Here is a 288,358-nt window from a genome sequence, read left to right on the forward strand (position 1 = left end):
ACTGTGTGGAAGGAAGGCTTAAAAACCAGGAACATGGTACAATCATGTTTGGCTAAATTTGGGGTCCAAAATATTAAATTAGGTTTGAGACAGAATAAACTGATGAATTAAGAAGTAAAAGTAGACAGTGACTAACTTTACCAAAACGAAGTTTCATTTAGTAAAAGCTTTTTTTCCTTTTTTGATCGGAGGTAGACACATTTAAAAACATATTCCAGAGCACCTAGATCAAGTTGCTAAATGCCACTCTTTGCTAAGGCAACTTCCGAAATTGATCAGTGATATCTGACCTGGTATAAATAAGTTTCTGACTTCTATTAGATGAAAGCTAAAAACCAGCATTATCCTCACCAAAAATTGTGGGTAAGACACTGAATGATGGGCAGTACACATTTAGAAATTCTCCACACTGTAAGAAAATGACACACGTGCCACGTAAGAAAAAACGAGATCTTGGTCTTGTTTAAAAAAATAATAAAAGTGAAAAAGTTAAGCCAAAATCTATGGTTGAGACCCTACTCTGGGCGATGACGGGCCTTCATCTGTATCATTAATACGTAGTTCCTTACCCTTCCTGCTTAGTTTTTAATTTATGACGACACCGCAAAATTTCAGACCAAAAAAAAATATATATATATATATATATATATTTTTTTTTTTTTTTAACCTCTATGATAAATCAGGATGTAAGAGCTTACACAGAGCACACGTTCTTTTATTTAGGTACTCGATTCCAGCTCCCTCTGGATGCAAATAACCCTGGTAACAGTGTACAGAGTCTTCTCTTTGCTTTTTATACTTTTAAAGCAAATAATACATTTTGACTGTATTTAAGTCTGTGCAAATAATCCTTCAGAAGAAATATCCAAGATTCTGTTTGCAGAGGTCATTCTATCTCTCGAAGGTCATGACGCGAGTTTGTTTTTCTTCAGATAAAGTGCTCCCGGCCAGCAGAACTCAAAGGGCCCCAGAGGTCCAGTTCCGTGAGACCCCGTCATACGAACTCCAGCTTCCCGTGCCCACTGTACATGCCCCAGTGCACGAGCGACAGGATCCGGTCGTGGCTGAGGTCAGCCTGTCTCGTCTTGTCGCAGGTCAGACAGCAGTTCTCATGGCCGGTCACGGGCACCATGCACTCCAAGTCTAGCTTTGCCACCTGCCCCTTTTTGGAGTGGTGTCCGTGAAAGCTGTAGTGCAAACGCGACAGCATCTGCTGCCGCTGGTCCTGCAGCCTCTTGCTCTCGCTCCGCAGCATCCTCAGGGCCAACATAATCAGCAACACTAGGATCAGCCCCCCGGCGATGGGAACGGCGATCACCGCCGCCCGGAACCACAGCTCTTTGGAGGACGTCAGCTCCTGCACCTTGGTGATGAGGTTTCTGCTCCCGTCATGCTGATACCTGTTCCCTTGTCCTAAAGGAACACAAGCAAAACGATCAAGCCCTCCTGGAGACGTTTGCGGGCACCCCTCCGTTTTCAACGTGGTACCCCATTAAAGAGAAGCTTACAAGTCAATCAATATTTAGAACAGAAATGCTGCCAGTGTGGCAGAGAAGCTTCCAAAAACACTTGTTTTCGAACTGTCATTACTGATTAGTAATGGTCTCTTAGTGGCTTCAAAATGTTGGAAAAACAGGCAAAACCTATTACGCAGACAGACATCTAACGCTCACGCGGACACGAAAGCTACCCAGTAGAGATGCCTCTTGCACCCAGCTGTGCTTCTCCCTCTGCTATCCCCGATTACGTTAACAACAACATCAGTAGAGACCAGGCAAGGGCTCGGTCAGAGGGCTTCTCCCTACCTGAGGCCTCCCCCTTGGGAGGGGCGAGGACGTCCTGCAGCCCCCTGTAATTGCACATGTCCTCGTGGCAGCACTCCAGCGTGGGCGCAGCGCTGCCAGAGTGGTTGTGGACCTGTCTGGCTTGGCAGACATCTGCTGTGCTTGCGAGAGAGTCCAGGCAGCCGTGCGTGAGAGGGGAATTTGTGTTCTGAGGATCAAGAAGTTTGGAGAAGCAGGCGCTCAGCTCCGATTTACACATGTAACCAGTAGCCACGCAGTGGGCGGCATCGCAGTAGCATCTGATTTCACCTGCAAACAAGGGGAAACTGCATCAGACGGCTTCAGAGACCAGATAAGGCATCCACGTAAGCAACTGCTCAACCCCCGATCTCAAAGACACTCACTTTAGAGAATATTCAGCTGAGGGCTTCGAAGGGCAGTCCGCGTGGACGGGGAAAGCCCTTTGTGCAAGCCGGTGCTTGGATCCCAAGCCAGGGAAATATCATCTTAGAAATGTATTAATCCACGTAGCAGAGAAAAGTTCAATTTAGGATAAGTTAGCGGATAATGAAAAATAACACTTTTGTTTCTGAAGCAAAATAATCACCCCCATAATTTCTCCCACCGTAAAAGGTAAATTACATTATTTACTCAGTTAATCCTACGCGACCGTACAACGTGAAACGCTACGCTTTGAGATTCTGTCAGTGTACGTATTCCATTGCAGCTGCTGAGTCGGTTACTACCTCAAAGGGCTGCACCGAGACGCAAGAGCCTTAGCTAACATCTCGTAAAGCTACTAATCAGAAACACAGCAATCTAGAAGTTGCTCCGGCCAGGGGGGCTGAAAACTATGAAACTGGGTAGCTATTTGCAACCTCTCTAGAAAAGGCAAACTTTGCCTATAAAGATCTCTGCATGCAGGGGAGCTTTTAGCCAGTATGCTGTAAAACAGGAACTAGGCACTTTACAATTAGTGGTTTGCTTGCCAAAGTCAGTTTCTTTCAGCCCAAATGGAAAGTCATAAAACTGGGAGCAGGGAGGAGGGGGTAAAACTGCAAGGCTCACCCCCCCCAGACTCCCCAGTTTTATGTAATTCAACATGGGATCTAAAAGGGGAAACACTGAAACAGAAAAACCTCTGCTGGTTGAATGAAAAATCCTTAAGGAAACCTCAAATTTTTCTATGGGAAGTGATTAAAAGTTTCCTTTATAAAACTTAGTTTGTGAGTTGCAAGTCACAGCGCAAGATCTGAGGCTTCCACGTCAACTTCTCGTTGAAATTATCTGGCTCTGGGAGCGCTCGCTCACACGCTATCTGACCCGGTGGACCGCAGCCACTGTCACCTGCCACGGCTGAAGCTGCTGTGAACTGAACTCGGGTACACACCTCTCCCCAGCTTCCTCCTCTGAAGTTCGGCCTGGTTACAGAAACCGACGCCCTGAAATTGAACACCAACACCGACACGGGGCACTACCGCTTTGCAAACCTCTTCCCAGCCTCGCCTTTCTTCCTCCCTCCTCCCGCGAGTGCCCAAGTAAGAGGTCTCATTTAACTATCTGTCCAAATTCCAGGCCACCGGACCGAGCACTCAGCCTTCACCAGCATCTGCTAATGCTTCAGGTCTAAAAATGCAGCCAAGTAAACACAGATCTTTGGCAACCTGGGTGCCACCCCGCAAAGCCGGAGGTCTTGCTCCTGTCCTGTCCTGCTGCTGTCCTGGTCTGGGCCCAGGTCCCTTCTCCAGTAAGCAAGACCTTCCAGTCAGAAGCCTGCTTCGCAGAAGCTCTTTACTCCTCTTTCCAAGCTTCTTGCTCTTTCGCATAAAGCTCACTGGTCTTAAGTGGTGATGACTGCAGATCCCTAAGTCTGACAATTTCCACAGACAGATTGAAAGTAGACATAAAACAGATTAAAAGTCAGTTTTGATCCCAGTCACTTCAGACCTCGTGCAGAAAAGAAGCTGAACACAAGTAGAAGGCTGCCTCAGTGTTTACGAGAGCCTGTTTGAAAGACTGTATTTTCAGTGACCTAAAACAGTCTAATAAAATCTTGACAGGTAACTAGGAAAGCTCTAACAACTTTTTTTTTTTTAATTGGAGCCACATTGGAGCAAGTTGAATGGACTTTTGTGTTACTGTATTAAAACTCTATTTCTGCCGTTTCATAAAGTTTCTTCCTGTGGCACGTGGAAGGCCAGGAGGGGACTGGTATTTTGAAACAGGGAACAATGCTCTTCTGTCTGCCCCCCTTTCTAGTTACTGTATGTGGTGATTAAACAAAAATGTCTGCTTCAGTCCGGACGGCTACAGGAGAGACTGCGGGCTTCTTCCAAAGCGTTTGAAGTCCGCAGCAGTCAGAAACCTCTGATCCCCTAATTATATCATTATCAGGCACATAGTTTCGGTATCTGCGACTTATGTCAGCCGCAGTCCGGCCCCGTTCGGCCGGCCTTTGATAGGGCCAGGAGGCTCCCCTCTGCACCCCGCGAGGGCTGTTATTTAGGGTTGATTACAGCCTTCCTTGCAAAGTAAATAAATACTGCAGCACATCATCCTCGCTGGCCTGGCGTATCCTTCAACCTCATGCCTGCTACATGGCAATTAGAGGAAAGGGGGCGTGGGATGCGGGGTGGAGAAAGCTAAAAATGCTTCCTATTTTCTAAAAAAGTATCTGTTCGCAGAGCAAACAGCAGGGAGAGTTCCTGGCGAGGGAGGCTGGGGGACCTTGAAACCCGGAGGCAGTTGTTTGGGTTATTTCGACCTAAACGGCGAAAGACTGCAGGGAAAAAAAGAAACTGACCGCTGCTTTTTTTTTTTGAGTAGCGTTTATAAAATATGAGGTGAGTGGGAAACACGACCGCTGACAGAGCCCCCACCTCCCAACCCCTGAGAAGCAACACAGCCCACACTCCTGCACACACGCACACCCCTCGGACGGCACACACGCTCGCGGGCTCACAAGCACCCTCGCTCGAAGACACACACACACTCACGGACAGAGACACTGCAATACACACACGCACTCGCAGCAGAGACACACTCAAATACAGAGCCGCGCAGACCACCGAGACACACACTCACGACGGAGACGCGCACACGCGGGCACTGGGCGACGGGGGCGGGGTCCGCCGTCCCTCCCGGCCGCCTCCGCCCCACACTCGGGCCCCGCTCCCCGGCTGCAGCGATCGGAAGTTCACGACGGGCCGACCTGTACAAACACTGACAACCACTCGCCCGCAGGCTGTCACTCCATCTCCGCGCGTCGGGCCCGGGACACCCCGGGGCGGCCGCGAAGCCACCGCCGCGACTTCTAAGGACGGGCAACTTGTCGCGACCTGCGGGCCCCGCGAGGGAGGCCACCTCTCCCGCCGCTAACAAAGCCCTGGCGGCGGGCGCCCCGGGACCCCGCGGCCCTCCCCGGCGAGCGCGCGCCCAGCCGGCTGGCCGGCGGGCACCCACCTTTGGTGAGCAGCACGGCCATGGCGCAGAGTTCGAGCTGCAGCCAGATGAAGATGTAGCTGGAGTGACGATCCATGGACGCCCCCCACGGCCGCGGCGCCCCCGCCGGCTCCCGGAGCCGCGGCGCAGCTGCAGCCTACGGCTCCCGGCGCGTGCAGGGCATGGGTGCTGCCCGGGGCGCGGGGCCGGGCCGCGGCCGGAGCATGGAGCGCGGCTGGAGGGCGCGCGGGGCAGGGTCCGACTCCGCAAGGCGCGCTCCTCCGCTCCGCCCGCTCGGCGCGGCGGTCGGAGTGGGCGCCCGGCTCCGTTCCCAGCGTTCGGCCGGCCACTCGGCGAAGGCGCGAGCGCCGGAGCGCGCAAACACCGCCCGCCGCGAGCTACCGCCTACACCCGCCCGGATCAGGCCGGCTCCTCGCCGTAAATAGCGCCCCGCGCTGGGAGCCGGCCGGCGCCGCCCCGCCCCGGCCGCGCCGGCGCCGTCCGATTGGCCGCCAGGCTCCAGCCGCTCCTCCCGCAGCCAGGGGGCGGGGCCGGGCGCGGGCTGAGGGCGCTGCCCCGCGGCTCCGAGCGGCGCCGGCGTCTGGGCTGCGGAGGGCGCCGGCCGTCTCCCGCGCTCCCCCTCGCGGAGGCCGCGCGCCCGTGACCTTCGGGAGCGGCTGGTTGAGCCGGGCCTCAGGCCATGCCTCGGGCCCCCGCCTCCGTGACCCTCACTGCGCTGCCTCGGGCCGGCGTGCGCCAGCGCGTGGCTTCCTTGTCGTTCCCCGAAACTCGCGAGTGACCCGCGCGGCCGCCTTCGGACCCCTCCCGTCGCGCGGCGCGCCTCGGGAGCTCGGGGGAGCGGGGGCGGCCCCCGGCGTGGGCCCTGCGGGCCGGCGCGCGCCCGGGGAGGGCGTCCGGGCGGGAAGGGGGCGCGTTCAGCCCTCCCCCCGCCCCTTCCGCGCGTCCGCCCAGCCGAGTGATCAATAAGGCCCAGACAGGCTGTCGATCTGCAGGGGCCGCCGAGTTCTCCCGGGTAGACGGGACGAGTAGCCGGCCACAGACACTTAACGAGAATTAGCAAATCCAAAAGCGCCCGGCGCCAGCGAGACGACACTGGCCGAGACTGACACTCAATTAACCACCCCCCCGAACAGTCGCCGGCAAACACACCGGCTGACCCTGATCAGTGCCAGCCCCGCGGGGAGCGCCCTTCTGAGATGCTAATTCACTTACTAGGACTTGGGGGGTTGCCCGCCACAAAGTGCCCAAAGGCGGTCCTGGGAGGGTTGCTGTTGTTTTTCTATTTTTGTGGAGAGGAAATTCAGTTTAAAACTCTTATCTGAGGGAAGCTCTTTTCTCCCCTCCCTCCCAAACCTGGGGTTAACAAAAGTCAACCATTTGCAAAATTTCCTTTTAGGATCAGCCAGCTTTTTGCTACCTGATAAAATGTCAAGGGGTGGGGCGAGGGGGAAAGGCGCATTTAACGCTAAGGCAGGAGAAGCAGTCAAACCCTTGAGGACTAAAGAGTGCAGAAATTAAGACTAAGAAGAAAAATATATCTCTCTATATATATTTTTTGTATACATATATTTTTTTGTGTGTATATATATACACACACATACATATATATGTCTCGACTGAAAATCAAGGCCAACCTTGTAAATTAATGTTGTAAGTCCACAGAGCTGCAGGATGTAGTTAGTGAAATTGCCTTTGAAAAATAACGTGTATATGCAGAAAAAATAAAATAATTTCATAAACTGATGTTCTGCGCATTACCTCACTGGATCAAAATTGCGTCTAAAAGGAGAGGAGCGCCAGCCCAGCATAAGTTTTAAGAGGCAGTTAAACTGGTTAGGGCACCAGGTAAGCAGCAGTGGGCGTTTCTTAAGTGGGGGGCTGCCCAGCAGGTCCCGAGGGGAGGTTTGGTTGGTACTTCCTGACATGTGAGTATTTGACAAGTTAACAGCTCTAAGGGGTTTATGCAGACAATACTTGTCCTGTAATGACACACTCTCTTTTAACTCTAGAGAGTCCATTATTAGCCAACAGGAAACTTTTCGAGCATATTCATTCAACTATTTTGGAGCGCCCACTGTAGGCCAGGCTCACAGCTTGCGGGGTCCAAAAGATGCCAGAACCTACATGGTAAATCACAAACAAGGGATGATGGAGATGATGTGCACAGTTATGATGCGTACAGACAGCAGCGATAACGAGCCCAGGAAGGGAAGCAAGTCCAGAAGGTCTGCTGCAAGCAGTGACATCTGCCATGACGCCTAAAGAATGAAAGAATTGGGAGGGGACCATTACAAGCACAGAGGACCACAGGAACTTAGGCGTGAAATTCATTGATCGCAAGGGGGCATATGGGTGGTAAGTAGAAGATGGGTAGTTGGGACTACAAGCAATTCTTTGTTGCTGGAGCATAGATGTGAAGCAAGGAGTGGGCAGAGATGCCCCAGAAAATAACCATATCTACCTGTGATGCAGATAAAAATGCCTGTTTAATGGAAGAGGGTCTGGGGGATGCGCTGACGAAAGTCGTATTGTAGTAAATACTTTGAATGCCTTCCCAGCCCCCTTCAGAGAACGTCCCCTTTCGTCCCCTAGGCACGTCCCCTAGGGCACTGTGCCCCTCTGGCCATAACTAGTCACACGACCCCAGTTGGACCAATTAGGTTCTCTCTTCGGGGTCTTTAGACTGAGGTGCTGGTCAGTCTCTAGAGGTCACTTCACGAGAGACAAACAAATTCAGAGTCCACCTGTCTGCAAAGCAAGAGAAAACGGACAGAGATGTGCAGGGTGGCAAAGAGGTAAGTCCAGATGGATTCCCAGTCCTTGGCCTAACTTCCGGTCCTTAAATTCCACGTCAGGGTTAACTCAGGCTCCTCAATAAGGTCCTCTCGTTACTTAAGGTTCTTTTACTTTCAACCCGAAGGGTTCATGCTCTGATACTTACCTTTTACTGAATTAACATCAGTTGCTGTTATTCCAGGATGTGTACTTTTTTTGTTCCAAATACAATTCAGAATAAGAACATCATGATCAGACAGTGATTCTGCCTCTTTTATTTTCATTATTAGTTTAATGGGCAGGCTTTTTAAATGGCTAAAAATTCCTTTTACGAGAAACAAGTCTGCACTTTATCTAAGGGTTTTGGAGCAGACATGGACTTTTCAACTAAATGAACAAGAGTGTTTGAATCAATATGGAAAATCAAAGTTTGTTTAGGGATAATATGTCAACTATGAGGCCGTATCAATAGTTGAAAGAATAAGCAACCATTTTAATTCAATTTAAGGCTCAAGGAAAATTGCTTCTCTACAGAATTTTACTTGTGTTTTGTATGTAATTTGGTTATTACTTTCCCACAGGTAGGTTGATAAGGGGAAAATAGTAATATCTAGTGGGATTTTTTTTTTAATTTAAATCAACAAATGAAATCAATGGACAATTTCTTTTTACTCTTATGAAGGAAATTGTGAAAATATAAGCTGGGAACCAGCTATCTATACCCAAGAACAGAAAGCTGATTTTGGACCTAAAACCCGAAATAATTAAACATTGTAAGAGTTTTATTTTATTACCTTTGAACAGTGTTCTAGATATGATATACACGAACATATATATACTATATAATCACAACATGCCACTATGATGCATTTTCATGGTTGTCCTATACACAGAAAAACTCTAAATTTTATTTTTCTTATAAATAGGAAAACAAATACCTCAAGGGTTTTTACGTCCCAAGCCATTTTGTTAACAAAGCTGCAAATACTCTAGCAATCTCTGCTTACCCAAATAATGCCATTGTTCCCCCAAATTATATGTGATACACCATTTCAGCAATTCCTCTCTCCACGATACAGATGAAAAATAACTCGGTACATTTTGTTCAGAAGCAGTTGTGTTCAAGTTCCCGGCTAGCATACAAACTATTGCAGTCTAGAGATAGACTCTAACATTTCTCCCTGTTATACAAATCTTCTACCAACCAACAATCCACAGAGGTTAGATAACACTTTGAATTCCCAGGAGCAGTTTTGTTTTTTGTTTTTGTTTTTTTAAAGTCATTTGTTCTCAGGAGTTAGGAGTGCAGAGCTAAAATTTACTTTCTTTGGAATATGGTCAAAGGTGAGAGATTAGCCCAGCCCAAAGGAATGAGTGTCTAGTGAAGTTTTTTCTTTTCTTTTTTCCTCCAAAATGGAAAAGGAGATAAAGGACAGAGTGCAGAGTCCAGGACACAGTGTGATAGGACCTAGAAAAAAAGGGGAAGACTGAAGCCCACATTCCCAAATGCCCATCCTCCTACAGACTAGCAAAAATGCTATTGAGTTTTACAAATACCACAGAGTATCTGTTGTGTTGAGAATTTTTAAAGCAACTAACTTTAGAATACAGTAAGAAACGGAGTAAAAGAACATCATGAACTTAACAATGGACATTATTTATAATCAAATAGTATCGAATATATTCTGTGTGATCCTTGATATAGCCTTTGTTCTATTGACTTATGTGAATGTAATCTCCAATTAAGCCAGTAGAACTTTTAGAAATTATTCAATAATTTCTGCTAGTTTTGCCTATCTGATGTCAAATAACGAGGTTGATTCCTTTTGTTCTTTTAACTAAAATGGTAAATTAATCTTTTAAAGCAGAGAAATTACCTTAAATTCCTGCTTAACGGAACATCCTTGACCCAGAATGCTGTTCAGATTCAAGCAATGGACAGTATTTGGCGTTCTATCTCCTTAGCTGGCAATACTTGTCTTTTTTTGGATTTTTTTTTTAATGTTCATGTACAAACCATTAAAATTAAAAGCTCTGATATTTTCATTAGACAATCAAACATTTAGGCTCTCGCTTGACGTTGGCTGAAACCTTGCATCCTGGCCCACCGCCCAAAACCGGCCTGTGTTCCCACTGCTCCACCTTTATCCAGGCTTACCCGGGGGGTCTATGTTCCAAGACCTTCAGTGAACGCCCGAAACCTCAGATAGCACTAAACCCAATATATTCTATGGGTTTTCTTCCTATTCATACATACCTACAAAAAGCTTTAATGTATAATTTAGGCACAGTAAGAGAATATCCGAATTGCCAGCATCCCTCTTGTTGCCCTTTGGGGCCGTTATTAAGTAAAATAAGGGTCACTTGAACACAACACTGCGGCCGCAACAGCCCATCTGATAACTGAGAGGGCTACTAAGTAACTAAGGGATAGGACGCAGGGAACAGGGGATGATTCACATCCCGGGCGGGATGGCGCTGGACACCACGAGATTTCAGCACACTGCTCAGAATGGCATGCGATGTAAAACTCATGAATTGTTTATTTCTGGAATTTTCCATTTAATATTTTTGGACAATTCATCAGGTAACTGAAACCTCGGATATCAGAATTGCAGAAAAGGGGGGACTGCTGTAACGACTGCTCCTCATTCCATTCTAACACTGGATCTTCCAAACTGAAATCTCATTAACAGAACAGAATGAGGTCTTTGTAGTGGAACTTTGTAATTACTGGTATTTGCCATCATGTTTCTGTCCCTGCCTCCGTTTTTATTTCGCAACAGTGTCTGAGGAAATAATTAGCTATACAGTATTTGTTTTGCCGTTTACAAAGTATCAAGATGCACATGAAATTTGATGTATGTGTTCAACCCATGAAACGAAATGCCATCCAAATGAGCATATCTTCTAATATTTAATGCATTTCAGTGAAATGTTTCCTGTGGGCAGAAGTCATGAACAGAGCTGCAGGGTTGCACTGAGATCATCACTGAACAATTCTTGTTTTTATCCTTGATATTAAGGGAAGAACTTACAGTGCATTTTCCCCCATATTCGATAATCTTCCTTTGTTCCATTTGGTCACCTAACACATAAGCTCTTATTCTGCTGTGAATTTGTTTAAACACAAGTAACCCTTCACTGGCCCATTCATAGTTTGGTGTCACTTACCTATATTTTTAGCCTATCATTTCAAAGATATCATTTAAAATATGCACATTTATAGCTCAGTCAAACTTGTTTAATTAAAAGAATGAGAGACCCACTTGAGATGACTTAATTTAGGAGGGGTTTCTTGGGAGGATACAATAGCCTTATTGTCAGGATACAGCCAGTTGGTAACTTACAAGCATTACTTATCTTCCCGAGAAGCCAGTATCCCTGAAACCGGAAACTAGAACACTTGGGTCTCATTTTCCCAGGGTTCTCTTTGCTTCTCACCTCTCTACCAAACAGCTGGCACACTTTCCCTACTTCTAGTTTTTGCTCTTCATAACTTCTGCTTGCTTTTATACAATCATAAGCCCCTGTTACACAGGTTGCTGTTCAGCTTAGGGAGAGATCATCTCAAAATGCTCAGTTTATGGTCCGATCAGCTAGGGCAGGGTCCTGGCTGATATAAAACACGACTGCTGCCCGTCATCAAGGTCGTGGACCAGGAAGACCGGAAAGTGTGGGCAGGCCAGCACCATAAGGCATTTATATATATATATATATATGGCATATATATGGTACACACATAGAAACAAGGTTATCATTTAACTCGCCTTTTTATTTTTTATCTTTACTTGTTGTTGTTGTTAGAATTAGGCTTGAAATAAACATTCACACGTTGTAATGACTGACATGTCCTTATGGCCCGTTACATTTATCGGTTCCACCTCCTCTCTGTCTTTTCTTCTTGCTCTGCTGGTTACTTATGGAAACAATCAGATCATTTATCCTATAGGGCTTTCTGTGGTCTAAAGTTTGCTGATTGCATCTCCATGGTGTCACTTAACACGTTCCTCCTTCCTGCTATTATTTCCTGTGAATTGGTTGTTAGATCAAAAGTCTCCATCAGATTCAGACTCAGTTGGTAAGACTACCTCCCAGATGATGATTGTACCTCTCTCAGAAGTTCATTCTGTCTCTTTGCCTCTATTTGTGTGATGTGAAGTTATAGATAATCATTGCCTACATCCATTATTTCAGTGGGGAATGCAAAACGGTGATATTCTATTATTTTATGTTCATTTATTAGCTGGAACACTTCTATAAAGAGAAACTTTCCCCTCATCATTAACTCGCCTTTTTAATAAGAAAAGTATTAGTGAGTGGAATTAAGATCATTCCTTTAAATTCTTAATTTAGTGTGAGTTTATCACTTGAGTGTTTGCTGTCATCAGGATTTCAGTTCCCTGACCAGGGGCTGAACCCGGGCCCCAGCAGTGAAAGCACTGAGTCCTAACCGCTGGACCACCAGGGAATTCCCTCATCAAAAATAAACTTAAGGGACTTCCCTGGCGGTCCAGTGGTTAAGACTCTGCACTGCCACTGCAGGGGGCATGGGTTCGATCCCTTGTCAGGGAAAGAAGATCCCACGTGCTGCACAGCACAGCCAGAAGAAAAAAGAACAGAGCCTCAGTGCCCCTGTGGCTACTGTCAAGTGGCCTAACACACATGTAATTGAAATTCCGGGAGAGGGGCTCAGAGAAAATATTTAAAGAAATGAAAGTTGAAAAACGTCCAAATTTTAAAATTAAAAAATCTAATGTAACCAAATGAAGGTGGCCCATCTTACGTGGACTAAAGACTCAGAACATTTCCAGAATCCAGGACTGAAAAACCACATTGAACTTGGATTATTTTTAATAGACAACCATCTTGAATATCCTGTCTTTTCAGTTGACTGCGGCAACTAAAAGAGCTTTTTTATTAGTTTCCTGAGAGAGATGGGTATTTGGGGTAAATAATCATATGGCTTTCTCCACACATGTAGTTTGGATACCGGAGGCCAAGGTGCCTTCCAGTCTGTATGTAACACGTGAGCCAAACCCTTCGACTTTACAACCAAAAAGCCAAAGTAGTCACTTGCTTCCTTAGAGTTCCACCCGCTCTGCCCCACCCCATACCACTTAGCTGTTCCTCATAAAATCACAGGAGTATGAAGACAGGCTCTAAAGAAGCAGCATTGTTTTCATCGTTACTCAATTTTCCTTTTCCATCTGGCTCCCTAAGAGGTTTATAAACCCTGAAAGACCAGAAAACCCATTTACCACTCCTTTATTCCCTTCGATGCCTTTCACAGTGTGGTCCTGAATACATCTTATTTTTAAGAAGCAGATGCCAGTGAGCGCATTTCCAGTGGAAAGGATGGAACTTTGTAGATGAGGAAACATCGCTAACCAGGAGACTGAAGACCTGAACTTGTACCTAGGCTCCATCATTCAGTGTGTGATCCCGGGAAATGAATTGTCCCCTTCGTGCCCCACCTCCCCCTTCCCGTAAGGGACAGCAGTGGTGCGTGGCCTAGCTGCCTCTGATATTCCTGCAAGAGGAACAGGAGACCATCTCATGAAGTTTTAAGTGTGAAACCCTATAGAAATGTTACATGATTTTCCTTAAAATCAAAGGCTTTATTCAGATCCATTTTTTAGTCATCTGGATACACTGATGATTGCTTCAGGCCTTTCCAGCTGGTTTTAGGATTCTCTTCTCCCTGGAGCTGAGGGTCAGAGGTACAAACGATGCCACGGCCAAGCCAGGCTGGCAGGGTGATGTCTCTCTAAACACAGCAAGACTCTTGCCAACAGAGTTTACCTCCCATGAATGTAGGTAGTCCAAGAATCAGCTGAGACAACTTGGTGGCTAACTTATCATTACACAAGACATAGAGCTGCTCCCAGGAGCCATGATTCATGCCTCTGGTGTCCTGGGAAAGACAAGAATCTTCCACCTCAGCATAGGACTCCCTTGGATCGCCCGTCTCCAGTTCAACAGCATTTTTCAAAAAAGTCTGATGCTGCTTAACGCACTGTCAGAAGAAAGCATTTCCCAGTAAAACCCTGACTGATTACGGATGTACTTGCCACGAGCTACTCATGAACCACGCTCTTTTTAATGGATGATCAATAAGATTACTGAAGGGCCTCCTGTCCTCAAAACGCTTTCAACCCTGCCATCCTTCTTTTAGGTGACCGTCTAACAAATGTTTGGAGAAACTGGGGCGGGGGGCGAGGAGAGGGGTGCTGACATGCTGACGTTACTTTTTCCCTAATCCTTCAAGTCTTCCCCGGAAGCCCTGCAACGTTTCTGGAAATAGGTGAGTTCAGGCCCTTGATAGACGCAGATAATGCAGAGAAAAGAACCTATGTTTTTATATATATATATATATATATTTTTTTTTTTTTTTGCATTACGCGGGCCTCTCACTGTTGTGGCCTCTCCCACTGCGGAGCACAGGCTCCGGACGCGCAGGCTCAGCGGCCATGGCTCACGGGCCCAGCCGCTCCGCGGCATGTGGGATCTTCCCGGACGGGGGCACGAACCCGCGTCCCCTGCATCGGCAGGCGGACTCTCAACCACTGCGCCACCAGGGAAGCCCTGTTTTCATATTTTTGTCTCGAGGTGTAATCAAAGCCCTTCCAGGTCTAAAATCTTCTCGTTTCTATCACGCAGCCAGGAGTCCAGCAAGACAAGGGAGATAAGGGGGCGGGGGGCGGGGGCGGGTGGTGGGTGGTAGCCGCGGAGGGGGCGGGGGGCATCTTCCATCTTGACAGATCCGGGAAGTTTCGGGAGCGTTAACCCCAGGCTCTGCACATTTGTACTGGTTTCCGGTTTACTGGAAGCAGAGGAGTACCTGGAGATATTAGCGTGAGCAGAAAATAAATGCTAACGCAGGTTCCTCTGAGTTTCCGTTGCAAGTAGAAAAAAGTAGCAGCAGCATCGCCGTGTGGGCCCGTCGGTGGGACGCTAGTGTCTGTTCTAGGGAGGCCTCGGGCCGCAGGGATCGGACAGGAAAAGATGGACAAGGGGAGGCCGAGGCTGCGGCGGGGGGGGGGGGGGGGGGGGGCGCCCCGGGGGGGGGGCGCGAGATCCCTGGGGGAAGCGAACGCGGAGAGCCCCGCATCCTCATCGAAGGTACCGGCGCCGAGGCCACAAGCAGCTCCGCCGCTTCGCGCGTCTCTGCAGGGACCCGGCGCACCGCAGCAGCGCCGCTCCTCCCGCGGCCTCGAGGTCAGCGCCCCTGCGCCCCCACGGCCGCTCGGCTGCCGGCTCCGGCCAGCTGTCCTCTGCCGCCCCTGGTAAACAAGCGGCGGGCAGATTCTCCTGGTCTGGACAGATCCCCCCAGGCTAGAGTCTGCAGGGATTGGCGATGCGACCCTTGTGCCATCGCGCCCCATCAGGCTGGAGTTCTCAGTCCCGTCCGCACCAAAACCTCCTTCCCTGTCCCCTTTAACGCAGGGAACAGATGTGGGTCTTCAGAACAAGCCCGGGGCAGCGGGGGAGTGAGGACGGTGGTGGATGGGATGGGAAAGGGCTGTACTGTTGTCTAGCTCTTGGTCAAAATGGGCTCCGGGAATCATTTAATTATTGCAAAGCAGTCGAGGGTGATGGAATAGACATTCCTGAGTGGCACCCTGCAGCTGTAGAGACGAGGCCAGGGGAGTTTACGTGTGTTTGGAAAAACCACGGTTTTATATAAATATAGTTATAAAATATATTTTTTTTCCTGATTGCAAAAGTTATGCATCATTGAAGAAAACTTGGAAAACACAGAAAAGAAGTGTGAAACTTCTGCGGCCAGGGCAGGTGGCGGGGCACTGTCCCTGGTCCGTGTCCCTCAGGAGCTCCCAACTCAGAGAAGAGGAGGGAGGTGTTCCCTGCTCCTGGGGCTCTGCGTACGTAGGGCTCCGGCCAGCAGTGTGTGGTTTGGGCCAAACATGGACAAACCTCCCCAGGCCTGTTTTGTCATGCATCAGGTATGAGCAGTAGAGTGATCTCTAAGATCATGTCCAGATTCTGTGGAAGAGCCTCAAAAGTGAACTCAGGGTCCAAAACAGCGAGCGCCACCTTCTCTATCAAGTCAAATAAAGTGCGATTACTACCTTCCAAGAAAGGCCTTACGAAGGCCTCCAAAAGCAGCCACCTGACCCTATCACTTAGGAGCTCTGTCCCTTAAAAACAGGTGCAGGTAATAGCACAGGTGTTTGACAAGGCAACTTGGTGCCAGTGCCAGTTGAAAAAAGTCCACCGCCAAATTATGACTGTCCTACTGGAAACTGCACTGATCAGACCATTCTAGAACGTGAGCTTAATGCAGACGGAGCACCTTAAAAGGTCTTTGAGAAGTGATCAAATTGGTAAAGGCACTCAGTGCCACGCTTAACAACAAATGCGAAGGGAAAACTTTCACGGATAAAAAAGGAGACTTGCTTAAGCTGTCAGGAACACTTAAAAGTAAGGAAGACCTTGCTGGCATGATTGCTCCTGGGAGCCGGGAGGGGCGGTGGTTCCCCAGCACTAGAGGAAGTCGGGTGAAGGACGTGTGAACCAGTGGTTGGAGCAAGAGACCCTTTAAAATCTCTTTCAACACTAAGATGCTAGAGTTACAGCCACAGGTTCTGGTTATAGATGAAACGCTGTGTCACTTTCCAGAAGTAGGGAAAATGCTGGGCCCTGGAACTCATGAAGGACTAAGGACTGAAGAGTCAATGCAGACTGTGCCAAGCTGCTCCGGACTCCGGACTTCCCGCTGCGGGGATGAGCGAGGGCTGAGGCTCAGCTCCCATCCCCAGAGGCACCGCGCACCTGGGGTTTGCCCTGACTGCCTGAGAGGAGATGCCTTTTTCTAATTCACAAAAAAACATAGTACGACCCAGCCTTTACTAACCTGGCAGGTCTAGTTCATTGGCAGGTAATCATAGCGCAGGCTGCAAAGGGGAGATGGACCACAGGAAGACAGCTGATAACTGGGCTGTTGAGTCGAGTTTGCGATCCACACAAGACCACAGAGAAAATCTCAAAACCGTTTCAAGCTCATAGACGTTCTCCCAAACCTGCATTGTGTGTTACCGAAAAGCACTTCCTTTCTCTCTGTCCTGACAGAGTCCATCTTTCACTTGACAAGTGGACAGATTTAACTTTCTGTGGGGATAAAGACTCAGCAAACCTTAACACACTTTCTCCAAAATCATTTCATATCCATAGCATAATTTGAGACCCCCCCCCCAAAAAAAAGGCAGAGGAGGGTGGAAGGAGAGACGGGGGAAGGGGAGGTGAGCAGAGGAGGGTGGAAGGAGAGACGGGGAAGGGGAGGTGAGCTGGGGAGGGTGGAAGGAGAGACGGGGGAAGGGGAGGGGAGCTGGGGAGCCCACAGCTTTCTTCACGGTGGTGCTGTAGTTTGTTTTCCCAGCTTTTGCTAACACGTTATTTTTTTTCCATTCTTTTTTTTAAATTGAAGTAGAGTTAATTTACAATGTTGTATTAACTTCTGCTGTAGAGCACAGTGATTCACTTATACACATACATACATTCTTTTCTATATTCTTTTCCATGATGGTTTATCACAGGATATTGACTCTAGTTCCCCGGGCTCTACAGTAGGACCTTGCTGTTTATCCATTCTCTCTATATACTCGTTTGCATCTGCTAATCCCACACTCCCGCTCCATCCGTCCCCCACTCACCCTCCCCCTTGGCAGCCACAAGTCTGTCCTCTGTGTCTGTGAGTCTGACTATGTTCCCTAGACAGGCTCATTTGGAACATGTTATTTTAAATTCTTGGTAAGTCTGCCTTGAGATGCTCCTGGGACCGGGCCCTGCAGAACCGGGAACAGAACCGCCAAGCCCAGGCTGTGCCCTTCCTGCCGCTGAAAGCTCTGACCTCCCAGCGTCCTCCCCGTGCGTCACAGCCTCTGAGGCCAGAGCAGCAGCGCCGGGAGCAGGGCCTCTGCCCCAAACCACCACCTGCTCTTTTCTCACACGTTTGGGTTCTTAACTGCATCATTCAAGTTATTTAATTGTGTTCACTCTCTAGAGAACGTAAAAACTGTTTAAAAATGAAAAAGGAAGTGGAAAACCCACCAAGGTAACCCCTTATTCCTCAGCCTACACTGGAACACACACAGCCATTAGCAGTTTAGTTTTCCAGAGAATAAAGACGCACTGTCTCTGCAGCCCAGAGCTTTCTCCTCTTGGAGGGGACACACCCTCCGGCCAGAGGGGGCCGGCCTGGGCTTGGGTCTTTCTCGCCCTCTAGTGACCGGAGGGAGGCAGCACCCACCTGGGAGGACAGGCAGCTGCCCTTGGCTGTTGACACAGAAAGCGAGGTCCTTCTGGGGAAACTGAGACTCGGTGTTTCAACGAACGTGTCTCAGTGTCATGCGGTGACCTCAGTAAGAGGGCTGTGAGCCCTGTTCCCAGAACCTTCCTAGGGCCTCGGACAGTAACAAACAATCTCCTCTGGGCATGAGGCCGGGGAAGCTGGTGGCAGCAGGTGAGGTGTGGACCACGGCTGTGACCGCCGTTCCGAACAGAGCACCCTTCCCTGTGAGGGGCCTGTGTCACCCGCCAGCAGTCCAGGGCGCCTCCCAAGGAGGAGGTCATATTCTGGGCCACTCTGGTTCATTCTTTGGTTTTTTTGTATTTTTGGTGGAATTGCGTTTACTGAACAGAACCCCCGGGAGGCATTGCCCTAAACCTCTGAGTCCTAAATGTGTGCATTGTTCCTACAAACCCACAAACTCTTCTGGCCAACTTCAACCTTCAAAAGCAAACAGAAAACCTCCAAACACATGAGTAAAACAGAGATCCCCTCCTCTCCTGATCCAAGCAACACCGAAGGAAGGTGACGGACATTCCCCGGCACTGAGGGTGGCAGCGCGCTGCGGACGCGGCCTGGGGCCCCACAGCCCGCCCTCACGTGACCTGAGAACCTGACTCTCATTCGGGTCGAGATCAAAGCCAAGAGGCTAACAGGATAATTCAGGCTCCAATCCCACATGACTTGCCCGTCTAGACTGATCAAATTAATCAAACCGTTCCTCTGGTACTGAGTAAGAGCTACGTGAGGCCACGTCAGCCTCTTTTAAATTAAACCACGGAAGTGATCACGTCTGTCTCTCACTTTAGAGCTGAGGAAGTCGAGCGGAGGTACACCCTCCACCCCGGGGGTCACAGCAGCTGAGCCTCCCACAGAGACTCTAGGCTCAAGGCATCACCGTCCGGCCCGTCTCGAAGGGAGAAGCTGTGACGGGCCACCACATTCACTGTCCGTTTCTCTTTGAACCAGGGTATGGGTAGAAATTGCAAGCGTTTCTGAAAGTCCACAGCAACATTTTGGTGATACTGAAAGGCCAAATTACCTCTTGACAAAAGGAGCAATTTGAGGGAGAGGGGAAAAGGAGAAGAGAGAACTTTTGCTGCTCAGGGTAGAGCTGTTTACAAGGTGATTGAATCACTGTCACACCCAGACCTCACTCACCTCCTACGAGCCTGAAGTGAGGATTTCTGGGAATGGGTTTGGGGTCGTCCTTGGATTTCAGCTTTCGCTGCAGGAACCAGCCTGCCTCGGTAGCTGTCAGTGACCGTTTTTCCTGATGCTTGATTCAATTTGCAATCTCCCTCTGCTCCGACCTTGGCCTTTTCCTGTAGAAAATGTTCCCTGACCTCGGCGTCTTTAGGTACGTAAACCAAAGCAACGAGCATCACAGCCTTCACACCAGCCAGGATGCCCACGCCCACCAGGGAAGTGGTTTCCAGGGAAGGGACCCCTCAGGGCTCCTGACTGAGGTCCATACCTGATTTCCCTCCTGAGGAGGGTGGTGGGAGCCCCCCCAGTCACTCCTGGAGATGACGTCTCTTCCAGGCCACCAGGAAGGTAGCCGCGACCTCCCCTGGGGCCCTGCCCTCGGGGGGCCCAGCTCCCCACCTGACCTTGCTGCTCCGCGGGGTCCTTCCTCCTCTGAGGAGCACGTACTTGGAACTTTGCGATCGGGATGCAAGAAAGACAGTGGGAGAAGAGCCCCGGGCCGAGCGCCACCTTGACCCCAGCTCTGGGTTTGGACCAGCTCTCACAGAGCCCCTGGGGGCTGCAGAACCCTCAGCTACAAAACGAGCCAACCTGAAAACCGGCTTCTCGAGTCCCTTGAGGCTCTGGAACCCAGAGCCTCCCTTGTGATGCCCGCTTGCGTGGCGGAGGGTTAGTAACAGGCGGCAAGGTGGGGTCCTTCAGGTGGAGAAAGACAGGTGTCACGGGGTGGTGCTCGAGCGTGGAGTAAAATTGAAAAATGATACAAATGAGCTTACTGACAAGACAGAAACAGACTCGCAGATTTTGAAAACAAACTTACAGTTACCAAAGGGGAAACTTGGCGGGAGGGATAGATTGGGAGCTTGGGATGAACACGCACACACCACTATGCATAAGATAGATGACCAACAAGGACCAGCTGTAGAGCACAGGGAACTCTACTCAGTCATCTGTGATGACCTATATGAGAAAAGAATCTAAAAAAAGACTGGATATATCTGTATGTATAAGTGAATCGCTCTGCTGTACACCTGAAACTAACACAACATTGTAAATCAACTAGACGTCAATAAAATTAAAAAAAAAAAAAAAAAAAAAAAGCAGGGCCCTTGTTCTTGGTTTCTGCAAAGGCTCCAAGACCTAGTGCACGGTTCTCAAACGTGAGCAAGTGTCAGAATCATCTGGAGGGCTTGTTCAAACAGACTGATGGAGGACTCCCCTGGTGGCGCAGCGGTTAAGAATCCGCCTGCCAAGGAAGGGGACGCGGGTTCGATCCCCGGTTCGGGAAGATCCCACATGCCGCAGAGCAACTAAGCCCGTGCGCCACAACTCCTACACTCTGGAGCCTGTGAGCCACAACTGCTGAAGCCCGTGCGCCTAGAGCCCGTGCTCCGCAACAAGAGAAGCCACCACAATGAGAAGCCCGCACACCGCAACAAAAAGTAGCCCCTGCTCGCCGCAACTAGAGAAAGCCCGCGCACAGCAACGAAGACCCAATACAGCCATAAATAAATTTATTTTTTTTTAATTAAAAAAAACCCAGATCGATGGGCCTCAAGCCCAGGGTTTCTGATTTGGCAGATCGGAAGCGGGGCCTGAGAACTTGCATTCCTAGTAAGTTCCCGGGTGTTGCTGATATGCGCCTGATGCTGCCACACTTGGAGAACCTGCGCCCTGAGCTTCACAGGAGACACCAAGTACCACCCCCCGGCCCCCAGTCCCAGAAGACGCGGTGAGAGAAGGTTGAGGGATTGTACACCTGCTCCACCAGCAAGACGGAAGCTCCTCCAGACAGACACTGAGACCTACACCTGCTGCCAGGTTGCCAGATACCCTATGACATGTCTCCTGGCGTTAGCCTCCGGAAAAGCATGTAGTGACAACTAATATTTACGTAACGCTTTACGGTCTCCGAAGAGTTCTGCTTTACCTCATTTGTTCATCCTGACAATCCTACGATACAGAGAGGGGAGGTATTATTACCCCCATTTTCAGAAGAGGAGACTGCAGTTCCTAGTGGTCCTGTCTTTGATCTGCATGACAAAGCTAAAAGGCCACGGAGCAGGGACCCCGGACCACCCGAGGCTTTAGAGCCACTTTACCAAGCCACCCTTCCAGATACTCTTCTGGGTAACTGGGGCACTATTTCTAACCAAATAATTGTTTCTTTGAGGTGCTAACTTGGTATCACCTTAACACAGGCAAAGCCATATTATTCAGAAAGCCCTTTTCTCTGGCCCAACTGTCATAACCCAGTAGAAACCTGAGCGAGAAGCCGTACTCTTGCATTAGAAGGTCAGCCACTCTAGTGAAATAGTAAATTAATTTAGATCATATTTCAATTATCATTAGTATCAAATAGTTTTTCTGCGTTGCCCCATGTGCTAGAGAAGGGCTCCCCGGATAAGATTGCCAGAGGGAAAATTTGATACTTAGTTCTCAGATTTGATTTTTAAAATCTCTTAGCTCTTTCTGGATTCCTTTCTGTGTTCACCTAACTTGGTTAACAGCAAGTCCTCGGAGACAGTTGGCAGACAGGTGGTATAAAGCGATGGCTGAAACTGGAGGGAATGAAGGCACTCTCCCCTGTACACACCCTTCACCATCAATGGCGATGAACTTCCCAAGCACGTCCGTCATCCCTTCGGGGAGCGCTGCCTGTGATGAGTCTTTCATGCTGACAGCTCCAGTGTAGCCACAGGGAATGTGGACCTAGTTTTTAGGATAAAGGAACCACACAAAAAAATCACCCATCATCTTAAATGTTTCTACTTGAGGACAAATGGACTGTCTTACAAGGACTTGACTGTGCTTGTTGTGCTATGAAACATTGACCCGGGATAGAGCTTTTGCAAGAGAGATTAAAAACCTTGCTCCTTCCTGAGATTCTCACCCCGTCACAGGGTCCTGCATCCCTCATTGGCAATGCGGCAAGGCTGGGTGGAGCACAGGCTCTGACCAGTGGGATCTCCCAAGTCACTCGTTACCGAGAGAGTTGAGCTTTCTTTCTTCCAATCAAATCCCTGTCCAAGCAAGCCTGAGGCCCTGAGACAAGATTCTGAGCAGCGAGGGAAGGACAAACATCGTTGGCCTCGCGGCCGACATGAAAGTTGGATACTGTCCGAGCACCAGTCGGAAAGAGATGGGCCTGGGAGAACGGCAGGGGCCGAGCAGAGGAGGGCGAAGGCTGGGGTGACGCGTGGACTGGGGTGTGAACAGTGCTGGCCACAGGGAAAGGAGCAAAACAATTAGTAAAGTAAGTGTTCAGTAAAAGCTTATTAAAGGAGTTTCAGCAAAAGGATTTCTAGCAAACTGGCTGAGAGCCACCCAGAGATGCCAGCTGGTCTCTCCCTTGACGCCTTCCTAGCCTGGGTTTTACAAACTCAACCAACTACCTTCCACCTTAACTTGGTAGCAGTTATGCCTCTTCAACTACTGCCTTGGTTTAGGATGCAAAGCACTGGCTTCTGAGTTAACGGTTCAACGAGGATGCTTTTCTGCCTGTAAACCTCCCTGGCCTCACTCCCCCTAAGTGTTTCTCCCCCAGGGTTTAGGGGGCAGTGGACTGGGATAAGGAAGGCACAACTGGACCCCAAACGCCACCTGCACCCTGGCAACACCGTGACGAGGTCTGTGATTCCTCCAGTCTTTTATTTTTCTTAATAAAGATGGATTTAATGGAGCTGTTTGTTTGTCATACACTGGGTGGCAGTCTTCACATCTTCCTAAGCCTTTATTTTTTCATTTTTAAAATGGGAATAAAATAACCATTTCATAAGGTTACTGGGAGGAAAAATAAGGCATTACGTACAACGCACGTAGCACAACGCCCATCATGGAGGACGTGCTTCCTCGTTACGTGATTATCTGGTGAGGGTGGCCCTAGGGCTCCGAGGTTCTGGCCGGGAGCTGTGTGCTGCACAGGTTATGTGAGGTGAGAAGTGATGCCAAAGTGTGTTTCCCGCCTCAGTGTCTCCCTCCACTTTCTTGTTGACCAGGTGGAGGTCCCGAAGACAATTCCTGCCGCCTGGGAACACCGTGAGGACTAACTAAAGTACTACAGGAGGGACTGTCTCCTCAGCTGTAAAGACCGGTTCCTAGTATTCTAAGGGGCTGATATGTGAGGAGGGACCGTGACCAGGAGAATGAGGACGAAGAAGGAAGAACCAGGAAGACACTGAATACAGACTTCTCCCGCCCTCAGTCACGCCCAAAGGCTACCCCAGCTGTCTCTGAGAAGTCCAGCTCCCCAAACACGGTTGTGCTGCTGCAACGAGCGGGCTTGCGCCAGAGGCAAACAGTTTACCATCACTTACTCTTTCGACTGAGAGGTTCCAGACTCACTGACCATATTCCTGGGTCAACAGCACGCAGATAACGCCGGAAGCCACGGCCTCCGGAATGCAGGGCCGTGGGCTACAGAGCGCCTCCCTCACTCCTGCTACAGGATCGCCCTTCCCTCCCCAGCCCGCCAGCACTGGAGAGATGGGATGGCCAGGACGGCGTGGACTGCAATTTCCCCGAGGCACTTCTGTTCCACCAGCCAAGGCCCACCAAGCAAATGGCAAAGTATACTGACACTTGCTGGCCTGCCCAGACTGACCTTTGAACACATGAGAAAATGAATAACCACAAAAGAGTTAGGTTATCACAAGGTTCATTCTCTTCTAAAGTAACAAAAGTCCCAGCCAGTGTGTTGAAGTCTGATACCCTCTCCCCTTCCCCCTGCTACAGGGTCCTCAGTAATAACATTACGAGCTCAGGCTGGAACGTCAGCTTGAACTTCAGCATGTGCGGCACAACCATCCATTGCTCCGTTGAAGCAGACTTCTTTTATTTGACTGAGCATTCCAATTTACTCTGCACTTCCTGAGGCCCTTGGGTTAAAACAACATGATCTGATGCAATGAAAACGAGCAAGAAAATATATTCCTGACTTCCAGTAGCACCAGGCCGGCTGAATCCACCCAAGCACACTTCAACGGTGTTAATCAGCCTGGAGATGAAATGGTTTTCTCTCCTTTCTTTATGTCCACACATTCAACTCAGAAGCCCGCCCCCCATTCCACATCGTCTTTTGATGGTATATAAAAGTTCACAGTTTCAGGAATAACCCAGCATCTCTTGGAGCTAAAAGGTAGTGTCACTGAATAGTTTTGAGGCGTATTAGACCAAGAAGAAAAGAAGTTCAGCCTTCAATAGTTAATTCTAATTCTATAACTCCTGCCAGGAGTGCGGGGTATAAGAACTTTATAATATTCTTCTCTTTCTTTTTAATATTTACTTTTTATTTATTTTGGCTGCCAAGGGTCTTAGTTGTGGCATGCAGGATCTTGCGTTGCAGCACGGGGCTCTTCAGTGTGGTGCACAGGCTTCTCTCTAGTTGTGGTGTTTAGCGGTTATGGCGCATGGGCTTAGTTGCCCCGCGGCATGTGGGACCTTAATTCCCCAATCAGGGATCGAACCGGTGTCCCCTGCATTGCAAGACAGATTTTTAACCACAGGGAAGTCCAAAACTTTATAATATTCTTGAGGACATAAAACCAGGAAAGGGATCAGGGAGAAGTTGGTACTGACTTGGGCTTTAAAGCAAAGACAGGACTTGGTAGATGAAAAGGAGAAAAGAGGATGAGCTGGCACACGGGGCCACACAGTGAAGGCAGGTACGCACAGGTGAGCACGGCATGCGTGCACTCAACAAGTGTTTAATAGGGCATGTTCTGTGTGCCAGGAAATGGTCCGGATCCGGGAGCCATCGATGAACGCAAATATCTCCTGGAATTTGCACTCTCGTGAAGGCAGAGGGACAACAAAAAATAGGTGAGTAACATGTGGAGATGCCAGTTGGTAACAAGTGCTCAGGTGAAAGGACAGAGCCAGGAAGGGAGTGGGGAGCTTGAGTCACGGAGTCACTCTTCCCACAGAGTGACCGAGCGATGCCTCTCTGAAAAGTGACCGTCTTAGTAAGTCCTGGGGGAGGTGAGGGAGTGAGCTTGACCGCTCGATGGGGGAAGAGTGTTGTGCACAGACGGTACAGTAGGTGCAAAGGCCCTGAGGTAGAACTACATGCAAAGAGTGAAAGCACGCATTCTCAACAGGGAGACATCATCCAAAGGGGCAGGAAATTCACTCTTGGAGGACGAAAAAAGCTTACTCTTTTAATGTGTAAAGCAGGGGTCCCCAACCTCCAGGCCATGGACTGGTACTGGTCCGTGGCCTGTTAGGAACCAGGCCGCAGAGCAGGAGGTGAGTGGTGGGCGGGCGAGTGAAGCTTCATCTGCCGCTGCCCGTGGCTCGCATGACCGCCTCGACCAACACCCTCAACCCGTCCATGGAAAAGCTGTCCTCCACAAATCTGGTCCCTGGTGCCAGAAGGGTTGGGGACCGCTGGTGTAAAGCACAAACACAGAGACGGTAGATAATCAAATGCAGTATATTTATGGCGCTAAGATTTCATGGGGTGATGTAAGAGGGTCATTAGGAATAAAATATCTAAACAGCACTTCCCTTCTGCTCCCGGCGGAGGCAGTAACGAAAAAAAGTCAAGAAACAGAGTTTGAGGGACAGTAAAGGGGCTGGGCTGGCTAGAATGGGGTGATCAAGAGGAGGAGAAGAGGACAGAGCAGACACGGGAAATGGTCTGATAGGTCATTGTAAACCCTCTGACTTTTACAGTGAGAGGCGCTGCATCACAGAGGAGAGGCGCGACTTAGCTTTTCGAAGAATCCCTCTGGCTGCTGCGCTGAGAGCAGACTGCGGGATGACCACCGCGGGTGGGCGCTGTGGCCCAGGTGACCGGTGAGGGTGCTCCGTCTAGGATGTCCAGGTGAGGTGGTGGGAAGCAGTGGGTTCTGTGTCTGTCGAAGATGAGACAGACGGGAGACGCATGGATTGAATGTGAGGGTGAAAGAAAGAGAAGAGTCGAGCACGACTCCAGTTTTGGCCGGAAGGCCGGGAAGGACGGGGCGAATGCTGACCAGGAGAAGGGGGATGCGGAAGAAGCACCAGGAAGAATCGCCACCGTGTTCGAGGGGACCACTGAGAGAGGAGCAGGAAAGGCCGTCGGGAGGCTGGGCCTGGTGTGGGTGTGAGACGCCTACTAGGTGCCCAAAGACAGACGCTGAGGAGACAGTTGAATCTCGAAGTCTGGGGTCCAGGGGAGGGGCCCAGGCTGCAGATACAAATCTGGTCCGTGAGGCCTGGTGGTGAGATCAAGAAGGCTGTGAGGCGGGGAAGAAAAAGGAACAAAAAGAGAGTAGACAAAGAGAAGACAAACTCAGTGGTGGATCCAAACGCAAGTATGTCAGTAATTACGTTAAAGATTGATGGATTAAACACTCCAGCTGAAAGGCAGAGACTGTCAGAATAGAGATTCTCTCTATATGCACCGTCCAGAAGAAGTGCAGGTTGAATACAACAACACATGTAAGCTGCAAGTAAGTGGATGGAGAAGGATACATGCAGCAAAGAGCAGGCATGAGACGGCTCAGGGGCTGCATTACTGCAGAGGAAAGAGACTTTAAGACAGGAAGTACTGGGCTTCCCTGGTGGCGCAGTGGTTGAGGGTCCGCCTGCCGATGCAGGAGACACGGGTTCATGTCCCGGTCCGGGAAGATCCCACATGCCGCGGAGCGGCTGGGCCCGTGAGCCATGGCCGCTGAGCCTGCGCGTCCAGAGCCTGTGCTCCGCAACGGGAGAGGCCACAGCAGTGAGAGGCCCGCGTACCACCACCAAAAAAAAAAAAGACAGGAAGTACTTCCAGAGATGAAAGGGGACATTTCATTGCAATAAAATGATCAGCTCATCCAAAGTCATAACAACCATGAATGTGTGTGTGTCTAACGACAGAGATTCAAAACACATGAAGCAAATATTGCTATAATTAAAGGGAAAGGGAGATGTCTCCACAATTCTAGTGTGAGATTTTAACAGCCCCCTCTCAGCAATTGACAAGATTGCTAACAGAATAACCAGGCAAAAATCAAGAAAAACAAGAAGATCTGAACACTACCACCTACGTTTTTAGGTACCTGACAAGGGCAGAACAGCGTTCTTTTCAAGTACTCATGGTACCTCTACCAGCATAAACTATATGCTGGGCTATAAAAAAGTCTCTATAAACTTTAAAATATTGAAATCATATAAAGTATGCTCTCTGACTACAATGGAATTAAATTAGAAATCAATAATAAAAATATAACTAGAAAAACCCCAAATATTTGAAAATGAAACAACACACTTCTGAACAATCCACAGATTGAAGAAGAAGTTAAAAGGGAAATTAGAAAAGGTTTCAACAGACTCACAGACACAGAAGACAAACTTATGGTTACCAAAGGGGAAGGGGAGTTTGGGATGAACAGATACACACTACTATATATAAAATAGACAAGCAACAAGGACCTACTGTATAGCACAGGGAACTATATTCAGTATCTTGTACTAAACTATAGTGGAAAAGGATCTGAAAAAGAATAGATATATGTAACTTAATATATTTATATATAACATATATATATATAACAATCACTTTGCTGTACAGCTGACACTAATACAACACTGTAAATCAACTAAACTTCAATAAAAACATAAAATAAAAATGAAAGCAAACAAAACAAAACAAAGAAGTTTTCCAGTGGAAGGATAATAAAACTACAACATGTCATAACTTGTGGAAGGCATCCAGAGAATACTTAAAGAGGAATATACAGACTGCAGTCTTTTCATTTAGAATCGATAAGTCCAGCACAGGCCACCCCATTCTATATTTTGAGTGCTGCTGACCTTTTAATCCTGCCTCAACAAGGGAGAAGCTCTCACTGAGTGACTGAAGGTCTGCACGCTTATCACAGGGTCCTACGCCCAACTCCCGAAAGCCCAAGTGTCTCCGAGCAAGATGCTTGGGCTACAGGAGAACTCAGAGCAGAAGGCAACCCCCCAACACCGTAAGTACAGGCTTTTGCTTTGATACAGATTTCTGGGAGGTTGGTGAATGAAGGCCATGAAATACAGTAAGTTTCTGCAAAGTCCAAGAACGTTAAACATCACCATCCCAAATAAACTGTAAATGAGGAGATGCCACCAGAAGGCTCGGAACACTGTGAGGATGTTTTCCCAGCTCTGGTCTAGATACGTCACAGTTTCTGGTTTTAGGTCCAAGGCTGATTCAATTTTCTATATAAACAAACCCTCCCCAGCCCTGATCCTGCAGCTTTGCTCGAGCAGCACTGGTCTGGCGTCAGCAGAAGGCGTCCAGAGCAGGGCTTCACAGCTGAGGCCGGAGCTCGTGTTTAATGAGGCGCCCACGAGCCTCTGGGAGGAAGACCAGGCCCCGCCACCAGGTCTGCTCAAGTGGCACCGGTGACAATGCCGGCCAGGCACAGACAGTGTCTAGTTACAGTACGGTCACAAAACTCATACTTCTCGCTCCTCCTTTGAATCAGAAAGCATCAGCGCTGGGTTTCCTGCCGCCCCCGTGCACACCTCGCACATCGTGCACACGCCCGTCTCTCAGCTGCCTGCTGGTCTGTACAGGCTTCTCCCTGAACCCATCTCTTCGTTAACTCAGGTCCCAGCGCATCCCCAGGCTGGAAGAGGCCTCCACGCTCACACCCGTCTGGCCCCTCGGGCTGCCCCAGCAGGCCCTCTACCTCTTTCTGCAGCCCTCCTGGGGTTTAGAGACCCTCCTGCCTGGAAAGTCTTGCTTTGCCAGACCTACAAACTTGACAGGATTTTAAACATCACACGTCCCCTCGGAGCGTCCTCAACGGAGGCACCATCCCTGCGGGGACGCCCCTTCACCTGTCTGGGGACCACTGGACGTCACGGCCCGAACGTCTCCGGACGTGACCCGTTCCAGGTCTCTGCAGCTGAGTCCTGCCGGGCAGGGCCCCGGCTTGCAGAGCCCAGGGCTGGGCACCACGCGGGCTGGAGAGGGTGTGGCAGGGACGGGACACGGCAGCCTCAGCTGGACCGCGGCCCCGCTCCCCCTCAGCAGCGCCGCCCCCCACCCCCTGCCCGTCCGCCCTCCCGGCCTGGCCCGGCCCTGGTCGCAGAGCTGGGGGCAGAGGTGGCAGGGGGCGGCGGCGGCGGCGGCGGCGGTCTACGTGTGACGGACCACACGAATCCGCTGCCGTCACTCCCGGGCGCCCCGGCGGGGAGAGGCCTCGCTGGCTGCCTCGTGCCTCTACCAGGAGCCGCCGCCCAGGCCTGAACTCCCGCGCACGGCCCCGGCCGCCCAGGGGCCGCTGTCCTGCCCGCAGGACGGGTGAGCGGGCAGCTCCCCGGCTGCAGAGGCCACGAACCCAGGCGCCCCGTGGCGCGTGCAGGGCGCTCGTGACCCCCGGGCAGGAGGGCCGGAGCCTGTGACCAGGCCCGCCTCAGCCAGCCTCCCTGAGGGCCACCTGGCCCCGGAGGGGAAAGCGTCCCTCCCAAATGCTTACCTGGCACCTGGCAGAACAGCTAGCGCGGAGGGGCCAGGAGTTTCCCGCACGTCCTGCAAACCTGGGTTATGAGAGTGCGGTCAGGTCTCTCGCCCTCGTGCGCGGCGGCAACGTCCCCCTCCGCGGGGACGGAGTCTTATTCACGCCGGGGGGCCCGGCCGCGCGGGCGGGGACGCCTCCGTTTGCTCCTTCACTCCCCTCCTACCTTCCGGCCTTTTTATTTTATTCCATTTGACTTTAAATAGTATTTGTTTGTCTGTTGGGCTGCGCCGTGTCTTAGTTGCAGCGTGTGGGACCTTTAGTTGCGGCGTGTGGGATCTTCTTTAGTTGCGGCGAGTGGGATCCAGCTCCCCGGCCGCGGATGGAACCCGGGCCCCTGCCCTGGCAGCGCGGACCCTTAGCCACCAGGCCCCCAGGGCAGTCCCCCTTCCTGCCTTTCTGGTGGTCTTCTGGAGGCTTCCGTGCGCATGCCCCGCGTCCAGGACCCCCCAGAAGAGGCCTTCCTTTCCCTCGGGCCCCGACCCTTCTGGAAGGGCGGGCTGGGTTCACGGCGGGAGGCACTCGGCTGCTCGGACTCTGCTAAGCGGCTGCGGACGCCGTGACAAACAGGCCTCGACCTCGCCAGCGAGCCCGGAGCCCCGCTTCGTTCGGCTCTCCTTGCGGGCGGCGGGGGCGTCTGCTCGGCCGGCGGGGCGCCTGGCTCAGGCAGCGTCGGGCTGGCGGCCCCACAGCCCGTCACCCACACGGGGGCGGTTCCGAGAGGGAAGGTCGCGGCCCCCGGAGGCGCCCGCGGCGGAGCTGAGCCGCGCTGCCGCGGGCGAGCCTCGGTCCTCGGCGCAGGGAAGGGCGTGACTCCCGCTGCTGCCCCGAGCCGCCAGCCCGGCCGGACGCTGAGGTCCCGCAGCCAGGGCCCAGCAGGGCCCACAGCGCCAAGGTGGGCTTTTACTCCCTCTGGCGTAACAAACCTCGCTGGGCCTGGTGGGCAGGTGCACGGGGTCCCTGCCGCCCCGAGGGCCTGGGGCCCTGGCGAGGCAGCGCCGCGTGGTCACGCCCCTGCCCCCCCCTGCCCAAGGCAGGACCCTTCCCTGGCACACGCACGCACACAGACGTACGCATGCGCACATGCAGCACAGCACACGCACGTACGCACGCATGCACGCACGCACACGCAGCCCACGCACACACACGTACACACACACACACACACACACACACACACACACACACATTCCCCAGCGGACCCACCTCACCCGCCAGCATCGTGCCCCCCTGAGCCCCTCGAGGGCCGCAGGGACTGAGCGGTGAAAATGGGGTCCTTCCACCCGATCCCGGGCCCTTCGTGGAGGCCACGTCCCGCCGTGCCAGCGCTGCAGGTGCCCAAGCGGCCCCACGCCATCTGCAGCCCTGTCCTGGGAGCAACCGGGGCCACCTCCCACCTCTCTCCTTCACTCTTCCTAGAACCGCGGGGTCACCCCCATCCCCCAGCATCTAGCGCACCGAGCAGCGAGGTCGGCCGCCTTCCCAGTGCTCACGGCATCCTGCGCCCGCCACCGCCCAGCCCCCAGCACCTCGCGCCTGGACTGCTGCAGTAGTCCTAAGGGCCTTGCTTCTCCCCTCACTGCACCCCCGTTCGGTCTCTTCTCGGCACACAGCCCTCTAAGACGTAAGCGTGATCTGCTCCAACCAAAACCTTCCAACGGACCTGGCTCACTCCTTACATGCCTCCAGGGCCCCACGTGATCTGAACCCTCCACCCATCCAAGCTCATCTTCTGCCGGTGCCCCTGACGATCGCTCCGCCCGCCCCACGCCAGGCCTGCTCTAGCCGGTGGGCCTTTGCCCCAAGTCTTGGCTCCGTGTCACCGCTCGACCGTGCTGACCCCCCAACACGCTATTTAAAGTGGCAACATGGGGCTCCCCAGCAGTCCAGTGGTTAGCACTCTGCGCTCCCACTGCTGGGGGCACGGGTTCGATCCCTGGTCGGGGAGCTCGGATCCCGCGTGCCGTGGGGTGCAGCCAAAAAAATCAAAAGACAAAATAATTTTAAAAATGAAATAAAACGGGTCTGTTCCCGCACCACTCACGCATCTGGATTTTCTCACCCTGCGCTTCTTGTGCTGTGTTCATATCACTTATCACCTTCTAACTCACCACGTAACTTACTTAAGTGTGATGTTTACCATTTGCTGTCTGTTTTCCCGTGGAAGTGTGCGCGTTCCAGCGGGCAGGGGGGTTGCTGTTCAGTGATGTGGCCCAAGCACCGGGGAAATTTCCTGGCGCACGAGAAGGCGCTCAATTAATGTTTGCCGCGTGAATGGGCAAAAAGAATGTCACCCTTTACCAACAGACGTTGCAGCTCGTACTGGGCCCTGAAGCTGCCCTGCCAGTGCTGCCGGGACCCCCAGAGCCCATGGTGCGAACCCCGCTTCCTGCTAGCTCGTAGGTGTGTCTGCGCCTCGGCGGTGACTGCACAACTGGGATTAAACCGGCATCACCGGTTTAAGCCAGATACGGAAGAAAATACAGTAAGTCCCCTACATCCTAACGAGTTCCATTCCAAGAGCGCATTTGTAAGTCTGATTTGTTTGTAAGTCCAACAAAGTTAGCCTAGGTATCCAACTAACACAGTCGGCTATATACCACTGCTTTCACGCTCGCTTCCGGACATCCTGGGCTTGAAATAAAGATGCTGCACTACTGTGGTCTACACAGTCCTGTACAGTAAAGTACACAAAAGCACGACCACTTGCAGAGGATGCACGCACGTGACAACGTACGCCAGACACGTGAACTAACTCACATGACTGGGCACGCGAACGCACGTTCGCATCTTTGAGAGCTCGCGACTTGAAGGTTTGTATGCAGGGGCCGTACTGCACGAGAAAGGGCAGGAGAGCCCCCCCTCGTGCAGCTCCCTGTCAGAGAAGCAGAGGGTGGGGAGGTGGCTTGGTCCGGTTCACAGACCCGGCCTAACTCCCAGCCACTCCACCGCTACCTGGGCGGGTAGAGGACAAGCGCCCCGCAGGGTCGTTACAGCGGCTACGGAGATGATCTTGTGCAACAACCCAATCTGTAGCAGGGACTTGATCGATGACTGAACGCGGTGGCTGCCTTTGTAGCCCAGGCAGCGTGGCTGCGTTTGCCTCGCACATTGGTCCGGTATCTCTGAGGCTCATCACTGCTGTCCGGGCACCACCGGCTCAGCTGGTAGCTACCCCACAAAAGTAACAAACATCCTGGCTTCGTACATGCACTGGCCTGGAATGGAAAGCTGAACGATCAGAGAAGTGCAGTGCATGGAGCAGTCACTACACAAAAGCAACCAAGTAGTTCAATTTGCTAAAAATCCCCTTCATGGCTTCTCGCCACAGGGCAGTATAACTGAAGGCCCGATGGAGGGTGAAGCAAATACACACGTTCCTGGTTAAAATGAAACATCCACAGGTGGTAACTGCTACATCAAACTCATATTCTCTTCCCCTTCGGGAAGATTTTTCCACTTCCTTCCTCTTCAGGTAGAGAAAGTCCCAAGCTCTGTTTCTAGAGCCACCACGGTACTGCTCACAGGTCTGCAAATACCCCATCCCTCCCTGGCCTCTCTCTTTGGGAAAGAGAGGAATCTGTCTCATTCTGCAGATTTGGCTTCTCCTGGCTGGGTTCTACTTCCTTCCGTTCCCTCTGGGATCTGAGCAGAAAAGCAAAGATCAGATCGAAGCCGGTCTAACCCATCACCCGCCTACTGAGGTAACTTCCCCCCCTTTTATTTTTTTATTTCCCCCCCTTTTAAATTCTTGCCAACTCCTAAGAGATACAAAGCCCACTAACAATAATGCCTGCTTTCCCCCAAATTAGATGGACAGTAAGTACCATCGATTCAGCACCTTCCGTTACATCCATCATCTCTCATTTAATTGTCACAATCACCCTTCAAAGCAGGTCACACAATCCCCGTGTTACCCGCGAGGAAGATCACACTTCCCAGAGCTGGTTTTCACAAGGTCTCGGAGCTAGAAATCCGCAGGGTTGAGATGTGAACTCAGGTCTATCTGAATTCCTTTGCACTGACTGTCCTGGCTGACCATTCGGTGTTCCCAGCGGAGATTAATCGCATCTCACCCTGGGCTGTAAACCTAGCAGGTAAGGAAAGCCAGGTACCCAGGTGCCAGCTGACTCTCAGCTTGTGCCTAATATCATCCCCTGGCTGGACTCCTGACCCGCCCCATCCACCTGCCGGCGCTCTCATCAAATGGCCCACTTCCCTGTCTCCTGTTTCCAACTAGCCCGGTTTGTTCCTCCTCCAGTCCAGTGGCCAGCACGGCGGTCCTGGCACATCTGGCACTCAAGCCCACTCGCATGATGAGAGTGGGTGGTGAGTAGAACCCCGCCAGCCAAAGCCTTTGGATTTTTCAGGGTGGATAGAAGAGGGTAGGCAGACAGCTTCCTGCAACAGCCCAGCACGTCCTTCCTGCAGGTTCTGTGTTGCTCAGATGACTTCCTCCTGGGTTCCTTCCCTCTGTCCCAGGCACTGCCCTAGACTGCTCACCTCCACATGGACAACTAAGTGTCTTGTCCATAGGGACATCAGAATACTGCCCTCGAGGATGTTTTCCAGCTCTGAAAACTCCATGATTTAAACACCAAACAGTAAACCTACAGCCAAAGAAACAGCCAAAAACAACCAAGGAACTGCTGTGCCCAAGGCAGGCATCTCATCGGATGCAAACCTGAGCTACTCTCGTGGGCACTGCTTACCATCCCGACAGCTCCAGAACCAACAGGTCCGACGCGACGGTGAGAGTTCGGATGAAGGGGGAGAGAACTTAGCAGAGGGTGTGATTGCCTCCAGGTAAGGGGTAGGGGGTTTACTCATTCAACAGACCTTTATTAAGCACTTACGTGCCAGGTCCTATTCTATTCTAGGCGCTGGGGACGCTGCCGGAAACAAACGAGACACATACAGGCCCTGCCTTTGTGGGGTTTGCTCCTCAAGTGGCGGGAGAGAAGCCACAAATCTATAACGACTAAACCTCATGAGGATGTGCAGTCCTGCTCGGAACACGAGGCTGCTGTCCACCTCCCTAACCTGAAGCGGAGTCCACTGTCCGCCCGACACACAGGGAGCTCTGGAAAACAGGTGGGCTAGAGCAGAGGCAGCGAGGTTTTCAGGAGGATAAAACCAACAGGGACTCGATGTTGGGGGGCAATGAATGACCACGGACGCAGGGCGCGGCTCGGGCTTTGTGTCGGGCACGCGCTAAGGACTTTCCCAGCATCGCCACGTTTGTCCCGCGCAGCAGGTCCTACACATGCTCAGCAACAGAGAGCCTCCTTGAGTCTATGGCAGAGCCTGGACTTGACTTCAGTAGGTCAGACTCGGAGACGGTGCTGACTCAATATCCCCGCAAAAGAAGTGTGTTCATTAAAATAAGTTCTCCGTCATTTCCCCCTTCCTGTCTCTTCAGGGTCTGCTTGCAGTTCTAGCAGCTTCTCTGAAAGCGTCCCCGTCCTCCTCTCCTGCCCCAGCCCTAAAGTGTCGGGGGGACCTTCCTTCCTGAAAGCAGCCCAACACCGCCACCTAGTGTCACCAGCGGGACGGCCCAGCCCGCCCCGTGCTGAGATCTGCGGGTCCTGATGCCGCTTCAAACCCTTTGTTTTTTTCCTGACTGCAAGAGAAGATGCTTATTGTAAAACTTTTAGGTATGCTTGTAGAGAACGACTCTAAAAGCCAAGTTACACAGTGGAAAGCCAAAGCAGCCCTGATTTGACCTCCATATGGATGTTTCTCTAATTTTCCTTAACTCCCAAACCCCACCAAATGGTATCTGTTCTTGTGATAGTGTTATTGGTTATGTGAGGTGCTATCCTTACCTGTGGGAGAGTCACGCTGGAGTGTGGAGGGTAAGTGCTACAATGTCTACAACTGACTTCCAGATGGTCTGGGGGGAAGGGAGGGAACGGGGCTATGACAATGTGACCGATTCCGGATGGTAGCACACAGGTGTCCGTTGGCCAGTTCTCTTCATGCCTCATATGTCTGACATTTTGCAAAATAAAAAGTCACAAGCGTCACTGGGACAGGCGAGGAGAGAGGCCAAGCATGTTCCCAATGTCAGTATCCAGATTCGGGAATGGGGACCGTGTGTGCCCTTGCGTGGGGCTCCTCGGGGCCTGTGTGCTGCTTATGGGCAAATCGGACCCTGGGGGACTGGATTCCAGCCAACAGCCTCAAGGGCAGCCTCGCACCTTCTTAGAGATCAGTGGCTTTGCCTGCTTGATGAGCTCGGTGGAGCCAACCAAACAAAACATGGTCAACCCTGCACGGCATTAGACAGAAGATGATGGACGTGACTGACTGACTGGAAGCAGAGAGGTTGCAGGGAGAGGGTCTCCCGCTGGCCTGCAGCACGGGCGCTGGCTTGAGTTGGCTCGTCGTCGTCTTTTTCAAGATTTATTATTTATTTATATTTGGCTGCGCTGGGTCTCAGTTGCAGCGCTCAGGGTCTTCGTGGAGGCACACGGGCTTCTCTCCAGCTGTGGCGTGCCAGTTTTCTCTCCTCTAGTTGTGGCGCGTGGGCTCTGTAGTTTGCTGCACGCAGGCTCTCTAGTTGAGGCGCGTGAGCTCAGTAGTTGAGGCGCGTGAGCTCAGTAGTTGTGGCGTGCGGGCTTAGTTGACCCGCGGCATGTGGGATCCTAGTTCCCTGACCGGGGACTGAACCCGCTTCCCCCGCACTGGAAGGCGGATTCTTTACCACTGGGCCACCAGGGAGGTCTCAGACTTGACTGTCTCTTGAGCTCAGTTTCTCTCTCTCCCGGTTGGTACACAGGCGCCGCTCCATCCCCTCTCAATCCTGGACAGTTTTCCTTGTAGATGCTCACTTTCCGTTCTTGATCAGCTGACATTCCTTTTCTATTTCTACACCAAAGCAGGAGAGGAGTCAGAAACAAAATGGCAAGTGACAATAGTTGAAGGGACTCGGGGAAGGGCCCCGAAGGGTAGGCTGGCCCTTCTCCGGTGGGGTTTGGGGCAGAGGACACAGCGTGTGTGGGAGAGGAGAACCCTGCAGGCTCCCGACGGGACCACGTGAGCCAGAGGTAAGTTAACCGCACCCGTCACCCAAACACTCTTGCTGTGGACAAACCCCGAGCTGAAGTAAAGCGTTAAAAAAGTGTGCCACTTCTTCATATAATTGGAAGCACCGTCGAGGGGGGACACAGGCAGGGAGAAGGCCCTTTGCAAGCGAGCTTCATGCCCGGATCCCCATCCTTTCCCTCCAGGCCTGCGGCGCACGGTTCCCTAACTGAGGTCATGGACAGAGCCCGTGAAAGTGCTAACTGACAGGGCGCAGGGGGCCGGTCCTGGCCGAGAGAGGGTCTGGCCCAGCGGCCTGCCCACTGCCTTTCCTTCTAGTCGCGCCCGGGGCAGGGGAGACTGGCCTGGGGACTTGTCCACGTTTTTATTAACTAGAGATTTGGTAGGGCGATAATGCTAGTCAGATATGCAGAAGTGTGCTGGTGAATACTTAACAACAGGCCCGGGGGTGGGGTAAAGCCTGGTTTGAGGGTTAGTCCATTTCCATGGTGTCCATATTACCACCGTGGCCAATTTCGAGCTGCCAACGTGCAGTCATTAAACACAGAATTGGGAATTACACGCGCACAGTTGCACAGCCAGCACCCTTGAGCTTGGCTTCCTCGCACCACTGAAAACCACAGTAGTGTTTCCCGAAGAGTATTGGAAGTAACAGAGGTGATAAGAGCGTGTATCTGTTCACGCGGTTGTCCGGGACAGCTTCCCGTGCCGCGCCGCTGAGCCCCACGTGACGTGGAGCTTGACATGCTGCCTCTGCTCTGCTCCCTCCTCGGGGCTCAGCCCCAAGGTCACGTCTTAGGCGAGGCCTTTCCAGGCTCCCTCCCTCGTGGGTCTCTAATTTACTGCCGTGTTTTGTTTTCTCCACAGCAGCTATTTCTGTATTAGGCATTTTGTATTGAATGCTGAACTTTTTGTGCATTTATGTTTTCAGATTATGATTGTTTTGCCCTGGCTGGAGCAAGCGCTTGACCTGCCCATACAGAGATCTTTCTATTGATCAGCTCCTGTCTTCTCCCTGCTGAGAAGCCAATGACTGCACCTGAATCTCCTCCCATTTCCTTATCCCAACGTTGCCGCGCTTTCCTACATCACGAGCCTCGAGCCCCGTCTTCCGGGGTCGCAGGGCTAGGTTGCTTCCATATCGCCAATGGTGCTTCACTACCTTCTCCCTTCATCTCTTGGTTAGATTTTGTCAGTTTTGCTTTCTTCAAGGTCTCTGACCCTTTTATGTTTGGGAGTGTCTGCTGTCTTTATATTTGAACAACTTCCTAACTGTAACATCTGGGTCACAATACAGTTTCTCAGACATCTGTTAGAACTTCGCAGACGGTGCTGCATCACGTCCTGCCAGGAAGCGTTGCTGAAACCGGCACTTTCTCTCGTCCCTTGTTCTGCTCGAGCCGGTTATCTGCTTGCTCGCTCAGGTCCGTTTTCCTCCCGTTTCTTCCCGTCTCAGGGCTGCAGAGCATGTGCCGGGCTCTCTTGCCGTCCTGCTTCTGGGTAAGCTCTGCCGAAGTGGGCCGAAGCAGAGGTGGGGAGGTGGGCCTTCGCCCTCTCTGCGCAGCTGGCATCTTCCTCAGTGGGCTCGCCTTTGCCTTGGACCCGGCTCCCCGGGCGGGGCTGCCCCTCTGTCTGCCCTCCAGGTCGCTCGCTGCCCCGCTGTTCCCTCCAGTCAGGCCTGCCTTGGTTTACCCTCCGCCAGCTTCAATTTCCCTCCTTTGGAAATACCCAGGGTGACTTCTACCTTCTGGCTGGGCCCTAAGTCAGGGGTGACTGGATGTGCTAAACTCCACCAAAATTTTCTATCTGCTTTTCTCTAACCAGCTGCCACCTTTCACAGATTATAGGACAGGTTTGTACTTTTTTCATTGTGTTGAGGTTTGTGGAGGAATATTCTGGCTCTTCAAATGCTATTGTTTTGTTAAGCGTTGGGGGATATTTCATCAGCTATCTTATGCTGTAATTCCATCATCAGTATTTTACATAATATCTTTGCAACCCTTGTGCTTGTCAAACAGGTAAAGAGAGATGGAGCCTGAGATTCTGCATTGGCATTTTAAAAATCAGAGTTTCTCCAACCATGGAACTATCTTCTGCTTATCACTTTTAACAGTTTTAGCTCAAAAAGATGATAAAATGTCAAGGTATCAGAATGGAAAAAAAAAAGTGAAATTTAAAGAAGTGGCCTGTTGATATTTCACAATGACTCCGTTCAAGCTCTCCTCTTTAATCATGAATTTTAATAAAAATGTTTGAATGTATTACATTTAAATATTAAATACAAATTTGACCAATCCTACAAAGCACATAGCTAAAATGTTTACTTCACTCATTCATGCAAAAATATCTGAGCATGCACTAGGTGCTGACTTTTCTAGGTGATGGGAATACACAATACAGTAAAGAAACAAACATCATTGTCCTTGCAGTCTGCCTTTTTCATCCGAGGGAATAACCCTGGGACTACCTCAACAGGATGAGAAAACGTGAGGCCACAACACACCCGCACAGGCTGGTCAAACTGGGCCACTAAACAGTAGGCACACACAAAAAAGAAAGAGACACCTGTTTATGCAGTGCACCCAGTCGCAAAAGCAGGGAATTCTCACACCCCAGCTGTTCTCCTCTAGGGTGGATGTAATAAAGACGCTCCTCCACCAGTGACACATCTCAGAGCGCAGTGTGTGCTTTCCGCCTAGAACACCCGTCCTGAAAGCAGCATCTGGTTGGATGTCAAGGCATCACCTGAACCGAAGACATGGGCCTAGCAAACCTTCCCTCCCTGTGAATCCTGGACCCAGTCTCCAAGCCCCCTCACCCGGCCATGCCCAGGCTTCTCCCATCAGAAGTAGCATCTTGCTTCTCAGTGGCTTATTGAATCTTAAAATGTGTTCAAGCTGACTAACCTTGCCTGAGAGAGAGAGAGAGGGCACATTTCACAATGCTAGCAATTAAAATGGGTTTGGAGTTCGGTTTTGGTAACCAACTGTCATTTCTTAAAAGGAAAACATACAAAACTAGCTGCTGTTCCGTTCCTATCTCCCAAGGTGAGAGGACCAAAATTACAACTTGAAGAAAAAGCTCCGTAATCTTTGCCAATCAATCCTCTTAAATTGATTCTGTCCGTAGCCCTTTAACACTCATCATTCATTCAGTAACTATCTTCTGAAGAATACCAGCATGCAGGTGTAGAGAGCGGTGCTCTGATCTGGATGGGAGGTCGGGGAAGGCTTCTGGGAAGAGACTGAATGGGCGGCGAGCTATAGCTGTGCAGGCCTCTGGGAACAGGGCTTTCCACGCAAGAGAACGGAGGACCCTGGGGGACTGACTGCAGCAAGCAAGGGAGGAACCAGACATGAGACAGTGCTGACGTTCGGGCCTTGAACACAAAAGCCACGGGGGAGCTCTGGGTTTTGTTCTGAGCGTGACAACACGGAGAGCAGGCTGTGCACGTGCGTGCGCGCGGACAGGAACGCAGGAGGCCTTCAAGAGGACCGAGGGCTGGGCTGGAGGGGCAAACGTGGGCAGGGGCTCTCAGGCCCAAAGCACATCGTGAAGGCAGAGCACGTGTGAGAACAAAAACGTCTGGGTCTTGAGCAACTGGGGGAACTGCGGTGTCGGCCCCTGAAGACAGGGAACAGGGGAGGATAAATTCTTAAGCGCAAGAGCTCCTCTTTTTCTTAAGAGAATTTGCCATGCGTGGTAAGGCAAGTGTTAAACTAACTTGTGGGGAGCTCAAGGAAGAGACCAGGGCTGCAGATAACCTGGGTGAAACCGACCTAAGAGTGGGATTCTTAAAGCCAAGGGCCTGGACGCGCTCACCTCGGCAGGATGCACTTTTAGGGCACTCCCAAAGCTCGGCATTGGGGGCAAAGGGTACAGTAGGTCATAACGGCATCTAAAGAATCCCAACGCCAAGTTTTTCACTAAAACAGTGCAGTTAAGACATTATATGAAACACGACTGGAACACCACTCTTCAAAAATTCTGTAGTAACCTGGTATCTTAAGTTTTCTTCTTCAAACGCATAAAATTATGCACTCTTTCAAAACAGACTGTTCTGAAATAACTGCACAATGTAGTCAAAACATATTTATTACTTTTCAGTGTCATTTTGTACACTCCAGTACAAATACAAGAATATAGCCATATTTACAGGTATTGAAAAGAAATCCGTATATTCAAACCCCACATCTAAACACAGTAGCTTTAAGTCCTGAACTACAATAGTTCTGGTTTGCAGTGAATTACTTCATGCCCTGCCCCCTCCCCCCCGTTGAAATAATCCCTCGAAGTTAAGGTTGTGTTTAAAGACAACAATAGATTGTTTCTGAAATGGGTTCACAATGAATTCTTTGAAAACTTTTAAGCACCTCCTTTCCAAGATTTTACAACTGTGAAGCAGATACATAAAATCTGGAAGATAAAACCACTCATTTGGGCTATTAAAAGCAGCACAATGTCTTTAAAAAGGGCTGACAGAGTTTTCAGTGCGCTTAAAATCTGGAGATATAGCCCAAGTTCTAAAATGAAAAGTTAGTCAAACTAGTTAAACAGAAAACAAAGGGGAAAAGGTAGGGAGGCTGGCTCCTGGGGATAAGACTCTAACAGACCCACCTTCACAAAATACATTTTATTACAACATCAGTTTTTAAGGTTTGAATGTACCACCACTCAGGTCCCTTTTAAAACAGAAAAATAAAAACCCTGAGGTTTCCCAGGGGCTATTTGTATTTCTATTCGCAAACTATCTGAACCAAGGTGTCCACCAAAATGAGATACATGCTCAAAGCCATGGCAACAGGACAACTAGATAGAGAATATTCTGGGATACTATGCCTATTTTAATAAATATTCCCTGGTTACCTCAAGAAGGTTAGTAGCTGGACACCATGTGTGTATTAAAGTGCAGTATTTAAAGTAATTCACTACAGAATAAGTGAATCAAATATTATAAAAATATTTCCACAAAATTTTTAATTGTTTAAAAATTCACTGGGAAAATTTCAAATTAGGCATCACATACGTGTATGTGAGCAGTTCCTTTAGGGATATAAACATTTTTAAAAGTCAAAACAATAAGGTGACATAGATCGACAGACAACTGGCAAATCAAGTTCAAAGTTAGCTTGAATCACACGCTGCCATCTGACTGGGAAACATCTGCCTACTGCATCATCTCTCCAGAAAAGGTACAGGCCTGCATCAGTAAGGGTTCTAACTTAACATAGTTCTCCCGAGTTTCATTTACATGCACTAATCAAGTCCAGCAAATCAACAATCTCACAGGTATTAACACTTTATGGCGATATAATTTATAACATTTGTTTTTTCTTACATTTTAAAAGTATCCTCAAGTTACAATAAAAAAAAATCAGTTTCCAGTATGACTTTAATCCTTAATTACACTGGAACGTTTTTGTATTTTAGAAAGTATCATCCATACTATCGCTTAGAGTTTACCGCTCTGAAATTTACTGAGAACGCCGAGCATTACCTTCCATGCTTTAAATATGCTTAAAGCGCAGGAGCAACGTGGAATTGCGGCATCCCAGAATGCAGTGACAATGGCTAACATCACAAAAGAAGCCCTTGGTGCTGGCGGTTCTGAGAGCACGTGAACACATCTGCCCAAGAGGAAAAAAAGGCCTCTAAATTGGGTAAGTTAAGATTTTGAAATTAGGAGGATTTTCAGCATAAAGAAACCCTTGTGATCTGATTTAATACTGGCAGTGTCTTGCTAAGGCCATGTGACCAATATTTTAGCAAAGAAAAAAAAAAGCCAAGGTAATTTTATAGTAGCAATAGTTTCTTTTTTTATTTTAATATACTTTAGGAAACAATATACAAAGCTGAGCCTTCCCGCCATTCCCAGGTAACAGCGGGAGGCTCTGATTACACAAATGGAGCGTGTTGTGATGCCGAGAACAGCAGTCAGCGCCAGACCGGAACAGTAGCTACAGCACAGACACCCTCCAAACGAAACGGCATCAACAGCGAGACAGGTAAACCAGGGCTTAACAAGTGACAGCCACTTGGGAAGTGACTTCATCATTCTTGTTGAATTTCGTATTTCATTAAATATTCTTATACACAATTTCCTGTTAATCGCTTTAAACAAAACCTCCCTTAAGGACTTACTTCAATTAAGTATAAATGTTCAACAAGAATAGTTCTGACAAAGAATCCCCAGGTAGTTCAAATTCTAATATGCATTGACCGAAGGTAAAGAAAAATAACAATTTGTGTTTGTTTTAACATGTTTATTATAACAGATACAATTCACATCTGACTAGCTGTTTCCTCTTCCCCCACGACCATGTTCATTGGGCCATTTCCTTATATTTGAGCCATCAATGTACTTTCAGCACACATGCCCAGCAGTACTTTTAAGTCCATTCTTACAGGGTGCAAATGGATTTAATAATTTACACAAACAAGTGGGTTATGCTCAATCACTGCAGTTTTACGCTACTGTACACAGGAATGCAAAGGGTACAGAAAAGTGCCATGGCAACAGTGCCTTAAGAAAGGAGAGGAAGAGGAGCCTTAAAAAGTGGATAAAATCAGGTGAAGGATTCCAGAGGGAGATGGAGCACACGGGAAATGAAAACATTTCTCTGCAAAACAAACGGCGAAGCACTGCTCTTGATCAGGGGCAAGTGTGGAAACCGCTGCTTCATGGTATTTTGTACTCTGCCCATATGGTTCAAAATTGTATCCTCAGACACAGATCGCCTGGCGCTTGCACTGAATCTTTTGAAAATGCAAGATTTCTGAATGATAAATTAACCCCCCAAATTTTTCTTTAAAAAAGCTAATTTTGCAGACAGGTTTACATGTAAAAGGCTAGGTATTCAGCCACCTCAGCACTGATTAGTTTTGGATGTCTAAGCTCTGTTACACATGGCTTCCCATGGCTTCACTCTACAAAACATATTTACAACGTGAAGAATACATCTACAAGAAATCTACATTTCAAGGGTTTTACAAATCCATCTTGTATCTTTCCCCTGAATTGAATCTCACAGACCCCCACCCCTTGTCATTTCCTTTGCCCAGCTTAACGGTCCAAAGTCTACTTAAATGCAGCTCAAAAGTGTTAAGACTGGGCAACAGATTTACAGTTCTGTTCTCAACACCATGTGCAATTATTCACATCTTCACACCATGAAGGAATTCTGATTTTTTAGCTTTTCGAGTTCCTTAATTTGTTGTCTCAAAAATAGTATCCTGAAAAATAAGAGAGGGCGTTAGAACCCACGTGGTCACTATAAACGCTACAGAAAAACCAGGCTTTCAACTATAAAGATAGCTTTACAAAGAAAATGAGTAACTAGTTAAGATGAAGTAATTTAAAACTGGTTAGTCTAGTTAGGACAAAATCACCATTTGAAAACATTACATATATTAAAGTATCAGGATGACAAAAGTTAGAAGGTTTCCTAGTTTTCTAAAACCCGTTCTCAATAATTAGTTTGAATATAATGACTGACTTAAAAGGTAACTGTTCACTGTATCATCACCAGACACAAAAGGCAGCAGATAACATGAGATAAACTTACACTGCATGTTTTCTGGACCACAATATAGTAAGCCTAGAATTAACGAGCGGCAAGAGGCTAATCGTTTCTGAAGAACAATTCTCAACATAAATGTAGGTTCATAAAAATGGAGCAAAGTCCAACTGACATGCATATCTAAAACAAAAACTAAAACACAAATTCCACAGCTGACTCGATTTCCATGAACTTTGTTAACACTGTTCCTCTCTGACCCCTTTCTTCTGTGAACTATGACGATTACTGCTTTGATATAGCATGGTATCTGTGTACAGTCAAACATGATACATGACACGTGACTGATACGATACCTGACTGCTTCAGTAAGCTGCTCTAACGAGTATCGCCTGCCTAGCAAGCCAAAATAAAGTTAAGTTTTATGTACGTCAGAACTACTTTCAGAGCAATCCTAGAGTAGAAAATTCCCAACTGATATTCAACAAGTACCTCCAGACATTTCAGTAGTTGAAAGGTTAGATAAAAACTCACTTTTCCAAGTTTACTATAAATCCCAACTTGGCATTTATTAAATTTTTGTGATTTCATGACAAGATTAACTCTACTTATTGACCCAGTCACTCAATATAGACAGGAAGTGAAGCCAATGAAAGTTAAGTCCTCGATTTTGTAATAGGCATTAAAAAAAAATATCTATACTATTTAACACGATATAGAAATCCTACTTGAGTAAGATACTAGATTAAGAAATATGAGACAGAGTTTAAGTGAAAACAATTAAAGAAAGCAGATATATATCATTAAACTTCCTGGACAACTAAATTCTTAATGTAATTGCCAAGGGATCTATCGATGCTGCGAGGACAATGTCAACAGCGATTTGAATTTCAACTGAAGTATGTACCCTCAGCAAGAGAGCGCTGCCCTCAGTCGAACAGGGGGCTCCTGGTAACTCGCTGCTGTCAACACCCAGCTTTTCAAATGAAACATTACTGGTACCGTATACTGTCATAACGCAAGAGAAAAAGTCCAATAATGAAGCATTTACCATGGGTTAAGAGAAATAAAATCTAGATGCCACTACCATTCGCCAGGAATACTATTAAATTATGAAAACACAGTTTACAGTATCATGGAATGTGATATATCAAAGAACTTTAAATTTCAGAAATGAAATTCGACTTACGTTCTTTAGTCCAATTTAAGATCTAATTATTTTAAGATATATAATTTTTAGGGGAAAAAAAAAAAGGTATATAATTTTTAGCATTACCTAAAAAAAACAGAAAAAAATTCATTTCAGTGAAAGGCTTACCTTTGCTCTCGCAAAGTTGCTTGAATTTCACATACTCGGACTAAAGATCTTAAATTTTTTAATTCAGTACAGATTTCCGACATATGAACGCTTCCCATGTTATGGGCTTCCTCTCGCAATCTCGATGCCTATAATTAAAGAAATGAAAATCTCATGAAATATAAGTCATATTCACATACAAAAAATAAAACATTAAATTTGAGTTTAACTTTATACCAAGATTACAAAATAAATCTTTTCCTTTAAATCCACAAAAATGCTCATGAATCTAAGTTTCTTTTAAAGAACTGTCTCTAATGGTGGAAGGTGTCCATTTTAAGATTTCCCCTTCAGGTTTCCTTGGGAGGATAGTATTTCCCATCTCACAGTAGTTCAGTGCTGGGACAGAAGGACTCATGATTTGTGGTTAAATAAAGATGCTGGATCAGCCAAAGTGAAGTTCAGGTATTAACACTGATAAAAGGGCCTACTGTATCCCTGTATCAAGAGATACACAATGCATTTCCGTGAACTTACAGAACATTTCAGATGGTTAGTCATGTGATAAAAGGGAAAAGCCAACGGCAGTGACCGCAATGTCCTAAGGTCCCTCATCCCAAAGCAGAAGTGTTTCCTAACTCCAGTAGCTAGTCTGGAGGGACAGACAGCTGAACCTTGAGCAACAGATCTGAACTGTGCAGGTCCACTTACACGTGGACTTTCTTCAATAAACACCACGGTACTACACGATCCACGCTTGTCTGAACCTGCGGATGACGGACTCTGGATATGGAGGGCTGACTATAAAGCATACTCGGATTTTCGACTACGTGGAGGGCTGGCCTCCCAGCCCCTGAGTTGTTCAAGGGTCAACTGCACTAACAGGTTCTAAAACTATCAGAGTAGCCGGCTGAGTAGAAAAAGCACAACGGCTCTGAGTCATAACACTGCAGTAACTGCGTGACCCTAGTATAAATCTACTTGGTCTTAAAGGCCTCATTAGTAAAATGGAAAACTCATTATCTGCACTGCTTAGTAGTTTTAGAAAGTGGAGAAAACAAACATAAAGCACTTAGCACAGAGCTAAATGCTGAGCACTTGATAATGGGGGCTATACTGATAGTTAAAATATTTTATGTGAAAGCACAAAAAGTTACCTCACAAACATCCACATCAAATATTTTATAGAGGGACCACAGACCATCTAACTGGAAATTCGTTGCTTTAAATACAGCTTGAACCCACTGGTCCAGATTGGATTTTCCCCAGGTAGAATTAAGCTGCCAGTCACCGGCAGGTGAAACACCTGCTGGATCACGTGACATACCTGCTTCTCAGCATGATCTGCAGGCCACCCTTGAACATGTTTGATGAGACTTTCACTGAAGTGTGCTGCTAGCGTAGGTGTCAACGAACACGCAGGACGGGCAGCTGGATTCTGTGGCACAGCTGCTGCGTTTGGTGCGCTACTACTGGAAGCATGATTTGGGCCAGGCGACGGACTTCTCTGGCTACTAGAAGAGAAAACACTGTTCAATGTGTAGTATGTTTACGAGTGGTCTCTGGGTATCCTAGACACTGTCTGTCAATACCTTTCATTAATTTAAAGGTACACAAATTCCTAACAAAAATTCATTATTTTAACATCAAATAAATAGAACTTAAAATCTGAAGTATACTTATATCGTGTATTCCTAATACACTTTTGGGGGGTCAAAAGAGCCCCTTTAAGATTAACGTCAGAGTTATCAGTACTCTCCCAAATTTGACGGCAGAACCTGTTGACTTTGTATACTACAAACACTAACGAGAATGTAACTAAGCAATGGTCACATTTGAACAGTTGTAGATATAAGGCACATTATTCTATCTTAAGTACGTGAAGATATGGAGGGGGAAAAAGTACACTGCCTCTGACTGTTTAATATCAGAATAAAGTGCTGAATCAGAGGGTGAAATAATGTGAAGCAAAAAACTTTTAATTGCAAAACAATGAATGAGTTTAGTGGCAAAATAAGACCAAAAAAAGCAACACTCTGAGGTTGCTTATCTTCTTCTGAAACTATATGGCTTGGGCTAGGATTCGGGGATATAAATAATCACCCAAGTTGATTTCCTACCTGCTTCACATCAGTTATTTCCAAAAACTAAGTCTCCCAAAGGATGAAGCGTTTTCACCACTGAGGATATTTACAATTATACTGCAGCCTCTAATGCCAATTTAAAAAAAAGAATTTCCCCCAAATGTTCTGAGCAATGGCAACACTGCTGCAGTAGATAGTTTCCCAAAGTGATCATTTTGAAGGGAACAACTCTCATGTGGATGTATATGCTCTGAAATGCTTGTTTAGAAAACAACAATAAAAACAACAGTTGAATTATGTTGCCACCTCATAACAAGAAATAGAAATAGGAAAATCAATCAAATTAAAATCATTTAAAGTTAATTAACAAAGAAAACCGACAACACAATACAGCTCTGTATCTGACAAGCAATCCGTACAGGGTCAGAGTTGAGGCTATTATTAGGAAAGACACACACGCGCGCACACACGCACACACGCGCGCGCACACACGCACACACACACACACGCGCACACACACACACACACACACCCCCCAGCTGTAAAGTACTGGCCCAACTTTCAGATGTGAGATATTTGGCTTTATCAATACATTCAAATCTAAACTGCTATCAGGAGGTTAAAAATGGTATCATTTCCAACTAATGAAGTAGTATAAAATCACGTGCCCTCTGCAAGTATCACATGTTACTACCCCCCCATCACAGTTCACCAAGTAAAATTCTAAAGAAAGAGCCACTTTCTTCAAATTAACCCAGGATTCATTACTAGAGACAATCTACTTATTGTAGTAAGATTTGCCTTTGTAAATTTTGTAATCCACAAAACTATGGTTAAGCTATTCACGGATTCTTCCAAGATCAAGTTCTACTACATATATACATATAAAATAACATCCAAACAGTATGGCAATATGCCATATTAAGGAAAAAACAACGTGGCCTCAACACGCCACATCAACTTACTGTGAGCGCTGAAGACTTCGAGGAGAGGCAGGTTCATGGCCCTGCTGCTTGTCAGCAGGCACAGGCTGCTGCGTGGCTGATTGGGAAACTGGTCCTTGCTTAACTACCGGAGTACTAACCTGAAACGTCAAACTCTGGTGAGACAAGGCTTTGCCACAGAGACAAAAAGCATGAAAACTAGATAAGAACGAAAAGTTCTACCAATGAAATTATTTCTATTATTATTCTATTATCTTCCCAATTATTTCTATTCAGTGATTTTTAAGGTAACAAGAGTAGTCCTAACTGTCCTTACCTAATAAGATTAGTATTAGAAGTCCTTACCTAATAAGATCAGTATAAGTGATACAGCCACATTCAATTGTGTTAAACTATTGTCATTTAGGGCCGAAATCCACATACTCCTCTAAGTCTAGTTAGTAATCTTAAACACTTTATATAATCTAGAGGTTTAAAGAAGTAGAATCAAATGAGTTTCCAAAGGTCATGTAGTTAGAAGAAAGTCAAGTTCTGAGACTTAGATCTAATTTCATAAAACAGCCCTGGGCCAAAAAATTACTTAGCAAACCAGCATAAGAAACTAGTTCTCCTGATTTTGAGCCCAGTTTTCTCTCCAGTACACTATAATACCTCTTTTGATTTACTGTTATTCCTGTATCAATAAAAATAAATATGTTACCACATCATACAAATACAGCTGCTCAAATTTCAACCACATACGAAGAGAATGTATACACCGGTCTATCAGAGAATGAGCTACGGCCCATACACAATTCAACTGGAGTGGGCTTCAAAGAGATGTCACCCTATACAGGCAGACCAAGAGGTCCATGACTACAGTGGGGACACATATATTAGGGTGGCCAAAAAGTTCATTTGGGTTTTTGTGTAAGATGTTATGAAAAACCCGAACGAACTCTTTGGCCAACCTAGTATGATTCACATTCAGATACGACAGGGAGAAAACAAGGAGTCAAAAATGGAAGCCCGAAATTAAGGCACGAAGGCAGACGGAGGCACCTGTGATTAAGTCACACGGTTCAGCAGCAGAGGCTGTTATGGGGGGGGGGGGGATAATTAATATCGCCCCAAACAACTCTGGTTAGCACTGCTACTTCTGAATATAGAAGAGTATGTTCTTTTATAAAGAATTTTTTTGTGAGATCAAATGTCCACTTACTTTTAAAAACAACTTGTAAGTTTTTAATGCAAAAACTCAGAGCCACCTGCTTAAAAGGATTTGAAGTGACAATGTTAGGACCGACGGTAAACCCAACACTGCCACTCATGCCACGTACTCCTAGAACACCACCGCAAGATGAGCTGTAAGCTCTAAGAATAAGGTCTCTTTTGCTAAAACTCACCTTTTAATTCTTCTCCCATCAAAATACAGGCAAACAAGAACTGCACAAAAAACTAACAATTGTAACTCAAAATTTAAAAACTTAATCTAGACTGACTCCAAAACACACACAGACAAATGGCTGATGTAGGGAATGTAGGGAAGATGAGCCAATAGAATAGAAGACCTGAGAGCCGGCCCACCATCGATTTCAAGCTGTTTCAATACATTTTTATTTTCAAGCTTCTGCTTATGATTTTATTTTTTTGCGGTACGCGGGCCTCTCACTGTTGTGGCCTCTCCCACTGCGGAGCACAGGCTCTGGACGCGCAGGCTCAGCGGCCATGGCTCATGGGCCCAGCCGCTCCGCGGCATGTGGGATCTTCCCGGACCGGGCACAAAGCCGTGTCCCCTGCATCGGCAGGCGGACTCTCAACCACTGCGCTGCCAGGGAAGCCCTTATGATTTTATTTGAATAAAGAATTCTTTGGCATGAAAGTTTCAAACAGCCCACTGTTTTACAACTAAAAAGAATTTCCTCCTATAGTTACCAGTAAGGGTTAATTAAAAAAAAAAATTAAACCTGTACATTCCAACTTCCAAACAGCTCAAGTTTTACTGGTGGTATGCTACAAAGCAAAGAATGAGTGTGACTGGGAACCGCTTATGAATTTGTGCGTAAGACTCAAAGGATGTAATATAAAATTGGCAGTAGCATGGTAAGGTCCTGTTCACAGTCCAGTAAGAATAGAAACCAGCAACTTTCTAACCGTGCTCTGAGGAGCCAGCCATACGCGATTTCGCTGGGAAAACCAGGCAGTGTAGCTTAGTATTAATGAAATGGGTTCTGTGCTCAGAAAGGCCTAGGTCTCAAAATCTGACTTGACCACAAACATCAGACTTAACGGAAGATTTCATTTTCTATTAAATGAAGCAAATAGTAGCTGATGTGAAAATTAATATAATATATATAAAGCTCTCAGCACAGAAACTGACTCATTTCTATAATTTGTAGACAGATGGATGCACCTAGAGTCTGTCATACAGAGTGAAGTCAGTCAGAAAGAGAAAGACAAATACCATATGCTAATGCATATATACGTAATCTAAAAAAAAAAAAAAGGTTCTGAAAAACCTAGGGGCAGGACAGGAATAAAGACACAGACGTAGAGAATGGACTTGAGGACACGGCGAGGGGGAAGGGTAAGCTGGGATGAAGTGAGAGTGGCATGGACGTATATACACTACCAAATGTAAAATAGATAGCTAGTGGGAAGCAGCTGCATAGCACCGGGAGATCAGCTTGGTGCTTTGTGACCCCCTAGAGGGGTGGGATAGGGAGGGTGGGAGGGAGACGCAAGAGGGAGGGGATATGGGGATATATGTGTACATAAAGCTGATTCACTTTGTTATAAAGTAGAAACTAACACACCACTGTGAAGCAATTACACTCCCATAAAGCTGTTAAAAAAAAAAAAAAGTATGGAGAAAATCACTGGAAAACATGTTCTGATATGTCAGTCTAAAAATTCTACAAATATTAAGACTCAATTAGTATACCTTCTTTATCCACAAAGCCAACGAAGAGAAGAGAACCAGTGTATAGAAGTGGCACGATGCAATTCCCTCCTCCAAGCCATCAACTGAGAGTTTAACCTGAACCTATTCTCACTCACCTGTCATTCATCCCACCACTACCTCATTCCCGAAAGAGAGCTTTTTCTCCAATATTCTAAAACATCATGAAACTTGCTTTAACCAGAAGCGGTGTCTTTCCCAGTTTCCCTCAAGGGCGACATACCTTGGGCTGTGATGAAACAGGAGGAGTACTAGCCAAAGGCTTGACAGGGACTGCGTTCGTCTGAGGTGTGCTTATTCTCGGAGACACATAGGATCTCGGGGATGACGCGTCAGACGTCAAAGACATCGGAGACTGATTAGACGGCTGGGCTGTGAAGGGTGAAGTAAACCAAAAGCCGCTGTAGTGCATGTGCAGGAAATCTGCACGTCTCTCCACGCGCCCCACAGCCCCAGAGAGAACAGCTATCTGAAGAAGTCAGCATCTAAGCACTCGCTGGGGTCACACTGACCAAATGAGCTGCTGAGCGAGACCGGCACACCCAGTGCGGCCCCCACTGCGTCTGAGAACGCACTCACCAGAAGGCCTCACCTCGCCCTCGCTGCCTCCTCCTCACCCTACGAGGAGGCCTGGCCGTCCCCTCAGGCCCCCGCCCCTCGAGGCCGCCCAAGGGCTGGTGGCCCTCATGCGCTGCGCCAGTAGGCCAGACACTCCTGCTGCTTCGGCGGCTTTCGGCACCGGGGCTGGGGGCAAGCCAGGCAACCCTTCCATTCCCCACGTGCTCCTTCGTGCCCCGTTGGCTCCTGCACGGGGAAGAGGGCTGGCTAACTCAAGGCAGGGCTTGCGCGTTTCTGCATCCTCTGGTCAAAACCCATCTAACACCAACTTGAAGCAAACTTCAACTCTTAAAACAGATCCAGCGATTCGCAAAGATTGAGGCTATATCATAGTTTACTTTAGCTTTGGAGTAAAATATCTCACTAACGACTTAAATGCTGAATTAAATATAGATTATATTGCAGATATGATGGCAACAGTGCAAGATATATGTCAAAAGCTTGTTTCATCTAAAAAGGTAAAGAAAAATACTACTTGTATACAGCAGTGTTAAAAAATCAAAATAAAAATATCATAGCTACGCTCTCTTCAAAGACTAAAGAAAAATCTGCTACGAATCCCACCTGCCCCCACCAGGACACAATTCTAGAGGCATCTAAGAGTATAAGTACCTTGTGTAGAGAGCTGAGCAGCTTGAGAGATCAGAGAAGTCATGTTGAAAGCAGATGGTCCAGCAGTGAGAAACTTATGAATGATAGACTGCAATGAGGCTTGGGTCACAGCTGCTGTAAGAACTATAAACATATTACATCTTAAATTCAAATAAAAACACAGTGGCATATGTGGTATTAGTTACAACTTGAAAACTCAAAAGGAACCCAGAAAAAATCTGGAGTGTTTCCATACTAGAATTCCCAAAATAAAAGTCTAGAAGATAGGAGTAATACAATGAGCCTAGAGATGTGAAATGATCTGAGGCAAAGGCAAAGAAGTTTAGTGGGTTTATATAATAAAACAGTAGAGTTTCCTTTACAGTAAAGTTTAGGTGTCCAGTTAAAGGAAACTCCTCTATGAGACTTTTAAAACAGCAAAGAGTATTCACCGGAACTTCTGATTATACCAGAAACCTATCCGTACACAGGCAACGTACTTAGTACATTACTTGGAATTAACTAGGTAAACAGCAGTTATTTCATCGGAATGCATCGTTACACCAGCTGAGCACTCAAACCCTACATCAACACCCACCCACAACAAGCTTTCAAAATGGATATTAAAAGCTGGGTACTTTGGAATACCATGTATTTCTGAAGCATAAGATCTTTTATTATTGACGTTTGCTTAGGCTATCATTTCTTCAAAATGTTTAAAAGCCCCACTTTGCCCAGTAAAATGTTTACCTATCAAACAACAAATACAGAAATGCTGAAGAGAATAAGAATGGAAGATTAATGACCAACTAGCCTAAGATAGCTCCATTTTTAGGGTAAAGGAAGAACTTAACCACTTATGTGGAAGTGTACACACACAGAAAATTTTATAATGTCCATAAGGCTTAATGTTTCAATCTGAATGGTTTACGGATTAAAAACTACATCCACTTTTATTCAGACTTCTTTGAGGTGGCTGCCCAAATACTTTAGTGGTACACTGAAAAGCCAAGTTGGAATTAACAATGCAATTAACTAGGAAAAATAGCATAATGTTATCCATTACTTCCCTTCTCAAAAGTGTGTAAGTAGTTTAAGAACTACCTGAATTCCTATTCTTAGTAATTAGCATATTTTAAATATTCCAAATAATCATTTACCGATGTACATGAGATTGCTTGAACTATGTTAGAAACCAGGTGTTTCCGTATCAGTTTTAGCAAATATTCTTTTTTCTGTTTTCACTTAAAAAGAAAAAAAACATTCGCCATATATATTAAGCTGATGGAACAGTTATCTCCAGTAACTACCAGGTACGCAGCAAGTCTTGAAAAATACACAGAAAATCCAAGTATTGCTAATTCAATTATAGTAACAAATTAAGCTATGGGGGATATAAACTCCAAAGCATGAAGTTCAAATGTGAATTTCAAAACAAAACAAGACCATTCCTATACTGGGGATTTTACTAATTACATAATTTTGCACAACAGCGAACTTTGTAGAAATTACCACCATGAGGATTACCTTCGTTTATCTTGGACATGTCCACGTTAGAATTGTTGAGCTGCAGCGTGGCTTGCAAAGCAGGAAGCAACTGTCTGAGCAGGTTTGGGTCCTGCAGCAATGGAGGTATTGGTGACTGTGGGACAGGAGAGACAGGCATTGCTGAAGCAGAGGCTGGAGGGGCAGGCGTGGGGTTCAGTCCAGAGGCAGAAGACGTGGAAGGAGTTGTGCAAGAGTGTGACACCGATTTGTCTCCTGATGTAGATTCTAAATAAAAAGGAGATAATAAAGCTGAAAAACATTACTTCAATAGAGGAAACTGGAACCAACATCAAACAAGCAACACCCACGTGGCAGGCACCTAACTCAAGTAAGCTCATTTAGTATTTACAAGGTAGCACAGAGGGGGCTCAGTAAATATCTAGCTGACTAGATATGAGGCACACATTTCATAGATGAGAAAACTGAAAAAGATTACATAACTTGCTTGAAGTCACAAAACCTGGCAAGGCAGTGACTCTACCATACCCATGTCTGAGTCTCACAGTACCACACTCTATTAGTAATGCTGTCTCAAACACATGCACAAGCACACCTTCTTGTACTGCATTCTGCCTTTATTACATTTTGCAGTTGCTGCCTTTTTCTTCCCCCCCACCCCCGCCCCAGCCAACAAATTGAAGGTGCTGCAGCAACCCTGTATTGGGCAAGTCTCTCCGTGCCATTTTTCCAACAGCATTCTTTTTAAATTAAGGTATACTTTGTTTTTTAGATATAATGCTATGGCACACTTAACAGACTACAGTATAGTGTAAATACAACTTTTATATTACACTGGGAAACCAAAAAAATTGTTTGACTTGTTTTATTGTGAGACCTGCTTCACTGTGGTGGTCTGGAACTGAACCCACAATATCTCCATGGTATTGTCCTGTATTAACTACACTTTCAAATAAGCTTCCATTAGGATATAAAGGGACAATACAATTCTCCAAGACTTAATTTCTATGCATCATAAAATAAGGTGAAAATGCTTATGAGCACAAAAACAGTCTACTTAAACGTGACAACAGCCTTAATATCAATCAGGATAGTCACGGTGGTGAGCAACCCCAGAATGGACTAAGGATGTGATGCCTAAGAGGAGACTCCTACTTTGAACTTTCGTCCTTACAACTGAGTTTTAGAATTACATACTTTTAAATCTTTCGGATTTAAAAATATAAAGTAATGAACTACCTCTATTTGTATCACTTAATGATTATTAGCACTAAAAAAGATACTTTTAAAAGAAACTCCCACAAGACCCCCTCAGTGTTTAAAAAGTATTAAACACGCATAAAAAATTATCCTTCGAAAGCCATCCTTGCAAATTACTTACATAGATTCAACGTAACTGAAATTAAAAGCCCAACAGCATTTTGGTAGCATTTGACAAGCCAATTCTATAACGTATTTTGAAGACGTATGGGCTAGTAAGAGCCACAAAATTCTTTAAAGAAAGAACACAGCAGGCTTCCCTGGTGGCGCACTGGTTGAGAGTCCGCCTGCCAATGAGGGGACGTGGGTTCGTTCCCCGGTCTGGGAAGATCCCAAATGCTACGGAGCGGCTGGGCCCATGAGCCATGGCCGCTGAGCCTGCGCGTCCAGAGCCTGTGCTCCGCAACGGGAGAGGCCACAGCAGTGAGAGGCCCGCGTACCGCAAAAAAAAAAAAGAACACAGCTACTAACATGCCTTGCCAGACATAAAAACTTTAACATTTAAAACAAAACCAATTTAAGGCAGGTTAGACTTCTGTATATATATTTAAGTCTTTAGAACTAGTAGATGAAAACACAGGAAAATAACTTTGATGTGAGGATGCAGAAAATAACAAAGAGCAAAACAATTACACCCAAAGTACTGGTGACCAAACTACTTTAAGGAACTCCTATAAATCAAAGCAGACAGACTAAACAACAGAAAGGTGAACAGAAGACAAGGAGACAATTCACAGAAGAATTGTGAATGGCTTAAAAAACACAAAGGATGCTCAACTTCATTGATAATCAGAAAAACGCAAATTAAAAAGCAACAGAATATTCTTTTACGTTCATCAGACTGACAAAAATGTCCAAAGTCTAACAATACCGAATGTTCTCAAGTAGTAATGGAAACACCTAACATCTCAGGTGGAGACTAAACTCATATAACCACACTGGAAAACAACTTGACATCATCTAGAAAAATTGGAGCTACGTGCACTTTGCGACCCAGTAATTCCCCTTAGGTATACACCCTTAGAGAAACTCTAACGTACGTCAATTTGGAGAAATAGTCAACAATTCTCCTAACAGTGTTATGCTTCTCTTCTTATTTTAGCACAAAACTAGCAACAAAACACATGTCCACCAACAGGAAGAACATAAACTGGTATTTTTATACCATGAAATTTTACTAATACAGTCACTGTAATGGAGGAAACAATTAGAAACCAAGGTCCCATAGGTAACGACATTAAGACTAGAGTATTCAAGATATTCATACAGTCTCTTAAAATCTTGGCTGAAAGGCTCTTGAATTTCCCATATATACCCATTTCTTGGAGATTTTCAAGCTCATATATACATTATATAACTGAATTAAGACTGCTACTATGATGTATAAAAGTTTCAGGAACACTACATTTGAATATTACATTGCTACCTAATAAGTATAAATCTTCACTCCCAATTCTAGGAACTAAACATTCATTAATCATCATGGCCCCAAAGAAGCCAGGAATTACTACTGAATAGCAAGTTTACTGCCAAAAAAAAAAAGAAAAAAAAAAAAAAAACCTCCTCTACGGCCTTTTTACACTACTGTAATGGTCAAAACACCTATAGGGACAATAGCTACTTTCAGTAGATTTCACAGATGTGTTGATCTCGCATGATCCACTCAGAAGGTCTAAGACATATTCATTTTTGTAAGGCAGATATTTTCATTTTAAAAGGCACACATTTTAAAGGAGGTAGTCTCTAAGTCTAGCAGATTGCCTACCGTGTTCAGCTTTGCTGTTTTGGAATCATAAACAAGTATAAAGAAACTTGAAGGTAGGCATCCCTGGTGGTGCGGTGGTTGAGAGTCTGCCTGCCGATGCAGGGGACACAGGTTCGTACCCCGGTCCGGGAAGATCCCACATGCCACGGAGCGGCTGGGCCCGTGAGCCATGGCCGCTGAGCCTGCGCGTCCGGAGCCTGTGCTCCGCAGTGGGAGAGGCCACAACAGTGAGAGGCCCGGGTACCGCCAAAAAAAAAAAAAAAGAAAGAAAGAAAGAAAAAAAAAAGAAACGAAGGAAATAAGATCTTCCTTGTGAAAAGTTTATTCCTTCCTTGTGTCAGTTATTACATTTTATTAGGCAATTATAGACTATAGCAGCAGTCCTCTCCAGATCATATACCTTAAGGTTCAGCTTAAGGAATAAACAGTTTAGGGGCATCTTAATGATGTTTAGAATGAAACAAGTTCTCTGTTTTTACTTCCTGCATGAACAATTAAATTAGTACTTATATCCCTCTGAAATGACCCTTTTGTTACGTTTACTATGGTTTTCCTCTGCCTTTAATGATAGGAGTTGGAGAAGGTGTAAGTTGTTTCCTAATTTGTTTCAATTCTGCTAAATCTATCCACAGATTTGAAAAATTAACAAAGGCTTGAAAATTCTTCAGTGTTGCCATTCAATCCAGGAAAAGGAAAACACTCCAAAACAGAAGATACATATCACCACAAAGAAATAAGGTAACAATGTAAATACGTATGTGTATCCTGAGGAGGAATTTCGTTTGCAGTTTTGTGAGAGATTATTAATGAACAGTATGGAAACCAGTTACTACTACTCAATACTTACGGGAACCTTGAGCAAGCAACATCTCTGAAGGCCAGAATTTCTCTTTTTAAAAGGTCTGACTTTGATAGGACTTATCCAAGTTTAAAAACAAAAAACAGATACCAGGGCTCCACCCCAGCTCTAACGAACGGGGCGGGGCTGAGGTGTCTGAGCATATGGTGAACTTCCAGTTCCATGGGTGATTCTGGCACACCTTGTTGGTTATGAAAAAAGAGAGAACTTCCCAGATTCCTTTTAACTTCAAAAAACAAAAGGAAACAAAACCAAAACAAAATTTTTAAAAATCTAGCACAAACACAGAGAACTAGTGGAGAAAGGGCAAGATCAAAGACAGCAAAGCGAAACTGCTTTTCCAGGTAGGTCTTCAGCATGCTATTTGCACACCAGTTATTTATTTTTAAAGACAGCTCCACTCACCCCCTTCTTCCTAAAGGACACACCCACACAAATGCCCTCCGGAAGTGTGTTACATCTTAAACATTTTTAATACTACTTGCCTCCATCTAGTAGTATAATTGAGAAAAATAATTGTGATAAAAATATAAAATGCTACCCTGAAAGGCAGTCTTGGTTTCATCATGAAAATATAAACGAAAGGCGTTTCCCTGGTGGCGCAGTGCTTGAGAGTCCGCCTGCCGATGCAGGGGACACGGGTTCGTGCCCCGGTCTGGGAAGATCCCACATGCCGCGGAGCGGCTGGGCCTGTAAGACATGGCCGCTGAGCCTGCGCTCCGCAACAGTCTCGAGAGGCCACAACAGTGAGAGGCCTGCGTACCGCAAAAAAAAAAAAAAAAAAAAAAAAAATATATATATAAACGAAAGCTATTGGTTGGGTGCCACTCCTCTGCGTTCAGAGCGCCCTACCACAGACGTTACCCAGCATCTCCTATTATACAGCTTATGATCTCTCTTCTGTCAGAAAATGAACTCTTTCAGGAGAAGAATTTTGTTGTATTTATCCCTGTAGCTCTGGTGCAAAATGGGATCTGGCACCAAGATGGCCTCAGCACGTACCTGTTGACTGGACGCCTGATTAGGCAAGAAAGGCTCAGGTGCCTGTGTCTGTGCTGTTCTTCTTAAGCTCTACGTTCAAAACTTATAATGGGGAGGAAAAGCCTAAGGTCTCCAAAAATAATTCATTGAGCAGGCAATGAACAGCTCACTTTATGCTATTTTTTCATAAAGCTAAGTAATACTACATAGTCTTAGAGACAAACAACTTATTTAGATTTATTTTAATAATCATAAAATCCTCAACCCCCTTCTTCTTTTTTTAAACACTCAAAGGCAACAAGCAACTATTCAGAACAAATACACAGTCATTAAGTGTGCTTTTTCTACACAGATATTTAATTTTAATTAACATTTCTATTTGCCTTTTTAATCCGGAATCTGTTACAATGTTAGGTTAACATACTTCATGTTTAAACAGTTTTGTATCAAACTAAAATTAAAAATCTGGATCTTTGAAAATAAAGACAAATAATGAACTTAAGAAAATTAATGTAGTGTTTTACGTTACAAAGCCATTTCAAAAGGCTCTTCTGCTTTTTAACATCAGCCTCTAGTCTCATTCTTTAAATGCAAACTTTTCCAAGCATTAAAGAAACCTAGGTTGCTTTAAGCCTATTTTTTCAGCTTTTGGCAAAACAACGGTATCCAATTTTAGCTCTACCATGTTTATTTTTTTATTTTGTGTGTATGTGTGCACGTGTGTGCCTATGATTTTTTTAAGGATATGTGGTGATGTTGTCCTATGGTATTTTAAACTTAAAATGAGCTTTAAGGTCACTTTCCTACCTGATGTTTTTCTATCATTTGTAGATCTCTAACCAATTCTTATCGTAAGCCATGAAATAAATGTTACTCTTTGATTTTAATTTAAATTGTGTATATAAACTTTGATAAAACCTTTTTCTCTCCCTTTATGCTTGTAATTATGAATTATTCATTTATACTTCCAATTTTTACCAGTAGGGGGAGTAACCTACCAAAGATTAGACTTCACAGAGAAATGTACTATAACCTAACTTTTTAAGGCTTAAGATAATAACCACTCACCTCTTCTAATTATAGGCACCCTTTCAAAATACCCAAGACAACACAGACCAAAGTCAAAATTTTCTGACCTACATTTTTCTGGTATGCTAAATAACTCCTCCTCAATCTGCAGTAAGGTCTAACGAGATACTGCACGTAAAGAGTAAAAGGTACTGACTGCATTTCTAAACATTAATTTCCCACAATGTTCTGACAGTTGCCGTCATAATACTAAACAGGATATGGCTGTAAAGCTCAAACTACTGATGCAACAAGGGCAGCCTGCTTGTTCCATTGTGTAGTAATGGTGTTACAACATGGAGGAATCATAAGGGAAAACAAAGTATACAAGTGTAGTAGAAAAAACCGCAAGATAACTAGGTGACAACACCGGGTATATAATCTGTGACTTTCATTTTAATTTATTTTTTACTCTATAATTCATAATTTTAAATGTGTCTGTCCAGAACTTTTCTATGCATTTAAAATGTACATAAAAATAAGTATGGCATTAATTGATGTTTTATAACAATTATGTTTTTGCAACTTGCTCTTTTATTCAACCGAGAAAATCTTTATGCTAATACATACAAAGGATAAGCCTATTTTAAAACTTTTAACAGATTTTACTTAAGTGACCTCCATAATAACCACCTTCTACACTCCTACCAGTTTTGTTTCCCTACAGTCAACTGTTAATTGTCACCAACTTTAAGAGTGAAAAATCTCATTTTGATTTCCAATATTGTATTGGTAATCTTTCTCTTGAATTCTTTTATGCTGGTAAAATATACAACATACAATTTACCATTTTAACCATTTCTGGTTTACAATTCATTAGCATTAAGTACATTCACACTGTCATGCAACCATCACCACAATTCACCTCCAGAACTTTTTCATCTTTCCAAACAGAAACTTTCTACCCAATTAAACCACAGCTCCCCATCTCACAAGACCAAAGTTGAGCACTATTCTAGTTTGTCTCTCTATGAATTTGCCCATTCGAGGTACCCCAGAAGTGGAATCACACAATACTTGTCCTTTTGTGTCACTTAGCATAAGGTTTTCACAGTTCATCCACGTTGCAGCGTTTATCGTAATTTCACTCCTTTCTAAGGCTAATACTGCATGTGTGTATATATATATGTGTGTGTGTGTATACACACACACACACACACACACACACACATATATCAATCACATTTTGTTTATCCTTTATCTGCTGGTGGACACTAGGGTTGTTTCCACCATTTGGCTGTTGTGAATAGTGCTACTGCGAACACTCGTGTATAAATACCCGTTTGATTCCTTGGTTTTCAATTCTTTTGATTACATACTTAGGCATGGAATCACTGGATCCTATGGTAATTTTATGTTTCACTTTTTGAGGAACCGCCAAACTGTATTCCACAGCAGCTGTGTTATTTTACGTTCCAACCAGCAATACACAAGGGTTTCAATCTCCACGGCCTCAAAAACACTTGTTGTCTTCTACTGTTTTTTTAATATATATACAGTAGTCATCCTAATGGGTGTGAAGTGATATTTCACTGTGGTTTGATTTTCTGTCCCTGTTGACCAATGATGCCGAACACCTTTTTATGTGCTTACTGGCCATTAGACTATGTTCTTTGGAAAAATGTCGCATCAACTCCGTTGCCCATTTTTGGACTGAGCTGTTTCATTTTACTGTTGAGTTCCAGGACTTTGTATTCATATATTCTGGCTATTAATCCCTTATCAGACATGACTTATAAATATTTCCTCCCATTCCATGGGTTCAGTCTTTTCACTCTAGAGTGTCCTTTGATGCACAAAAGTTTTTCATTTTGATGAGGTCCAATGTATCTATTTTTTTCTTCTGTTGCCAACGCTTTTGGTGTCATATCCAAGAAATCACTACCCAATCCTGTGTCATAAAGGTTTTCCCTCGCTTTCTTACAGTTTTATAGTTTTTAGCTCCTAAGTTAAGGTCCTTGTTCCGTTTTGAGCTAATTTTTCTAACTGTTGTAGAGCAAGACTGGCCATTTAAACTTCCTCTCCTGTAACTGCCTGTTCAGATACTTTGCTCATCTTTCCATTGGATTGTTGGTTTTCATACTGCTTTGATGAATTCTTAATGTAGCCTTAATGTACCGTTATTCATATTTGTTGCAAATATTGTCTCCCAATTTTGTATTTTTTTTCAACCTTTGTTTATTGTATCTCTGTCACAGAGAAGTTTTAAATGTCTTATGTAGCCAAATTTACCAACTTTTTAAGGCAAATGTGTTTTGGGTCCTCATTTAAAAGGTCTTCCTTGCCCCTCAAGTTAAAAACAGTATTTTCTAACATTCTTTCATCACAGGTATTCCCCTGCCCCACTGCTCAAAATGCCATCTTTATTACATAATGTAATTTTAGTGAAACTTACTAACTAAATCAGACTAACACCAATCCCCCCCCACCCCCCGCCCCTGGTTAACGTCCTCAGTTATTCAACAAATACTTAAGTACTTCTACTATGGCCAATTGGTCTAATTTTACATGAACATTTAGTAATCCGAAAAGTAGTTTGAAAAGTAGTTTAAAGCAAAGCAAGGAAGAGCTAAATGTGTCCCACTTTCAGCCAGCTATGACCTCCTATGTGGGCTATAAAAGATTACTGCTGTTAACACACTGGGAAAAGTCTTCAGGTTCATTTTAACTTCACCCAGTCTACAAATATCATCAAAACACAAAAAGGAAGTTTATTCCAAGTGACTAACTCACATCTCACATTAAAGAACGACTAATCCCCTTCCATTAGATTCCGACTACAGAACAGCATGTAACTACGTGACTCTTTGGACAGGCTGATTTTCTGAGAGCTGCCTTGAGGTCACTGAATAGGTCTGCTTCTGTGGCTGCTCTGTTTACTTTTCAAACTTATCTCTGTTAATAAACTGTAACTCTAAATTATTAAATAAGAAACTTAAAAGTCATTAAACTCTTCTGACCCTGGCACTTATTTGGCGAAATCAAAAAACAAGGACCCACGTCTCCTGCCTATTTTGTCATTTCACAAATCTGCAAAAGAGGCTGGGGTCAGGACCAGTTTAGAATGGTCAACGGGTTGCAAGCCTATAAAATTCGGTTTTAGACTTTTTTTTTTTAAGCACATCAGAGTTTCTCTGTACTTTGTTATGTGGCTGTCCAATAAAGGAGTCTTGCCAAGAGATGTTCAAATGTTACCATAAGAAACAGATAGAAATCTAAAAGGAGGTACCTGATGCCCTTGTTTTACCCTATCTAACACTAGGATTATTCTCTGCAGAACTGAAGAGCTTCACAGCTCCTCCACACTTCTGTCCCTCAAGCAGGCACAGACTGATTTATCTAAGACTCTTTTTATCAAAAGACACAGCGGCATTAAACAGATCTCAATCTACTTCTTTAATTAGACGCACAACACATATAACATTCTTCTTCTTCTCCAAATACGTTTTTTAAACCATGACCAATGTAGGTGCTTCCCCAACTCTCAACACATGCATTACCATTCTTTCAGTTATTTATCCATATACCACAAATACTGAACTGACTGCCTATTACCTGTCAAGTACTAAGGATACAGCAGTGGTTAGGACAAAGTTCCTGCTCTTCTGTTATTTGTTAGAGCATTCTATTGCTGTCATCCTTAAATACAGTTTAGCTACACTAGTAGCACTTAAGACCAAGAGACCTATCTTATTTGAACCATCAACCTCTTAATATAAATTATTTGTTAAGGAAAATCCAAACAAGGAAATCACTATGTTGATGACAACAGTCAATAGGAAGCTTAACTTAAATAACATGGATGTCTCCACTGAGGAAAAAAATATACCGCAAATTAATGGACCTTTCACAAACTTAGACTAACTGGAAAACAATCTGAAAAGATCCAAATTGTTATACAATTTATTTAAGGAAACAGTACTGTCTTCAATTCACATGCAAGGGGAAATACTTGGTAAGACTGTACTATCTTCCCTATACACCACACCTAGGCAATTCCAAGATAATCAAGTTTCTTCCTGTAAGTTTAAAATAAGTTCGTGATCAGCAAACACACTTTGTAGAATTTAAACATGAATCACCTAAGATTTGTGAGGAGTTTTGAATTACTGGAGTCCAAACTAATATAGACTGGTGATGTCTTTCATTGCGCACAGTTTTATGGAAAGAACGTGGACTTTGGAGAAGCACTTCTTACACCATATGTTTCAACTTCAGCAATGTGCAGGCTCTTCATATCTAAGAAGACAATTCTTTCCCTCACAATGTTGTTTTAAGGAATAACCTAAAATATGTACAAAACATTTAGCACCAAACCTGGTACACAGTTAATCTTTAATTACGTTAAGTTTGTCAGGAATGGTGCTTGAAGCTTCGAGGGAGAGGTTAGGGAGTGAAAAAAGTACAAAATGCAATAAATCATAACGTCTGACCCTACACAGGATAGTCTAATTGAAGGAACTAAAATCGTAAAGTGGTGAGTGCAGTAATAGAAAAACAAAGTGTTTGAGAGGTTAACTGACACTGAGAACCCAAGGACACCACCGCTGGCCCTTAGAGAAGGAACTGAGTCCAACAGAACGGAAATGGAGGGAAGAATACGTCCTTTTCAGCAAAGGATCAAAACATGAAAGAGCATAACACGATCTAAAAAACTGTACACGTTTGCAGCAGATGAATTATACAGGGAATGTTTAAGAGTGAAATACTGGAGATCAAGCTAGTAAGACAGGCTGCAACCAGACTATCAAGGACTTGCTATCATCTTACTGAGAAGTATGGACTTCTCCTTTGGATAAAACCATTAGAAAATTTTAAGCAAGGAAATAACACAATCCAATCTAAATTTTATAATGATGTCACTGTAAGTGGATAGAGTGGGTAGAAGGAAGCACAGCAGTTATCAGAAGGTTACTTCAAGAGCAATGACCTGAGGCTCAATAATGGCAGTGGCAATAACAAGAGAGAGAAACAATACACACCAGTAAGACACAGGAGGAAGAATCCAAGATTTGCTGATGGATGAATGGGCAAGAATGTTGAAGAACATGGAATGGTTGGGAGGATAGTGTTGTCACTGAGAACCTAGAAACTGTGGGAAAAGGGAGGAATTTAGGACACACTATATTCTGGGGAGATGTTAACAAATACCAACTGCTTGGAGAAGGAAGCAGACGTGTGTGAGTTAGAAATAAAGATCTGGGAGTCACTTATGTAGACAAGGTAGTCACGAGAATTGCTACCCAGCAAAAGAGGACATGTTGGGCAGGAAAAAAGAACAAGGGCTTCCCTGGTGGCACAGTGGTTGGGAGTCCGCCTGCCGATGCAGGGGACGCGGGTTTGTGCCCAGGTCCGGGAAGATCCCACATGCTGTGGAGCGGCTGGGCCCGTGAGCCATGGCTGCTGAGCCTGCGCGTCCAGAGCCTGTGCTCCGCAACGGGAGAGGCCACAGCAGTGAGAGGTCTGCGTCCCGCAAAAAAAAAAAAAAAAAAAAAAAAAGAACAAACCACAGTGAAGACTGGGCTCTGATGCTATTTCAGGAGCAAGAAGAGGAGAGGGCAGGAAGCTGAGGAGCGCAGCGTCCCAGAAGTCAGGGAAGAAAAACTCTCCAAAGAGGAGGTGACAGCTAACAACAGGTAAAGTGGGAGAAAGACCAAAGACCTTTCTGAAGGCCAAAGGTCGTTTTTTCAAACTGAGAAATGTTTTTTAAATAAACTTTTTCTGTAACCAAACTAAAAGCGGCAAAACTGAAAAACCCAAACACCCTTTAGAAAGTATTACCACACTAACAATTAATGCGTTAATTCAGACTTTCTCTCTCAGGAATTCTCTCTTGTAAATTTAATTCTGCATCAGGGCAAATATGATTTGTACATATGAATTTTGGTACAAGCCATCTTTGGGGAATCTGACAACATTTGGAATAACCTGTTTATGTATGATGCACTCCATGATGAAAGTATGTTTTGTAATGTGTAACAACTGCTACAGGGGAAATTCAAACTACATACATAAAAGGAGAGCAAACTAGAAGCAAAAGAAACCCAATTACTTAAATCCTTTGTCAACACATCAAATCAGTGTGAAATAATGAGTCTGACAATAGAGTAAAAGCTTAAAGACTCATTAGGTCCACACAGCATCTTCTAAACCCAAAGGACATAAAAATTCCTCAACGTTTACTGATGCTAATCTGCTAATTCATCTGCTACGGGGTCTACCCAAGGTGATTTATTTACTTAATGCTTTTCAAATTTCCTTAGTTCCTTAAACCTGGGTTAAGTCTGGGACTGTGGCTGGTCTATGAAATAGGTTTATCCCATCACCCTGCTTCTTCCATTATGCATCACCCCCCAAGTGGTGGTTGCCACAGTTTTTCTGAACCTTCTATGGTTACTAGCACCGAGTCAGATAAACACAATTTGGGTTGTAAAGTTCAACTTCTACTCTTCAGACTTAACTCACAATTCAGACATTAAGACTCCTTATCTTATGGCCCACAACTCAGTTTTCTAATTCACAAACTGAAACCAATAGTTGCATGTATGTGGAAATGACAAGTTTTTAAATGTCTCTATTCATATTAAATTTTAATAGAAAATTGAGACAATTTCTAAACTATATCATGAAGACAATTATCACAAAAACCAAAAATTACTTTATACAAGTATGATGGGACAGTCATTTTAGCTGTGAAAAGTTATTTTATCCATTACTAACTGTTATAAATTAAGCACTTGACTTCAAAGTGTCAGAGGCAAAAAACAGTTCTGAGGCTTCATAATTAAAAAGAAAAAGAAAAAAAGCTAAATATGGCTAACTCTAGATCTAAATCTATGCAGTAACATTCTAGAAGACTTTTTAGAAGAATTCATAATTAAGCGTCTTACTTAGCTAACGGAAATAATGTAATATAATCAGAAACTCCAGAAACTCCAGTTCAACGTGCAGCATCTAGTAGTAACGGCATACCTTTTCTCTCTGCTTTCTGTGCAGGGACAGAAGATGTGGGTGTAGGCAGTTTTGATAAAGTGGATGCTCCATTAGCATCAAATGATTTCTTTGGCTGGTGATCGGACTGTAGCGTAAATGGACTAGAAGGAACAGTGCTTGGGGCAGCAGTTGGATGAACCACTGGTTTGATGGGGTGCTGTACTGGCGTAGAACTACTGTGAGTCTCTGCTCTTGGCAGTCTGTAGTCTCTGTCATTGTGTCTGCTTGTCTGAGACAAAATATTCTGTGGGAGCAAACTACTGGCATCACTGGAATGCTTGTCTTCCACTTTAGTTCAGAGTTCGGAAAAAGAGATGTTGGAAATGACGGAAGGGGAAGAAAAAAGATTACGTTAGAATCCTGTCTTTAACATCAGCTAATTTAGCAACATACCTGTATTTAACATCTTTCTATAAAACTGCGAGCCCAGTTAGCGTCTGCAGTTTTACCACTAGCATATAGATATTCAAATGCTGGAAGAGGAATTTTAGCTCAACTGTAAGTGCTTCATCTACGCTGAGATTTCAAGCGGCTGCTAGTTTGGGGACTCTTTAGAGCCACACCATAAGCTCAAACAAAACATGAGCTGTTTTGTTTAAAACATCAAAACATTGATGTTTTAAAAGATCAAAATGTATGGAGAGGTATAACATTTTTTACTCAAATAAAAAAAAATATTTTTAAAATAGAAAAGGTAAATGGTCCATTCTTTTAAAATATGGACCTTGGTTCTAATAACTGACTGAATTACCCACAGGGGTTCAACTACAGAGGAATACTACTTTGTTGTTAGCCTGATTTCTCTGAATACTGACGTGGCTGATTAGTGGGCTCTAAAGCAGCTGGTACGAGGGCTTAGACGACCTCATTTTGGGATGGCTGAATTTTATAAAGAACTCTGCATTCGGTAAGTAAATCAATTCATATTTTTAATGATGCTAACAAATACCAGAGTTAGTTATAAAATCAAGTTATAGATAATGCTATCTGACAACAGGAGCCCTACATCTGCAGCAAAGTCAGAAAAATATACTTGGTATTATCCGTCATGTTAAGAACAGATCCTCTTCCAATTTAAAGCCACAAAAATATTTTAAACTCAAAAGTACTTCTGCTTCCGCAAAAAGAGTACAAAAGAAGGAAAATTTCAACAATCACGGCAACAAAATTTGTATTTGTCAAAAAAAACCTCCAGCCTAAATTACAAGTCTCATCAGTAACTGAAGGATTAAAGCAACTTCCAAGGAGAAAAACACCTTAAGACTCAAGCACATGATATGTAATGATACTACCAAAGGATGCCCTCCCTGTTGAATACTGTGTCGTTTTTTCCAGTTCATGGTTCCTCCAAGTCTAGAGAGCATGACAGCACAAAGAAGGAAGTAGGCTTAAACCGCAAAGCAGTTTTCAAGTTGTCAACGCACACCTGCAGCAGAGACACTGCAGAGCATTACAGCACACGTGGGCGCTATGGCGCCAACAGCTTTCTCCTGCTCACGGCTCGAGACGTGACGCCGTTCAGCAGAGACTCCATCCATCCGCACAGCCCCACGACAGGAACACTCAGCAAACATCTGCAGACACTTCTGGGTGCCACCACTGGGCGAGGAGAGGTGTGCTACTGGGGCTGGCACGGAGAGGCCAGGTGTAACGCTCTACATCCTACAACACAGGACAGAATCCATACGCATTCCCTGACCCCAAGCGCCATCCGTGCCACTGCTGAAGAACCCAAGTTAAAGTTTCTCTAACCACAGAGCAATCAGTCTGTGAGGCACCGATTAAAGGTAATAAAAATAATCAACAATACAACTACACCAGTACAATTACAGCAGCAGTAATACCAAATTTAAAATTCTACCCCTACAACTTCACTGTCAAACTGTGGGTATTATTTGCTACATTGCCAAAACTCCCGAAACACAAAAACACTCTTGAAGAATCTTTTTTCCTACCTTTACCTCTTTACGTAGGAAACGTTCCCAACCCTCCCTGTCCCCTCCACCACACGCACACCTCTTTAGCTGGCTGTTGGGGACAACAGAGCTTTAGGCCCTACCCTACATGAACACCAACGTACCAGACATATGGGACACTCTGCCAGCATTTTTTGGATAGACAAAGTTAAGCACTTCAGTGCCTAGGAACCATTATTACCATCACGCCAAGTACAGTCAGTTGACCAATTAAAAAAAAAGTAGCAGCAATACAGCTGCAGCCCTTTCTCAAACATTACTTAAAACTCAAGAAGTGTGATAAAGGAGTCCATTTCAGCACAAAGACCCACCGACTCCTCATCTGCACTTCTAGGAATTTAGCTAAGGAAGTAATCAGGGAAGTGGGCAGAAATACGAACAACAGCATTGTTTACTGCAGGAAGAAGCTGAAAACCACGCGGGTATCCACGGAGAGAGGCTTATTTATGAATGGGGGCACGTCCAAAACCAGAACACCATGCAGTTAACATACGTTGAACTATAAAATGGCAAAAGGAAACAAATCCTTGGAAAACATTTTTTTCTTAATTTTTTTTTGGCCGCGCCGCGCGGCACGCGGGATCTTAGTTCCTCAACCAGGGATCGAACCCGCGCTCCGTGCAGTAGAAGCACAAGAGTCTTAACCACTGGATCGCCAGGGAAGTTCCATATCCTTGAAACATTATTGAACAGAAGAAACAGGTTAAGAACAGTAACATACAATCCTATTTTTGGTGTAAAATACATGCATATGTAGTTTTTATATACTTTCACATGCAGCTAGAAAAAAGTGTATGTCTCCAAGCGTTCCTGAGTCGTGAGATTAAAATACTTTCCCTCTCTCTACTTTTAATAACAAACATGCCTAACTTCTGAAATCTTAAAGAAGAAAAAACTGATTTCCCTTTTGAAAGAAAAAGATGCACACAGATAATTTGAAACCACAATTCTGATTTTATTTCCTTAAAGATTTTTATTAAGCAGCCAAAAGTACTATTTTCACTTCCACCAACTTTTCTATCAGACCTCTAATTACCCCAAGAGAGGACGAGTGACTAGGTAATTTTGGAAAGAACAAACATACTAGGCTGTGATCTTTTCTTCTCTGGGAACCATCAGCCACTACGTGGAGAGGCCTGGCCCAGTAACTAAAAAACGTTATTTTTACACTCATCTAGCGAGTCTTCCTGGACGCCCACAATTTGTTCAGGAGGACCACAAGCTGGGCACTATATTTTTTTTAGCCTGGAAAAAAGGAAAACCTCTCATTTTTAGTTATTTGCCGGAAAGTCACAGTTACTTAAGATATTAAGTGAAATGGGATTACAACCCAGGTCTTCTGTCTCAGTATACAATATTCTTAAATTCCCTAACTTCAGTGCTTTAAACCATTGTTATTTTCTAAGAATTAAGTACAATTTCACTAATATAAAAAGTTAAATGTTCCAGGGAACATACTTTAAACATCAGCCCTACAGAACTGTATTATTTGTTTCATCTTAAGTAATTTCTCCCATCAAAAATTCAATATCCCCCACTGGGACCAAATATAACCCTACTTTTTGTCTTGAGTTACAGAAGGAGAATGCAAACGCTTAAGTCTAAGAATTCCCAAAACACATCTAAAAATTCTCAGAACTTCAAAATTCGATGAAGAGCCTAAGAATTCTATGTGGCATTTAAATTTTATTCTGGGCAAGACCAGCCACTGGGAATAGAATATATTTAGTGAAATCTTCAAATTCAAATTTTACTTGAACTTAAAAATAAATGTATGTTACCCATACTGTCCAACTCGGACAAAATCTGACCTCAAAAGAACCTGAAGGTGCCCATAGTATGGAGACGGCACACAGATCTACAATCGTGGTGAAACCCATTTCCATATACAAGGATGAACAAGCGTCTCGCTGATAACACAGACGAAGACAGTCACTTCACGTCACTCTCTGTGTGCAGCTACCGTTCAGTTACTGGACTGAAACCCAGTGGGTCTCTCAGTGACCAGTGTAAACGGGGGTGGGGTCTCTTGTCAATCCACAGCATGAAAGCTTACTTCTTCACCAACACAACGGCATTAGAGCCATCACGGGTAGTGATGGACACCTCCACGTGCACCGTTTCAAGAACAAAATGATGCACGTTACAAGGACAGACCCAACACAGAAAACCTTTTATGTGTCTGTTTCTTTTAGTTTACCTATACAAACGGCTATGCACATAGATCTGTAAAGTAAACAAACTACAGGAATGAATCAAACATTCTATTGGTTCCAAGAAAGAACTTAATACTTACTTCCACCGGCAAACCCACTAGTGGCTGTTGCTTGCATCACCTCTCTTCTGTAATCCCTATCTTTTGGGAAGCTATTAACTGCCATCTTGTTTGCTTCCTTTTGTCTCTGTTCTCTAAAAATAAAAGACACACCCACAAAATTACAAGACATACAATGAATCTACATTTAACACTTCTGGTCAAATGCTCAACGAAACTGTACGTGGAACGTAAAAGAACAAGGCAGTAATATCATTCAACTGGTGTGGGACATGGGATATAGCAAACAACATTAATGTTTCTCACTGATGGCAATATTATACCAATTATTCACATGCCATTAACCCTACAACCAAAACTCTGTAATGATAACTCTCCATATATGAAGGAAACATATTATTGTCCTACAAGAATGATAAAGTTTTCTAATACAAATTACAGGGAAGATGTATGATAGATAACAGATTAATATAAATTTTTAAATTACATAAATACACTGACTGTTCACAAGGCCCTTGTGGACAGCTGCTCATCTGTCCTAGTTTTTTTGGTTTTGCTTTTTAAGGTAAAGAGAAATTATGGAAAACACAGACGATGCGCCAACCACTGCAGTTAAGGAGTGACGAGCATCACACTAAGAAACCTAAGCTCAGAACGATTAGCACCTAAGACGTTCGCCGGCAGGATCAGCAGTGAGAAATACTGTTCAGAACGATTAGCACCCTAAGACGTTAGCCGGTAGGATCAACAATGAGAGATACTGTTCACTTAAATGAGCAAATACCTTTCAAGCCACTCCTTTGGTTTCTCCCACTGTGAAACTTCTGTTCGACAATTGTAGTAGTATTTTTTCCCAGAGGAGCTAATATGCTCAGACCAGTCATCGGCAGAATCATAAGGCTTAAAAACACATTTTAGAAAATTAGCACACGTTAATACAATTTAATCACTTGGTATGAAATATCAAGAATGTCAATGGTTTTCAAGGCATACATATGGAAAAAGACTTGAGATAAAAGTCCCCTGCTCTAAGACGTCTAAGATGTAATTATCTGCATATATATCTTAGGAGACCCTGGTCTATGAAAACCTTCAAGGGGAACAATGGAAAACTCTATAAAATATCAAATTAAACAGATCAGCAGGTTCATTAGGCACAGGAAGAATGACACGAAACTAACATCATAGTGACTTCAGAAAAGCATTACAAAGCCCCCCATTACCACAGTTTTAATTGCTGAAATCTAGTCACATGGAGAAGCCACTCTCAACTGACTGATCTGATGGCATGAGAGTACATCAGTTCTAAACACTCTAAGGCACAAAGTAATCACAAATAGTGTGACAGAGAACAGCCTGCCTGTATTCACTGTTACTCAGTGGGAAAAAAGCACACACACAAACACTTCAATGTGAACACAAAGCTAATTAAAAGCTACGGATTTGTTTCAACTTCAAAATCCATGAGATGGGTCAAGTATTAACTAAACCTTGTCTCACAGTGTACAGTGTCGGCAGCGTTGCTCATTTTCCCATAACTAAAACTGGTCTGTCTTCCGAAAGTTGTCAGATACAGTCTCTTGCTAGTAATTTCACAGGCACTGTAAAATTATAATGACGTTAGAAATATCTGAAAGGCCCAGTTCTCATGGAATGAATCTCAACAAAAGTAATGTTTAAGTGCCTGCAGCAGCTCCAGGAAATCTGGTAGAACCCCAAGTACACTTGTACATGAATTTAACTGTTTTCAAAGGAGCTTTGAGGCTAAAATGAAATAAGGTTATACTCTGGCAGCCCATCCTTCTTCTGGGCTCACCACAGTGCAGAGGAACACAATTTTAAAGCTTAAGGAAAGGGACTCTTATGTACTGCCTACCCAGTTTTCTTTAATCTACCACACAGGAACAAGCTGAAAGAACTTACAAGCTGTCCACAGGTCACAAAAGTAATCAGTGGCAGAAGAAAGGATCAAAACTCAGGTTTCTGGACATCTATTATTTCCACTAAGTCAATACCAATTTTGGAAATGTCGTAAGAATTCTGAGGACAGTTGAAGAAACGATGCAGATTATGCTCTCAGGCTGGTGTTCAAAATCATGAAGCTGCTGGAAATCAGCCCTGTGCTTCCAAACCTCTAAAGACCAGTGGAGAGTGAACTCTCAAGCCCCCTAGCTCCCAGGAGGCTTTGCCAGGCTGCAGGAAACCCAACCACAGAAGGCGGAATTCAAAAGGCTCTTTTCCACCACCTACCACTCCCTACACCTACATTAGTATATGCCAGCTGAGCCCCTCTACGGAGGTATCTGCAAGATTTGGTTTGCTGGGCAAGTGGCCACGTGGGGTTACTAGTTTGGTCTGGAGAGGCAGAAGGAGATTTGAGGCAGGGGAACAGAGGCCACCAGAGTGGAGCAGAGGGTCTAAGCCCATGCCCCTCACAGCGGTGCCTGTGCCGGCTGTGGCCTGTCTGGAGAGAAGAGGAGCCCGCGGCACAGCGCACACTGACACACTGCTTCCCGAGCCAAAGCCCACTTCCGGGACAGACGCTGCCACCGCTCAACTAGGCAGTGCGTTTGACGGCAGTCAATCTGCACTCTGGCACAGCCTCCAGGACGGTTCAAAGTTCACAGACCAGAACCTTGAAGAGCATGGGTTCACCAAACCCTAGGCTGGTACGAGTTAATGTCTTACTTAACAGAACGTGCTCCAGGTACAGCACTGCAATCACATACTAGTAACTTAAGCTCATCTTCTCCACCCTACTTCTATCCTCAAAAAAAGGTTAAGGAAAAAACCTTTAAGTAACAGGGTTTTTAACGTTTTTAAATGCTGATATGCAACAGGAGGTGTTAAATTCCCCACCCCCCTCGCTGTATTTTCCAGCCTTACTAAGGTATGACTGACAAATAAAACCGTAAGACACTTAACGCGCACACGGTCGCGGCTGGACGCCCGCGTTCACTGGGAAGGGTTTGCTCGTCTAGTTCACTACCACGTCTGTCTCGTCACCTCACTCACAGGCGCTTCTTCTGGTTAGAACACTGACGCTCTACTCTCTTAGCAAATCTCCATGACACAATACAGCATCACCAACTATAGTCATCACGTTATACATTAGATTCTCAAGTTCCTTGATTAAAACAAGGTATCTAAAATTAAGAATTAAACAAAAGTTTTGCAAACATTTCAAGTTTTCTAAATTAGGCTTGCTGTAGTTGCCAAGTGCTGCCCAGGAACCCTTGAGGAACCCCGAGATCATTCACAAAATCACAACTATTTTCATAAATAGTTTCATAAATAATACTCAGATAATTTTGTCTTTTTCCTCCTCATTCTATCACAAGAACACAGGGGAGTTTTCTCAGAGGCTTTATGGGAGATCTGATATCACAAAAGACTGAAGGTAGAACAACTATGAAATTCTATGTTTCTTCTCCCTACTCAGGCATTTAAAGAGATGCTCAATGTCTATTTTTCAAAAAAATAGAAAGTTATTTTTCAAAAAAATATATTAAATGTGTTGACATGTAATAGCTTTACAATTTTTAAATTATCTTTCAAATTTATCAATTTTAATTTTTAATACGGTTACTCACGACGGAGTCCACATAAACAGAAGCTCTCAATTTTCATGAATATAGAGGCCCTGAGACTATGAAGCATGAATGGCTGCTCTCTAAGAATGGCACTCAATAGTTCCTGTAGCACCCGTCTACTCTTCAGTTCAAAATGACTTTTAGAACTTATATCAACGCTGCTTTTCTCTTCTTAAATAAAAAAGCATCTCCCTATTTACTCTCTCCAAAATACAGAGTTCCACCACTTCTCCTCAAAGTTAAGCTATGGAAAATAAAGTGTTAATCTCGGAATTTAATTATGCACTGTTAATAAAGAACAGTTCATTAAATAACATCAAAGATGGCACTCACTGTAACAAAGAATTTCATGGAGTCCTAAGAGTTCTATGGTTAAGTAGAATATCTTCAGTCAAGACTGGTTACAGAGAATACATGTGAAGAAGAACCTCCAACTTAAAACCTCCAGAAGATATTTAATTGATAACAGAAGATATTTAATTCATAACAAGGGGAGCTGGAGTATAAATGCAAAGTAACCTAGGACTGAATTTAAAGCACTTCCAGCAAATCAAAATTGGTAAAGGATACTTAAGGGAAGATTCCAATTATAATGTCTTTAAAGGGAAATAAATTTCTCTTCCTAAATAAACAGATTTTCTGAATAAAGAGATCTCTTTAAAAAAATCAGGAATATGCATAACATAATCTAAGGCAGCCTACATGACGTCTGTAAATCCTACCATGATTTACATTAGGAAGCAGGAGGCGTTCAACAGGTTACATATTTAAATTCAACGAGGCCTACCTGTGAATATCTTCATACTAAAAAACAAGGTAACTGCAACTCGACTTCCAACAGTTAACTTGATAAATATAAATCACCCATACAAACACATATCTGCGTGCATAACTCCAAATAATACTGCTACTGATTTTCAAAGACATATTTAAAGCTCAGAAAGCACAAAATAAAAACCCACTTTAAAAAAAAGCTATTCTGTATTTTAACCTGGGTTAAAATAATGTGTTGACCTGAGTTACCTGATATTCTTCTGTTCATCTCTTCTTTCATTATGAAAGTATTAATGAAAGGCGACCTTATGTTTTACTTTACTACTCAAAAACCTTCCACTGGAAGTGATTTTAGGACAAAGTCAGTTTACAAGTAACCTTCAGAGATGTTCAAAACCCAGGCTCTCAGGTAACATTAAATTATAGTTTGCAAAAATGTCATTCCCCCTGGGTACATTATGGTGAAAAAGACCACTACTTGAGGTTAATTATATACCCAGAGTTGAAATCTACAGAAAGGGGAACCCTGACTCTGAAAACACATGACATTTAATCTGTCTTCAGTTTCCATTCACACAGCGCAGTCCCCTGACACCCTTTAGAATTTGGATCTTTCAAACTTATCTGATGCCCATTATTTATTCTTTCTGATTTCATTATGTCAATCCATTTCTTGAAAATCAAAATAATCAGAAACTGTTTTCCCTGAATAAGGAATTTTTTCCACCAAAACGATGTCCACATGGCCCGCCTCTGTCCTAATAGCAAATATCAAAGCTAAACTGTCAGTAATAAAGGAAACATTAGGTTAGTGCTAGCCTGTTAATTTAATGGGGCCATTTTTCACAAAAATAGAGACACGCATTGCAAAATGCTGAGTATATGTCTTAGTGAAAGTGATTCAGCACAAGCAGTGTGATGACAACACCTGTGAAGGTTCATCAAGCTGTCGTCTCAGTCTCGATACCACCCTTTCTCTATTCTGTGATGCTAAGGCTGGGATAACGCCAATTACATTCCGTTTAGCCAGCTGGCTTCCTCTTAGATTCTGCCAATACCAGGCATTAGAGGAGGGATGAAAGGCAGGAGGAAGAAGCCTTGCAGTGCAGCGGGTTCCATTTTCCAGCTCTCAACCCAGAATCAGAACCAGCTTCGTTGTACCTCGCAGAGGTACCATCACCAACTGTGCAAGGCTCTTCCTCTGAGCAACTGGGTTCTGATAACCCCAACCTCTTCCTTTTGCTCCCAGCCGTCAGGGGTAATCACTATATGTTCCTTTTCCTTTCCTGTATTTGAAATTCTCTATGCTAAAATAACCGGTATGAGTCCTGTTTTCCTAATTGGACCCTAAAAACTACTCTAAAATTTTTATGAAAATCGCTGATGTCTCAATTTTCTATGGAAATGTACTATCTACACTGATTCAACAAGAGACAAATAATAATAAACCCCAAGGGTTTTCAGTACCGATTCAGGTATGATGATCACCTGAGTAACAAAGGCAATGTCTGCCGGATTCAGCCTACACTTCTACAGCCTTCTAGTTGTTCTTCCTTCCTATAATGTATTTTCCTATCATGTTTTTAAAATTGCAAACATGGTACTTCACTGATTATACCCTTTAGTAGCTCTCCACTGCCTTTACATATAGTTCATATTCCCTGGAAAGGCAGAGAATGCTTTGTAATCCGGCCCCATTTCTCTCTGTAACCTGAGCCCCTGCCATTCCTCCACACCATCGAAATCCGTGTTCTGCAAACATGTGGTGTTATTTCATACTTCTACGTCTTTGTAGGTGCTGTTCCTTTTCATGCTACACAAATTCCAACCTCTTCCACTGCGTGGGTTACAGTCAGTCTGTTGGCCAGCACACCTTCCTCTTCCAGGCTGCAGCCCCCCTCTTGAGGGCTCCCCAGCAACATTAACATGCATCATTTTAATGGTTTACTTTTCAGTCTCCACCATAGGTCCAAAAGTTCCTTTAAGATGGGCTACATTTTCTCAGTTCTATACATCAACAACCTAGCATATGCCTGGGAAATTGAAACCTTCTTTTTGAATGAATGTATTAAAACTTTTGTTTGAACCTTGACTCTAAAAAGTTCAACCTGAGTAATAGTTAACTTCATTAACAATTACTTCATTTTTAGAAATACCTACAATTCCTCACTGGGTTTCATGCCTTTCAGGAGAGGGACCTCTATGTCACTAGTGTCTTGTAGAGTATGTAATACAAGTAGACACTCAATAAATTTATAGAATTTTTTTTTAACAGAAGTTTATAGATTATGAAAAGAAGCAGCTCAAGTTAAGCCACAAGTTTCACAATCTAGAGTTCTGTGTATCTCAAGTATCACAATGGCAAATTCTGCTCCACAGAGGAAGGCAAACAATATTATTTCTTGGTGAAACAGTACCAAGATGGCATATTCGGACCACGCTCAGTTCGAATAATAAGGCCAGCTCATTAGTTCAAGTGCGTTAAGAAAAGATCAACTTTGATTTAAAAACAATTTTTTTGCAATGAATTCCAAAAACACAAAATTGGGCATGTTTATATACTTACTGCATCTGAAGTTTTGCTTGGATTACTGCTTGGATTAGAAGAATGTGAATTTGAACTATGAAGAGCACTGTGGTTGTGTGAATTTTCTTGGGGAGAGTAACTGGTCCCTTAAAAAATAAAAAGCAAAGTGAATTATAAGTCATATTTGATGTTTGCACTGGTTTCTATCATACTACAGATCACTGTATATCACTAACTCATCATTGCGAAACCTCATTTTTATCATTTCTAGCAACTTGTAGCTTTTTATAAAATAAAAGTTCTAATAAAGACACAACGTACATAGAGAAAAGGCAAAAAAGTTCAACTGACAGAGAACTAGAAGTCACAATTATCCAGTACGTTTTTGCAATTATTTTTCAACTTCTTAAACAGTTTCCACACTTGCTCTTTTAAGTTTTGCCAAATTTCAACTAAAACAGTATGAAGTTTTCAAAAAGTTAAGTTTCAGGAAAGGTGCCTGCTTTCAAGATGATGAAGATGGCATCATATCTCCTCACTACAGGACCAACTCTTCCTAAAAACTGCTTAAAAGTAATTCATGAGTTTTATGAATAATCTACACATCTCAGAGACCATCAGGGATGATGGTTTCTATTGTCTTAAGAAAAACCAAGATATAAATACCCACACTTGATTCATGATACAAAAAGGTCCACTACAAAAATCTAACTGTTAGTACTTCAATTTCATTCCATGTCTTTATTTTTCAGCATCAAGGTAACATAATTCAACTCCCCACACCCAAAAATGAGCTAGCAAGTGGTATGGAGGCTACAAGACAATGAACAAAAACTGGAAGTGGGAAGAGCAATTTAGATGGTCCAGTGGTCCTGGAAATTAATTAGCCGTCAGAACCAGAGCTGTTACGAGAAGAAATGAATAAGAATTAACCATTTCAATCAACAGGAACAACTACAGGCCCACCTCTGTTTTACTGGGCTTTGCTTTATTGCGCTTCAGTTACTGGGTTTCTTACAAATCGAAGGTCTGCGGCAATCTTACATCTATCAGCGCCATTTTTCCAACAGCACTGGCTCACCCCGCGTCTCTGTGTCGCAGTTTGGTAATTCTCGCGGTATTTCCAACTTGTTCGTGTTACTCTATTTGTTATAGCGATCCGTGGTGAGTGACCTTTGAGTTGCTACTGTAACTGTTCTGAAGCACCACCAACCACCTCCACTGCCCCGCCTCGGGCCACGCTCTTCCCTGAGACACAGCAATGCTGAAATGAGGCCAGTTAATAACCCTGCAATGGTCTCTCAGTGCTCAGTGACACAAAGAGTCACAAGTCTCTCACTCCGAGTGAAAAGCCAGACATGGTGAAGCTCAGTGAGGAAGGCTGGTCGAAAGCCAAGACGGGAAGCAAGCTGGGCCTCTTGCACCGAACAGTTAGCCAAGCTGTGAATGCGAGAGAAAAGTTCTAGAAGGAGAATTAGAAGTGCTGCTCCAGTGAACACAAGGAAGAAAGAGCAACAGCCTTAACTGCTCCTGTGGAGAAAGTTTTACTGAGCTGGACAGAAGATCAAACCAGCCACAACATTCCCCTAGGCCAAAGCCTAGTCCAGAGCAAGGCCCCAACTCTCTTCAATTCTACGAAGGCTGAGAGAGGTGAGGAAGCTAGCAGAGGTTGGCTCATGAGGCTGAAGGAAAGAAACGGTCTCCATAACATCGAAGTGCAAGGTGAAGCCACAAGTGCTGATGTAGAAGCTGCAGCAAGTCACCCAGGAGATCTAGCTAAGATCATTCATGAAGGTACCTACACTCAACAGATCTCCAATGTAGATGAAAGAGCCTTCTGTTTCATAGAGAGAAGTCAATGGCTGGCATCAAAGCTTCAAAGGACAGGCTGACTCTCTCAGGGGCTAAGGCAGCTGGTGACTTGAAGTTGAAGCCAATGCTCATCTACCATCTGAAAATCCCAGGGCCCTTAAGAACTCTGTGCTAAATCTATCTACTCTGCCTGTGCTCTGTAAAAGGAACAGCAAAGCCTGGATGACAGCCCATCAGTTTATAACATGGTTTACTGAATATGTTCAGCCCACTGCTGAGACCTACTGCTAAGAAAAAAGATTCCTCCCAAAATATTACAGCTCACTGACAAGGCATCTGGTCACCCAAGAACTCTGATGGAGATGGACAAGATTCGTGTTGTTTCCATGCCTGTTAACACAACATCTATTCTGCAGCCCATGGATCAAGGCTCACTTCAACTTCCTGTTCTTTTTTGAGAAATACATTTCATAAGGCTATAGTTGCCACAGACAGTGAGTCTTCTGACTGATCTAGGTAAAGTGAATTGAAAACCCTCTGGGAAGGATTCACCATTGTAGATGCCGTTAAGAACATTCATGATTCACGGTAAGAGGTCAAAATATCAACATTCACAGAAGTTTGGAAGAAGCTGATTCCAACCCTCACGGATGACTTTGAGGGGTTCAAGACTTCGGTGGAGGAAGGAACTGCAGACATGGTGGAAACAGCAAGAGAACTAGAAGTGGAGCTGAAGATGTGACTGAATTACTGCAATCTCATGATAAAACCTGAATGGATGAGGAACTGCTTCTCATGGATAAGCGAAAAAAGTGGTTTCTTGAGATGGAATCTACTCCTCGTAAAGATGCTGTGAAAATTGTTTGAAATGACAACAAAGGATTTAGAATACTCAGTAAACTTAGTTGATAAAGCAGCAGCAGGGTTTGAGATAATGGATTCCAATTTTCAGAAACAGGGTTTTTTTTGTTTTGTTTTAACATCTTTATGGGAGTATAATTGCTCTACAATGGTGTGTTAGTTTCTGCTTTATAACAAAGTGAATCAGTTATACATATACATATGTTCCCATATCTCTTCCCTCTTGTGTCTCCCTCCCACCCTCCCTATCCCACCCCTCTAGGTGGTCACAAAGCACCGAGCTGATCTCGCTGTGCTATGTGGCTGCTTCCCACTAGCTATCTATTTTACATTTGGTAGTGTATGTATGTCCATGCCACTCTCTCACTTCGTCCCAGCTTACCCTTCCCGCTCCCTGTGTCCTCAAGTCCATTCTCTACGTCTGCATCTTTATTCCTGTCCTGCCCCTAGGTCCTTCAGAACCATGTTTTTTCTTTTTTTTTTAAGATTCCATATATATGTGTTAGCATACAGAATTTGTTTTTCTCTTTCTTACTTCACTCTGTATGACAGACTCTAGGTCCACCCACCTCACTACAAACAACTCAATTTCATTTCTTTTCATGGCTGAGTAATATTCCACTGTATATATGTGCCACATCTTCCTTATCCATTCATCTGTCGATGGACACTTAGGTTGCTTCCATGTCCTGGCTATTGTAAATAGTGCTGCAGTGAACACTGTGGTACATGACTCTTTTGGAATTACGGTTTTCTCAGGGTATATGCCCAGTAGTGGGATTGCTGGGTCGTATGGTAGTTCTATTTGTAGTTTTGTAAGGAACCTCCATACTGTTCTCCATAGTGGCTGTACCAATTTACCTTCCCACCAACAGTGCAGGAGGGTTCCCTTTTCTCCACACCCTCTCCAGCATTTATTGTTTGCAGATTTTTTGACGATGGCCATTCTGACAGGTGTGAGGGGATACCTCACTGTAGTTTTGACTTGCATTTCTCTAATGATTAGTGATGTTGAGCATCCTTTCATGTGTTTGTGGGCAATCTGTATATCTTCTTTGGAGAAATGTCTATTTAGGTCTTCTGCCAGGGGCTTTTTGAATAGGGACTAGATTTCACATTCTATGAAACAGATTTATCTAGAACACTTAGCAAAACTAACAACTGTAACTTAAAAAAAAAAGAAATGAGGAGGAAAAGGAATTTAGAAGTGGATCAAGAAGTCTCTTCCATTAAAAAGATGGGGACTTCCCTGGTGGCGCCGTGGTTAAGAATCCGCCTGCCAATGCAGGGGACACGGGTTCGATCCCTGCTCCGGGAGGATCCCACATGCTGCGGAGCAACTAAGCCCATGTGCCACAACTACTGAGCCCGCGTGCCGCAGCTACCGAAGCCTATGCACCTAGAGCCCGTGCTCCGCAATGAGAAGCCCACGCACGGCAACAAAGAGTAGCCCCTGCTCTCCGCCAACTAGAGAAAGCCTGCGCGCAGTGACAAAGATCCAACACAGCCAAAAATAAATAAATTAAATTTTTTTAAAAAGATGAAAGTTAGGGGACGCACATAGAATATAATGAACAAGCACTATGAGCTCAGAATGAAGTAACGGCATGGCGAGAGAAAAGGCAATGACCAAGATTTAATCCTGGATAGGACCCAAGTTACTGGGGAAACTAGAAGCAGCTTCAGATCCAAAAAAGCGAGTGATATGACTAAAGACAAAAGGGGGTTAAGTGCCCAGCAAAATGTAGCTGATACAAGAGAGGAAATTTCCCAGCAAGACCGCTGCTTGAGATGCCCGACAGTTTCTTCATCATCTACTTACTTTTAAATTTGTCTTGCTGGATGGTATGTATTTATGTAAAACACCCTAAACGTTTTTTTAATACAGTAGTCAATGAATTCTTCAATAAACACTGTAAGAATGAACACGACTGAAAGAAGAAATCAGTCAAGAATAAGCTCACGCATACAGGAAGGTTAGCACGGAAACTGAGACTGCGGTCCTCAGAAAAGCCTGCTTGCAGAGTTGGTCCCTGGCTGGCACAGTGACTCTTCAGGAGGAAGAGCTGCCACAACAGTAACTGCCAAGAGTGGCTGACTGTGGCTAAGCTGTTGTGCAGACGATATGGTTTATGCTGAACACCTGCTTTCCTACTGAGAATCCAGACTTCTGGTGAAAACTAGGCAGAGATGCCTACCTAAGAACCCAAATCCAATAGAAACCTTGGGTACTAAATCTCTAATAAGCTTTCCTGGTGGACAACATTTCACCAGTGTTGTCACAATTCGTTGCTGGAGGAATGAAGCGTCTGCTTGTGTGACTCCACTGGGGCAAGATTCTTAGAAGCTTTTTGCACCTGGTGTCTTCCAGGTTTTGCCGCAGATGCCTTTTCCCTTTGCCGACTACGTTTTGTATTCTTTCATGGTTCGTAAGTCATAGCCATGTTATCAAGGTCCTATGACTCCTCTTAAGAGGATCATCAAACCTGGGGGGTGGTATGAGGACCCCATCACATTCAAAGAAAACTCAATACTCCAAATTAGACTTTAAAGAAAATCTCTGCTCTATGGCAAAATTTGCACTTTTCAGCTGTAACTGATGAATTTCTTTTTTTTTTAAATCAAGCTTTACAGCTGCATGCAAATAAAAAAGAAACAGTAATATGGACTACTGCAACACCATACTTATATACACGACGAGTTGAGATTTCCACGGAAATTTCCATAAATATGTTGGCAATGTTGAAGAAAAGGCCGATATTACTGACTGAAATGATCCCCAGAGTAGTTCACTGAGAAGCCTGAGTTAGATGCCCTGACATTTATTTGCATACGTTCTTGAGCAAGATGTAAGTCTATGAGATTAAAGTGCCACACAAAAGGTTTCTTAGAAGACATGATAGGGATAGTACTCTATAAGCCTACGATTGATTAGAAATGAAATCTATTGATCTCTCATGAGGTTGAGATACAGGAATTCACTTTAGTGTTAGTCTTCATATCCATGGAAATTCAAAAAATTGACAAGCACCCAATTAAGCTCTTAACCTCTGAAGAAGGGACCTGTCTTCCACCAGCCTGACAGACGTTATGGGACAGTTCTCAGGTCTACTCTCAGTGCTTTCAGAGGGCATGACGTAACAAGTAGAAACCATAAGCACCAAGGCACACCAGCATAAGACTTCATAATCGAGAGAAAAACGGCATCAGCTGTTGAGAGGAAAGTCATTTGCAGAAACAGGAGCTTTCTGAATGGGGACTAGACTCCACATTCTACGAAACAGATTTATCTAGAACACTTCGCAGAACTAACAACTGTTAACTTAAGAAAGAAGTGAGGAGGACTTCCTTCCCTGGCGGTCCAGTCGTTAGGACTCGGTGCCTTCACTGCTGAAGGCGCGGGTTCTATCCCTGGTCAGGGAACGGAGATCCCAGAAGCCACGAGGTGTGGCCAAAACAAAAGGAAAAGAAAAAAGAAGTGAGGGGCAAGAGTGAGATACAGATATTTTACTGCAAGACTAGGGATAAACTCACATTCCTAAGGAACCAAACTAAGTGAAAGGTGTTACAGGAAGCATGATAGAGCCGGCAACAGAGCTGTGGATCAGCGCCAGAAGCATGCACTTAGAACTGATGGCAGGGCAGCTCTGCCTCTGAGGATCAGGACCAGGATAAGCTGAACAAAGGTAACTCTCCATTTAAAAAGCTACAGTTTATATTATCTTCCAAAGCACTGGGGGGGAAGGGAGGCATTAAAAGCACTGAGGCTTTTAATTTCTCCATGTAGTTCTTCCCAACATGAAGTAACATGCAAGCAGGAAAACAAGGTCAGAGCAATGATTACGGTTATGGTTTCCTACAGCCGTACCTTAAAGTGCTACAGAACAGTGTTTCTTTGAAAACTCCTATTTTATCTTAAAAACTCACACAAACTGTTATATCCTATCCCATGATGGATGGATTTGTATGTTTCAGGATAAGAACAGAAGGGTTTTTTTTTTTTTAAGTAGTAGTAGTAGTAGAATGTAGAGTCTAAGGCTGAGAGAAAGAATAAGTGATTTGAGGATGGTAACATATCCAAAGAAAAGCAGAGCCATGCATAAAACCTGAACTCAGATTTTCAATGCTCAATCCAGAGATTTACATACATACATGCTGGTGAGAGATCATCTCATAGATGCTGTTTGGCCCAACAAAGTAATGGAAGCAAAAACTGTTTGTATGTCTGGTGCCCTAAAAAAAATTATGCTTTCTTTACATTACCAAGAAAAAGGCTTGCTACTTGAAAGAAACAGAAATTATCTCCTTGAGAAAAGTAGAAATTGTGGCTAAGTGGGGTAAAATTGGTTTTAAGCAATACACATTTACACCAACCTTAAAAAATTAAAGTTAAGACTGATAAAGCAAGTATTCAAGACTTCTAAGAAAGGGATACTACTGAGAATTACTTGGGGTCTTGCTTTTGGGAGGGGGCAAAAGGCGGGGCGGGGGGGCATTTTATGTTTATCCTTGCAACTTGATCAACCTACAGGAGTGGGCAAAGTTCTCCTGTCCCGAGCTCCAACCCAAGGCAGACATGAAAAGGAGAGGTGGCAACATGACTGGATGCTAGTATCACACGAGAACACAAGGATCCAACCTGCTGGGTGTGTGGTGCAGCCACAGCCACTTAAGTACTGTCTACGGCTACTTTTGCTCTTTTCACTGTGGCAATGACTATGTGGACTGGAAGACTAGAATTTTTACTATCCAGCCCTTTAAGAAAGAGTTTGCTCACGTGAAAGAACGCTCACTTCACTAATCATCAGAGAAATGCAAATCAAAACTACAATGAGATATCATCTCACACCAGTCAGAATAGCCATCATCAAAAAATCTAGAAACAATAAATGCTAGAGAGGGTGTGGAGAAAAGGGAACCCTCTTGCACTGCTGGTGGGAATGTGAATTGGTACAGCCACTATGGAGAACAGTAGGGAGGTTCCTTAAAAAACTACAAATAGAACTACCATATGACCCAGCAATCCCACTACTGGGCATATACCCTGAGAAAACCATAATTCAAAAAGAGTCATGTACCAAAATGTTCATTGCAGCTCTATTTACAATAGCCTGGAGATGGAAGCAACCTAAGTGTCCATCATCGGATGAATGGATAAAGAAGATGTGGCACATATATACAATGGAATATTACTCAGCCATAAAAGGAAACGAAATTGAGCTATTTGTAATGAGGTGGATAGACCTAGAGTCTGTCATACAGAGTGAAGTAGGTCAGAAAGAGAAAGACAAATACCGTATGCTAACACATATATATGGAATTTAAGAAAAAAAATGTCATGAAGAACATAGGGGTAAGACAGGAATAAAGACACAGACCTACTAGAGAATGGATTTGAGGATATGGGGAGGCGGAAGGGTAAGCTGGGACAAAGTGAGAGAGTGGCATGGACATATATACACTACCAAACGTAAAACAGATAGCTAGTGGGAAGCAGCCGCATAGCACAGGGAGATCAGCTCGGTGCTTTGTGACCGCCTGGAGGGGTGGGATAGGGAGGGTGGGATAGGGAGGGTGGGAGGGAGGGAGACGCAAGAGGGAAGAGATATGGGAACATATGTATATGTATAACTGATTCACTTTGTTATAAAGCAGAAACTAACAAAAAATAAATAAATAAATAAAAATAAAAAAAGTTTGCTGACTCCTGGACTGGACAATATTCATCTAAGACAGATAGTTAACATAACAATGTAAGATGCTGACTTCTTCCCTGACAGAATTTTCACTATTTAAAAGGCAGAATAATCCCTCCTACTTGTCACTCTCTAAACTTCAGAAGGTAGATCTTAAGGGTGAGAAGGATATAACCTACAGTCTGAGAAAGATGGAGCCCTAAGAGAGTACTATGGGAAATGGACCCAAAAAATGTAGCAAAACTCACCTAACTCAGCAAGAAATGGGTGTTAAGCAATTAGATTGCCCTCGCATTTAGAAAAAGGGAAGTTGGATATTAGGTGGCAAGTGGGAAGTATATACAATTCTATATAAACAAACAAGGCTGGGAAATGCAAGCAGCTTTTTTAAAGGTGAAACTAGTTTCCACTCTACTCAGGGGCAAAACACTATGGCATTTGTGTCCTTATTCAGAACAAGACAACCACTGGAATTCCCTACTACATCCTCAGACTTAGAAATTAAGTCTTAATGCCTTCTCCAAGAAACTGGAAAGAACACGTAAGGTACACCTATAATGATAATGAAAGATTTCAAGTACATCCACCACCCCGAACTGCTATTCAAACTAACACAAGCAGGTAGCAGGCATGACTAAGGTTCAGTAGTGGACCTCGAACTTCAGTCTATTAAAAAATGTCGAATTCAAAGTTGAATTTCACAGAGATTGTGATTCACACTATATGAGACAGGACCTCAAGACCTGAATTATTAATAGGCACTCCCTCTGTCAAAATGGTTTTGGTGGTCCGTATGCAGACTGCACTTTATTCCAAGTGTCCTCCTCTCATCACTTCAAACCAGAGACCACAAATATTTAAAAATAAAGGGATTTCACAAAGGATGTCATGTATCTGTAATGGGTATTTCTGCCATAACATAATAAATGTTTTCCTGAAAAACCTTAAACTCTGCAAAATTGCACACTAAAAGTTTTATGGGAAAAATAGGGTAGAAGCAAATCACTCGAAACTATGCAACTTTACCACAACCAGAGCACTAACAAAAACCTGAACAGCACAGGCAAGCAGCTCAGCATGGTTGCAGACTGCTTCAGGGGATATTAAATTGCTGGGGTTGAGAACATGGAAATGAAATTCTGAGCATTGAGGCTACAATCCAAATAGAGAAGGAAAGTGCAACTTGCCACAGAGAGGGAGCCATGCAAGACGAGGGGAGCAGACTTGAAATGTTCTTTAGGGGTCCTGCCTGTACAGCTAGTTGAGGGCTTTTTCTTTCTATTTGAAGGTTATAACCTTAACTCCTACTATTTTGATTTGCACTGCCTAGAAAAAAAAAATTTCATGTATGAACCAACACACAACTTCAGTTTACACTGATGCCATTCACCAACTGCATATGAGCTCACTGGTGGTGAAAAGCAAAAGTTGTAGCTAACCAGACTTTCTCCTGGGGAGAGGGGAAACAGATAAGATGACATGTCAACAATGGGCTGGCAACCTGACAGTCCCCGGTAGGTGAGTTACTCCCTACAGACCTGCACCATCCAAATGACAGCCACTGGCCGACACACAGCTAGTGAGCACATGACGTGCAGCTCCTCTAAACTGAGATTTGCCGTTATGTGTAAATACACAATGGATTCAGAGACTTAGTACCAAAAAAGTGTAAAATAGCACATTAATACTTTTATATTACGTAATATATTGGGTTAAATAGTGTATTAGTAAAATTAATTCCAGACATTGGCTACTAGAAAATTTAAAATTGCATGCGTGGCTTGCTGGACAGCACTGCTCTAGACGAAGATGCCCACTGACACTTAGTGAGAGGCGGCCAGGGATGACTACCGTGCACAGGACATTTCTCAAAGAACTGTTGCATATCTGAAAAATCAGTTTCTAATCAGCTGAGCCCAGAGCCTGATTCTGCTTAATACAACCTGCTGAATTTTGTAGGAATGTAACTGTTGCACAAATTGTATTATACTTAGTTTTGTTTTGAACTTTTACCAAAATGTTCACCACTCAGAAAAATTTCATCATCAATAATGCCATACAATACACCTGCACTTGTATTTATTACAAAGAAATGGTATCAAGAAGACACCCTTGTTAAGAGCGTTAGGACCAAAAATAATTAAACTAGTAGAGATAAATGAAAGATAACAGCTCTCAATGACTTTCATTAATAAAGACTATTTTAAAAACAGTACTGCTGGGCTTCCCTGGTGGCGCAGTGGTTAAGAATCCACCTGCCAACGCAGGGGACACGGGTTCGAGCCGTGGTCCAGGAAGATCCCACATGCCGTGGAGCAACTAAGCCCGTGCGCCACAACTACTGAGCCCACCTGCTTAGAGCCCGTGCTCCACAACAAGAGAAGCCGCCTCAATGAGAAGCCCACGCACTGCAACGAGGAGTAGCCCCCGCTCACCGCAGCTAGAGAAAGCCCGCGCGCAGCAACGAAGACCCAACGCAGCCAAAGATAAATAAAATAAATAAATTTATTTAAAAAAATAGTACTGCTATCCTGTATGTTTATCCCAAATGAACATGCTAAATATTTTCAGCAAGGTGATACAAACTACTTTGTGAAAATTACATTTAACATTATTTCCTTTGAAGCTGCCCATATCTTTCCTATTCTTACATGTGCAGGTAGCACGTATTATTCATGCTTGTCTACAGGCTAGAAACGGGACATTTACAAAATACTTGAGAAGGTGCACATGCAACAAAGAACACTGAGTTGGCTCCCTTCCTCACATCATACACAAATATTCAAAATGAATCACAGAAATTAATGTAAGAGCAAAAACTGTAAAACTCTTAAAATACAGGTGTAAAATACTGCCAAAAAAACAAGCGAAAAGAAAAACAAATTAGACTTTGTCAAAATTAACAACTCTGTGCTTCAAACTCTGTGTCAATAAGAAGACAATCCACAGAATGGGAGAACACACTTGCAATCTTATGCAAAGGGCTTTTATCTGGTTCTACCAGTAGGAACTCTCACAACTCAATAAAAAAGAAAAACCAGACTTCAGAAGAGTGAAACAGGCTTTCTTGGTGGTCCAGTGGGTAAGACCTTGCGCTTCCACACGCAGGTGGCGCAGGTTCGATCCCTGGTCAGGGGAGTTCCACATGCCACATGGTGCAGCCAAAAAAAAAGAGTGAAACATCCCAACTTTCCCCAAAGACGCACAAATGGCCAAAAGGCACATGAAAAAATGCTCAACAACATTAGCCGTTGGGGAAATGCAAATTAAACCTGCAATGAGATACAACTTCACATCCATCAGGATAGCTACCATCAAAAAGACAGACTTGGGCTTCCCTGGTGACGCAGTGGTTGAGAGTCCGCCTGCCGATGCAGGGGACGCGGGTTCATGCCCTGGTCCGGGAGAATCCCACGTGCCGCGGATAGGCTGGGCCCGTGAGCCGTGGCCGCTGAGCCTGAGCGTCCAGAGCCTGTGCTCCGCAATGGGAGAGGCCGCAGCAGTGAGAGGCCCGCATCCCCAAAAAAAAAAAAAAAAAAAAAAACAGAAACAGACAGGCTTAACAAGTGTTGATGAGGATGTAGAGAAACTGGAACCCTCCTACACACTGCTGCTGTGAATCTAAGCACTCAGCTGCTTTGGAAAACAGTCTGGCAGTTCCTGAAAAGGTTATACATAGAGTTATCATATAACCCAGCAATTCTACCTCTAGGTACATGTCTAACAGAAATGAAAGCATGTGTCCACAAATGTTCATTGCACACTATTCGAAACAGCCAAGACACGGAAACAAACCAAATGTCCCACAAATGATGAACAAATGAATAAAACATGGTATATCTATACTATGGAGTATTATTCAACAAAAAGGAACAAGTACTGCTGCATGTTATAACATGATGAACCTTGAAAATAGTATGCTAAGTGAAATAAGCCAGTAACAAGACTACAACAAGACGCCTGAGCGTCCAGAGCCTGTGCTCCGCAACGGGAGAGGCCACAACAGCGAGAGGCCCGCATACCGCCAAAAAAAAAAAAAAAAATAGGCCAACTACAGAGACAGAAGGGAGATGAATGGTTGCCTAGGGCCGCGGGCACGTGGGAGACGGGAACAGCAAGAGCCACAGGGTTTCTGTTTGGATGACAAAAACATTCTAAAACTGGCTGTGGTGGTGGCTGCACAACTGAACTCCCGTACAGTTCACTGTAAATGGGCCAACTGTACGGGACGTGAATTACACACCAATAAAAATGTTACCAAAAAAAAAAGTCTACCATATCTTACATGTAACTTCTACTTGTCTAGCTTATACAGAAGTCCGTCATCATTTCTCAAATTCTAATCCTATGAGATGTTTTCAATAAACAATCTTGCATGGTCACGCGAACCTGGAAAAAGCTGTATATGGTACTGTTTTACGGAAAACTTAAATGTGCTTTAAAGGCTCTGAGAATTATCGTTAGTGAATAAACTTTAACCTGGGGGAGGGGGGAGGGAATTAAGTACATGATACAACGTGAACAAACCTCAAAAACACCATGCTAGGTGAAAAAAGCCAATCACAGAAGACCGCATAGAATCCATTTCTATGAAATGTCCATAACAGGACAATCTATCAAGACAGAAAGTAGACGAGTGGTCTGGGCGCGGGCAGGGAGGGGAAGAAAATGGAGAATGTCCGCTAACAGGTACAGGAGGTTTTTTCTGGGGGGGAGGGGTGGCAGGGATTAATTGCATGGTATGTGAATTATATTTTAATTTTTAAAAATAACGTTTAAAATATTTTGCTTTTTTACAGGATGGGGAGGTTGGGTCTAACCAAGTTGAGAACCACTCATTTAGTGAAGGGTACTCAATCAGGCCGCAATCAGGCAACCTGGGCTTCAGTCAAGATTTTGCCTCTACTTTACTAAAAACTGAAGAGGTCATCGAACTTCTACAGTTACCTCCACTTGTCAAATAAGGTACTGGTTTACAGTGTGCAGGGCTGCAAAAAAGTCACAACTAAATCTGAAATGCCATACTTAGCAACGTTAACAACCTCTTTTGACCTCTGCCATCTGACTTTTCACTATGGGATTAATGAAGATTTTAGAGTAAGATTTTTATCCTCCTTTCTGTTAGCTCTTCAGGAGGGCTGTATTAACAAAGTAACAATAAAAGTCTACAGCCTTCAAACTGCCTATGCCCTTAAGATTCAGCGCCTTATGCTTCTACTTGCCTAAAAAAATTACCAACTCTCAACTCTTCAGCGATCTCAGGCACCTGGTTTGCTAACACACACAGAACAGGCAGCGAGCACCACAGGGCTATGCAGACTTAATCCTGGACTAGCGATCTCCTCCTCTTTACTGACTCCAGCAGAAATTCGCTGGGCTCACCATAATATTCTAACTGCTCTCCCACTATCATTCTTATCTCCATTTCAAAACACTCTCTACAGAATAGTCAAAGTAATCTTTTAAACATGTACCTCAGATCATGACATGTGTTTTGAATTTTAATGAGTACAGAAGGAAGCCATTCACTACACTTTGGCTACACTGGCCTCTTTCAGTTCTTTGAATATATGCCCAGTTCTTTCCTACCGTAGATCCTTCATACATTCTACCCCTCACCGCTTACCTCCCACTCCGTCTGCCTATTTCTTCAGGTCATCCTTAGGTTTCATCTTAAATGCCAAATCCTTAGAAAAGCCCTCCCTGATCCCTCAATCTAAAAACAAGCCCCCATCACAGCACACACTGTCCTTAACAGCTATTCTTACGCAGTGTAATCAAGACTACATCTCACATTGCTCCCTATGTTTTCTCGTTTTTTAATTAGCTGACTGGCTAGCCTAAGGACAGAATGCATTCCTTTGAGAGAAAAACATAAGTTAGTATGGAAAACAACGAGCACTTTTAGTTGATTTATGAAATTATCCTAAGATTCTAAAAGGGAGAGTAGGAAACTGCAACTGAAAAACTAAGCATCCTCCCAAGCTGATGCCTTTAGAGACAGAGAAAGAGGCGCAGGTGCTGGCATGCCTCAAGGTCTCTCTCCAAGTATTTTCACCTCCTGACTAATCAACTGAGCAAGAAGTGGCAGAGTTCAACCTTGGAAACCTCATGGTCATGGTAACCCCTCACTCCATCTATGAAAGGATGAAAAATGACCAAAGGAATCTTCAAGTATGTGCCATGTCCTAAATGTTTCATACACTTAAAACTCTCAGTTACACTAAGATAGTGAGAAACTACACAGATCTAAGAGATTTAACTGGGTACAATGAAATGGAGAATAAACTTCAGTCACGGAAAACAATAGGAGCAACTGGCATAAAAAGAGGTAAACACAGAATGGCAAGGGTTCAGAGGGCAATGAGTAAAACTAGTTTGACAGGAACATGCGGTTCCCAAATGAGATAAAAGGGAATAAAGCTAACTTAAGCTAAAGACATCAAGGGCCTTGGAAATCAAACTAAGGGAAAAAAAAAAAAAGAAAACAAACAGATTTTTATCTTCTGGACAAAGGACTGTCAAAATAAATAATTAAAAACCTATTTTTTGCTTTTGAGGTTCTTTTTTTTTGGGGTGCTTTTGAACAGTACTGGGTGCATCATGAAAAAAGCAGATTAAAAGTAGGCATCTCTAAGGGTAACATAAAAGACTAAAAAAGAGGTTTAAGAGGATTCTTTCTAGAGAAATGGTTATCTAATATTCTCCCCCCAACTTCAAGCCACAAAATTTCTTGCTTACATGGCTGGCTGCTCATCCTTCAGGTGTCAATTCACAAGCTGCCCCTAAAAAAGCCCTTCCCTGACCACCTCCTACACCTGCCTCCCTCTCTCCTGACATTACCATTTTCAAATCGTAATTCATTTCCTTTACAGCACACATCTCAGTATGAGATCATCCTGTTCATCTACCTTAGATCATGTCTCTTCCCCTAGGAGGGAAGCTCCCTGAGCACAGGGAACCTTGCCTGTCATGCCACGCTATAAACCCTGCATGTAGTTACAACGGTGCTTGAGTTTCTCAACAGACTCTAAAATAGACACATGAATGGAAGCCCAATACCACAACAGGAGCTGCTCTTCCTGCAATGGTGGTAGTGGGGGATTAAGGACAATAATTAGCCCAGTCACATTCTTGGAACCTCTGGGCTCCATACAGTATCATTTAAAAAGAAATAACAGGGCTTCCCTGGTGGCGCAGGGGTTGAGAGTCCGCCTGCTGATGCAGGGGACACGGGTTCGTGCCCCGGTCTGGGAAGATCCCACATGACGCGGAGCGGCTGGGCCCGTGAGCCATGGCCGCTGAGCCTGTGCGTCCGGAGCCTGTGCTCTGCATCAGGAGAGGCCACAACAGTAAGGGGCCCGCGTACCGCAAAAAAAAAAAAAAGAAATGACATAGATAATCTCCAGAGATTAGCTGTCGAAAGGCTAGGTAGTAGTAACAAGTTCTATGTATCATAAGCAGGTATATAAACTTCACCTGTTAAACATAAATAACATGATACAGCAAAGAGTTCTAACAAGACACTCATGACCTGAAACACCCACTGAAATTGAAAATTACTCTCGACTTCCCTGGTGGCACAGTGGTTAAGAACCCGCCTGCCAATGCAGGGGACACCAGTTCGAGCCCTGGTCTGGGAAGATCCCACATGCCACGGAGCAGCTAAGCCCGTGTGCCACAGCTACTGAGCCTGCGCTCTAGAGCCCACGAGCCACAACTACTGAGCCCGTGAGCCACAACTACTGAAGCCCACGTGCCTAGAGCCCATGTTCCGCAACAAGAGGAGCCACCGCAACGAGCAGCCCGCGCCCCGCAACAAGGAGTAGCCCCCGCTCACCGCAACTAGAGAAAGCACAGCAACGAAGACTCAATGCAGCCAAAAAAATAAACTAAGATCACTGAAACAGAGCCTTAGGCTTAAAAAAAAAAAAAAACTTACCCTCCATTCTATTACCTGTACAACATAATATAAACTGGAAAAGCGCTTTTCCCAAAATTTTAAGGTATATGAAAGAAAAAAGGCAGCATATTCCAGCACAGTTACCTCAAGGAAAACAGTAAGTTTCCTCTTACACATAAGACACTTTGAATACTGCTCTTGTGTGTCCCTTAACAGAGACATATGCAAACAAACAGCATTTACTCCATCTGTTTTTGCTGGGTAGTCATCCTGCTTTGGATCAAGACAGGCCTGCAGTTTGGGATAAGGTACTGGTGAACGAACACTGGACACTGTGTACCTAGGTGTGCTCCAACTGTGAAATGGTGTCTGTTAAAGGGGAGAGTCAACACTGCCATACCACCTAAACCAGTTTTATAAACATTTAAGTGACAAATGCAAAACACTATGAAGTATTTTAAAAATAAAAACAGAAGCTCAGAATAAGGGGGAAGAGAAGCTGCAACAGATAGATGACATTTGCTGATAATGTTTAACCTACATACTGATTTGATGACAACACGCTTTGCACAAAGAATATTATTTCATTATCTCTTCGCTCTCCCTTCAGTCCCAATCTTCCGGTTCCTCACCCCCCTCCCTGTCCAATCACAGCTCTAGCCAGACTTAGATTATATAGATTTATTGAGGAGCTGTTTCAAACTTTCAAGGAAAAAGTATATAATCTGTTCCAGAATCAGACTCAATCATAAAACTAACCAACTGGAAAATCCTGGCAAACATTAACAAGAACTGCAGAGCGACAGCAGAGCGACAGCAGAGCGACAGTTGCACATTCAAAGGCTTGCATGAACATACACACTGAATGTTAACTGCTTAAAACATGCTGTAAACAGATAATGAAGAGCATTTGATAAATTTCAAAGCATTGAACAACTAACTGTAGAAATAGCTGGATGTCTCCTTAATATGAAAAAGTGTCTAATGAGGAATGATCTTTACATAATGATCATCTTATCACCAGGCAATACCTTTTTAATACCAAGAACCACACCCGCGATTGAGTCTTTTACTGTTTTTTAATTGCAATAACTATTATTTGATTTTCTAAAATAAAGAACAGGTATTAATATTATAATTGGAAGCTACAGAAAAACATGAGGAAGGATAACTGTATCCTCACAGGCTTTTTTTCTGCACATACATCTAATACCCAAAGACAGAATCACACTACTTTACATGTGTATTTTTCTACTTAAATGGCAGACAGAAGAGGGGGGAGAGAGGGTCACTCGGCCCAACTGAGTAGAGAACTACCTGAATCAGAGGAGAGCCCTGCCACTCTAAAACCCTGCCTGGATCCACAGACGTTGACTCTTGGAAAGAGAATTAAAGACAGTGGAAGTTCAGGGCTTCCCTGGTGGCGCAGTGGTTAAGAATCCACTGAGCCCTGGTCCGGGAAGATCCCAAGGCCGCAGAGCAACTAAGCCCGTGCACCACAACTACCGAGCCTGCACTCTAGAGCTCGCATGCCACAACTACTGAGCCCACGTGCCACAACTACTGAGCCCACGTGCCACAACTACTGAGCCCACGTGCCACAACTACTGAAGCCCACATGCCTAGAGCCTGTGCTCCACAACAAGAGAAGCCACCACAATGAGAAGCCCGTGCACCGTAATGAAGAGTAGCCCCCGCTCGCCGCAACTAGAGAAAGCCCACGCACAGCAACGAAGACCCAACACAGCCAAAAATCAAATCCATCAACCAATAAAATTATTTATTTTTTTTTTTAAAAAGGCAGAAGTTCAGAGAAAACAGTATGAACTGCTACTTTCCCACATGATCACTCTCCTCCTAAAAGACACCTCCCTCACCTTCTTCCCTTTATCTGGACTCATTTTAGGAACCACCAACTTCTAAGGCTACAATTAAGACAGTGTCCAGAAGAGTAAGAAACAAAGAGAATCTAATCACACTTTACCTATATATATTTAAAACCCAAGAGAATGACTTCACTCAAGTACACAGAAACCATTCCACACAGAGCCTGTGCAGAGACCAAAGTGGCAGTATATAATAACCTAAACAGAAGAATACTTCAAAAGAAATCTCAGGAAACCAGTAACTTCTTAAAACAAATTCTCTTTTATCTCAAGAAATAAAGAGAACATGAATTCTACGAAACAAAGCAAGAGATAAAAGGATACAAAGGAGGGGGGTGGAATAAATAAGAGGAGGAACTCAGTGAAAAGATGAAATCCAAGAAACAAAAAGCACCTTAGAAGTAATGAAAGAATCAATACTGCTGCAAGCAATGTCAACCACAAGGAACACAGACCTGAGAAATATCACAATATACATGGGACAGAAGGACAGAGATGACAGCATTTAGAGGTAAGATGCCAGATGTGAAGGATGAAGCCAACATATCTAGAACTGGAGGTCCTGAAAAGGAGGAGAGAAAACAGGGAGGGCACCCAAGAGAAAAGAAAGCTTCCCTGAAATAAAGGAAGATCTCCATCTGGAGACTGAAGGGGCTCACCATGTAGCAGGGAAAAGTAACAGAGAACCAATAAAAACTGACACATATCCTCACATTCTGGTGAAGCTGCTGAATTGTAAGCATAAAGACAGAATTCTTAAAGCATCCAGGCAGCAGAAGCATGTCACTTATGAAACAAAGAAGGGTTCACCGCAGACCTCTCCACAGAAAACACTAAATGCCAAAAGACAATGAAGTAATGTCTTCTGCTAAGAGAAAAAAAATGGATGTGACCCAGAGAATTATTTTTCCAACTAGGATGTCATTCATGAGTAACAACAGAAAGAGGACATTCTCAAATATTCAAGAACTCAAAACTCAAAGTACTCATATTTTGGGAGGTGATGGGGTTAGTAGATAATCCTAAGAAAAATCAAACCAGCCATTCGCCAGTGGAGAAGCTGTGCTTTCAGGACAGGCAGCATGCACTGAATGAAGCTAAACGCATCTCCTTAACAGCTGGGTTCAACAGCCACGCATTATTACCAAGCATGTATTCTGATACCTGCCTTGTGCCAAACAACTGACATTATACAGCAAATCATTGTCAAAACATACTCTTTAAACTTTTCCTTTGTTACAATTTTATAAAAGCCGTCAATGACATTACACACACACACACACACACACACACACAGAGCACTCATTTAACAAATGTTTCATTTACTGAGTATTTTACTATATGCCAAAGACAATGCAAGACACTAAGAGAATAGGACCGAAGCCATTCCTCCCTGAAGCTTAGCATAGCTTCCCAAACTTAACTACGTATTGAAAGAAACTGAGGTGCTTTTTAAACAATTAAAATTCCTCGTCCCTTTCACCACTTTTCATAATTTGAGGATTTTTAGGTTTGTTTGAACTTCTTGGGTGACTCTGATAGCCAGGTTGAGGAGCTACAGGTCTGCCACAGTTACAACATATACAGTTGACCCTTGAACAAGGCGGGTTTGAACTGCACAGGTCCACTTATGCTCAGGTATTTTTCAGTAGTCAATACTACGGTCCTACAGGGTCTGTGTTCGGTTGAGTCCAAGGACTTGGAGGAACCGAGGCTACAGAGGGACACCTCTAAGTCACACTTAACCCCCGTGCTGTTCAAGGATCAAATGTACTGCGACCTCTCCAGGTCTCCTGAATCTTCAAAGGCAGATTAAATAACATCCAGTAATCTTACTGTTGACAGTATTTTATTCTAAGTTTTTTGACAACAGCAGTACAGTCATGATATACTTTGCTATAAATGTCAGAGTCTAGATTGTGTCACTGCTTCTTGAACAGTTTTTAAATGTCTTAAAAACAGTGACAGCAAAACTGACTTCTGTGAAAATATGTAACAGCTCAAGAGTTTGATAAGTTAAAAATAAATTACCTTAAATACATACTTAAGTATAAATAAACACAATATAAACAAATTAAATGTGAACAAAGTATATTTGTTTCACAGAACACACTGACCAAATATCAAAGTACAGGTTATCCAGAAGAGTTGCCTATAGTATGACCTGAGCAAAATGAAAAGCAAATCTGGTACACTTACTATCACTCCGTGTTAGATACAAATATTAAACATTAATTAGCACCCTTCCTTTAAAAAAAATCAGCTATTTGTGTAATGACTTACAGAAGAATGTGATTAGAGAGACGACAACAGATGAAGATTAAATTCTGGCAACAGTAACAGTTTGATAATTGATGACAATGAGCGAAGATTTTCCTACTTGCAACTGTGACTAAACAGTTAAGCAGCAATTATACTCCGGCATTCGTAACAGAGAGATGAAAAGTTACTTCACACAAAAATCTGTACGTGAATGCACAGCTATATCGGTAATAGCCAAAAACTGGCAACAACCTAAATGTCCTTCAACAGTGAGTGGTTAAACAAACTGAAGTACATTATACCACAGAACACTACTCAGTAATAAAAGAGAAACACGCCACTGACACACAGTCCCTTGGTTCTCAAAGGGAATCATGCCGAGTGAAAAAGAACTCAATCCCAAGAGTTACCTACTGTGATTCCATTTATATAACATTCTTGAAATGACAAAACTATACAGATTGAGAACAGATTAGTGGTTGCTGGGGCTTAGGGAAGCATGGAAGGAAGGAGGTAACTGTGGCTACAAAAAGAATAGCACAAGAAACGGTGCTGAACTGTTCTATATCCAGACCTGGGCGGGAGTCACGTTAATCTACTCATGTGATACAACTGCATGGAATATGCACACACATGCATGCGCGCGCACACACACACACAGAGCGCGTGTAAAACTGGTAAAATCTGAACAGTTAGTGACGGTGTCCACATCAGTTTCCTGGCTATGACAGTATACTACAGTTATGCAAAGTTTTGTGGTTTTTTTTAGTAGCCACAGCCAAAGCCATACAGCTGGGGTGCGAACCCAAGTGTGAAGGCTCCTATTCTCCTGCCTGCTAACAAGTACAGGTGCTGTGGTTCTGCTCTCATCGCCCGGAATAAGAGTCATTCTTGTTTTGTTTGTTTTTTTAAATTTATTTTTTGTTTTTGCAGTACGCAGGCCTCTCACTGTTGCGGTCTCTCCCGTTGCGGAGCACAAGCTCCAGACGCGCAGGCCTAGCGGCCATGGCTCACAGGCCCAGCCGCTCCACAGCATGTGGGATCTTCCCGGACCGGGGCACGAACCCGCTTCCCCTGCATCGGCAGGCGGACTCTCAACCACTGCGCCACCAGGGAAGCCCAAGAGTCATTCTTGCTGGAGGTGCCCTTCCATCACTGCTCTGCACTCTCCCCACTGGACTCCCTAACCTCCACCGACGCGTGTTTAATCACTCCCGTTCGCTCATCTAACCTCCATGGCTTTTCTCTCATTTCACTGCCATGGAATCCATGCACATCAAAACATCCTCCGGATACATCACTCGCCTTCTAGAGAAGCCCCAGTTTCAGCCAATCATGTCAATGAACTCCACACAACACTTCCCCACTGTTCTTGTTCCTTAATTTTTCTGTCAAGTTTTTTCTTTTTAAACACTTCTAGATTTGATGCCATTTCAGAAAGAAAATCTCTATTCAAATAATGTTTTACTATAATTCTCCTTAAAAATACAAGTCTTGGGCTTCCCTGGTGGCGCAGTGATTGAGAGTCCGCCTGCTGATGCAGAGGACACGGGTTCGTGCCCCGGTCCGGGAAGATCCCACATGCTGCGGAGCGGCTGGGCCCGTGAGCCATGGCCACTGAGCCTGCGCGTCCGGAGCCTGTGCTCTGCAGGAGACACCACAACAGCGAGAGGCCCACATACCGCAAAACAAAACAAAACAAGTCTTGTGTTGCTATCATTAAATTGCCATAGGTCTGAAAAATTCCCAAACCTGTTTAGTGCTATAAAATACAGCACTTTAAGAAACACTTTCAATAAAAGAAGAAGTGTCACCCTTCGCCCTTCCTTCAACTCCAAAATCTCACTTGTCCTATCTCCTAGAGCACAATCACTATGGTTTGGCTATAAGCCAAAATGAAGGAACGTCAGAAATATTAGGCATTACTAAACATCCTACATAGGGCAGAAGAATCGGATTACTTGAAAAGAGTAATGCTGAAAGAATATGGTTCTTTGTGCCTAAACAGTATCATAAAACAGAAAAACAAAAAACGAAGTAACATTTTTTGATTACCATTTTTTGTAGGAATTGTTACAGATTTCAAGCATATTATTCTATTTAATCCTCAAGCAAATCTTTGAGAGGATAGTAAAAATGCCTGTGTTACAATTCAAAAAAGAGAGAAGTTTTAAACAATGAGCCCCAGGCTACAGAGTTACTGCATGGAAGACAAACAGACCCCTGGCCCTGATGCTCCTTTTACAGTATTTTCTTCTCAGTGCCGCCCATGCTCCACTATCTGCAGAAGTGACAGCTGGTACAGGAGAGCCGATACTAAATTAGTTTAACCGCTTCAAATAAGGGATAGAATGAAATGCCCAAATGCTGTTAATTTTATTAATTTTTCTCACCTTTCTGATCTCCTAAAAGTATATTCTTAAATTATATTCAAATTCAGAAACAACTATTAACCATAACTATCTGCTCATTAAATCACCAATATCATTCAGCAACTACTGTGTTCAAGGAGAACATGTAACAGACCAAAAAGCACGCTGGAAATGGTCAGATCACTCTATTTGCATCAGATTTTCAATTAATGTCACTGTCCTTAAGGAATTGGGGGAAAAAACATTTAGAAAACCTATGAGAAAACAGAATTCATCTGAAATGTCTGCAGCGTATCATGTATCGCAGTCAGTTCCCAGCTCCCGGTTTTCTGCCCTCCTACCCTCTCACCCTTAACGCCCACCCTTACTCCACTGAAACCATAATATCTCACCCACCATCCCGCCTAATGAAAAACCTTTAAAAGTTCTGTGATCCCTGTTCCCCCCCTTAGGGTCAAAGCCCATTAAAACACACACACGTCCACATACCCTAATGTAAACTGTTTTAAACTATTCTTTTTAAAAACACCAGTTAAAAGTGAACTTCTCTGGTAGTTTCTGTCAAAGGAAAATCTACAAAGGTGACTTTAAGAACTACCATACGACCCAGCAATCCCACTCCTGGGCATATACCCAGAGAAAACCATAGTTCAAAAAAACACATGCACCCCAATGTTCATTGCAGCTCTATTTACAACAGCCAGGACATGGAAGCAACCTAAATGTCCATCCACAGAGGAATGGATACAGAAGATGTGGCACATATCTACAATGGAATATCAGCCATAAAAGGAACAAAATTGGGTCATTTGTACAGACATGGATGGACCTAAAGACTGTCATACAGAGTGAAGTCAGTCAGAAAGAGAAAAGCAAATATCGTATATTAACGCATATATGTGGAATCTAGAAAAATGGTACAGATGAACTGGTTTACAAGGCAGAAACAGAGACAAAGATGTAGAGAACAAACGTATGGACACCAGCGGGGGGAAAGCAGGGTGCAGGGAGGTGTGGTGGGGGATGATGAATTGGGCAATTGGGATTGACATGTAGACACTCATATGTATAAAATAGATCACTAATAAGAACCTGCTGTATAAAAATAAATAAAAATTCAAAAAAAATTAAATTTTATTTATTCAAATAAAAATTAAATTAAAATCAAAGCAAAACAGTCAAATTCATGGGAATAACAAACATCAAAATGAGGACAATTATATGAAACTAATCCTTCCCATGTTTAACTTAAAAAATGGTACCGCAGTGCTCTCTCCAGCTATAATTAAGTAAATGGTAAATAATAATCTGTATACATCACAGTAGTATGCATACATACACCCCTACTCACTACCAATGGACTGTTAATGCCCAACCTAAGGCCACCCTCTACTTTGCACTCCAAGTGATCCCGCTTCTCTTATTCGCATGGACTACGCGACTCCATGTCCTCCAATGGCTCTTCACCTTATTCAGGGCACAAGCCGACATGCCCCCTCCATCCCCATCTCCTGCCACCTCCCACTCTCATCCGCTGGCAGTTCTCTTGTTTTTCCAACACATCAAACATGCTCTCACCACAAGGCCTTGACACTTACCCTTCTAGAATGTACTTCCTTCATCCTATATTCATATGCCCACCTCCCCTACTTGCAACATTTCCATCGAGCAGCCCCAACTTCCCAAGATTATTTTATTTCCTCTTATTCCGCTCTATTTTTCTGCACGGCAGCGCTTTTCTCTAACTCATATACTATCAGTTTATTCTCTCTCTCTCCCAAGAGAGCGTGAGCTTCATGAGGGCAGATTTAGCCACCTGCAATGTGCACAGTGCCTGGCACACAGGAGGCGCTCATATAATTTCCGTGTACTCTACCAGTGTCTCAGGGAAATACCATGCTCCCCCAACGGTTTTCTACCTTACACATTCCACCTGTTATATCAATAAATTCACCTTGGTGGATTTGTACTACTATACATTCTTCACTCTACAGTTTTCTGTTATCTTCTCACTTTTCACTTGTAATCAACCTTTGACTTCTAGGTGCCTGCCTATTGTATCAACTAAAAAGCCTACAGTGTATGAAAATTACGTTCTACTCTTTGAAGAGTGTCTTTATTCCCCAGGACAGCCCCACCGTGGGATTCCCTGAACTCCCTGAGTGCACCAGACTTTACTGATTCTGAAGCAAGCTCATTTACTTGCCTTCACTAATTATCAGCAACTGCAGTCCTTGACACAGTAAAGTGCAGTAACATGAGCCAAGAAAAATGAAAAACTGTGAACTTACCTAGGCTGGTTCACTTACATAAGACTTCTTACAATTTATATTTATAGGGACTTCCCTAGTGGTCCAGTGGCTAAGGCTCTGCACTCCCAATGCAGGGGGCCCGGGTTTGAACCCTGGTCAGGGAACTAGATCCCACATGCATGCTGCAACTAAGAGTCTGCATGCCACAACTAAAGACCCCGTGTGCAGCAATGAAGATCCCACATGCCGCAACTAAGATCCGACACAGCCAAATAAATAAATATTTATCAAGGTAGTTTGTTGTGCGTAACACTGGAGAACAAAGTAAGCGGCAGCAGGAAAAATAATTTCACAGAAGTAAAGTTTCATCTCTAAAAACCTGAGCTTGCTAAATCTCATATCCTTAATATAGGTAATGATAATGATAACATTAATACAGTTTTATAATACTGTTGTTACATTGCCTCAATATGTGATTTTTACTGGCACTGAAAATGCATTAAATTATGCCTCAGAGCGGGGTCCCCAACCCCCAGGCCATGGACCGGTACCGGTCTGTGGGCTGCTGTTAGGAACCGGGCCGCACAGCAGGAGGTGGGCGGCTGGTAAGGGAGCACAGCCTCATCTGCCCTCCCCATCACCCCACTCCCCTGCCCCGTGGAAAAACTGTCTTCCGTGAAACCAGTCCCTGTGCCACAAAGGTTGAGGACCGCTACCCAACAGTTTATTAACTGATAACACAGGTACTCAAGTTAATTTCTGAACACCTCAGGGTATAGATAACCACCTGTTTTTATTAGAAATAGACTGTTTCAAGTTAAATAATCTTGACTTATGCAATTACCAGTCTCATATGTTTAGGACAATCTCCATCTTAAAACTGTTACACATTTAATGACAAAAATGCAAAGTTTTCATTCAAGGAATCTACTGCTGGCATGCAGGAAACACAGTCTTCTACAACCCGAAATAACCCACTCACATCCAGGCCGAAGCTGAGTGCTAGTGTCAAACAGCCCACAAGTACTGTAACAAATACCTGAAGTTTTCTGATGCAACGAAAGCACTAAGATAGGAGACGTTTGCCTAGAAAGCAGAGGTTTATAAAAATCTTTACACACTGTACATATGACTCAAACACACTGTTTGAATCACAGGTTATTCCGAAGTTCTCTAGTGTGAGCACTAGAGACAAAATGTCATTAAGAATTAGAAGGCGTGTGAGTGCTGACGACTCCAACGGGATCCTATTCAGCCCCAAAGTTTGTCACACTTGCTTCCAGGAGAAAATGAAAGATACTTCCGCAGACTTAAAGGGCTCATGTTCGCTTAGTATCAGAGTTTCAACTTATAGTTCTTTAAAGTTTTAAATATATTTAAATTAAAACATTTTTAAGTACTCAAAGATTTCACGTTAAGGCTTCTCCCAGACTTCTGCCACTAGCATGCCGTGGGATTCACCATCAGGCTTCATCATTCACACAGCACAGAGCAGTGGCTGTCCAACTTTTATGTGCACCAACCTGCAGGTTAAATTTGCTGACATTCAGGTCTCAGCACCCAGAGGTTCTGACTCAGGTGGAACTGAGTGGCATTTTAAACACCCCAAGTGATTCTGGGGCAAATGGTCCCTGGACCACACTCTGAAAAACAATGGTACATGTTTCTGACCATGGAAGAAAAAAAAGAAAAAACAAAAACGCTTCTCTAAAATATGATAAACATAAATTTCTCTGAAACATACTGAAGTATATTCTGAAGAACACAGAAAAACTGACAAGACTTAAAATTACTGGCAGTATATTTCATAGTATATGTTCACTTTTTGTTCAAAAAATCCTCTGTACACCTAAATAAAATGCACTGGATTTAGTCTAAGATTAGATATTTAGTCCTCTGAGGGGAGAAGATTCCTGAGAAATCAAGCATTTGAACAGTGTGTTGCTGCCCTGGGTGAGAACCACAGATGTCACTGTCATCCTTTCGACTATCCCATTTCAATTCACTCAATGTTATTACTCCTTAGCAATTATTCTGAACGGCACATTTTTAGATATCATTTTCAAACTAGCTAAGTGGTTGAGTGAAGCTATCCGAGACACCCAGTAGGAAGGCAGACAGACCGTGAGGCAGGAAGGTACCTAACATGCTCGAGGAGAGTCAAGGAAGTCAGTGCTGTAAGCTCAGCAAGTCGAGAGGAGGATCTAGAGACAGAATGTCAGAGAGGTAACAATGCTGCAGTCACAAATCACACACGGGACCTGCGGGCCATTGTCAAGGACATTCGAGAGGGTCTGCTGCCCTGAGAATAAACTGGAGTCAGAAGGTAGGAAAGCAGAAAAACCGGTTCGGAGGCTCAAGACTATTGGTCTGAGCAACTGAGAGGCTATAGTTTCTGCTTATCAAAATGCGGACGACTGGGAAAAGCAGGTTTGAGGGGGGAAAGTGAGCAGCTCAGTGTTGGACACTAATAAATAAAGTGCTTCCTGGGATAACAGATGTGCTAACTAACCTAGACTGGAGATTGGGAGGTTAGAGAAGCGACCTCTAAATTGAAGCCTGAAAAACAGGAAGGAATTAATGAGGCAAAGGGGAGTGGAGGAGAGACAGTATTCTAGAAAGAAACAGCACGTGTAAGTTACCCATGTGTGACAGAGCTCAATTAGCTTCAGAGAACTACAAGAGGGCTAGACACAGAGAGATGCAGCAAGGTGTTCACTGAAACATTTGTGCTTTACCTGGAGGGCACTGGGGAGACAAAAGATTTTTTCATAAAGAATGAGCAAATGTGCTTTTCTTAGAAGGCGATTCTGGCTGCAGTGTGGATAATGAACTGGGGAGAGGAGGGGACAGTAGACCACTGCTCTGATTTAGGCAAGAGGGGATCACGACCCCAGCTAGAAAAAATGAGTAAGAAAGGGAGGATGACAGCATTAAGAAAGTCAAGAGCGAAGCAAAGGAAAGGAAACCAAGATGCAGTTAAATGGACAACCAGGATACTGCACCCACACCTCAATGCTTACTGCATTACACAGTCAACCTAACACAGCACTGCAAAAACATACATACCCGTGCTAGATTATTTTCATTTTGAAAAATTCATCTTCACCAAACACAAGTCGCCAAATTTAGGTATTAACATGTACACTCTACCTACATACTTTAAACTTAAAAGACCAGTAATGACTCTTCCCTTAACCTTAAATGGCCCTCTATATAATTTCATGACACCTTTGTTTTATAACTTTGTAAGTATCTCATCTGTTAAGTAAAAACCAGAAAAGGCTGTATGTTCAAAAGAACCTACACTAGAATACATAGAACAAAAAATACAAAGAATAAAGAATACACAAGAATTTCTGAAATATGAAATTAGGATTTCTTCCCTTTTTAAAAGTAAATCCACCAGAAAATGGTATTTGACCAACAGAGTAAGTTTAAAATATTTAATACTCGGCATCTTGAGTCAAAATGATTACTTCCCGACAAAGCAAAAAAAATGAATACTATATTTAGTGGGCAACTTAAGACTTAAATTGGAAGCTGTATTGACACGGTCACAAACTAAATCACTTTTTTACATAAACAAAAATGATTTTTGAAGTATATACCATACAGTGAAAACTTCAGGGCTTCTGTTTATAAGAGTCTTGAAAAGTCTCAGCCTTATTTCTCAACTTAAACTTAATGAAGGCAGAGGAAACTACCATGCTGTTCTATCCTTCTCTATATACAGTGATGAAAATACTACATGAACACTGGAGAGAAATATTCCAAAGGTCCCCACACAAACAAAAGAAGCCATACATACTACACTTCTGGCAGGGACAGAGTTTTGGTTACCATGCAATGGTAGACAGACACCCAGCAAATATCTGAAAGCACCAAGCTAACAATGCTCTCTCTCTTAACAGCATGCCATCCTAAAAGATACGTATATCCAAACACAAAAAACGAACTTCTTACAACTAGAATCCAGTCAATATTCAGAGAGCTCTGGCTTCTATGATTCAACATTTTCTTTTTTTTAGGTTTCAAATTTTACTTGGTAGTAGTTCTTTAACACGATGCTTTGACATGTGTATTAAAAACCCAAATGCCACCCAATAAGCGTCTTCTGAAATAACACTGCAGAACACAACACAGAAGGTCCCCATATGCTTCCTGGCCTTCCTCCACTGACAGCGGTCTTAGTGATACTGAAAGGTTACAGAGAGGGAATATCTAGTATGTCCAAGAAGAGACGGCTAACAAACCCAACTTAGGCACCACTCTGACCAACAAGCCTGATTTTCTCCACCTGACAGAGGAGAAAGCATGATGATACACTATTCCAACATCACAAAAATAAATTAGTGCTTTTAAGCCAGAAGACAGCTTTTTAAAAACCACACATATCCTTAAGAATAAACATTGAGAGAAAAATTGGAAAGGTGATAAATTATGTGATGATCTTTAAAAAGATAACATTAGAATACACACATACAGAAAAGTAGATAGGAACCTTTAAAGCATCCACCTTAAGGAGTCTCCAATGATGAAAACTCTTACACACACTTAAGTACTCCTCCATTGAGAGTCTAGAGTATATTCACTCAAATATCTGAGGCCAATTCTTTAATCACTGAAGATGTGTTTGACTATTAAAAATAACTAATAATTCAGTGAAAATACTGGTAACTGAGGTAGGAGAAAAGTTGGCTAATATTGTTTGGTTAATATTGTTTCAGATCAAAAACAAAATGGGACTTAAGAGAAATTAAGATCGATCTGTTACTATGGCTCTTGATTTTCAGCAAGATGTGAATTCAACCCCAGAAGATCTCAACTGAGCCACTGCTGGACTGAAATAGTCTATGTTCTTTAAATGAGTTTACTTTTTTTTTTTTTTTTTTGGCGGTACGCGGGCCTCTCCCATTGCGGCTCTGGATGCGCAGGCTTAGCGGCCATGGCTCACGGGCCCAGCCGCTGCGCGGCATGTGGGATCTTCCCGGACCGGGGCACGAACCCGTGTCCCCTGCATCGGCAGGCGGACTCTCAACCACTGCGCCACCAGGGAAGCCCTGTATTCTTTTTTTTGCTGATGAAAAATGATCTTCAGTTAACATTTTAGTCACTTTTAGGAATAAAATCACAACACAATGAATCACTAATTAAAAATAATTAGAGCAGTAATTCTCAAGGGTGAAAGAAATGGAGCACCACATGTGAGAATTTCTGGGAAATTCTTAATTTCAGTAAGCTTGAAAAACCTTATTGAATATTCAAATATAAGGAAATTTGGGGAAAAAAAGACCAACAACCAAAACAAAAAGCCCTACAAAACAACAAAAACTCACCTTATTGTCCTGCCTAAATATATCATAGAAAGTACAACTGTAAGATCTCCTTAAATAGTGGGTGGTGCATGAACTTAAAAGGATTTGAGAAACAATTTACAAAAGGAACAGTAAAAAAATTAGTAAAGAGTCTGAAGTTTTAAATGTCATTATTCAGATTAAATATAGTATATTATAGTTTATCATATGGCAACCAATAGCAGTCTAACTATCAAGGTGACTTAAAAGAACTGGTAGGGCTTCCCTGGTGGCACAGTGGTTGAGAGTCTGCCTGCCAATGCAGGGGATGCGGGTTCGTGCCCCGGTCCAGGAAGATCCCACATGCCGCGGAGCGGCTGGGCCCATTGAGCCATGGCCACTGAGCCGGCGCATCCAGAGCCTGTGCTCTGTAACGGGAGAGGCCACAACAGTGAGAGGCCCACGTACCGCAAAAAAAAAAAAAGAACTGGTAATAATGTGTTGGAATTAACATACCAATTACTATACACAATTTTTTTAAAAAGTTTATTTAGATAGTTTCCTGAAAATGTGAATAACTGCTTGCTTCCTTCACAAACAGTAAAAAAGCAACTTCAATCCAACCTAAGAATTCTAGAATAGTAAATGCACATGAAAACAAACTCTCTGAGGTTTACTACCACTCACCCGTTTCTCACATGTACTAGATATGTAAAATGGCATTAAGTTTAACAGTACTGAGCACCTACATTTATATGCCAGGCCCTGATACAATTAAAATTAAAACACAGCCTCTGCCTTCTAGGAGCTTAGAGTAAGCAAACCACATATGTGAACAATTACAATTCACTGGACAGGAACTGTAAGAGAAATAGGTTCAAGGAAGGCTTCATACAATAAAAGAACTGGGATCCTGAAGGATTAAGAGGTTTGCCAAGAAAAACAAGGTGGGGTAGGGGTAATGAGAAGACAGTTTTGGTTGTGAAAAACACATACAAGGGGGACAAAAGTATCTAATGTTCTAGGACCGGGCAAGTAGTTTCTACGTGACTGTGTAGAGAGAAAAGAGGGGGGAGCTGAGAAAAGTTTGGACTCTTGGCCACGGTGACTCAGAAGATTTTCAATTCTTCAAATTTTCTAGCTTTGGTGTTTTTTTTGGTTTGTTTTGGCGGTACGCGGGCCTCTCACTGTTGTGGCCTCTCCTGTTGCGGAGCACAGGCTCCGGACGCGCAGGCTCAGCGGCCATGGCTCACGGGTCCAGCTGCTCCGCGGCATGCGGGATCTTCCCGGACCGGGGCACGAACCCACGTCCCCTGCCTCGGAAGGCGGACTCTCAACCACTGAGCCACCAGGGAAGCCCTAAATTTAAATTTTAAAACACTAAAACTTCTTAGTTGCATTAGCCACATTTCAAGTATTCAATAGGCACATGTGGCTAGTGGCTACCATACTGGAGAGCTCAGATACTGAACCTTTTCAACTACACAAACGTTCTTTTGGACAGTGGCTAACTAACCTACTCTCTTTCCCAAATATGAACGGACAACTTCAAACAGCAAACGTATGAGGAAACCAGTAACATGGAAGAGATAAACCAAACCCAGACAGAAAACTTTCTGAGGACACATATTTGACACAGGAAAAACTAGAATATAAAATCTCAAGTGTATTTCTACTGAATCAGTCATCAAATTACAATAAGTTATTTAAAAATTAAATCATCCAAAATAAAGCTTTCAACAGGTGGACAAAATGAACACAGCTTTCACTATAATTCTGGCACCAGGAGAACCTGCCATGGGATTCCTCTCCCCAGAGTACAATGTACACACATTCAAAAAGTATCCAAACACCTTTTTACTAAGCAAGAGATAAGAACAGAACCAAAACACATCTAACACAAACCCCAAAAGGAGAAGAGTCAGAAACAATTTTTAAAAAAGAGGGGGAGGGCTTCCCTGGTGGCGCAGTGGTTGAGAGTCTGCCTGCCGATGCAGGGGACACGGGTTCGTGCCCCGGTCCGGGAAGATCCCACATGCCGCGGAGCGGCTGGGCCCGTGAGCCATGGCCGCTAAGCCTGCGCATCCAGAGCCGCAATGGGAGAGGCCTGCGTACCGCCAAAAAAAAAAAAAAAGGGGGGGGGGAGGGTGGCAGGAGGAGGAGAGCGCGAATGACCCTTTCTAAGGGTTATCCTCCGGCTAAAACAGCCCTAAGCAGAAGTACAAAAAAAAAAAAGGACCACACTTAAGGAGAGACTGGTGAAGGAGAAATCCTCAAGACTCTCAAGCTGGGGGTGGGAGAGTAGAGGAAAGTGAGACATACGCATCGTAGTGGGTTAAGCTACCTATAAAAAAGAATTAGGTTTGACGTGGACTTCTCATTTGCAACTACGAATAGTAATCAATTTAGAAGTAGCTTCAAAAAAATTAAATAAAATTTTAAAAGATTCAAGGAAAAATGATTTTAATCTAGCCAAAAGATCATTCTCCATGTACAGAAACAAAATGAAGACATGTTTGGGCATAGCAAAGCCTCAGATTACCACCCATTAAAAAATAATAGTAATGAATCTTTATGTAAACATAAAAGTAGAACACATAAAGGAAAAAATGCTTTTAAAAAATAAGAAGTGAAATCAACTATCATACTGGAAAACTTTCTCACCTGTCAGAAAACAGATCAAGTAAACATTAAGAATAAAAGGATTTCTATTACACAGTAATGTACGACAGAATTAAAGAACTTGATCTAAACAGTTCTTTGTATCGAAGAGAAAAATACATTATTTTCAAACACCTCAAAAATATCTGCTGTAATTAAAGTATTCTGAGATAACGAGAAAAAAATCTTAATTCCAAAAGGCCAATAAAATGAGAATAACTAAAAGCCAAATAATAATTTTTAAAATACCTATTTACAACATTCATTTAGAAATTTGAAGGCACACTTCTAAATACTCCTGGACTTACAAAAAAAAAAAGGAAAAATCAAAACTGAAATCACCTTTAGGCCTGAATCAAAATGAAATCACTCTATAACTCTACATTAAAATCTATGTAATATGAACAAAGCAGCAAAGTTCAGAAAATTTACATGTCAACCCGTTCTACATTATCAAAGTAGGAACCAGAAGTTTCTCTATTAGTGAAATTTTGATACGGTTCCCAAACAAGATTGTAAGAGCAACAAAGAGGTCACCCAATGACAAATGCATGTCCAAACCTATCTATCTAGACTTGACACCAGAAATCAGTTTTTCCCTCAAAATACGCATATCAACTGCAATCCTCTTAAATTCTACTTCTACCATCTGAATCCAAACCCTCACCACCTCAAATCTACAGCACAACAAGCAGCGCTAACGATACACGGCTTTATATAATCAAAGGCTGGCTAACGTGCCCCGCATCAGCACACAGAAGGACAACCTGAAGGCCTAACTGTACAGTGTGCCCATGTGCAAGGACCCAAGGGGAAGTCCTGAAGAGCGTGTCATCCCCTGGGCTAATCACGACATGGTGCTGACAAAACTCCGGTTCAACGGCGAGCAGGAAGCCCACCGGTAGTTCTGCTCTAAGGAGACCTTACTTAGTGAACGCGAAAATCAACTGATACATACACTAAACAGTAATTCCCTATCTCTGCACTAAAAGTAAGTTTGACATTTAAATACTAAAATGAGTGCTACATTTTAAAACCTGTTCTTCCCAAGAATCAAGAACACCCCTAAATTATGAGAGTCAGCATCAGGGACTCACCCAACTCCTTGTCAAGGTAATAATAAATAAATCTAGCCCAAATCAAACTGACAAGGAAATCTGGAGGGCCCAAGTGCCTTGGGTCGACTTTTGCAAAATAATCAACACTGACATATAAGTTACATTACAAAGGAACTACCATAATTACACGAAAATACAAAACTGAGGTTGGTCTACAGCTTTAGACAGTACAGCCTTGTGACTTAACCCTTAAGAATATTCTTTATAACTTAAATGTCCCATGATAAACGAGACTCATCTCTATGCATAGAGTATTAAATACGAATACTTTAAAACCCTGATAAGGAGCCAACAGGCAGCAGGAACACATCGTCACAGAAAAGGCTGTGGGACAGTAGACACCACCACTTCTAACAGCCTATCTTACTGTGTTCCAACTCCCATGTTTTCCCCAGGGCTTCAATTTTCATAAACCACCAGCACATACTTTTATGAAGTTGGAAGAGTCTGGAAACTTATTCTTCACAAATGCATTATTAAATGCAGAAATATTTACCATGATCTTCTCATCTGAGCCAAAATATTCCAAAATAACATCTTTTTCTCGTATTGCTTTTTAGCTACCACAAAGGACTAGTTTTATGGGTACGGTACAGGTCAAAACCCTTCAGAAGATGCCAACACGATGCCATGCTCTTCGGGCGCACCGTCATACAATTCAGAAGTAATCAGAGATTAAACCAAAAGACTAGCACTATCTAAATACATCAAACACGCTCATCCTAAGTTTCCTTCAAAATGCAATTACAGTTGACCCTTGACCAACACAGGTTTGAATTGCATTGGTCCACTTACAGGCAGATTTCTTCCCCAATATACACATTTCACAGCACTACACGAGCTGAAGTTAGTTGAATCTGAAGCGCAGAACGACGGGTAAGGACGCTCGACTGTAAAGTCATACATAGAACGGCTACGGGGGAGGGGGCTGGCTGGCACCCTAACCCCACATCGTTCGACGGCCCGCTCTACTCCTCAGGACCAACTGCAGGAAGACGGTCTGCTAGCACCTGAGGTCGGCCTGAGCACGCCAACTCGGGTCAAGGCTCTGTGATCCAGAGAAACAAAAACCAGATGAAGCTTAGCACCGGGCTGTCTCAGGAAAGCCTGACTGCACGGGGGTGTGTGTGCCAGAAACACTCGATCTAAGTAAGAGCGGCAGCTTCAGATACAACCCAAACATATCCTGCAGGCCTGGCCAGCTGCTAATACTGGTTAAAAACTCCTCTGCTTCCCAGCATTAGTTCTACTCCGGAGCAATGGCCATTACATTAAATGCCACAGGATGCTAACTGAGCTATTTAATGCGTAACTGTATACAAATTATACTATTATCTGTGCATCAGAAAAGAAGGTGACAGAGAACAAAGTTCTCTGAAACTCCAGAAAGCACACAGTATGATCTGGCAAACAACCACTCTGACTTCTAGACTCCTAACGAGAAAATTCACCTTCCTTCATGTCCATCTCAGCGTTCCTCCTCTTGTGCGCACTCTGCCTAGGTCTACAGTCTGCATGTATCTAAATTAAACCAGTGTTTATTTAAAAATTCAGTTTTCTAGTCTCCCCTCCCCACCCGCCCCCCAATGCTCTGATTGATGATAATTCAGATGGAGTCAGGAACTTGTAGCTCTAAAAGCTTCCTAGGTGATTTGAATAGACAGCCAAATTTGGGGTAATTACCCTAAATTTGTGTTTTGGTTTACCCTTCCAACAATCCTAAACATCTCTCAACTGCAGAGCTCTGGATGAGCAGGTAACAAGCTAGCATGGCCCTGTAGCCCCTTCACGTACGTAACTCTCACCGATCAGACCCCTCACCTGGCAAGTGAAAATAATACCCAGGATGGTCCTTCCTAAGGAAGAAGGAAGAAAGCAGCGGTAGCTTGAGACTGGGGCTGCTGGTCTGACACCAACTCCTCCTCAGTCACAGGAATAAGAACAAACATCATAATGTACTATGTCACAGTCTGAGCACTTGGCTAGATGCTTCACAAGTGTTCCAAGGTTTGTCATTTTCATTCAACCCCACCGCAATCCTAGGGAGTGGACACAAAAACACAGAGCGAGTGACATGCCTGAAGTCGCCCAGCTACACGTTATCAGCGACTGGACTAAAACACAAATCTAACTGAAAGATGGCTCCACCCATTGGTTAAGGGTAAGAGAGAAGTGCTCACATTCTCTGAGCACTAACTAAAAGTATGTGTGGTCAGTCCTCTCACACTGATACTGCTGACACCAAATGTCTACTGAATCACTGTGAAAATACACTGAAGACGAGCCAAATAACCCCATAATACGAAACCATTTTTAATAAAATCTGCAAAAGCTATGTATAGGATCCTTCTCATATGTTATGGCACAAGAATGAGTCCTATGAAAACTACCGACAGGATCTGAGGCGATTTCATTTTCCCCCTTCTCTGCATTTTCTAGTTTTTCTATAATAAATTCATACTAACAAACAGAAATTGTAGTACAAGTAGCACTATACAGTTCAAGGGCCCATTAACTCCAACCCTGCCTGGCATAAAGATGCTGTTTCAGAAATCAAGCGGATAAAAAATTTCTTTAGAAAAATAGGAAAACGTGTTAAGCTAAATAGGTCAACAGGGTGATTATATTCTCCAGAACTGTGCTGTCCAATTCAGTAGCCACTAACCACATGTGGCAAGTAGGCACAGGAAATGTGGCCAGTCCCAACCGAAATATGCTGTAAGCGTAAAATACCAGATTTCAAAGACTTTGCACAAAAAAAGGATTACAAAAAAAATCTTAACAGTTTTTAAAACATTCAGTGCATGCCGAAGTGAGAATATTTTGGATACGCCAGGTTATATAAAATACACTAAAGCTCACTTCTACTTCAACGGCGCCACTAGAAAACTCGCCTTTGTGGCTCACTTTGCTTTTGCTGGGCAGTGCTGCTCTAAGACCTTGTCACTCACGTGCAGCCAACAACATGGCAACATCTGGGATCTTGTTAAAAAGGCAGACCCTTGGGCCCTACCCCAGAACTGCTGAGCTAGAAAATGCATTTTAGCAAGATCCCCAGATGTTCAGCATACACACGCATGTCTGAGAAACACTATTCCAGAAAACCAGTTTCATTTCCCTTTCAATCCTGACAATCCCAATAGTCTTTCATCTACCCATTTACTAAAATGTGCCAAGGTGTTAGGCACTGTTCTAGGCAACAGGGATACAAGGGGATAAAATCATCAACAAATTTACTCCCTGTTCTGGTGGAGTATATTCCAGAGGACAAGCAAAACTGTCAGTCCCGCTATAACACTTTGCGAAAAATGCAAATTTGTTTGAGCACTACTGATTTACCAGGAAACTACCTGAGCATGACACAGATTTCCCCACTTACCTACAAGCAATTTCACCCGGGAGAAACACGAGCTGCACCCAGCTGGACCAAGCTACACGGGGATTCATGGCACAGAGACATACGCCTCTAATACCTGCCAGCTACCCCAGCTCAGCGTCCGAGTTACGGGTCACATCCATCCACAGTCGGTGACAATTTTCAAAGGGTTATTTCAGATAACCCTCCTTCCATCACTTGACAGTAACTCACAAACTGCAGCCTTCCACAAGCTACTAACTTCAGGCCTTCGTCAAGGTAAAATGCCGCATCTGCTGTGTCGTTAGCGTACTCCTTGACCGTTTAACAAAGTTGTGCAAGCTCTTCGCAAGGCCGCCCCCTTCCTAACATGCCGCCAACAGTGTTCTTGGAGTCCTGTGCCCCACCCACGTCCCCCCCATAAACCCTGGGGTGCACTGTGCACGGCAACTTCCAGGAACACGTGCTGTAACACAATGACAAGAAAGCGGTAACATCAGGTCACCTAAGTACAAAGAAGGAACAAAGCAGTGGGAAGGACAGGCGATGACAGGACGGCTGAGTGCCTGCAACGGCAGGTAAGGCCTCTGGGAGAGGGTGGTACTTCAGCGGACACCCTACTGGAGAGACGGCACCAGGGGGACATACAGAAAGATGAACAAACCTGCTGCGGGGCCAGTGCGGACAGAGCGGCACCAACAAGGGGAATAGGCCACAGAAGTACCCAGACAGCAGGTTACACAGGGCTCATTACAGGCCTCGGTAAGTAACACAGTCAAGGGAGGGTCTCGAGCATGACAGCGATGTAAGCTGTCATTTTAACTGGACTACTCTGGCTACGTGCTGTGTGAAGCATAAAAGATGTGGGACACCATTCAAGAGGCTCCTGCAGAGTCCAGGCAAGAAGAGGAGGGGACAACAGTTTTACTTTAAGTACACACGGTCCCAGACTTACCACGGTTCGACTTAGGATTTGTTGACCTTACAATGATGTGGAAGCCAACAAGCAGGCGGTGGGAACCATACTTGTAATTTTGAATTCTGCTCTTCTCCCAGGCGAGCGATATGCAGTAGGATACGCCCTCAGGATCGGAGCTCCCAGTCAACCACGTGACCAGAAGGCGAACCACCCCTACACTTACAGCCATTCTGCTTTTCACCCTCAGTACAGCAGTCAGTAAGTTACACGCGACGTTCAACACTTTACTGTAAAGCAGGCTTTGTGTTAGATGATTTTACCCAAAATGCTTTTGCTCGTGTAAGTGTTCTGAGCACATTTAAGGTAGGTTACATGTATTAAATGCATTTCCAACTTAAGATATTTTCAACTTTTGATGGGTTTATCGAGAAGTAACCCCACTGTAAGTCCAGGAAGCTGTGTACTAAGTGGTTACAGCTGGAATACAACTTTAAGGTAGAGATAAGGTTTTATGTGTAGCAAAAAGACTTGCTTTCTACTTTCAACAATAGTAGGCTAAATAATTAGATTATATGTTCATCAGTAAAACAGGAATAATCCTGATCAGCCTAATTCAATGGGTTATGGGACCAGGTGAAAAACAATGTAAAAGGGCTTTCGAGATTATGAAGCATCACATAAATCATAAAAAGGAGAGTCTTCATAGGATATATTTTCAAGCCCTAAATAACTGGTTTTGAAATGACTGACGAACAGTATCTCCAGTTCTTAGCACAGGGTCGCAGAAGCAGAGTCCAGGTACAGATGTGGTCCCAGGTACAGAATCTCTACCAAGATACCCCAGCTCACTGCTGGCTCCACTCTTTCCAGCATCAACAAAATGGTTCCCTACATAAATCAAAACCATTCTGCACAACAAAATAAGACAAACAGAGCCTCACCAGGAAGACAACCTAGAATATATAAATTTTCTGTGAATTATGGACCAGAAATCCTAAGTATGTTACACCAAGAACTTTAAATACATCTTGCACAACTAAAACAGTTCAACTGAGACTGCCTTAAAAGATCAAAGTTCAACTGAGACTGCCTTAAACCATTCCAAAATATTTTTGATTGTGAAATTGAAATCCATTGTATCATAAATACATAATAACCACCTTTTTAAGAATAACAAATAGGTTAAAATGTGATGACTACAAGACAAATGACATGGTATGTGTTCAAACACACGCACAAATCTTTAGAGCAAGTATTTCCTAAAATTAAGGAATACTGAAGAGTTGAAAGATTAAAACTGTTTATCCACCAACCTTATTCTGTTCCTCTTGAAATGGAATACCTATTTCCTATGGAAACCCAATGCAAACCTATCTGCCTAGTTTATTACCTTACTATATATACACTGGACCAATAAAAATAGGTAATACTTATCTATTTTCACTAGACAAGAAAACACTTAATTCAAGTATCAGTGAATTTTAGATTCTATATGAAATTTCCAAGTTGCTTTGAAAACAAGCCTGTGTATACGAGGGCTTAACTTGAGAAAAATGGCTTCTTCCTAGTAAAATTGGCAAGCTTTCCCATTAAAACTTATTTTTAAAAGTACACTAACATGATCATCTGGTCTAGAACTACACACACACACACCACACAACCACAACCACACACACACACACACACACACACACACACACACACACACACACACGCACACCTACTATAATTCATTAAGATGTATCCGGAGCATTAAGATACAAATCAAGTCATCTTTATACTAATTTGTAATATAGTAAACACCCACCAAATAAAGTTCAAATATGCCTGAATGTTTCATCTCCAACAGTGTACACAAGTTACCAGAGTAGAGAGGACTAATTTCTAGACTAATCTGTCACTATGGGTTCCTTTCATAAAAGTAAATATTCCCTCATCTATAAACTGTAATACAGGGATACTATCTGTACTATCTACCTTCCAAGGTCAATGAGGATCAAATGAGACTGTTCATTTTTATAGTACTTTCTAACATTACAAATGCACAGCATATTTCGTTTTATTCCAAATGTAAAGTTATATGAATAACCGTAAGACCATACTGTGCAATTATCAGTCTATTATTTAATGTGAAAATACTAAAACATTACTAAATCATACTTTAAAAACTGTAAAAACACCAATTATCCCCAAATACTCCCTACTGAACAATTCCTTCAAATGTTACAGTAACTGTCATTTGACAACTGTATTAAGTACATTTCCAAATTTCTCCAGATATAGCTAAATGACAAAAAAAATAAAAGCTTTCATTATGCAGCTACAAACTTTAACATCTTTAGAAATGTAACCACTAAGGGCAATTTTTCCTTTGTACTCAAAGGTATATGAATGCTAACTCAAAAGCTATGCAAAATCACTGTTAAGTCCCACCAATCAGGGAGCCGATACAGAATATTTTTCAATTAACCAATGGAGCTATCTCCCCCCAAAAGATGTTTCTAACAAGTATGTTTCTGACAGTTAATTCTTAGAAGGATGATGAGAAAAATGGGACAACCCCCAAGAGGGTGAAGTTCTGTGGGACAGCTTTACAGAACCCTTGTAAAGACATCCCTCGTTCCTCAACTCATTTGTACTATCAACATTCTTAAAGTTACTTGGTAAAATTATCCTCAGGACTAGTTTTGTTAAAGAAAAACATACTTTAACGAAATGGAAAGAGTTTTAAAATTCCACAGAAGTACAAGTTCAACCAGTATTGTACTGTCATACTTCTGAAGTGGGGGGATGTAAGCTGCACCTTTAAAAACATGTCTAAGCTACAAAACCAAATCCAGTGTACCTTAAGATTCTTGTTTTTGGTTATTTTTAAACAAAAGATATTTTGCAGATAGATCAGGAAATATATAAAAATAACTTATTGCACCAAGTTAAACAACCTTCTAGGTAAGCTGTAATGTCACATAATTTCCCTTAATTACGACAGATAATCTACATTCCCTTTCATAAATCCTACAGGATAAAAACCTCCAATTCTTTTAACTGCACATACAAAGCTGGAATAAATCCTTTTTAGCTGCAGATTTCTGCGAGTGACGATCCTCCTCAATCCCTGCTTTCTGACTTACGATATACCTTAAAGTCATTTTATATATTACTCTGAATTGGCACTTTTCAAGGAAATCCAAGGTGCCATGGAAGAAATCTAGTGAATTACTGAAAAAAAATATGCTGTGATGTGGACGGATGCCAGTAAAGCCCCATTTGGTGGGGGGGGGGGGGTGTACACACATCCTTAAATTAGGTACTTATTAAAATTATGAGATTTTTTTTAAATCCTAAAATAAATATCAATTTGAAATTAGTTCAATAAATATAGTAACCTGTTCTTACATTAAATTGTTACTTACAAATGCTGAGTGCACAGATAATCCAACTCACTTGCACTTCACTTTGGATAATGGTTTTGACTGTTATGTGGACATTTATCTAAAATATGTATATATATATTTTTTCTTTGTTTTTTTTTGCGATACGGGGGCCTCTCACTGTTGTGGCCTCTCCCACTGCGGAGCACAGGCTCCGGACGCGCAGGCTCAGTGGCCATGGCTCACGGCCCAGCCGCTCCGCGGCACGTGAGATCCTCCTGGACCGGGGCACGAACCCGCGTCCCCTGCATCGGCAGGCGGACTCAACCACTGCGCCACCAGGGAAGCCCTGAATTCATATTTATTTAAAGATAAAAATCTCAGGGAATAAAAATGCCTGTAATAAAATTACATATTCCCTTTAAATCTGTTTCAAACTCTCATTAGCAAGGAAAAAACAAAAAAACACCTGGAGTCAAAGTATAATGACTAAATATATCAGTATTAACTGAGGGAAGAATCACCACTTCACATCTTTAAAACACAGAATTAACATCAAAGATGCACTCTGAGCTCAAGAATGTAGATTTGATTTTATGGTATTCATTATTATTCCTACCTAGTGTAAAGTAATATGGTAGCCAGGTATATGAGAGACGATACAGTCAGGGATGAAGTTAGTATTAGTTAAAAGGCTCCAGAGAAAGAAAAGCAAACAGCTAAAAAAGCAAATCAGAAAGTGGGGTTTTAACTGAGCAAGGGACTAGATCAGAAAAATAAGTTTCTTTACAAATGGAGCTAAAGAACCATCAGCAAGTAGATGCAAATAAAAAGGAAACTAAAAGCAAACAAGAAATATCTGGACTACACATAGAAAGGAAAACTAAAATCAAAATGAAGAAAGAAAAAGTACAGAAAAAGCAAGCAGCTCGACCACCACCAGAGTGGTGGTGACTCTCCAGAGTCAGCGCCTTTAAGAATAGCTTCAAGGCCAGGATCACATCTTAGCATTACTTCCAGGAATACCACACAACTGCTGACACATAGCAGATGCCCAATGTTTGCTGAATGAATGAGCAACAAAATGTTCTTGGGATTATTTCACCTGTAAAAGAATTTACCAGGCGTGATTCACTGTAAATGTATGAAAGCATTTACAGAAGTTTCCTAGAGTACTTAAAATGACCTCCTTCCTGGATTTGGGGATACATGATAGATTAACCAGATCAGAATCACTAAAAGAGAACCTGGGATACTTATCCATAAGGAGATGAGGTGCCACATCCTATTTAGTCACAGTCACCAAAATTTTAAAGATAAAGCAAAATACAGTGCAAACAATACTGCTTTCTAAGAGCTAACATTTGAAATGAAATCCACTACAGAAGAGTGGTTGGTAATAGAATCATCTTGACTACACATACACTATGAAAACTTACCTACAAAATTAAAAACGTTAATAGTTTAAGTAATTCTGTCCAGGAACTTGTAACGCTAAATAACCGAACCCATCTGCTGTTACTTACAAACCAATATACAGGTTATCTGTGTAAGTAGCACAGAACTATACTATATTTAATGGAGAACTATATTCCCCTCCCATTCAATAACCATCCAAATGTTCCATCTCAATGCAATCTTCTGATCATTATTAATTTCCTCAACCCAGTAATTATATACAGAGGAGACCGATGTTTCTCAATATCTCATCATACTGAGTATAGCTGACTTCTACCCTAGGAGGCAAAGAAGAGAACCAGAAGATGCAGGATTTTTTTTTTTGAAGTAAAAGCAAAATATTGAGAAGCTAGTTGAAAATCAGACAGAAAGCCACGTGAGACTACCGAGTTTCCTTAGAAGTTTATAAAGGCACAATCAATAGGGTATATTTATTTCGAACACGTTATCTATTAAGCAATTTAAGATCTTATAACAGGGAAAAATAGAGATTAATTGCCTCAGGGAAACTGGTTTATCCCTCAATGCATTCTTTAGACATGAAATCTGATTATTTTGGTAAATTTGGCCACATTAAGTCTGAAAACAGTTAAGAGTTTAACTTTTTTTCTTGGCCTTCCACCTACCACAAAGAACTTGAGGCAAAGGAACAGCTGAAGTTACCCTTATACCATTGAGGCTTTTAACAAGGTGAATACGTGAAGAAATATACAAGTTACATTAATAAGATCCTAGGGAACAGGAAAAATCTCATTTAAATGTTCACAGCAAAAAGTTAAGAAAAATTTTCTGAATCACAAATGATTTTTTTAACCTGTGAACTGTCTCAAAATACCTACTAAATTTTTAAATTCGCACTTCACCATTAGGAGACACGGCTGAACTCCTTAAAAAAAAAAAATTCAAGCAGAAACAAGGATCTCAAAATAAACCAAGCCAAATAAACTGAAATCTTTACTTGAAGAGGTGAAGGTTCCTTTCTGGGAAAAACGTCCTGCATTTTTCCCTCACCATTAATAAAGTACTGGTAGGCTACATTCATAAATGCATTCTCTATCAGCTACTGGACTCCAGTTTTGGATCCTCAGGTCAGCATCTGTTATCTCTACATCACTTGTTTGGGAATCACATAAATAAAAATAAAACATTCTGATGACATAACCATACAGTAACGTCTGCAAGCTGGAAACATGACTGACACCTTTTGTTTTATACAGAATTATCATGAAAAACCAACATGTGAAAGTTTCAACCAAAAAGCTACTCACCACCATCCCTCTCTCTAACTCTGTGAATATGCACATTTTTGGCCTTACTGTGACCTGTGCTGTCACTATATTTGTTTTCAGGACTATCAGATCTCCGCAACATTTTATTTGGTGGTGAAGGATCTGCGGCGTCTCGCATTTTTTCATGTCTGTGATCACCGCTACTGGGGTGACTCTTCGATGAATACTTAAGTGCCTGTAAAACATCACCCCCCCCAAAAATAAGAGAATTAAAACATTGAACTCAACTTTCTGGGTTAGTTCTACTGTAAAACTTGGCATATTAACTTCATTCAGTTTTATGAATTTGTATCAAGAAAACTAAAATTTCCTTTTCCAAGTCTGTCTTTAAGTTATTCAAACAAGACCTAAATGACTAAGAGTTACTGTAAGGCTCCTCATACAAATCAAAATACCACATTCAAAAAAAAAAAGATCCACTCCACTAATTATCTTGTAAATACAAGAAATCAGACACTTTGGTAAATTAACTCCTCAATAAATTTTTCTGGGAATTAGAAAGTTTAATCTAAAGGAGAGTACTACCGTCATCCCGTTTTTGCTCTGCAACTGCTACGCTAGACACAAGATATCAGCAAGCATGCAGAGGTTTCTGCAATCCAACAACACAAAAGCGTCACTTTCTCCAATGCTTGGACTCACCCATGTAAAGCATTTGGGACCTGACTTCACTGCTCTTGCAGGTGCGGGAAATAATTTTAAGAGGCAGAAAGAAACGCTGGCTGATACTTCTGACCTATCACGGCGGAACTTAATGGAACTCCCTCGCAATAACGTATCTGAGACAACCACGACATGGCAGTCTTTCAAACCGCATCATCAATTATGCTTTGGAGGGCCCGGCTCAACAGGGTTTGACCTCTGACTTATGCAAACTAATGAACACTGTTTTGCACATCAGGGGGCCTAGGGTTTTTAACTTGGGCTTTTAACAAATCATGCTAGCCAGTAACACTACCGTCAGCTTAGAAACCTGCTCTCCTACCCGGTAAGGGATCAGACGCAGAAAGTATTTCCTTCTAGTGTCATCTGAGCGCTGCCAACCATGTCTGAGACCCGCCCCACCGCCGGAACCAGGGGCCACTTCTACCAGGACTTTTTTTTTTTTTTTAAATTACAGGTTTACGTGCAGCCGCCGCAGGCACACACTAGAAGCACCTTCCTTACTTAGAGCGGCTGCCCCAGCACCCAAAGACCTCAACTCCGGCAGGAACAAAAGCGCCATCTTCCACTAGCAATGCACTTAGCCGCCCCGAAAACAAACTGCGAAGGGAGAGCGCTCCACCGCGCGCCCAGGAGTCGCAAACCCGTCGGCAGCCTCGCCCCAGCCTCGCGTCTACTCTGGACACCTTTCCGGCAACTTCTCGTCGCCCCGCTACAAAGGAGCGTGGCTCCAGAGGCCCCCGCGCCTCGCCCCACCGAGTCCCTCCCGCCCAGAGGCCCGAGTCCGGCCCCGCCCGGCCGAGATGGGCTCCGCTCGCCACGCGGAGCTGCGCTTCCTCCAGTCACCTGTCAAGATGAGCGCCCACACCTCGACGGCGAGCGCCGCGGGGGCCGAGCGCAGGCTGCGGGCGCCGCGGAGCCGTGGCCCCGAAGGGCCTGCAGCGGCTCGCGAAGCCTGCGCTCGAGTAGCGGCTCCTCCCTCCCCGCCGGCCCCGCCGCCCCGCCGGCCCCGCCGGCCCCTCCGGCCCGCGCCCGGCCCGCGGGTACCTGGTAAGGCTGCGCGTCCCCCCGCCGGTCGTGACAGCTGGAAAACAGGAAGAGAAGCGGCCTGAGGCCGGGGGCCCCGGCGCCCCCCCCCGCGGAGCCCCCGGAGCCCGCCCGCGCGCACACGCACACTCGCGCCCGCCGCCGCCCGCCGCCCGCGCGGCCGCTCCCCCTCCCGGCTGCTCCGGATCAGGGTTAACAACAAAAATGGCGGCGAGGCCGGCCCAGATAAGGAGCAGCCGCCCCCCCGCCGCCCGCCCCGCTGCCCCGAAACGAAAAGACGATTTACCCATCACTGAGTCTCTGCTGTTTCCTCGCATACATTACCATCAATGCCCGGCCTGTGAGCGTGTGTCGGGGACGGGGAGCGGCCGCGGACCGGGCGGCGGGCGGGCGCGCAGGCGGCGGGCGGCGCAGGGCCCGGCGCGCCCTCGGCGACGCTCAGCACCTCCCCGTCACTGGCGCCGGCGCTCCCGGGCCATCCCCTCCGTCCGCACCACGCTCACGCTCAGCTCGGATCGGCTCAGGCCGGGCAGCGGCGAACCGGTGGAGGGGGCACCAAGATGCGTCCGGCTCGGCCCCGCGCGCAGCGACTGCCTCCTCCGCCTTTGCCTCCTCCCGCTCCGCCGCCGCTACCCCTCCTCCCCCCGCCGCCGCCGCCGCCGGGTCCTCCTCCTCCGCCGCCGCCTCCTCCTCCTGCCGCCGCCGCCGCTGGTGCCGCCGCTGCCGCTCCACCAACTACATCCGGGCAACTCGGCCGCTGCGGCCTTCGGAAACCCTCGGCACTTTCCGCCGCGCTCCTCCTCTCCCACCCTCGCGCGCTCCGGAACGCCGCCTTCGGCAAACCTCGGCTCGCCGCGGCCCTCCTCTTCCTCCGCGGCCTGGCTCGCCTCCTCGCGACCCGTCCGCTCTTTCCGGTCGCCGCTGCGGGCTCGCACACGCGCGTCCGGCCGCCGCCCTTCCACTTTAGGGGTAGTCCGGCTCGGGGAGCCGCCCGAGGCTGGTCCCGGGGGCCCCGGGGCGCGCGGGGCGGGCGGCGCCTTCGGGAGGAGGCCGGTGGGGCGCGCGAGGAGCCATCGCGGACTTAATAAGGGCGGCTGCGCTGCTGCGCGTGCGCCCGGCGGCGCGGGGCGGGGAGGCGTCCCGCAGGAGCGCGCGGGCCGCCGCCCCCGCCCCTGCGGGCTCCGACCGGGAAGCCCCTGGTTGGGCGGCGGGCGGACGCTGGCCCAGGCGCCCGCTCCGCGCGCGGGGACGCGAGCTGCCCCGGAAGCCCGCGCGGCGGCCTGGGGTGGGCAGGGCGCGCCCCTGGGCCGTCGGCGTCTTAGAAGTAAGTCACCGCCGGAAGCGCGGGGCGAGGGCGGCGTGCGTTCCGGGTCACTGCGCGGAGCGCCCGGAGCCCGTGGGCCTGCGCCCCCCGGGTGGGGGCGGGGGTCCGTGGGGGAAGAGCGAGCGCCGCCTGGGCCGCTGATTGGAAACGCGCGATGCGCCTGCACGCGTGGGGGAGGGGGGGACCTTGGAAAAAGTGTTGTTTACTGTTTTCCACCCCTAGCCGCGCCCTCCCCTCCGTCTCCTTTCTTCGTTTCCCATTTTTCTCTCTTCTGGTTCCTCTTTGCTCACGTGCGGTCGTTTGGAGGTTCTGCATGTGAATGGAGGCCTGGGGAGTGCTAAGGAAATTGCTGTCAAGGGAATTTGTTAGCGCGCTCCAGGCACAGTAGCGGCGTTGGCACGTTGGGAGGGAGAAAATCAACTCTGTCACCCCAGCTAGGCTTTCCTGGACGGCGGTGGTATCCAGGTGGTTTTATTTCTCCTTCTGTTCTAAACATCTTGTAAGGCAACACTGAATGAAGTGTAATAAACATACACTAAACATACAACAGATTACATGGAAGAAAGAGGTGAGGTACGAAACAAATCAGAAGAAACAAGGTCCTTCCGAAGAACTGATTTAATTGGTATCCAACCAGTTAATTATGGCTGACCTAATGAAGAGGTGGAATGATGCGGGGAAGAAGGCCCAGAAATCACAGCTGATGGAAAAAGAAAAAAAAAATAATTACGTAGCCTTATTTGTCACATCTACCTGCCAAAAGCCAAGATTATTGCTGTTTGGGAGGACTAGTAAAGTCCACTTAAGGCCCACCGAAGGTGTCAGTAACTAAGAACAAAACTGCCAGTGACTGAAATGAGGAAAAAAAGAAAAGAAAAACCGGAGTCTTTTAAGTGTGGTTTCTAAACACTTTTGTGACAACTGCTCTGAAGACGAAAGACGTCAGATTGGAAGAGTACAGAAAGTAATACATAAATCTCATGCAGAAACTTTTTGAAAGCTGGCAGCAAAATTTATTACTAACTTCTTGTTTGATGATTAGACGTCTGCTGAACTTGTTATATACCGTTTGATCAAAAGCAGCAAACCGGGCTGAGACACGCAGCAAACAGCTCTAGGCAGTGTACAGTCGGTTCTCGTTATTCGCACATTCCATGTCTGCGAATTCACCTGCTCACTGCAATGTATTTGTAATCCCCGAATCAGTATCCAAGGGTTCGTGGACGTGCACAGTGAAAAATGTGAGTTGCCTGACAGGCACTACTGAGGTTAAAGGAGACGACACTCAGCCTTGTTACATCAGCTCTTGCGCTGTAAACAGATGTGCTTTTCACGGTACGTACAGTGTCATGTTTTTAGCAAATTTTTTGTGCTTTTTACTGGTGGCTTTCGTGTTTTAAGTGCCTCCACACCCCCACCCCAGGCGTAGTGGTGAGCTGCTATCTAGTATTCCTAAGCAGAAGAAGGCTGTGTTCTTTGTGGAGAAAACGTGTGTCCTGCATCCTGTTCGTTTAGGGTTATCATTAGTGCTCTTGGCCGTGATGAGGTCAGTGCTGGTAAATCAACAGTACATTAAATAAGATGTCTAAACAGGAACTCACATAAACAAAGTTAGGTACCGGTCAGTTGACGAAATGTGACCGCAGGATCTTAGGAACCTAACCCTTTGCTCCTCCAGGAGAAGTTTAGCATTCCCGGTGACTTTATAGAACACAGCTCTCTCAGATAATGAGAATCGACTGTTACTAAAGGACACGTCCAAATGTTACCCGCATTTTTAAAAATCTCATCTCGTCGCCTACTTTAGATTCCATTATCTGTTGTTGTGAGTCCTCCTTTGGAAATACCTTCCATCCTTGCCTTCTCCCTCCACTTTACATATCTAACCCACAGCCCTGCTCAATTCCCTGCATGCGTGAGGAAAACATAACACCTTACTAACTCTGAAAAGAGCTCCCTGGGTTCCTCACCCCCCTCCCACTAACTTCCCTGATCTGTCTACCCTGCCCTCTTCAACAGCTGTTTCACCTCTTCTAAACCTGACGGTACATCCCCAGTCCTTGCTGTGTTGCTTCTTGAGATGATAGATGGAATCAGAAATCTGTAACAGCTTTGGCCCACGCCCACCTTGCATCTACCAGCCTTCCTCCATCTGAATACACTGCTAGCCTCCATAACTGGATGGATGGTCCAAATTCCTGTCCAAGACCCAAACTGCCACTTTTGCATTGAGTTCCATTTTACTCTTGGAATTGTCCTCTTTCCTTAGCAGATTTTCCCCGCTCAACTTGATTGTTTTTGTCAACTTGTAAAGATTTTAATAGCTAAAATCTTGATCATATCTCCCTGCAAATACTACCCCATTGCTCTGACCTGGTCTCCTATACAGAAGGACTTCATTTGCGCATCTGCTACTCTCTCTCGAACCCACAAGTCAGACTTGACCCCCAGACTCCACTGAAACTAAGGCTCCGGATCCTGGGAGCCTCCACGCTCTCAAATCCCACTTTCGTTTCTCAGTCTTCACGTCACTCCACCTGTCAGCAGCATTTGACACAGCTGATGACTTACTCTCTTCCTCCTGAAGCCCCTTTGCTTGCCTGCCAGAATTCCATTCTGTATTTCTCTCTTGCTTCCTAAATGACTGTTACTTAGTCCCCTTGCTGGTTGCCCTCTTTTTCCAGCCTCTAAATGCTGGAGTAGCCCAGGATTCAGATCTCACAACTTGGACTGCTTCTCCTCTCTGTTCTTTCTCCCTCAGCAGCCCCATCCAGATCTCTGGCCAAATGAAACCCACGTTTGAATCTCCAGCCCACGCCTTTCCCCTAAACACTAGACTCGCACTTAACTGCCTACTTTACAGCACTGCTTGAATGTCTGATAGGTGTGGTAGACTTAATATAGTCTAAACCAGACTGTTAACCCCCCTCCCACCCCACCAAAGAACTGTGATTTAGTGTTCCCTATTTCATGAAATGGCAACTCCATTCTTCCAGACTAAAAACTTTGGAGTCATCCTTGATTCTTCCACACCTCACATCCACTCCATCAGCAAATCCCACCAGCGCTATCTTAAAAATATACCCAGAATCTGATCTCAGCTCACCACCTCCATCACAGCCACTCTGATCCAAGCCGCCGTCTTCTTACACCTGGACAATAGCAAAGGCCACCGGGCTGGTCTCCCAGTTCTACACTTGCTTCCACGTCATCTACTCACTCACGGCAGCTGTCAGTGTGATCCCTTTGAAAGTCAACAACATTCCTATCTTAAAGCCCACTGATGGCTTCCCATCTCACTCAGAACAAAAGCCGTGGTCTTCCATTCTTACCGTGGTCTGCAGGGCCCTGCGTAAACCGCTCCCGCCCACATTACCTCTGGTTTCACATCCAGTATGACATTTGTGCGTGCTCAGTCTTTTCCCACCACTCCATCCTCCACTTTCCTCCACTATACCGAGCATGTCTGTCTCAGGGCCTCTGCACTAGTATCCTCCTGCCTGAGTGCTCTTCTCCTTGGTACCCACTTGCTCACACTGTCACTTCTTCAGGTCTCTGCTCAAATCTCTCATCAGAAAGGGCTGAACTCTGAGAACTATGTAAGCAGCACCCCACCACCATCTCTCTCCCTTACCTTGCTCTGTTTTTCCTGTGCCTCTTGCCATGTAATATGTTGTGTATTTTGTTTATTGGTTGTCTCCCACTAGAATGAAGGTTCTGTGTGACATAATCAGATAAATATTTGGTGAGTGAAAGAATATTTACCTACAAAAATATATACAAAGAAAACAGCAAAATATTATAATTCTCATGAAGAAAAAGATAACATGGGTTTATTTCTGCTTGCTTTCTTAAAGAACAGAATTATAAATTGAGTCCTGCTGTCACAAATTAAATGGGAGTAAAGCTGGATTATTCCTAATACTCATAAAATATTGTAAAAGGTAACATTTGAAAATTTATATGAATTTGCATATGTAACAAATCTTATGCAGACCACTTGCGTTTCTGTTGAATGAGAGATCTCAAATTTGTGAATGAGAGATCTCAAGTTTGTGAATGAGCAGAGATCCATATTTCAGCCAATAAATGAACACATATCAACCATTATGGGGGAGATCTATCAGCCAAAAGGCCATGGGTGACCCTGACGTTAGTGTGGCCCTATTGGTGGAGGAAGAATCAGAAAGTCACGTCATCAGGCCTCTAGTTGTAAAAGAGACTTTAAAAGGTTTGCTCAAATTTCTAAAGGGTCACAAAATAAGGATACATCCTCTGAAATTTTTACCAAGCACTTTTCCTTTCTATCTTTTTTCTCTGTCCTTGCCCTTCTCTCAACTTGGCACAGTTTAGTGTTTAAGAGCATGGGTTTTGGAATCAGAGTGACATAATGTGGAGCTCTGGCTACATTATTGACGGACGAGCAGTGTAACCTTGGGCAAATTGCCAGAGTCCCAGAGGTTATGCTTCCTTATCCCTAAAATTGACTTGATAGGGTATAGGGCTGTTTGTAAAAAGTTAATGAACTTCCGTAAATAATTTAGCAGCACGTGGCACATACATAACTCCACTGCTGGTGGATATCATTCATTCATTCAAAAAAAGCGTTACTGAGTTTCTGTGTATCACGTCTTGGGAACATAGTATTAAGCAAATTCACTTGGTCTCTGCTCCTATGGAGTTTATGTTTTAACTAAGTGCAGTACATAACTAAGAGGAGACCCTTTGTGTTCTCAGGTTTGTGATGTGAGGCTTTCATTCAACTATGTTGAAAATTAGCAAAAACGCAACAAAAATTATGATTTAGAAAAGGGGAGTAAAAACTTCCAGGACAGCATCATATCAGTATATGGTATATCCTTCTAAGCTGGGGTAATAGTGTAAATAATGGAATCAGCAGGTCCTGGGATTCCCACCCTCCCCACACACCCCCAGGATCCTTGTTGATTCATGTATTCACAGTTGAGCTAAGTTCTGGATTTACAACTTGCCGGTTTTTTAAAGTTTCTCCCAGTGATAGATAACAAAGTGCAGCCAAGATTGAGAACTATACCTACACCCTTTGCCTCTGGGAAAACTTCAGCCTCGATTAACCCAACTGTTCACTTTCTCAGTACCTGAAAGCAGTTGCATGCTGCTGAAGGCTGTTGAGTGAACTTCTGAATAGACTGATTCCTCTAAAGTCTCATGATCACCAAATAGACGGACCCTCAGTACAGCCAGGCAGTCTTAGACATTTCTCTCTTCAACCCCCTCATCTACTCCAAAAAGTTCCTCTAACTTCCACTCTCCTCTCACTGTGCTGCCTCCCCTTCACTTTCAGAAGATAGCACCTCCTTCCTCCTAAACCGAAGCCCCCAAATGGAAATTTCTTCCTGCCTCAAAATAGCCAAATTTACCTACACGCAACTTATCCTTCCTTCTACTTACTCAACAATTTACTGAGAACCCACTAGTGCTGGGAATACATCAATGAACAATACAGACAAAAATCTCTACTCTCCTGGGGCTTATATTCGAGTGGGAAAAAACAAACATAAATAACTGATACGGTAATTTGGATAATAGTAAGTGCTATGGAGAAGAGTGGAGAATGATAGGGAGAACTAGATTAGGAATAATATTTTAAACAGAGTGGTCATTGAGGTGACATTTAAGCAAGACTTAAAGGTGATGAGAGAGAGGAGTGTTCCTGGAAAAGGGAACGGTGAGAGCAAATGTCCTGAGGCAGGAGTGTGTCTAGCGTGTTCGAGAGCAATAAGGAAAGCTGTGTAGGTAAAACGTATTGACGGAGGGGGAAAGTATGAGGAAATGAGGTCAAATAGTTTAAAGGAAGGGATGGGGGAGTAGGTGATGAAGGATCAAATAAGCCATTATAAGAAGGCTGGCTTTTATTCTGAGATAGACGAGAAGCCATTGGGGAGTTGAGCAGAGGAGTGACACTGGCTACTGTGTTGAGAATAGTCTTTATGACAAGGAAGTATGCAGAGAAACTAGTTAGGATGCTACTGCATTGTCCAAATGACACTGTTTCAAAACAGGAGTTAAGCCTCATCTCTAAGGCCACTTCCTTCACATATGCTTTCCAGCCTTCCACTTTAAGGAACTAGAACAAGAAGAGAAAAGTAAATCCAGTGATAGCAGAAGGAAGGAAACAATGAAGGTTAGAGGAGAGATAAATGATATAGACAATAGAAAATAGTATAATCAATGAAACCAGAAGTTGGTTCTTTGAAAAGATCAATAAAGTTAACAAACCTTTAAATAGAATGACCAAGAAAAAAAGATCCAAATTACTAAAATTAGGGGAAAATGGGGATATTATTACCAACCATATAGAAATAAAAAGAATTACAAGAAAATACTATTAACATTTGTATGCCAACCAATTTGATGACCTAGATGAAGTGTACAGATTCCCAGAAACAAAGTACCAAAACTGACTCAAGAAGAAATAGAATAGACTTAACGTTACAAGTAAGAATATTGATTGAGTAATCAAAAAACTTCCAACAAAGAAAAGCCCAGAATCATATGGCTTCACTGGTGACTTCTATCAAACATTTGAAAAAACACCACCAGTCCTCAAACTCTTACAAAAAATAGAGGAAGAGAGAACGTCTTCCTCTAGGCCAGCATTACCCTGATAACAAAGCCAGACGAAGACATCACAAGAAAATAAAACTACCAACATAGTCCCTAATGAATATAGATACAAAGTGTCCCTAATAAATATAAATACAAAAATCCTCAACAAAAGTAACCCAGCAGCATGTTTAAATGATTACATACCATGACTGACTGGAATCCACAAAATTATTAGTGCTAATAAATTTAGCAAAGTCACAAGGTACAGGATCAACAAAAACCAGTTTTCTTTCTATACACTTGCAATGAACATTCCAAAAAATAAGAACACAATTCCATTTACAATAGCATCGAATAAAATACTATGAAATAAGTTTAAATGAGACATAAACTACATTGAAAGCTACATAACATTGAAAACTATTTACAAAATACTAAAGAGCTAATTAATGGAAAGACATTCCCTGTTCATATTTTGGAAGACTTAATATTGTTTGGATGGCAAACTGATCTATAGATTCATTGCAGTCCCTATCAAAATTCCAACTATGTTTTTTTGCAGAAATTGACAAGTTGATCCTAAAATTTGTATAGAGTTACAAGGGACCCCAAAACAATCTTCAAAAAGAAGGAAGTTGGAGGACTCATACTTTCTGATTTCAAAGCTTACTACAAAGCTACAGTCATCAGCACAGTGTGGTATTGGCGGAAAGTTAGATTGATAAGTCAGTAAATAGAATTGAGAGCCCAGAACTAAACCCATACATGTGTGTTAAATTGATATTTGACAAAGATATCAAAACATCACTGGTGGAAGACTAGTATTTTCAGTAGATGCTGCTAAGAAAATTGTATATCCACGTGCAAATTAATTCGTTTGAACCCTTACCGCACACCATATAAAAACACTAACTCAAAATGTAAGCGGGCAACTATACAAGTCTTAATATATTGGGGGTAAATCTACATGACTTTGGATTTGGCAATGTTATTCTTAGATATGACATCAGAAGCACGAATAACAAAATGAAAAGTAGATAAATGGATTTCATCAAAATTTAAAACTTCTGTGCATCAAATGACACTATCAAGAAAAAGCCCACTGAGTGGGAGAAATATTTGCAAGTCATATACGTGATGAGAGTCTATTATCCTAAATATATAAATAACTCTCATAAATTCATCAATAAAAAACAACCCAACTTTAAAATGGTCAAAGCACTTGAATAGACATTTCTCCAAGGAAGATATTTTAATGGCCAACAGTACATGAAAAGATGCTCAATATCATGCCATTAAGGAAATATTAATACAAATCAAAACCACAATGAGGCCTTCCCTGGTGGCACAGTGGTTGAGAATCTGCCTGCTAATGCAGGGGACACAGGTTCGAGCCCTGGTCTGGGAAGATCCCACATGCCGCGGAGCAACTAGGCCCATGAGCCACAACTACTGAGCCTGCACGTCTGGAGTCTGTGCTCTGCAACAAGAGAGGCCGCGATAGTGAGAGGCCCGCGCACCGCAATGAAGAGTGGCCCCCACTTGCCACAACTAGAGAAAGCCCTCGCACAGAAACGAAGACCCAACACAGCCCTAAATAAATAAATAATTTAAAAAAAAACCACAATGAGATACCACATCACACCCACTAGAATGACTGTAATTAAAAATCAAACCAGTGTTGACAAGGATGTGGAGAAATTGGAACCCTCATAAATTGCTAGTGGGAAAGTAAAATGGTGCAGCCACTATGGAAAACTGTTTGGTGGTTCTTCAGAAGTTTAAACATAGGATTACTTTATGACTCAGCAGTTTCTCCTCGTAAATATATACTCCAGAGAAATGAAAACAGGTATTCAAACAAAAGCTTGTACCTGAATGTAGCCAAATAATGACCAAAAGTGGAAACATCCAAAGTGTCCACAACATATGAATGGATACATTGTGGTATATACACACAATGGAATATTATTCAGCCATAAGTAGGAGTGATGTACTGATACAGGGTACAACATGGATCAACCCTGAAAAACCTGCCAAGTGAAAGAAGCCAGACACACACAAAAAAACACATAAGATTCTGATTCCATTGGTGTGAAATGTCTAGAATAAGCAAATCCATGGAGATAGATGAGTGGTCGCCAGGGACTAGGGAGACATAGGACTGGGGAGTGACTGCTTGATGTGGAGTTTCTTTGTTGAGTGATGAAATGTCCAAATTTAGACAGTGCTGATGGTTTCGGATGTGAATGTACTGGAAGTCACTGAATTGTACGTTACAATGGTGAACTTTGTGTTGTAAATTTTACCTCAATTTACAAGAAAAAAGCAAAGCATCAGTGCCTCCCCTCTCTATTTGCTTCCAAGCACCCTGTCTACTCCCATGGCCTCTGTGTACAGTTACCACCTATACACAGATGGCTCACTAATTTGTATCTCTAGCTCAGACCTTTTTTCTAAGTTCCAGGCCTGAATATCCAACTACTTACTTACCTAACACCGCCACATGAAAGCTTCAAATGCATCTTTGAAATGTAGAAAACCGAGATCATTCCCTGGCCTTTCAAACTGGGTCATCTTTGAATGTTCCCTATCAGTAAAGGTTAAAAATAGCTCACACTCATTGAGGGTTCACCTCGTGTTAGGGCTGAAATAAGTGCTTTACATCCATCAGTTCATTCAGTCCTCATAAGAACCTCATATTATCTGCTTTTCGCTCAGAGAAAATTGAGAGGTCAAATAACTTGCGGATATAACACACCATGCAAGTAAAGCTAACTTTGAGCAAAGGCATCCTGACTTCTCTTTTTTTTTTTAATTAACTGATTTTTTTTTTTTTTTTTTTTTTTTGCCGTGTTGGGTCTTCACTGCTGCATGCGGCCTTTCTCTAGTTTTGGCGAGCGGGGGCTATTTTTCGTTGTGGTGCACGGGCTTCTCATTGCGGTGGCTTCTCGTCATGGAGCTCGGGCTCTAGGCACTCGGGCTTCAGTAGTTGTGGCACGCGGGCTCAGTAGTTGTGGCTCGCAGGCTCTAGAGCATAGGCTCAGTAGCTGTGGCGCACAAGCTTAGTTGCTCTGTGGCATGTTGGATCTTCCAGGACCGGGGATTGAACCTGTGTCCCCTGCATTGGCAGGCGGATTCTTAACCACTGCTCCACCAGGGAAGTCCCATCCTGGCTTCTCAAAGTCTATGTTCTTAATATTGCTGGACCATCATCTACCTTTTTATAGAAACCTAAAAGTCATCCTTGTCATTTCTCTCCTTTACACGCCATAGCCAATTCATCATTAGGTCCTATTGACTTGATTGCCTAAATCTCTCTCACTCTATCCAGTTCCTTTTATCTCTACTACCACCAGCCTCATCCAAACCACTATCTTTTGTCTATACAGTGGCTTCCTAATTGATCACTCCATGTCTAGTGAGAACAACCTAATGAAAAATAATTACAATTTTGTATCTTCCAAGTAGGGAATTCATATTGTCTTATGCCCACGGAGCATTTACAAATATTAATCAAATTTGGCCACATAGAAATCCTTACTGAATTTCAAAAGCTAGTAATCTTAAAAGCTACTCTTAAGATCTCAGTGCAGTAAAACTTGAAGTCAACAAAGTTTACCTTTATTTCTTGATTTTTTTTTAGATTTTTTTTTTTTTGACATGGACCTTCGTTTTTTTTAAGCCTTTATTGAATTTGTTACAACATTGCTTCTGTTTTATGTTTCGGTTTTGGTTTTTTGCCCACAAGGTATGTGGGATCTTAGTTCCCTGACCAGGGATCGAACCCTCACCCCCTGCACTGGAAGGCAAAGTCTTAACCACTGGACCGCAAGGGAAGTCCCCTATTTCTTGATTTTTTTTTTTTTTTTTTTTTGCGGTACGCGGGCCTCTCACGGCTGTGGCCTCTCCCGCTGCGGAGCACAGGCTCCGGACGCGCAGGCCCAGCGGCGATGGCTCACGGGCCCAGCCGCTCCGCGGCATGTGGGATCTTCCCGGACCCGGACCGGGGCACGAACCCGCGTCCCCTGCATCGGCAGGCGGACTCTCAACCACTGCGCCACCAGGGAAGCCCCTATTTCTTGATTTTTAACTTCTGGTTCATCGTCAGTATCTCCAACACTCCCGCCTTCCTTGTTGGTGATTTTAGTATGCATATCAATGCTCTGATACCTTGGCTCCCATCTGCTTGAACAGCTCTCCTTTTCACTCTGCCTGAGTCATTCCCTTGATCACTCTCTAGTTGGAGCTTCTTATAGCAGAAACTGCAAGCCCTCCATGTTCTCCATTTCATGCATCCCCTTCTCTGACCGGCCTCCTGTTTTCCAGCGCACCCCTCTAGGTATCTGGTCTCGACAATTCTTCAAAGTCACTGAGAATTCCAGTTATCGATCCTATCAGTGTTTCACTGCCCCTTACCCTTAGTTCCCTCTTTACCCTGTTTAAATTCCATAGTCAATCATTGATCACTCCCTTAGATATGCCCTTGATTTCTTCTCTTGATTCCTCATACTCTCCTGGCAAAACCATAACTCATACCTGGCTCCCAGGTAACTGAACATGACTGGAAGAAAAATGAAAGCATGGTAAGAGGTCTCACTTTAAATTTATGAACACAAACCTCAACTGATCTCAAAGTGCTGCCAGGCAATCCCTCTCCCCTTTTCTTACACAACTATTTCATACAGTTCTTCAAATATTTACTACTTTCTACTCCCAGTCTTACCCTCAGTGATAACTTTTCATACTTCCTGGAGAAAACTGAAACAATCAGAAGAGGGCTCCTGCCACTGTATCTATCTGCCTGTCAGCGTTTGAACTCATGGACTCTGCGTTCCGGCCCGTTACCGTATGAAAACCATCCATGTTCTCCATGTTCTTATCTAAAATCAGCAGCTCTGCTTGTGTACTAGATCAGGGATCAGCAAACTGCAGCCTGTAGGCCAAACACTGGTCTTTGTTTTTATACAGCCCATGAAGCAAGAATGGTTTTTACATTTTTTGATGGTTGGGGGGAAAAAAGACTATACAACAGAGACCATGAGTGGCCCCAAATTATTTACTGTCTAGCTCTTTACAGAAAAAGTTTTCTGGTTCCTATACTAAATCCCATCCTCACTCACCTACCCAATGATCTTGATTCAACAATTCTCCCTTTTCTCCCTTACATTAACAAGTTTTTGCCTCCATACTGGATTATTTCCACCATCGTTCAAGCATTCTGTTATTCCTCTCATTTAAAAAAAGTACAAAACTTGATCTCCCTTCCCTCACTTGTTACTGTCCCATTTCTTTGCTCCCCTCTGCAACACAGCGTCTTGCAATAACAGTCTGTAACGTGTCTCACGTTTCTCCCTTCTAATTCTCACTCGAATCTACTCCCAACTAGGCTTTCACTATCACCAAAACTGCTCCTGTCAAGGTCACTAATACCCGCCATATGCTAATTCCAATGGTTAATCTTCAATCCTAGTATGAGTTGACCTAACAGCAACATCTGACAAAGTGGTTCACTCCCTCCTGCTTGGTACACTTTCTTCGCTTGATTCCCAGAACACCATGCTCTGCTTTCTCCCTACAGTACTGGTGTCTCCTTTACTGGTCTGGTGCTTCTCCCTGGTCTCACATTAGAGGGACTGAGGGCTCAGTCCATTCTCCATCTGTACATCTCGTTTCATGGCTTTCAAAACCACCTATTTGCTGGCAACTCCCAAATTTAAAACTAGCCTTGACTTCTGAAATCTAGTTTCCTGTATCTAACTGCCTACTCAACATCTCCATTTGCAAGTCAAATGAACATCTAAAACTTAACATGCAGAACCAATGGCCTGATCTTCAACGCTAAACCTATTTAGTAGTCATCCTCATTTCACTGATGCTAAATTCTATCCTTCATGTTTTTGAGGCTAAAAACTTGAGAGTCATTCTTGATTTCCCTGTTTTACACCACACATCCATTCCATCAGGAAATTCTGTTGGCTTTGCCTTTGGGCTAGAACCAGAGTCTAATTCCTTCTCTGTTCCTCCACTGCCACCACCCTGATCCAGGCTGCTGTCGTCCCTCGCTGGGTCACTGCTCAGCTGCCTACTCCATGGTCTCTCTGTTTCTACCCTTGCTCCGCATAGTTTGTGCACCATGTAACAGCCAGTGATGCCTTAAAAATATAAATCTTATTGTGTCACTCATCTGCTCAGGATTCTGCCATAGTTCCTCATTTCATGAATACTGAAGCCTAAAGTCGAAACAATGGCCTCCGAAGGCCCTACGTAAACTGGCCCCTCTTGCCTCTCCGACCTCATCCCCAGTTCTCTGCCCTTACCTGCTCCAGTGGCCTCCTTAGTCTTCAAGTACTCTAGAGTCCTGCTGCGTAAGGGCTTTTGCACAAGCTGCTTGCATCCTTCTGCGGTATGTGCACTTGGGTAACTCCTTTGCCTCCTTTAAGTTCTTGCTCTAATTTTGCCTTCTCAAAGAGGCCTAATTTGATCAACATATTTGAAATTGCAGCCCCCTTCCTGCCCTTATGATTCACCTTGCTCTCCTCTGTTTTTTTCACCTGTAGCGTCTACCATGCCCTAGCATGCTGTATAATTTACTTACTATGTTTATTGTTTATTGCCTACCTCCTGCCCACTAATGTAACCTCCGGAGTCTTTGTCTCTGTTGCTCACTGATGTGTCCCAAGCATATAGCTCATAGTTGATGCTCAATAAACATTCGATGAATAAATGAACAAACAAAGTTTTAAAAAAACTTAACTGGGCTTCCCTGGTGGCGCAGTGGTTGAGAGTCCACCTGCCGATGCAGGGGACACGGGTTCGTGCCCCGGTCCGGGAGGATCCCACGTGCCGTGGAGCGGCTGGGCCCGTGAGCCATGGCCGCTGAGCCTGCGCGTCCGGAGCCTGTGCTCCGCAACGGGAGAGGCCACAACAGTGAGAGGCCCGCGTACCGCAAAAAAAAAAAAAAAAAAAAAAAACTTACTAACTTTCCAAACAATCTACTACACAATTATTAAATCATAGCTGCGATTACAAATCTTATACAAATGGAAAAACTAGAACAGTTTATATGAAAATACATGAGATATGAATAAAACTTAAACGCAGAGGAAAAAATCGTAGCTTTAAAGGAATATAATGCCAAACATACAAATTCTTACTGTGATCAGAGATCCGACTTGGGCTGTGTACCATCACGTGTTATATCCATCTTAGCCTAGCTACTGGACTTCTCTCCCAAGGTTACTGCATTAGAACAGCGGTTCTCAAAGCGCAATCATTGGGCCAAAGCATCAGCACCACTGGGAACTTGTCAGAAGGCAGATTCTGTTCTAATAAGCCTCCAGGTGATTCTGATGCACATGACTGAGGTTCAATATATTAGAATCAGGGAATTTATTTCTTACTGGCCTGTCTCCTTCCAAGGTCCAGGAAGAGGAATAGAGTCTACTTTTGACTCAAATACTTTGTCTTGCATAGGGAGACAAATTTAATGGATCAGATAAGTTTATCATCTATGTTAACCAATACAAAATATCTTCAATTCTTCATGCATGTAAACTTTGAGTACCTTCTGTTTGTTAAGATGAGGCAAGATAAAAATATTGTACAGAAGAAGATTCACAATCATAGGCTTACATCTGTCTTAGAGGTTATTATCCTGATTGAGGTTGGTAATCACAGTCAGATCCTCATAGAATATCCTGTTTATTTAGTACCTAAGAATAAGTTTAAAGGAAGTACCAAGACCTATATTGAGAACATCTTAAGGATTTACAGAAGGATGTAAAACAATCTGAGTAAATTGAAAGCCATTTAATTTCCTAGGTGGGATAACTTAATATTGCATAGGTGGACAGTGCTTCCAAATAAATGCATAGATGTAATGCAGTTCCAATCACAATCACAACTTGGGGGAAGTGAATGTTGTTTTGGCAAATTCATACCAAAATTTATCTTGAGAAATGAACTCATTAAAAATTCAAAATTAGGAGAAAGGAGAATGACGAGGGGGAGCTTTTCATACCATACATTAAAATTGACTATAAAGCAAAAGTAATTTAGATTGCATATTATGGATACTGGAAGAGACAAATACAAACGGAATGAAATGGCCAAAAATAGATCCATGTGGTTATAACAAATCACTGTATTATAAAGGAGAAATTGGAAGTCAGTTGTAAAGTGATGGACTATTCAAGAAATGTTGAGATGATTAGTTACCCATTCTGAAAGAAAGAAAATTAGCTCCTCTCTTGGTATCATGCTCCAAAATGAATTCTTAGTGTATTACATCTCTAAATATTAAAAATTAATTAAAGTACAGGGACTTCCCTGGTGGCACAGTGGTTAAGAATCCGCCTGCCAATGCAGGGGACACGAGTTCGAGCCCTGGTCCAGGGAGATCCCACATGCCACGGAGCAACTAAGTCCGTGCGCCACAACTACTGAGCCTGCGCTCTAGAGCCCGTGAGCCACAACTACTGAGCCTGTGAGCCACAACTACTGAAGCACGCATGCCTAGAGCCCGTGCTCCACAACAACAGAAGCCACACTGCAACGAAGAGTAGCCCCCGTTCACTGCAACTAGAGAAAGCCCATGTGCAGCAATGAAGACCCAATGCAACCAAAAATAAATAAAATAAATAAATTTATTTTAAAAAAAGAAAGAAAGAAATCTAGGGCAAATAGTTGGCTAAAGTCACAGAGATAATAAAAGCAGGAGGACTGTGGCATTTGGGCCCTAGAAAATACCCTGTCATCCACTACACCATGCCACCTCTAAATGAATTAAAGCAGAATTTTCAAGTGTGAGCTGGGAGTAGTCAAGACCCTTTCAAAAGATCTCTGAAGTCAAAACTTTTCATACTAATAAAGCATTATTTGACTTTTTCACTCTCTTTTCTGAGTGTACAGTACAGTTTTCCTGAGGCTACATGACAAGTGTTATTGCAAAAGACTGAGTGCAGAGCAGATGTGAGAATACAGCTGAGTTCCACAAAGGCAGATATTAATGAGATGTAGACAAAGCCACTCTGTGTTTTGAAAAATACAGTTATTTTCCTAAAAATATTTATGTTAACATGTAGTTTATTATTTTAAATGAATTAATAAACATTTTAGAATGTTCTTAGTTTTAATTTCTAACCTGGTAAATATCAGTAGATAAAACCCACATAAACAGAAGTTCTTTGGAGTCCTCAATAATTTTTAAGGATGTAAAGGAGTCCCGAGACCACAAAGTTTGAGAACTACCAAATTAAAGAATTACTTTCAGGGACTTCCCTGGTGGCACAGTGGTTAAGAACCCGCCTGCCAATGCAGGGGACACAGGTTCAAGCCCTGGTCTGGGAAGATCCCACATGCCACAGAGCAACTAAGCCCACGAGCCACAACTACTGAGCCCACATGCCACAACTACTGAAACCCGCATGCCTAGAGCTCGTGCTCCACAGCAAGAGAAGCCACCACAATGAGAAGCCTGCACACTGCAACGAAGAGTAGCCCCTGCTCGCCACAACTAGAGAAAGCCCACGTGCAGCAACAAAGACCCAACACAGCCAAAAATTAAATAGATAAATAAAAATTAATTAATTAAAAAGAATTACTTTCAGACAAGAGACAGTCATGTCACTTGGGCCTCCATCCCCCTTTCTGTGTTCCTCACTTAAACAGAAGAGATTCCATGGGGGAATCTGTGGCTTCTCCCTCAAGACTAAAATCTTGAGAACTCTTTTCTAGACTAGAGCAGTGTTTTCCGAAATGTACGCATAGAAAGTTACTTGAGATGCTACTATCCCACCATCAGCCCATTTCTACTCCCTGGGCACGAATCTGTGTACAGCCCCCTCTGTTCAATAAATAGCCCCCCAGGGTGCCAGCAGATGTGAAGGGGCTCCCTGTAGGCAGAGCGCGTGCTTCTCTAGGGCCCATGCGCCATCAGGGCAAGTCCAGGATGACAAGGGAGTAACTGATGTTTGTAATCTGCTGTGGCCAGAAGGGCACCTGATTCTGGTTTTCCATTTACAATACTGATTTTTAAAGTTTCCTTTTGAGATCAATTTAAGTTTAAAAACTGAGTTGATTTAAAGAAAAGTGTTAGGAAAAAATGTTATATATTATGTGAATATGACAGTAAAGAAAAATTAGATATTCTGTGAATATGGCAAAATTTGTTAAGTGAGGGAAGTTTGAGAAACGCTGGTCTAAAACGAATCACTGATCTGTCTGGAGTGGGTCTTTAGATGGTTGTTAGGATCTGAGAAAAATAGGGCAAGACTTGAGGTACCTTCACACCCGCACTCTAGGGGAGATACAGAAGGAGGAGAGCTCTGCGCTAAGAGTGAAAGATCAAAGCCCTTTACTTTGGCGTTTGTGGGGGATTTCTAGCCTCTAGTTATTCCTTCCCCCAACGACACCTGCTTATCAGTATGTTTCTTTCACTTACACAAAGCTTGTGTTCCTCCCCTGAGTCTACGCTACTCAGCCATGGTGCAGACTTAATTACCCCTTAAAGCACCACGTGATATCGTATCTGATAAGGATTGATATCCAGAATATATAGGGAGTTTTCTACAACTCAACAGCAAAGAAATCTGATTTTAAAATGGATTAAGGACTTGAAGGAAATACACACACTGCCAATAAGCACATGAAAAGGTACGCAGCATGACTAAGCATTAGGAAATGCAAGTCAAAACAACAGCAAGATACTATCTCACACCCTGCAGGATGTCTATTATTAAAAAATTATAAAAAACCAAAAAAGCAGAAAATAAAAAGCATTGATGAGGATATGGAGAAACTGGAGCCCTTATGCCCTGCTTGTGGGAATGTAAAATCGTGCAGCCACTATGGAGATTCTGCAAAAAATTAAAAATAGAATTACCATATGATCCAGCAGTTCCACTTCTGGGTTTATGCCCCAACGAAAGCAGGAACTCAGACAGATATTTGTTCACCAATGTTCACAGAAACAATGTCTGCAAAGGCAAAAGATGGAAGCAACCCAGTGTCTATTCATATATATGGATTTTTAAAAACTATACACACACACACACACACACACACACACACACAGGAAGGCACTTAAAAAGGAAGGCACTTCTTACACACTACAACATGGATGGACCTTGAAGACATTATGCTAAGAGAAATAAGGCAGTCACAAAAGGACAAATGTTGTATGATTCCAGTTAGATGAGACAGCTATTGTAGCCAAATTCATAGTGACAGAAAGTAGAATAGAGGATACCTGTGCTGAGGAGAGGGGGTAAGGGAGAGCTGTGTTTTTATGGGTACCGACTTTCAGTAGGGGACGATGAAAAACTTCTGGAGGTGGATGGTGGTGCTGCTTGTGCAACAACGTGAATTTACTTAATGCCACAGAATTGTACACTTTAAAATGGTTTGAACGATAAAATTTATGCTATGCTTATTTCACCACAATCTTTAAAAAACACAATGTGAGGAATTATTACCCACAAAACTTAAAGTACAATCTGAATCACAATACTATACATCTCATGTGAAATGGATAATCAGACATATGGCACAGGTGACCCCCAAGATACCAACCAATCCCTGCTCACAAAACCACAATATTCAATGTAATTTGCATGGCATCGTCTACTCATATGTAAGCCCATTTACTCACAGACTAAAGTTGTAGTCTGACGGAACTTTGCTTCTGGGTTCACATTTTAGACTTTACTTTTCTTCCGCAGCCCTGGTAAGATTACAGTAAAGCAGGCTGGGTCCAAAAAGGAAGCACTCCTTACCGGGAAGTTACCCCAACACGGAAGCAGTTAGTTATCCAACCAGTATATGCGGCAACACCTCTTGGTGAGGGAGTGAAAGTACAGTGGTGACAGTGCTCAGGCCTTACCTGTTCAGATCCCTGGTTTATCCAGGTCGTTTTGCAGTGCAAACTTCACCAGCTTCTTTTTGCAAAACAGTATAAAACCTTAAGAGAGAGCTGATTCATATTTTGAAAACTGTTCATCATTTTATCTACTTTTTACCAATTACTCTTTTCTTATGAACAAATGGTACTTATTTTTAATTTTTTTTTAAATGTTAGGAACTACATAAACTAGCAACATTTCTCCAAAAAAAGAGAGCTTATAACTGCCCCTAAGGCTTCTGTTTTGCCCTTCAGTTATTATCTGCCTTTGAAACAAAGCAGAGGGAAAGTCTGAAAGTGGTTTCTTGGGGCCCTTTTAGTCTCTTAAATTTTAGAGAGATGACACCATTTCGGGGTCTTTAGTAAAGCAAGATTTGCTTATAAGACTCTGGTGAACTCTAGGGGCCTCTGATAGATTTTGCAATGATTTCTTGTTAAAGTAGGGTTTCTCCAGATCCTGCAGCTAGCAAGCACCACCCCGTCAACACTCTCCTGACAGGACATCACTTCTGCAAAACCCTCCAAATGTGCATATACAGGTATTTTGTTCAGAATTTGAATTCCTGGGATATTGCTAGATTAAGGGAGTCACAGGCATACAGTGTAATCCAATTTAGGATAGAGTTAACATGGTACCCAGCTTTTCACGCAGTGTTTAAGGAAATGTTATGATGATATCACTCATGTCAATGTCCAGTATTTCCTAATGAATCAAGCTTCATTTCAAGGCTGTATGACTTCTGTAGGAATATCCTTTTAAGCTCACCGTGGACCTGTGTTATGTGCGTTTAGGCCACCGCAGTAAACACACGGCAGCAGGGAGCACCCTTGGCACACACGAGCGGGTCTCTGTCCTTGCAGCCCAGCCCAGGAGGGACATATGACTCCATCAGCACGGCTCCAAACTTGTATCAGTGTTGACTGCTTGCCAGGTGGTATGGCACCAAATTCTCTCCTTTTAGAGTGGTGTTTTCCCATCTGGCTTTCATCCTTTCTTGCATCACAAAAGTATACTTCTAGAAAAAGGAACATTCATCAGCTATATCAAAAAAGACAGGCCGCCTTAAATCAACATCTAAAAAGATTAAATTTTGTTTGCAAAATTCTAAGACAGATTTTGGATGTTTTCTACATGAAAGCTACTTTCCTGTTCGAAGGAATATTGACCTGTTTCTATAGTGAATAGATTTACCTATGGAACCCTACAAATAGAATAGCCCTCTGTGGCAAAGAGGCTTTCTGCCAGTATCTTTTCTCCTTTTCTTTCTTAGTAGAACCCTTGGTTTGTAGTGGGACCCATCTCTGTCCAGGAGACTGTATTTCCTCACTTCCCTGTAGCTTGATGTGGTCATGTGACCAACGTCTGTCCAATAGGAAATAAGCAGAAGCCGTGCAAGGAACTTACCGAAATCCTTAAACAGAGGGGGCTCTTCTCCCTCTCTCCTTCCTCTGGCACAACATGAGCGTGGTGGCCGGAGCTTGAATAGCCCTCTTGAACTACGAAGTGGAAGCCACGTGCTAAGGACGACAGAGCAAAAAGCAGCAGCCTGGTTTTCTGGCACCGTGGACAGGCATGTCAGCCCAGGAGAGCCTACCGCCGGATTTCCACACGTGAGAGAACGTACTCTGCTATTTTGGTAAGCCACTGTAATTTTGGGTTCCTTGTTGCTCATAGCTACGTCTAACTCAGCTCTCGAATATGGAAAGAAATGATCTTTTGAGAATATAGCATCATGTGCTCTAAGTTGTTTAATTGAGGCTGATGGCGGCGTCTCCATTTGATGAAGGAATTCAAATCTGAATGATGTCCCCGTAGTAAAAAAAATTAATAACAATACAAGCTCACTTTGATTTCCCTCTCTGAGGGCGTCAGTACCTTCACTGCGATGTTCACTTCCTTTGAAAGAATAACACGTCTGACAAGTGGAAGTTGGTTATCTGAAGCAAACACCTTGCTACTTCAAATCTGCTAAAGACAAACTGTATTCGTTTCAATTCCTGCGTCTAAAGCAATCGTGGGAATGTGTGTTCCAGTGAATTCAACGGATTAACGTTAAATTAATAGGAAGCGCATTCTGCACTGAGCATGGTTGCCTCTAGAGTGCTGCTAACTTACTTCTCGACCTAGATGGTGGCTGCTTACATATTTGCTTTGTATTTGTCCATTAATCTGTACCTATGTTTATGTACTGTTCTGTGTTATATATTTCATACTAATAAAGGATTAAAGACGTGACTTTTGTGATTCCTTTTAAAAATGCACCTTTCACTTGTTTTGAAGCAAGTGTTTTGTTTTGTTTAATATTTGTTTTGGCCACACCGCGTCTTAGCTGTGGCACACGGGATCTTTTTAGTTGTCGCCTAAGAACTGTTGGTTGCAGCCTGCATGTGGGATCTAGTTCCCTGACCAGGGATTGAACCTGGGGCCCCTGCATTGGAAGCACAGAGTCTTAGCCACTGGGCCACCAGGGAAGTCCCACAAATACTTTGTTTTTGACGAAAAAATGTAAAATATAAAATTCATATTATTGTCAGCAAATTTCCCAATAAAAATGTATTGCTTTGATTAACAATTTTTATCAAATATGTGTGGTATCTTCATTGAAACCGTCCAGTAGTTTAACTAAGGATAATCCCAGAAAATTATCAGACTTTCTCTATATAACATCCACTTTAGCCAAACCCTTTAATAAATAGGATGTAGTTGAAAGATAACCACCTCACGTCTTTAGTAGAACAAACCTAGAATGAATGAATGGCTAGATTAGATTTTTTAAAGTTCCAGGAGCATTCTAAGACATATTTCTGTAAAAATAGATAGCATAGTAAAAGAGCATTGGTCTCCACTAGTGTGTTTGGACAAGGCACTTAAGTTTTTGAGTGTTAGTTCGCTCTATCTATAGAAGAGATATGATAATCCCTGCCCTCCTAGATGTGTGAAAGACTGTTGAACAAGCGTTTTATAAGCCTGTTATTATTAATATACAGATTTGATTTAACATGGTTATGGTCCAGATTGATCCAAGTTCTCTGAGGCTTCATGTGCCAGCAGAGGGGATGTCTCAGTTGAGTTAAGCCATACTAGCTGCCTTCGCAGGCGCTGTGACCTCTCAGGGAATTAGCACAACACAGATGTACTCCTCCATCACCCTAATGCAGTGCGAGGCAGGAGGGTCTCTTTGGCGGCTCTGCTCCAATTCTGGGACGTGGGGTGCTTACATTTCACAACTCCGCCGTCTTAAAGTCCTTTACTTCCAGCTCTACTGATGGGAAAGAGAAGACGGAGAACTCACACCTGCCCATAACGGTTCCGGACTGAAAGAGTCATGTGTCCTCCCCCCAGAGTCCTCGGCCAGCACTGTTTCTGTAGCCCCATCCCAGCTGCAGGGGAACACAGGTACTTACAACACTGTCTCACAACAAGCAACTTACAAGGAAGCTACTTGATTTAAAGCCAGGATTCTTAATATCAAGTCCATGGAATGGCTTTAAGGGGTCTGAGAGTCCCATTAGATTTTACACAAAAATCTGGACTTGTGTTGTGATGTTTATTTTCCTAGGAAGAGGATCCATCTCTTTCTTTGGTCTCAAAGGGGTGCTCAAAAAAAAGTAAAGAATTACTGATTTAAGGCAATAGGTAAGGGGAGAAAACTGTGGAATTGGCTGCTATCCTTCCTTTTAAATTTAATACTGCCTACAGTTTACTGCCTACTTAGGGTAGAAGACACATGGACAGTAGAGGTTCCACGCACAGTGGATGGCTAGTTGTTACACCAGGCATTTTTCATATGCTACCTTTAATCTTCACATTCACCTCGAAGGCAGATATTCTCATCCCCTTTGTGCAAATAGGGAAACTGAAGCTGAGCGGGGCCCTGTGAGGTTCCCAGGCACCGACACCCTATGCCCCCCGTTTCTTGTAGGCAAGACTCCAGCCTCCCTGACCTCCCCTGAGTTCCAAAGGGCAGATTATGGAACAGTTGCTAATCAGGGGGGAGCAGCCAGGGAACCACCTGAGGCAAGACTGAAGGGGCCAGAGAAGCTCGTCCACCTGAGATGAGGTCAAGGGAGCGCATGCCCTGCACACTTCCCACCCTGAGTCATGGTTACAAAGACCCTCATCAAATCCTGGCAAAGTAATACAGCTGTCCTTTTCTGCTTCACCCCAAACCCTGTCTCCGAGATTTGATCCTGCACCCGTGTGCAGAGAGGCTGAGCTTTCAGGAGCAAAACTAAGAAGCACAAAGATCACATAACATGCCTCAGATCACACAGCTAGTAAATGCAAGGCATGTGTGTGAACCCAGGACTGTTTAGCTTCAAAGTCCTCATATCACTCTGGGCCATTTAGGTGTTTATTATCCATTGTGAATGAGATGTAAAAGACAATATGGCCTGAACGTATTCAGAACTTTATTTTCCTGCAAACTGAACAAACCAGACAAAATACCAGTCTTTAGCAGAAATGTCATAGAAATTTCTGTGGTTGAATGACAAGACTCCAACATTGATGAAGATCTGTTGTGTACACAACTGACTACAGATAGAGAAAGGCCAAATAGCAAAGAAGAAAAGTGAAAGAATTTCTACCTGATTCATATTTAAATAGATGGATAGATAAATAGAAGTATGTGCTTAGTGCTTTTCTGATTTTTAGATAACTTTTATTATTTTTTTAAATTTATTTATTTATTTAGCTGTGCTGGGTCTTAGTGGCAGCACGCGGAATCTTTTAGTTGTGGCATTCAAACTCTTAGTTGCGGCATGTGGGATCTAGTTTCCTGACCAGGGATCAAACCCTGGCCCCCTGCATTGGGAGCGCAGAGTCTTAGCCACTGGACCACCAAGGAAGTCCCTGATTTTGAGATAACTTTGCAAATAATTTTCAGTAGTTTCATTTAGCTGGTGAGAACTTTTTTTATTCTTTCTAAATTTTTTTCTGAATTTTCTAAATTTTCACTTTAAATATAGAAAGTCATTTAGAAATATTAAACATGTCCCTGAAGTATCCAGAGTGACTCATGATCCACTCAGCCACTTCAGAGAGCATGGTGGAGTTGGTACCCTGGAGCATTTTTGGCAATAGAATCTGGATTTTTTTTTCTCTTGCAAACAACAAAAACCAACTCTGGCAAAATGGAATTTATTGGAAGAGCGTAGAGAATTCCTGGAAAGCTGGGTCCCCCAACTTGGACAAAGAATAGGAACCAAGTTGATCTCCAGGGTCAGGAAGCAAGTTGCTCTCCATGGTCGGGAAGCACGTTGTTACTGCTGCGAAGGTCTTGCAGCAGTAACATTTTGTCAACTTGTAACTGTTCTCATACCCATGCTTCACTGATTCAAAGTCTCAAAGAGGTCTGAATATCCAATCCTCCATCATAGGCTCAATACCCCTCTCCGTGCTATTTCCCCACCCCTGCAGCCTTTTGTTCCTAGAAGGGAAAGAAGCCACTTCCTCCAAAAATGACACACGATAAAGGATTCTCAAAAAAGAGACTGGGGTGCCAAATAGGACAGCCAGACAGTAACTAACTGCCCCCACTACAGCCAGCCATCCCCAGCTCACTGACACAAGGTTCTTTGTGTACAAATTTTAGAAAAGGAAATTAAAAAGTGAAACGTCATAGTCAAATTTCTTAGTTACCTATGCTAAATGAAAACATAATAAATGTATTCTATAAAATAATATATTAATTTGGAAATACCACTCATCTCTTAATCACTGCTGTTTCTTTCCCAATACTTATCAGAGGAACAAAAGCTGAGTACAGGTAGGTCTTTTAAAAGAATGGTATAGGAATTCCCTGGTGGTCCAGTGGTTAGGACTCGGTGCTTCCACTGCTGTGGCCCTGGTCTGGGGATTAAGACCCTGCAAGCCACGCAGCATGGCCAAAAAAAAAAAAAAAGAATAGGATTGATTATACCAAAGGGAGTACAATAAGGAAAAGAACTTATGAATAGTTAATAACAAAAGTAAGAGGTAGATAGAAAAAAGAAATAAGGGATGAAGAGACAGACCCTGCAGAGGAAAAGAGAGGGAGGCTGTAGAGAGAAACATGGGTGTAAGTCTTTAGCAACCTCTTCCTGCAGCCTCGCTCCTTCCGCTAACGTGTATTCCTCATCACCCTTCCCTTCCTGTCACCATTACTTGCATCAGTCCCGGTGAGTTCCCTGCACCTAGAGACAAACATACGCCCTACAGAGATTTAGAGCTCATTCAGATTCCTACCAAGAGCAGCTTCCTTGCACTATCAGAACAGGAGCTCAGAAAGCCGCAGTGCTGGCCACAGCAGCCCTGGGGTCTCCGGCAGAAGCCTGGCAGACAGAGATGACAACAGCCATCAGAACCCGTTCCTCCTTTTTCTTCTTTAGAGCCCTTCCGAACAAAGCTCTTCCAAAAGAAGGGAGAACCCTTCACTAGCGGAGCCCAGTGACGCAAACCAGGGCTAACCCACCCCTCTGGCCTTCACCCAAAAGGAAATTCACCCAAGCGCTAGCCTTCACATTCTCCCTCAAAGTCAGCTAAAAAAGAATCTTAGGTTTACCTCTTTGGTTTTCAAGTTTTTCTTCCACGAGCTTAAGTAAAAGGGACTGTTACAGAACCCAACTTGGGCCCACTCACCCACAGGCAGTAAAGACAAACTACTGACGCCGGGTCGTGGTGAAGGAAAGCGCAGCACTTTTCGCAAGGCGCCCAGTGTTGGGCCAAGCAAGGAGCCCGGGAAGCTCATGCTCAAAGGGCCCAAACTCCCCAATGGCTTTCAGGGAAAGGTTTTTAAGGACAGAGTGAAGGAGAGGGCTTTGGGGTGTGTGGTCATCTCACGGACACTCTTCTGATTGGTTGGTGGTGAGGTAATTGGGAGTCAACATCATCAGCCTTCTGGTTCCAACCCGTCTGGGGTCTCCGTGCGGGTGGGCAGCATGCAGGTAACACACAGTGGCTCAAGGCCATGGCTCAGAATAGTATCTACAGCCCTTGAGGAGGAACGAAATGTCCTTGACTCTGTTTAGTGGCTAAACTCTTATTATCTTGTCTTGCTTGGCTGTTTTCCTCGTTTCTGCATTTTCTCACTTCTCTGATTAAATGTCTTCTTTGGAACTCAGGGAAGGCCTAGGAGGCTAACGCTTTTCATAAACAAGAGGCAGGCGGAGGACATGGGGTGGGGTGGGGTTCCAGGACTGCGCTTGACCAGAAACTTACAGCGACGTGATCACTGGTTACAGAAGTCCTGGAAAGTCCTCACAGCCCCTAAATTATAATCTACTTTGAAAATGAATAGCTGTATTAGACAAATACAGAAAGTCTAAGAGTGGGATACTCCTAGATGTTTGTCCACAGTAGGAAGAGGTCGAGAGAAAAAAACAGATTGTGATAAAACCTTTCCACTCTGTTTTCTCAAAAGAGGATTTTCCTTGTTCCTTTCTTTGGGAGTTACCCTATTAACTCCCTTTCCATATTAACAGTGTGTCTCAACTGCAGCCAAGTTCTGCTATATTTTGTAAATCAACTTTTTTTTTCCTATCAAAAATAGCAAGCACAGAGACTTTTAAAGAGGAATGACTGTGTCAGGACTAAGGCTCGAGGAAGAAGAAAAATAGGTCAACTTAGGCTTCACTTTACTGTATATGCTTTTTATAATATGTATGTTTCTTAAATTTAGCATATATTTTTGTTACAGAACAGCAAAAATGTAGAGGAGGTTCTGTGTTTGGAAAATTGTTTGATAAACATTTTGGCATTTATTAGGAAGAGTCAAAATCTTAAAAAGGAGAGCTGTAGACTGCAAATTCTATTGGAAAATGAATATAGATTTGGCAATATATCCTGATAATTGGGTGGTAGGCACATGACAATACTGAATGCAGAAGACAACGGTTTCTAAGAGAACCAGAATATTAGCCTTGTGTCACTGAGATGGGCTGGTGAACATAGAGAAGAATCATTTAGGAGAGGTAAACCTGGCTCTGTATTCCCAGAAAAATGGAACTGGAGTTAAGAACATTTTGTACGATTCAGTGTTAAGCTGGGTAGGGGTGAATTTGGCTATCAAGAGAGCATTTTTTTACTTGGGCTGGAGGCCAGGCTTCAGGCTCAGATGAAAAGGAGTGTGCTTCCCTAATACCCAGGGGAACTGAGAAAAAAGAAACTGAGCAGCTGCTTTAAATCCTCTTAGCAGCAGTCAGGGCATGTATCTCAACTAACTAACTAAATAAATGGCTCTGGTCTTGGCCTGGTCATGGAAAGACGTGGACTAGAATGAAAACTGGACACAGTTTAAGTGGGAACTCTGCATGGGAACATGAGTTAAATGGCTTTAAGCAACACCTATGCTTATTCACCTCTTTTGTACATAATTTGTGACTAACGATGTGCCCGGACTAGAGTAAACTAGTTTATACACCCTAAATGGCTGATGGCAAAGTGGGTCTGGAGCGAGAGCACATGCAACACGACCCCAAGGACATCCCAGACCATCTCGTGGACTCTCACTTCTTTCTGGCGTAACTGTATGTCTCTTTGCAACGTGACTTTGCTGTACCTCCCATCAGGAGACAGTCCTTAAATCTGGCCTTGACCATGGGACTCCTGTGTGCAAGGCCTTGCCCTCTCTTGCTGTTGGGGATTCTGCCTGTTACCGAGTCTATGCTCATACTGTTCGACGCACGACAGGCCAGTCAATCGAGAGACAAGTTGTTGGGGCAAGGTATAGAGGTTTTATTCCGGAAGCCAGCCGACTGAAAAGATGGTGGACTCATGTCCCAAAAACCCATCTTGCCCAGGTTTGGATGCTAGTTTCTTTTATGGAACAAAGAGGGGAAGGTGAGGAGGTAAAGTAAAAAGAGGCAGTAGGTTGTTGCAAACATTTCCTGGTTCCAGCCAGCCTCCAGAGGGGAGGTGTTAATTTCTTCTTTCCTGCAGCCATTCATAGGTGGACCTTGTCAGGATGTTTCCTGGGAGCTGAACAAAGGTATTTTTAACTTAACACTCAGGCAGGGGAGGCAGGGTTTCTGGAAATGGGCAACATCCTTTTAATGATTAACTTGTAAAAAAAAGCAATAGAATACAAAGGTTAAAGGACAAGAAACAGATCCAATATGGAGTCAGATTTGTTCTTCCCTATTACCTGCCTGCTCCTCTTCAGAAAAAGTCCAGGCTAGTCTCATAGAGGACAAAAGAGTGTGTGGAGAGAGGACCCGGCCTTGCCAGCCAACTCAGCCTCTCCAGGTGAGACCTATACACAGACAGGGAACTGCCCCTGCATGGAGCAAAAACAAACCCCAATTGCTGACCCACAGAACTGTGAGCAAATAATGGGACTCTGCTTTAAGTTACTACATTTGGGGGATGACTGGCTATACAGTAAAAGGTAACACCATTACTAATAAGTCAATACCAATTATTATTATTTTTCAAACAGAAGATGTTGTTACAAGGCTTCAGCAAACATACATGATATGGGGATAATTTTTTAAGACTAAAATAAATCTAATATATCTTTATTTGTATACTAATTTATTATATATTTTAAAGAATAATAGAATTTAAAGCAGAAGTTAAAGAAGTACAACACAGCTACAATAAAGTAATTCACTGGAATTCAAATATCTGCAATCATTTAATCCAGGGGCTAGCAAACTACAGCCTTCAGGCCAAATCTGGACCCTGAACTCTTTTGTAAATAAAGTTTTATTGGCACACAGCTATGCTCATGCAATTACGTATTGTCCATAGCTTCTTCAATACTATGACTGCAGAATTGAGTGATTGAGACAAAGACCATGTGGCTTACAAAGTCTAAAATATGTACTGTCTGGTGCTTTACAGAAAAAGCTTGCTGACTCCTAGTGCTTGTAATTCAATAAATGTTAGCTGTCATCATCATTGTTACCATACATTGTCATCATCCCTATTCTTGTCGCCAATGGGATGCAAGTGGAAAGTAATTTTCCCTTGATAAAAGAGCAGACACCTAAACCTATAAAATTACTATTCCTAACCTTTACATGAACACTGTCATTGGCAGGTGAAGAGAAACATACACTCTTCTCCTTATCTGAGTAAGTATCAATACTAACAGAGACACTTGCCTTGTATTAGAATGCATTTATTTGCCATCCAAGTCCACACGTATATTTTTTACATAATTGCAAAGATATGATACATTTAAAAATCTTTTTAGATAACCATTAACCAAAATCAGCTTAAAATAAAATATGGACAAGAAACAAAAATTAGGCTTGATTTATTATGTGAAATTAATTGTTAGTGGTGTTTAGGAATCGTATTAGCTGTTACTAAAAAGCTTAAATCTGTATTTCTACAGAGGAGTACAGTATTCTGGGGTCCTCAGAAAAAAAGGATAATCCAAGAAAGGAAGGTGTCTGTTTTTGCCTCCTTTCATTTTAATTTCTTCTTGACTTTCTTGGATATGATGATTTGAGTCTTTCTTGAATTCTGAGAAATTCTTAACCATTATATCCTTAAGGATTTCCTTGCCCCGTTCTCTTTCTTACTTCCTTCTGGGACTGGGATTATAGGTGCAATACTCCATGTCTATGTCTTTTAACTCCCTTTCACAGTTTCCATTCCCATTCTCTCTCTTGAACAGTGTCTATTGAATAGCCAATCCACTGGATCTCTAATTTTATTAAAATTTTAATTTTTAGAAGCTGTGTATAATACGTTTTTAATGCCAGGTTATTTTTTAGTCATTGATCTGATTACCTTTTTGATTTATTTCTGCAAATTAAGCTTACTTAGTTTACATTCCAAATCCAAAAAGTTAAACACTGTTAGTCTTTCAAGTCTGATTCTATTATTTATTATTTCTGCTGACTCTCACTCATGGTGGCTTATTTCCTCATATGTTTTGTGTCTTTTGATTGTGCATTAATATTTGTTGTAAATTTATCTCCTGTAATTCTTTGAAATCTGTGTTTTAAGTTGGGTTCCTTCAGAATGGACTTATATTTGCTTCTTCCAGGTACCTAGGGACACACAGGTAGCATGAATTTGTGCCTTAAAACTGTAAGAGGACCTGGTGGTGTTGGAAATTTTCAGTAAAACTTTACCTAACCACCTGCTTCCAGCCAGAGCCAAGGCTGCTAGGTAAGTTCCATTAGTATCTTACGTGAGGGCTTGGGTTACCAGATTTAGCCAATAAAAATACAGGATGCTTGGGGGCTTCCCTGGTGGCGCAATGGTTGAGAGTCTGCCTGCCGATGCAGGGGACACGGGTTCGTGCCCCAGTCCGCGAGGATCCCATATGCCGCGGAGCGGCTGGGCCCGTGAGCCATGGCCGCTAAGCCTGCGCGTCCGGAGCCTGTGCTCCGCAACGGGAGAGGCCACAACAGTGAGAGGCCCGCGTACCCAAAAAAAAAAAAAAAATACAGGATGCTGGTTAAAAGTGAATTTCAGAAAAACAACAAATTTTTTAGTGTAAGTATATCCTTTTTCAAGAAATGGATCATTTTGTAATTCATCCAGCATAGTGCTTCCTTTCAGGGTATTCACTTTATGTGGTGGTCTCTGCCCTGACTTTCCACCTTGCATGGGCCCTTAGACTATAGCTGATGTACCCCTCCAGTCTAGAGAAATCAGCAAAGGCCTTCAGGATAGCTTCTGCCATAGTATATGCTTTTCTGGATTCATGCTTTCTTATCCTTTTTTTCTTTTGTTTTCCATTTTTCTTCCTTCCTTCTCTCCCCTCCTTCCTTCTTTCTCCCTGAGGATTTCTTTTGCTTTACTGTTATTGAGCTTTGCTTTAAATATTAGTGGGAGAAAAGTTACTTAAGACATCATATGCTTGCCACTGTTGTATCCTGAGCTTTGTGTGTTCAGTAAAGCCTAGGGGAAAAGTCCATAATTATCACAAAGTGAGCCTGTAGGTCTTCTTTATCTTGCCAGTTTGGAATGGTTTATACCAATATAAAGAATAAATGTTAAAGCAATATATCCAAATTCCATTCAATCAGAGTTTTTGGAAATGAAGAAAAATGCATGATTTTACAATATTCAATACCAAGCTCCTTGTTTTAATGTGTATGTTTCTATGTTTAAAGAATGTTCTTGGCCAGAAAGTTAATAAGTTTAAAAGTCATTCCAATTTTTCAGTTGAGAGAATATACATATGAGAAAATACAGGTGGTTTTATGGGTGACAAGATTTGAGAAGATAGACCCAAGAACTAAAATATGTGTGACGAGGAGTATGATAAAAATTGGAAAATTTTAAAATATGGAAACATGGGTCCTGTGCCTTATAACCCATTGTTCGTTTGGTTTTGTTTTTCTTTATGTCAGAAAGCTTCTAAGAGTTCTTTGTCATTCTTGTAAAATTTCAGGAGGATGTGGCTAAGTATCAGTCTGTTAAAATGTATCAATATTAGATGGGGAGATTTTCTCTGTTATTGCTTTCATTACTATCTCTGTTCTCTTCCTGGAATTGTATTCATCCTCATGGATGGATCCTACATCTCTCTCAATCTGTCATTCATATTTTCTTTCACTTTTTTATCTGTCTGGAAGTTTATGTTGACTTAGCTTCTTAATTCATGAATATGATCTAAATAAAAAGAAATCAGCTTCAGATATATCTAAATTCTCACTGAATGTTTTCTATTTCTCTTGTCACAGTTAAGATATAGTAACTGAAATAGAGAATCATTAATAAATGTTTAATAATTTTCCTAAATTTTATAAAAAGTTTACTTATCAAAAAACCCAATGATCTAAAGAGGTTGGCTAATAATGGATACTCATTTCATAAATGACTAATAAATAACAAAAGTAACTAGTGGCAGAGTAGGGTTAACATATATTGACTCTGAATTGGGTCTAAATGAGTCCACAGTGGGTAAGTAGTCTTATCAGCCTACTCCAAAATGAAAATATCCACTTCTAACAAATATATCTTACTTCCCTTTACAATAGTAGCAGTTAATGAATCTTTTAATTACACTTATACATTTTTCTCATCAGCCCAGCTCCCAATGGAAATACCAACTTTTAACAAATACCTGTCTTACTAATAAAGGGTAACTTAAATATATAGGCAGACACTTAAAACTGAAAGATACCTAGTCCAACCTCTTCATTTTTTTTTGGACATTTTTATTTATTTATATTTAAAATTTTTTATTTATTTTTATTTTTGGCCGCGTTGGGTCTTCGTTGCTGTGCGCAGGCTTTCTCTAGTTGCGGTGAGCGGGGGCTACTCTTCGTTGCAGTGCACAGGCTTCTCACTGTGGTGGCTTCCCTTGTTGCGGAGCATGGGCTCTAGGTGCACGGGCTTCAGCAGTTGTGGCTCACGGGCTCAGAAGTTGTGGCTCGCGGGCTCTAGAGCACAGGCTCTCTAGCTGTGGCACACGGGCTTAGTTGCTCCGAGGCATGTGGGATCTTCCCAGACCAGGGCTCGAACCCGTGTCCCCTTGATTAGCAGGTGGATTCTTAACCACTGTGCCACCAGGGACGCCCCCTCTTCGTTTTAACAGTGAGGAATCTGAATCACAAGGATTAAATGATTTGTCTAAGATAACAGTGAGAAACACGGTTTCTTGATTCCTACCTCATTCATAAACAATCCATCGTCTGAACCATCAGCATGACTGGTCCTGGTGACGGTGAGATGTGCCTTGGGAACAAGCCAGACTTATCAGAAAAGAAAATGCTGTGCACGGAGCTGCTTCTGGGGAAACGACACCAAAACAACCATCGGAGCTCCGCAGAGCCCAGGCTACTAGAGGCGCCAGGCGCCAAACTCGTGAAGCAGTAAATCAGAGAAAGGGATGTAACATAGCGAGCTGTTACTAAAACGGACTCTAGGCACTCTCAGACACACGTAAATAAAATCAATCTATAACGTGGCCCTACAATCTCCGTGCCAAGCCCACACCTACTTTTCTCTTGCTCACTTCTCTCTCAAGGCCTCTTTCTCTTCTCTGTCTCCTTTCCCCCATCACCACTCCCTCAAAATCTAATTTTTTAAAATATTTATTCATTTATTTGGCTGCACCTGGGCCTTAGTTGCAGCAGGTGGGATCCTCGTTGCCGCGTGCAAGACCTTTGCTGCGGCATGCAGGCTCTTAGTTGCAGCATGCATGTGGGATCTAGTTCCCTGACCGGGCATGGAACCCGGCCCCCTGCATTAGGAGCACGGAGTCTTATCCACTGTGCCACCAGGGAAGTCCCTCGAAATCTAATTTTAACTAGATTATATTTCCATCAGTATTTTTTTTTTTACGTGGCAGGGGAGAGGGTAAAAAGTATACAACACATAGGCAGTGTAATTTCCCCTAAGTCCTGAATTCCTTAAACTTGATCTTAGCTATGCAATTGAGTCATTTTCCCTATAGATTTAATTTAAGGGTAAAGTTTAAAGCTTTAAAAATAAGGCTGTATTTTTTCCCTTTAAAAGAATTATAAGGTTGCTGCATTATGCACCGCGTGATCCATATTTTGGAAAAGAATTTTGAAGAAAAATAAAGATTATTAAACTTACCATACATTTATAAGACTGGAAGTGTCTCTTTCTATGAATCTTGCTAATTAGAGGATTAAGTACCTTTAAAGAAATATTCTTTAAAGAAGTGCGTCTACTGTGAAATTTATCAGACGGCAGATAAAAGCCAGCTCCTGTAAAGGAAGAGGAAGAGAGGAGAAGCCCACTCTCTAATTCTTTCTTCTTCTTCTAACACGTACTTTCCTCTAAATATGTAATGTTCTGCCTTGATGGAGCACTAACTTAGCGCTTGGACTGTGCCGGCGGTGGCAACTGACACGTCAACGATATGGAAGGACTGTTTACTCTCATCACATTGTCGAAAGGTAATGAAAACTGAGAATTTCTCAGTGGTTTTCATGGCACGTGAGCACAGGCCAATTTACAGTTATTCCATGATCCTATTTTAGTCCCCTGTTGATAATGGAGTCCCCGCTGTGTTGTTTCTTTTAAAAATCTCATACTTTTGAGTAAGTTGACATTCGATGTGTGCTATGTCTATTTCTAGATGTAGTGTTATTAAAGACATTATCATCTGAGAGTGTGAACACATAACATTGTACCTCTAGCTTCTTGAGGGTATGGTCTTCTGAACCTTAGGGGTTTGCTTCCAGGGCTGCTTAGCCCCTTTCTGCAAAGCAGGAAAGTTCCAGCTCAGACTCTGGAATAATTCAGATCCTCTGTAAGTGGTAGACAAAGGACCCTAAGTCCACCCATCACCAGCCCAACATCGGATCAGACTCTAACTACTGATAGTGTCTGACCATTTACCCCAGTATTTCCAGGAGATCGCTTCCTCATTTACAGCTCGCCCTCTTCTTTGAAGGTGGGAAACTTCATTGCTGCTTTTCTCCCTGTGCTTCACTGCCTCACCCCCTGCACACTGGGTACTCCCCCATCCCCATCGCATCCAGCCGAGTGAATGGTTTGCGCCTCTGAACATCACTGTTCAGTGACTAGTATCCCTAGACCTCCTCTTTCTTTTGGAGCTTTTCCAACGGCCTGGGATTTGGACACCCACCTGCCTCACTGACCGCAGCCTGGCAGAGCTAAGGTTCATCACCTCCAAGGACTGTGCTTGTCTGCACTGGATCCGACCACTATCTATCCTGACATCTTTACAGCGTTCCCCAAATGAGAGCTCTGGCAGCGGGGGCTCTGCAGAGAAGCCCTCCTAAGAACACGGGCTTCCGAACCGTCACCATATGGGCAAAAGCCAGCTCCCTAGTCCAGTGGTGGCAGAGGTCCCGAGACGCGTGGGGCATGGGGGCAAGGATGGCCCATCAGAAGGTGACCTTCTCGTGCAGCAGCAAAGGCCAACTTGAAGCTCTCTCAGCCTATAAACCAGTCTATAAAAATAATTAAATAAGCCTTCAGAGAAACAGCCATTAGCTCTGGAGAGCCAAACAGGCATCCAACACCCAACATCCTGAATCGGTGTCTTTCCGAGGCAGAAGGGAAGTGATGCCCCTACTGCATTTTGAAATGAAAGCAGAAGTTACTCTGCGGCCGGGCTAGAGCTTAACGTTTTCAGCAAGACGTGGATCCTTTATTTGCTCTCCACTCAACGACGCTCTGACTGCAAGTCCTGTTCACAGCGAAGGGGAACTGAGACCAGGGTGCAGAAACTAAGCCCCCAACTTGCCTTGGGTCGAGCCGCTGTTGCAGGTAAAATCGGGGGTTGCCCTGCCTAAATAATGCAAAGTATGTGTGTGGCGGCCATTAGCATGAGCCTCTCAGACCGCCTAGTGCAGGAGGTATAACCGGCCTCCAGCCCCGGCCCCTGGCATGCTGGCAGCCAGGCCAAGCTTCCCAAGGGCTGCTCCGGGCGGTGCCCGGGCACGGCAGGGATGCCAAGGGGGCCCACAACTGGGAGGCAGGGCCTCCTCCCATGGGTGACTCTGGCTCAAAGACCCTTTCAACCTTGCGGGATTTTCTTAGAACCGCACAGCAGTCTACAGCTCTCCTCCACACCTTTACTCCCCATCCTTTCCTCCCACGCCGTCTGCTTCCCCTCCATCCCTCCTCCCCGCCCCCCTTCATGGGTGTCAAACCTGCATCAAGTCTGCTGGCTCCTCCCACCCCTTCTGCTGCCTCCCCACCCTCCCTCACAGGTGTTTGCGCCAGTGCACCTCTTACGAATACATCTAATCCCTTCTTGGCCTCTGCTTCTCAGAGGACCTAAACAGCTAAATCACTACTTAGCTATTTTGTTTTGCATGTGCAATTTGGAACCAAACATACTTTCTGAATTCTTAGTAATGAAAGAATGTGAATTACATATATTGACCAATTAACTCTGTTGACCTAAACGCGTAGAAAGCATTTCAGTTCTGAGTAACTTAAAATGTCTAGAGCAAGGCGCTCTAGACTTGAAGAGCTATCATAGGAGCCGCAAGGAAAGAGGTGAGGCCAGGCAGTCTCCCCGTCCTACGTGCACTGGAATGAACTTGTAGAGGAGGTGCTGTAACAACTGAGAAAGCACAGACTGCCTCAAGGCTTGGCTGGGGGTGGACAGGGCTCTGAGGGACACACTGTCCCTCCTTACCTAGTCACTCATCCACACAACAAAGTCCACTCAGCACCCGCTCCACAACGAGCTTGCCTTCAAGGATGATAGAGGCAGGCCTTTCCAACTCATCACTTTGCCATTTCCCTTTTGCTGGTGTAAAAAAAATCAATAATCAGAAACCTCAATTAAACAGAGTTAGGAGACCAGCAGGGGGCACTCTCAGGCACTGTGATGGCAGCAGAAGCCAGCAGGAAGAAGACGAACTCCCCCTTTTTCCTGGCGAGGACTCGGCCAACAACAAGCCCTGGACTCTGTTTACTTCGGCCCTAGTAAATCTTCCCTTCCCCTCTATAAAAGTGGTCTCCTCCCCTTGCTGTGCAGGGCCTTGCATGTGGTTCCCCATGGTTACAGATCTCGAATTGCAATTCTCTGCTGATCTCAAATAAACCCATCTTTGCGGGAGAAATATGTGGTCAATACTAGGAACACAGGTGTCCATCCATGTGTCTACCTTCTGAATGCCTGGGTTTTCAGACAGTATCCAACAGATAAACTTGACGTTTATCTGTTGTTAAAGTTTCTTTGTAAAAAGTAAGTATATGGGATTTGGTTATAGTTTGCTTTATATTTTTCTGTTTGTTTGAAATTTGTCATATTAAAATTAGGTAAAAGTGAAAAGTGATCTCATAGACTGAAAAAATGTTTTCCCTTTTTTATGTGGAAATAATTTCACACTTACAGAAAAGTTGAAAGAATAATACTTTCTGATCTTTTGTTGTTAGTGTATAGGAATGCAAGAGATTTCTGTGCATTAATTTTGTATCCTGCTACTTTACCAAATTTTTTGATTAGGTCTAGTAGTTTCCTGGTGGCATCTTTAGGATTTTCTATGTATAGTATCATGTCATCTTCAAACAGTGACAGTTTTACTTCTTCTTTTCCAATTTGTATTCCTTTTATTTCTTTCTCTTCTCTGATTGCCATGGCTAGGACTTCCAAAACTGTGTTGAATAAGAGTGGCGAGAGTGGACATCCTTGTCTTGTTCCTGATCTTAGTGGCACAGCCAAAGCAATCTTGAGAAAGAAAAATGGAGTTGGAGGAATCAGGTTCCCCAACTCCAAACTATACCACAAAGCTACAGTAATCAAGATGGTATGGTACTGGCACAAAAACAGAAATATAGATCAATGGTACAGGATAGAAAGCCCAGAGATAAACCCACACACATATGGTCACCTTATCTTTGATAAAGGAGGCAAGAAAGTACAATGGAGAAAAGACAGCCTCTTCAATAAGTGGTGCTGGGAAAACTGGACAGCTACATGTAAAAGAATGAAATTAGAGCACTCCCTAACACCATACACAAAAATAAACTCAAAATGGATTAAAGACCTAAATGTAAGGCCAGACACTATAAAACTCTTAGAGGAAAACATAGGCAGAACATTCTATGACATACACCACAGCAAGATCTTTTTGACCCACCTCCTAGAGCAATGGAAATAAAAACAAAAATAAACAAATGGGACTTAATTAAACTTAAAAGCTTTTGCACAGCAAAGAAAACCATAAACAAGACAAAAAGACAACCCTCAGAATGGGAGAAAATATTTGCAAATGAAACAAAAGACAAAGGATTAATCTCCAAAATATACAAAAGCTCATGGAGCTCAATATCAAAAACACAAACAATCCAGTTAAAAAATGAGCAGAAGACCTAAATAGACATTTCACTAAGGAAGACATACAGATGGCCAAGAGGCACATGAAAAGATGCTCAACATCACTAATTATTAGAGAAATGCACATCAAAACTACAATGAGGTATCACCTCACGCTGGTCAGAATGGCCATTATCAAAAAATCTAGAAACAATAAATTCTGGAGAGGATGTGGAGAAAAGGGAACCTTCTTGCACTGTTGGTGGGAATGTAAATTGATACAGCCACAACTGAGAACAGTATGGCGGTTCCTTAAAAAACTAAAACTAGAACTACCATATGACCCAGCAATCCCACTCCTGGGCATATACCCTGAGAAAACCATAATTCAAAAAGTCGTGTACCACAATGTTCATTGCAGCTCTATTTAGAATAGCCAGGACGTGGAAACAACCTAAGTGTCCGTCGACAGATGAATGGATAAAGAAGATGTGGCACATATATACAATGGAATATTACTCAGCCATAAAAAGAAATGAAATTGAGTTATTTGTAGTGAGGTGGATGGACCTAGAGTCTGTCATACAGAGTGAAGTAAGTCAGAAAGAGAAAAACACCGTATGCGAATGCATATATACGGAATCTAAAAAATATATATATATATACGGTACTGATGAATCTAGTAGGGCAGGAATAAAGAGGCAGACATAAAGAATGGACTTGAGGACATGGGGTGGGAGGGGGAAGCTGGGATGAAGTGAGAGAGTGGCATGGACATATATACACTACCAAATGTAAAATAGTTGGCTGGTGGGAAGCAGCCACATAGCACAGGGAGATCGGCTCGGTGCTTTTCGACCACCTAGAGGGGTGGGGTAGGGAGGGTGGGAGGGAGGCTAAAGAGGGAGGGGATATGGGGACATGTGTATGCATATGGCTGATGCACGTTGTTGTACAACAGAAAGTAACACAGTATTGTGAAGCAATTATACTCCAATAAAGATCTATTAAAAAAGAAAAAGTATATATAGTACTAAGAACATCCACATTGTTCCCCTATTATTAACACTTTACCTCATTCACTTCATCTTTTGCTCTCTCTCTTCCAAATATTTTTTCCTGAATGAGATGAGAGTAAGTTGCATACATTAAGGCTCTTTATCTCCATATACTTCACTGTTTATTTCCTAACAATTGCACAGTTACTAACTTCAGTAAATTTAACACCATGCAATGCTTTTACCTAATCTAATCTATCATCGGTAACAGTATTCCAGTTTTGTCATTTAAATCAATAATGTCCCTTATAGAAATTTTTTTCCCTCCAGTACACAATTTAATTTGTCACGTCTCTTTCAGTCTCTTTTATTTATTTATTTATTTTGCGATACACGGGCCTCTCACTGCTGTGGCTTCTCCCATTGCGGAGCACAGGCTCCGGACGCGCAGGCTCAGCGGCCATGGCTCACGGGCCCAGCCGCTCCGCGGCATGTGGGATCTTCCCGGACCGGGGCACGAACCAGTGTCCCCTGCATCGGCAGGCGGACCCTCAACCACTGTGCCACCAGGGAAGCCCCCAGTCTCCTTTTAATCTAGAACATTTCTATAGCTTTCCTTGAAATGTTTGAAAAATACAGCTCCCCACCCCCTTTTTAAAATAGAATATTCCTCACTTTGCTTTTGCCTAGTTTCCTCATGATGAGATGCAGGTATACATTCTTGACCAAAATACTACACAGGTAATATACCCTTCTCAGGACCACTTCTGGAGGCACGTGGTAGTCCTCTGTTCCTCCCTGGTGATGTTGATTTAGATCATATAATTTGCTGTTTTCTTCCCTCTTACAACCAATAAGTAGTCTTGGGGGAGACAGCAAGCCCCTCATCAAAGTACCTGCATTGAGCATCTTGATGACTCTCGCCTGATCCAGGCTTTGCTGTGAGAGTCCATCTCCAGCACACCCTTCACGCTGGTCAGTGAGCCCTCATCGAGAGTCTTCTCTCATCCCCAGATACTCACCACATTATTGGTTATCATTATTACTATTATTATGGACTTGTGGATTACTACCTTCCCAATGGCTTATAACGTACTAACACAATTACTGGGGCACCACATTGTCCTAGGACAATAGCTGGGGAGACCCAGATTCGAAAAGCGCTTGAATTGTATTCCTCTGGACTACAAAATGGGGGAGGCTTATAACGGCAAAAGCTGCAAAATCACATAAGTTGTTTGTCAAGAATTAGGACTGGAGCTGGAAGAAGGAAGGGTGCTTGCCAAGCAAGGATTGGCTGGGGTCTGAAGTGGTTGTGTAGTTACCGGGGGAGACCCTGAGACCGTAAGATTGCAGCTGGCAGCTACCAGCAGATACTGGGTTGAGAACAGCTGGAGGTGTCCTTGAGTCTGACACAGTTCAGAAAATTCAAGTTCCCCGGGATGCGGGAAGGTGTCTGAAACCACATCCTCAGCGGCCACCGGCTCCATTTCTAATGCCTGAACCACAGTTACTCCATTTTGATTCTCAAATGCATTCTTTCCTTTAACGGTTAAAGTAGGTATACAATGCATGTTTAATAGGCCAAAATGACTTCCCCACACCTCAGTATGTGAACACTTCTCCCATCACTACTGTCATTATGTTGTGTGGCACTACATAATGACAGTAGTGCCCTGGGCTTGGAAGGAAATGCCTGGTTCAATTTTCTTTTTTTCTGTTGTTAACCTCTATTTATCATGGAACCTTGCCCAAGTGATTCAATCTGGCTGAGCCTTGCTTTCTCCACCTGAAAATAGGGCTAATAATACCTATCCTGCAGGGTTGTTGTGATTAGTAAATAAAATAACAACACAAATTCATAATCTAGTCCCAGCCACATAGCAGCTACTCAATATACCTGAGTTCCCTGTTTTCAGGTCTCTTCGAATGACAGTCTTCGATACAGTGGATCCATCCTAGCTCTACTTTTGTAGCGGGATTCTCATCCGAGAGCATTTGTTGACCCCGTGGGTCGTGTTGGAGGAGATGCCGGAGCCTGGCCCACTCTGCCTCTCTGAATGAGCTTCACTCCACAGACCAGCCAGGTGGAGACCATGTGTCCCACTGTGTGTACAGCTCGGGTCCCACACGCACCCACCCTGCTTCCACCCAGCAGCTGCGCACATGCCATTTGTGGAAGGGGGGTACAGAGGACGAGGCAGAAACAGCAGAGGGCTGGGCTGAAGGCGCCCGCCTCGCAGTGGGGTCACAGCAGAAGCCCTGCGCTCTCAGAGCTCACCCAGGGCTCTCCAGATTCACACAGTAACTGAGAAGGCAGTTCCTCTCTGGGGGCCAGTTCTGCGGTGTTGGTCTTGGGGTTAGTTCTGAAAGTTCCGCCAGGGTCTTCTCATCCAGCCTTTGCAGTGATTTTTGTCGACCCAATTCCCTGTGGAATCCCTTTCTGCTTGAATGTGCTGGAGTCATTACCACTTAAGGCCGAAACTGGCTCAGACACGTGCTCAGAGCTAAAAGTCACGTGGTACATGAGGCTATAAGCTCCGTGGGATTTATCTCCTAATGTTTCCTCTCTGCTCACTGTGGTCTCCCCATTGCCCAGAACAGCCCAGCACAACTGCCCAGGAAATATTTGTGAAACTGTTGAACAAACTGGTAACATTTCCCCTTTATTGGTTATGGGTCCCGTATTAGTTATCTGTTGCTGCATAACAAATTACCCCACATTTTTTTTTTTTTTTTTTTTTTTTTTCGGTACACCGGGCTCCCACTGTTTTGGCCTCTCCTGTTGCAGAGCACGGGCTCCGGACGCACAGGCTCAGCAGCCATGGCTCACGGGCCCAGCTGCTCCGCAGCATGTGGGATCTTCCTGGACCGGGGCAAGAACCCATGTCCCCTGCATCGGCAGGCAGGCTCTCAACCACTGCGCCACCAGGGAAGCCCTACCCCACATTTAATGGCAGAAAACAACAAACATTTGTTGCCTCGCAGTTTCTATGGGTCAGGACTCTGGGATCGGTGTGGCTGGATGCTTCTGGGCTGGGGTCTCCCACAGGCTGCGGCCATCTCAAGGCCTGGAGGAGGGTCTCCTGCAAGCCCCCCGCCCCCCAGGCTGTTGGCAGGAGTCCTCATTCTTCACTGGGCAGGTGGCTCCAGCTGCCAGAGTGTACTCACAGCCAGGCAGACTGATTCTCCCCCATATCTTCCCTGCAAGAGGGCAGCTGGTTTTCCCCAGTGTGAGTGATTGAAGGGGGGGAGAGACAGAGAAGGAGAACCACACACATCAGAGACCAAAGCCACAATCTTTGAAGAACCTAGTCTTAGAGATGACATCTCATCTCACACCTATTAAGGTGACTATTATCAACAAAGAGTAAGCAACAGGCATGGGCGAGGATGTGGAGAAATTGGAACCCTCGTGCACTGCTGGTGGGAATGTAAAATGGTTCAGCTGCCACGTAAGACTGTTTGACAATTCATCCAAAAAATGAAGCTTTGCATTACCATATGATTGAGCGATTCCACTCACAAGTATATAAACCCCAAAGAACTGAAAGTGGGACTTGTACACCCATGTTCATAGCTGCATTATTCATAATAGCCAAAAGTGGAAGCAGCCCAAGTGTTCATCCACAGATGAGTGGATAAACAAGATATGGTATATACACACAGTGGAATATTATTCAGCCTTAAAAAGGAAGGAAATTCGGACACACACTACAACGTGGACGAACCTTGAGGATATTATGCTAAGTGAAACGAGCCAGTCACAAAAGACAGATACCGTACGATTCCTCTTACAGGACGTACCTAGGATAACCAAACTCAACAGAGAAAGAAGAATGGTGGCTGCCGGGGGGGGGGGGGCGGGGGAACAGGGAGCTGTTTAATGGGTGCTGAGTGTCAGTCTGGGATGAAGAAACTTCTGGAGGGAGACGGTGGTGATGGTTGTACAACAATGTGAATATCACTGGACCGAACCTTGCACTGAAGACAACCACTCACAGCTCCTTTGGGTCAGGAATCTGGGAACAGCTTAGCTAGGTGGTTCCTGGTCAGGGCCTCTCACAGGCTGAACTGTACACTGAGCTGTATGAAAATGGTTAAAATGGTCAATTTTATGTATATTTTACCACAATTTAAATAAATAAATAATAAGAAAGGAATGACATCTCATCATTTCTTCCAAATTCTACTGGCTAGAAGTGAAAGACTAGATCTGGCCGACACTCAAGGAGAGAGGAATTAAGTGTCACCTCCTGAGGGAGAAGCAACAAAGAAAGGATTTGTGGGTGTATATTTAAAACCCCACACTTAGGAAAAGCTTCCATTCCCAAACAGGCGTAATTGGTAGGAAAGCAGAAAGACACACCAGCTCCGTAAAGCCTGCCTCACAAACTACTTCAGGGGGTGGGCTTCGTGCACAGACTGGTCTAGACGTCAAGGATAAGTGTTCATCCTTGGCTCGTACTTAGATTATCCCTTCACACGTGTGGGACTTGACATCTAAACTGAGAAGAAAATACTGATTAGGAGATTGGTATCCAAACTCAGTGCGTTAAGATTCTTTTAGAAAGCAAACTCTATAAATCATTTTCTTCTCTATTACGTGCCACCCCTACCTCCCGAGACTGTCAGGCAAACAGGCTAACGGCCTATTCTGGCTGATACAATGTTAACACTAAGAAAAGAAACCTTTAACACAGGGAACTATACTCAGTATCTTGTAATGATCTATAATGGAAGAGAATCTATATATATATTTTAGATTTATATAAACTTTATATATATAAAGTTTTACATAAAGATTTATATACATAGGAACTTTTTTTAAACTTTTTATTTTATACTGGAGTATAGTTGATTAACAATGTTGTGTTAGTTTCAGGTGTACAACAAAGTGATTCAGTTATACATAAACATGTATCTATTCTTTTTCAAATTCTTTTTCCAATTAGGTTGTTACACAATATTGAGTAGAGTTCCCTGTGCTATACAGTAGGTCCTTGTTGGTTATCTATTTTATATATAGTAGTGTGTACATGTTAGTTCCAAACTCTCCCTCCCCACCCTGGTAACCATAAGTTTGTTCTCTTAAGTCTGTGAGTCTGTTTCTGTTTTGTAAATGAGTTCATTTGTATCATTTTTTTTAGATTCCGCATATAAATGATGTCATACAATATTTCTTTCTGTTTGACTTCATTCAGTATATAAAAACTTTATATATATAACTGAATCACTTTGCTGTACACCTGAAACTAACACAACATTGTAAATCAACTATATTTCAATTAAATTTTTTTTAAAAAGCAACCTTTTAAAAATAAAAAGAAAGAAAATTCTACCTTTTATGATTTCAAATCAAATGTAATTACCTAAAGGACTGCATTTGAAGTGGTACAATATTTGCAAGGACAACATTCAAAATTTGCAATCTGCGATTTTGTTGAATTGTTAGGAGTATATAAAAACATATTCTAGAGGCTTCTTAATAGATTCCCCCATGATCACCCTGGGCCTGTCAGTCATAGAATGGAATGGGGGTGATCATAGGTCAAGGTGGGGGTGGTCACAGGATGGGGCGTGGCTGGAGAGAAACACATGCCTCTGCTGATTTCTGTATTAAGGCCTTTAAAATTCTTCTCGTGGTAGAAATCAGATGGAGAACACTCACAAGGCAGCATTTCCCACTTCTTCCCAAAGGAATATGCTAACAAATGTGCTTTTAATAAGTCCTCTCAAGTAGCTTAATTTCTTCTGTATATAATGAGAATTTTATTGTTTTTGTTTCTGATTATTCATCTTTTTCTTCCTACGTTTCTTCTTCCCTTCTGATGAGCTTCCAAACCGTCTCCAACTTAAGCTGACACCGCACAGGCGCTTTTGCGATATTGTAGCTGCCTTCCTTCCTCTTCTCTTTTCTTTCCCCAGAGCGTATTACAGAAGGGTTGCAGCTATTTCTTAATTTTAAACAGTTGCTTTCTGGGGAAAAAAATCAGGAAGAGAATAAACTTAAAAAAAAAAAATCAGCCCCTCTCTCTCGCTTATTATTTTATTTGTCACTTGACATGCCCGTGGTTACAGCTCCTTCAGGAGACCACAGATCTTCATCAAGAGTTACACATACATTATGGCCATTTTTAACCAAAACGGGGATTTTGATGTGCCAGGGGCTTCCTGCTATGGCCTTTCCCCAGATCCTTTTTTTTTTCTCCGAATCCCTCCCCTCCCTTTCTCCCCATTTCTCCCCCCTCCCTCTCCCTCCCTCCCTTTCTCTCCTGGAGGTAAAGGGTCCATCCTACTATTTCCATTTCTGGCGCTCACCCACAGTCTGCCCCTAAAGGCCACCCCCGCTGCTCAGTAACTACCCAATTTCTATACAAGCGCAGGCGCCTTGGGTCAGGAGGCCTCTTCCTTCTGTCTTTGCTGGGGGGGCTTCATTTGGGGGAGATTTGCTGACGCGTATTCTGCACCCCCTAGCTAGTGGAGGAGAAGACAGGGGTTCAACTAAGCAACTGAAAATTTTAAAAGTTACTGGCCATGAACTGGGGCTCATTTGACCAGGGTTGTTTGTTCCCCGACATCACATCTTGCTCTGCATGTGAGCGTCTTGTCCTAGTCAGCTGAACCCCTCAGACTCCAAGGTCGTGTCCCCAGATTACGAAGCCTTCAATTCTTAAAAGCTGTCATTTTCAAAACAAAACTAAACAATAATTTCCAGTTTCATCGTTTGTCTTCTAACATGAGCTCAACATGAACCGTCAACAATCAGAAGCTGTACCATGCCTAAGAGAGAGTTTTGTACAAAATTCTGAAAGTGTGTGCTATTGTTTTCTGGACGGTGAAACAAACGCCAGTGCTGAGACTTGGGTCCCCAGGAAGCCAACTCCGAGCTGGAGACGAGCGTGCATTCGTGCGGGGTGCTGCCAGCACCGCACCCGGGGAAGGAAATAGGACTGGGCGGAAGTCGGGCCCTGAGGCCAGGGTGCCCTCGGAGCTGTCCCGTCTCACAGGGAGGCTTGGTCAGCCTGTCGCTGGATGTGGGCCACGCAGGGAACGGTGTGTCACCTTGGGCGAGGCTGCTTCCCACCGGCCGCCGGGGAACAGAGTCTTCACTCCCGCAGGGGCTAGAAGCGCGCGCCACACCGCGAGCCTGAAGGTGGGTTCACCTGGCCCCGTCCTGAGGTGCTCTCTGTGCTGCACGCAGGGGCCGCCGTGCCGCGGGGCTGGTCCCCCGCTGCCAGGCGAGCTCTGGCACGGGCGGCAGGGACCGAAGGGCAGCGAAGGAAGCCGCGCTCCCCTCCCCCTCCCCCGCGTCTTCTCCATCCTTCCGGTGTCTCCCGTGGCGACTCGGTGACCCTCGGCCGCCGCCCGCCCAGGGCAGGGCAGGACTGGCTTTCCAGCTAGACTAGGGCACACCCGGCCTTGTGCCTGGATCCTCACACCCGCCCAAGTTCCAGCCACACAAATCCTTCGCCTTTCCTGGACCGAAGTCCCATCGGCTGTCCTTTTGTGAAAACCTGAAAACATGGCCCAGGGTGAGGAAGGGGTGCTCTTTCTGGAACGACACGTCCCCTGCTGTGCTCTTCCCTTCTCTGCTGTGTGCAGTTAGCCCCGTGCTGGACGCCCTCCCCGCGGGCTGGGGCGCTCAGGCTTCTGGTCCCCGCCCAGCAGGGCCCTTGCGGACGCCCCCGGTGCTGTCATGGGGGAGGGGTGACGGAAAGTACCCACCACTCTCTGACCCTCTGGAGTCGCTTGTGTGAAACGCACACACATAAGTGGAAGAACAAGACAGAACCTCTTCAAAACCATGAGAAATCACTCTTTTACAGAAAGAGCGTGCATTCCCATTTCCCTTCAAAGTTTTCCTTTGGAGTTGAGCTTGGTAAAGACGTATATCAGAATACATTAGAGGTTCTGTGACGTGTTGATATTTACAGAATAGCATTTTACTTTATATGTTACTTGAAATTCTGGGTTTGGGGTACTGAATAATAATATACCCCTGCCATTTTAGTCTGGCTAGAATCAAATACAGCTTTATGTGTATACAGTCTGCATTCCTCTGTCCTCTACAGCTGGGGGTGGGGGTAGGAGGTCAGGAAAGGTTGGCACTGCTTTTAAGGCTGGGCCTAAGTTTAAATGGCAGATATGACTGAACTGAACCACAACTAGAGTTGAGTAAGATAATCAGAAGTTAAGAAGACATTCGGACTCAACAAAAAATGATGTGGCAGGTTAAATACAGTCCTCCGTTGGTATCTGTGACTCCTGTGGAAACCACAGTCCTCTGGACGCTCAAGTGCTTTGTATAGATGGCGTGGTACACGGTCTGTCCTCTGTATCCGCGGGTCCACGTCAGCTGTTTCAACCAACCTCGGATCCCGTTTGAATAGAATTGATACTGAACTCGCGGATATGGAGGGCCAACTGTAGATATTGTTTATAGTACTTGTGCATTTTGGATTTAAGAGAAATTTGGTTTCCTGTCATGGTTTAGTGGTAGAGATTTGTCAACCAGGTAGCAGAGCAAGTTCTGGGTTCTTTCTCTAGGTCAACCACTGACTGACTCATTTTACCTCATTTACTTTTCCCAGGGCATTTAGTTTCCTTTTTTCACCCACAGAATTCTTTTCCTCCCATTTGCACAGATTAAAATGTGGTAAAATTAGTTACGAAGACAGGAGTCGATTTTAGGAAGTCAATATTCTACTAAGCTCAGATTTGTAGAACTGGAGAATTCTTTTTATAACTTAAAATGAACAGAAGACACTCAGTCACATTGGTGCATGAACAAGAAATCGAGGTTTCAGTTTTATTATTCGGAACAACACTAGGTCTTGCTGCAGTGACAAGTCACCTTAAAATCTCCATGACTTATAGTCCTAGCCTACGTGGCACCTCCAGTGAAGGGTGACAGGAGTTTTGCTCCACAGACCATCAGAGACTCAAGCTGACATTGGCTCCATGCTCATCACACTGCATCTCAGCATGTGGCTTCAAGGGCACCACAGCAAAGGCACGCCGTGGAGGACTCAGCTAAACCCTACTCACAGCCCAGAACTGGTCACGTGGCCCCATCCTAACAGTAAGCAACTAGGAAGGAGAGGAGGGCCAGAAGCGGTGCTCTTGTCATCTCTACCACGCTGTGGTTTTCGGATCTGTGCAGAGTGTGTCCGTGTTACCAGCAATCTGGAAACACGATTAATGCAATCTTTATTTGAAAGGCATGATAGGAAGGGAGTTACCGTGTTAGTTTACACGGAGTTGAGCTTTGATGCAGCATTTAAAATGATACACGTTTTAACAAGTACCAGAATCATTAGCTCAATAAAACAGACCCTTCGTCCCTAGAGATTTGTGGTCCCGCAAACCCGAGGCGCCGTCCAGGAATCTGGATCTTAACAAAAGCGCCCCTGAGTGTGTTTCTGCAGGTGGTCTTCATAGTTTGATGAACACAAGATGATTGGTTTCTGCCTTCTGCCATTGATACGTCAGGGTTTCAGCATGCATGAGAGAGAGAGACAGACAGAGATTCTGAGGATTAGAACACTAGGAAGCGGGTGGCTATTACTTATCTTTGATCTCTACGAGACAAAAGCCTTGGTAGAAATGGATCCCCAAACTTCAGAAGTGTGTGGAAAAAAAACAGCCCAAAATGAAAGAGAATAAGTAGAAAGTGCATCGTGAGAAGCTGTGGAGGATGCATGGACCATGAGGGGGTGTAAAGGAAGAGAGGAAATGAGGATAGTGCACATCCCTGGTGGACCAATCATGTCGCTCCATGGAGGGATTAGTGTATCTGGGTCAACATATGGTCTGGCGGAAAGAGAAGGTGCCGAGACTGTTCCACAATATGGCAAAGGATTTTTATGATGGTTTTATTTAGAACCACTAAACTGCAGAACTAAGACAACGCCAAGAAGGGGCCAAGTACAGTTGAACTTACCATTATTGAAAATGTGATCGATCACTCACTAAAGAAATCACCAGAGATGTGTACACACTTTAGGCACATAGTTTTTGCAACATTTTTATAATGATAAACAATTGGAAATCACCTGTTTGCCAGTTGGAAATTAGTTACGAACATTTGGCTTTATCCATGGGGCTGGGATGCTGTGTAACCATTAAAATGCTTCTGGGGCGGGACTTCCCTGGTGGCGCAGTGCTTAAGAATCTGCCTGCCAATGCAGGGGACACGGGTTCGAGCCCTGGTCTGGGAAGATCCCACATGCCGCGGAGCAACTAAGCCCGTGCGCCACAACTACGGAGCCCACGTGCCACAACTACTGAAGCCTGCACGCCTAGAGCCTGTACTCCGCAACAAGAGAAGCCACCATAGCGAGAAGCCCGCGCACCGCAACAGAGAGTAGCCCCTGCTTGCCACAACTAGAGAAAGCCCGTGCACAGCAACGAAGACCCAACACAGCCAAAAGCTAAATAAATATAAATAAATAAATAAATAAAATAAAATGCTCTGGGGCAATCAGGGAAGACTGGGTTGTATTAGCAGGCTTACAAAAATCTCCTTCCAATACTGGAATGAATAAAACAAGATACACCAAAGAAAACACCATCCAACAACAAATCTAGGGAAATTTCCCAACCTCATACCACAGACTTCAGGAAATACAAATCTAAATACAAAACATCTGATATATCCAAAATATAAAACAATCAAGCCCAAATGGATATAAAATCTGGGAACCAACCCACAGCTCCCTTTTTGGAGTGAGCTGCACGATGTGGTGAGAAGAGGCCCGCTAAAAAGTTTTCTCACTTTGGAGGGACAGGAAATGGGGGCTTGAGTTGGCGAGAGAAAAGATCTGGAATGTTCCGCCCAGGGCCCTTCTTCCTAAGTGAAAGCCAAACATCAGCCGAAGGTCACAGTGGTGGGAGAGAGGCCAGAAATGAGCTTCCAGCAGCAGTTCTCTCTGAGGGGCCCGCAGCTCCGGACAGAGCAAGCTGGGCGGGGGGCAGTGCCTGAAGCCACCCCAGGCAAGGCGTTCACACCACTCGGCTGGGCTCTGACCACAGCTTCCAGCAGCCAGAGAGGGGAGACAAACCCAGACCTCCAGACCCACCACCATCCACGGGACAGGGCAGGCTCTATTCACCGGGCCGGGCCTCCAGACGAGGGTTTCAACAGAATCAAAAATAAGATGAATGTGAAAACAGCTCCCAGCTTTGAGGGCTCGTGGGAACACGCCCCTCCCCACTCCTCCCGGGCAGCTTGGGACCAACAGATACAATGACGCTAATCCAAGCCCCAGCTCACTCACCCTCTACAGGGAAGACGCAGACCGTGCTCAGGTTAACAGGGAGTAAAAAGACCACGTAGATGCTGTTTTGGGGTGAAAAGCAGCCCATGTAGAATGGGCACTATTTCAAAATGACTAAACAAGAAGAAACCCAGCTTGGGGTCTGTGCAACAATTCTACCCCTCATCCCCTTAAAAAAAAAAAAAAGGAAGAGGAGGAAAGGAGTGTGTTACACTCATACTGCTCACCACACAACAAGTCAGTAAGTCAAGAGACAAGTTGCTGGGGCAAGGAATAGCGACTTTATTTGGAAAGCCAGAAGACCAAGAAGACGGTGGACTAGCGTCCCAAAGAGCCAGCTTACCTGAGTTAGAATTCGGGCTTCTCTATAGGAAAAGGGAAGGGGGTATGGCTGGCTGCTGCAAACTTCTTAGTGCTGGAATCCTTTGTTTTTGCAGCTGTCCATGTAGGTCTCGTCATGATGTTCCTATAAACCAACAAGACAATTGTTTTTTTTCTGTTCTGCAGCTTTTTATCTCTGTATGAATGGGAAAGTGTTATTCCTTTAAAGGTCAGAGCCTTGAGAATGGGCTATCCTGTATGTATATTTCAGGCTACAGGCAACATTCTTTTACAAAAGGTGCGGAGCCAGCATGACTAAGCACAGGCAACAGCACAGGGTTAGAGCTAAAGGAATAGATCCAGTATGGAGTCAGGTTTGCTCTTCTCTGTTTCCCGAGGTCAAAATGCATAAGAACAAGCAAAAGCTCACATTGGAAGAAAACTTCAGAAAATTGCTTCTATGCTTAAGTAAGTTAAAAAGAAACATGTGATCAAAATAACATAACGGGGCTTCCCTGGTGGCGCAGTGGTTGAGAGTCCGCCTGCCGATGCAGGGGACGCGGGTTCGTGCCCCGGTCCGGGAGGATCCCACATGCCGCGGAGCAGCTGGGCCCGTGAGCCATGGCCGCTGAGCCTGCGCATCCGGAGCCTGTGCTCCGCAACGGGAGAGGCCACAACAGTGAGAGGCCCGCGTACCGCAAAAAAAACCCCACAAAAAACAAAACAAAATAAAAAACGGAAAAGACTGCGTGCCTCGCGGAGACGCAGGACTTACAGTGTATGCGGTGGCTGAAGACTCCGCCATGCATTCAGCCATGCATGTGGCTCCTCCACATACCCCCCACTCCAGGTTCATCAGTGAATAGGACTGCCCTGCTGATCGCTATGGGTTGGGGAGAGCACGTGACACAGGTTGAGGCAATGAGGCTGAAAGAACCTGTTTACATTCCACGGCAGGGGGACATAAAGAAGGGACTGTGCAGCCTTGTTGCCACTGGCAGCCATCTTGTGACCATGAGGAGAATGACCTTGTAGATGAGGTCAGTAAACAGCAGAGGAGACAGATAGAAAGACCCTGGGATCTTGATGACATCTATGAGCTCATCCTGGCTCTGAGCCTTCTGTTGTTTACGTGTTTATGCCAACTGAAGTCATGGTTTCCTAACTCAAATACTTTTTTTTCCTTTTTTTTTCTATATGCTTCCATATTGCTTGCATTTCTTTTACATTCAGTGGTTATTCTTTCTGTAATTAGGGGAAAAGCTGTTTATATTTTGACAAGTTAATACATATGGAAACAAAGATACTGAAAACTCTTTAAGATGTATTATTTAAAGATGTAAATTTAAAAAGTAGGTTACAAAGTTTTCGATTGAGATGATCCAATTTTATTTTTAGAGGTATACATAATGTTATATATGCATAGAAAAAATCTAAAGGAATGCATACTGAAAAAATTGCAATTATTTTTGAGTAGTTGGATTATATGTGACTTTTTTCTTTTTGTCAGGCTCCTTCCTTCTTTCCTTCCATCCTTCCTTCCTTTCCTTTTTTCTTTATTCGTTTTCTGTTTTTCTTTTCTACCAATGAACATGGAATGACTTACATAAAGGTACATAAAGGTTTAAAAGATAAATAAAATTTTAAATAAAAAGTGAAGCACTTTGATTTGGCCAACAAATAGTCTTAGTTTTATATCCTCTCAGATTTGAGTTTATAATATTTTGCAACTACTAAAACGAAAGGGGGGGAAAAAACTGGAGACGCCTCCTCTTCTCCCAACCCCAGCATTAAACACAAGCAGACTCCACCTTCTTGTTGGACGCAGGTATCGCTGGCTCCCCTCCACCTTCACAGCTCTTCCGAGTGGACACTGAAAACGTTTCCTCTCTCTTCTCATGGAGGTGAGCCTTCCCAACACTGGTGGTTTTAGGGTCTTAGCTGATATCAGTTTGCCCTGTGGGGGTTCAGCTTCAGATCTACAGTAAATCCAGTGTCTGGTCATAGGATCAGCAATTAAAGCAAGAGATGGCTTTCCATGCCCTGCAAACAAATGTTTGATCCAAAATTGCAATGAGAAATTGTCTTTAGCATCTTCCTCTCTTCATTTTAGTATTACTCCTCATTTTTTCCCTTATTCTCATTCTCTATGGCAGGTGAAACCGTGCGTAATCACTAGTTAAATCCATTTCAACTGTAAGATAATCACAGTTGTTTTAATTGTTGCTACAAAGACTTGGGTCCTCCAAGCAGCACGTCTGAACAGTAAGAGGTTTGCCTGAGCTGTTTTCTAGGAACTTGGCGTCAGCTGTGTCTAGTGGGAGCTGGGCTGGTTAACACCGGATGGGACCACTGACCTTCCACCTGGGCACGTGAGAGCATCTGCTCTGCCCCCTTCTGAGGCCAGTAGTGGACCTACGCCTGTGCAGAAAGGCCGCTGTCACAGCTGTTTCCAATCACCTTTCCCTGCGCTCCCCAAGCCTCAGACGGCCCTGCCCTGCTTCTTTACTCTTCCTCCCACAAGCATCCCAGCCCCTTGCCCTCGCGGGCGGGGGAGGAGCGATTTGAGACTTGTCTGCCTTATGAATAGCTCTCTCTTTGCTGCACACCTCGAGGTCTCAGCATTCCGGTGTGCTGCACCACGGGCAAATGATCCTGGTTTGGTGACACGGGTATTTGATAGACATTAAATCATTTCACTCTCATAAAACCTCTGTAAGGTTAGTATCATTAAAACTATTTACAGATAAGTCTTGAAGCAGTTTCACAGGCAGTACTGGTATTTGGGACTGGATAATTCTTTGTCGTGGGCTGTCCTGTGCCTTGTAGGATGTTGAGTAGCTTCCCTGGCCTCAACCCACTAGATGTCAGTAGCATCCCACTCTCCTCCCACCCAGTTGGGACAACCAAAACTGTCTCCAGACATTGCCAAGCATTCCCTGTGGGGCAAAGTCACCCTCAGTTGAGCATCACTGCCTTGGGGGTTAACGTACGCAAGTCTCATTGTAGAGGAGGAGTTTGATTTTGAATTCCAGTCTGAACCAAAGCTTATGCTTGTAGCCATGATGTGCTGCATTGTTTTTCCCACCTTCACCGCCGGCATTGCTCGCCCCGCCCCCAAGTACATCGTACTCTTCTCCCTGCCATAATCTGGAATTTTCTTCCTTTCCCCGTCTGGCTGCGGCAGTTGTCACTAATGAAGGGATAACCGGACAGAGCTGTCCTACAGCAGCCTCACCTCCACATCTTAAAGTTCATGTGTCAACCTCTGATCAGAGCCTCCATGCCCACTGTCTTCATCCAGACCGGGCTCTGGAGGGTCAGGACCGCAGCTGCCTATGTACTGTGGTTTGCCTAGTGCCCAGGCTATGGAAGAGATGCCCATACTTGTTGGATCTAATTAAACTGAAGCCCATTGTGCTTTCTTCTTTACCTTATGAGAGAGATCTATTCCGTCAACCCTTCTTTTTTTCCCCTTAGTTATTCCGTGGACAGTTATTTACCGAATCATTACCACATGCTGTATAGTCCCCTCAGAGACCAAGGATGCAAGTGATTCTTTACACTTTAATGAGGCTGGTGGTGGAAAATAGGCAGTTTTTACAATAGTATAGAGCACTCTATATACGAAGAGGCTTTTTTTTTTTCTCTCCAGATTAGATTCCACTTGAATCGCCTTCCACCAAGGGTTCTGGACTCTCACATCTCCTCATATCTTACACACTTGCCTTGCAAACCACCGGACGGAGGCTGTTAGGTGTTAACCTTACCTTGGGTGCCACCGAAACGGAGAAATGGAGTCTCCACCTTCGATGGGGCTGGCAAGCTCCTCCCCGCTGGAGCAGGAGACGCCCTCACATTCCGCCTGACCGGAAGCCGTCTTCCCGTCCCGCCCACACGCTCAGCTGCGCGTGCGCACACCTGGTTTCCTTCCCACCGAGTCAGAGGCCGCGACGTCCCCGTGTGCCTCACGGGAGTCCGTGTCTGCGGGCTCCGCTCTCTCCCTGGGCCACCGCCTCGTCAACTGCACGCGAATAGGCTCACGTCTCCGAAGTAAAGCAACACCTGTGCACACGCCTTGTTTCTCTCCAGATAGCAGGCCAGCTTCCCTTTCGGTTGCCGGCTGCTGGAAAGCGTCGTGTTCCCTGCCTACCGAGTACCTGGCCTCGGCGGCCCCGGGCTGGGGGCCACGAGGGCCACGAGGGCCCGCCGCCCTGCTGCTGCTGAGGCTGAGGCTGGAACCGCCGGTCCACGGTCCGCGGGGCGGGCAAGGCTGTCCTGCCGTCTGGAGCGCTCAGTGCCACTGGCGTTCCACCAAGGTAACGCTCCCCATCTTTCTAGAAGAGGAACTCCAGCGTTTTCACTATTTGGGATTTTTAAAAATTACAGCCACTCTATCCAGAACACATTAAACGATGCACAAATTGATGAGGAAAAAGTGAGCATTCTCGCTCGCCCGGTGTGAAGCATTCCGCGTGAGGAAGCTTCCACGCTGTCTCCGGCCGCAGAAACACACGCGGTGAGAGGGTGTCTCCTCCTCCCTCCCTTTGTCAGCTTCCTTTCATTAGAGGTAAATGTTTTGTTCCTCTGGGTTGTTAGGGGGGAACACGTCCTCCCCCTCGCGATGGATGGTTCAGTCCGTGCGAGGGGTGTGAACCTTCTCTACTCTCTTTCCCGTGGCTTCTCTGCCCACGTGACCTGTCTGATAGAATGAAGAGACTTCAGCGGGTCCTTGCGCATCTTCTCCCCCTTCCCTCGTGGGGAGGGGTCTGCGCTGGGGCAGCACTGCTCTGACCGGTCACGTGTTGTAGGATTCGCATATCCAGTATTAGGAGGACATTCTTCTCTCACGCTAGACCACGTCTGCCACCAGACCTGCTGGTCCAGCCAAAGGTGGTGTTTGGCGCCCTTCTGCCTTACTTTTTGTCATATATCTCAGTTTGCTCAGAATTCAAGTCAGAAAGGGGGTGAGATAACATTTATTCAGACATATGTTAATGAAAACTTAATGGTCAATCTATGAAAGAAAAGGAAACTTTTATTTGAGACAAATTGGAGGATTATAACTGGGGAACAGCCCCTCAGAAACCTCCAAGAGCTGTTCTGTCTGTTAGAAGTCGAAACACAGTTACATAAAATTTTTGAGACAGAGACATTAGATGACGTATTATTGACAGTTCACACAATCCAGATCTGTAAGTACAAAGTATTGGGTCATCCTGACCCCCGACAAGATCAGGAAGGAATGTTATCTTTAAGGAGTTGTCTTGTTGGTGCGAGCAGGTATTTCTGCCAGCGGGGGAGTTTTTTTCGATGCATAAGGCAGATACAAAATGCACAGCGGGGGGAGAGAGGAGGCCACAGGGCAGAGAAAAATTGTTTTATGTTTAAATTTTTCTTGCTATAGAATGTGAACTTTATTTTACACATTTCTACATTTAATGAATTGTCCTTTTTTATCCGTGAGGGTAGCCCTTTGTATATTAGGTATAATTCTATTAGGTATAATTCTGTCTCATGTACCTCAGAGTATATTATTTGTCATGACTTTGTTAATGGTTTTTCTCCCTTTACATAAGTGTCTAATTGCTGTGTCGTCAAATATGTTGGCCTTTTCTTTTTTGGCCTCTCCCACACAAAAGTTACACATTCTCCTAAATTTTCTTTTAGCATTTCAGTGTTTATATTTTGATCTTTAATATATCTGAAGCTTATTTTTGCACAGTTTGAAGTAGGGGGTCCAGTTTTTTAGTTTTTCCAGATGAATAGTCAATTATGCCAGCATTGATTATTTTAAAAACCAACCTTTCCTTTTTTTTTTTTAAATAAATTTATTTTTGGCTGCGTTGGGTCTTTGTTGCTTGGCTTGGTCTTTCTCCAGTTGTGGCGAGCGGGGCTACTCTTCGTTGCGGTGCACGGGCTTCTCACCGCGGTGTCCTCTCTTGTTGCGGAGTACGGGCTCTAGGTGCACGGGCTGCAGTAGTTGTGGCACACGGGCTCAGTAGTTGTGGCTCGTGGGCTCGGTAGTTGTGGCTCGCGGGCTCTAGAGCGCAGGCTGCAGTAGTTGTGGCACATGGGCTTAGTTGCTCCGCGGCATGTGGGATCTTCCCAGACCAGGGCTCGAACCCGTGTCCCCTGCATTGGCAGGCAGATTCTCAACCACTGCGCTACCAGGGAAGCCCCCAACCTTTCTTTTATCAAAGATCTTTTTCTAATACCCAAGAGGAGCCTCAAATTTGAGATACTAATTAACTGTTCCTGCTCCTACATTCTTCAGTTAATCAGAGGTACCTCCACCTTCATGTTTGTCTTTCATGTTTGCACCATCACCTGACTACTAGCAATGTCCCAAATAACTTTAAAAAACTTAAAGCAGTTAAATGTTTAATATAGAAGAATTAGAAAATATAAATAAGCAAGAGGAAGAAGTTGAAAACATTCATTATCCCCAAACTCAGAGATGACCTTGTGGTGTATATCGTTGTAGACGTCCCCCCCTTTTTTCAACAGGAGTCCAGGGAGGATGGCTTTACGCCTGTTATCTTCCTTTTACTCCTCCAAATCCACCCTCTGCCACTGTGCTCTCAAGTCTCTGTCCCAGGAGCCCCCTTGTATGAACAACATCAAGTTCCCTTACTGTCAGGCTTCCTGTTGGATTTGGCCAGTGGGGACTCCAGCAGATGACTGGCGGGAGGGGGGACGGAATGAGGTCAGGGAAGTGGATTCCTAACTCCCCAGATTCATTGTTGCGTCCCAAGTGCTCCTCCGGGAAACCTTTCTGCGTGACTCTCTCCATCTGGGTCCCCAGGACTCCCTCCCAATCATCCCTTTGGGTTTGGGGCGGTAACATCACTGTCCTAAGTGGTCCTCCTGAACCCGTAACTTTATAACTGTCCCTTCATTAAACCCTCCTCAAATCATCCTAGGTCATACCATCCGTTTCCTGGCTGCTACAAGGGGGGCAATTTTAAAAAACGGGTAACACAAGTAATACCTGAATATATTCGTGCTGTAAGAAAAAAAAAAACTGAACAATACCCATGAAGTGAAAACGTCTATCTTAACTTTCAGTCTCCTAATTGGAATCCTCGCCTCAGAGGTAACTGTTGTTTTCAATTTGGTGAATATCTTTCCAGATTTTTATTTCTTGCATTTACTTATGCATAAGAATATATGGACAAATACAGATTCTCATGCATGGATTTGGGGTGTGTGAGTATATGTGTGTTTACATAAGTGATATCATACTATATATATTGTTCCATATTTTGCTATTTAAAATTGATATGTGAGAATTTTTCTGCTTCAGAGCAATATAAACTGTAACACATTTAAAAAACCTGCTGCCTAGTATTTTGTAGTGTGGAGATGCAACTGTTTATTTAACCCCTCCCCTATTGACTGACATTCTGGGTATTTCCAATTTTCCACTCTTATAAACAACATAACTAAAAATCTGTATACACCCCTTTTAATGTGCATGGACCATTAGTTTCCTAAGACAGATGCTGCGAATTCAAACCCTGGAGAAGCTTCAGCACATTTGCGGGTATTGTTCTAATGTACACCATGGAAGTGTCTCCCCCTTGTCCTGCGTGTAGATACACATGTATATATGATGGACGCCCTGGAAGACTAGCCGCAAGGCAGTCTTTTCAAAAAGAGGGACTTTTAGTTACGAGTTGCAAGGACCTGGACCTCTGCCTCGGGTCCTCTGATGCACTGTAAGGCGGGCGCTCACCTCGGCTCACCGTCTCAAGGGGTGCAGGATCCGTCACCGTCTTCACAGCCATTTCACTTCTCTGTCAGGTCCCCTCTGCCTGGCAGCGTGGGCAAAGTCGTAGTGGGCGCCTGGGCGCTTTCTTCGAAGCAAGGAGGAAGAGCAGGGGCCCCCCGGCTCCCCCAGCACATCTGTGGTTTCTCGGCTTGCTCCTGGGCTCCGAGCGGGGAGCTGGACCCTGTGTAGGGTGAACACAGGTCCGTCTGTGCGGCTTCCCTGGGACGGTCCTGGTTGGTGCCTGCGGGCCCAGCATCACTGTCCGTAGCACTCTCTCTCACTTTCCCAAGTGTCCCAGGTTGGCTGTTGATCTATAGGGTCACCGTCCCCGGCCCCAACCCCAGAATCTCATTTCCCTGTTTCCTTTCTATCTCACCTCTCTCCCCTCCTCCAACCTAGAGAATGTGTGTCTCATCTCAGCTTGGAAACCCTGACTTGCACCATCACCTCATATTCTTTCCAGTCTTGTGTTTTTGGTGTAAAACTGATGCCGTGACTCTTTCAAGGCCAGGCTCTTGATACTGAAAAGCCAAGATGTGTGAACCTCCAAAAAGCATTTCCTCTGCTTCTCTGATGTACTAACCCTTCCCTGGGATGTCTGACGGTCGCCTCACAGTGGACTGTGACTGGTAAAGGGCATTGGATAAAAATAAACTATGGTAATGAGAAACACATGGTATAGGAATCTAGACACATACCCACCCTTGCGTCATTCCCCTTGTGTCCCCTTGTGACACCCTCCCTTGTGTCACTCCCCCCGAACCCCTAGAGGAAGCTGACTGCTCTCAGAGCTGTTCTCTGCTACCCCCTCCCCAGGAAGTAACCTGTGTGAAGCTGGCTTCCCTGGGGAGTCAGTTCCACTGCAGGGACCCGGTGGGGCACTGGGCCAGGACCGTCTAGGATGACTTAAGCCAGCAGCTGGCCAGATGCCAGATCATTAGCGTCCCACAAAGGCCCAGGAGTTGGACGCTGCTGGAAAGAAGGAGACTGTACACTGAGTGAGATCACCCTGAATTAATTGGAAGGAAGTTTCTGCTACCTAGTGCAATGGGCACAAAACATTAAAAAATAAGTAGACTTAGGGGAAAATAAAGCCAGTTACATTTTTTGCATATCCGAGCTGTGACCTGAGATTCACCCCGCTGCATGTCGGGATTCATGTGGGATTGGCATAGTCATAATAATAGTACTATTTATCGATGGCTTACTATGTACCAAGCTCTGTCCTAAGGGCTTTACCTGTGATGTTATAGATACAATTCACCCCATTTTACAGAAGGCAGTTGAGTCACATAGGAGATTAAAGGATTGTCCAAGGTCAAGGGACACATTGGCCTTACAGACTGATGACAAACCCTGGAATGGAATTTGGGACGGGTCACCCCAGCACGTGAGAAAACTGGTGTGCGGAGATGAGGCGAACTTCTCAGAAGTTCGTTGACTTAGAGTGTTAGTGGGCCAGGGTGAGCATGCTTTTGAAAAAAGTGCTATTGTTTCTGAGTCTATGCAGTATGGTCGGCAAAAAGAAATTTAGAGGTGAGAAAAGGAGCACATAAAGGCTATTCTGTGAATTCCTAAGTGAACTGAACATTGTCCCAGAAAGGGATGCGTTTTGTATCTTGTAGCTCATAGTTCCACCTCCAGGACCCCAGCTCCGACCACCCAGGTGGAGGACCCCAGACTGCAGGCACACTGGCCCCTTTAACCTGCCATGAAGCCACTGCAGACAAGCTGCGCTTTGCAGGACGATCCCAGTTTCCAACACCAGAAGGGAAAAGCATTCCCCATCCTAAAGGGGATGAGGTTTCCTTTTTGTTTTGAGACAACCTCTAAAAGTGTCCAGCAGAACAAATGCCTTCTCTGCTTCTCTTGATCTTGTCAGCGGCAAACGGAACGTCGGGCGGTGGACTGTCATACAGAAACGAAGGGGGGTGTGGGGCCTTCTGCAAACTGGAAGGAACCCCGAAGACTGCAGGGGTCCAGGCGCAGCCCCCTCTCCCTGTCCCGCCACAGCCAAGGCCCAGAAGGAGGGGGAGGGGAGAAGGCACTGCAGGGCATCAGGCTGAGGAATCCACCTGCATCAGTGCTCCCCTTAAGGAAAGGCAGTCACTTGCAGCTCCACACTCCAAACCCGCCAGTAGTAACTCCCAGGTAAGTGAGGAGACCTGGCCGGGAGGCCCAGGATCTGGGGGTGGCGTGGGGCAGCAGCCTTGGGAGCCTCCACGCAGCGTGGCTCGGGAGCGGTGAAAGGGAGAGGGTCCCAAAGGATGCTGGAGCAGCTGAGCCTTTCCCTGTGTGGCTGAGGGCAGTGTGACTGCAGCCGGGAGGGCCAGAGGCCAGCGAGAGGGTGCTGCGGCCCAGCCTGGAGGACTGGGGATGCCTCGGGTGAGGCTCCGGGGGGATCAGACTTCTCCTACTGCGAGTTGCAAGTCCCACCCATCCCCAATTCCCAGAATTGAGATGCAGCCCCAGGAGGGGCGGGCGTACATGAACTGTTGAGAAATCATGATCTGAATTGGCTAAGACCTCATTTCTACCACCCTACGGAATGAGGAGTGGTGGTCAGTGGCGACTGTTGGAGACAAAAACATCATTGCTATAAAATTTTACGTTTCCTGTACACCTGACTTTAAGGCCTGAGTAACTGGTACCCACTCTGTTTTAGGAAGTGTACTAGAACAGACCCTTTCCTACTACGAAAGGAGCCCTGTTACTCTTGAAGAAGCAGGGACGTCACCGTTCCCTGGCAGGTGATGAAAAGTGCTCTGGTTTGGTGATGTTGGGTGCATCTGGGCAAGTGGCGTTTGTCTTGATTTAGAGTGTGAGGGTGGAGGGGCTTGGCTGTGGGAATGCAGTTGGTGCAAGTTCCTGTGGAAAAGGGTTTTTATTAGCGTTTTGATTGCTGTTTGCAGGCAAGAAACAAAATAAAATACAGAAGTGTCTGCTTTGAGAGAGACTCTGGGAGAGCGGTGGGGACGTGCAGTGTTGCAGTGGCTCAGGCGACCGTGCAAGGGTGGGTCCCAGCCCCTCCCCGGTCCCTTGGGGTGTTGTGTTGAAGGGCAGCCAGCAGGGATACTGGTGACCTCGCGCAAGGGCAGCACATGGGCTCCTCTGGGCAGCCTGGTGGGCAGTAGGTATCAGACAGGAGCGAGGGGCTGGGAAGGAGGGGCACATCAGCAGGCAGACTCGGCCGTGGGTGCCGTGGAGGGTCACGTTTCAGGGACTCTGGGTAGACGTGGAACCTGGAAATGCAGGTTACGTATGATGAGTGTGAAGAGCTCCATGATACTTAGGTATAAGAAAATCCTTTTCTTTACTTTTCTACATAAAATCAAGTCTGGCTCAGAGTTCATTAGCTTGGCTGACAGGATGTCCCAGTCAGTCATTTTTGGAAGACTGTCACCAGGCAAAAGCATTTCTACTCCAGGTACCAAAATCTGCCAGCGAGAATCTTTGAGTGAAGGAGGCAAATGGTTTTGGGTAAGTCAGTAGGTATAATTTTAACCGTCACCACTTCCACTCCCTGGGTCCCTGGCCAAATGTATTCTGGGAGTGTCCCTAAAGGGAGAACCAGCAACACTGGGGAGAGCATATGCTGCATCCCTGTACGGTGTTTCTCCAGCTGGTGTGGGGACTGGCTGCCAACAGGCCATCCCTCTGTACTGCTGAGCTCTCTGCTTCTGGTGTTGGGATGCCTAATAAGGTTAGGGAGTCTCATGGGCATTAGCCTATGGCCTGCCTTTTCTCTGTAAAATGAGTTCCATGGTCAGAAGTGATGTCGTGTGGGAGAATATGACAGAGTATAAGCCATTCAGCAAGTCCGTAGAGAGAGTGCTGGCAGCAGCGTGATGACAGGCAGGGAACCAAACCCAAATCGGGAAAAAGTGCCTGTTCCAAAGGGAACAGTCACCCTTTCCCTGATGGAAAGTGGCCAATGCAATCAGCCTGCCACCTGGCAGCTGGCCTCTGCCCCAGAGTTCCTCACTGCACTAAACGGCACCGCTGGTCACTCAGTCGATCAGGTTAAAATCCTCAGAGTTCTCTCTCATTTTCCTTCACACTCAACATCCAATCTGCCAGCAGGTACTACTGTTTCTACTTCTAAAATGGCCCCCAAATCTGAATTCTTCTCATCCACCTCTGCCTCTGTCACTCTAATCCAGGCCATTATTGTCTCACCTGGACCACTGCAATAGCATCCCAGATCCACCTCTGCCTCTGTCACTCTAATCCAGGCCATTATTGTCTCACCTGGACCACTGCAATAGCATCCCAGCTGGCCAGCTTGCTTCTAATTTTTCTGGTCTACAAACTGTTCTCCACACAGTGATTAAAATTTTTTTTTAATTGTGATAAAATATGCGTAACGTAAAAATGGTTAAAATAGTAAAATTTTAAGTGTGCATTTCAGTAGTGTTAAGTACATTTACATCTTTGTGCAGCCAATCTCCAGACTCTTTGATCTTGCAAAATTGAAACTCTATACCCATTAAACAGCATCCCATTTCCCCTCCCCCCAGTCCCTGGAAACCACCATTCCTTCTCAATGAAATTGATTGCATGCCCCATATAAGTGGAATCATATACTCCACTTTTTTTGTGTGACTGGCTTATTTCACTTAGCCTAACGTCCTCAAGGTTCGTCCATGTTGTAACGTGTCAGGAATCAAAAATCAATAAGGAAACATCAGCTTTAAATGACACATTAGATCAGATTAACTTAACATATATATACAGAACAATCCATCCCAAAGCAACAAACTATACATTTTGAAGTGCACAAGGAGCATCCTCCAGGATAGATTGTATGTTAAGCCACAAAACAAGTCTTGATAAATTTAAGAGGATTGAAATCATATCAAGCGTTTTTTTCTGACTGCAGTGGTGTGAAACTAGAAATCAATTACAGGAAAACTGGAAAATTCACAAATTTGTGGATAAAACAGCATGTTACTGAACAACCAATGGGTCAAAGAAGAAATTTTTTAAAAATACCTTGAGATAAAAAAGAAAATGGAAATGCAACATACCAAACCATATGGAATGTAGCAAATGCAGATGTAAGAAAGAAGTTCATAGAGATAAATCCCCAATTCAAGAAACGTGACAAATCTCAAACAACCTAACTTTACAGCACAAGGAACTAGTAAAGAACAAGTGGAGCCCAAAGTTAGTGGAAGGAAGGAAATAACAAAGACCACAGCAGAAATAAATAGATACTAAAAAGACAATAGAAAAAAATCAAATTGAGATATGGTTTTTTGAAAAGATAAACAAAATTGACTAAACTTTTAACTAGACTCACCAAGACAAGACACAAAATTAGAAATGAAAGAGGAGACATTACAAAGAATCAGAAATACAAAGAATCATAAATGACTACTATGAACAGTTTATACATTAACAAATTGGGTAAGCTAGAAGAAATGGGTAAATTCTTAGAAGCATTCAACCTAACAAGACTGGTTGATGAAGAAATAGAAAATCTGAACAGAGCAATTACTAGAAAGGAGATTGAATTAGAATCAAACACCTGCCAGGAAACAGAAGTCCAGGACCTGATGGCTTCACTGGTGAGTTCTACCAGACATTCAGAGAAGAATTAATACAGTACTTCTCAATATCTTCCCCCGCAAAAGGAGAGAGCACCTCCAAACTCATCTTATGAAGCCAGCATTCTAACACCCAAACCAGTGAAGGACGCCACAAGAAAAGTACCAGCCAATGTTCCTGATAAAACATAGATGCAAAAATCCTCAAATATCAGTAAGCCAAATTCAACACTATGTAAAAAAGGATCATAAATCATGATCAAGCAGGATTTATTCCAGGAATGCAAGAATGATTCATCATCTGTTAATCAGTCAACCATTATACACCACATCAACAAATGAATAAAAATCATATGATCATCTCAATAGATGCAGAAAAAGCATTTGACAACATTCAACATCCATTTATGATAAACACTCTCAACAAAGTAAGTGTAGAGGAAACGTACCTGAACATAATACAAGCCATACATGACAAGCACAATGCTGACATCATACTCAACAGTGAAAAGCTGAAAGCTTTTCCTCTGAGATCAGGAGCAACACAAGGATGCCCACTCTCACCACTTTTATTGGACATAGTATTGGGACTCCAAGTCAAAGCAATTAGTCAAGAAAAGAAGAATTAATATTGTCAAAATGTCCATACTACCAAATCAATCTACAAATTCATTGCAAACCCTATCAAAATTCCAATGACATTTTTTCACAGAAATAGAACAAACAATTTTAAAATGTGTATGAAACCACACATACACCCAAAAAACCCTAAAGAGCCAAAGCAGTCTTGAAAAATAAGAACAAAGCTGGAGGCACCATGCTCCCTGATTTCAAACTGTATTACAAAGCTAGAGTAATCAAAACAGTATGGCATTATTGTGGAGAAAAAAGAACCCTCCTACACTGTTGGTGGGAATGTAAATTGGTACAGGCACTATGGAGAACAGTATGGAGGTTCCTTAAAAAACTAAAAATAGAGCTACCATATGATGCAGCAGTCCCAGTCCTGGGCATATATCCGGACAAAACCATAATTCAGAAAGGTACATGCACCACAATGTTCATTGCAGCACTATTTATAATAGCTGAGACATGGAAGCAACCTAAATGTCTATCGACAGATGAATAAATAAAGAAGATGTGGTACATGTATACAATGGAATATTATTCAGCCATAATAAAGAATGAAATAATGCCATTTGCAGCAACATGGATGGACCTAGAGATTATCATACTAAGTGAAACAAGTCAGACAGAGAAAGACAAATATCATATGATATCACTTATAAAGTGATCTAAAAAGATGATACAAATGAACTTATTTACAAAATAGAAACAGACTCACAGACATAGAAAACAAACTTATGGTTACCAAAGGGGAAATGTGGGAGGGATAAATTTGGAGTTTGAGATTAACATACACACACTACTATATATAAAATAGGTAATCAACAAGGACCTACTGTATAGCACAGGGAATTCAACTCAATATTCTGTGATAACCTATATGGGAAAACAATCTGAAAAAGAATGGGTATATGTATATGTATAACTGAGTCAATTTGTTGTACACCTGAAACTAACACTAAAAAAACCCCCAGTATGGCATTGTCATAAAAGCAGGTACATAGATCAATGGAACAGCATAGAGAGCCCAGAAATAAATCCATGCACATATGGTCAATTAAAGGATCCAAGAATATGCAATAGGGAAAGGGACGGTCTCTTCAATAAATGGTGTTGGGAAAACTGGACCCCTATCTAATATCATACATGAAAATTAGCTCAAAATGGATTAAAGACTTGATGTAAGACCTGAAACCTGAAATCACAGGCTCCTTGATACAGGTCTTGGCGATGGTTTTTTGGATCTGACACCAAAAACAAAGGCAACAAAAGTGAAAATAAACAAATGGGACTACCTCAAACTAAAAAGCTTCTGCACAGCAAAGGAAACCATCAACTATACGAAAAGGCAACAAAAAAAATGGGAGAAAATATTTGCAAATCATTTATCTGATAAGGAGTTAACATCCAAAATATACAAAGAACTCACACAACTCAATATCAAAAAAATGCTCTGATTTTAAAATGGACAAAGGATCTGAATAGACATTTTTCCGAAGAAGACATACAGATGGCCAACATGTACATTAAAAGGTACTCAACATCACTAATCATCAGGAAATGCAAATCAAAACCACAATATCACCTCACACCTGTTAGAATGGCTATTATCGAAAAAACAAGAAATAACAAGTGTTTGTGAGGATGTGGAGAAAAGAGAACCCTCCTGCACTGTTGGTGGAATGTAAATTGGTGCAGCCATTATGGAAAACAGTATGAAGGTTCCTCATAAAATTAAAAATAGAACTATCATATGATCCAGCAATTCCACCTCTGAGTATGTATCTGAAGGAAACAAAAACACTAACTCAAAGATAAACGTACCCCCATGTTCACTGCAGCATTATTTACAATAGCCAAGACATGGAAGCAATCCAAGTGTCCATCCATGGATGAATGGATAAGGAAGTTGTGGTATATATATATATATATCAATGGAATATTGTTCAGCCATAAAAATGAAATCTTGCCAATTGTGACAACATGGATGGACTTTGAGGGCATACTGTATGATCTCATATGTGAGATTGTACATACAGGTATATGTATACACATACATATATACGTACATATACACATACACATGTGAAATCTACAAAAATAAAAAAAATAAAACCCCTTGATACAGAGAACAGATAGGCAGCTGCCAGAGTCAGGGGGTGGAGGGTGAGTAAAATGGGCAAAGAGGTCCAAGGTACAAATTTCCATTCTAAAATGAGTAAGTTCTAGGGATGTACTAAGACCGAACTGTATGTTTGAAAGTTACTAAGAGAGTAGACCTTAAAAGTTCTCATCAGGGAAGGGGAAGGGTAAGCTGGGACGAAGTGAGAGAATGGAATGGACATATTTACACTACCAAACGTAAAATAGATAGCTAGTGGGAAGCAGCCGCGTGGCACAGGGAGATCAGCTCTGTGCTTTGTGACCACCTAGAGGGGTGGGATAGGGAGGGTGGGAGGGAGACGCAAGAGGGAGGAGATATGGGGATAGATGTATACGTGTAGCTGATTCACTTTGTTATACAGCAGAAACTAACACACCATTGTAAAGCAATTATACTCCAAGAAAGATGTAAAAAAAAAGTTCTCATCAGAAGAAAAATGTTTGTGTTAACTAGAATTATTGTGGTGATCATTTCACAGTACATCCAAATGTGAAATCGTTATGCTGTACACCTGAAACTTATCTGTCAATTGTGTCTCAACTTAAAAAGGACATTACAGAATCATTAACCCATACTCAAAAAAAAGTATGTGCTGATTCCCATAAGCAGGTATAAAAAATTCAGTTGTGGGAAATTCAGAGAATTCAGAAAGCAGCAATGGGAATTCAGAGAAGAAAGAGATGATTTTCAGCTCTAGCAGTTAGAAATGTCTGGATGAGGCAACATTATTTGAGCCAGGCTTTGAGACAAGGGTACCATTTTAATAGGAAGAGAAATGGAATGGATCAACCTATAACTTACAAGATATTAGTAAATTAATAAATAGGATAGTTTGTCTTGTGAAATATAAGAAAAATACAGGTGTATGAACCATCTGGGGCTCCTGTTAAAATATAGATCCTGATTCAGTAGGTTCTGGGTGGGACATTTCTAACAAGCTGGCGGGTGACGCTGAAGCTCTGGTCCACGGAGCAAGGGGTTAGGCTTTGCAGGTGGATGGAGCCGCACGGGTGAGGCTCGGAGACGGGAAAGAGTAACACTTTCCCAGAAGCAAGAACGGCCCAGTTAACCAGAGTGCGATTGTATTTGGGAAGCTATGTGAAGTAAAGCTACAAGGCAGGTCAGATCCAAACCGTAGAGTGTTTTCTTTTTTAAATTGAAGCATAGTTGACTTACAGTGTTGTGTTAATTTCTGCTGTACAGCAAAGTGACTCAGTTACACACACATATATTCTTTTTCATATTCTTTTCCATGATGGTTTATCTCAGGATATTGAATACAGTTCCCTGTGCTCTGCAGTAGGACCTTGTTGTTTATCCATCCTGTATGTAATAGTTTGCATCTGCTCCTCCCCCACATCCCCTCCCCCTTGGCAACCACAAGTCTGTTGCAAACTGTAGAGTGTTTTGAATGTTGAGTTTTCAAATGTGAACTGTGTCCCACAAGAGGGAAAGTGTCGAGAGGGGAAATAACAGGATCAGAATGCAGGTTAGCAAAGTGAATCTGGCTGTGGGATGCAGGACCAGTTAGAACACTAACTGTAGCGGTCCACGTGAGAGGTGTTGAGGGCTTAAGATGGAGAGATGCCAGCTAGACTGGGAAGGAAAAAATTATTTTTATGTAGCAAACAGATGCTCAAAACCTAAAAATCGGATAAATAAATGAATCAGCAAATAAAATAAAGAGCTTACCATAGGAAGAAAGCACAGGACATGGAGGTGGACATGTGACTGTCGTCTTGATGTGTGGGAAAATGATGATGCCATTAACAGAAAACTGAGGAAGGGGCATTTGTTTGGGGGAAAACATGATCCTAGCGATACTCATTGAATTTTCCCTGTGTGCTGTTTACAGATTCGAATGCTGTTTTTGCTTTGTCTCACTTAGTCCTTTACCACAATCCCGTGAGGACATACCATTTACATGCCCTCTTTTAAGGATAAGGAAACTGAGGAACAGAGAGATTAAGTAACTTGCTCAAGGTCACACAGCTGGTAAGAGGTGGAGCCGACCTCACACCAGGCCCTCTGGGTCCAGTATACAGCTCCTAACGGCCGCCCTCAGTCCTGCGGTGCATCAGATGTGTCTGGGGTGGCTCCCCCAGCTCCCCTTGTGTGTGTGGGGGGGCGGCCTTTGGCTCCCATGCCCCCGGCCGCAGCTGATTGTCCAGGGGAGGAGACCTGGCAGGGCAGGCCTGTGACCTGGTGGGAAAAGTGAATTGAGCTGACCTAGTTCCTCTCCTGGGAACTTGGAACAGGGAAACGGACGTTGATTTGGGGAGATAAGGGGACCCCTCGTTCCCGCCCTTGAGACTGTCCCCAGGCCCCTGCAATCTGGGGCCCGTCATTAAGGCCCCCTATTCCTGAGGTAACTTAGTCTCTGTTCTTTGTACCCAAATGATCCTGACTTCAGCTCAATAATTTACTTCCGTCTAAGAATTTGTCCAGATCCACTGAAAAATGAATAAAATACTTTGGTAATGCTAGGTGAACATTAACCCTCTAGTGTTCCCACCTGTCAGTTACGGGGTGATGTGCACGGGCAGCATTCACAAGTGAAAGCTGAGGAGTCAAACCTCAGCCGACGCCAGCAGGAGGGGCACAAATGGGGAGCGTCCCCCACCTGCAGGCTCGCATCTCTTTCAAAAGAGCCACACAGCACCGTTCTCACTGCGGTACCAGGATAGGGGCAGAGACGGGCGCGAAAGGTCTTCCACTGAGGGCAGCGATAGCTAACCTACCAGGCAACAGGCATTTTGCAGAATATTCTAGAAGACAGGCCTCCTCAACTTTTGTGCCATTAAGAGTGGGAACAGCTAGAGCCAGAGCAGGGGGCTGGTGGAAGGGTGATGCGACCTCGACGTCCGTCTCTCCGCTCATGGCCGGGGCTGCTGCTGCACATCGGGGTGGGCACCCTCTGCATGCCCCCAGGGCACATGCCTCCTTCCCCACATGGCTGCTTGAAGGAGCGGGCGGACCTTCCCAGACAGGCAGACGCTTCTCCACCGACGTGCACTGGTGTCTGTGCCCCTGCCAGGACCTTCAAGTATACTCTAGCGGTGCCTGCACGATAGGGTGTGAGTGGGGAAAGCTTCTAAGGTATTAGACACGACCATTCTGAACTGAGGTAGCCTCCCTGTCGAAGGATAATTTATAGACCCTCAGTACCTAAAATCTGAGCTTTGAGCAGTTACCAAGAGAGAGAGAAAAGCTGTGTGTAATTAGCTGGTACTACCTTGTACGTACTGTTTATTTAGACTGGAAAGTCCTTTGCATCTGTGAACCTCTGGAAAACCTTGACTCAGTCTTCAACTTAACTTCAGCATCATTTCCTCCAGAAAACCTTCTCTGACCTTCCCAGACCCCTGTGTTTCCTTCCCCGGGCTCTCATTCAGCCCTGCACATGCGTTTAGGAGAACGGTGTGTTCTCGGGCCTCTCAGTCAGGCACTGTATTGTGTTTGTCTTCGTGTCCAGTGCCTGGCACAGAGTGGTTGCTTAAAGTATTTTGGCCAAATAGATGAAAATGTGATTACAGAAAGATGCCCCATCCCAGTAGACTTGCCTGTGTGAGACAAGAACGAAGAAGACACCATAGTTGAGGGAGTTTGAACGTTGAGCGTGAAGGAAAGCTTTGATGACAGCAAAAGGAAGATGTCGATTGAAAAGCCACCTGTCTCTGGACCCCAACAGGAGGAAATAAGACAGAAAAAGATTTCGAGAGACAAAGGCCCTAAGACTTCCTAATTGAACAGAGGGACTCAACCCTGCTGTGAAGATCCGGTTATTATTTCATATTTTCAAGGTAGCCCCTGTTAGGTGCGGGCAGGGCTGCAGAAGACATGGACACAAGGAAGGAAGTCAGTAAGAGTCCTGAGGATTAAGTCTTGAGAAAGAAAGAAACCAGAGGTTTGCTACATTTTCCGCGGAAATTACAGATTCAGGCACACCAAGAGCCTCACCGAAACAGAGCCTTGTGCTTTAAAACGACCCTTGGCTGCCCTGAAGTGGAAGGGCCGTCATTTCTACAGCCTCTGAAGGAGATGCGCACCCCTGTGCCCCTTAGGTGCAGAGCGAGGGGCAAGGCAGCTCCTCCCCACTGGCAGCCCCGGGCCGAAGCAGGGAGCTTCCTCCGCCGCCAGCGCAGGGGTCTTGCCCAACGCACGTCATCATCGCTGTGAATCGGTGACTCACGGTTGTCTGCCATCCTGCCCACTTCCAAGTGGGAGCTTTTGTGGTGGCTGACATGACCCTGCTCTAGCACTGTGTGTCCAGTGTGTATATGGGAGGGACGGGGTGGGATAATCTTATTTCAGTTCATGGCTCACCAGACCACAGAGAGCCGCATCTGAATCTGAGGGAGGAAACTGCATGAGAGAGAGGTTCTGGAGCATGGGCTGCATGCGGGGGCTGGGTGGCGCTTTCCACTCACAGCTTTGGGGGGACGGATGGGAGGCTGTGCTCTATGGTGTAGGAAGGGGGCTACGAGTGATTATTTGGTGCCAAGAGGAGCAGGTGGCAGAGACCGGTAGCGCTTAACAAAACCCCGTTCTCTTCTCTCCGGGCACACGATCAGACCACATTTCCCAGCCTGCCTGGCAGCGAGTTGTGACCATGTCACGACTTCTGACTGAGGGTCTCCCTTGAGAGCATTTCCCCTTCTGCTGGCTGGATGTCACCTTGGGAGGTGACCGAAGACAGAGCTGCTCTCCATCACCTGAGCCCCGAACAAGGAAGACACATTTGAACTCCTAAGTGAATGAGAAATAACCTTGTATTGGGTTCAGCCGCTGGGATGGGGGGTTTATTGCAGCAGGTGCCAGTCCCTGGCTAATGCCGAGCTTTCCGCTTTTCATTACGTGAAGCAGCAGTCGCTAAGACTGATCGCCTGCCTGAAGCATTCTTGGGGTTCTTTGTGTTATCATGGGAGAGAAGACCCCTGGAGAGAAGAAGAAATTCTTCAACTGGTGAGATGGGTTTTCAGAGAAATTTGATTAGACCATTGAGAGAGATTTGCTCTCCTCTTGGACCTGAGGCTGGTGATACGGGACACAGCTCAGTTACCTTGTGGCTTGTGGTCAAAATTATAGCACTCAGGATGGATGGACCTGAGATGCTGCTTCAGAAAAAGGTTCGTTTCTGTATGAGTGATGTTTACATCATAAAAATAAAGCATTTTGTTTTATATCTCCATTTTTTCATTGATCTTAGTATGGGAGAGAGTACTTAATAACATAAGAAACCTTTCAAAACAAATTAGGTGGAAAGGGCTACTAACAAAATAGCATTCTCAGCATAATCCAGATTTTAAAAAGCAAGCCATGAGTATATTTATACACACATTGACCTAGGAAGATGACACCAGAACGCTGAGCAGTCACTTGTGGGTACTAGTGAGTGCGATTTTTGTGTTTGTCTTTATTCTCTTTGATATTTTTCAAACTCTTCTCGATGGACATGCACCATCTCCAGATTAACAACAACAAAGGCAGTAGAAGTTATTTTTAAGGAAAAGACAAAGAAAAAATGTCTTGGAATAAAACAATCTAGTCTCTTCACTCATCGTTACTGTGAGTTCTCGGTCAAGGTTATATCCCAGCAGAAAACTGGGGATCCTTGAATTCATCAATAAAAGCAGAGCTGCAAACAAGGGTCTTGTATTTGTGGTTGAATGAAGTCGTGAGTGTTTAATCCAGACCTTGAAAAGCATGGTGATTTTACTGAGAGTTGGTATTTTCAAGAGCTGTACTTGCTTTCCATTTAAGCGTGCCTGTACGCTCCTGTTAAACTCGGGAAATACACTGCTCCTTTCTTGGACTTCAGTGCTAAACTCAGGCAAAGCTAGGAGTGTAAGTATCGGCAGTGTCAGCAGCATCAAAACCCTGCTGTCCTTCTGTTTACATTATCGCATCCTGCTTAAGAATGTGTTGGTGGCTCTTCCCTTCCTGAGACAGAATTCCAGCCTCAGGTTAAAAATCATTCGCATTCCAAGGAAGTGGAAGGACCAAAGCGAGAGTTTCTGGAAGGTTAGCTACCAGGTTGGGGCTGAGAAGTCAGTGCCCCTCCCCCTCTGCCTTCAGCCACCACAGCCTTCAATGTTCCTGCTTTATTTACTTATTTATTTTTGGCAGTGCCCTGGGGCATGCGGGATCTTAGTTCCAGGACCAGGGATGGAACCCACTTCCCCTGCATTGGAAGCATGGAGTCTTAACCACTGGGCCACCAGGGAAGTCCCCAAATGTCTTTGCTTTAGAATTCATCCTGTGGCACGAATGTTCTTTTACTGGAACAGGATAAACCTGTGGTCCTCGTATTGGAAAGTCCTCCAGTTCAGGAAACTTTCCAGCTTTCTGTTTGGACAGAAGCTGAGTAAAAGGCAGTGGGGTTAGATTAACATTTGCGCACAGGACTTCATTGCTCTGTAAATTCTAAGCATTTGCTATGGAAAGATTGAGACAGTGAGTGATACGAACAGAAAATACGTCTTTGGCTGAAGTGTGGATTATTGGAAAAGGTGTAGACTTTGGAGGCCAGCAGACCCAGGGCCAAACACACTCACAGGTGGCGTGACCCGAGGCCCGCTTTCAGCTTCTCTGAATCTGTTCTTTCACTGGGAGAAGGAGGGTCCTAGGACCTGTCTTGAAGTGTCGTTAGAACGAGGTGACAAATGTATGACAACCACCTCACCCAGTACCTGGCACACAGCACATGCCCCACATCCATGGCTTGTTAGCTGCAAAGCAGGAGGTGAATATGTAGAAAGAGAAAGACTTTTACTTCACAGCATCCCGCAGAAGCAGAAGGAAGATGTATTGTGAGGGCTGCCAACAGGAGGGCTGACCAGAACTTCCCCTGAGGGCCTTTCGAGGGCCAGGGATGAACCGTAACTAGTCAGCTCCTGAAAGCTGCCATTTTTCATGCTGCAGCAAAGAGAATTTTTCTTTTCTTTTTCTTTTTTTAGTGATCTTTTCCCATCAATTTAGAAGAATTGCAGTATAGTTGATTTACAATGTTCTGTTAATTACTGTCGTGCAGCAGAGTGATTCAGTTATACATATATATATACATTGTTTTCTTTTTGAAATATTCTTTTCCATTCTGGTTTATCACAGGATATTGAATATAGTTCTCTGTGTTCTGCAGTAGGACCTTGTTGTGTATCCATTCTCTGTGTCCATGATTCTGTTTCTGTTTCATAGTTAGGTTCATTTGTGTCGTATTTCAGATGCCACATGTAAGTGATACCATATGGCATTTGTCTTTCAAAGACAGTTTTTCAAGTGGCAGTTGTCATCATCACAGTGGCCACATGAATGGGAAAAGGAGAAACAAAAGGTCAATTATGAATGTACAATATTTCACATTTATATTAATTAAGGAATTCCAATGCCATTTAGAAAACAAGCTTCATGGGTTGCATAATGTACTCGATCAGATCGGGATTATACTGTTTTCATTTCTTAGCAATTACATGTGGATACACCCCTTCCCAACTATCTGATTTAGAATCAGCATTTGATATAAAATTAGTTGATTCAGGGAGTGTCAGGTCAATTAGTCACTCTGTGTTGCTCATTCAAATCCAGATCTGAAGAGTAACTGAGTAAAAATTTCAGTTGACCCACCGCACTTCCATGGAAATGAGCTTTGGCTCAAATCAGTCAACGGCTGATTTTTTAAAAAAATCTTAACAGTGTATTGTGGATATCTTTTCACATCAGTAAATAACACATTTTCCTCATTATTTTTACAACAGCACAGTGAGAGGAGCAGTAGAGTGCAGGGAGTAAGAGCATGAACTAATGTAAAGTGTGTTGTAATAAAATGCTTTCAGTGGGGATTAAATGAATTAATGCAGGTGAGACAAGAAGACCCGCCAGCAAGTACACTGTATCCATCACCTCCTCCATCATTTCCTCAGTGGAATGCTGTCAGCTCTTTCTAAAGTGTAACTAGTACAAGGAGTGCTATGATCAATATTCTTGCACACGTATTTTTGAACACTTACTAGTGTTTTTACAGAAGTGAGAATGAGGGATTATGTAGGAAGTCCACACAGAGTTATGTTTGCCTAACCGCTCTTGAAAAGTTGTACCAATTTTACACTCCAGCCAGCAGTGTATATAGGATGACTCATTTCTCCAGACTTTTGCCCAAACTGGATTTTCTTTTTTTTTACTTTTTTGGCTGTGTTGGGTCTTCGTTGCTGCATGTGGGCTTTTCTCTAGTTGCGGTGAGCAGGGGCTACTCTTCGTTGCGGTGCGCGGGCTTCTCATTGCGGTGGCTTCTCTTGTTGAGGAGCACCGGCTCTAGGCGCGTGGGCTTCAGTAGTTGTGGCACGCGAGCTCAGTAGTTGTGGCTCGCGGGCTCTAGAGCGCAGGCTCAGTAGTTGTGGTTGCACGGGCTTAGTTGCTCTGTGGCATGTGGGATCTTCGGGGACCAGGGCTTGAACTCATGTCCCCTGCATTGGCAGGTGGATTCTTAACCACTGTGCCACCAGGGAAGTCCCCAAACTGGACTTTATAATAAAAAAAGTTTCTTCTAATAGGTGAATATAACTGATCTTTAACACACTGGGTTACAGTATAATGAATACTTTACCCAAAAAACCCACAAGGCAACCAAACTGAGCAGACGCCATACATTATACACTTAATTTTTTCAATAGAATGTTTTCACCTTTATCTAACATCAAGATTTATGAAATTCTTTTCTTTTCTTTCCATTATGCTTCTATGTGCCTTCATTTGGAGCCTAGGGTATATGAAAATCAATTTCTTTCCTTTTCAAATCTGAGGACACTGTGATTACTCAAGCGTTCTGGGGAGGTTAGGTTCTAGTTGCTACAAGCATGCAAAGTCCTATCATTAGAATAGAAATATGTTGGTATTCTCCACACGATACATCTTCCCCAAACTGGTCTCCAGGAGACTGTGATCTGAGTGGGTCCCGGCTGCAAAGGATTTAGTCTTTACCACAGATAAATCTTCTAGAAACAACTTGAAAATGCCAGGGTTAAGTCAGATTACTGTTCAAGACTGTGTTTACTCTTTTCCCAGCTCCTGAGTTAGGGATCCTGTTTGCATTTGGGTTCTGTGTGAACTCAATAAACTCACAAAAAGCCCTCCTCAGCCTTGTCCATTTCTCGTTTTATTTGTCATCTTGTTCGCCCTCTGCTGGTTGTTTGGAAGAAGAACATGAATGATGAGAACTACTCTGACCCTGCGAGATTTCTCTTAACTTGTTTCTGTCTTGCGAAATCAAAATTCCAGTTGCACTCCCTAATTCTAAAAATGTTAAAAGAAAATGTGCGTTTTAGTGGGTTAGGTCAATTTGAATTACTGAGGGTGTTTGGATATAAGGCTTGCGGGTGGAAGAAAAGCAGCTTGACTTGTTTTTATATGTTTTACTGTTTGGCTCTTCAGCTATGGATTTTCTCACATGTATAACTGTAGTTACATCACAAATGCAAGGAGTAGAATGGACATGAATGTCTTCTGCCAATCTGGGGAACCCAGAGCTGTAAGCATCCTGAGAGACTGAAAAAGAACACAGAAGTAGACAGTTTCCACTTATTACCAGACCCATTCACTCAAAACGTTGTAGAGTGCTTTCAGAGTCCCAAAGCTTCCGTTTGACTTGTAAGCTCTACACAACACCATTCCTGGAAATCCTCAAACTCGTAAGCATTACAGTGATACCAGTTCATTTAAGAGCCAAGTACTTCCAGTGTTCTGGCGCACCTGGGAAACGTAGACAGGACAGCAAAGCACTAACAAGGGAGGTGACAGTCTCCACCACTGGCCTCCACTCTTCACAGACATCGTCTTCTTTGTCTTCTTCTGATAACAGCACCACTGTCCCTTTGGGAAACTGCCCTTTCGCCTCCATGTGATTCCAGGGGGTTCTAATCATGTCCCTTGGGTCCCTGGCCACAGGCCTGAAAAATCACCATATCACACCTCCCAGGTCAAAATGATGGGCAGATGACCCAAACCTGGCCACTTCCCTGGGATTTTATGTGTAAATTCTGGGAGAGAGAAGCTCTCTCCTTCCTCTAGGGATTAAGAAGCCTGACCCTCTCCACGATCCTTTCTCTGCCACCCGTGTCATGGTGGACACCCAGGAGAGTAAATGTGGAGGGAGAGAGATGGAGCTGAAATATATTTGGAAGCAGAATCTCTGAAAGATTGAGCTGGAGGTGAGAGATGAGCAAGAGGATAGCCAAGAATAACTTCTCGATTTCTGATTTTGGTTCCTGGATGAATGTGTTAGCATTTGTTAATATAGGGGGAGAGCCAGGAGTGGGATTGGGGAAGAAACCAGAGCTGTGGCGTGACAGGAGTCCATGGGCCTGGAGGCATCTGTGGGACACCCAGTGGAGATGCTACCTGTGCAGTTGGATGTGTGACTTTGGAGCCGGGGAGAGCGAGTTAGCTGAAGGTATCCATTTAGGAGTCGTGACGTGTATAATGTAAGGGAAGATACTGTAGTGGATGAGAATATTAGGTATAGAAGACAGTGAAGAGAAGAAGGCCCAGGACCAAGTTTTGAGGAGGTTCAAATTTTAATGATTGAGTAGAGAAGGAGAACTTAACAAATGAGACCTAAAAGGAGAGACTGGTAGAGCAGAGTGAGAATAAGGTATAGAATTAATTGCAAAGAAGAGTTTCGAAAGAGGATAGTGGTCAACTAAGTCAAAAGCTACTGAGAGTTGGAGAAATTTGAGGTCAGAGACACATTGGGTTTGGCAATAAGGAGCGCGTTGGTGAAGCTGACAAGCATTTTCAGTGGAGTAAGAGGTGTGAACACTAGTTCAGAGGTTAGGAGGGAATGGCAGTGACCAGCAGTGTAGATGACCTTGTGCGTTCATGGGAGACTCGTTACCCTCACCGCACACACACACACACACACACTCACCACAGTACCCATAGCAGTGACTGATAAAGTATTTAAAAAAAATTTGAGAGACCGTCATTGTATCTCCTGGCAGAAAAATTCATTCCTTAGGTGTTTGACTCCTAAGCCATCAGTACCTAGAATCATGAAGATTGTAGCAAAAATATTGAGGGGATTCTTAGGTATAAAAATGGAGATGCTAATCTCACTTTTCCCATCTACACATGCTTCATTCTTCAGGATAATAATGTTCTATTAAGTCACCACTAACACGGAATCCACTAATACTGAGTTGCTGCTCCAGGGAGGAAAACAGGGTTAGGTTCCTACAAGCTTCTGGCCTCAGTGATGTCATCAGTATACCACGCTTATTCTGTATTTCCCAACATCCTTGTAAAACAAGCCCATCTCATCAGTCCTGAAAGCCTTCTCATCCACAGAACACTTAGCAGGCATTTGAAAACAACTACCACAGCCTCCTGACCTGCAGAACCTGCCTTGCCGGCAAGTTTCACATTTTTCATGCTGTACTGGCTTTTGAAATGTGTGAGCCAGCACTGGCCCAGAAGAGTTTAATTAACGTTCTCCTGACCCTGGGTAGTGTGATTGTAAATTTCTTCAGCTTTCAGCCTCACAGCAATGGTGTGCACTATGCTTTTTTTTTTTTTAATCAGTCCTCATTTTTGAATCTGTTATCAAATCTAAGCTCGTACTGCTTGCCCCACAACAGGGCAGTAACTCAAGAGACAAGCTGTTGGGGCAAGGAATAGCGACTTTATTTGGAAAGGCAGCAAGCCGAGAAGATGGTGGACTAATGTCCTAAAGAACCATCCTAGCGCTGAATAGCATCCAGGCTTCTTTTATGCTAAGGGAAAAGGGGAAGCAGGAGGGTTCAAGATTAAAGGGTAAAAGCAGATTGCAGACTTCCTGGAGACACCTGGCCTTCAAGGGAAGCATAACATTTCTCTGTTCTTCCACTTGCTCATATAGGCTGGATCACAAGGCTCCCACAGAAACTTCAAGTTGTCAGCACTTAGTTTTACCGTACACTCTTATCTCTGCTTATTAGCAAGGCTTCTAGGCTGGAAGCAAACCTGTCTACATGTAGCAGCCATGACTAACCCTGGCCCGTGTTATGGGAACTTTCTTCAGGGACCTTAATGAGCTGTTTGAGCACGAGCAACATTTCTCTAGTATTTAACTCTTTATGTGCAGAGCTAAAGTAATAGAACACATAGGCTGAAGTACGAGGGAGGCACTTCCAACATGGTGATAGTTCTGTTCTTCCTCTGCTACAAATTCGCAAGGTTAGCCCCTTTTCCATCTCTTCCATAGGTTCATCACACATTACAGATGTTACGTTAGCACTTCCTGGAGTGGCCCAATGCACAGATCAGAGAATTTCTTCTTCCTTTTCCTGGATGTCCCATATGATTGATTCCTTAACTTTAAACCTACAGACACAGCACTGTAACTAATGCCTGAACAAAGCTTATTAAACACATGCATTTTCTTCAAAAAGCACATCACGACCTTCTTGTGCTCGGAACATCAGACAGCACTCTGCTTGGGGGCCATTTCAAACAGAACAATCACCAAGCAAAAGCACAGAAATGTGAAAGACATGGCACTAAAGAGGCTGCAGAAAGGACACTTGTCCAGTGTGAGCTCAAACAAGAAGGCAGTGTTGCCTCGTTCAGTCTCAGCTGGAAACGTGTGCACAGGATGACTGTACATGTCCTCAAATGATGGCAAAAGTGCCGTCAGTATCAGTATCATGGTCACAAATACATTTCAGCAAGTAGGCAAATTTGCAATAACAGAACCTGCAGATGATGAGAATTAACTTTGGGAAGGATTGACTTTGGCTTTGGGAAGACCAGTGTTTTAGTCCTTCCGTGCTATGTGTGATCCCTCACCACCTGCCCACTGCTCCATCCTCTTCTCATACCTTCTCTCTTTTGCTCACTCAACCCCTTTCAGTCCATTTATCCCACTAAGTTCTCTGCTGCTTTGTAGCTTTCACACGTGCTCTTTCCTGTGCTTGAAATACTCTCCACTCTGTCATTGTGTAGAAAATTTCTATTCATTCTTCAGAGCTCACTTTCTTCAGGAAAGTCCCTTTCTTCAGGAAAGCCACTGCCACTCTCTCAGCCAGGTTAGGGCTCACCAATACATGGTCTCCTGGTGCCAGTTAGCGTTGCCTTTATCACACTCGTCACAACGATAACAAACTGTTACATTGATCACAACTTTAATTGTGAAAGTAGGCAATTCGAGAAGATTGGCTGAGAAGGGGTGAGATTTCCATTTTGGACGGATTGAACTGGGTATGCCTGTGTGGTGTTGAAGTGGAGATTTCCAGAAGAATCAGATACAAAAAGGGGTAGCTGGAGGGACACGTCTTGAATGCAAAAAATATGTTTGGTTTGCAACCATCTTTCAGTGGTTGTTGAAACCTGAGGCTAGACAAGACCACCAAGGAAGACTGTGAGGGACAACCACAGGGACAGAAACAAAGAAACGAGAAGAATGCAGACATTTAGGGGAAGTCAAAGGGGGCGGAGTCTAAGAGACTGATGAGTGATTGCTGGAGACTTGGGAGCAGAACCCGGAGAGCAGGCGCTAGACACTGAGAAAGGAGTGTTTCAGGACGAGCAAGATGCTGCACATAAGTCAGATCAAGACTGAAAATGAATCTTTGGATTTAACTGAAGATCATTTAAGACTTTAGCGAAAGGAATTTCTGTAGGATATTAGAGTTAGAAGCCAGATCATAAGAGGTTTATTGAAATATTGAGAAGTTAGGTAATAAAAGCAATGAACGTTGACTTCATTTTTTTATATAAGTTTCAGGTGTACAACATTGTAATTCAACATTCACTTCTTTTGAAAGAAGTTTAGGGACTTCCCTGGTGGCGCAGTGGTTAGGAATCCGCCTGCCAACGCGGGGAACACGGGTTCGAGCCCTGGTCCGGGAAGATCCCACATGCCGCGGAGCAACTGAGCTCATGTGCCACAACTACGGAGCCTGCACTCTTGAGCCCTCACGCTGCAGCTACTGGAGCCTGCACGCCTAGAGCCCGTGCTGTGCAGCAAGAAAAGCCACCGCAGTGAGAAACCTGCACACCGCAACAAAAAGTAGCCCCCGCTCACCGCAGCTAGAGAAAGCCCCTGTGCAGTAATGAAGACCCAACGCAGCCAAAAATAAATAAATAAATTAATTAATTAAAATTTATTTTAAAAAGTTAAGCAACATATACAACAGAAAATCAATAAATATTCATGACATTAATATATTAATAATATATCAATATAATTCTACTTAAAATAACACATTAATAGGTTATTATTAGTTATATTAAATAAAATAATTATATTAATAAAGTATCAACTGATATTTTTGTAAATATTAATACAGTTAATTAATATAATCACACTATTATACATAATCATCATTAAGTAATCCATCTGTACACTATTATTAACAATATATAGATGTTATATCACATGATTCATTGCATTCTCTTACATGCATATCAGCATATTATTGATACAATCACTATATTAGCTAAGATACATTAGTGTCCCTTTAAGGATCTCAAGCGTAGAGCTGGGGGGCTCCTCTCACATCTTTGTTAGAGAAGATTAACATGGCTCATGTTATGCAGCCGTCGGTTTGGCAGATGTCTTTTCCATCCCAGTCAGAAGAGAGGATCTGAAACAGTTTGCAATTATGTGGAATCAACCATATAGCGATATATTTACAGTTTTTCCCTGGGGCTAACTTAACTTACCCGCTGACTGTCATAATACAATCAGAAGATATCTGGATCACCTGGACATCCTGTGGAACATACTGACCTATTACAAACTGACCTATTACACTGATGATATCTGCTCATTGGACAGGGTGAACAAGAGATGCTGGCAGCAGAGAACTTGGCAAGACCCATTGCGCTCCATGGAACAGGAGATAATTGCTATGAAGATTCACAAACCTGCCACTTTGGTAAAAAATTTGAGTGTCTGGGGGTTGAGGCAAACCGGGACATCCCTTCAGGGTTAAAAGACAAATTGTTTCGTCTTGCATCTCTTCCCACAAAGAAGAAAATACTGCCCCTCTCAGGGCTCTTCACATTCTATGCCTAGGCACACAGCTCCCAGTCATGTACTGAGTGGTCTGAAATTCTGGCAGCTTTGAGTCAACTCTGCAGCAGGAAAGGGCTCTGTAGCAGGTCCGGGCTGCACCACAGGAGTCCTGACATTTGGCCATTCAATATGGCAGACCCTGCAGTGTTGGAAGGATGGGTGGGGAGAAAAGATGCTATAACGAGTTTAAGGCAAGTTCAAGAGGAATAGCTCTTTTATCTTTCTAGAAATAATTCCTGGTGTGTCACAGGACCCCGGTAGAGGCAGAATGCTTTACCATGGAGCACTGAGAGGCCCATATGTCAGAAGCTGCTCATTGTGGGCTGGGTTCTCTCGAATCTACCAGTCATTAAGTCTGGGGGTCCCGGCAACCATCCATAATAAGGTGGAAGTGCTGTATCATCTCAGTGATTGAGTTTGACCAGTACTATTAAGATGTGCTATTGGGACTTACCTGGTGGTCCAGTGGCTAAGACTCCATGCTTCCAAGGCAGGGGGCCCAGGTTCGATCCCTGGTCAGGGAACTTGATTCCACATGTCACAACTAAGTGTTCACATGCCGCAACTAAAAGATCCTGCATGCCCCAATGAAGATCCCGCATGCTGGGCTTCCCTGGTGGCGCAGTGGTCGAGAGTCCGCCTGCCGATGCAGGGGACACGGGTTCGTGCCCCGGTCCGGGAAGATCCCACATGCCGCGGAGCGTCTGGGCCCATGAGCCATGGCCGCTGGGCCTGCGCGTCCGGAGCCTGTGCTCCGCAACGGGAGAGGCCACAACAGTGAGAGGCCCGCGTACCGCAAAATAAAAAAAAAAAAAAGATCTCGCATGCTGCAACTGAGACCCAGCACAGCTAAATAAATATTTTAAAAAAAGAAAAAGATGCACTCTTAAGCCCAGACTCCCCTTCTCCCCAGCGGAGTTATAAAAGCATATTTTCTATATGGCACATTTGAACATATAGGGCAAAGTAGGAGATGCTGAAAGAGGGGGAGAGCTTGAATTTGGTTTATGGATGGATTGAACTGGATTGTCTTGTTATGTGGGTGCAAGCTTAAAATGGACAGCAGATGCATTACACTCAAGTGTAACGTTAAAAGAGAGCGTTGAGGGAAAAATCTTTCCAGTGGGTAGAACTTCGAGTCATCACCTTTTCATCCACTTTATGTAGAAAGAAAGCAGTCCAAGGTGAGAATTTACATGAGCTCATAGGCAGTGGTGAACCACCCGACTGGCTGATCGAGAGCCTGAAGAAAAGGACTGACAGATGGGAGACAAGGAAGCATGGGCTGGAGGTGTGGGAAAGGACATTTGGGGCAAGTGTGATGGTCTTCCCTATGTGTCCTTGCAGTTCCCGCCATCAAGACCTGGGTCTGTCTCTCCAACTCTTAAATCTGGGGTAGGCCATATGACTTTGGCCAATAGAACAACAGCAAAAGGATGCAAGTATAGGCTTCAAACATGCCGGGGCATTGGGGCTTGCCCTCTCTCGCTTCTGGGAACTCTGCTGCCACTTATGGGAAAAGCTTGGCCCAGTCTCTTGGAGGATGAGGGCACATGGGAAGAACCGCCAGCAGCCCACCGCCGTCAGCCAAGGTCTCAATGCACGAGTGAGCCCCACTGACGTGACAAGGAGCAGAGGCGAGCCATCCCAGCGGAGGCCCACTCAAATCCCCAACCTTTAGAATCAAGAGCAAATGAGTGCTTGTTGTTTGAAACCAGTAAGTGCTGCAGCAGTGAAAGCTAACTGACAACGCAGCGGCTTTGCTCCTAATCTGTTAATAGGGTTTAAGGACTCTCTTGCCAAAGACTGGCTTTGGGACTCGATTCTGCATCAGAAAGTCAGATACGAGATTCGGACTTGATTAAAACCTTTTGTCCAGCACACCTGCCTGCCTTTCCTGGGGCATTAAGCCCCATGCATCAGCCTTAGAGGTGGAAGTCTGCAAGGGAATATGATTTAAGGAAGAAATTTGACGAAAAACATTTGCTTGATATTTTCAAAATATTATCCCTATTACTGAAGTCCGCAAGAAGCCAGGGGAGCAGTTACTCTCATGCACTGCTGATGGTGGGATAGAGTATATGGGCATTTTGGAGGCAGATTGGCAGCACTGACCAAAGAAAAACAACAAAAAAACCAACCATGAATCTACTCTTTGTCTAAGCAATTCCGTTTCTTTGTATCCGTTCATGATATGAAGAAACACGTGTGTTCAAAGAGGCATACACAAGGTGTTCATTGCAACATTTTAATAGCAAAAAGATTGAAAATAGAAAAATAATAATGTATATGATGGTATGCCTGTATTGTGGAATATTAGATAGTAGTTTAAAAAAATGAGGTAAATCTGTTTGTACTGGCTAGGAAATATCTCCAAGATATATTCTCAGGTGAATGTATTAGTTCAAGAAATGCTAAATTCTCTTAGAGGTAAATTCCAAAATCTCAGTGGCTTAACAATGGAAGTTGTTTTCTTTCCTCATACAAACTACAGTGAACAGCAGAGCAGAGGGTGGGTCTGCCCCATGCAGTCATTCAGGGCTTCCGGCTGACAGTGTCTCAACCTTCACCCAGAGTTTCTCAGGTCTCCCTGGGCATTTGGCCAGCCAGCAGTTGGACGAAAACAGAAGAAATCCCTGGAGGGACTTTTTATGGTATCAGTCCTAGATTGACACCCATCACTTCTGCCCATATTTCATGGGCCAGAATTCAGTCACACAGCCTCATCTAGTTGCAAGGGTAGCTGGGAATGTAGTCTAGTTGTAAGGAAGGAGACCGAGCAATGAACTTGGTGAACAGTCTGTGCCCAAAGGCTGTTAGAATCCATGCCCACACCCTTACCCCCAACTTCCCTGGATATTTGTTGCCAAAGTCTGATTCCTCCGGAGTGTTGCTTGCCTTTTCCATGCTTACTGTCTGCACTTGCCCTCCAGGGTTTGTGGGGATCTGATTCTAGTTTGGGTCTAGAGGTCATAAGAGGTGGAAGAGTGAGTTCCAAGGATAATGTGGCATCTCTTTGTAAGAAAACTATCTCAGATGAGGGCTCTGCCAGGTCTTCGAGCAAGAGGAGGTTTCTCTTCAGACAGAGGAAGGAGCTGCTTCCTTGTCGAGGGGTGTCAACTCTGTTCAGATTCTCTGTAATCTTTAGGATCCCACTCTTTCCAAACCAGGTCCATAATTTTAGCATAAAAAAGACCCAGAGAAGCTGTGAATTCAGCGGAGGTTGTAATTTTGCAATCTCTAGTCTCAGACATTGAGTCTGTTTTTCACACACCCTGGCTTCACGGTTATGAGAGACCAGAGACCCCTTAGGTCCATCACAGAAGCTCCCTGGTCCTCTGACCAGACGTTAGTTGACAGTTCCAAGCCCTGAGCCTGCCTTTTCCTTTCTTTCCCTCTGCAGGGCAGTCCAAGGGACCAGCCCACTTTCAATGCCTTAGTCGTCACTTCTATCATTACTGTATCGCAGCAGCCTCCCTTTCAAGATGCTCTTCATTCCAAACAGCTTCAGGTGATAGTTTTAAAATGCACTTGCTACTCCAAGCCATGGACTATAGTATTCCATTTTCCACAGCCTTTGAATCTACCAGATCAAACCTAATCCTGGAGCCCCATCCTTGTGGATCTCTTTCCCGATACCATTTCTGGACAAAACACTTTACCAGCCAGGGTTCAGTCAGGAAAAGACATCATTCAGGTGATTTTAACCAGAAAACACTTAACTCAGGGGATTGGGGGCTCACACAACTGCTGACAGGACTACAGGAGCAAAAGTCAGGAGAGGCAGTGCTAGCACTTGGGGAATCAGGAAGTTCAGGAATCACGGGGAAATGGCCGTGATGATCCCAGCTGCCTGCAGTGTCCAGACAGGTGATTCCCAGGAGGAACCGCATCATGTCCAGAATCTGTGCTTGCATCCGCAGAGGCCCACTAGTCCAGCCTTGTTTCTAAAGCAGTAATGGCCTCTGCTTCTCTTCCACCTTCCAAATCTCAAGCAAGGGCTGGAAATTAATGGAAGCTAAACTGGAAACATGGGGCAAGGGAGCCTGGGAAGCACACTTTGCAGGTTTCCAGCCCCTGCAATGCAGGAAGAGCATAGGAAGGAACTGAGATAACAGTCAATCTACAGAAAAGGAAAAAAAACAGGGGCTTCCCTGGTGGCGCAGTGGTTGAGAGTCCGCCTGCCGATGCAGGGGACACGGGTTCGTGCCCCGGTCCGGGAAGATCCCACATGCCGCGGAGCAGCTGGGCCCGTGAGCCATGGCCGCTGAGTCTGCGCGTCCGGAGCCTGTGCTCGGCAACGGGAGAGGCCACAACAGTGAGAGGCCCGCGTACCGCAAAAAAAAAAAAAAAGAAAAAGAAAAAAACCAAACCAACAAAAAGCAGTTGTGGAACAATATGCACAAAATAATGCCATTTAGGGGAGAATAAAATCTTCACAAAATAAATCTAATTATAAAGTTGAAGAACTACACAGAGTCTAGAGGGAAGCACCAAGCTTACTTTGTGGCTGGCTGGTATGGGTTGAATCACAGGCAGATGAGGTTTTGGTTTTGTTTTTGTTTTTGTTTGCGGTATGCGGGCCTCTCACTGTTGTGGCCTCTCCCGTTGCGGAGCACAGGCTCAGGAGGCACAGTCTCAGCGGCCATGGCTCACGGGCCCAGCCACTGTGCGGCATGTGGGATCTTCCCAGACTGGGGCACGAACCTGTGTCCCCTGCATCGGCAGGTGGAATCCCAACCACTGTGCCACCAGGGAAGCCCGGCAGATGAGTTTTATTCAAATTTTTGGTAATTTTTTACAATGAGAGTATGTATTCAGGTAAATGAAATAACAGGTGGTAAAAGGATGGAGGAACATAAGGTAAAAACTTGAGAGAGTTTGGATTAAGAAAACTTTCTTTAATTTTTTTTTAAAGGATGCAGAATCTTACATATATTTATGGACTTGGGGAAGGAGCCAAAAATTCTGAAGAGGTTGGACATAAGGGGGCTGGGACGTGGGGGAAGATCTTGGTGGAGTCTGGAGGGGCTGGGCTGCAGGTCCAGGCGGGGACGTCAGCCGCGGAGACGGAGGGCGCCCGGGCCAGAGCAGGTGCTGCTGCAGGTGGAGGGAGGGGGAAGAAAGCCCAGAGGGACTGGGCTGGGTGGCCGGTGACGGGGCGTCAGGCCCCCTGAGAGTGAGGGACAGCGCGCGGTGCGGCCACTGCGCCTCTTCGCCTGAGCGGCACCTGCCGAAGAGGCTGCTGTGCGTCTCAGGGCGTGGGGAGCCCGAGTCACCCGGCAGGGTGCCCTCGAGCCGAGAGGCAGGCCTGGTGTTTCCGAGGATGAGAGAGCTCTCCCATGACATCATCAGGAAAGCAGGCTTCTCCGGCTCAGTATCACTAACACCTGGGGTCAGAGAACTCCCGTGTTGGGCACTGGCCTGTGCGCTGTGACGTTTAACAGCATCCCTCCTGGCCTCCACCCACTGGGCGCCGGGAACAGCGCCCAAACTAGTTATTTCAACCGACAGCATCTCCAGACATTTTCAAATATCTCTTGGGGGAAGGGAGCAAGATCTCCTCTGGGTCAGAACCACCGATTGATTTCGAGCTAGACTTCATGCCCACAAGCCGGGCGCTTCTCAGGACGGTGCTGGAGGCCCTGCTCCCGGGCGCCCTGCCTGTGCGCGCGGAGGGAGGGAAGGTCGCGGGAAGCCAGGCCACGCTCTAGGCGCCACGCCCGCCCCAGGTGCCAGCATGCGCGTGTCCCCCCGCCAAAACCAGGTCACCCACTGGCCAATCCTTCCCTTAAGTCGCTTCTCACTGTCACCACCTCGAAGAAGAGAAAAAGAAAATTAAGTCAAAGGTATGTATCACAAGTTTCATCAAAGCATGTCACGGGATATTCCCCTTCCTCTTCCGGAATCTTCCTTTCCCAAGCCCCCTCATTTATCTTGACTGTATTGACACCTACTGCTTTCCAGGCATTGTAGCAGGGCTGGGCACTCAGATACAGCAGGTGTGCTCCCTGCCCTTGAGGGGTTCATATCAAACGAGTGTAATAAAAAGTGGTAACTATTAATCAACCCACACACCCAGTATTTCATAAGCATGGCCCAGGGTGAATCCTTGCAGGAAGGTGCAGTCATGGAGGAGCCTCAGTGGTGGAGATGTTTCGGTTACGTCCTGAAGGGTGCTTAGACCTGCTGAGGCAGGAGAATGGGTTATGCAGACAGTGAGGCATAGCCACGTGCTGTGTTTAGAAATCTTTGAAAAGGTAGATGCAGCTGAAATACGGTGAGTGGGGTGGAAATCAACCAGGGACCAAATTATGATGGCCCCTGCCAGCTGTGCTAAGCAATGTAGGCTTGTCCTGTAAGTGCAGGCTTTTAGGCCTGGGAGCCTCGGCCCTGCTTGGATCTTTTTTTTTTTTAAATTTTTATTGAAGTCTAGTTGATTTACAATGCTGTGTTAATTTCTGCTGTACAGCAAAGTGACTGTTATACATATATACTTTTTCATATTCTTTTCCATTATGGTTTGTCACAGACATTGAATATAATTCCCTGTGCTACACGGTAGGACCTTGTTGTTTATCCATCCTATATATACTAGTTTGCGTCGGCTCATCCCAAACGCCCGGTCCATCCCTCCCCCCTCCCCCATCCCCCGCCTTGGGCCCCGCTCTGATCCTAACCTCTCTGGGTGGATCACCCTCCTCTCTTTTAATCCAAGACCCAACCTTTAGCTTCAGTTAAATATAACCCAGCCAGCCACTTGAAATCGCACAGAAAAATTTCTCCATTATCTTTTTTGCTCTTTCTGCTTTTACCTCTGCAAAACAGACCCCATAATTTCCATCAATGCACCTCCTGGTGTCTTCATAACTCTGTTATGTTCTACTTTCTGCTTTTTAGAATCCACAGTACCCCTGCCCCCGCAAACTCCTAGCTTTTGCCCAAATTCATCTCCCTCTCCCCATCGACATAACCAGGAAACCTTCGTTACCACTACTGAGATGTCATATTCAGAAAATGATAAACATCCAGGCCCCAGTTTCTGGGCGTGATTCTTCCAGTAAAGATTAATTCTCCTTGCACCAATCATGCTGGACATAAAACTCTATACAGTGATTTTTCTAGCTATTTTTTCCCCTTGGAGAAAGTGGCTCTCAAGGTGAGTGATGTTATAGGCACAGAGCAGGCTGCACTGCTCGGTCTCTCACCAGTCGGTCCTGATGTGTATTTTTAATTCTGAAAGTACCTCCAAAGAGAGAATACATGCTCAAGCTGTTACCAGAGGAATTCTTGGGCGTTGTTTCCTAGCAGCTAGCTGAGAACAAGTTGCTGCAGGAAGGGGACAGGTTGGGAGGTGAGAGATAAGAGACAGACACAGAGACAGAGCCAGCTTTCCCCACATCATAATTTGCTCCTACAGTGTTCTTTCCTAAAGAACATTGATGTGGGATCAGGCACAGACCGCGCTCACACTGAACCCTGAACACTGCCCTTTGCGCTCTCTTTGTACCTGTTCAGTATCACAGAGACACACCCAGCTTATCAGGAGGGCTGGAGCCTCGGAGGGGGCAGGGGGCATATGGAGGAGGAGAAAAACGGCTCGTCTTCTTCTGGTCCTGACTTCTGATGACTTTCCTTTATATTTCCCTTGTATTCTTTATTTTTATATTTTTGTCCTTTCCTCAAAGTGAAAGGCATTGGAGGAATAAAGCAGATGATGTCGAGCAAGACTTGGGAAGTATAGTCAGCAAACGTGGACGTTTCTAAAGTATCAGTAGTAATTATGGGTCTGTATGTCTGTACTGTGCAATTTCGATAAATATTTTAAATGGAGAGGACAGAAAGATGCCTCCAGAATGTTCAGGGAGGGTCAAAAATTGATAAAGAATTCTAGAAAGGTATTAATACTTTTGTTTCTCTCTCCTAGTTCCCCGCTGATGTAGCTCAATCCACGTAGCCAGGAAAAGACCTTCCACAGCTCTATCCCAGAGAAACTGTCCTTCTCCTGCAGATAAAAGTTTAGGCTTTGCGAGCTGGTCCCAGCAAGGGTGGAGGACAGGCCGTGTACCCATGGAGGGCCGTCACCCACTGGGACCACCTGCCCTCAGCTAGCCCCCGGCCACTCGGACGTGCCCTGGCCCTGACCGTGGCCGCTGTAGAGAGGTGTGGGCTTCTGGGGGCTCAGCCCGGGTCTTCGCCAACCCCCGACAACCTCTCCTCTCACTAAGCGTGTATCCTCTTCTCTCTCTCTCTTTTTCTTTGACCTTGACTTTTGGCGCGGGGGATCTTAGTTCCCCAGCCAAGGATCGAACTTGTGCCCCCTGCAGTGGAAGCACGGAGTTGTAACCACTGGACTGCCAGGGAAGTCCCATGTCCTCTTTTCTTTTCCATGGTAATTCTCTGATAATTTCTCTCTCTTTGTGTCTTGATCAGAATTCTGATAGAATTCTTCAAGTTGATTTTTGGATTTTTTTTTTTTTACAGAAATGTTCACTCTATTAATCATTCCCTTTATTTGAGGTTTTTTGTTTGTTTGTTTGTTTGTTTTCCATCAGAAATAGAAAGAAGAAATTGTAAAGGAAATAGATTATAGAGTTGGCTATCAATCTATTTTTTAATTAAAAAAAAATTAAACTTCCCTGTCAATTACCCCAATACAAAAATTAATAAGCAAATGGACAAACTAGAAAAAGTATTTTTTATATATATATATATATTTTTTCTTTAAACAGGATTTGGCACTAGAGATGTGGAATGGGGAGGTGGGTTAAGACCATGAGGCCCTAAAGGCAGTTAGATTTGAATCATGGCCCTACTGTCACTAGAAGTGACCCAGTTACTAACTTTATTTTGACTCAGTTTCCTTACATCTAAAATGGAGATAATAGTAAAGCCTCTCTCACAGTATTGTTTATGAGGATTGAATAATCTGTTTCATTCAAAGCACTTAGAACAGTGCTGGGCTCAGAGTAAATGCCCAACAAATGGTAGTAACATTAATTAATGATGACTTGTGGGAAAAACCAACCTAGTTGTCTTACTTTATACCAGAAAAAATTTCAAAGAGATTAAATCATATGTAAAACATGAAAATAAAAGAATTAAGAAAAAAGCACAGAGTTGAGGTTGAAAGCATCACATGATATCCAGAAGCCCAAGAAAAGTGATACATTTGTTTGCATCTTTAATACATTTGTTCCATCTTTAATATGGAAAAAACCCACAAAGTTAAAAAATAAAAAAATGGGAAAAAATACCTGCAACAGATATGTGAGACAAAGGGTTACTCTCTCTTCCATACAAAGAGCTCGTTCAAATTAATAAGACAGAACAAGAGCAATATAGGCAAAGGATATGAATAGGAAAGTTACCAACAAAAGTATGAAAAATGTTCAAACTCCCTGAAGATCAAAGAAATGAAAATGAAGTCAGGATAGCATTTCCCTATCAGATTTGTCATGATACTTTTGATAAAACCCATTGTTGGCAAATATGTGGTAAAGTGTACAGTACCATAGAATATTGATGGTACTACAAACTGTTCCATTTTTTATAGGGCAGCTTGGCAATATCTATCAGAATATAAAACATGCATATCCTCTGATACCTCATTCCCACTTTCAGAAATTTATCACTAGAAGATAACCCCACAGTTATGCAAAGATGAAGTGTAAGGATATTCAGTGTAGTATTGTTTGCAATAGCAAAATGAAAACAAACAAACAAAAATAGTTTAAATGTTAAATTGTTAAATAAATGACAGGCACATAAAATGAAATATTATTCACCCTTGGAAAAGTATGATATAGAGTCGTGTTCACTACGAGGAAAGATACCCACATGCATATCCACAGGGCAATGTTGAGGGCAGCAGTAGTGGCAGAGCAGGTTATAAAGCAGTAGTAAGAGCCCACTTTATTTAAAAGATAAAATTACACACACATACACACAATACATAGTCACCATATTTGTGTGTATGTATATACGTAAATATATGTATGTAGATACGTGTATGTATTCGTATATATCCATTGGTATGCATGCATGTATATGAAGGAGAAAGAAAATATTCACTAAAATATTGGGTTATGGATTTATGAATGACTTTCATTTTCTTCATGTTTTTATATACTCTATTCCTTAAAAAGTTATTTAATTTCAAAAAGAAGTTATTTAATTTTTTTTTAATTTTGGAAAAAAAAAAACCTTGAAACCCCAGAGACCAGAGAGCTGAGCTAATTCCAGAGCCAAGATTCCCAGTGGGTGACTAGGGGGCTGTACCAATAAGCACAAAGCCTCAGCCCGATCAATTTTTGTTTTGAATTTTATTATTACTTTTGTTAATACAGCAGGTTCTTATTAGGTATCTATTTTATACATATTAGTGTATATATGGCAATCCCAATCTCCCAATTCATCACACCACCACCACCCCGCTTTCCCTCCTTGTTTCTTCTCTACATCTGTGTCTCTATTTCTGCCTTGCAAACCGGTTCATCTGTACTATTTTTCTAGATTCTGCATATATGCGTTAATACACAATATTTGTTTTTCTCCTTCTGACTTACTTCTCTCTGTATGACAGTCTCTAGGTCCATCCATGTCTCTACAAATGACCCAATTTCGTTCCTTTTTATGACTGTGTAATATTCCATTGTATATATGTACCACATCTTCTTTATCCATTCATCTGTCGATGGACACTTAGGTTGCTTCCATGTCCTGGCTATTGTAAATAGAGCTGCAATGAACATTGTGGTACATGACTCATTTTGAATTACAGTTTTCCCTGGGTATATGCCCAGTAGTGGGATTGCTGGGTCATATGGTAATTTTATTTTTAGTTTTTTAAGGAACCTCCATACTGTTCTCCATAATGGCTGTGTCAATTTACATTCCCACCAACAGTGCAAGAGGGTTCCCTTTTCTCCACACCCTCTCCAGCATTTGTTGTTTGTAGATTTTTTGATGATGACCATTCTGACCCATGTGAGGTGATACCTCATTGCAGTTTTGATTTGCATTTCTCTAATAATTAGTGATGCTGAGCAACTTTTCATGTGCTTCTTGGCCATCTGTATGTCTTCTTTGGAGAAATGTCTATGTAGGTCTTCTGCCCATTTTTTGATTGTGTTGTTTGTTTTTTTAATATTGAGCTGCATGAGCTGTTTATATATTTTGGAGGTTAGTCCTTTGTCCATTGATTTGTTTGCAAATATTTTCTCCCATTCTGAGGGTTGCCTTTTCGTCATGTTTATAGTTTCCATTGCTCTGCAAATGCTTTTAAGTTTCGTTAGGTCCCATTTGTTTATTTTTGTTTTTATTTCTGTTACTCTAGGAGCTGGGTCAAAAAAGATCTTGCCGTGATTTATTTCAAAGAGTGTTCTTCCTATGTTTTCCTCTAAGAGTTTTATAGTGTCTGGTCTTACATTTAGGTCTCTAATCCTTTTTGAGTTTGTTTTTGTGTATGGTGTTAGGGAGTGTTCTAATTTCATTCTTTGACATGTAGCTGCCCAGTTTTCCCAGCACCACTTATTGAAGAGACTGTCTTTTCTCCATTGTATACCCTTGCCTCCTTTGTCATAGATTAGTTGACCATAGGTGTGTGGGTTTATCTCTGGGCTTTCTATCCTGTTCCATTCATCTATATTTCTGTTTTTGTGCCAGTACCATATTGTCTTGATGACTGTAGCTTTGTAGTATAGTCTGAAGTCAGGGAGTCTGATTCCTCCAGCTCCTTTTTTTCCCCCTCAAGATTGCTTTGGCTCTTTGGGGTCTTTTGTGTCTCCATACAAATTTTAAGATTTTTTGTTCTAGTTCTGTAAAAAAATGCCATTGGTAGTTTGATAGGGATTGCATTGAATCTGTAGATTGCTTTGGGTAGCATAGTCATTTTCACAATATTGATTCTTCCAATCCAAGAACATGGTATATCTCTCCATCTGTTTGTTTCATCTTTAATTTCTTTATTAGTGTCTTATCGTTTTCTGCATAGAGGTCTTTTATCGCCCTAGGTAGGTTTATTCCTATGTATTTTATTCTTTTTGTTGCAGTGGTAAATGGGAGTGTTTCCTTAATTTCTCTTTCAGATTTTTCATCATTAGTGTATAGGAATGCAAGAGATTTCTGTGCATTAATTTTGTATCCTGCAACTTTATGAAATTCATCGATGAGCTCTAGTAGTTCTCTGGTGGCATCTTTAGGATTATCTATGTATAGTATCATGTCATCTGCAAACAGTGACAGTTTTACTTCTTCTTTTCCAATTTGTATTCTTTTTATTTCTTTTTCTTCTCTGATTGCCATGGCTAGGACTTCCAAAACTATGTTGAATAAGAGTGACGAGAGTGGACATCCTTATCTTGTTCCTGATCTTAGAGGAAATGCTTTCAGTTTTTCACCATTGAGAATGATATTTGCTGTGGGTTTGTCATATATGGCCTTAATTATGTTGAGGTAGGTTCCCTGTATGTCCACTTTCTGGAGAATTTTTATCATAAATGGGTGTTGAATTTTGTCAAAAGTTTTTTCTGCATCTATTGAGATGATCATATGGTTTTTATTCTTCAGTTTGTTAATATGGTGTATCACACTGATTGATTTGCATATATTGAAGAATCCTTGCATCCCTGGGATAAATCCCACTTGATCATGGTGTATGATCCTTTTAATGTGTTGTTGGATTCTGTTTGCTAGTATTTTGTTGAGGATTTTTGCATCTATATTCATCAGTGATATTGGTCTGTAATTGTCTTTTTTTTGTAGTATGTTTGTCTGGTTTTGGTATCAGGGTGATGGTGGCCCTGTAGAACGAGTTTGGGAGTGTTCCTTCCTCTGCAGTTTTTTGGAAGAGTCTGAGAAGGATGGGTGTTAGCTCTTCTGCAAATGTTTGATAAAATTCATCTGTGAAGCCATCTGGTCCTGACCTTTCATTTGTTGGGAGATTTTTTTTTTTTTTTGCGGTACGCGGCCCTCTCACTGTTGTGGCTTTTCCCGTTGCGGAGCACAGGCTCCGGACGTGCACGCTCCGGACGCGCAGGCTCCGGACGCGCAGGCTCAGCGGCCATGGCTCACGGGCCCAGCCGCTCTGCGGCATGTGGGATCTTCCCGGACCAGGGCATGAACCCGTGTCCCCTGAATTGGCAGGCGGACTCTCAACCACTGAGCCACCAGGGAAGCCCTGTTGGGAGATTTTTAATCACAGTTTCAATTTCATTACTTGTGACTGGTCTGTTCATATTTTCTATTTATTCCTGGTTCAGTCTTGGAAGCTTATACCTTTCTAAGAATTTGTCTGTTTCTTCCAGGTTGTCCATTTTATTGGTGTAGACTTGTTGTAGTAGTCTCTTAGGATGCTTTTTGTATTTCTGTGGTGTCCGTTGTAACTTCTCCTTTTTTGTTTCTGATTTTATTGATTTCAGTCTTCTCCCTCTTTTTCTTGATGAGTCTGGCTAAAGGTTTATCCATTTTGTTTATTTTCTCAAAGAACCAGCTTTTAGTTTTATTGATCTTTGCTATTGTTTTCTTTGCTTCTCTTTCACTTATTTCTGCTTTGATCTTTGTGATTTCTTTCCCTCTACTAACTTTGGGTTTTTTTGTTCTTCTTTCTCTAGTTCCTTTAGGTGTAAGGTTATATTGTTTATTTGAGATTTTTTTTGTTGTTTCTTGAGGTAGGATTGTGTTGCTATAAACTTCCCTCTTAGAATTTCTTTTGCTGCATCCCATAGGTTTTGGATCACAGTGTTTTCATTGTCATTTGTCTGTAGGTATGTTTTGATGTCCTCTTTGATTTCTTCAGTGATCTCTTGGTTATTTAGTAACGTATTGTTTAGCCTCCATGTGTTTGTGGTTTTTACATTTTTTCCCCTGTAATTTATTTCTAATCTTATAGTGTTGTGGTCAGAAGGATGCTTGATATGATTTCAATTTTCTTAAATTTACTGGCTTGATTTGTGACCCAAGATGTGATCTATTCTGGAGAATGTTCCATGTGCACTTGAGAAGAAAGTGTATTCTGCTGTTTTCAGATGGGATGTCCTATAAACATCAATTAAACCTATCTGGTCTATTGTGTCATTTAAAGATTGTGTTTCCTTATTAATTTTCTGTCTGGATGGTCTGTCCATTGGTGTAGGTGAGGTGTTAAAGTCCCCCACTACTATTTTGTTACTGTTGATTTCCTCTTTTATAGCTGTTAGCATTTGCCTTATGTATTGAGGTGCTCCTATGTTGGGTCCATTTATATTTATAATTGTTATATCTTCTTCTTGGATTTATCCCTTGATCACTATGTGATCTCCTTATTTGTCTCTTATAACATTCTTTATTTTAAAGGCTATTTTATCTGATATGAGTATTGCTACTCCAGCTTTTTTTGATTTCCGTTTGCATGGAATATCTTTTTCCATCTCCTCACTTTCAGTCTGTATGTGTCCCTAGGTTTGAAGTGGGTTTCTTATAGACAGCATATATATGGGTCTTGTTTTTGTATCCATTCAGCGAGCCTGTGTCTTTTGGTTGGAGCATTTAGTCCATTCATGTTTAAGGTAATTATTGATATGTATGTTCCTATTCCCATTTTCTTAATTGTTTTGGGTTTGTTATTGTAGGTCCTTTTCTTCTCTTGTGTTTCCCACTTAGAGAAGTTCCTTTAGCATTTGTTGTAGAGCTGGTTTGGTGGTGCTGAATTCTCTTAGCTTTTGCTTGTCTGTAAAGCTTTTGATTTCTCCGTCAAGTCTGAATGAGATCCTTGCCGGGTAGAGTAATCTTTCATCACTTTAAATATACCCTGCCATTCCCTTCTGGCTTGTAGAGTTTCTGCTGACAAATCAGCTGTTAACCTTATGGGAGTTCCCTTGTATGTTATTTGTTTTCCCTTGTATGTGTATATGTTACTTGTATGTTATGTGTATGTTATTTGTATGTGTATATGTTATTTGTGTTCCCTTGTATGTTATTTCCCTTGTTGCTTTTAATTTTTCTTTGTCTTTAATTTTTGCCAATTTGATTACTATGTGTCTCGGCGTGTTTCTCCTTGGGTTTATCCTGCATGGAACTCTCTGCACTTCCTGGACTTGGGTGGCTATTTCCTTTCCCATGTTAAGGAAGTTTTGACTATAATCTCTTCAAATATTTTCTTGGGTCCTTTCTCTCTCTCTTCTCTTTCTGGGACCCCTATAATGCAAATGTTGCTGCGTTTAATGTTGTCCCAGAGGTCTCTTAGGCTGTCTTCATTTCTTTTCATTCTTTTTCTTTATTCTGTTCCATGGCAGTGAATTCCACCATTCTGTCTTCCAGGTCACTTATCCTTTCTTCTGCCTCAGTTTTTCTGCTATTGATTCCTTCTAGTGTATTTTTCATTTCAGTTATTGTACTGTTCATCTCTGTTTGTTTTTTCTTTAATTCTTCTAGGTATTTGTTTTTGAATTCTTCTAGGTCTTTGTTAAACATTTCTTGCATCTTCTTGATGTTTGCCTCCATTTTTTCCCCGAGGTCCTGGATCATCTTCAGTATCATTATCCTGAATTCTTTTTCTGGAAGGCTGCCTATCTCCACTTCATTTAGTTGTTTTTTCTGGGGTTTTATCTTGTTCCTTCATCTGGTACATAGCCCTCTGCCTTTTCATTTTGTCTATGTTTCTGTGAATGTGGTTTCTGTTCCACAGGCTGCAGGATTGTAGTTCTTCTTGCTTCTGCTGTCTGCCCTCTGGTGGATGAGGCTATCTAAGAGGCTTGTGCAAGGTTCCTGATGGGGGGGACTGGTGGTGGGTAGAGCTGGGTGTTGCTATGGTGGGCAGAGCTCAGTAAAACTTTAATCCACTTGTCTGCTGATGGATGGGGCTGGGTTACCTCCCTGTTGGTTGTTTGGCCTGAGGTGACCCAGCACTGGAGCCCACAGGCTCTTTGATGGGGCTAATGGCGGACCCTGTGAGGGCTCACGCCAAGGAATACTTCCCAGAACTTCTGCTGCCAGTGTCCTTGTCCCCATGGTGAGACACAGCCACCCCCTGCCTCTGCAGGAGACCCTCCAACACTAACAGGTAGGTCTGGTTCGGTCTCCATCCTGTCCCACACTGCTCCTTCCCCTGGGTGCCTATGAGCACACTACTTTGTGTGTGCCCTCCACGAGTGGAGTCTCTGTTTCCCCCAGTCCTGTCGAAGTCCTGCAGTCAAATCCCACTAGTCTTCAAAGTCTGATTCTCTGGGAATTCCTCCTCCCATTGCCAGACCCCCAGGTTGGGAAGCCTGACGTGGGGCTCAGATCCTTCACTCCAGTGGGTGGACTTCTGTGGTATAAGTGTCCTCCAGTCTGTGAGTCACCCACCCAGCAGTTATGGGGTTTGATTTTACTGTGATTGCGCCCCTCCTACCGTCTCATTGCGGTTTCTCCTTGGTCTTTGGATGAGGGTGTCTTTTTTGGTGAGTTCCACTGTCTTCCTCTCGACGTTTGTTCAGCAGTTAGTTGTGATTCCAGTGCTCTCGCAAGAGGGAGTCATCAATTAATTTTATTAGTAGTAAATAAATGGGAAATTGGCTAAAGTATAAAATGATTCAGTTGCTTTTTGCTTTGTCTGGAAAAAGAACATATTCATAAAATGGAAATTGCTGGCACGATCTTCATAGCGGATCCCCTAAAAGTAAATGTTTCGTTGAGCTTATTGGATATTTTCTGTCTGAGTCAAGAGAGGTTAACTGTAACCAACAGTCTTGAAATAGTGACTGAACACAATAAAGCTTGATTTCCCTGTCCCACTGGGAGTCTGTTGGGAGTGGGGGTGGTTCCCCATGTGGTCACTGAGGGATCCAGGCTTCCCAAAAGTGGTTCCAGCCCAGGGTCTCTGCAGAATCTTCCACAAGGAAGCTTAGCTGGTTTAGGGAACCCCACAGCACCGTGTCTGCCAACTGCCCAGGGGAGAAAGATACTGAATCTGGCAGATGCCCGTCTTTTACTCGCTTATGGTTCGAGGTTGGATCCTAGCTTCACCATGTCCTGGACGATAAAATATCCCTCAGGAAAATCTATCTCCCATTGCTCTAAACAACTTTCTAATAAATAATTTAATGTCCTACCTACCTTGATATCCAAAAGGAGTCAGTCGCTGCCAGCACTCCTATCACTAGAAAGGAATTGGTTACTTCCCTGTCTCGCCACTACTGTTTAAATAAGTTCTCTTTCTGGTTCACGCATCTGTAAATTTTGAGATGGAGTTTCCTCTCAAAATAGAGTTTCTGGACCTGGAAGCCAGTGGGACCTGAAACACGGTGACCAGGTGACTGTTTTGCTGTCCCATGGGTCTCTGTCGACCTTTCGGTGTCACCTACTCAAAATGCAAAGTGACTCTTCTCAATATTATGTAACAACCTAAATGGGAAAAGAATTTGAAAAAGAACAGACACGTGTATGTATAACTGAATCACTTTGCTGTACACCTGAAACTAACACAACATTGTTAATCAACTATACTCCAGTATAAAATAAAAAGTTAAAAAAAGGCATGGCTGAAAATAAATAAACAAAGAGATGGAATTAGAAAAAAAAAGCAAAGTGAAGCTCAGAGTGGGGCAGGCCCGAGCCCTTCAGGAGGCAAAGGATTAAGCCCAGAAAATCAATTAAGGCAGGATCAGAACTAAAGCCAGGAGCCCAAGATCTGAAAGCTGGAAAAAAGAGGCTGACATGATTTCACTGCCTAGGGAAAGCGAAGACATTTAGGCAGCTGCCTTTCAAAGCAAAGGTTTCTCCCACGCTGGAACTGACTCTGAGACTGTGGGGAAGCCCGACTCTGCAGGGGCAGGTGAGCTGGGCCCCCCCAGTCGGGGCAGAAGGAGGGCTGAGGGGGCAGAGCTGGGGGTGGGGGCAGCACCCCTTCCCCGGATTCTGGAGCTTTCCAGCGACACCAGAATTCACCTAGGCCTCTTCTCCCCTGCGTGTTAATTTCTGCCCTGCCGTCGCCGAGGAGGGTGTCGGAAGCGCTTACTCGGTGGGGAGGGCTCAGCAAGCTCCATGAGAGTTCTCTCTCCTGCTCAGCAGCTTTACTCGCATAAAACCTCCCCCATTTAACTTCCCTGAGCCTCTGAGCTGAGGCTGGTGGAGAAGAGAGAGCCCAGATGAGGGCCGGTTTTAGTCACTGGGTTTTGACTCAAGAGCCCTTCACTTTGGAGCACTTGGCTTTCTCTCGGGGAGCACACTGTTGGGCTTGAAGTGGTTAACTGGGAATGAGAAAGTCTGACGGTGCTCCTGGGAGACACAGGGAATACACGTTTCTGCCCTTGTTCACATCTTTCCCTGCAGACAGTGGCTCTAACACTGGGCTCTTAGCACACAAGAAGAACTGGCTAGGGCATTCCCTGGCGGTCCAGTGGTCAGGGCTTGCCGCTTTCACTATGGGGGCCTGAGTTCAATCCCTGGTCAGGGAACTAAGATCCCGCAAGCCGTGTGTGGTGTGGCAAAAAAAAAAAAAAAAAGAACTCGCTAAATTATCTGTGGGACCCAGTGTAAAATAAAAATATGGTGCCCTTTGTTTTAAAGTGTTTAAGACTTTCAAGATGGCAACAGCCGGGCATTAAACCAAGCATGAGGCTTCTCTACGTGTGGGACCCTGAGTGACCACACAGGTCACAGGCCCCTGAAACTGGTCCCGCTCACGGGTTATTTTCAAATTACACACTGTCAAACTATTGATAAATGCCAGTTTTTCCTTCCTTGGACATATTTTTTCCTTGTGTACTTACTTATCATATTTAATGGTGCCACTGTCTACCTGGGCAAAAAACTTGGGGCTTATCCCGGATTTCTCTGTCTCCCTCAGCCCACCTTTCAGTTAGTGACTGTTCCTCTTTATGGTATAGCTGGAAAACTCTCCTTTTCAGTAGATCTTCCCATCCTAATCCCCATGTTGTTTCAGACTCTCATGATCTCTCACTGTATCTGCCTGCCTGAATGATCTCTCTAAATTGCTAATCTGACCACATCATCGCCCTACTTGAAAACCTTCAAAGACTTCCTAGAACCTACGAAATAAAACCCAGTGACATCGCATGGTGCCTGTCATTCTCCGCAAGCCGGCGCCTCCCTCCTACCTTACATGTGAGGCTCCAATAACAGCACGCTGTGAACGGCTCCCACGGCTCCGAGCTGAGCCAGGCCACGTGCCCTCTTAGGCCATTCCTGCTGTCAGAATACTTTTCCCAGCTTCCTGAGGTTGCTTCCTGAGGCTGGCTGCAGGGTGGCCCCCAAAGACATCCAGGTCCTAAGCCTTTGCAGATGTGACTAAGTTATGGGTCTTGAGATAGAGAGATTCTCCTGAGTTAGCTGGGTGGTCGCTAAATACAGTTGCATAAGAAGGGAGCAGAAGATCTTACTACACAGACGAGGAGGTAAGGTGAAGACGGAGCAGAGACTTGAGGATGCTAATGATGCTGTCCTTGGGGATAGAGGAAGGGTCCACGAGCGAAGGAACGCAAGGGGACAGCCCTAGAAGCTGGCGAAGCAAGGAGAGCCCCGGAGGCCAGCCTTCTCCATGCCTGGGTTTCCACCCAACGGGACCTGTCTCAGACTTCTGACCTCAGAACTGTAGGAGGACAGATGCGTAGCACTTCCAGCTGCCACGCTTGTGGTTGTTTGTTACAGCACCCACAGAGAAGCAGCACAGCTCTCACCGGCCCCGCCAGGGCTGAGCGCCCTTCCCTGCACCCCGCCCCCCATTTCTAAAGTCCCCACTGGGTCACGTGCTCTCAGAAAGCAGAGACCATGTCCTGTTCCTCGCTATAACCCTGGCACCCAGCCTAGTGCCTGGGACGTAACAGACACCCTGTAAATCTTTACTGAGTTGAACTTCCCCACAGGGTGGAAAGCAAAGCCAGGCGAGTGATGGGGAGAACAGTCTGCTTTCAGCTGGAGAAGTGACTCTTCCTATGCTCACACAGTTTCCATCGCTCTCGTGACACCAAGCGTAATCATCCCTTAGATCTGTCACACCTGTAACCTGCCTGCACTGATCGGGCGCCTTCAGTTGTTGCTGCAGAAAACTTCGTGAACTCCAAGTGGCACGTAGCCTAAACAGTAAGACGTTTGCCCAGTTGTTTTTCAGGAACTTGCAGTCAGCTGTGTCCAGTTCAAGCTCCAGCCGGTTAAGACTGGTTCGGACCCCTGAGTCTCTAACTGGGCATGGCTAGTGTTCGCTCGGTGACATTTGATGTCAGAGGGTCCCAAACTCCACCCTCAAAACCTGCTAACGCCACCATTTTCTGAGCACGCGACCCGTGAAGAAGCCGCTGCTTAGGTGCATCTGTGTGGAACGACGATGACCTCACCTTTTTCTTATTTCCAGTCACCTTTCCCCACGCTCTCCATGCCTCAGCTTCATCCCATAAATACGCTGAGCCCCTGCCCTCAGGGGAGGTGGATTTGAGGTTTGTTCTCCCATCTTCTTGCGGGGCTGCCTCATGGGTAAACTCGTCTCTGCTGCACCGTTTGGCCGGCAGCACGAGGATGGAAGAGCCCAACAGAGCAGGACAAGTCGTGCGGAATAGAGCAGGCAGGTCACACACAGCCAGGGGGCGGGGGAGGACCTCACCAGTGGAGAGAAACTGTGCTGGAGGAATGCGGTCACCTAAATGATTTCGGTAGACCACTTTCTAGAAAGCAGACTTCTCAGGTCAGCACTGGAACGTTGCTGATCAAAGTCTATGTCAGCTGCAGTTTTTGAGGAGCTGTACAGGCAGAGGACGATGTTTTGTGCCAAGAGTAGTAAGGGCTCTGATACCAGGGAGGATAACATCCTGCGCAGACTCACTCAGGAACACACAGACAAACGTTGTCAGAACCTGGAGAAAGCAGGCCAAGGAGTTTGGTCTAGAGGAGAGACAGTTCTCTTAGCCATACTGACCATGTTTCCAGAGGATTCCTGGTGAGGTGGAGCTGGGAATTCACATCGTAGTCTCACTGCCGGCAAGGTCTGGTTAGATATGTGAGCTTGTCATTCTTGCATAGGAAAAATTATATCAATTTTTACGACATAATGGAATATCATCAGTTGTGACCAACCTATCTTTTGTTGCCTTTGTAAGTCCTGGAGTAATGAACACCCTGAGATACTGTTATCGAAACTTCTCCGGCCTCTGGATGGACCCTGATGACTGGTTCCCACAGGAATCTGGTGAGTGAAGTAAGCAACGCCTTCTGGAAGCCTGCTTTAGCAGGCTAATCTCTGCCTGGCGGGCTGCACGTCCCCAGTGTAGCATTCAGGAGAGCTGGAGAGTTCTTGTGTGTGATACGACCCAAATTATAATTCACTGTGTTGAAAGACAAACGTGGAAATGATGGGAAAATTCTGAACCTCAGAAAATTGCTGACTCACTGAGAAAACTCTAGTCTTAGAAAAAGTACAGTCAACACTTATAAACTGAGCTCTGATCACTGTGCCACAGCAGTCAACAGCGCAGCAAACTTGGCGTCTGTAAGAACTGGTGTTGGCCCTTCCTCTGGCCCTGAGGGCACAGCCCCTTGCCATCCAGCACTTCCCTAGTAAAAAGCGAATCAAAGTTCACCCTCCCCAAGGAGTTTACTCCTGTTAAGTGGGTCAAAGCCATAAAAATCCATTGCAGAGACAGAACTGTCAGTGATGTCCATTACTGCACAGACGTAAACAATTATTCAGATAGATGTGGAAAAGCAGGAAGAGAATTACGCTGATCATTTCATGAAGAATCCGTGTTTCCAAATAGGAAACCCTTACTGCAGACGTGGTGAGCTTTCTAGGGTATCCAATGTGCTGTAGGTACTCAGCAAAAATTAAATTAACCTATCAAGACATCCAAGGGAAAATGCATTTTTTAGACATAAGAGAACACAGCTGTGTTTGGGGTCTGTTGACGATCTTGAGTTATTTTGAAAGTGTTTTGTTTTGGTAACCCATCTGGCAAATTCTCTTCCCCTTCGTATTTATACCCATGTGTATTTACGGGAGAATTTAATCCATATGTTCCTGATTCAATTACACTTGACTCATCCCAGTATTGCTTTGTAAAAGTGATTTGAATGCCAAGAATCTTGCAAGTTTCCTAACAAACTCTGAAGCCTTTGTATTTTTTGCCCCAAGGACTAAGAAATTTACTTTAGTTCGTCCAAAATTCTGAATATTTTTCTTAAGGAAACACGTGGACTTTCACTTATCACTGTATTAGTATTTAGTTACAACTTGGGATGACGACTGGAGAAATGATGACCTGATTAAATTGCACTGAATGTTGGTTATTGGTACTCCTATTACAGAACTGTCCAAAAAGACATTTACTCCAAAAATAGATCATTGCAAGAATTATTAAACTCTTGAAAGCTCTCTTCTTGGTCCAGTTCAATAAAAAAATATTGAACAGCGAGAGAATCAGGTCACTCTGCTCTTATAGAAGACAGCTTCTAGAATGTCTGCCCTTTCCCAAATTAAACGCTCCCACCTGCCTATCCCCTCACAATTCAGCAGGGGAACTTATGGCATCCTGGTGATTATTGGACTGGGTGGGTCCTTAACTCAAATGGGCCTGCCAGGGTCTCTCATGTCAACAGTTTGAATTGGGGGATTGGGGACAGAGAGGGAGAAGGAAAGGGAGGAGGAGGGGGAGAAAAAGGAGAAGAGAGGGCTTCCCTGGTGGCGCAGTGGCTGAGAGTCCGCCTGCCGATGCAGGGGACACGGGTTCATGCCCCGGTCCGGGAGGATCCCACATGCCGCGGAGCGGCTGGGCCCGTGAGCCATGGCCGCTGAGCCTGCGCGTCTGGAGCCTGTGCTCCGCAACAGGAGAGGCCACAGCAGTGAGAGGCCCGCGTACCACAAAAAAAAAAAAAAAAGGAGGAGAGAGAGGTGGTTTTGTCTCTGTGTGACTTGTGTCTGTACCGTATAATGTTATGCCGTAGCGTTTACCACAGGGGCTCAGGGAGGCGAAGGGACTTGCACACCACTGTGCAGCTCAGAAGTCCCGGGCGCGGCCGGCTCTAAGGGCCGTCCGTTTTCTGCTGTAACCACGCTCCCTTTCGTGCCTATATCACGATCAGTTACTAATACACGCGGTCAACCAACGACCTATATTTTTAAAATAAAAGACCAGAATATTATTTTAAATGTTAAAAGGTGGGGGGAGTGCTCCTTTTAAAAAGGAAAAGCTGGATAACTATTGATCTCTCGTGTTGCCAGAGACCTGTACCTAGGCTCTTCCTATGAGGCAGTGTTCCTCAAAGAACATCTACAATAGAATCACCCAGAACTTGTTACGAATGCAGATTACTGAGCTAACCCTTGTCCGGCTTTTCCTTGACTTACAATGGGTTTACATCCCGATAAACCCATCGTAATTTGAAAATGCCATTAAGTTGAAAACGCCTTTAAACACCTAACCTACATCGTGGCTTCACCTTGCCTACCGTAAATGTGCTCAGAACATTTATATTAGCCTACAGTTGGGCAAAATCGTCTAACACAAAGCCTGCTTTACAGTAAAGTGTTGAACGTCGCGTGTAACTTACTGACTGCTGTACTGAGGGTGAAAAGCAGAAGGGCTGTAAGTGTAGGGGTGGTTCGCCTTCTGGTCACGTGGCTGACTGGGAGCTCCGATCCTGAGGGCGTATCCTACCGCATATCACTCGCCTGGGAGAAGAGCAGAATTCAAAATTGGAAGTACTACGGTGTCTGCTGAACATGTATTGCTCTCACACCATCATCAGCCGATTCGTAAGTGGAACCATGGTGAAGCAGGAAGCGCCTGCACGAGTGTTCTGTTTCTGCTGCCACAAATGACCACACGCCTCGAGACTTAACGGGACACAAATGTATCGTCTTACAGGTCTGAAGGTCAGGAGTCAAGGAAGAGTCAGGCAGGCGCGTGACTTGCGGACGTTCTAGGGGAGAAGATGTCTCCTTGCCTTTTCCAACTTCTAGAGGCCACTGGCATCCCTCGTTTCCGTCCTCTGCTTCTGTTGTCACAGCTCTTTCTTGGCCTCCCTCTTTCACTTATAAGGACCCTTGCAAGCAGGTTGGGCCCCTCAGACAATCCAGGATAATCTTCTGATCTCAAGAACCTTAGTTCAATGACATCTGCAAAGTTCCCTCTGTTATGTAAGGAAGCGTATTCACGGGTTTCGGGGATTCGGATGTGGATGCCTACCAGGATGCCTCGGGGATTCCTCTTCAGACGTTTGATGTGGGCCCCAAGGGTCTTCATGTCTGACAGCCCCCTACTGTGGTTGCACTGTAGTTGAACCGTTACTATAAATGAATACACCCCCTTTTATAAAAAGGAAGCATCTGAGGGGGTCTAATTACCTTCCTCAGCAACCTATTTTAAATCTAAATTTGTTCTATCAAAGTGAACAATTAAAGGAACTTGCAGTACGCCTCTTGCCTTAACCCTGTGTTCTAAGGTCAGATTATTTGACAGTATTTTTAAATCTCTTACTTTGTTTTCAACACTCTAAGCAGTCTGTCTTCTACCTTTTCTTCTTATATAGGCTTCTTGTATTTCTTTGCTTTTTTAAAATTTATTTATTTATTTTTGGCTATGTCGGGTCTTAGTTACTGCACGTGCGATCTTTCATTGCAGCGCTCGGGCTTCTCTCTAGCGGTGGCAGACGGGCTCCAGAGCTCAAGGGCTCAGTAGTTGCAGCACGCGGGCTTAGTTGCCCGTGCCACGGCATGTGGGATCTTAGTTCCCTGACCAGGGATTGCAACTGCGTCCCCTGCACGGCCAGGCAGATTCTTCACCACTGGACCACCAGGGAAGTCCCTATTTTATTTTCTCTTTACCAATATTTTAATAACAAGGGATAAAGCGATGGGATGTAGGGTTCCCTGCTCAGATTTCACAGCCGGCTTTAATTGTTTACAATATTGTGGCTAAGAGCGTCAACTCTATAGCCAACCAGCCTTGGTGCAAATTCCAGATGGGCCACTTACAGGCTGTGTAACCTCGGGTAAGCTATGTAACTGCTCCGTGTCTGGATTTTCTCTCCTATAAAACGAGGATGGCAGTAGTCCCTGTCTCTGAAGACCACTGTGAGGATTGCAGGAATTAATACGTGTGAAGGACTTAGACCAGCGCCTGCTGATGAGCTGTCATTACTGTCCTTGAACGATAATGTGTTCACCATACTTGCATCTCTTTGTGCGTTATTGCTATGCTTTTAGGGGTTAAGGTGCGCACCCTAATTTCTGTCTTCACTGAGAGTGAAGGAGAACGAACAGCCCATGTAGCCTGTGGTTTCTGGTGGGGCTGCTTTGCTTCTCTGGGGCACTGGTGCTCAGTGGGGATGACTCTGGAGGTCTCACAGGCCGGGAGGGTAGGGTGCGGTCCTGCTGGGAAGGGCTTCCAGCTGAAAGGAGGGAGAGGGTGGTGTGAGACATTGGTCACTCCCTTGAAGGTCAGAGGTCAGAGCCATTACATCCTGCCAGTAGGAGGGCAAGAGGGACCCTCAAGGAGAACGTCGTATGTGTCAGGAAAGAGGCAGCGCATTCCACCTGGGGTAATTTTAGGAGCCTTTAATAAAGGGACAGAAGTGAGCAGGTGGAGGGTCCTAGGACCCGTAACAGCAGGGGTGCCATGACTGTCCTTCAGGCGGAGGGGCCACGGGCTGGGCGGGGGGCAGGATGGGGAACCGTCTGCTCTGGGCCCCCTCCTGGGAGGAAGTGGCCAAGGAAGAACGCTGACCCCATTCTCCTCCCTCTCCCCTCCTGCCGGGCTTCTCGATGGCCAAACCCAGCTGGAAGCCAGAGGAGCCCCGGGCTGTGCCTGCAGGGTGGCCCCTGGGGCTCAGAGCAGGGCTGAGATGGGTGAGTGGAAGATCTCCAGGGTGAGAAGTATTTCCGGTCCTTGAGAAAGGCGTCACCGCCGTCCACCCTGTGAACCAGCACCCTAAGGAGGTGGCGGAAGCGTGACAATCCCGGGGATGACCAGCGGGGAGCACACTGGGACAGGTGACGGGTCTTGTGTCTTGATGGGTCCCCCTGGGGCAGAACCTGTGCCGGAGGCAGGGGGTGTCCTCCAAAGCTTCTGTCAGGATCACAGCGCTGTTTCGTCATCATCGTGAAAAGACCTTTGCTGACAAGCTAGAGTGCTTAGCGGTAAGAAGCCCTGAAATGCTGCAGGGAGAGTTTCCAAGGCTCCAAGCGGATGCTGGGCCAGTGCCTGGTCCTTGGTACCCTGGGCACACCTGGGACCAGGGCTGCATTCTCCGTTACATCACGGAGATGTTTAATGGGCCCCAGGAAAGAAACAGTATTCTTTTAAGAGTTCAGAGATTCTAGATGTGCAGACAGAAAGCAAACAAAAACAGCAAGAAGGAAAATGAAAAGGTTTTAACCTGGAAAAAAAAGTGGAGCAATTTGAGAATTTGGTGGAACACAGTTGTTACCAGTGCAAACCTCGGGAAGAGTGATGTCAGGAGGGAAAAGGATGCTCCAGGTCAGGAACACTCGCCTTCCTGCCTCTTCTGTTTACTTTCCGCCACGATTTTAAAGAGTACTCTTTACAAACTGCACGTCTGATGGTGTCCCTCATATACTTGGAAACTCTCAGTAGCTTCCCGCAGGGCTTTGAATAAAACCCGACCTCCTCACTCGCTCTGAATTCCCTGGGTGAGCTCTCCCGTGCCTGCTGCTGCTACCTTAGCGCCTATCACTGGCCTTCACTCACTGCATTGTCAGCATTCACACCACTTTCCCAAAACTGCACGCTCTTGACAGCACTTGGAGTTCCTCCTGCCAGGACGCTGCACCGTTTCCCCCACCAGCTCCCACAGAGCAGGGGCCTCCCTTGACCAGCTGCCCGCTATCTCTGCTCCTTATTTGCTTCCTTCATAGGGCCTGTCTCAGTTTGTAGTTTTTATTAGCTTGTTTACTTGTTTATGGTCTGCCTTTCCCATAAGAGTATAAGCTCCATGAGGTCAGGGTTGAGTTTTGTTTTGTTTATTGTTGAATCTCTATTCTCCATGCCTGGCATGGGTGGGTGGATGGATGGGTGAGTGGATGGATGGATGGGTGGGTGGATTGGTGGATGGATGGATGGGTGGGTGGATTGGTGGATGGATGGATGGACAGATGGATGGATGGATGAATGGATGGGTGGGTGGATGGATGAATGGATGGGTGCGTGGATTGGTGGATAGATGGGTGGGTGGATTGGTGGAAGGATGGACAGATGGGTGAGTGGATGGATGAATGGATGGGTGGGTGGATTGGTGGAACAATGGATGGATGGACAGATGGATGGATGGATGAATGGATGGGTGGGTGGATTGGTGGAAGGATGGATGGATGGATGAATGGATGGGTGGGTGGATTGGTGGGTGGATGGACAGATGGATGGATGGGTGGGTAGGTGGATGAATGGATGGGTGGGTGGATGGATGAATGGATGGATAGGTGGATTGGTGGATGGATGGATGGGTGGATGAACAGATGGATGGATGGATGAATGGATGGGTGGGTGGATTGGTGGATGGATGGATGGACAGATGGATGGATGGATGAATGGATGGGTGGGTGGATTGGTGGATGGATGGATGGACAGATGGATGGATGGATGAATGGATGGGTGGGTGGATGGATGAATGGATGGGTGCGTGGATTGGTGGATAGATGGGTGGGTGGATTGGTGGAAGGATGGACAGATGGGTGAGTGGATGGATGAATGGATGGGTGGGTGGATTGGTGGAACAATGGATGGATGGACAGATGGATGGATGGATGAATGGATGGGTGGGTGGATTGGTGGAAGGATGGATGGATGGATGAATGGATGGGTGGGTGGATTGGTGGGTGGATGGACAGATGGATGGATGGGTGGGTAGGTGGATGAATGGATGGGTGGGTGGATGGATGAATGGATGGATAGGTGGATTGGTGGATGGATGGATGGGTGGATGAACAGATGGATGGATGGATGAATGGATGGGTGGGTGGATTGGTGGAAGGATGGATGGATGGACAGGTGGATGGATGGATGAATGGATGGGTGGGTGGATGGATGGATGGATGGGTGTATGGGTGGATGGAGGGGTGGATGGATAAGTCTTACAAAATCTGGTCTTTGCTCTCACTGCTTGCACTTGAAAGCTGTCTTACTTCATGTAGGGTTTAGTTGGACTTTGCTCTGCTGGATGCGCTGAAAAGTTCTCGGCACTTCACAATCAGAAAGAAGCAGAACAATTAGAGGCGGTGCAAGAAGTATCTGGACAAGGGGAGGAAGTTACATTTGTCCATTCCTGAATAATCACTCCAGAAATAATAGCTCTTACTTATCTCAGAAATTTCAGATTTGCTTTACAAAAACAAAAAATCAAAGCCTAATTTCCGTGTAGGAGAGATTATAAATGACCTTCTGCAGGTGTGTGTGCATGTGTGTGTGTGTGTGTGTAGCCTCCATGTACACGAGTAACGGAGGGATTTGAGGCTTATAGAAATTCTGCCTAGTGCTTTGGCATAGACAGAATTTTCTCTCTTTGCAAAAAGCTAGAATTCCAGGCAAATCTGGAAAATCTGTTTGTGTCTCAAACCTCTTAGAGCACTTTCTCAAGGATTTATAATGTCTGAGAAATTTTATACCTCGAGACATGGAAAGCCAAGATGGTCAAAAATTAGGAGTCGTTGGAAAGAAGTTACCTTTATATACCATTCCACCTCTAAATTTGTTATTTAATATGGGGCTAGGAAAACCTGTTAAGGAGGGAAACCTCTCTTTACCTGACTACAGAATTTATAGTAAGGTGGTCCGACAGAGGGGAAAAGAAGCTTTACGACAAAGGCCACAGGACAGATCAGGGAATGAGAGCAAGGAATGGCCTTCATCAGAGCCAAGACCAAGGAGAGCCCAGCTGCAGGGTCTGTGCCTTGTGGGTAAGACCAGTCTGCATTTGGCTTCTTAGTCATCCGGCTTCAAGTCCACAGTCACAGCAACTATGTAGCCTTGTTCCTATTTGTCTCTGAGTCTCAGTTTCCTAACCTGTAAAACTTCTAATACTGCTATTATGAAGAATAGATGAAAAACCAGAGTCCATACAGCCGTTAGCATAATACACACGTGAAGTAACGCGTAGGACCCAGTGAGCTCTCAGAAAACATTGGCCATAACTGTTGGCCGAGCTCAGCACTGTCCAGGAGAAAAATAACATGAGCCACGTGTGTAATTTAAACTTTTTCTAGTAGCCACATTGAAAAAATTAAACAGGTGAAATTCATTTTAATATTTAATTCAGTATATCCAAAATGTTATCACTTCAAAATGTAATCAATATAGATAACTAGCAAGATATTTTACATTCTTTTTTTCATACTAAGTCTCTGAAATTCAGTGAGTATTTTATACCTACAGCAAAAGTCAGTTCAGACGGACCGTATTGCCAGCGCATAGTCTCCATCCATGGCTGGTGGCCACTGCGTTGCCCAGCGCAGGTCCAGCTGCTGGGCCTGAATCCCAGAGAATGACCCGGACGGAACGACACACAGCGCCTGCCCGGCAGCGCACATTCCCGATTCCAGCCGGGAATGCCTGTCCGTGTCCTGCTGGTGGTCCCGTTTCACAGAACAGCCTGTGAAACACTGCTGAACTCAAGGGCGACGCAATTGTCTGTTTTGCCTCCTGTGCCCCATGCTCCACGGCCCCTCCCTGGAAACTCTACTGTCAGGGCTGTGAAACCAGAATGGGATTGGTTTGTTTTCGGAATTCTCTAGGCCGCAGAGGACTTTTGTTGCCCCTCACTAGAATTAAAGTGTCCTGTTTGTTCACTCAAGAGCTCCTTCTAGAATTCAGAGGCTGAAGTCCACCGCCGGGTACCGAGAGAAAAGGGCTCTGCACTTCCTTCTTCAGGTTTACCGTGGTCTCTTCTGGGAGAGGGTCCACCAAAGAGAAGGAGGTAGAAAGTGAAGGGGGCCTCTGCAAATGTCACCCTTTCTTTCCCATCAGTATTGGTGGGAAACCAGCAGATGGCAGCCTAGTACCTCATACAGTCAGTTTCTGCCCAGGGAAGAGGTGCAGAAAACATCAGTCCCCTGTGTCTGCTGAGACAGGCAGTGGCCGGTGCCTGGTCTTTTCCTGGAGTTCCTGAGATAATTACAGGATTGCGACGTTACAGTTAAGGCAGAGGTGGACATTCCAACATAATTCTCTCTTCTCTGTCTTCACTTAAGATTTTCTTTTCTCTTAAGATCTTTTAAACTGCTTTTGGGATTCTTTTTCACATTTACTTTTTCAGCTCAAAAGACAGTTTACATAATTTGAATCATGGGGTTCAAATGCACAGGGAATGTTGTCTATTTCCAGCTGAAATAGTCACTGTCTTTTTCCTCTTTCTTCCACACCATTCGCTCTCTGATAAGCTTTTAAAAAATGTTTAACGTGTGTAGTTGGGTTTTTCTGGGGAACACTTGCTCTGTGAAATCTGAAACTTTGTAGAGCAGCATTCACAGTAGGCAAGGTTTTGAATTCCGTGCAGTAAACCCGTGGCTGCTTCTTTTTCCATAATTAAATAACTTTGCCGAGAGTGTGACTTTTCAGGAGGCTGTCTGAGAATTAAAGCCACCCCTTATCAAAGATCAGATATCTGATCACGCAGTCAAGTAACACTCTGGAAATAAATACTTGCAGGGTCAGTTCTCTCTCCTGTCAAAATCATTGGCTTATTTCAACTTAATAGAACATTTACGTAGTAGTTAGATAATTAGATGATTACAAGGGATCATTATTTTTGGTAAGATGATATATAGACAGTGTATGTGTGCTTCCTTAAAGAGTTTTTCTTTAAATAATAAAATTGCGGAAATTGGTAAGTAAACACTAGTTATTTTCAACAGAAAGGTAGAAAAAATGAAGGATTCTTAGTTGTGTTTACTATATTCCCTTATTAACTTCTCATTCTTGTATTCAACACGTTAAGTATCTGCTGGGTATCTGTTAGGTGAAAGGCACTGTGCTGGGTATTGTGGGGATAGAAAGATGGTCCTTTCTCAGATGCTTCCTGTGTAGTGGGGTCCACTGGAGGATGTGGCCTTTAGGGTGGATCTTTATAGAAAACAAACTTGTGGTCACCCAAGGGGGAAACGAGGGGGGAAGGGACAAATTAGGGGTATGTGATTAATAGAGCAAATGAGACACAAACATGTTAAATTTACCTATAAAATAGGTAAGCAGCAAGTATATAACAAGCACAGGGAATTATACCCATTATCTTGTAATAACCTATAATGGAATATAATCTGCAAAATACGGAATCACTGTGCTGTACACCTGAAGCTAACACAATACTGTAAATACTGTAAATCAACTATACTTCAATAACAATTTAAAAAATGGATCTTTGACATCCATTAATAGACAAATGGATAAATAAAATGTGGTAGATCCACTAAAGGAATATTATGCAGCCATAAAAAGGAAGGAGAGTCTGCTATGAAATGGATGAACCTTGAAAACATTCTGCTAAGTAAAGAAGCAAGACACAAGAAGACAAATACTATATGATTCTGAAACCGCACTCCTGCTTGGATGGGGCTTGAACCCAGCCAAAACCCAGACTGGGACTCGAACCCTCGGGCTGAGACTCAAATCCAATGTCTTTTAATTGAAACTGCTTGCCTGGTCTCAGGACTTACTGAAGCTCAGTTTCTTTTTTCTTGTCACAGAAGGAATTCAGTGTGAGGCAAAGCGAAAGGCAAAGAGTGAGTTTATTAGCATAGGACGCTGGTGAGAGATACAAGCGGGCCAGCAAGGGAGCGCAGCTCTGAGAACAAAGGGGGCTACATTTTTAGAACCAAAGAAAGAGTGGAGAGGGGAGAAGACCACCTTCTTCCTCATTCTTGGGCAGACATCAAAGCTTACAGCATTGGTTCCTCCTTTGACCCTATTTGGTATAACTGGGACTGTCATGGTGCTATTTAAATCGCATGTATATTAGAAAAGGGTGGTAACATATACTAAAATATGGTAATTTGTCTCAGCTTTCTGTATAATGTCCCCTTTCACCTATAGTGCTGTTGGCTACATGCAGATATGCTACTTGTCAAGGACCATTAACTCCCTGGCTTCACGTAACAAGATTCAGGCCCTGTATCTATTGTCTTGTGTTTTAACTCTCAGGACTTGCGGCTTGAGTGTGCCTGGCACTTGGATGTACCTGGTCCTCCTTCAAGGTAGAGTAGATTGTTGCTAGGTTACTGGATTCTTTTCCTGAGTGGTCACGAGCTTACAACAGTCTCCCAGACTCCCTTAAAGTTCCTCTTCTGTTTTTAACCGCCTAGTGGGATTTCTAAACGAACTAATTATCCTACTCTATCCCTATCGATTGCACTTGTATGGGGAGCCTAGAAAAGGCGAATTCATAGTCAGAAAGTAGACTGTTGGTGTCCAGGGCTGGGAGGGAGGAGGGACAGGGAGTTCGTGTTTAATGGGGACGGAGTTTCAGTTTGGGGTGATGAAAAGTTCTGGAGACGGAGAAAGTGATGGTTGTCCAACACTGTGAATGTACTAAATGCCACTGAATTGGACACTTAAAAATGGTTAAAACGGTCAATTTTATGTTATAAATATTTTACCACACTAAAAAAAAAAAAAAAAAGATGGGTAGGAACTTCGTGTTCACCAGAGGTTCTGGGCAAAAGGAACAGTATAACCAAAGGCTAAAGGGCGGAAGAGATTGAGGGAGCTTTTTCTTGGGCAGAAACTGTCAAATCTCAAACACTCCCAGGTACCTCATGTGACGTTTGGCAACACAAGGCCCACAGGCTGGTGACGGAACAGGTCTGGGAGAGGGTGAGGCAGTGGAGTCTGGGGTCAGTGTGGACCGCCAAGGAGTTGGTCACCTCCAGGACCCAGGGTACTCAGGCGGGGGGTCAGGTGATTCAAGGAGGTCTAATTCAGCGAGCAGAGTAGTGTGCTGGGAAATCTAGCTGTCAGTCCAATAAGAAGTCAAGAGGGCTGGGTGCGGTCCAGCTTAAAGCCAGCCGGGGTTGTGCAGAACACCGGCTCATCGGCGGACAGCGGCAAACGCAGAGCAGAAGAGGCCCACGTGCTAGGCTGAGTGCTCATCTAGAAGGAGGGCTGGGCGTGCTGAGACCTCCTCGGGCTCCCTGGCTCCCGGTGCTGTAGGACCCCGGGCAGGGCAAGGCTCAGCAGCCCGGGACGTCGTCTATAGGAGGCAGGAGCTAATTCCAAGCCGGTGCAGAAGCCGGGCTCACGCTGCTGGTCCGCTCCGTCAGGCTCACCTTGGAGCTGCCTGGAGCAAGGAAAGAGCCAGGTAGAGGATTGAAATGGGACTGCGTGAGTCACAGGGAACACACAGGGGGAAAAAATGGAAGAAAAGCCTCCAGAGAAGGTTAGGGCCAGATCGTGGACAAATTGAAGTCCAGGCTAAAGAGTTTAATTGAACTCCATGAGTAACAGGAAGACAGAATCCTCTTAATAGGGAAGTGATATAAAGAAAATATTGCCTTAAGAAGAGTGGTGTGGCATGTAGGATGGTTATACAAATAAAAGTCAATATGTAGGTGGGAGATAGGGGGCCAGGATGGGGAAATGGGATGGAAGATTTGGCTGTGTAAATTATCTTTCTGCTGGGGCGAAGGAAGTACACTGCAGTTGTATTTTCCATGTTTCAATGGATTGCAGTCATTCAAAACTGAAACGTGAAATGTATTAGTTTTCATTATAAACATTATAAGAGGAAATGTGGAAAATCAAAACAGTAGAGGACAGAAAATAAAATTGCTCAGCCCTTTCTGCACCCAGAATAATCACTAGTCGTCTCGCGGCGTATTTCCTTCTAGTCTTTTCTCTCTGCCGAGTTACTGGATTGTTTGTTTGCTTGTTTGTTTGACATGTGATCACATGATGCAGATAGCTTTGTATCAGTTTTTCACTTACCGTCTAGTGAGAAGTTTTGTGTAGGATAGTGGTTAAGAGTACAGCCTCCAGAGCTGGCTGCCTGGGTTCAAATCCCAACATCTGCTATATACTAGCTGTGTGACCTTAACTTCTCTGCCTCAGTGTCCACAGCCATAACATGTAGTGATAGGAATAGCAATTTCATAGGGTTGTTGGGAGGATTAAATGAGTTAGCTTATGGGAAGCCCTTAATATCCAGCACACAGTAATCATTACATGTGTTAGGTACTAAACAAAGTTACTGCAAACATGTGCGAGACGTTTTGAGGATTTTCCCTCAAAATGGAAACGAGGGAAATCCACAAAGAATGGTGATGTCATTCTCTGACTCTGCCTCCCTGGAGCCCTGCCAAGCCTCCTCCGACTGGGGTCTCCCCCGCACAACAGGAGAACTTGAAGAGGTGACCCCGTGGAACCCCGCTGGTTAAAGGCAGTGATGGAGGTGGGGAGGAATCAGGAAGAATGCTACTATTTTGTGTGTCGTAAGATGATCACGCCGCCCCTTTAGGAACTGCTGCCATTCCTTTGATAACAATCATAATCTCCTTCCTGGTTCACTGATGCCTCCGAACAACATTGAGAAGGTCTGTGTCCTGAGCAGGACAGAAAGAAAGCGCGTTCATTCACACTCGTGCTCTGTTCCTTGTTTTACAAAGGTCACGGGGCAGGGGGGTACCACTGGAGGTGTGAAAGGTCTCTGAAGGTGCAAGAGGGGGCAGCCGCAGTGGGGAGCTTGGCAAGAGGATGGACAACTTTTGAACAAATATGGAGAAGCCTGCAAACACAGAGAAATGTGGAATCGTCAGGAAGGATCCTGGAAGGAGTCCCTGTGAGACGACTTTGGTCTGAAGTGTAGACAGACCTGTAGCGATAAAGGCACGAGCTCCGGGGACAGACGCTCTGGTTCAGATCCCAGCTCAGCCCCTTCCGAGCTGGGAGATAGTTCCCTGATCTCTCTGCATCTCAGTTTCTGCATCTGTAAAAAAAAAAGTGATGATGATATTGTGTATTACCTGGTAGCCTTGCTCTGAGGATTAAATGCATGACTGAGGCTACGTGTTAACTCTTTTTGGTCTAGATAATCGGACCAAGGTGCGTCAGATAATCTTGGGAAAATCTAGTGACGGGGGCAGAAGAAAACCTGTCTTGCAAGTGTTGACGGCGATCAAGACAGACATTCTGTACCGGGAAGTTCAGGGCCTGCTTCACTTTTCTTTTTTCCCCTTATTTCCTCTGCGGACTGTCAGCCTTCCTCCACTAAAAATGTAAGTTCTCAGAGAACAGGGATTTCGGTCTGTTTTGTTCACAATTAACACAATAATTGCATAAGTAACTAACTAATGAGAAATACATTAGCTTGTAGGGAAGCTTGTTCAGAAGTGAACCTGACTCCTCAAGGCACAGGAGTGGCCAGGGAGGAGCGGATGGAACAGGGGTGGTGACCCAGGAAGGGGTCTGGGCGGGGGGACGGGGCAGATGAAAGGAAGGAGGAAGCAGAGGGTAGGAGTTCAGGGTGCAGAGATGCAAACAGCATTCTCCAGTGTTCACGGGAGGACTTAATGGGACCCAGGCCAGGAAGTGCATTCCTGTTTGGTCTGTTCCCATTTTGCAGCACTTCTGTTGTCAATTTTGGGGAAAGAACATTTGTCTAAGTGAAAATATATATTCAAGTGTTTATAATGGTCTCATTTATTTAATTTATTCCGTAGCTTTTCTTATTCCTTTCTTCTTTCATTTGTGTTTTTCTCAAAGAACATTTCAGGATTCATCTATTTTGGTGGACAGTTTTCTTATTAAAGGAACCCCACTGGAATGGGGTTATGAACCTAAGTTACTCCCTCGTTTCTAACTTGTTCATTCTTAAATCCTTTCTTTTCTCCTTCTCATGTCATTAGGATGTCATGATTTTCTTTCCTTCTTTTTCTAAAGTATTGAGGTTAGTGTTTAATACTTTAATAACAAAGTAGCTGTGTGGTTCCTGAAACCGGCCTTGTTTGGGTCTCCCCCAGCTGGAGGTTCAGGGCCAGAGAGGGTCAGAGGGACAGAATGAAGGGCGGGCCTTTGCTAATTTGCATCTCAGTGGCCGGAATTTTAAAGTGGCTCCTGATGTCAACCCTGAAACTATGATCCTTTCCTTCACAGACCTCACTTGCCTTGAAATTACTGCCTTTCGTAATTTTTAAGGCAGCCTGGCTTTACTTTCTCTGCCTCCTTTCTGGGCCCTCGTGCTGATGCTATGCCCGGTACTGACCCTGGGCTGGTGTGCGCTTTTCCCACGGATGTTCTGCAGGCAGGGTAGTCTGCAGTGATGAAGGGCAGAGACCCTGGACTCCAGGGATCAGGGTTCACTTCCCAGCCCTGCTGCCGCCTCACCGTGGGACCGTGGTCACCTTATTTGACCCACGCCTCAGTCTCCTCACGTGTTAACTGTGGGTAATCAAAGCGCCTCCTCATAGAGCAGTTGTGAGCATGAAAGGAGGTGATGCGTGTCAGAGATTTATCACTGGAGGAATATTAGCTGATCTAGTCTGTTACACTTGATGTCATCCACACTGCCCTGTGGTTTAGGTAGGGCGGCTATGATTCCTCCATATCGTGAGGAAAATGAGACACAAACACATTAAAGGCAATTTCCGTGGTTTATAGCTAATAAGGACTAGAATTTGAGATTCCTAGTCATGTGCTCTTTCTAAAGAGTAACTTAGCTCTTAGCAAAAACTGGGAAATATGGGTTTTCCAGCTTATACTTCTCAAACGCCCCTCCTCATGTTCTCTAATTATTTCCCAGGGTCTTTCTCCTCCTGCTAAAATCTCTGCAGGTAAGGTTTAACATGTCCTGTCTCCCAGCAGACATTTATATTTCATCAGTGACTTCTTGACAAATCAGGAAGTCTTCGAGGGGTGAAGAATGAGTCTCTGAAAGAAATTTCAAGGCCAGGAACAGTGCTGAGCAAGGGCCTTTTCCACGAGTGCACTTTCTTATTACATCTGGTGCTAGATGGAGTGACGCCCCTGCAAGCACGTCCACATCCCTGGAAGCTGCCATGTCACTTAACGCGGCAAAAGGAATCTTGTAAACGTGGTTAAATGTAGGATCCTGAGATGGGGAGATTATGCAGGATTTTCCAGGCAGACCCAGTGCAGTCACGAGGGCCCTTGGAAGAGGGTCAGAGTCAGAGGAGGAGTGCTGACAATGGAAGCAGAGGCGAGGGGACAGAAAGAGAGGGATTCGACGACGCCATCCTACTGCTTTGAGGGTAGGAAGGAGCCGCAAGCCGAGGAATGCCGGCGGCCTCTGAGAGCTGGAGAGGCCAGGGAAGTGGATTCCTCCCTAGAGCCTCCAGAAGGGGTGTGGCTCTGCCCACCCCTCGATTTTAGGGCTCTGACCTCTAGAACTGGAGGACAGTGAGTCTGTGTTGCCTTAAGCCACCAGGTTTGTGGCAATCTGTTTCAGCAGCAACAGGAAACTAATACCCATCTCACACTCCGTCTGTGGCCAAGCTTCCTGGTCTCTCCCGGCAGCCCACCATTTCCAACACAGACCCAGGGGCTCAAAGGAGCGTCGTGCTGCACAGCTACTGCAGGGTGAGCTGTGTAATCAGAATTAACTCGAGTTCAAACATGAAACCAATGACCTGGAGCCTGTAGGATCCTTAGTAGGGGAGGTATTGTGGAATAGGAAGAAACTATTGATCCTGGACCACTGTGTGTCCTTGTTCAGACTGGGCCGAGTTACACAACACCCAAGGAGGTGAGTGAGAGCTGCAATCCTGGCCAGGCCGACGTGCCAGGGAGCTCACCCTGGCATGGGTGGCATTTCCGAGAGGAAGAGACACCTTTTCCGAATTTGCCCAAAGGTCCCAGACAGACCAGCAGCAGTTCTAGAAGACTGATCCTGATTCTGCCAAGAACCGATGAGGTGAACTCACATAAGTCACTTCACTCTCCAGGTTTGTTACCAGTAATCCTTTTGGATCGAAACGACAATTAATTAGGGAATTAAGCTCTTTGCCATTCAATTCCTTCACTACAGAAGGGGGACCTCAGATGAATGAACTCACCCTCACCAGCTCCTCTCCAGCCCTGCACGAGGATATTGTATCCTGCATATGCTTCTCCCCTCAAGCCTATATCTGCCACCTCAGGGCCTTTGCACGCACTGTTTCCTTCACCCGCACATGTCTATCTTCTTCTTTCTTGTAGGTCTTGGCTGGAAAGGCATTTATTCAGAGAGGGCTTCCTACACTGATCATTCTATATAAGACCATCACGCTTATACTTTCATACCCACTCTGCTTAATTTTATCCCTGTTACTTCTTACCAACACCGTACTGTTTATTTGTTTGCTCTCTGTCTCCCTGACTAGAACAAAGGCCTAGAAGTACAAGAACATTGTGTCGTTAGCTGCTGCACCTTCGGTACCCACTGCCTAAAGCACATAGTAGGTGTTCAATAAATATTTGTTGAATGAATGAACTTCTATCTTCATGTTAAAGATGCCTTCCACAATAAGGTGCTTAGGTGTTTCATGGTTTTTTGTTTTGGGTTTTTTTTGTAATTTTACTCCCTGGCCTGCATGGAGGTGAAGGTGAGGGTGACTAGTGTGTCACTTCAGAATTTCTCCTGGTCCCCCTCTTCCTGGTGTCATCATCTTTAAGGACATGACCAGGGCATAGTGAGACATACAAAAAAATGAAATCTTTTGGGATTCCCTGGTGGCGCAGTGGTTAAGAATCTGCCTGCTAATTAATGCAAGGGACACAGGTTCGAGCCCTGGTCTCGGAAGATATCACATGCCACGGAGCAACTAAGCCCGTGCGCCACAACTACTGAGCCTGTGCTCTGGAGCCCGTGAGCCACAACTACTGAAGCCTGTGCGCCTAGAGCCCGTGCTCCGCAACAAGAGAAGCCACTGCAATGAGAAGCCCGCGCACCAAAGAGTAGTCCCCATTCGCCACAACTAGAGAAAGCCCGTGTGTAGCAAAGAAGACACAACACAGCCAAAAATAAATAAATAAAATTAATTTATTAAAAAAAACCCCTTTCGCTTAAAATTCATCAATGTAAAAATGTCTACTTCCTGCCTTGTTCATCTTCACTTGCAAAAAGACAAATTCTTCAGATTAAAACTCATGCTTAGCAATGAAAAATGCTGACATTTTGCATTAATTCAATCATCTGAAAACTAATCTCTAAGTTTTCATTCCAAGAGCCCAAGTCAATATGTGGAAAAGAGCCAGTCTCGCCCCTGACCTTGACCCGCCACGATCTTTCCCCCACTGGCCCTATTCCTCTCTCTCTGAACCTTCTTGACAAACCCCTGCCCTTCAGCCCAGGTCTGGGGAGCCCTGCAGGTGGGCAAGAAGCAGACGCTCGCCATCTCCTTTCTTTTCTCAAGAAGCTAAAGCCATTCTAGTCCCTATGGTTTGAGTATTTACATTAAACGTGAGCCTGAGTAGACAAATCGCCCCGTCTTCTGATTCTCCTAACGCGGTAGTTTCTGTTCGTGCACAGGAGTAACTTGTAGCTCTGCCTTTGAAGTCTCCTGACTTTAAGGACGCCCAGGAGGCGGGAGGTCTATAGAAGGATTTATACCACGGAGACTCTCGCTGTATATTTTTCTGTCAGTTGCTGCTTGTGAAAAGCTGTGAGTCTTTAACGGTCAGGCTCCTTGATGCCGCACCACAGGGATGTGGCTCTTCCTGCGAGGTTAGCGTTCTGTGTGATCCGGGATGGTGTCGGATTCCCGGTCCAGGATCACCACTCTTTACCATCTTCAGCTTATATTCGGAAACACTTGGCCACCCCTGGAAGACACATAAACTATAGACCCCATGTGAAAAACCCTGACTGACTATTAACCTTTTCACTGTAAATTCGCCTGTTAACAAGGGGCAGATAAATTTCGATAGAAACTTGGGTCTAACTTTGATCTCCATCAAACAGCTGCATTCCTTCCTTTCGGCCATGGGAAGGACTCTGTCCCTTAATGGCAGAGATCCACGCCAGTTTGAACGGCTTCGTGTGAAGCAAAAGCAAAAGTCCAACTTCGTTATCTGGGCAAAGCAACTTGGCCTCACTGTGGGAAGTTCGTTAATTTCAAATGGAAAATAATCAGCTCAGAAAAGGATGGGTGGGATTCTGCCTTCCTCTTTTTCCTGTAAATTAGAGGAACAGGAGTTTTGGCTGAAAGAAGGCTTGGCAAGAGGTTTGACTCTCCAAAGGAAACCCTGTCTGTCAGGAGCAGATAGGTGACAACCGCCCAGAAAGCGAGGACAGAAGAGGCCACATCTCTGTCCCTTTGCCCCACACTTCAGAAGCTGGCAGTGGTCTCAGCTGCGTCCACCGCGGGCGGTTTCCATCAGGCTCTGCTTTTCCAGGCAGATGTTCTCCAGCAAGTGTCCTCTGTAACAGCCACAAGCCGTTCGTGACTAGATGCCCATCTGCTTCTTTCTCTCTTTCCGCTTTTTCTACATCAGCGTTGTGGATGGGTGAGAAGAGGCTGGGAAGTAAAAGAAAATAAGAGTTTCTAGCTTTTTAGCAGTAACAGTTAAAGACACCTTGAAAACCACTGGGTCGCGTGCCCTGATCTGTAAAGAGAGAAGCAAATTATGTTGTGAACAGTCTATCTGCATAAGCAGCTCATTTTTCAGTTCCCTTTTACATTGTTTTCATCCCTCTCTTTCTCCTTCATCCAATTTTTTTTTCTCTTCTATTTTCCTCATCCTGTTTTTTTTTCTTCTCCAGCTCCTTCCTTGTGTATCTTTCTTCTTATTATTTTCTTTCCTTATTTTCTCCTTTAGACTCCCTTTCTTCCAAAATTCCACCCTCCACCCCCACCCCCCAGCTGTAGATAGTAAGAGAAAGTTCTGGATTTCATGTCGTACAACCTGAGACTGGAAAGAGATACGAAGCCACTTTGGTTCATGTGGTAGCAACAACTGAGGCTTTCTAAACATGTACAGGGGCCCGAGGAAATGCATAGAATAAAACCTATTTTAATGTCTCCATGTAATCCTCTTGCATTAGAATTTTTTTAAAAAATTACACTGTCATAACAGTTATTAAAAATAATTTAAGAATTTTTGGCTTATAAATATCTCAGTATTATTTCAAAATTGAGGCTAGGATACAAATATGCCTGGTAGCTTCACACTTACGGGTGGATTTAGGTTTTACCCTACCTTTCAAATTTTTTTCATTAGTTTTTTTTTCTTTTTTTTAATTGAAGTATAGTTGGTTTACAATATTGTGTTAGTTGCAGATTACAGCAAAGTGATTTGGTTATGCATATATATACACATTCTTTTTCAGATTCTTTTCCCTTATAGGTTATCATTAGTTTTTTTTTTTAATTTTTCAAAATAATTGGTATAATAGACCATCACAGCAGCCTCTGTATTAGAAAACAATTCTTAATTCTAATCATTAAGTTGGCTAATTAGTCATAATTAAAAAAATTATTTGATGATGTTAGTTGTTGAATGACAGCACATTTTATTTTATTCTCTTGGAATATGTTATTACTCTTGTGGCAGTGCCCTCTCACCCAATTCTGGGATAGCCGCTCCTTTGCCTACGGGAAATGCTGGTCCTGAGCACAGCGTTCCCTCACCTTTTTACGGCTGCCTGAGTAGCCCCTTGCCACATTCCTGCCTTGGAGGGTGTGATGGTTCATTTCACGTGTCAGCATGGCCGGGCTAAGGGATGCCCAGAGAGCAGATAAAGCGTGACTTCTGGGTGTGTCTGTGAGGGTGTTTCCAGAAGAGAGTAGCCTTTGAATTGGTGAGTAAAACAGATGGCCCTTCCCAATGTGGGTGGACAGCCAAGCCCTTGAGGGCCTGAGTGGAACAGAAAGATGGAGGAAGGGCAGATTTGCTCTCTGTTGGGCTTGGGACGTCATCTTCTCCTGCCTTTGGACTTGGGTGCTCTGGGCTCTCAGGCCCTTGGACTCAGACTGAATTATGCCGTAGACTTCCTGGTCCTCTGGGTTGCAGACAGCAGATGGTGGGACTTCTTGGCCTCCATGATTACATGAGCCAGTTCCTATAATAATGCTCCTTATACACATATATGATATGTAATATATATTATACTCTATCGAACCTGTATCTAAATCTATAACTGTATGCATACTTTATCCTGTTGGTTCTCTGGAGAGCCCTGACTGATACAGATGGGACCACCACTCTTCTTCATTTACTCACGGGGCCTGTCTGTACTGGGCCCTAGCAGTGCAGGATCCAGTGAGACCACAGGCTAACTGTGAATCCTGAAGGCCCTCAGCATTCTGTTGGTCCAGGTAAACATTCCTAATTCTCTCTCTTTTTTTTTTTCTTTCTAATTTTATTTATTTTTGGCTACATCGGGTCTTTGTTGCTGCGCGCGGGCTTCCTCTAGTCGCGGCAAGCGGGGGCGTGCTCTTCATTGCAGTGTGCGGGCTTCTCATTGCGGTGGCTTCTCTTGTTGCGGAGCACAGGCTCTAGGTGTGCAGGCTTCAGTAGTTGTGGCACGCGGGCTCAGTAGTTGTGGCTCACAGGCTTAGTTGCTCTGTGGCATGTGGGATCTTCCCGGACCATGGATCCAACCGGTGTCCCCTGCATTGGTAGGCAGATTCTTAACCACCATGCCACCAGGGAAGCCCCCAGATTCTCTTTGCACAATTGTCCTTTTGCCTGCAGTGGAAAGTCTAATACATTCCTCATCTTCATAGGAATTGTCTCTAGACTAAGAAAAGTATAAAAATTAAATAATATATGGTGTCATCTTCCAAGAAAATACCTAAATAAAATAGTTTGAAATTAGCAGATATTTGCATAACGTAATGCTGGCAGTAAATCCTAAGAATCATCGTTGGACTCACTTACCTTTGTATTCTCAGGCATTGCTAGGATCCAGCACGTAACAGGCTCTTCATAAATTATGAATGAATATATGGAATAAAGACTTACTTTATTCAAGAATACGAGAGAGAGATACAGAAGAGTACAGGGAAATCAGTGATATTTCAGCATCAATTAATTAAATTGATTAAAGACATTTACTACATATGAACAAAAATAAGTGAAATAAATCAGGAATATACAAACTTTCACCAAAGACTATTAAACAAATTGCAAATTACAGTTAAAGAGCAGACACTCTTTTCTCAGATGAATTAAATAGGATGATGTTAAAAAGTACTCTGGCTTTATAAAAATTGCAGTTTAATGGAGGTATAATCAATAAAACACATTTCAGAGTGTACATTTCAAAGGAATGAACTATTGATACACACAGCAACATGGATGAATCTCAAAATAATTATGTTGAATGAGAGCATATACTGTATGGCTCCAGTCATGTAAAATTCTAGGAAATCTGATAACTTCTGACATATGTGTCCATCCATGAAACCCTCACCACAATTAAGATAATGAATATATCCATTACCCTCAAAAGTTCCCTCGCATCCTCTTATGATCCCTCCCTCCCACCCTGTCTCCTCACTTCCCATCCCCAGGCAACCACTGATCTGCTTCTGAGTCACTATAGATTAATTTGCATTTCCTAGAATTTTATATAAGTGGAACCATACGGTACCATTTTGCATCCTCACTAGCAGTGTATGAGAGTTGCACTTAATACACATCCTCTCCAACACTTGCTGTGGTCGGTATTGTTCATTTTAGCTATTCTCATGGCCACATAGTGGTTTTAATTTCCATTTTGCCAGTGACTCATGATTTGAATGTCTTTCACATATTTGTTTAGCATTTTCGTTTATCTTTGATGACTTGTCTGTTCAACTCTTTTGCCCATTTTAAAAAATTGGATTGTTTGTTTTCTTATTGAGTTTTGAGAGTTCTTTATGTTTTCTGGATCCAAAACCTTTATCAGACATGTGATTTGCTAATGTTTTCTCCCAGTTTGTGGTTCGTTTTTTAAATTTTTGTAATGATGTCTTTCAAAGAGCAGAAGTTCCTAATTGTAACCAAGTCCAACTTATCATTTTTTCTCTTATGATCATATCTAAGAAATGTTTGCCCAATCTAAAGTCACTAATGTTTTCTCATGGAAGTTTTCTTTTAGAAGTTTTATAGTCTTATGTCTTACATTTAGGCCGATGATCTGTTTGAGGGAATTTTTTTTAATGGCATGAGATGCGAAACAAAGTTCTTTTTTTTTTGGCATATGATTATCCAATTATTCCTGCACCTTTCATTGAAAAAAAAATCATTTTTGCACTAATTTACCATTGTGATTTGTTGAATATCAGTTGACCCTGGATGTCTGGCTTCATTTATGGGCTTCCTACTCAGTTCTAATAATTTGTCAGATTGCGTCCTGCTTTTATTCTGGAACTTAATGGGTTTTGTTTGGTAGTTCAACAAAAAAATAGGGGACTTCCCTGGTGGCACAGTGGATAAGACTCTGTGTTCCCAATGCAGGGGGCTGGGGTTCGATCCCTGGTCAGGAACTAGATCCCACATGCATGCTGAAACTAAGAGTTTGCATGCCACAACTAAGACCTGACACAACCAAATAAATAAATAAACTAATTAATTAATTTTAAAAATAGAAGGCTTTTTAAAGAGATTATCACTCACACTATTGGACAAACCATTACTGGAGATTAATCGATCATTATTGGAGAAATTTTTAATAGAGATTGATGTTTGGTTTTATTGGGGGTTGTTTTTAAATAATCTAATCAATATTTGATAATCTATCTACCAAATGTCTCAAAAGGATTAATGGGGCTTTTTTGGAGGGGGAAGGTAAAGCAACCTTTGCAATCCTGAAAAGAAAAATATTACATAAAACAAATAGTATTGGCACAAAAACAGAATAGAGATCAATGGAACAGGATGGAAAGCCCAGAGATAAACCCACGCGCATATGGTCACCTTATCTTTGATAAAGGAGGCAGGAATGTACAGTGGAGAAAGCACATCCTCTTCAATAAGTGGTGCTGGGAAACCTGGACAGCTACATGTAAAAAGAGTGAAATTAGAACATTCCCTAACACCACACACAAAAATAAGCTCAAAATGGATTAAAGACCTAAATGTAAGGCCAGAAACTATCAAACTCTTAGAGGAAAACATAGGCAGAACACTCTATGACATAAATCACAGCAAGATCCTTTTTGACCCACCTCCTAGAGAAATGGAAATAAAACCAAAAATAAACAAATGGGACCTAATGAAACCTAAAACCTTTTGCACAGCAAAGGAAATCATAAAAATGAAAAGACCACCCTCAGAATGGGAGAAAATATTTGTAAATGAAGCAACTGACAAGGGATTAATCTCCAAAATTTACAAGTAGCTCAATATCAAAAAAACAAACAGCCCAATCCAAAAATGGGCAGAAGAACTAAATAGACATTTCTCCAAAGAAGATATACAGACTGCCAACAAACACATGAAAGGATGCTCAACATCACTAATCATTAGAGAAATGCAAATCAAAACTACAATGAGGTATCACCTCACACCAGCCAGAATGGCCATGATCAAAAAATCTAGAAACAGTAAATGCTGGAGAGGGTGAGGAGAAGAGGGAACCCTCTTGCACTGTTGGTGGGAATGTAAATTGATACAGCCGCTATGGAGAACAGTATGGAGGTTCCTTAAAAAACTAAAAATAGAACTACCTTAAAAAGTAAAAATAGAACTACTATGACCCAGCAATCCCACTACTGGGCATATACCCTGAGAAAACCATAATTCAAAAAGAGTCATGGACCACAATGTTCATTGCAGCTCTATTTACAATAGCCTGGACACGGAAGCAACCTAAGTGTCCATCGACAGATGAATGGATAAAGAAGATGTGGCACATATATACAATGGAATATTACTCAGCCATAAAAAGAAGCGAATTTGAGTTATTTGTAGTGAGGTGGATGGACCTAGAGTCTGTCATACAGAGTGGAGTAAGTCAGAAAGAGAAAAACAAATACTGTATGCTAACACATATATATGGAATCTAAAAATAAAAATGGTTCTGATGAACCTAGGGTCAGGACAGGAATAAAGATGCAGATGTAGAGAATGGACTTGAGGACACGGGGAGGGGGAAGGGTAAGCTGGGACGAAGTGAGAGAGTAGCATGGACATATATACACTACTAAATGTAAAATAGATAGCTAGTGGGAAGCAGCCACATAGCACAGGGAGATCAGTTCAGTGCTTTGTGACCACCTAGAGGGGTGGGGTAGGGAGGGTGGGAGGGAGATGCAAGAGGGAAGAGATATGGGGATATATGTGCACATATAGCTGATTCACTTTGTTTTACGGCAGCAACACACCATTGTAAAGCAATTATACTCCAATAGAGATGTTAAAAAAAATAGTATGAATAGTGACTCTGCTGTTTTTAACTAGAGGAAATGGTTTTCTTTTATTGGTTCACTGAAACATGAATGATTGAGTTTATCAATAAAGTATATTTTAGTTGGGGCTTCAAAGATTTAAAATTTCCTTAATTTCCCTTACATTTCAATCTGTGTTCATAGAAGCACATCATTCCACAAATTACCAAATAAATGCTCAAATGTATCATATTAATGGATATCAATATTTTAAATAGTGTTTTTCTACTTTGTAAGAGTCGATGCCCTATAGTGGCATATCCCTGGCTATTCAGAATAAGGGGGTTGATTTGGGTCCTGGCAACCTATAATCATAGGATGTACAACAAAATTGCCCTTATATTTGGTTAGTGCTTTCTGTCACTTAATTTGCATATATGTAGATATTTTATCCAGCTGCTGAGAGTTTAAATGGTAGCACTGTAACACTTACGCTGCACTGAAAGAAGCTGATTTGAACAAATTAGACCACATGCATTTTCCATGTATGATTTTGCTACAGCTCCACGTTGCAAAACAGGAAGTTTATAAAAACAGGGAAGACTAGAAGTAGGAGGCATTTTTCTACTTATATAATTGTCTGACTTTTATTTTTATTATTATTATTATTATTTTTTTGCGGTACACGGGCCTCTCACTGCTGCGGCCTCTCCCGTTGCGGAGCACAGGCTCCAGACACGCAGGCTCAGCGGCCATGGCTCACGGGCCCAGCCGCTCCGCGGCATGTGGGATCCTCCCGGACCGGGGCACGAACCCGTGTCCCCTGCATCGGCAGGCGGACTCTCAACCACTGCGCCACCAGGGAAGCCCATAATTGTCTGACTTTTTTTTTTTTTTTTTACCATCTTTATTGGGGTATAATTGCTTTACAATGGCGTGTTAGTTTCTGCTTTATAACAAAGTGAATCAGTTATACATATACGTATGTTCCCATATCTCTTCCCTCTTGCGTCTCCCTCCCTTTGTCTGACTTTTGATTGTGGATAATCTCTGCCTGTTTTCTCATCTATAAAATGGGAATGATTCCACTGGTAATACAGAGATATTGTGAGATTACAAGGTCTGTCACGTGACAGGTGGGAGAAGTTAGGCAGTAATGCATCACATTTCTACAGAGTTTGGCTGTTTTTAAAGAACTTTCACAATCATTTTGACAATTTGAATCTCCCAGTTAACAAGGTAGGCAGGTGGGAATCAATAACTCCATTTCATGACTTCTAAAGGTGATTGAAAGATTAGAATAATGAAAGTAACCATTGAAAAATAAGTGTCCAGGTATTCAGTATAATTTATTATAATGTAAGGCATATGTCTGTGTGAGTATTTTCCTCTGTTCAATTCTGTAGACTTATGAATAATAGCAGAAAATGATTTAAACTGTTTGTTTAAAAGGTAATGTGACATCATGTTATAATCCTCGTGACCATATTCTTTTGTATTCTATTTTTATAAGAGTAAAATGTGCTGCCTATTTGGGGAAGAGGGGGGTGACCTGAAAGAGCTCACATCTGTTCTGAGAGGACTGAGGATGGCGGAGGAATTGGGGTGACACGGGGAAGAAAGATCTGGCAGCTTGGGCAGGGCAGCGGCTATGGAGTGTGGGAAAGCAGGCACAGGCTCGCGCTGGGGAGGGACGGCGCTGAGAATGAGGCCATCACGGAGGAGATGATGCACAGACGGCTGCATGAGCAGAGGGAACAGGGAAAGTTGGAGGAAGTAGCTCGGGGTCTGCTGTCTGCTGCTTCCATTGTTGTTCCAAGTGGATAAAAGGAATTCAACAGATGTGAGGAAGAGGAAGGGGGGGAGGAGGCAGGGAAAGGGGACAGACCGTGGGACGACTCAAAGGACAGTTCATTGTTTGTAATGAGCTCCCAAGAGTTTGGTTGTAGAATCTTAATCATAAGATCTGTGGGATGATTCCAAGAGGCAGTTTCACAAGGCCCCAAATGCAGAGTATGAAAGGGGAAGAATTTCAGGAGTTGATCATTCCAATCTATTGCTCAAGGAGTCTCTAAAAGAAAAGAGGAAGACTCTTGGCAGAAGGCTGTCACAATGCCAGGGGACTGCCGAGGACAGAGTCTCTCTTCTTATCACTGAGATGTGAAATGGTTGCTGAAGATTTCATAGTTAAGTAGCTAAAATGAATTGCAGAGTTCCCTCAGTGGAGTGAGAGAATGAACAGGAACAGGGTGAAGAGGGGAAAGTACATGTGAAGAAGAACCATGGTGAGTAGAAGTGGGATTCTTCTGGGATGCATTACCTGGGGTAGAGAGAGACTGTGGATAGAATAAAAAATAATATGTCTCCATCAGTACCCATCCTGAGAAAAGCAAGCGTTAAGTTGCTTCACACAAAACTGCTGCTTTGAGGACGAGAGCAGGGGTGGGTTTGGAAATGAAGCTACTCAGTGTTTGCTGACCACCCAGCAGGGCAAGGGTTGTAGGAAGCACTCGCTGAAAATGTACAGGTGTCTGAGACTCCTCACGTGCAGCAGTCCACTAGCTTAGGTCAGCAACACTCTGTGTTAGAAGAAATCAAGTTGCTCAGCCTCCTTCATATCTGTCCTTTCTCACACTTCCCAAGTGTCCTCAGGGTTTCATCTGTGATGAAAGATAATAGTGTCCATGATCCCATCTCACACACACACACACACACACACACACACACACACACACACACACCCCACGGTGTTTTTGAAAAGCAGATGCGATCATGAACATAAAGCAACCAGCACATGGTAGGACCTCGACATGGATTAGACTGTAAGCCCACAGGGACTGCTTTGGTTATTTACTGTTGACTCTCCAATGCCTAGCACCGTGCCTGGCAAATAGTGAGCGTTCAACATACATAGGTGGGATGGAGGAGTAAAGGAACGACTCTTCACACCACCATCACGGCTCAGGTCCTTAACCTTCTTGTAGGTCTTCTTGGCTCCAATGTCACCTCTAATTTAGTCTCCAAAATGCCCCCAGAGTTTTCTAAAACACAAATCTGGTAACATCATTTCCTGCCTAGTTTTGAAGAGGCTCGCCATCCCGCCACAGATAAAACCCCTCTCCTCAGCATGGCTTAGAAAGACTTTCATCTCTGGCCCACGTTTGCTTCTCTTTTCAGAAAATCCCTTCAGAGCTTGGGGCTCCTTGACACAAGATAATTCTTCCTCCTCAAGGTACATTGATTAGGAGGTGAATTTTGCGGCCGAAAACACAAACCTACTCGCATTGGCTTAAATAGTCTTTTTTCTCTCACATAGCAAGGAATCTAGAAGTGGGCAGAGCTCGCTGAGCTCTCGGTTTGTAACGGACTCAGGTTTCTTCTTAGCTTCCACTCGCCATTGAGAAACTGCAACCACCTACAGTAGAGTGAGTGGGACTCAGAACGGGGACCACCCGTGTCAACTGCTGGCTTAAAAAAAAATGAGAATTTGGGAACAAAGACTGGATGTGGAAATGCTCAACCAAGCATGGCTTAGTTGTTGGTTCTAGAAAACTTCGCCCAAGGAAGTAACTAACCAATGTTGCTTCAGGAGATTTCTGCCTGTCAGTGTATCTGAGGCCACAGTCTGCTCACTTGGGCAAACAGGTCACTTTCAGCAACAGTTTTCTTATCAAGACTCTCTGCTGAGACTGTCAAGGGGGCGTGCTCCCCTCCTGCAACGCGTTCTAATCAACTGAATGTTGCTATATTAACAGGTTGCCTGGTGATATTTGGGGGATTTCAATACCTTCCTTAGCTTGTGCTTTCTGTCCTCTATTCAGAGATAACATATTTTTATCCCAGGTTCAAAGAAATGGGGAAGGGTAAAGGGTAGAAAGCACATGCCAACAAAATCTTACCTTTTATTAACAACTTGGATTGTTGAAAAGTGAGGGCTGCAGGACCACACTCTGCTGTTAGGAAGACCAAACTGGTTTCCTTTGTCCCGTAAAATGACCCTCAGAGTGGGATGTGTCCTCCTAAGTCAGGCTCCTATCTTCTTATCCTGGTATTCTCTCAGTGCCTAATGCCCTCAAGTCCCTTGAGGGACCTGCCCTCAAGGATGTGTTCAGAAAAAGATGGTTGGATGACATAGAAAATTTGCATGGAGTGAAATACCTCCAATGTGGAGCTCTTTAGACTGGAATTGTCAAAAATAACTACTGACCGCGCCCCCCCCCCCCCCAGTACCTGCAGCAACTATAAAAATATATATCCTAAGCTAGGCCTCCCTGGGATGGCCTCTGTGCATTTATAAGGCTACGATAGTGAGAGAACCAGCTCCGAGGAATCTGGATCCTCGAGAGCTTCGAATTCTCAGTGGTGGCTTAGGGAGACCCCGTGTTTAAAAAGAAACCTTTTGCCAATTTCAAATCTAGCATGTGCTTAGCGCAGAAATTTACACATTGTTCAATGAGAACTCTCCCTCCCCAGCGTCCATAAGCCTGTCCACCACACTTCCCACCAGAGAGTACTGTAGGTAATACTCCATTTATATCCTTTCAGAGTTTTCAATGCATTCAGAAACATGTGTACATACAAACCAAACTAAAAAATAATTTATGTTATATAAATCTTATCACATAAAATTTCCCGCAAGTTCGTTTCTTTCTATTATTTTTTAGAGAAGCTTCCATGCCAGCACGTGCAGTTCAGCTAATTCCCTTTAGTCACTGCAGTTTCTACTGCATGAAGGCATCTAACGTGCATAACTCAGTCTGCCCCCTGAGCTGCCATTTTCCCCTCCTCCCCATTTTTTCCCTTTCCTTCTTTTCCTTTGGCTGTTACAAACAATTCTATAGTAAACTTCTTTGTACCCAAGTTTCTTTTCTAACAATTTTCCTTCTTTCAAGGTTTGTCAATGTGACGGGTAAAATGTGCGATCTCCTTGTTTCTTTCACTTGCATTTCCTTCCTATGAATGAGGTGGAGCATATTTTAGTCTGTTGGCCATTTATGCTTCTTCTGTGAACTGTTTAGATCTGTGCCGTCCAACATGATAGCCACGAGTCAAGTGTGGCTATCGAACACTTGAAATGTGCTAGCCTGAACAGAGATGTGCTATTGGCACAAAATACGCACGAGAGTTCAAAGAGTTAGTCTACGGGTATAAAATACTGCATTCATATTTTTATATTGATAACATGTTAAAATAATATTATACACATGCTGCTTTCGATAATTTTCATATGGCTACTGAAAAATTTTAAATTACGTATGTAGCTCACATGATATTCCTGCTGGACAGGAGATGGTTTCGATTTTTCGTTTAGGTGGGTTATTATCTTTTTCTTAGTGATTTATAGGAGCTCTTGATATATTGTTAGTACCTATCCGTTGACCACTGTATTTGCAGCAGATGTTTCTTCTCAGTCTGTAACTTAATTTTTAACTTGAATTATGGAGTTTCTTGCCATACAAAAATTGTTCTTAAGAATCTGTCCATTGTTTCCTTTATCGCCTCCAGGTTTTGTGTCTTGCTAAGGAAATATTTCACCATGTCCAGATTACAAAAATAACTTCCTGTATTTCTGTAAAGTCATTTCTTTCTTTAATGGTTGCCTCTTTCAGGCATCTGGAATAATTTTTTTTGTTCGATGTGAGATAGCAAGTTTTAAAACTTTTTATTAAATCATAGGATAGAGAATTGCACCCCTTCCTTTCCTCACTGATGTAAATGAATTGCTTCCTTCCATGTAATTCAATATTTCTGTAACAGGTGAAACATTTTGAACTCTTTCTTCCATCTCACTAATATATTTGATTATTCCTGCACCAGAATCTCACTATTTTAAATACCAACATTTTAGAGATTGCTTCTATATTTAGGAGACTAAGCTTTTTCAAGAATTCATTCATGGGCATGTTCTTTCCCAACAAACTTCAGAATCAGCTTGCCAACGTCGACATAAAGTCCTGTTCGAATTTTGATTCAGATTGTGTTGAGTGTATAGACTACTTTAGGAGAGAACTTACACCTTTACAATATTAAATACATGTAAGCAGGAACAAGATACATCTCTCCATTTATTCATGTCTTTCAAAAAGTGCATCAGGGGGCTTCCCTGCTGGCGCAGTGGTTGAGAGTCCGCCTGCCGATGCGGGGGACACAGGTTCGTGCCCCGGTCCGGGAAGATCCCACATGCCGCGGAGCGTCTGGGCCCATGAGCCATGGCCTCTGAGCCTGCGCGTCCGCAGCTTGTGCTCCGCAACGGGAGGGGCCGCAACAGTGAGAGGCCCGCGTACCGCAAAAAAAAAAAAAAAAAAAGTCCATCAGTAGAGTTTTACACCTTCCTTAATATATGCCTTGCTCATTATGTTTCAGGCTTTTTGTTAATTATTTTATTGTTCCTGTTGCCGTCGTGAATCAATGTCGCTATTTTTTCTCTGCATTTCATAATTTTGTTGATTTTGTATCCAACAACTTAACCTTCTTTGGATCTGTTAGTTTTTCACTTAATTCTCTTTGCTTTTCTAAATACACGATTATCTGATATACAGTACTAGGGCTGGCTGATCCTACTAGCTCAAGAGGGTCAATTGTTAAGTTTTCAGGAATCTGGTGGGGTGATTGGTAAATACAGTCATTAATAAAAAGTAAATTATATAAGTCTACGGTTAAGCAGATCATATTAAAAACAAAGATGATAAACGCGCAAACTCATCATGCCCGAATTACTTCGCTTCCCTACGCTCTTCCCCCGCCCCCTTTCCTGTGCCCGGGGAAGAGGTGGACACGGGGTCGAGGGGCAGGTGAAGAAGGGGGCGGAGTCAGGGTTGGGCCTGGGCCCTAACCCACCGCGTGGGGCGTAGGGCCCCGACCCCAGAAGGCCGGCCGGCTCTGGTAGGTGCTCCGCGGAAGCCGTGCTTTCTGGCCTTCGTCTCCTCGGCCTCAGGGCCCCGCGCCATCTGTGAACCGCTCCCCTTCGGGCTCACAGCCGGCTCGTCCGCGCATGGGAGCGGCTGCTCGGGGGCCTCCTTGGGGGCCGGGGAGTGCTCTGGTCCTCTGGCCCCCAGCACCGCTGCTCCTGCAGGCGGAAGGCAGCGGCTCGTCCCTCGGGGGTCTCCTGGCTCGGGCCACCCCAGGCTGCGGGCCCTCCTCCTTCCCCGTTCCCACAGTCCGCGCAGCGTCTTCCGAAGCCCCCAGGCTTCGGCCAGCGCGCCTGGGCCTGCGCCAGCCAACACCTGGGGAAGAGCTCCGGGGAACGCCCGCCGGGGGGCGCTCCTCCGCAGCCCGGCTGCCTGCCCCTGGGGTCCCCGGCAGCAGCAGAAGACCTAGTCTCTTCTGGGAGCTTCGCCGGGGCCCTGGAGAGATGGATACCTGAACTGGGACCTCAGAGCCCTGTGGCTGCAGCTTCCCTTTGTTCCTGGCACCGCGCAACTGCCCTGAAGCTTCTGCACTGCGTCCCCTAGGGTCCCCCTTGGGGTGTGGGCGAAGCCCGGCACGTTGGCCCGCATCATCTCGGTGAAGGCTTCCATATCCAAGTTCCCTTCCGATGGCCCCGAGGGGCGCAGGTCCTCAGGACCCGGAGCACCAGGAAAAGATGCCCTCCTCCAAGCCGCCTGGGGTCAAGGGCACAAGGGCTCGGAGCGCTGCCCTGGCGATCCCTCCATCCAGCCCCGCGCTCTCCCCTCTTTTGCTCGGTTGGGCGCCACCAGCGACTTGTCCCTCGGTGCAGGTCTCACCCGCCTCTTATCTATGTGCTGAAGGTTTTTTTTTTTAATATCTTAAAAACTTTTTTAGTTAAAAAATGTTTATTTTATATTGGAGTGTAGTTGATTAACAATGTTGTGTTAGTTTCGGGTGTTCTGCAAAGCGATTCAGTTATACATATACATACATCTATTCCTTTTCAGGTTCTTTTCCCTTATAGGTAATTACAGAATACTGAGTAGAGTTCCCTGTGCTTTACAGGAGGTCCTTGTCGATTATCTATTTTATATATAGTAGTGTTAAATGTTACTCCCAACCTCCTAATTTTTTCTAATGTTTCTGTACGATGGGAATTCTTTGTAAGTGTGTGCTACTGCGGACCTCTTCCAACCTCACGTTCAGTGAGTTCACATCGGTAGCTTGAAAGGAACCACGACGAGAGTATTGACAGCGTGAAAATCAACAAACACTACAAATCAGTTCTTCACTAATCGTTTTGTTAATTGTCCAGCCTTAACAAAGTCATGGAGAAAATGTTAATAATGGAGATTAAATTTTAAAATGTGTTACATCTGTTATCATTACATTGTGAATAGTACCAAAAAATTGGGGAAATACTCTTGCAGTATTTAAAAACTATTTTTCAGTTTCATCAAGAAGCTCACATTGTGGGCCAACAAGTGTAGTTAGGACAAGCTGTCTTACTTTTTTTTTTAAATTTTTATTTTACATTGGAGTATAGTTGATTTATAACGTCGTGTTAGTTTCAGGTGTACAGCAGAGTGATTCAGTTATACATACATCTATTCTTTTTCAACTTCTTTTCCCATTTAGGTTATTACAGAATATTAGGCAGAATTCCCTGTGCTATACAGTAGGTCCTTGTTGGTTATCTCATCTATTTTAAATATAGTAGAGTGTATATGTCAATCCCAGACTCCCAATTTATCCCTCCCAAGTTGTCTTACCCATTGATGTAAACAAAAACATCTATAGGAACTACACTCAGAGAACCTTCTCACACATATCACCACACTCCTGATGTTAAAGAACGTAAATAATGAACGTCTCTCTTCCTTTCAAAAATTACATCTCATTCATTTTTTTGCACCTACTGCAGGGTACAATGTGGAATAACAGAGGTGTTACTTGGCATTGTTGATTTGATCCTTATATCAAGATTTCTATTTTCTCATTGAGAATGATGTTTACTCTGGTTTCTGGTAGATACTAGTTAGAATTCTGGAATTTCATTTGAATACTTTCCTACACACTAATAGGAAACTTCTGCAGCCTGTTCTTAGTAAAATTTCCTGTTTGAAAAAAATTCTTCCATTTCTACGAACCTCTATTTTCTTTCCAAAATTTTATGGCCATATGGATTCCAGAGCCCTTGCAGCATTCGGCACAATCCCACCGTTAAACACAACACCTCTTTATGGCTCCTGCAAAAACTCGCTTAGGCTCATTGTTTCTACCTCCCAGCCTGCTGTGTCTCTTCTGCCCACCGCGTTCGTGCTTTTGTCTTCACCCCAAACCCTGCGCCACTGAAACCACTCTTGCCAAAGTCACAGAGGCTCCACTTTGCCAACTCCAAGGGCAACCCTCTGTCCTCCTCTCAGCAGTATTATTATTGTGCCGTTGACCACCTCTCCTTGAATCCCTGTCTCTTCTTGGCATCTGGGCACCATGCTCTTCTGGTCTTATTCCCACCTCATTACCCACTTTTCCGTTTTCTTTGCTTACTCCTCTTCCTCGACCCGGGGCTCAGTCCTCGGCCCTCTTCTCCATCTACTTCCATGGCTTTGAGAGCAAAATGTTTGCTGGTGATTTACCACATTGAGATCTTCGGTGAGCTCCTGTCCAGAGTCTTCAAATACTTACTCTTATATCCGTGTGGATATTTCATCAGCATTTCGACCTTAACAAAGCCCAGACCGTACACTCCATCCTCAGCCCCCTCCCCTCATCCACTCCATTGTAACCATTCCTTTCTCAATGAGTGGTATTATTAGTTGTTCATACCACAACCTAAGACTTCGCAACACAACCTTCAGTAAGTACTGTGTTCTTTTCTTTTTAATATACACCCCCAATCCAGCCACTGCTCACCATCCCTTCACGTTCAGTCCAGACCCTGCTCCCATCTCTTCTCTGGGTGCTACGTAGCCTCTGAGTTGTCTCTGCTTTCTTTCTTCCTTTGTCCACAGCAGCCACAGAGTGAATATATATTGGGGCTGTACCTGACATAAGGCATTCCATTAGTTAATGTTTTGCTATTTATGTATACTGCAAAATGATCACCACACTGTCTAATTAACATCCATCACCACACATAGCTACAATTTTTTCTTCTTGTGATGAAACTTTCAAGATCTATTCCTTTAGCAACTTAATATATCTATATTTCATGTCATTCCTTGTGCAAAAAAAAAAAGAAACAATCTTCTGTGGCATCCTGTTATACTTAGGAAAAACAATTCCAGACTCTCTGGTGGCGTGCTGAGTCTCCCATCTGTCCCTCCAGTCTCATACTGCATCCCCTCTGCCCTACTCATCATGCTTTCTCTGCACTAGGTGTCCTGAAGCAGAATGAGCTTTTTCCTGCGTCCGGGCTTTAAACTTGCCTGGAGTCCTCTTCCTACAGAGTTGTCGTGTGTCTGGCTCCTTCTCAGCATTCTAGCCTCTCCTCAGAAAGGTTTCTCCCAAGTGCCCGATCCAGATCACGACTGTCCATCACCCTTGGCTTATTTCCTCATCCCCACTGAGCAGTATCTGAAATTACAGTATTTATTTAACATGTTTATTGCCTGACTTTTTCCATTGGAATATAAGCTCCATAAAATTAGGGTCCTCGTTTGCCTCACGCCCTGGTATATTCCCAGATCCTAGAACAGTGCCTTATATACAGGAGGACTCAATCCATGTGTGTTGAATGAAGGAAGGAATAAGGAAGTAAATGACTCCTTTGATTACAAATAACTCAGCTGAAATATGCTTAAGTAAATAAAAGAATATAGAGGTTCAAGTACTTGAAAAGTCCAAAGGTAAATGTAGCTGCAGGCTCACCTGGATCCAGGAGTTCAAATGCTGTCATAGGTCCTCCTCTCTCCAGCTATTGGCCATGTATTCCTCCATGTTAGACTGCGGTCCCTTCATGGCCTCAAGGCGCCGGCACCGTCTCCACGTTTCCCTCTTCTAGTTGACAAGCGGCAGCATCTCCACGTTTCCCTCTTCTAGTTGACAACCACAGGAGAAAACAGTGATTTTCTCCTCCTAACAGAGTCACAGAGTTCTCGTTCTGAGTCCCACTGGATCTGACTGCACCACGTGCCCTTCCCTGAACCAAAACCCATGGCCGAGAAACGTGCTGCTCTAGTTGAGGGCTTGGCGATGGCAACCCGTGGGCCAAATCCAGCCTGCATTGTTTTTGTAAATAAAGTTTTGTTGGAAAACACCACACAATCCAATATATTTCGTCTATAGCAGTTTTTGTGCCACAGTGGCAGAGCTGAGTATTTGAACAGAGATCATTTGGCCCCTAAAGGCTGAAATACTTTCATCTGGCGCCCACGATGGAAAACGTGTGCCACTCTTTCTTCAAATTGGCCAGAGTGCCACTGACCCAACCGCAACCCCCGGAAGGACGAGGTTATGAGCTGTGTGTCTCCGTTATCCACTGCTGTGTATTAAGCCACCACCACGCTCTGTGGCTTAAAACAGTGATTTATTATTCCTCATGATTTGTGGGTTGGTTCATTTCAGTTTTTATTTGAGTTTTAGTTTTTACATATATCTTTCCTCTTTCGTTCTTGATCAGACTTTCAAAAAGCTTTGCTACTTTTTGGTCTTTTTAGAGAAACAGCTTTTGGTTTTATTGTTCATAAGTACTTTAAAAAACTCTTACGTCAAACAAAAGCTGAAATTAGTGAGTTTCTATAATTATTTGAGTTAAATGTTTAGTTAATATATTTTCCATATTCTGGATTTTCTAATAATGAATTACGGCTATAAATTTCCCTCTGACTATTCATTTAACAACATCCATAGGTTTTTATATCCAGGATTCTTGTTTTTATTTGTCTATCAGTAGTCTATAGTTCCATTTGCTTTCTACCCTCCCAAAAGTCCTCTTATTTTCTGCTCTTCAGATGGCTACCATGTCCCTTCTACTGTGCTGATTTGGATTTTTCTTTCCGTGGTGCCCAGCCTCCGAGATAAGCCCCCAGTGATCTCCTTCTCCTCGTATTCACATCCCTTCCAACTCCTCCCTACTTTGTATCAAAGTTAGTCTGCGTGATGGAAAGGTGCTCGACATCACTAACGATTAGAGAAATGCAAATCAAAACTACAATGAGGTATCACCTCACACCGGTCAGAATGGGCATCATCAGAAAATCTACAAACAGCAAATGCTGGAGAGGGTGTGGAGAAAAGGGAACTCTCCTGCACTGTTGGTGGGAATGTAAATTGATACAGCCACTATGGAGAACAGCATGGAGGTTCCTTAAAAAACTAAAAACAGAACTACCATATGACCCAGCAATCCCACTACTGGGCATATACCCTGAGAAAACCATAATTCAAAAAGACACATGCACCCCAATGTTCACTGCAGCACTATTTACAATAGCCAGGTCATGGAAGCAACCTAAGTGTTCATCGACAGATGAATGGATAAAGAAGATGTGGCACATATATACAATGGAATATTACTCAGCCATGAAAAGGAATGAAACTGGGTCATTTGTAGAGACGTGGATGGACCTAGAGACTGTCATACAGAGTGAAGTATGTCAGAAAGAGAAAAACAAATATCATATATTAACGCATGTATGTGGAATCTAGAAAAATTGTACCAAGGAACCGGTTTGCAAGACAGAAACAGAGACACAGATGTAGAGAACAAACGTATGGACACCAGGGGGGGAAAGCAGGGGCGTGGGGAGTGGTGGTGGTGGGATGAACTGGGAGACTGGGATTGACGTGTATACACACTAATATGTATAAAATAGATTAACTAATGAGAACCTGCTGCAGAGCACAGGGAACTCTGCTTCACTTTGCTGTGCAGTAGAAACTAACACAACATTTTAAAACAACTACGCCCACTTTAAAAAAAAGTTAGTCTGTGTGACTAATAGAAGCTGGACTTCTGAGGCTAGGTCAGGAAAGACACGCTGGCTTCCGCCTTGCCCTCCGTCTCTGGGGTCACTCGAGCCGAGGGAAGCCAGGTGCCACGTCAGGAGATCACTCAATCAGCGCTGTGCAGAGGCCCCATGGTAAGAAGCTGAGGCCTCCTGCCAACAGCCACGGGAGGGAGCTCGGCAACAAACCCCAGGTCCGTACCGCCTTCAGATGGCTGCAGCCCAACCCCCGGCCCACCCAACATCTTGATTACAGCCTCGTGAGAGACCCTCGGCTGGAAACTCCCAGGTAAAATGCTCCCTAATCCCCACCAGACTATGGGACACCAAAAAAATGTTTGTTGCTTTAAGCCCCCAAGTTTGCTCCACAACCGTAAATAACATAATTTTGAAATACATTTCATCTCATAGATAGATTTTGGAAAGGAGCAAAAGAAAATGCATGTGTTCCATCTGTCTTGAGCCATAATCCCACTTTCTCTTTCACTTAAAATATTCCCTAGCTATTTGGACAAAACATGTATGTTCATAAATAGAAAAAGGTTGAGAGAAATAGAGGTCCATAAAGGGAAAATATCAATATTAGAATTGCACAAAATATTTTAACCCCTGTAAGTTTGTACATGGTTTGTATCAGAGCAAATAAACATCCAGCATATGAACATAAACGTAATGGGAAAGAACATCTAAGCAAACACGTTGCTTGGCAACTAAAGAAAAAGAAACAAAACCTCAGCTTCAAGCAGACACCGTGCCATCATCCGATCCTGGATTCAATTGTGGTGAACAGTTGAGGGTTTAGAGGGAAGAACACAACCAGGTGTGTTTTCTTCTGTTTTATCTAGATTAAGTTTTTCTTATGTTTAGTATTTTGAACTGGAACTTGCACTCAAACTCCTCTTCCTAAGTTGTTCTAAAACTTTGTTCTTAGAATTCCTCCTTCACTCCTTCCTGGTGACCCCCATAACCACCCCCGCTCCCCTCCCTCAGGGCCCCCCAACTCGCCAACACACACACACGTTTCTCCCAGCCCAAAGATATTTTATGTATATATCTGAGTTCAGATGTTTGGGAGGAGCCCTCTGCTTCTCCTTGTTTCTAGATAGACTTAACAAAAATCAATTCCAGGTGCTTTCCACGTCTCTCTTTAAAACGTGTCTACATGGGCCTCTCTTCAGATGGAAACTGTTTCTTTGAAAATGCTTGAAAAAATTACATTCTAAGAAAGGAGATTAAAGTTGTTTGTACTGCCATATTTTTAGCAGACTTTGGTTACATTATTTCCTGTGTGATGGTAGTTTCACAAATGTATAATGTTGCAAAACAGAGCATCACAGAACTGCGTGTAACTGTTTCCTGTTTCTTCTGAGTGAAAGATTTACTCCAGTTGAAAATTTATGACCTGTGTGCTAAAAAGGGCCGTATAACTGCATAACTCAGGAATTAGAACAACACATTCCAGAATACTGGAATTTTAACACATTCTGCTAAATTAGTAGAATTCTCACAGTGCTATAAGCACAACCTTTGCAGCCAGACACTTTGGATGAGTTCGAATCCTGGATGTATGTATCAGCTGTCGGACATTTGGTGTGGTGCTTAATCTCTCTCTGCACCAGTTTCCTCCTCTGTAAAAAGCAAATGATAACATGTACCTTGCAGAATAATTTGAGGGTTAAATGTGGTAACATATTATAAAATATATACTACAATTTAAGTGCTCAATAATGTTGATTTTGTACATACACACGACATACCATGATAAAGTTTTCTAGCTATAATAATTCTAACAGGCTTATACTCTTCCTATTCTAAATTACTATTTAGGTTATAAAATGTGTCTAAACTGCCAAACAAAACAAAACTGTAAAGCAGTAACTTTTAAACTCCCACATGCTTCAAAACTATTTTAATGATGTCCTTTCAATTTTAATTTACATCATAAGTCACGTAAATGGAGTGAGGGCAGGATAGGGTTAGGACAGTCCTCAGGGAATGGATGGGAAGTAGAAATACTGTATCAAGATAAGCCACCTGTAATTTATTAATCACACGCAGACACACACACAGACACACGTTGGACACACTGGCAGTGCATGTGTCTCAAATACTACCTAAATTTCTTAAAACATGGTGCTAATGAAACCAAGATTTGCAGGTCACTTAATTTCTAGAAGAATAAAAGCTCCTAGGGTAGCTGGAAAGAGAACTCAAGGAAAGGGTAGATGGGGTAACCCAAGCCAGTACCACAGCTGGATAAACAGGGCAAATGGCTGCTCAATTAACGTGAGTCAGTGGCACCATACTCCCGTATCGAGGGTAGAACGTATAATTTCTAAATGTCTAAAGCCTGTGTCCGTGACCTCAGTAACACCAAGAGATGAAATGTGAGAATAAAAATTGTTCTGGTTTTCTAGGTAAAGATAATATTTTTAAAACTACAAACTGAAGATCACTTTTGGGGATAGCATCTTTTGTTTGTATGATCATTTTTATCTCAGGCTGATTTGCTAAAATATGGGTGAACAAGACCAATTATCGGGATTGAATTGAAATATCTTGATTGAATCGTGAGTGCACTATGGTGTTGAGTATGTGGTTTCTTGCCTTACAATTCCCATCATGATTTTTAGCTAAATTTACTTAAAATTGTTTCTAACGACCTCCCCAGAACTTTACATCAGGAACTTACAGCTTTACTTGCTTGAGGCCTCTGTTCTCCGTGAGATTAGTGTGGGGAAGAGACTGAAGGTAGGTCTACTCACTGAGGAGCTGGGAAGTGGGAGGGGGTCTACATGAACTCTGAAGATGTCTCCCTCCATTCAGTCATTTATCAAGTATCTGCGGGGCACCTACAGTGTGCTGGGTCCTGAGCTGAACAAAATTGCTGTGACTCTGCCCTCACTGAACTTATATTCTAGTAGGAAGATGGTAAACAAACAAGTAAAACATGCCTAATTCCAAGTTGGCGTAAGTCTCACAAAATGAATAGGGTGCTGAGTGGGAGAGTAGCCAAGATCGACTTCAGACAAGGGAGTAAGGGAAGGCGTTTCTGAGGAAGTGGCCTTCTCAGTGGAGAGCCACAGGAAAAGAAGGAGTCAGACATTTGATACAGGTAGGAGATCACTTCACAAAGAGAGAAAGAAGATATTCCATGAAGGTGTCCAGCTAGAAGAGGGAGGAGTTTGCCATACTAGTGTTAGTCTGTACAATATTGGGGAGACTGGAATATAATGATCTAGGTGAGGAGTTGTGAGCAATGAGATTGGGGAAATAGGGTTTCGACTGTGCAGTAAAAAATGTGAATTTTGTATCAGGTGTGATGGAAGCTATTGATTTAAGTAGGGAAGTAATGATCCAATTTATATTCTCATATGGTCACAGGGGTTGATGTGTAGAGAAAAGATGAAGGTGGGCAAGAGTGGGAAGCAGAGAAATCAAATAAACATCTATTTCAATAGTTTGGCACAAAGGTGATAACAGCCTGAAACAGAGTGGTGACAGTGGAGACAGAAGAACCAATAGTTCTCGAGAGGTTGAATGTGGGAGCGAGGAAAGGGAAGAATAAAACATTACTCCCAGGTTTCCTATAGGACATAATTAGGCAGCTGGAGGCGCCGTTTGCTAAGATGGGGGAGGAAATCGAGTTCAGTTCTGGAGAAGATGAAGAGCCAGTGCTTCTGCGGATTTTGTGAGCTCCCCTGCTGGGTCTGCGTGGATGTGCAGATTTCCTTTGAAGGATCTGGACTGGCTAGGCAGTTCTGCGTCCTGCCATCTCCTGTAAGTAGATTTGCCTCTTGAACCTTGTGCTCACTCTTTGAGCAGAGCCTTTTTTCCCCTCCAGTTCCTTTACTGCCTTATTCCAACTACGTCTGTTTCGGGTCTCTCTGAAACCTCCGCTCTCTAAACCTCTGGTTTTTGGCTCCGTTCATCCATCTTCTCCTGGCCATGCTTTGGCTCCTGTTGGGTCAGCAGGTCAATAGCGTGAGCCACTTTCTCAGGAGCCTTCTCAGTCTCCCATGTTCTTCTTCCTTCAGATTGTACAATCATTCACTCAACTAATTTTTGTAGAGTGCTCTACCTTACTGGGGAAGTCAAGGGTCATTCCATTGTTACAGTTAGGAGGCCACCTCCAAAAAACTGACAGATGCTTCCAGGCACTCTCCCCTTCCGTCAGGATAGTCTCCACTGGATCAACAAGGGTGATGCTGAGGTTCACGGGGCTGGGAAGACGTGGAGAGGTGGCCTAAGTTAAGCTGTTCATCCAGGAAGTGAGGCCTTTGGAAGCGGTTCTGCGAGAGCTCACTGAGCCATGGATTGATCAAACCTTGATTTGGATGTGGTCCTCAAAAGATACCCAGTTACACCTTTTACCTTGGCCTTTTCTGGATCCCTTTTCTCTTTTTCTTCAGGTGTTTTATTTTTGTTTGTTTGTTTGTTTTTGTTTTTTAAGATTGGATAAGTTCTACTGATTTGTGTTCAAATTCACAGACCCTTTCTTCTGCTTCTTCATTGGCTGTGAAGCCCATCCAGGAAGTTTTTTTCGTTCCAGATATTACACTTGTCAGCTCTAGAGTTTCATTTTGGTTCTTCTTGCCTTCTCCTCCTCTTTAAAGTATAGTTTCCATTTCTTTTCTGAGATTTTCCATCTGCTCACCCCTTATGGCCATCTTATCGTTTATTTTTTGGAACTTATTTATAACATCTGCTTTAAAAAAATTCATATCTGCTAATTCCAACATCTTAGTCATTCAGAATATATTTCGACTGACTGATTTTTCTCTTAACTATGGATTACATTCCCCTGTTTCTTCACATGTATAGTAATTTCTTTATGGTATACAGGACATTGTAGATGGCGCATTGTAGACACTACGGAATCTCTGATGTTCCTTGAAGAGTGTTGATTTGTGGCATAGCAGGCAGTTAAAGTACTGAGTGACCTGCTCTCACTTGTGGAGTCTTGGTTTAACGTGTATTGAGGGCAGGTCTGTTTTGGTTTCTCTCTTACTCCTGGGGTGAACCCTGCAGTCCTGGGACATAATGTTTACTGTAAGGGAGGGCCCTTTTATGGTTTCAGAATAACTCTGAGGTGTTTACCGAACCCCTCTAACTTGGTAGGTTTCAAAACTCTAAACTTTGTTTGCTTTGTGGTGGGAACAGCTAGAATCTCTCCTCATCTCTTTGTCTTGTGCCTTTTGTTTTCTGCTAGATGTTTTGCAGTCCACCCAACAGATGCACAGTTTGAGTCAGTAGAGGGTTTGAGAGGAGTTTATATTCCGACTCTGCGGCTCCCTCTGTTCCAGGATTTCCACCCTCAGTACCCACCACTCCACTGCCCCATTCTCCGTCTTCTACCCCTCAGTCCAGTAAGTCTCGGCTTTCTTCCTGACTCCCAGCCACCCCACACTGCCTGACACTTTCAACCAGTTTCTCCCCAGTACCTTCAAATCATTAAAAAAAAAAGTTCAGAGTTTATAATTGTTATATCAAAAGTAAGGCAAGTACAATACAAGCTACTCCACTCTTACCAACGCTAAAACCTGCAGGTAGCAGCTTTATTGGTGAGTACTGGCAGATGTGTTTGGTGGATGCAGTGTGGTATCTGTCGGGAAGCTATTCACAGCACCTGGCTTCATTGTCTCATTCATCCTCATATCACCTCAAAGTAGGGAGAAAAGAGGAATTAATCGCTCTTTCCATTGTACAAAAGCGAAAACCTGTAATAAAGAGAATGGGAGAAAGTGCTTATGATCAGGGTATTTTAGCCAATGGGCTGAGAGTGGGCCCTACACCTTCATTTTTATTTTGTTCCTGTTGGACAAGGTTCAACTCTGTAAAGATATGAAAGCTAAAAAGATGGATAGAAATGTGCATGTCCTCAGTTACAGCAAAACTTCATTATTTCAGACTCTATATTTTGATGATTTAAAGTACAAATGTGACTCAGTTTTGCTTTATCTACTAAAGAAAGTTTCACAACTGAAAAACAATTAGAAATATTAAAAGAATATAGCAAAGCCGTTAGTTTTAAAAGTAATGTGCAAAAAATCAATACTTTCCTAAACTCAAAAAAGAAAATGAAAATATCAAGTAAGAGAGAGAGCATTCACTCAGTCACAACCACAAACCAAAAACCTTAAGCACCTACGAATAAACTTCCGGAGGAGGTATTCAAGGAATACTGAATACTTTTATGCTTCAGCACAAGGAACATTTTGAAATATTTGTACTATCTAAATTAATAATAGATATCCCAGCCAATTGGAGGAGAGGGAGGCGGCCAGAAGACTTGATCGATTAGGCCACAGATTATTAAGAGGGTCAAGGAGTAGCCAGGGCAATTTTGGAAAAGAAGAGAAAAGATGAACAGTATTTCTTTATAATACATTTTAATATATGGCGTAATAAATATAAAATGTGTTATGATATATAATACAGTGGTTAAAACAATGTGGCAACATAAAAAATACACTGGTTAAAACTGTGGTAATTAAAATAGATATGGCAATGGAAAAGAACAGAGAGGCCGGTATACATAAATCTTAGTATGTAATAAAAGTGTTTCAAGTCAGTGCTACATTGTATTTGGACAAATGGAAAGCCATTATACAGAACTGGGTTTATACTTTATTCTTTTTTTTTTTTTTAAGAAGATGTTGGGGGTAGGAGTTTATTAATTAATTTTTGCTGTGTTGGGTCTTCAATTCTGTGCGAGGGCTTTCTCTAGTTGTGGCGAGCGGGGGCCACTCTTCATCGCGGTGCGCGGGCCTCTCACTATCGTGGCCTCTCTTGTTGCGGAGCACAGGCTCCAGACGCGCAGGCTCAGTAGTTGTGGCGCATGGGCCTAGTCGCTCCGCGGCATGTGGGATCCTCCCAGACCAGGGCTCGAACCCATGTCCCCTGCATTAGCAGGCAGATTCTCAACCACTGCGCCACCAGGGAAGCCCTATTTTATTCTTTACACCAAAATAAATTCCAGCTCTATAGAAAATGTAAATGCTAAAAATAGAACCACGAGGTATTACAAGAAAACATGGGTCAAAACATTTATAATTATGGAAGCCTTCCAATGGAGGAGAAAAGCATGTAAACTTTTCTTCTGTTAGGTAGAAAAATAAGATCAGAACTATGAGTTTCTCTTTTTGGAATGGAAATCAACTTTTAATCAAAAAAATAGTTAAGGGAAAGTCTCAAGGTGGGTGGAAGGATTTTACTTTTCTTTTCTCAGAAATGACTCTGAGCTAACTCCTGACACTCAGAGGGAAAACGCTGAGAATCCTACCAGGGCTGTTATAAATTCACAAACCTCATCCTTGTCGTATTAACATTCTGCCCTACTGAACAAAAAGGAACACTAGGGATAATGTTCAGTTTCAAGGGATTCACACTTTAAAAACTATGAAATAGACCTTCAAGAACAATTATTCTATACTTCTGAAGATGTGGAATTGAACACTGAAACTATTTATGGCATGTAGGTGAAAGTTCTAATTAGATTCAGTTTTACTTATTTTTATCTTTTATTAAGAACTCAAAAGTAAATCCCCACAGAGCTGAGATTGTTTAGTAACCAGGCATCAAGGGTCTATTCTATTAATGAGGCACTAGAAGTTTAAGTCGAATAAGAAAAGCATTCACGGTTCCCGGGACAGAACAACACTGTGTGTGAGGACAAGTACTTCTTTGCTGATTGAATGTGGACCCAGACCACGTCAGTTTCAACAACTGAAAGATACAAAAGCGTGTTCTTGTTCACCAGGTCAGGGGACCGAGGGAACCCCAAGTCAAATGCCACTTACTTCCTCTTGTCCTGTAAGGACTTATTATCCGAGCTATTTTTGGTCTGTGGAACTCTTCCAATCACCTCTATTCTGTGTAATACAATCAGTGCACCAAGGCCAACACCAAGGCAGAGCACAATGGCTGCTAGTGTGCTGAGCTTCTAGGCTCTGGTTGGGGAATCAAAATTTCACTTGGGTCCTGACTTGAAAAATCATGTTCTAAACGTATCCCTAAATGGCCAAGGGTGATTCACCCCCATTGGTAGAAATAGAAACCTCACTGGAGCAATGGGAGATGGATTAAACAGCTTCTGTGAAATAAGTAACAAAATAAACAAATTAGAGCTCCAATAAGTCTGTAAATCTGAGTCTTCAAACATCATTAACTATAAAGCACAAGTTTTCACGTCCACTCTTCCCGTTAGCACACGTATTGCAGAAGTTCTTTACTGAGCTACACGCTGATCCGCCAGTTTTTCTTATTATGGTCAAACAAGAAGAAAGACAGATACTTTTTTTATCTAGCTGGAGATACTTTTCATTCTTTTGCTGGTGACAGTCAAATGAATATGAAATAAGCCAGGTAAAATGCAGAACACTTGTATTTTTAACCTCTCTTTCCAAGGCAGTTTCTCTCCGTTGAGTTAAAACACTTTTTAACCTTTTTGGCCAGTTGAAATCAAAACCTGAGAGGCCCTAAAGCACTGCCTCGCTTCTGGTTTGGGCTGTGCTGTGTGACGAGCTATTTTTACCGTCGGCCTGGAGCCATCTGGTTTCTCTGCGAAGGTTCACGATGGTGTTTTTTCAGTGCAGCTGGTCACATGTGCTCCTTTCCCAAGTCAAGGCTGATGACCTGGAGAGGAATGTGTGCAGACGCTCCGGCATCTTTGACGTCATCGTACCCTCTGCCGTTAGCTGATACTCTGCCATCAAGGCTGAGCACTGGGCTTGGTGGCCACCAGCACTTCAACTCCCTTTTGCACGTTCGTCCTGAGGTTTGTAGGTGGAGCCTGGGACAGGGGGTCACGAACCGTCTGGTGAATCGATGGGCATTTACCTTCATGGTGGGACAGGGCACACCCTGCCACGTTTCCTGCCTTGCTGATGGGAGCAGTGTGCCAGGTGAATGTTAAGGAACAAGTGCCTTGTCACTGTAAAAATATGCCGTGGACAGAAATTAGAAAAATGCCTTCCAAGGCAGACTTATGGGAAAGAGGAAGTCGTCTCACGCTGCTCCGTCGGCCTCGGCGGGGTGCGCTCACTCCTCCTGGGCAGTAAGCTCTCCGCACTAATGATCTGGACTTCTTTTGTTGGTCTTTTTCTTTTAAAAAGTTGCAGCTGAAGTGTGGCTTGTCACCATTTGGAGAAGTGTAAGTTTCTTTCCCTTTTCAACACCTTTCAATTCAATGACTATTTATAAGGGGCCTGGGGGACCTCCTCCATCCCTGCACCTCTGACCTCTCATGTTTCCAGATGACAGCAGAGATAAGAGCAGCCACCCTTCTCTGCAAGATGAAAAGTGTTCTTTTTATTCTGCCACGATGATTTAGGTGCTAGGGTCTTTTGGTGACAGTACCTACTAGAAGTACAGAAAAATCCCAATAATTAATGTGGGACTATACAAATAAAAATAAGAGGCTTTCATCAACCCAAGAACATTCCCCTGCATCGTCACATACCCCAGAGTCTTTGGTGTTCAGCTCACAGCCAGGCAGCACTGGGTTTGGACGAGCCTCCGAGACTCAGAATCAAGGTAGGCACTGTGTCCTACCTAGTCTTCGTCGCTACACAGTGGAGTTTTTCCCTTTAAGGGTACAGACTGTCCCTCATCCCCTAGATACACTCTCTTACTAACGCTTCTACTACGTATTCAATTACTCCTTTCAACTCCCAGCCAGTGGTGTTGACCCTGACCATGGGGCAAACCCCGACCTCAACCTACACTGTGTTAAGAACGCTGGCCGTGGAGCGGATCGCAGCTCCATCACTTAGGAGCCGAGGACAAGCCACGTAACCTCTCGGTGCTGCAGTTTCCTCATCCGTAAGAAGGAATAAGAATAATAATACCTACTTCATAGGGTTATGATGATGGTTGAATTAATCCTGGGGTCTACAAGCCAGTGGATGCCTGTGAACTTGAATGCGGAAATTAGTTACATCTGGACTCGTTAGTTTTTCAAAGTTATGGTATCATTAAACGTGTCACTGGATCTTATTATTTAATGTGTTAAGAAAAAAGAAGTACTTTGATTATCATATAACTTTTCATTGTTTGGGCAGCCATCTCAGTATGTTTTGTTTCTCTTGTGTCCCATCCCTGATAGGCTCCACTAGACGGCCAAGAAAAAGTAAAGTCTCCTTGAATTAACAAACATGCCAAGTACTTACAGTCATTCTGAACATAATAACCATGACATAGGTGTTCAGTGTTATTACTATTATCTCATTTAATTCTCACAGTAACTACTAAGAGGTAAATATGGCTATTATCATCCCACTGGAAGGTATGCTTATGAGGGCAGGGATTGTTTTTCTGTGTTGTTCATTGTGTATCCCCAGAACCTAACACGGGCGTGGCACACAGTAGACATTCGATAGATATTGGCTTAATGAATGTCCAGATCCCAGTTTTGCAGATGAGGACACCAGGGCGTTGAGAGGTGAAATAACACGTCCGTGGTCAACCAGCACCTACGTCATCAAGCCCCACCCATGTGGCTCCAGGGCTGGAGACTGAACTTCCTCACCTGCCGTTTCCCGGCCATTTCATAACTCTTCAAGCGGCAGTCTTTCCCCAGCATAGGGCTTGTATTTGGGAAAAGCTGTGCCTAGTTTTGCCTGAGACTTCTTAGCGGAAGCAGAAGGAGATGCTCATGCAGAACTGGGGGACCCAAGTTTCACCTGGTCCTCACGTGATAAGATGGCAAAAGTAAAGTCCCGTTAACAGGTGAGTGTTCATGGCTTTTCCCCTTTTACACCTGCTAAAGGGAATTTTGTCTTTCTCAGCTTAGTTGCTGGGCTTTTATGGTGCTGGATTTGGGTTTAGAGAAAATGGAGAAGTGACAGCAGGGATGTACTCCAGCAAGGATGGAGTTTCACCCACGGGAGAGGATGGTGAGTAGGCATCAAAGGGGAGAGACTGCGTCAAGGAGAGACAAGAGCCAGCAGGCCTGGGTGCCAGGGAGAGCTGAGAGTGACAGAGAGAGGTTTGGGGACTGCCTGCTGTGTTTGTGGAGAATGGAGGTCAGAGGTGGGCGTGGGAGGACTTTTCGAAGTTTTGTTGCACAAAACTCCTTGCCTCCCCCTCTCCCTACTCTTGAGTCACGAGCATTTCCTTTAGACACATAGTAAAAACGTTAACGTCTAGGCCTCTGAGCTAAGGGTTAGCTCAATACTACTTCAGGACAGGGACTACATACACTCCAACTTTCATGTGGTCAGTCAACACAAGGCTCCACTGGCTTTCTCCTGCTCTACTTCTCCTTGTCAGGGTCAATGCTGCTAGGTTGTCCCAGGTCCCGGAGCACAGGACTCCTTACATGAGTTGGAAGATTGGCTCCTTCCTTGGCTGTGCGATTCATTTCATCATGTGGCCCAGAAGTGGCCCAAAATGTATCCTGTGTTTCTCTAAATTTTTCAGAAAAGCAGGGTTTTTTTAATCTTCCAGGAGTATCTGCAAAGCTAAACACACATATCTATGAAAACAAGTAATGGCTTGCAAACATAGTGCAGTCTAAATAAATTCTTTAAAAAAATTCTATAAAGAAAATGTAATCCGAAGGGTTAAGAATGACAGTTGAGGGTTTTGACTTTGACATGAGGCAGACGTGTTTAATCCCCAGCTCTGCCAATTATTAATCATCTAAATTTGGGCAATTGGGAATTGCCTGGTGGTCCAGTGGTTAGGACGCCACGGTTTCACTGCCAAGGGCATGGGTTCAATCCCTGGTCAGGGAACTAAGATCTCACAAGTTGCATATGGTGTGACCAAAAAAAAAGGGGGCAATTAACATAATCACACTAACCTCACTTTTCTCATCTGTAAAATAGAGATAATAATATATATCCCATGGTGTTTACTGTGAGGACTGAATGCCAGAATCCAGGTAAGATATTTAACAGGTGTTCACTATTACTCTTACTTAACAGGGAGCAATTTAGATGTACACAGAAATAGCATGAAAAGGTCTTTCTCATTTGGTGTCTATTTACAGATCTGTAATTAACCTCTTTCTGGTTTTCCAAAACAGACTGCCCCAAAGATATATTCTGGTCTCTCTCTTTTGCAGGATAGAAAACTGCTTACATATGTGAAATGCCAGCTCTTCTTTCTGGCTTCTAGCAGCATCATTAAGGTTTGAAACCTTCCAGATCCAAGTTCGGGTGAGGCATAGATCTGGGACTGGTGAGCTTCCTGGGTGCCCTGTGGGAAGGAAGCTTCTTGATCAGAGTGTTTCACAATGGGCTCTGGGCCCTGAGGGGATCCCAGGGCAGGCCTCTTCCTCCCAGGATGCTGAGCTCAGGGAGAGCCCTGTTTTCCCAAGATCACTTCCGGTTACAGTGAGGGGGGAAGCTGCTTCACGGGCCTTTCCCAGGGTCTTCATTTGCAACAAACCACTGTAACACACACACACACACACACCAAAAGACACATGAGAAGTTGAACATGTGGAAATAGATGATTTGAAAAGAAATGAATAGAAATGAAATAATCATTTTAAATTACTGAAAAAAATACAACTATACATCAACAACTGTGAAACAAAGATTTGGCACTCACCCTGAGTATTAAGAGCATGTAAGGCAAAGAGGGTATGAAAAGAATATGCAGTCATTTCAGCATGCCCAGCTCCACTATCCTTAGGTATTTGGTCACTTCAATAGTCTATTTTTTGAAGTAGGCTGATTGTAAGGGTCCTCTTTCTCACTAGTATTGCAAAAAATAAAAAATAATTTCAATGATTTTACTTTGAAACAGTCTTTTTTCCCCTACCAGATTAATTTTCCTTAAATACCATTTTCCTCACAAGCTAAAAAGCTTTAGCAATTCCTGCTGGCTTTCAGACCTGATCCAACTTTCTCAGCCTGGAAATCTAGGTCATCCCATCGTTGTCCGACCCTTCCCTACAGAAATCTTCCATCCCAGCTGGTATCCTCATTCTTCTGCAAACATATATCGCTCGTTGCTGCTTCAAACAGTTTAACCATGCTGGACCCCAAAGGAAGTCCCTCCTCCAAGGCATTTCTCTCCCTCAACTCATTTCTTTTCCTTCAATTCATGTTCATCTCTCAGATTTTTCCCCTCCAGAGATACTGACTGATTCCTTTACATGGAGAAGTCCCAGGTGTGACTGAAAGAAGTAAACAAATGATCCCCACAGTGCCTTAAGCAGAGCAGTTTCCCTTCTGGAGGCAGCGAAGGGCACCAGAAGGTTCATTTGTAGGGATAAATGTGTATTTTTATGAATGGAGTTTTCAATATTTAAATACCCCCTCTGAATTTATGTCCTTATTTACTTCAGTGTAGCCAAACATAACTCAAAATTCAGCTAATTTAAGACACAGTCTCATTCTGAATAAATAAATGAAGCAAGCAAATCTTTTTCAAGGAGAAAATGTCTTTGAAAGGGATTTCTAAAGCTTCATTACATTACATGGAGAAGTTGGTTCTCTAGTGAATAAATAGAAGTCATAGCCTGCTTCTTGCAGTACAATTTTCGCAGAAAAACAAACACACACTGCCTACTGATGGTGTTTATCTGGATCTGGGCAGGTAAAACACCGTTCCGTGTCCCAGCGCACAGAGATGGAGTACTGTGTATCTGAGAGCACTTCCGGGAGAACAGCCCTACGGCTTTTCATCAGAGAATCCCAGCCTGCTCTGGTGAGCCATGCAATGTTTTTATGTGGGGAAGAAGGAACCAGGAATCCAGGGAGACCTTGTGGTCTGTGAGGTCCCAGGCACAGTGCTTTGAGGTGTTTTCCCACCTAAAGGTCATGTGAGGTCCCAGGCACAGTGCTTTGAGGTGTTTTCCCACTTAAAGATCATAACACCTCAGCACCACAACTGCTGTTACCCCACTGTTACGGTTAAAGGCATTGCAATTACAGGATCAGTGCAAGAGCTGCGTTCTTTATTTCAATCCAAGGTAAACAAAATAACGATTACCTGTGACAGCTGGAACGCCCACTCTGTTGGGAGAATCATATACAAGGAGGCATGAAAGTGAGCTCAAGCTTGCCAAGCTCTAAATAAATGACACTTGCTCGTAGCAGGCGGTGGCGCCCAGAGTGACAGCATAGGGTCACATAGCTTGGGCAGCACACAGGCAACCGTGGTTATGTCATAGGTATCACACGTTTGTAGTTTTATTAGTCCTGGCAGGTGGGAGTGAAGTGTCTTGTTCTACCAAAAGCAGCATATTACAGCAAATTTCCAGCAAACGGAAGTGAAGTATCTTGAAGAGTGGTGTCTTTTCCTAATTTCTGCCAAGGCGCCAGCCACGTGGCCTAGCAGAGGCTGGGGGGCGGCAGCCCTTCAGTCGTTGACCATCCCAGGCCTCTCCTAGGGGGGTCTCCATTGCACTGGTCTCCCTGCCTCTGCACCAATGTGGCAAAACTTCCATGGTTTCCATCACCGTGAACCTTTGCAGACTTTCCTTAAAATAGTTTTTTAAAAAGTTAAGGAGTTGTATTTAGAAGTCAGGAGAGTTGGCGTGAGTCCTTGGGGGCTAAACCAATTTCTTTTAGAAATCAGTTTTTATGAATCTTGATTTCGTAAAATGTAGTAATCAACAGAAGAGCTTTTCTAGCATGTAAAATGGCAAATGCAAATGACAAGGATGCTCCTTTGTCCTTTGTTTTGGGACATCTGGCCTTGAAGTTTTAGGCTATTGACTTTATCAGCTAAGCCTCTTCTTAACTTACAGCATCTGACTCAGTATTTCCAGAAAGGGACCTGCCTGGGTCACAGCTTCCCCTTTTATGAACTGGTCGCCTGGACACAGGCATGGGGACAGCAGCCATGATTCTAGCACCAAAACCTGGGCAGGGTGAAGACAGCCAGGCGCAGGCAATGGGCTCTTCTCTTTGGGGACTGAAACGTGGGACCGAGGGACACAGTGCCTGAGGGATGACAGAGCTGAGTCGCACTGAATGCAGTGCCACAGTTGAGAGGGGCTGCTGCGGACCTGACTGCTTCTTCCCAACCTTGGGTGTCCAGATCTTCCACGAGCTCTTGAGCTACTTCAGTATCCTTCGTGTATACATATATACACGTGCGCAAACATATATATAATCTCTTAAAAGTAAACTTCATTTTTAAAGCAGTTTTACCTTTATTGAAAAATAACAAAGATAGTACAGAGAGTTCACATATACCACACACCTAGTTTTCCCTTTTAGGAACCTAGCACGTTCATCACAATTAATGAACCAATATTGATACATTGTGATTAACCAAAGCCCATACTTTATTCAGCTTTCCTTAGTTTTACACGGCGTTGCTTGTCTCTTCCAGGATCCCATCTAAGCTACCATATTACGTTTACTTGTTACGTTTCCTTAACCTGCTCCTGGCTGTGACGGGCTCGGACCTGTCTTGTTTTTGAGGACCTTGACAGTTTTGAGTAGTACTGGTTAACTATTTTGTAGCATGTGCTCCTCTGTTAGGATTTGTCTGCTGTTTCTCCCATGCTTAGACGGGGGTTCGGGGTTCTGGGAAGGAAGACCACACACACTGTCAACATGACTTGTCATCACTCTTGACATTGGCCTTGATCACCTGCCTGAGGTGGTATCAGTCAGGTCTGTAATCTCAAATTTATTATTATTTAGTGTGTCTCTCTCTATCTTTTTTTGCTTACATGGTTTCTGTTTTTTTAATCTTAGAATTTAAACTCAGATCTCAGAGACTTATCTATTAAGTTCCTTTGTTTCCTGCTCATTTACCAGGGAGAGGGAATTTGGGGATAAAGGGGTAGTCATGAGAAAACTACACGAGTTAAGAAAATAGAGGCAACAAAACAAGAGTGCCGTCCCCTCAAGCGCCGTCTTAGTTGGCAGCGCGACGTCTGTGTGTGCACACCCGCAGATTGTTTCTCCTGCCGCAGCACCAAGGCTTTCCATTCCGCAATGGCTCCTCCTTACGCATTTCTTAATCTTCTGTGTGCAAGAAGGAGTCACTCAGTTTCCAAGTGGCTTGATGAGGAAGCTTCTCATTTCCAGGTCAGCACTAGTTAACGAAGGATGGTGGATCGTAGGCTCTGGGGAACAAAAGTAGAACAAGAGTGATTTTGCTTGTGACTCTCTCCCTTGTGAGCTCAACAAGGTAAGTACAAAGATGACTGTTAATTAAATATAAGTTCTGAGTAACCCATTTCACTGTCTCTATTTTTTCTCAACTTTTCTATCAATGCGTTTCTTTCTCAACGTAAAACACTTATTCCAATCATAAGCGTTGCAAAGTGAAGGCATTCTTTGTACCTTGGGGCTGTTCTTGCACAATGAGTGTGGCTGAATAGAGATAGGACTCTTTTGGGGTACGTTGTCATTGTTCTCACTTCATAATCACGGCGACAAGAGTTTTGGTCTTTTTCAAAAATGCCAAATGCAATTAAAAAATTTTTTGTCTTATGCTCACCTCAAATGCCATGGATTGAAGAGTGTTTTCTTCTTCTTTTTTATAAATATATATATATATATTTTTTGGCTGCACTGGGTCTTCGTTGCTGCACGCGGGCTTTCTCTAGTTGTGGCGCGCAGGACCTATCTTTGCCGCGGTGCGCGGGCTTCTCATTGCAGTGGCTTCTCTTGTCGCGGAGCACAGGCTCTAGGCGCGTGGGCTTAGTTGCTCTGCGGCATGTGGGATCTTCCTGGACCAGGACTCGAACCCATGTTCCCTGCACTGACGGGTGGATTCTTCACCACTGCACCACCAGGGAAGTCCCTGAAGAGTGTTTCAAAACTACTCCAAACTCCTTCAAATTAACAGCTTTCCAAACTTGGGAGGATGAAGGCATATTCGATTTAGTACGAGGAACTGTGTGTGTGTGTGTGTGTGTGTGTGTGTGTGTGTGTGTGTGTGCGCGCGTGCGCGTGTGTGTGTGACCATCAGATAGGCATGTCTTACAGGCACACCTGAGACCACACACAGGCTGAGGCTCCTCAGGTGAGCACCCCGGCATTTAAGCAATTATCAGTCTCTTTAATGTGTCTCATTAGCCCAGAGGTCCTTAACTGTCTTACTGTAACACACTTGGTGACAGCTATGCTGAGGCCCACGTGCAGCCTTGTGTTCATGGTTCATTGGTGATCAAGGTTCATTCACCCACACATCATGCTGTCACTCCTCACCCCTCTTGCTAAGCGTTATTAGACAGCTTTCAGTTCACACCTAGAAGCCCTTGAGGAGAAAGTCAGTTGCCAACTGCATCAGAATCCAATCTGGAAAAGTTGCCGGATCGACCACAGTCACTGCTAGTCGTTTGGAGGGGTGCTTCTTGCTCAGGTACCACTGGTGGATTGAAACCCTCCCATCTTAAAATGAGTTCCAGGTTAATTCAGTTAGCAAACGTTCACTGGGCACCGATCCTGTGCCAGACTTGGTGAATAAGTCGGCAAAGTCCCTGTCACCATGGGGACAGCTTCTTTCCTTTCACTCGTAAGCAATGTCAAGCTGGTGCTCTGGGCTCAGAGGAAAAAGTTTCCCCCAAATTGATAGACCTAGAATCTTGACGAAGGGCCCCGGATTAGTGAAGGACAAAGCAGAGTCTCTCGACCTCCCGAACATACCTGCAGGTACTCGCCCCTCACCAACAGGGTCACTGCTGGAATGAGTTAGTCAAGGATGCGTATTTGGGGAGAGAACAGCAGGCGAGATCGTATCAGTATCTCAGGGCTTCTGTAACTTTCAAAAGCTCTTCAGGTAATTGTAATACCCTCCGCTGGCTCTTCTTCTGGAGCAAGCAGACGTGAGTATCTGCAGGTGCTTATGTTTATGGTGTTTTGTGTGTTATATCATTGTAGCCGCAGGATTCGGGCTGACCGGTGATGCGCAACGGTGGCAGTGAGTGTGTGGGGCTTGGAGCAGTGAAAGGAGATGCAGGCATGAAAACAGAACCTGGGGACCTAGGAGCTAGTGACCTGATCTGGGGAGAATCGGTCATTGATGATAAAGCCCAGCAGTCAAACACCATCAGAGACAAACCTGGAGCCTCGCGTAGTTAGGCTTCTGATCCTGTGACAGGGGAGCCCGGAGAGGACCTCCCCAGACTGAGGAAGAGCGGCGCTATCGCAGGGCGTGTGGGAAGGGTGGCGTTCAGGTCAGATTTAGGTGAGACTGTGTTGTGATGGACTCAGAGCAGAGCAAGCCCGTCAGTCATATTTTATTAACATTTAGTAATATTCTTGCTGCCATCAAGTATGAGCTGAAAGGTGGATTCAGAGTCCTATTTCCTTGGTAACCATAAAGTTAAGATAAACACGGAATGCTGTTTCCCCAGATCTCTTATCCGAAGGTCTGCACCTGAGGAAATCAAGGCTGCGTCCTTGTGTCAAAGGGACACCCAGGCTCCCATCGTCCAGGAAAGAGTGACTCTTCCATTCTCACTGACACTCAAACAGCTAAGTTTCTGGCAGCCTGTGGTTTTAGAGAACAAGTTTTTATCGCTCTGTGTCCTTGGTGGTGAGAAAGCAGTTTTCGGAGGCTCGCGCTAGTGCGACAAGATGCAGCTGTAAAGTTGACTGAGGCACCCAGAGACGATAGATGTAAAATGCTGAAAGTTACCAGAGCCAGAAGCAGATCTCAAAGGAAATAGCTCAGCCCTCTGAGGCCTCTTCAGAATCCCTCACTCAAAGTCGGATAACAGGGCAGCGGTAGAGTGCAGGGAAGAACCTATGGAGGTTTTTGAGGGAGGCGATGCTGAGTCCCACATAACCACGTGTCCAAGCTCTTCCTGTTTATCTCACAGGAGAGGGGGCGTCAGAAGCACCACAGGGCAGCTTGATTTGTGTCCTCCGGGGTTTGGATGCCTGACTTTCACCCGAGGCATCCAAAGCGGAGAGGCTGCAGGTAGCAGCTTGAGGCAGCAGTTCAGAGAGACAGAGGGCAGGGCAGGGGGACCCGTGTGCTCTGGGAGCAGCTGCACGCCCACCACTGTTGCCCGTAAAGCGTGTATGAGCGTTTCCTGAGGGCCAGAGGAGCGAGCTGCGCTGGAGATGCTGACGTCACAATACCTGGAGGGGTCTTCTCCAGTGGGAACACCTGTGGAAGGTGGGCTTCAGGGACCAGAAACTACGGGGGTGGCAGCCAGAGAAAACTGCATTGTCTAGGTCATGAGAGGCACAGTCGGATGTTTCAAGTTCAGGTCAATGAAGCTCGAAGTGTTGACCAAAATGTTGGCATTTGTATTAAAATTTCTGAATTAAAACTGTATCCCGTGGCTTAAACTGATCAAAGGGTTTGAATACTGAACAGCCATCAGCACAGCGATGAGACCATCCAGGTTTTCATCTGGGCAGGGGCAGGCTTCCCTCTGAGGGCATGCTGAAGGGACAGTGCTGGGCAAAGTTTCGCCTTCCGCTTCCATCCAGCCCCGAGGTTCTGCTTGCCCTACACGCTGGTCTCATCAGAGCCGAGAGCAAGGTCACCAACTTGGCAAGTGCTTTTGTTCCTTAAATACACTGAGGTCAAGACGTATCCTCCAGACAGGGGGATTTGGAATTAGTAGAAGGCTAACGGCAACTTGAAACTGGAAGAGACAAGGGTACTTGGTGTCGGGAAGCCACCTGGAGTAGGGAGATATCAAGAAAGCTGGCCTCTACGTCAGTGTGAAAGGACAGGGGAAGACTGTCACTGAGTAGAGAATGGAGTCTCACTGACTGGGGGACACGATGAAGACCTCTCTGGTATTCTACCCAGTGCCTGTTCACCTGGACATCTCTGCCCATCAACAGGGATGTTACTTAGCAGCCATGCCAGTGACCTCCATCCTCCCCACACCATAGGTGATGGAGGGGGAGGGGGAGACCAAGCTGGGCCAGTTATATCTTCTCTCCATAGAACTTGGGATTGGGTCAAGGGAGTTGATTCAGTCGTGTGTGTGTGTGTGTGTGTGTGTGTGTGTGTGTGTGTGTCTGGGGTAGCTTTACTCTTACTTACGGACACAGGAGCTTGGAAAGCTGTTTTCTGGAGAAGAATAGAGCAGAAGTGTAGAGAGAGGCAGGTCTGAAGACAGAGAAAACTTCAGCTGAGTTTCTCATGGCTTTTCCATCTCTGGCTCCCAGCCTTCCTGAAGACTGGCTTAATTTGCTTATACTGGGCTGGCCAAAAAGTTCATTCGGGCTTTCCCACAACATCACCCGAACGAAATTTTTGGCCAGACCAATCTTTGGCTTCTATAAGACACCCCTCTATCTTTATAATTAATTTTTGAACTCTATTATTAAGGTAGAGGAATTACTCTTCAGTGGCTTTGAAGCACTGTGTCAGACATTGCAAAGACTGCATTTTAAAATTTCTTAGTTGCTGTATCTTTTGACGCGCCATCAGTCAGATGTGCTGAGATTCTATGACATTTCCCAGGCTTTCCTCTGATTGGCAGGCACTGTCTCTCTTCCCTTACGGATATCTGCTAATTGTAACTTCAACTGAGAAACAGCGCACCAGCAAGCACAGGGAAGGGCGGGAACGAGCAGCACAGATCTCTACCCCAGGGGCTTTAGCTCTGTCCTAATTCTGGTCGAATAGGATTAACACTCTTAACCCATTGCTATCCAAAAAAGAATGTCATAGTGAAAAGTGGGTATCTGCTAATTTTAATGACTTTTGTTGAAGAAATGAAGGAGATGATGATGTGAAACAACGATCAGCTTATTTTCATACTTTGTCAGCCCCCATGCCTTCGGAATGTTGTCACTCAGTGGGTTTTTGTTTCCACCTTCTGGGTCCACCCATGCGAGGCAAGCTTGTGATGTGCGGAGAGTTGATTTTTTGGTGTGCCATGGTCTCTAAGGCTTCGCATCAGATTCCCTTCCTCCTGCCTGCTGCCCAGTGTTCATCTGCCGTTGCCCCTGGATCTGGAACCTTGTCCCCTGTCACTGGGATGACTCCTGATTCAGAGCTCCCTTGAGCTCCCCCATCGCCTGTGCAGAGCTAGTTTGCCTCTAGCCCCACCCGGGTCTGTGTCTCACACCCGGCCTGTCCCTGGCAAATAGTCCGCTCTTCATAGATCTATGCTTGATAGACTGACATAGTCAATGAGCGCCCATTTAAAAAGTTAATGATCTTATTGCAATATTAGCAACTTAAGAGAAAGAAATCTCCTTTGCCCCTTTCTGGAAGAAAACAGCCCACCTGGGGAAGTGGAGGGAAGGCCTACCTTTCACTGACGCTTGAAGTATTGAGCAACACATCAGGAATCCATGCAATAGAATTCAAACTTCTCGCCAGTGCCTACCAGGCCCCACCGTCCTCTCTGCCCATCTGGGACCCCCCTCCCGCACCAGCCTAGCCACCTGGCCCTCTCTCTGTTCCTCTAACACGTCGCTTTTCTTCCTCCTTCAGGGCCTTCGCCCTGCTCTTTCCTCTGCCAGGAATGTCGTAGCCTTGCAGCTGTGTAGAGCTGTGGTTTCTCACTTAGGTGGCGCCTCCAATCTTAGCATTTCTCCTAGAGCGTTTCTCCTTAGAGTATTCCTCTCTCTTTTCCCAATTTACAGTCACTCCCCCACCCCTCAGGTCACTGTTTCCCTCTTTGTCCTGATCCCTTTCTGTAATTTATCTGTTCACTGGTTCATTATCTGTCTTCTCCAACTGATAAATAGCTTCCAGTCTGTCTTGTTCAAGACTATACTTAGCTGAGTGCCTAGTTCACGGCAGCAACTAGTAGTACTTGGTAATTAGTATTGATTACATGTTTGGTGAGTAAGTGAATAAAAGAATAATCTTTGATATAAATTACTTGATCTCAAAGAAAGAATGTTAGTGACAGAATCTTAGGTGTTATTGTGGAATAAACTTTACTAGGAGTGCTAAGCCCTTCTCATCCCTCCCTCCTCCGCACCCCCTTCTTCTTCTTTTAAACATAACTAGATCTCAACACTAAGTTTCTTTCTCAGAATACTCTGGGACACATATTTTCAGACTAGCGTTTAGAATTCCATTTCTTACAAGGGTTCTATAAAAAAGTCTTTGTTAGGTAATGAGGTTACTGTCCTCCAAAGAGCTTTACCTTATTCTCCAGAAATGAGAGAAAAAAAGATTTGTCTCATTCTTTGTATTAGGTTTCTTGTCCTTACATCACTTCAAGTTCATGTTTACCTTAACATTCCTTTCCTTCCTTACGCTCGACTTTTGCCGATCTGCATTTTTTCTCAACACTATAAGTTTTATGGAGCTGTTGGGTG

The 288,358-nt window shown here is 44.2% G+C and overlaps 5 protein-coding genes and 2 long non-coding RNA genes across 21 annotated transcripts in view; 3 read left to right on the forward strand and 4 right to left on the reverse strand.

Moving 5' to 3' along the window:
- Positions 1-5,662, reverse strand: part of BAMBI (BMP and activin membrane bound inhibitor) — a 6,250-nt gene extending 588 nt beyond the window's left edge. Inside the window, exons 1-4 of one of the 5 annotated variants that reach the window (XM_027122024.1) lie at positions 5,247-5,592; positions 2,189-2,290; positions 1,806-2,093; positions 698-1,413 (exon numbers count right to left, since the gene is read on the reverse strand). In XM_027122024.1, coding sequence (XP_026977825.1) covers positions 995-1,413; positions 1,806-2,043 — 657 coding nt within the window. In that variant the 5' untranslated portion in view covers positions 2,044-2,093; positions 2,189-2,290; positions 5,247-5,592 and the 3' untranslated portion in view covers positions 698-994. The other 4 variants (XM_027122022.1, XM_027122023.1, XM_027122019.1 and 1 more) reach the window with 4 other exon arrangements.
- Positions 5,663-41,147: 35,485 nt separating this feature from the next.
- Positions 41,148-125,875, reverse strand: WAC (WW domain containing adaptor with coiled-coil). 8 transcript variants are annotated; one of them, XM_027122026.1, is made up of 14 exons: positions 125,148-125,669; positions 124,862-124,898; positions 123,131-123,326; positions 78,679-78,785; positions 72,530-72,645; positions 71,767-71,879; positions 67,474-67,782; positions 54,590-54,835; positions 53,084-53,206; positions 52,077-52,225; positions 48,934-49,052; positions 47,212-47,395; positions 45,906-46,033; positions 41,148-44,303 (listed from the first exon to the last, which is right to left on the reverse strand). In XM_027122026.1, exons 1-14 carry the CDS (start codon positions 125,186-125,188, stop codon positions 44,234-44,236), a joined length of 1,938 nt encoding a protein of 645 aa, XP_026977827.1. In that variant the 5' UTR covers positions 125,189-125,669; the 3' UTR covers positions 41,148-44,233. The 8 variants fall into 8 exon arrangements, 7 of the variants coding, with proteins under 7 accessions (XP_026977827.1, XP_026977826.1, XP_026977830.1 ...); XM_027122025.1 differs by having other exon boundaries at positions 47,212-47,398; positions 125,148-125,668; XM_027122028.1 differs by lacking the exon at positions 125,148-125,669 and adding an exon at positions 125,705-125,840 and having other exon boundaries at positions 42,862-44,303; positions 47,212-47,398.
- Positions 125,422-149,265, forward strand: LOC113628220 (uncharacterized). The gene is made up of 4 exons (XM_027121499.1): positions 125,422-125,430; positions 125,835-126,185; positions 146,050-146,312; positions 147,934-149,265. Exons 1-4 carry the CDS (start codon positions 125,422-125,424, stop codon positions 147,992-147,994), a joined length of 684 nt encoding a protein of 227 aa, XP_026977300.1. The 3' UTR covers positions 147,995-149,265.
- LOC113628419 (uncharacterized) lies at positions 128,783-144,936 on the reverse strand. Of its 3 annotated transcripts, XR_003436064.1 has the most exons (4): positions 144,427-144,936; positions 143,659-143,752; positions 129,820-129,902; positions 128,783-129,414 (listed from the first exon to the last, which is right to left on the reverse strand). It is a non-coding gene; the product is annotated as an uncharacterized LOC113628419 (long non-coding RNA). The 3 variants fall into 3 exon arrangements; XR_003436063.1 differs by lacking the exon at positions 144,427-144,936 and having other exon boundaries at positions 143,659-143,809; XR_003436065.1 differs by lacking the exon at positions 144,427-144,936 and having other exon boundaries at positions 128,783-129,429; positions 143,659-143,809.
- Positions 149,266-255,358: 106,093 nt separating the features above from the next.
- LOC113628422 (uncharacterized) lies at positions 255,359-279,692 on the forward strand. Of its 2 annotated transcripts, XR_003436066.1 has the most exons (3): positions 255,359-255,617; positions 276,577-276,902; positions 278,245-279,692. It is a non-coding gene; the product is annotated as an uncharacterized LOC113628422 (long non-coding RNA). The 2 variants fall into 2 exon arrangements; XR_003436067.1 differs by lacking the exons at positions 276,577-276,902; positions 278,245-279,692 and adding an exon at positions 256,510-257,845.
- A 36-nt stretch (positions 279,693-279,728) lies between these two features.
- Positions 279,729-288,358, forward strand: part of MPP7 (MAGUK p55 scaffold protein 7) — a 265,180-nt gene continuing 256,550 nt past the window's right edge. The window contains exon 1 of the mRNA XM_027122039.1: positions 279,729-279,839. The gene's annotated coding sequence lies outside the window, so the exon portion shown is untranslated. The remainder of the gene's footprint in view (positions 279,840-288,358) is intronic.
- The window catches only part of LOC113628221 (uncharacterized), a 19,514-nt gene continuing 11,166 nt past the window's right edge, over positions 280,011-288,358 (reverse strand). The window contains exon 3 of the mRNA XM_027121500.1: positions 280,011-282,219. Within this exon, the coding sequence (XP_026977301.1) occupies positions 282,140-282,219 (80 nt within the window). The 3' untranslated portion in view covers positions 280,011-282,139. The remainder of the gene's footprint in view (positions 282,220-288,358) is intronic.

The sequence above is a fragment of the Aethalodelphis obliquidens genome, unplaced genomic scaffold, assembly GCF_003676395.1.
Source record: "Aethalodelphis obliquidens isolate GAN/ISIS:26980383/991018 unplaced genomic scaffold, ASM367639v1 scaffold23, whole genome shotgun sequence".
NCBI classification, from domain to species: Eukaryota; Metazoa; Chordata; class Mammalia; order Artiodactyla; family Delphinidae; genus Aethalodelphis; species Aethalodelphis obliquidens.

Excerpts from the sequence above, each read along its gene's own strand:
- LOC113628220 (XM_027121499.1), top strand. Across the intron at positions 126,186-146,049 it reads GGGCCGTCGGCGTCTTAGAA|GAAATAAGCAGAAGCCGTGC; the intron begins GTAAGTCACCGC and ends TCTGTCCAATAG. Across the intron at positions 146,313-147,933 it reads GAACGTACTCTGCTATTTTG|CTCTACTGATGGGAAAGAGA; the intron begins GTAAGCCACTGT and ends CTTTACTTCCAG.
- WAC (XM_027122025.1), bottom strand. The coding sequence starts at position 125,188 with ATGGTAATGTATGCGAGGAAACAGCAGAGACTCAGTGATGG. Across the intron at positions 67,783-71,766 it reads TAGTGGGTTTGCCGGTGGAA|TGGAAGACAAGCATTCCAGT; the intron begins GTAAGTATTAAG and ends TCTGAACTAAAG. Across the intron at positions 52,226-53,083 it reads TGCTCAGCTCTCTACACAAG|CCCAGCCGTCTAATCAGTCT; the intron begins GTACTTATACTC and ends CACCCTTCACAG.